At 45.4% G+C, this 270,841-nt stretch overlaps 7 protein-coding genes across 23 annotated transcripts; 3 read left to right on the plus strand and 4 right to left on the minus strand.

The window, feature by feature from the left end:
* Positions 1–4,223: 4,223 nt before the first annotated feature.
* On the minus strand, positions 4,224–74,658 carry FNIP1 (folliculin interacting protein 1). Of its 3 annotated transcripts, none has more exons than XM_080400449.1 (18): positions 74,285–74,658; positions 43,619–43,745; positions 34,714–34,857; positions 30,383–30,483; positions 30,071–30,145; positions 29,453–29,544; positions 26,788–26,871; positions 25,701–25,772; positions 24,827–24,962; positions 24,072–24,273; positions 23,193–23,278; positions 16,697–16,843; positions 14,550–14,719; positions 11,761–13,186; positions 11,228–11,396; positions 8,976–9,173; positions 8,473–8,588; positions 4,224–7,516 (listed from the first exon to the last, which is right to left on the minus strand). In XM_080400449.1, the coding sequence occupies exons 1-18, from the start codon at positions 74,371–74,373 to the stop codon at positions 7,438–7,440; spliced, it is 3,513 nt and encodes a 1,170-aa protein (XP_080256575.1). In that variant the 5' UTR covers positions 74,374–74,658; the 3' UTR covers positions 4,224–7,437. The 3 variants fall into 3 exon arrangements, with proteins under 3 accessions (XP_080256575.1, XP_080256576.1, XP_080256577.1); XM_080400450.1 differs by lacking the exon at positions 74,285–74,658 and adding an exon at positions 50,864–51,779; XM_080400451.1 differs by lacking the exon at positions 26,788–26,871 and having other exon boundaries at positions 74,285–74,655.
* Positions 74,659–75,023: 365 nt separating this feature from the next.
* Positions 75,024–89,778, minus strand: MEIKIN (meiotic kinetochore factor). Of its 8 annotated transcripts, none has more exons than XR_013930201.1 (13): positions 89,040–89,778; positions 87,470–87,557; positions 87,164–87,242; positions 86,077–86,137; positions 85,242–85,379; positions 84,687–84,806; positions 84,406–84,445; positions 83,092–83,153; positions 82,235–82,329; positions 81,750–81,908; positions 81,318–81,386; positions 80,057–80,235; positions 75,024–78,579 (listed from the first exon to the last, which is right to left on the minus strand). XR_013930201.1 is itself a non-coding variant. In XM_080400475.1 (13 exons), exons 1-13 carry the CDS (start codon positions 89,191–89,193, stop codon positions 78,533–78,535), a joined length of 1,233 nt encoding a protein of 410 aa, XP_080256601.1. In that variant the 5' UTR covers positions 89,194–89,778; the 3' UTR covers positions 75,024–78,532. The 8 variants fall into 8 exon arrangements, 6 of the variants coding, with proteins under 6 accessions (XP_080256601.1, XP_080256600.1, XP_080256602.1 ...); XR_013930202.1 differs by having other exon boundaries at positions 75,024–79,428; XM_080400475.1 differs by having other exon boundaries at positions 80,057–80,180; positions 84,687–84,803.
* A 94-nt stretch (positions 89,779–89,872) lies between these two features.
* ACSL6 (acyl-CoA synthetase long chain family member 6) lies at positions 89,873–156,870 on the minus strand. 3 transcript variants are annotated; one of them, XM_080400456.1, is made up of 21 exons: positions 150,963–156,870; positions 123,190–123,410; positions 121,907–122,021; positions 119,539–119,603; positions 119,047–119,148; positions 118,803–118,902; positions 118,084–118,262; positions 117,530–117,562; positions 116,501–116,552; positions 111,399–111,472; positions 108,363–108,575; positions 105,708–105,842; positions 104,472–104,606; positions 102,836–102,931; positions 101,188–101,260; positions 99,693–99,781; positions 98,987–99,103; positions 98,598–98,741; positions 97,697–97,798; positions 96,992–97,063; positions 89,873–94,878 (listed from the first exon to the last, which is right to left on the minus strand). In XM_080400456.1, the coding sequence occupies exons 1-21, from the start codon at positions 151,009–151,011 to the stop codon at positions 94,738–94,740; spliced, it is 2,307 nt and encodes a 768-aa protein (XP_080256582.1). In that variant the 5' UTR covers positions 151,012–156,870; the 3' UTR covers positions 89,873–94,737. The 3 variants fall into 3 exon arrangements, with proteins under 3 accessions (XP_080256582.1, XP_080256584.1, XP_080256583.1); XM_080400458.1 differs by having other exon boundaries at positions 108,363–108,440; positions 150,963–151,122; XM_080400457.1 differs by having other exon boundaries at positions 108,498–108,575; positions 150,963–151,122.
* Positions 156,871–156,956: 86 nt separating this feature from the next.
* P4HA2 (prolyl 4-hydroxylase subunit alpha 2) lies at positions 156,957–239,241 on the minus strand. 4 transcript variants are annotated; one of them, XM_080400459.1, is made up of 18 exons: positions 239,115–239,241; positions 237,923–238,026; positions 230,702–230,801; positions 228,851–228,947; positions 226,644–226,795; positions 225,007–225,144; positions 223,503–223,742; positions 221,643–221,854; positions 220,677–220,853; positions 216,947–217,017; positions 216,625–216,724; positions 215,425–215,478; positions 212,848–212,907; positions 210,529–210,597; positions 209,974–210,070; positions 201,639–209,232; positions 195,511–196,005; positions 156,957–160,980 (listed from the first exon to the last, which is right to left on the minus strand). In XM_080400459.1, the coding sequence occupies exons 3-16, from the start codon at positions 230,781–230,783 to the stop codon at positions 209,162–209,164; spliced, it is 1,620 nt and encodes a 539-aa protein (XP_080256585.1). In that variant the 5' UTR covers positions 230,784–230,801; positions 237,923–238,026; positions 239,115–239,241; the 3' UTR covers positions 156,957–160,980; positions 195,511–196,005; positions 201,639–209,161. The 4 variants fall into 4 exon arrangements, with proteins under 4 accessions (XP_080256585.1, XP_080256586.1, XP_080256587.1 ...); XM_080400461.1 differs by lacking the exons at positions 156,957–160,980; positions 195,511–196,005; positions 201,639–209,232; ... (1 more) ...; positions 210,529–210,597; positions 212,848–212,907 and adding exons at positions 210,615–211,382; positions 211,508–211,533; positions 212,714–212,779; XM_080400460.1 differs by lacking the exons at positions 156,957–160,980; positions 195,511–196,005; positions 201,639–209,232; ... (1 more) ...; positions 210,529–210,597; positions 212,848–212,907 and adding exons at positions 210,613–211,533; positions 212,714–212,779.
* LOC308068950 (uncharacterized protein) lies at positions 161,198–171,778 on the plus strand (the record flags this gene model as incomplete). Of its 3 annotated transcripts, none has more annotated exons than XR_013930203.1 (5): positions 161,198–161,331; positions 162,100–170,062; positions 170,155–170,184; positions 171,066–171,191; positions 171,655–171,778. XR_013930203.1 is itself a non-coding variant. In XM_080400503.1 (4 exons), the coding sequence occupies 4 exons, from the start codon at positions 169,895–169,897 to the stop codon at positions 171,757–171,759; spliced, it is 429 nt and encodes a 142-aa protein (XP_080256629.1). In that variant the 3' UTR covers positions 171,760–171,778. The 3 variants fall into 3 exon arrangements, 1 of the variants encoding a protein (XP_080256629.1); XR_013930204.1 differs by lacking the exon at positions 161,198–161,331 and having other exon boundaries at positions 162,195–162,332; positions 163,883–170,062; XM_080400503.1 differs by lacking the exon at positions 161,198–161,331 and having other exon boundaries at positions 169,895–170,062.
* On the plus strand, positions 180,961–182,870 carry LOC308068951 (uncharacterized protein; the record flags this gene model as incomplete). The annotated part of the gene is made up of 4 exons (XM_080400504.1): positions 180,961–181,107; positions 181,202–181,225; positions 182,083–182,232; positions 182,739–182,870. 4 exons carry the CDS (start codon positions 180,961–180,963, stop codon positions 182,838–182,840), a joined length of 423 nt encoding a protein of 140 aa, XP_080256630.1. The 3' UTR covers positions 182,841–182,870.
* LOC308068952 (uncharacterized protein) lies at positions 185,771–195,514 on the plus strand. The gene is made up of 5 exons (XM_080400505.1): positions 185,771–185,891; positions 186,404–186,444; positions 189,212–189,241; positions 189,955–190,083; positions 191,423–195,514. The coding sequence occupies exons 3-5, from the start codon at positions 189,239–189,241 to the stop codon at positions 191,621–191,623; spliced, it is 333 nt and encodes a 110-aa protein (XP_080256631.1). The 5' UTR covers positions 185,771–185,891; positions 186,404–186,444; positions 189,212–189,238; the 3' UTR covers positions 191,624–195,514.
* Positions 239,242–270,841: the final 31,600 nt, after the last annotated feature.

Genomic DNA, 270,841 nt, shown 5'->3' on the forward strand with positions numbered 1-270,841 from the left:
ACAGGGACCTTCCGGCTGGTCCCGGCTGCCCATCGGTGCTGAAGGCAGCTCCGCCGTGCTCTGCCCGGGAGCCATGGTTGCCCACGCTCGGGGTGCTCAGCGCCCGGGCCGTGGCTAGATCGCGCTGCAAGGCGCCGGGATGGAGCTCCGGTGGCAATCTGGCCTGGAACAACCACGTGTGCCTGTGGCGGGGCTGGAGCGCCCGAGCCCCAGCGTGAGGAAGCCGCCCGGCCGGGCTCACCCCACAGAGCACGGGGCCAGTTATCCAGCCGTGCAGCCCGGCTGGCGGGTCCCCCGCGGGTGCCAGCGTGTCCCCCGTGGGCGCTGGTGGGCCAGCGCGGCGTGCACAGGCTGCCCTGCCACAGACCGGCCGCGGCGGGCGTTGCTCAAACCCACAGAGACCTTGAGCAACAGGTACCGGGCAGAGCTGGGCTCAGCTGCCGTGCACCAGCGTCACGGCTCGGGACGGAGCACGGGGCACTGCTGCGGAGCTGGTGGCGTGGCAGAGCGGCTGTGCAGGGCCCGCAGCTGGCAGCGCAGCAGTGCCGCTGGGTGCCCCACCACAAACACTCAGGATGTTCTTCAAGTCGCCTTTCCTGCGGCAGTGACGCCTCAAACCACAGGCCCAGCTACTCGCTGTCGTCTGCCTTGCTCCTGCACCTCCTGCCGCTCCGCAGGAATTACCGGTGATTACACGGAGCTCCCGGTGCCCTGCGGAGGCTGGTGCTCTGGAGCGCAGCTGAAGGCAGGAGCTCAGCGGGGACTCCCCACCCTCGGAGCAGATGTCTTCAGCTCCAGCTGGGAACAAACAGCTGGAACAGGCAGAGGTTTAGAAATCAAATTCTGCTGCTGTACAAATATTTTTGGCAATGAAAATAAACAAAGACATGGGAGTAACATGCTTCCCCCTGCTACTATGCTTCCTAGGAGGAGACAGGGTGTAAGAGAACAGGGGACCCACACAACGGTCACACACTGGCACAGGCTGCTCAGGGAGGTGGTGGAGTCACCATCCCTGGAGGTGTTTAAAAAACACACAGGTGCAGTGCTTGGGGCCGTGGGTTAGTGGTGGGCTTGGCAGTGCTGGGTTAGTGGCTGGACTCGATGATCTCAAAGGTCTTTTCCGACCTCAGTGATTCTGTGATTCTAAGGCCCAAGTGGGTGACACGAGGGTGATAGCTCACACCAAGCTGTGCATTCCCAGAGACCACACGACGCATCCAGCCTTGCAGGCCAGCCGGCAGAGCTTGGGAGGCTGGAAATGCTGCCCAGCAGCAGTGCCCTGGGGAAGGGTGAGCCACAGCAGCCCTCCGACACACAGCCCCTCCTGCCAGCTCCCTGATTCCCATGGGGATCCATAGCTCCGTGGGGATCCATAGCTCCATGGGGATCCATAGCTCCATGGGAAGCTCCGTGTTGGCACCTCTGTGCCGGCTGGGGCAGGACCTCACAGCGCTGTACTTGGGTGCTGAGCAAGCTGTGTGCCCTGCAGTGACAAAGCTGGCACAGCACCGCTGAAACCTGGAGGAAATATATTAAAGTTTTTCTATTACAGACAGTATAGAAGTGCATGCTCTGGAGCAGCAGTTAACCCCTGCTCTGCCGGGTGGGAACTGTGCAGTGCCTCTGGTGTTACCGCAGCCAAACACTGTTCGTGTTTTTCCCACTTTTCCCCCCAGAAGGTGGGGATGGGGGTTCTCGCTGACCTCCAGTATTAATTTACTACCACAATTAATGACACAGGGCACAGCTGATTTACCTGCTAGCTCCTCTGCCAGGAGAGGTCTCAAAGCAAAGCCCGCATTGCCGGGGAACCAGATTCTGCTCTAAAAGCTGGCATAGATCCCAAATGGATTTGAACTTGTGGTTCTTCGACTGTCAAAGCTGAAAAGCACCGATTTCAGTAAAGCAGCAACTCCAGCCAGCACCAGCGAGCACTTTTCAGCAATCCGAGCGCTGGTGTGTTTAGATTTGCCTGTAGCAGCAGCACAGATGATGTTACTGTACGCGGCAGGACAGGACGGCCGTGCAGTCGGTGTGCAGCCTGCAGCCGCTCCTGCAGCCCATAAAAACCGAGAGGGCGGCTGGAACAGAACGTGCCTGCTGCAGCACACTGAACAGAGGCGTTACTTTCAGCACAGACTCAGAAGACGTGTGTATCTCCAGGGTGTCTGCTTGTTTATAACTCCAGCTATAAGGTCACTGTTTTTTAATGACAAATGTTTAAGTCATGTTTGCAGCGAGAGAAGAAAGCGGCAGCAGTCCAGCGGCGAGCTGTGTGGGAGCTCTGTGCGCTGGTGCAGCCAGCAGTGACACAAGGAGCTGCTTTCTGCCCCGCGGGTCCAGCAGCTGTCCTGTGGCTGCTCTGCACTAAGCCACACAGAAATAACCGCCCCTGCTTCTGCAGACCCCCCGTAATCACGCAGGGGGTGAAAGACGCTGTGGTACTTGGTGGCTATGGCTTGCTTCCCTGCCTTTGCCTAGGCAAAAGTGCATTAGGTTTCCCCTTTGTTTCAGGAAGATAAAGGGAATTACAGAAAAGGAGTAATAATACATTAAAAATATTGGCTAGCAAGCACGGTATCGCAGTATAGTTGGAGTGTTAAAAGGGAAATCAATTCTGGGCATTAAATCAGTGTTTTCTGGATGCTGCAGTGACTACACGACTGAGTTTACTGCTAACAGGCGCTTGCCAACACCCACACAGAGACACCTGACCCCAGCCAGCCTCGCACATCACGGCAGGAGGGCCCCTCAGGACCACCTACCCTGTAACACCAAACTCCCTTAGGTGCCCGCAGCCAACGGGGTCAGCACCCGGCACGCTGCAGGAGGGCTGGCAGCCTGCTTACGGCACCGATGTCCCGCAGCAGGGTCTTGCCGCCTCTCCCGCTGCACCAGCCGGGACCGAGCATTTCCCACCGCAGATCTGGGGGGCCCTGGACTCGCTGCTGCCTGCCCCACATCTCCAGCGCTGCTCGGAGTCGCAGGCTCTGCCTTCCGAATCCCTCATGGCACAGAACGCGGGGCCCAACAATCACCCCGTCTTCATCGTTACTAAAAGGCAACTAATTCTCTGTTGATCGCTTCTCGCCGCTGCACCCACACGCAGCACGGAGCTGTTTGCTACCACGCTACTTGGGATGGGGGTGAGGAGCAGTCGGAGCGGCTCCCCCGGCTCCCCCGCTCCCTGCTCCTCGGGAAAGCTCGCGGTGGTGGTACCCGCACCTCCGCTGTTACAGCCCTCACTCCTCCTGGAGATGAGACCAGAGAGTCTGGTAACAGGAACCTTCTGACCAGAGAAGACTTGGCAGGTGCAAGTGGAAGCCCTGGAAAGCTCCGGCCTCTGCCGCGCTGCCGGGCTGCCATCGGTGCCGGTCACCCGCCCTGTGGCTGGTTCTGCAGGATGGGGCCCGCGGCCACTTGCCTCTGCTCGCGCCAGGCTCAGCCTGTGCCAGCCCCGCACCCAGGGGCGCCCGGGGAAGGCACGTGCCAGGGACACAGACCATCAGAAAGCTTATCAAAGCTGAGGGTGCAACCACGCCAGCGATCTCCATCTCCTGATTATTGATTCCCTCTCCAGCAACACAGGACCCGCAATAATCCGAATGCTCTAAAGGCCGCCGTACGTACACTCTACTACATCTTCCCAAGTTAATTCTTTTACCTGTTGTATAACCTACTACTTCTCTCCTCTTGACAGCACTCCATCACAATCTGAACTTACATTTAATAAAACCTTACAAAGACTTCTCGATAACCTTCATTTGCAGCAGCCCAGAGGGACAGGGAAGGGATTGTAACTGGGGAGATGGGCACAAACCCGGTAACTTGCAGATAAGGAATTACACTCGACCCGTGTGACCAACCGCTTTGCAGGCAACTTTAGGAATGACCGTACCCATCAGCGCGACGACCGTGGCTTTGTGCATTCATCTGTTCTCCTCGTGCGCAGCCAAGCGTCAGTACAGACGGCCAGGACCAGCCTCTCACCTTGCTGTCGCTTTCTTCAGGCCAACAACACTCACAGCTGAAGGGACAGCAAGTTCAAACACGAGTTCCTCTTTGAAATGACTAATTCCCTGAAAGACTCCAAATAAAACGGCAGCCGGTCTCAAAAGGCATCTGTGATAAGGGCAGACAGACGTCCAGCTTGCGGTGGTTAAAGCTTAAACACTCACCAACACTCTCATGCTATGCATATAAAAAACAGACACAAAATGTACTAGAAGTAAATTGACATACTGTATTTATTGCACAAATTTCCCCTAAAATTGGGAATGGTTATTATAATACAAGTGCACATCTTGGGAAATATATACAAAAACAGAAGAGGTAACAAGTATGTACATTTTACCCAGCATTTTACAAGTACCACCATCTAAATAATTTAGAGAAAGCAAAAAATTGTCATAAAACACCTATAATAACTAATGGGGAAAACATACGCAAGGTGTAAAATCCTTTCTTTTAAATATTTTTTGTTCTTAGCAGCCCAGTGTTTGCCAATTGCAACAAAAACAAATTTGCTAATTTGTGTGCCTAGTACACTTAGTTTTTAGCCAGAAAATTAAGACATGTTAATGGAGATTGGTAATAGTGGAAAAAAAGAAACCAAATGTTAGTTTTCTATTCACATAAAACTATCGCAATATACTTTTTAAAAGTCGATGCTATAGTCCTGTAAAAGATCCCTTTTTGTATTATTTGACAGACAGACATACGTACCGTGTTGTTCACGTACCCTACAAGTTAACTTACAGAAAACCTTCCCATCGCACGAGGGTTTTGGCTGTGCCGGACCACGGCGCTGCTCGGCCACCCCCGCACCAGGAGCGCCGCTGGGGCTGGGGCTCCGCGGGGCTGGCACTGGCCAGCGGGTGACGAGGAAGCCGCATCGGTGGCCTCGTTCATCCATGGCTGATTGAACACACCGTTACGATGACGTTAACGGGCTGTGTTAGGCAGCAGACAGCAGAGAAGGATGCCCACCACCCACCACCTTTTCCTCCTCCAGTTAATACCAATTTAAGCTGCGCAGCTGCGCAAGGGCCTTTCTTGAGTCAAATCCATTTTGAAGCGATACCAACAAGTCGCCTAATAAGGTTACGTGGAGGAGAACAGAGTATTTTCCTGCAAAGGTGCATTATCAGCACAGTCCCGGGAGGCGCCAGGGCGCAGTGCGGCGCTGCCCGGCGTGCAGGAGCCCCCCCGGCGGCAAGGGCACGAGCCCAGCCCCAGGTTCCTCTGGCAGCACCGTGACACAGCCCAGCAGCACGGACATCGCCAGGCTACAGCTGCAAATCTATGTACAACGTTCAGAATCGGAACTATCAGCTATATAACGTATCATAGCAAAGAGTTAAAAATTCATGTTCTGAGCTCAATCCTGTATTTCATCAAAAACGTGTTTACACCACTGGGCCCCTATGTTTTGTGCTCCTTCCAAAAGCCAGGTGTAACATCATTGTGTGGTGAAGAAAGGACATTTGAAGAATAGGGGAGAAACATATCCTTAGATCACGAATTAAACACAAGTTTCTTCCCTGCAGCAGTCAGCGTTAGATTTTATATACAAAAGTTTCAAATGACACTGCCTATATTAACGTCTGGTTTACTTACTGACACAGGCTCGGTACTACACGGAAAGGGGTGGGGGTTTGCCATGTAGATCTTTCCTGGAACAGAGTCCTTACATTACAGATTTTGAATATTACTGAAAAAAAAACCACTCCGGGTGAAATCCTGGCCCCAGCGAAGGAAGGGAGGAGAGTTTTGTTGTTGACAGTGGTGGGGCAGGGATCTCTCCTATTGTTTTCAAGTTTATCAAATGGTTAAAATAGATTTGTGTTTAAAATAACTCTGCAAACAAGAATAGCAGGTGTGCTACACTACTGAAAAGATGATTACAGAATGACATATTTCTAGAACTGTTTATAGAGTCTAGCGACCAAGTGAACACGTATCTCCGACTTCTGTGGATAAACCATAAATTGCAATATACCGAAGAGAATCAATGAAAACAGACCCTAAAAATCAGCAACATTAATTGGCTGCTAGGACAAATACGCAAAGAAAAGCCTATAATGAAGTGTCCAGTTAAACTGAGGTAGTAGAGCCTTTGAAAACATAATCCACCTACCACTGTATATTTACATTACTTACACCAGATTGGGTCCATCAGCTATTCGTACAACTATTGTATATACAATGACAAAACAGTGATGGCTGAGTGAAGGAGAAATGCCGAGAATAAAATAAACAACATTTCCTGCTGGTAATCACACAAGTGAGTAGAAAAGGGATTAGAGACATCTGCATCAAGGGTATATTTTTGAAAAAATAATTTTGATATTACTATACTATGGTGTAATCAATGTTCAGTTTTTGTAGAACGGTTTTAAAAAATATATCAATTAGTTACCTGAGCAATTAAGGGTAATAGTCTATTCAGTTTTTCCCCAATGCTTTGGTACAGTTATTTCTAGTTCATTATTTCAATAGCTGACTGACTGCTGTAAAAAGAATATGGTGTTGCAAGAACATTATAGACCATAAAAAAGTTAGAGGTAATAGTCATGTCATTCTGGGGACCCCACAGGGAACTTTCAGCCAACATTCTCTTTAGATTTTTTTTTTTTTACATTTTGATTACATTGTGGAAGAAAAGCATCACTTAGTATAAAGCAACATTTAAACATTATAAACATTTAATACTGGTTGCAACATCTGGCCAAGAAAGAGACTCTCCATCGCTGGTTTGTCTGTTGGCCTCTTCCTCCCTCCTCCTTGTGCCCTCCCACCCACCCCTGTTATTCCCTCTCCCCAGGAGAAAGATCATAAATAAATTTTGGAGCCGAGTGACATTAATAAGCTTTTTACAAAAACAAACCAGCCCTCCCACCCCTGTTCTTCCTCTGGGAAGTATCCAGAATTTGACTATGACATGAAAAAAATAGAAGTTGTTTACAAATCATTGCAGCTTGAGAATTACGGATCTTAACAAGGTCCTAATCAGTAGAAGCCAGTCTGAAGACAACTGCTGCATTCTCTTAAGTTTATAATTGGTGATAGCATCATGTATGTCTCAAAGCAGTTCTTCCTCACATTCCCCAATATAAAATACAGTTAGCCATTGTGGTAGAAACTGGTAAAAAATGCAGATCTTCAGCTTTTGCTGAAATCTTCGCTTTCCTGTGGCTGAAATCTTAGGCTTACTCGTTTCTCTTTTTTCTTCCTTTATCCTTTTTTATAAATGACCAAGTGGGAGAGGGAAAGTCTCCAACTGTCTGTGTAACGTGCAGTCATATATGGAGATGCTGCAGCTCCAGGAGCAGTTTGTTTTAACTGCTTCAAAGAGAAAGGAGCCAGAACAACTTCGCCTTCCACTTTGTTTCCAGAGGGGGGAAAAAGTCAATCTCTGTGGCCTCTGGCATTTTAAAGTAGTATCTGGGCAACATACGGAGAGTGAGTGCTTGCTACAGCCGCCAGCAGAGGGAGGTCACTGGATTCAATCCTAGAAGGAAGCAGAAGAGTCACGTTTAATCTAACCCGAAGCGTAGCTGGGCCGAACACGCGCGTTCGTGACCGCGCCGCCCGCTGAGCCCGCGGCGCTCGGGCCGCCAGCGCACACCGCGCTCCCCACGCCAGGGCAGCCCGTCGCGCTCCCGTGCTCCGGCAGCGCCCGCGGGGTCACACGGCGCAGCCACCGCCCCGCTCTGCATCCCCGCGCTCAGCCAGCCACGGCTCTGCGCCGCCAGCGCCCACCTGCCTGCTCGGGTGGCTTTTTCCCACAGGGCCAACAAACCGGTGAGAAAGCAGACGGGGGGAGAAAAGCCAGCAGATTCCTTCCTCCTCTCAAAGCAAAGGGAGCAATAGCCGAGGGGCCAAGCGCAGGAGCAGAGGACGGGGCTGAGCTGCATCTGCAGCTCCCAAGGAAGCCCTGGCACTGGGCGGCAGCTCACCCCGCTGCAGCTGCTCCCCCATCTCCAGGCTCCACACACGCTCCGTGTGCCCTCCTGATCACCCTGTACTCCTCTGCATAATAAGATACTCAAATCCTTCCTATAAACACCCCGTAAATAGCTTCTCTGCCTGTGCCCCACACCCACAGAGAGGTATTATGTGCCTTACATGACATAGAGGGTGTCTTCTGCCATGTAGGGAAAGTCAACCTGGAGGAATCAGGTGCCCCACGCTGTCGAGCACTGACTGACCAACTAAGGAAGGAATCTGATAAGCTCTGGAGTGCTGAGCCCACCTTCCTGCCCGGAGGGAAGAGAGAAAGGTTGGGGGATCCTCGGGACCAAGCACTGGCTAGGGAGAAGCCTGCAGCCATGGGTGATTTATGCCACTCTACGGTTCCAGTCCCACTTAGGAATCCGTTTCGCTGTGCTTAGAACAAGCCCAGGCAGAGGATTTGGCACCAGGAAGCGCAGGGCAGCGCTGCTCGGAGCGAGTTTGTGACCGTACCCCAGCACCATGCCCAGCTCCTTGACGTGAACTCTCATCTGGCCCTTGAGATACTCGGACAGCATCTTGCTTTTGAAATAGAGCTCCTGCAGCCGATCCTCCAGGTGCATAACACACTAGAAAGGCAAAGGGAGTTGTGTCAGGGAGGAGACAGCGCTGTATCCAAACCGCACCCAGCCTCAGAGCAGAACACCGCGGACCCCGTACATCTATTGCCTTTTCCGTGGCCGTGTCTAGGTGAATAATTAGTAAGATATTCACTGGCAAGACTCTTACTTTTGAGCAGAAGCCTTTGATTGCATGTTAAAACAGAATTAATGAGACAGCTGTCTCGGCTACAGAGTGGTGTTCAGACAGCTCGAAGAGTTACATCAGGGGATGCACTGGCTATGAAAATTGCGGCTACGGGCATGTAAACTAGGCAGAACCTTACAACCTCTTTAACCTGTGAAGCGAAAGGATGCTTTAAAAACACCGCTCGCTCGATTGTCATTCATACTTACAAAGTTTGGAGATAAATTATGCTTGTAAAGCTGAAGAGTGGAATGAAGCAGGTTGGAGACGAGACTGGAGACTAACACTTCTTTCCCCAGCTTATTATCAATCATTCGCCTCTGGCTACTGGCCACTTGCACCGTCCATTTGTCTGTGTCTGCAATAATGCAGACGGCTTCTGCAATCGGTTCATCCAGAACAGGATGCTAGAAACAAAAAAAGAATAGCAGAACCCTGAGAATGGCAAATGACAATGGTCCTTTCACAAAACATCACCATCCTGGATAGCAGGGATAGCATCCCAGGCACTGCTTCATCTAAAATACAGTAACATGTGCTAGCATTGCATTCCACCTACTAAAATCAGAGCTTTATTGGAAGCAAGGTACAGTCTTAGGAGGATAGTTGCTATTTTACATTTTCTTCCAGGCTTGGAAGTGTGTCACTGGCTGGCAATTATATCTTTTGATACTTGATATAAAGAGTTTTGACGTATCTGAAGGATAATTTAAACCTCTAAAAAGGAAAGTACCAAAAATCCAACTTGCTGTTCGACAAGGCTGTGTTAACACGGTTGGATTTATTCCCAGTTGTCACTGGTTCCCTTTATGGGAAGGCCGGCAGAGGGAGTCAGGAACCCAGCCTGCGCCCAGCTCCTGCCTGCTTCCAGCCAGCCCACACCACGGAGGTTTTAGAAAGGGGGAGCATGTGGAACCCCACTGTCCTTCTCCCGCACATTTTTGGGGCTGACTGTTAGGAAGCATCTCCTTCCAAAGAGTCCCACAGGGACTTCACAGCGGGCTGGGATGCACTTACTATTTAAGTTAAACATATCAAATGGTGCTCGGTCCTTTTGTATCCTCTCAATCTTTGACTTTTGCAATTGAAATGTAAATCTCCTGATGGACATGCACCACAATTAGGTTATCGTCATCATCAAATGGTTTGGTTGGAAGGGACCTTAAAGACCATCCAGCCTAGTGCACTGCCACGGGCAGGGACACCGGCCACCAGCCCAGGTTGCCCCCAGCCCCGTCCAGCCTGGCCTCGGGCACTGCCAGGGATGGGGCACCCACAGCTGCTCTGGGCAGCCCGTGCCAGCGCCTCGCCATTATGTTTCAGACACATCTGTCTCAGACACATCTGTCTCACAGCAGCAGCTACCTCACACTGCTGCTTCTGTTGCCTGTAGTTCAATTACACTTTGCAAATGGTTTAAACATTTGGCTTAAAACACACGGGTTTCAAACAGCCCCTAGAACAACCATGCAGGGAGCACACTCACCCCCTGCGGGGCCGGGCACAAGGAAAGGGGGCAGTAAGGTGGGCCGGGCTCCAGGTGTGGTGCACAGCCTTAACTTCAGAGGTGGGGAAGAAGGGGACACTCCGGAGGCTCCCAGGGGAGCGCTCAGAGAAGCAGACTGCTCACCAGTCTGTGCACGGGTCTTTCCCCATTCCCTCGGGAATAAACTAGAGGGGAGCACAATCACACTCTGCAGCAACAGCCTGCTTTCCCCTCGTCTCCTGATGACTTTAAAAGGGGTAGGAAATGCCACGCTTCCCAGTCATGCCCCAGTTCATCTAAGGAAATGCTTCCGGGGAGAAAAGATGATTGCCAGCAGACACGAGAACTGCGAGTCCCCTGAGGACAATTACCTTCATATTGGTTTCTCTTTTCCTGACAAAGCCAGCCGACACTATAGGACACTTTGATTACAATCCTAAAAAAGGAGTAATGTCCCCAAATACTAAGCATTCCTGACAGCTTCACCACAGGTAACATATTCTGCCCCGCAAGCAGCAGCACACTGGTTAAACGTGCATGGGAAGAGGAGGGAGCAAAGGGAGCTTCTGCACAACCACCGCAGCCAGACTGTGCCCGGGAAGATCGGCACAGCAACCTCAGCGTCTGGTTGTGATTAACATCATTCCACCGTGTGGGTGTGTGACCACCAGCAGGCTGCCATGCCTACAGGAGACTCCTCTCTAAGGCTGAGCACAGAGATCCGTCTTCCCAAGGGCATGAACCTCTCCGCTGGCTTCAGTGGAAATATTAAGTTTTTGTGCTCCAGATTTGCAGTGAAATACCCATGTTTTTGCAGATGTTAATTGAGAGAGGAAAAAAATCGGTGACCTGGGACTGGGGAAACCTGAAGAGGCTGCAACAGTAAATATTTCCACTTCCAGCAGGTATGTACATTCAAAAACATTTGCCTTTCCCTACTGTGACAAATACATTTACCAAATATAGCTTAATTACCTGCACAGCGTGAGACAAATCTGACACCAAACAGTGCCTCAGCTTTTCATCACTTCCTATTCCTTGCAAAACAAAGTCAGGGACGTAAGATGAACAGTAGCCACCTAGTAAGGATCTTCCAAAATTGGCGATACTGGGCTGGACAGAGTTCACTTCAACTAATTTTGACCTGCAAGAAAGGTGTATCAGAGACACATACAATTTGCAAACAACAAATTCAGCTGACAGAGGTTGCATTTTCACTTCTATCACATCTCTTCTAACTTCCATTCAAGCACTTTTTAAAAAGCAACAGTTTAAAGTCAGCTTTTGCAGTCAGCCCATTGTGGAAGGAAAGGAAACAAGCCAAGACCACAATACATCATTCGTATTTTTTTCCAGACCACTGATCCCTCTATATTCTTCTACGACCAGTGGGCGCAGGAGATACTCTTCCAGCCACTGATGCCAAGTTAGGCAACGTTCCTCCAAACATGTGACATGAGAAGAGGCTCTAACTTTTTTAGGCTCTATTACTGCTTAATAGTACTTACCCAGGGAAGGGAATCTCGTATTCTTCTGCCCAATCTTCTTGCTCTCCTCCATAATAGTTACCGCTTAGTCTAGTTAGATCATGACCTGTATCCTCACTTTCGCTGTCACCCAGGGCACTATCTGAACTCTCATTTCTTGGAATGTCCCAATCAATTCCTGGGGCAACTTTTTTCTCCACGTTTTCTCTGTCCCCATGGGGGACGCGAATAGAGATTTTCTCTCTTTGGTCCTGCTCATTAAAGCAGTTTTTGTAGGTCTCTTGTCGAACAGAGTCCATAAATTTACAAAATTCGCTAGGTGGTTTGCTAGTCTTTGTACACAGCTTTTTAGAAAAGTCTAAACTACTGTTGTGAGCAAGAAGGTCTGTAGCTGCTTGCCCTGGAATATCATCAATAGTCCGGGTTTCAACTGAACTGTCATCAGTAAAATACTCGTCAAACAGACTCATGCTCTCGGCGTTGTACGGATTTGGATTCCAGCTCTGATGCTCACTAGCAACTTCAGGAAAGGGTTCAGCTGTCCCACAGTCTCTATTTTGGTCCTCGACAGTTTGTTTAGCTTCACAGTTCTGATCAGCAGACGCTCCTTCCTCCGTCGCTGGCGGGCTGTGATGCCTAGCAATTTGTTCCGCTACTGCCTGACTTCGGAGTTCGATGTCTGAATCAGGTGACATGGAATCTCCGATGAGGAAAGTCACCTTTGTCTGCGCTTCGGCAGCACTGCAAGAAAATGCATCGCAGAAGAGCTTATCTGGTGGCTTCTTCTCCACAGCAATGCCAGGTGACCTTGTTACGCTGACCGCCTGGTTGCCCGATTCCAGCGAGTCTTCATTCCTCCACACATTTGCTGTTGGCTCCAAACCAGATTCTGTCACTACACGTTTTTCTGGTGAAGCTGACCCCGCGCACACCACGGTCTCTAGTTTTGTGTCCAGGCAGGATCTTGGTGGATTAATATCAACAGCATCTTCCTGGCAATCGTCAGGAACGATAGTTCTGTTCTCATCTGAAGAAGTTTCCAGCTCTACCTTAGGAGTGCTTTGCGTGTCTTCTCTCTCTTGCTGCGAAACACCTTCTATGTTTTGTGCAAGGGAAACGGGACATTTGCAATATTTACAGCTACAGTTGGGAGTTCTCATTTCTTCAGCCTCCGCTGGTAGCAAGTTGCCCCTGTTCTTGTGCATTGTGACAAGCACATACTCGGATTCTTCTACTTCTCCCTTCTCCAGCGTGGTAGTTATAACAGTTCCAGGCATGACAATGGCTTCATCTTCCCCATTTTCTAGAAGATGCGTTTCTTGAAGTTCAGAACATCTGATGAAGTAAGTAAGGAAATAAAGCAATCTCTGTACCAGGTCATGCCTTTTGCCAACCACAACTGTTTTTGCTAATCTCACAGGTGATCCAATAGCCCCATACAGGTCACCTAAACCAGGAAATGAAACAGATAATTATTTCCCATCTTTATAATAAGTTGTTCTTCAAACAGACAATTGTTGTGGCCAGTTTTCAAAGGCCAGGTCTACAACAGAAAAATTAGTACTAAGGCAGAAGAGCGATGACAGCTACGCTAGTTATTTTGTTTTCAATACAGAGAATCCCAAAGATGCTGTTGGTATCGTATGTAAGGTGACACACTGGTCAGGGAGACATCTGATCTTGCACATTAGGGAGCGTTCGCACCACCTAACTTCAGTGCCTAGCTCTGGAGGCTTGTCTCCTGCGTTCCTTATATAGCCATCAAGAGAGAGGAGGCATCTGCTCTGAATTACCCTGGACAGTCTGGAAACTGGGCTGAACTTTTACCCACAAAGAGAAAGCTGTAAGGAGAAACAAACCTATGCCAAGGACCGGGGCAAAAAGCGGCAGTGGTGGGTGCACAGCTGAACCCAGCCTTCTCCTCCCTCCCTCCCCTTGAGCTCTGCCATGCATTGTTTTGACTGTACTCCAGATTCGCCTGGAGAAGTGCCTGTGCATGTGCTGTTCTGGAGGTCTTAGGGCACTGCATGAACAGGGATGAAGGGACGAGGGATCCAAGAGGCCTTGAAAGCCAATGTAACCACAGTGGATCCCTTCAGTCCCATGAGGTCTGAAATGAACTCTTCTTGCCAACTCCCTGGCCACTCCTGCCTATACCCGAATAGGGCAACCTCGCAAAACCTTTCCCTTCCCTAACCAAATTCCATGAGAGTCTGTGTGCAGAGCAGGACGAGCTGACCAGGAAGTAGGAAGCTCATCTCCCCTTCTCTACTCAGCAATTAGAAGACAGTATGACCAGGTACTCAACTGACTAGTCTTTGAGACCTTACCCAGGGTTTGCCTCGTCATGATTTCCTGTACTACGTCACTCCTTTGCCTGCTGTATTGAGGGTATGTTCATTTTTATCAACTGATGGATCTTCTTGCCTGGCTCTTTCCAGAGCCAGGCTTACTGATAGCAGCATCCCCCAAAATAAGAACTGATTTCCTTACAGAGGCAGGACCAGAGGGGGACTGGAACCCTCCATCATCACCAGGGCAGCTGACCTAACTTAGGCGATCTGCCACAGATGACTGAAGAGGTCTTTACTTTTTGGCTGTCATTTCATCATTGATAATGCCTTAAGAAATTAGGGCCCATATAAAAAAATACAGCGACCACCTCTAAGTTTGAAATATGCACTTTTGTCTTGTTTTGAATTAAACCAAAAATAATTAACGTGGGGGGAAGTAACAAGCATCCATAAAACCCACCACGCGCATACCATTTACATAAAGCTTTGGACGGTTTAGTGATGTTTGCCACATACCGAGCTGTGCCCACAGTGGGTTGTACGGGTGAGTTTTGGCCAGCATGTCCACGCTCTGGGAAGAATGCTTTTCCAGGAAGATTCTTATAGGCGGCTGGCCGTTTGGCATGACAGTAGGGACCCAGGCCAAGTGGTTAGTCAGGACTGCAGTCAGTAAAGCTGGTAAAAACCTGAAAGCAAAATGTTCAACACAGGTTTTTTTCTAGGTACACACTCAGGATGTTAAACTGACAGCAGTTCTACAGCCTGTATGGATCAAGGATTGCAGAAACAACCTAACAAAGTCAACAGAGATTATTCCTTCAGTCTTGGCTCTCTGGGGGGAGAAGGGAGGGATGTACCCTCCCTCCCACCCCTGCAAAGCTCTTTTTTAGAACACAAATTTAAAGTAAAATGAAATATTTTAAAACTGTGGCATCTCAGTTCCTCTGTTTGGTAATAATTATGAGACTTCCTATTTTGCAAGCTTTGTGTTGTAAAACATCTCAAAACCAACTTACTTTGTTCGCTGTAAGAAAACCGCGGCACTGTGTGGCCTCTGTGCACTGAGATCCTAAACCCTTAAGATCTGTGACTGTTGGTGAGAAGGAAGTCTATTGCGACCAAACCTGTAAAATACCTGGGTGCTGTGTTCTTTTGTCTAACTGTGATGCAATTTCAGCACATACAGCTGCTTCGTTTCAAAAATAACACACACAGCCCCCCAAAGTTCTCTGGCTCAGCCAGAGAAGGCTGTGTCCTTGCACTGGCAAAACAGTTTTCACTAGCTAAGCAAGTAAGGTGAAAAACCTTTCTGACAAAAGTTAACTATCTGAGTCATTGCAAGGACTGAGAGTGTTTCTGCTCCACGGAGGGAAGACTTTCCTTCCCAGCCCTTTTCTGGCAGGAGCAGGCAGAAGCACAGCCCCAGAGCCCCCCGCATGCCGACCGATGGTGCTGGCAGACGCCGCAGCAGCTCAGGTGCACAAAGGCCACCGAGCCTCAGAATAACTTTATCTGAACAGTTTGCAAGCGTCAGGAACCCTGCAGCTTAAACTTAGCCGTTTCCTCACTGTTGCCTCACAGCCGAAGGAGGAAAGGAGATTTAAAACCGGATTGAAATGATATGGGGCTCGATTTTCCTCTTGCTTCTGTCAGTGTAAATCTTACTATATTTAAAATAAAGCAAGCAAACCCAAACAAATGACCATGTAAATGTAACAAAGATGTATAGGGATCAGAATGGCAGGGTCCAAAGGGGCCAATCCCAGGAAAAAGCTTCCACTGCAGCAGGAGATGATTTTAAGAAAAAACCTCTGAAGCCCTGAGCACTCCCTGTGGTTTCTCCCATTGCACTGAGGCAGGAGAAGGCAGACCACGCTGACCACCAGCGGTCACCCTCCCATCTGGGGGAGAGAAAAGAGGACAAGGTTGGCGGCCGAGCTGGAAGCCAGTGAGCAGCAGCCCCTTCCCCCCCTGCAGCCAGCAGCTTCCCATGAGCTAACAGCTGGTCCTTCAGTGCCATTCTCACTCAAACTTCACATGTTTGTGCTCGTTTTAGGACTTCGGTGGAGCCAAACGCTTTAAAAACTTCCTCTATTCATGCCCTGGGGAAAGAGGATGAAGTGTTGACAAAGGAGGAAATTTATCAGATTCTCCTGAGTTTATCAAGAACATTTTCTCTCTCAGTTTTTAACAACTGCTCACGGCTTTGTCCCGAGGGCAGAAAGGTGAGCACTAACGAAGCACACCACTTCTTCAGTGGCACTTTACAGAAGTCAGGTTTAAGAGCAATTTGCGGTCAGACAGTATTACAGGCACGGCTCGAACTGAATGTCTAACCTTGCTCATCATATGATAACTGATTTTGAAAGGTAGATTAATGCATTTCAGAAGGTATGTTCATCCCCTTCCAGACATACACGCCCATCACACGCTTCCCATGGACATGTTTCAAATGTTTAGCCTCTACCGACATTTAGAGGACTGCGGGGAAGCAGGCATTTAATGAGATCCTGCCTGATTTCTTTTTTGTTTTAAAAGAAAGGTATTTCTGGATGGCCTTTTGATTCTTTTGATTACCAGGATTTTAAAAAACAATTCAAAAATTGGTTTGAAAGAACAAGGCATAAACACATATATAACTTAAAAACTAAAATCCACCATACTGGTTTTTAGAAGCATTTTCCATCAGGAAAGTGAACTCCTTCATGAAGCGGTGGCAAAGCTGGTTCTTTTCTGGTGTCCCCGACATCATAGTAAGCCAGACAGGCTCCCCAATGCGTGGCATCGTGTACAGATTGCAAATAGTTGTTCTAGAAAACAAAACCAAAAAATCCAGAAGAGTGAACAAAAGAACGAAAGGCAGAACTCCCAACTCAAAGAATTTACTGCAGCATTCAGTTCCAGCTGTCATTCCTATCAGAAACAAGTTTTCTCTCATCAACCATTACCCAAACCGTGTTGTTCATTAAATCGTATGAATTCACCCTTCCACCTCAGAGTGAAGCCTCACAGGTTCTTCATGCACCTCCCTAAACCGAGCCCAAACGCAGCAACAACTCACTGTCAGAAGGCAAGAGCCACCCTGTGCCGAATGGAGAAGTACATCAGTTTTTGTTGTTATCTCCCTGCCTTCTCGCCATTTCATTCAAAACATGTAAATCCTCCACAGTTCTGCTTGATTTATGACTACGGCAAGTTTATGTGTATCTGACTTTTAAAAATATCTTAACTTCCTCCTTGCTTTAAAAAATAGGTGTATCTCCAGGCCAAGCCCACCAAAGCGTGGATTTGTAGAGCAGGGGGCCAGCTTACTTCTTTAGCTTTGAATACAGCATACGAGAGTCAAAGTCACCCCAGGGTTTTCCAGGATTACATACCTACCCGCATCCTTTTTGATTCTACAGAGGACAGTAAACGTCTGATTAAAACTTCAGCTCTGCAGTAAAGCACCAGATTACCCCCCCACCAGTTTATTCTTAAAACAAAACTATAATTTAGTTTAGATTTTAGAGGCGTTTAACTGCAATGCCTCTGCTATGACAGTATGGGAACCTGCGTTTTCATCACAGTATAAGCCTGAAAAACCAAAACAACAAAGGAAATGACTGATCAATTCAGGTTTCTCCCCACCACTTTTTCTAGAAGAGGTATTTTTGTTTTACAAGACAGAGATTTACATTATCCCTAGAACCATCCTTGATTTGTAAAGACCTTCTATGGATACACTTGGCTAAAAACTTATCGACACTTCCAGCAGTAAAGCAAGGGCTGTGCATGTCAGGCAGGCAAACACACTGGAGCAGCAGCCGCCAGATCTTCGTGGTTTAGTGTTTAAAGTGAAACTCCCTGGGAAGCGAGAGCCCGGCACGTCAGCAGCAGAGCAGCACGCAAGGGCGCCGGCGCGAGGGGCGGGAAGGAATTATCCCCTGGGTATTCGGCAGAGAAGAAGCAGCTGTACAGTGACAAGACCCCCCCAAGAGCAGCGCCCCAAAGGGCAGCAAAGGTGACCAGGCACTGTGCCAAGGTCACCGTGACTGCTCAGGTAGAAAGGGGGTGAGGAGGACAATGGCATCTTCTGCCTTATTTCTTCTATCAGTTTTCATTACATACAAAATCCATCCTGTGTGTTTGCAATCGACCCCATCTTGCTCAAAGGTGAGATTTTCAGACACCCCAGTGCCACAGACATGAGAGGAAAGTCAGAAGAACGGTCAGTGGGCTGGAGAGGGGGCAAAGTCAGGTTTCATGCTTACCAGAACACAGCACCCAGGGGGCCTGCTGCCGGCGGGGCCGGTTTCGAGCAGCCTGGGAGCCGCTCTACGTTACCCTCTGCGGCGGGTCCTCTCTCGGGGGGAAGCCCAGCCTGCTTACGGACCTGGGCACGGCAGTCCTGCCAGGGTCAACCCGCGGGGCAGGCAGCCGGGGATACCGCACTGCCGCACCGGGGGGGGAACCGGAGGGTCTCCGGGGACACCAGGATTTCATGGCAGTAGCAAGCTGGGACTAGAGGTGGGATTACTAAGGGAAGGCTTTCTGTTCACAGCCCGTTAACAGATGGATGGATGTTGAAGAGGCCCAAAGAAAGGGAGAAACCCCAAATCCAGGGACTTCAAAGCTCCATGAGTTTCAAAGCTCTAAACAAGTATCGAAACTTATATCCCCCCCCACACAGCTGACCTCAGAATCTGAAAATAAATTGCACGACTTAAGGTAAAATACAGCTTATTTCTCCTTCATATGCAAACTAACCCAAGCCAAGCCTCTTGCAGCTTGGCTGTTTTGATAAAAGAAACGACTTCTATGCTAAAACCAATATATTAAAATATTTGTTTTCGTTGAAAAGATAGACCGAGTCTTGTGATTCGTTATTTACTATTCTGGTAACCCTGGCTGCATCTGCAACTGATAGTGTTTCCTCAGAGAGAGATCAGATTGCCCTGGCCGGTGGCCAGCAGGCATGTGACTGCAGTGCAGGGAACCCTCCATGCCAGCGCAGGCAGCAATGGCACACAGACCAAGGGCAAGGATTAACAGCTTTCCAGCTCTGCAAACACGGGGGGAAACAGCTCCTTCAATTTCTTAAAGAACCACAAAAAAAAAAAAAAAAAAAACAACCATTGAAAACCAAATTGAAAACCCCTCAGCCATCTGCAGCAAGAAGCCCCCTCCCCTCTGCTTGCTGCCTCCCCTCCCCACCCCCCGCCAGCATGGAGCAGTGGTATGCAAGGGAAAAGTTCAGTTAACGAGAGGGACTGTTCTTTTGAGGGTTTTGGTACGTTTGAACCGATTTGTATTTGGAAATGCTTCTGGGAGGCAGAACTCCAGTCTGGACTGATGGGCACCTCAGCACCAGCAATGGGTGCAGCCAGCACAGGGGGCCGGGGGAGCTCTGCAGGAAACAGCTTTGCGCTCAACAGCGGCTTGAAACCCAACAAAGCACAACCCAGCCATACGAAAATGAAGGCCTGAGCAGAATCCCTCCTGCAAACCCTCTGGGGTTTGCTGCTCTGCAGATGCAGATGGCACCGAGGCGAGCAACCCTGCTGCCTGCAGACAGGACGGCACTCACGGTGCTACGGCAGCTGCCCCTGGCATGGCATGGCTGCAGATCAGGTGTCACGCTGCTACCTGCTTCACCCTCACCCAAATACATCTCAAACCTCCCCGGCCTTTTTCCTGGTTTTTAATACCAGTCTGAGACATCTTTCCCTGGCGCTGTACAAACCAAAGGAGCCAGATGGCTCCTTGTGGATGAGAGCATCCCTCTGCAGCGCCCTTCCTCCCTAAGGGAAGCACTCCTGACCCTCAGCACTGTGCAGTGGGAGCTGCTTTGCTATTTAAGAGTTGCGATATAATGGCAAAGCTTAGCTTCTCTTTAGAGATTGTTTCAAAAAAAGAAAAAAATCAGTGGTTTATAAAACTTAATTCATACGCATCTGCTCCCTATCCTCACCGCTTCTTTCCAAAGATGATTTTTCCTTAAAAAGGGGAAAGAAAACAAAGGCAGTAATTGCTGCAATGACTGTGGGAGCGGGGCTCCCCCACGCAGGGAGCCCGCAGGACTCCTGTCCCATGCTGGCACCGGGGCCAGCCTGCACTGCTGAGCAAAATGCACCACTCTGTTCACAGCAACATAAGCTGCTTAAAAATTACTAGCATAAAATAGGATCAAATCTGGCTGCCAGAAAGCAGAGAGGTGTTTCCCTGGGCCTTGCCTTCAGTGTTTCCTTGCCAGTCTGTGTATTTGCCACACAGGTATTAGTCAGATGCGTAATCTGTATTATCAATGTGCTGCGTTGGCCTCAGGGACCGGGGGAGTCGAAATGTTTATGCAAGTACAGTAGCTTATTTCCTAAGTCATGTGTCTGCACAGCTGACATCCAAAGAGAGTTTTAAGCCTCTAAGTCAAGTGTTAACAGCTAAATCCATCAGTGCTTTAGAAAATTAAAAATTGCTGGAAAGTGAATAATGATGCAAGGGTAGGCCTGGAGCTGGGCACCAAACTGACGCAAATTCACCAATAGCACAAACCTGCAGAAGCAGCCTAGCCCTTCCAGAGAAGGCAACTTTGTTTTTTGCTGGATGAGACAACAAGAGCAAAGGAAGAGGCTGGTTTTGCTACCTTCTTTTTCCCCCTCCACCCTCCAGTACCAGCAGGTAAATGCCTGCCAATGTCCAGCTGACCCTGTAGCCGGCTCCTTACAATAACCCTGCTTGAAGGCTAGCCAGCCGACCTACAACCACAGCACCTTCCCTGCAGATGGGGACTTTTGGGTGGCAGGAGGGTATGGTAACAAACGTCACACTCCCTCCTCCCTTCTCGGATCAGCACGGCAGCGTGTAGCTGGTCCCCCATGCCCCAGTGACTTGATTTTATTCTGATCACCACAGGAGTACACACTAGCTACACTTGACAACCTCTGAAAGCTGGGGTTTAAAAAAAATTGAAAAAAAAATCTCCTTCAGAAAAGAAACAAAAAACCCCAGACTGCAATGAGTTAAACCAGCACAGGATTATGTTTTAGAAACACCAACCCACTGAAGTCAGCACCCTTCTTCCCTCCAGCACAATTTGCTAAGAGAGCAGGAATCAACACAAGTCTCAGGTTCACCAAAGGACTCGGGCTCCTGACTTCCCCGTGACTTCAGTGGGAAAGCAGACGCCTAAAGAGATAATACTGGCCTAAATGGGTTTGCTGGACCTGTGCCAAAGCATCTTTGCATCCAGCCTTCAGTATTTAAATACGCCTTGTTTTCCTTACCAGACCCACATCGTGTTGCTTTGAAAAGCAAACAGCTTTTGCATGTTACAGAAACGCTTTTCTTGATGGCAGCACACACTGCCACCCTGAGACACCGCAGAGGCACGAGGACCTTGCCTGCTGCAGGACCTGCCCGGGCTGGGGGCACTGGCTGGTGCACGCCCCTGAATGCACTCAATTAAAAAAACCAAAAAACAAACCCAAACCAGAATTGCCAAAGTCTGCTGCCCCAGGAAATTAATTTATATGAAATTAAACTGGATTTAATTTACTTCATTACAGTACTACAGAGTAATATTTGTATCACCATGGAAACCTCTGCATAAAACTGGTAGTGGGACACACGCTCCCAGCGCTGGTTGCGCAATGGCCGTGTCAAGTGAAGGACGGCGCTCGCGGCGGCTCAGCAGAGTGCTCAGCAGAGTGCCAACCCTCCCATGTCCGCCGGGACATTATTTTCCTCCTCAGCCCGATGAGAGGAGACTTCCTTGTCCCATCTCAGCTCAGCATCACCGAGCCTCCCTCCAAGGAGGAAAAAGCAAGCAAGGGGGATTTTGCCTGTGTTTTCAGGGTTATTTTTGCTACGTTTGACTTGGGATACGTGTCCCTCCCCAGCACTCAGGAACTGTTTAACTTGGAAGGACAAAGGAGAATGGGCAAAGTCCACTGAGTGTATCTTGAGGGGGAATGTTTGGGGGGAATTTTTGGGAAAACAGCTGGGGAGTGGTGTTAACATGGGGTGGGAACATGGAGAATGGCTCTGGGTGAGAACAGGAAGGAGAGCAGAGCTGGGGGGAGTGGAGGAACCACCGTGCCTGCTCAGAGTTGCCGAACTTGTCTCGGGCCCCTGGGCAGGCTCGGCGGCTCCCAGCAGTCACAAGCTCTCTCTGCTCCCTCTCTTGGCACTGCTTATCCCATCCACCTCTCGCCGCAGGCCCACGTGCTCTCTTCCCTGCCTCCTGTCCCTGCGAGCATATCCTCTGCCCTTCCATGCAACTACATGGAAATGAAGTTCTAAAAAACCAGAAAACAAACCAAATACACTGTGCCTTCATCCTGCAAAACCATCTAATCCGTGGCATTCAGGTAGCAACTGCAATTGCAGAAAAATGAGTGAGCCCTCAGGATCCTTTGCTGTTCAGTAAAATACATCATGATTGTCAGGATTTTCTTTTTGTAACATCAGAGTGCTCTCTTCTATAATGCCTTTTAAACGCAGCTCTACACTGGTTGTAAAAGGAAGCACTTTGCCACTCCCATCTGAGAGGAGATGAATCATTTGAAACAGACTGATTTCATCTTAATTCCCTCCCCATGACTTAAACTCTGGAAAGAAAATACAGTTAAATGCCAGGGATGTGCTTATCTGCCTTACTTTGTACATTAACTGTTGAATGGAGATGCTCAGCAGGTACTGATAGCAAGAGATTACAATACTGCATTTTACTGTGTGAAAAAGATAGTCCTTCTTCTTAGTAGCCGGTTATCTGAAACGCCTTTAGAGCGGAATTTAGAGATGAATAAAAGCTTTGCTCACACATAAGAAAATACACACTACAGGAAGATTTCCCTAACATGGCTTTGCAATTTTTTTCCCTCCTCTCATAAAAGACAATTCAAGTGGTTGCTAGGAGCTTCATTACTTCCTAAAGCACAGAAAACCTTAATCGTCTGTGTCCTGTTCACACCAAGCCCTGATGGATATACACTCTTGGCAAAATCTAAAACCACAAATGGATTATCATGGCTTGCTATCACCAATACCTTTATTGTACTCACTTTTGCAGAAGACTTCAGACATTGTAAGTTACTTATCCTGCCCTAAGAAGATCCTTCTAAAACAGACTTGAGTGCTTTTGAAGAGACAGACACAACAGAAAGGAGACAAACTGCTCACCTGAATTCATTAAGGGCATCAACAATTCTGTTATATGCCAAACTCCGCTGACTGGCATCAGCTGATCTACGACTCATTTTCATAGCCTTGAAAACAATCATTAAACAGATAAGTAACACATAGCTACAGAAGGACAAAAAAATGGAAAACAGTCATGTGTTTTACTTTATCTTTCATGCAACTAGTCATGCAAATAGTTTTTTTAAGTGATAAAATGATGTTACAAGTGCCAACTTTCATTTCTGAGGAAAGATAGGTGAGGCACACGCAACTGCAGCCTCTACTACCTGTGTGGTTTTCATCATTCAAGGCATAAAAGGGGTCAAAGTTTTCATTGTAGTGGCAAAGTAACTACTATTTCCTATAAGAGAGATTTGAAGCAAATCTAACCGCACATCTGAACCTTCGATCTTCAAAAATTTCCTACACATCAGAATCCAGAATCAGAGGGTAAAATGAAGGGAAAGAAAAAAAATCTCGGTATTTATTTACAGCCTGGAAGAGCCTAGAGATGGGTTCTTACTCTGCAATCCACTACACTCAGATACAGCTGAAATGGAGGTAGAGGTGGCCTTAAAAGCACCTTTCCCCCTTGGCTGACCAGGGCTTTGCTGGGAGCTTACACAGCACAGCGACTGTTCTGGCTTTCAGCAATCCCTGTAATGCAGCATGCTCTGTTCTCAGCTTCTCTTGTGCTTCTACGAGCAGTATGAAATATCGTCAAAGATGTTACGGAGCAAATCTGGTGCAATTCCTACACCCAACAGCAAGCTGATCCCACTTTTGTAAACTATTACAAGAGTCGGGAATTAAATCTGACAGGGCTGGGGGGGAACATAGAGCAATACAAGTGCAAGAATCAAAAGAGATTGTATTTACCTGCTCTATTGCACTCTTCAGTTTGTTCATGTGACTCTCAAAAAGAGGGAAGTGTGAGAAGAAGAACTCATTAAATTTGTTGTTTTCATCTTCGTCTCTTGAGAGTGAAAAAATAACTCCAATTGCTATCTTTTTCTTCCTAACAATTCCTTGGCTAGGACCAGAGCTGTCATCTGACAAGTTAAAGCTTTCATCCATGGACCTTGAAGCATGAAAAAAATAGAAAATTAATGTAATCCACTGCTTAAAGTTGTACCTCTGTTTCCTATGTAATTTCAATTCTTGAACATTTAACTTCAATAAGCACCTTTTGTGTGCATGTGTTGTCAAACTGTCACCTTTGATAACATCCACTTTGCAATTTTTTTACAAGCAACCATTAACTGATCCTGCAATCACAAAAGCTGGAGCCAGATTCAAAGCGTCTGTGGGATCAGAATATAGTATTCTACTTCTCTCCCACCTCTGCCAAGCATTTGTTTTGAGTAGGATTTTAGGGCTTCTTATCCTCAAAAGTAAAGCCTACAGGTTTACATTTTGCTGAAGGCTTTCTAGTTTAGTACAAAACAATGAATGCCACAAAGAAAACAGATATTAAAAAAGATCAGGCGTTGAAGTGCAGCTTGACTTACACCTCTGTGAATATGCCACAGAAAGCAACAGCAAGAGCAGAAGTACATATGCAAGAGCAGAATCAAGCTGACAATGGTGGAAAAATCTATGGGCAGCAACCAGCATTTTCACTCCCAGCTCACCATCGAGGGAAGACCCCATTCTCCAAGCTGGTAGTCTGGCTGCGACGCCAACGCCGCTGGTAACTGCTAGCACAGCTTTTGTTAAACGAAGAGCCCGGAGATGGAAACGGAGTGATGAGCAGACTGCTAAGAGATGCTGCAATAATAAGAGGAATAAATAAAAATCTCTTCAGAAGAAAGAGCACTTGGAAAATAATACTAGGAACTAAATGAAGCCCCTCAAGGTAAACTGGTGTTGCTTCTCAAATGCCTTCTCTTTTGCTTATCTGTGTTTCTTATCTAAAAATAACCAGTTCGTAATATTAACAAGATATACAAGCGCTACAAGGGTGGGACAGTCCTGCAGCTTTACATAACAGGCAACATACAGGCTGCACCTTGCTCATCAACCCTGAGTATTGGGCAAGAAATTCCTTGTGGAAAGGAGTAATGTTACATCCTTTAACAGCCTTTCCAATCCTAACCTTAGGTGCCCAATATCCTGAATGTGGGGGGAAGAGAGGGGGTCATGGAGGCAAATATTCATGTTCTAACATTACCATCCACCTCAGTTTGGAAAGGAGATGACAAGTATCATGTAGAAATGCTGCACACCCATTTTAATATTTAACTTGCCTTGCTTATTTGCAGCACGCTTTAATATAAACTGCACTGCCGTTCAGATTACCTCTGTGAGGTTCCTAATGCAATACCCTCGACACCTACAACATCTGTACACATAGATACAGGTATGCATTAATGCTTATATATAGCAAAACAGAACAATCACATTTTAGCACAGGAAAAACTATTTCGTGATGTCTAAACATCTCACTGGTGGCTATTACTGAATATTTTTGGAGTCTACAGGGTTAACACATGGAACTGACATTACCAGATCTTGCTATACCGCTGTCTCTGTCCTCATTCTGCTCCCTCCCAGGCATATCCATAGGGTTGCTATGAACTGTAAAACAAGGAATACCAATTAGCAGGGGAATATACAGTTCCTTTCTTGTTTGCAGATCTCCATGTAATTAATGAAACAAAAACATGCTCATTAATTCAGATCAACAGCACTGCACAAGGCCATCACCAAGAAAGACTGCTTAGCTGAACAAGCCAAAACACTTATCTGAAAAACCTGTATGTATTTTTCTGAAGTCCATACATCTATTTTAGTACAAATTAAAACAATTACACTTTGTTTCTTTATATAGTTATTTTAAAATGAAATTTTAATGTACCAGAAGGATGCTGGTCACATTAGTAGTACACAGGGTACAGACAAAAAACTCACCAAAACCAATATAAACATGACTTCATCCATATACCAGCTTTCTCATATTTAAATTATATACATAATTTAAAAAGGATTTTACAATGCTGTCTGGAAGAAAATAAATATTTTTAAATTGTGATCATCGCATTGGTTGTTCAACTAAGCTGTAAGCTGTCCAGATTCACAGTCTGCATATACCCAAGATCAAAAGCGTCTCAGGCTCAATAGTCTTTAAATGTGATATATTTTATCCATGTGTGTGTGAAATAAAAGCTACCCAGCCATGGAAATAAGACCCAGCCACTAAAAGTAAGAAATGTCCATTTCAAATGAACCTAGGTTAGCTTTAGTTTTTACAGATTGGTTGAAAGAACTCCAGGTCAAAACAGACTGACACTATTGTGAAGTATTATTTCCAGAAATATAAAATCCACCATTAAATGTGTAAGTTCCCAATATTAAACAAACCAACCAACCCACCACAAAGAGGACTATTAAAATGCCTGCTGTCCTCTGGGGATGTAAAACATGTGTCCAAAAAGGTGTGAGAGCAGACATCACATCCTTTTTTTTTTTTTTTTTTTTTAAAAAAAATATATATATACACACATCTTATTTCCAGGGCTAAACTACAAATCCACACAGTTTTGTCACACCAGCTAGACTAGCCACACAGCACAGCACACAGCACACTGCAAACCTGCAAAGAAAGAGGCGCTCCGGATCAGGCGGAGCGGACCTTGCTCTGAGAATGCCCGCCTAGGGCTGCAAAGCTGTGAAAGACCTACATGGCAAAATGTAAAATACACATGAAAGAATGAGGTTAGTAAAGCAGAACAGTCTGTAGGGAGGGGGCCAGGGCAGGGAGAAGATATAAGCCAACATAAATGCAGACTAACATATGCAGGAGAACAGATCTTACGCTTAACAAGAACGTTGGTTCAAGAATATGCCTTACACTTGGACTATATAGTATTTATAGAATTAAAATAATAGACCCAGCTTTACGCTGTCTCCCATACAACGATGGGGTTCCTCTACAAGGGCTTTTTTTAAAAAAAAAAAAAAAAGTTGAAAAATGATTAATTTATGCAGGCTCAAAGCCTAACTTGATCACAAACAGGAGATTCATGGTGGAGTACAATGTTTGTTTTAACATCCACACTGGTGGGGTGGCTGAGGAACGCTGCTGCTGAAGACAGGGAGGATGGGGGAGAAGGCAGGCAGAAATTCGTCTTAGTAGAACCAACAGAAAATTACAGGCTGAAGTAGTTCTGAGGACAGTCAGTACATCAGCTTAGTAAAATGATCATACAGAAAACAAATGTTAGCAGTCTCAGCAGTCCATTTTAAAAGTAATACTGGACTCTAGATATACCAGGGAAAGAGTGTATTTACTGTACAGAGAGCCAGGAAAAATGCATGTGTAATTTTAAGGAGTTAATTGCCAGTTCCTCTCCTCAATTTGAGGCTTCTGCTCACTCAAAACTTTCTGATTATACAAAACATGAAGGCTGCACCTCAACAAAGCTCCCTTCCTTTCCCTTAGGTCTTCAGTTGTTAAAGAAAAAGGCAAGACCACCAGTGCTGTGTTTTTTGGTTTTTTTTTAAACCAGCATATCTAAAAAAAGCAGCTTGTAAACAGTTCGCAACCAAAACACACAGACCCTTCTCCTATTGCAGGCTGGCGAGGGCCAGTGAGTCAGGAGCAGTCCTTGCTGCTGAACACAGTTGCTAGAAATGCTGCAGTTACAGATTAACTTCTTTACCTGCTTTACCCATGGTTCCCTCAGCGCTGAAACGGGAGCTGTAAACCAACACTGTCGAACCAACTGAAAACTTGTGCAGCTCAATTACAAAGAAGGTTTCAGCATCCTCTCCCAGCAGGCAATCTCATCCCTTCCTGTTGCAATCCTTGCACTGGGGTGCCCCCACCTCCGGGGCAGCTCTCGGGGCAGCTGCCCTTTCTGCCCGGTGGGAAGGGTCACCCTCACTACAGAGCCGGGCATGAACACGTGGCACTGGCTTCACCTACATCACACTGAGTCCATGCTTAACAGCTGCATTATCTGAATTTGCACTTGCAGTTTACATCACACTGGCGATACAGCAAACTTTTGCCAAGCATGAACCACAGGAAAGCCCTAAAAGTAGATGGAGTTCCTCTTAGACCAAGCACCTCATTCACCCATGCACTGCAACAAATCACAACTGAAGTCTGACAGAAATACTCAGTATTAAGAAAAATGCATCTTTTAAACTTTCCTGATTTAGTAAATTCAGGAAGCATTTAATAGATAATAAGCTCTTATAACTTTAATTGGCTTCCCTTATATAAGGGAGGTTTATATAAGGGCCCTTATTGAGCCTGAAAAGCATTTAAGCCCGAAAAGCATTTAAGCCCATACTTAAATGTTGTCTCATCGAAGTCAGTGTGAAGGAGAGAAGTAAACACACCCATCAAGAATTAGGACCATGTCAAAGCCAGGAACCCAGTTAAAGTAACAAAGTCATCAAATTCACTCCTTACTTCCCACCCCAGAAAAGTGTGTTTGACACACGGCAGTATTTTGGAAAGCAGAAAGCAGCCCGATATTCCACCTACTACAACGGACATTTGCTTGGGAAGTCAGCAGTCTAAACCAAGGGAAAGGGAGGACGTGCTGAAGAGCTCATCAGGCTGCTCCACTGGACAACCGAGCACTGAAGCATCTTTACTATCAGCCCTGCTGCCCTCCAGGGGGAAAGCCAAGACCCCCTCTGTCTGTTATCTGAAGTTCATGGAGCCTTCACCTACAGCACTTCCATGAAGGCTGAGAACCAAAGATGCCAGAAAGGTTTTCAAGACTGCTCAGCTTCCACAGAGAGAGAAAGAGGAAAGAACAAGAAGCTATTCTGTCTAATCTGATACAAAGCTCAGCACAACTGTGCAAGGTTATCTTAGACAAGCATGGAATGTGTGGCCACATGCGCTCAGGTGGCCAGAGTACAGAACAGAATGAAAATTATTAACAAAAATAAAACTGGGAAACTGAGCCAGGCAGAATCAATCCTGCCTGATCTCAGACATGTTGCTTAGAAAGCTCTACAGACTGTTATTTTCCAATATTTTCTGTATTTGAACTTAAGTATATCTAAATATTTCTATTATGCATTTTATATACACATGTACAGCTGTATATATTGAACCACTGTTAATTCCTTGAACTGTCCAATTTATTCTCCTCTAAACCCCACCGATATTAATCTGTTATGTCTTTAGCTTTTTTTTTTTAATTTTATTCTATTTAGAAGACTTTCATATTCTCAGTTTACTCAGATTATTCAGTTAAAGATAGCAGGAAATAAAATCTGGTTTTAATTACCTATATTCCCAAGAAGTCCATTCATAATTGTACTGTGGTCAGGCTTTAACGTATTGCTGTCTTGATTAATGAACTCAAGACTGTCCTGCAACCTGTTACAAACATAAAACATACAACTAAACCAGTGATTTGCATTTCAGTAGAATACAGAGTTACTTCATTATAGCCCAAATAGAATGGACAAGATAAGAAGGCAGGCTTCCACTAGAAAGCTTTTCATAGCCTGAGTCACATCCTCAGGTGGGCCAATTAATTCACAGAAAACTAAACGCTGAACCCTCTGAAGCCAGATGTTTTTTAACATCTTTTTTTTTCACCTTGGACTGAATTCCCCAACTCCAGTGTTCTGTCCTCATCCCTTCTCCTTTGGTGGTTGCAGGTACATTTGTATCTCACAAGATCAAGCTTCACCATATCAGCATCAAAGGAATGGTTCATTCATTTGCTTAAAGCAAACAAGACAACCACAAGGGAAGGTGAGGACACTAATGACAGGATGTAACAGATCAGGGAACAAGAAGTTTTCTAGAGAAAGAATATGGAAGGTCCAAAAACAAACTTCTGTGTTTTTACGTACATCTGCTTATGTGCAATAGATACAATTTGTAACGGACTCACGTATTCAAACTTCCGTAGATGCTGCTTCCAGTGCGAGCTGTGAAAACCTTGCTGAGCATGAGCTGAGGAGGTGAGCTAGAGGACAAAAAGGAAGATGTCAGTCAGAAACACAGTGCCAAGACAGGCTTGTGCTTTCCATTCCACAACCCTCCAGATTTTACAGACCTAAACACAATGTAAGTCTTTTGTGTCAAAAGGGACATCAGAGTAACCCTAAAGCAAACTCAGAAATGCCTTTTACTCTCCACTTGTGGCATTCAATTCATTACATATTAGTACTAAGGAGTGAGTCTTTTGCAAAATTAATCTTACCGGATCTGGTGAATTTTCAATGTGGAGCCCTTGTAGCTCATGGCCACAGAGCCAAACATCATCTCTCCAAGCATGTTAGCATCTGAGGAGCACCGAGAACCCTGCAAAAAAATACCCTTCAACATTTATTTTTAAGCATTTTAGAAGCATACTTCTGTCAAGCCAATATAAAACAAAGGAAAATAATTCTTTATTTAAAAGATAAACATGCAAAATATCCTGCTGTAACACTGCTGAACACGCTAAGTTGAACAGTTCAATGAAGATAATGCCATCACAGAAAACAGTCTTCACGTTGGCTGTGAGCTAAACCACTAACATGCAACAAAGCTTAACCCATCCAGAGGAGGTGAGGGGAAGCAGTGGGACAACACTCTTTACTGAGTAAGAGCCATTAAGCCTAAACCTTGTGTCTGCTTGACAAGAAGGATTACAAGTTCATAGAGATCTTGCACGGACTGTGCATTGGAGCCAAGCTGGACCAGTGCTTTCTTGACAAAGACTGATTCCTAACTTATCCATGGATGGTATTTTATATTTGATGCATTTTCCCCTGCTGCTCCCGTGATGGTACCAGCAAAGAGCTGCAGCGTCATGATGCCAGGATTAGGTTGTGCAACTTCTGCTTCTCAGTTGCTAAGAGCTTGCTGCAAGGCATACTGGCTAACTACAAAGGAGGAACATCATTATGCCACATCACAGGCTAGATCAAACACTGCAAGCAAAAATCTAAAATTAAAAAGTCACTCAGGGCAATTTACTGGAGACAACTGCTCAGCTGACAATCATCTTATTTGTATACCTTCAACAACTGTTATTACTGTCCCTTTATCCAGGGCTGTTTCATCTCTAGGTGAGCAGAAAATGAGTGCTGGGTCTCCATTTGTGCCTTGCCCTGAATAATTGAAAATATCGTGATCGCTCACTCACAGAGCTCAGGCAGTTCATAGATGAGGTACTTTGGTACTGTGCAAGACAGCAACGCATTGCCTCCAAGGTGCATGACAACTCACAACACTTCTTGGAGTACTCCCTCCAAAAGGTCCCTAAAACCAGTCACAGAAATACCTTGTGTTTGGAAAATGCTGAGCACCATACCTCTCTATCAGTTATCCAAGCTCTGAACAACCAGGATCCTCACCCAGGTTCCTGCCCAGGCTTGGAATACACCTAAATATTTTGCCCAGCATCAGACAGTGAGCTCAGACCACAACAAGGGGACAGGGTGTCCACATCACAGACTCCCGCCAGCAGTAAGGAGTGATATGAAAATGACCACTTTATGTTTCTGCTCACGCTAGCCCGCAGAACAAGGGCAAGAGCCAGGAAATGCTAATCAGCCAAAAGGCAACACGCTTCGAACACTTTTCAATTTTTAGCTCTTCTCAAGCACTCTCAATTAAGATGATGGTACTTTAACAGACATACCATTAACCTCTGAAATCTGCTATCAGTGCAAGAAAGAAAGGGGATGACTAAAAGCAACCGCAGTTATAAAAATGAGGATACAGTTGCAAGGTTTGTTAGCGTGCGTATGTCAGGGCAAAATCTGATCACTTGCTGGGTTTCACAAAATTTCCATGTTTACCTCCCAGGATATCACGCTGCCTAGGTGCACTGTAGGCAGTACTGGAAAAACTAGACTTTAAAATCAGTCAGTATGACCCAGCAGCTCCAAGGAAACGCAGGCACAGGTGTTAATGGCTCTAGGAAATGACAGGTCTGCCAGCATCATGAAATCCTGAAGTAAGAACACTGCAAATTACTACAGCCAAATGTTATGATTGTTATTTTTAAGTCTGTTGCAGATCTCCAGTTGAAGGACTCATTCTGAATAAATGTCAGGCCCTTGATGGTTGGTTTTGGTTTCAACTTTCTGCTGTTGTGAAAATCTAATTCTAAAGCTGAGGAAAAATACTTTAAGATAAAGTATTGATTTTCTTTGTCAAGCAACTGAATTTTAAAAAGCAAGGGAAAATCGGCTGCTTTCAAATTTAATTATAGGGGTTTCCCTTTCCTCTGAAAGACAGAGACAAGCAATGCTGAAGGCAAAGAGCATGATAAGATGCACCCATGGCCTGTTTCAGTCTGGCATTTCATTTACACTTAATAATTTTACCATGCATAACAGAAGATACACATATTTAACGCATTTAATATGGAAACACTGCTACAGCTCAACTCTTAGGGCCTTTAATGCTGCAAAATAAAGGTCACTCAAGACCAAAGTAGAGTGCAATCAACTGAGGAAAGGAGTTAAATATTAAAAACTCAAACAAAAAATAGCCAAGGAGCATCTGGCAAAAAGGGCACAACCTCCGGCACTGACAGCTTGGACACAAACCAATTCCCTAGGTCATATTTACAAGCCCACATAAAAACCGATCATAAAATACCCACCAATGTTTGTTACTGTACATTAGCATATTAGAGGTAGTAAAATTTGCATGATTTGGAAATTATATTTCTGAATATATTCACAGCATTTAGTATTCCATTTACTGTACCTATTGTCCTATCAATAACTAAGTACCTATGTAAATTAAAAATGCAGTACAGAAACAGATGACAAATGTCGTGATAAACAGATCAGAAAGGCTTTCAGTCCTGACTACACTGACAAGCAGGTACCGAGGTAATGCCAGCACCGTAATGTGCAAGTAATTGTGGGCAAGCTTAGAACCAGCCAGCTTCATCTTAATGGATTCTAATCACATTTGTGAGGGAACTGGATAGGATGTAATTAAAAATATGGAAGCCTGGAACAAAATCCTGTATTTCACCTTGCAATTGAAATCGCTCATATATAGTCAAAGTGCATTTAAACAATGGGAAACATAAAGAACTATTTTAAAAGTCCTACAGCATTGTATTGTTTGGACTTCCATTTTACAGCTTTCAAAACAAACAAACAAACAAACTTACAAATACCGCAAATACATTAAGTAACTCCCGAGGTTACTAGACACAGCAGCTGGAAGTTAGGAAATGCCAGGCTGACCAATGTCTGTCTGGACAAACTTACTCTGGCCCTTCTGCACACATGATACAAAACTTTACTGTGCAGTAAAGAACTCCTGTACTTATGGCGCTCTGCTCACTTGCTGGGGAAGCCTGAAAGGAGTACAGGGAACGCAGTAGGTAGTTTACAATAAATACACTGTGGAAACCAACTGAAGATGAAAGTTTCTCACACGCTTTCTGAGCCGGTCACATAGCTGCACGTCATTGCAGTTCAACTCAGTAAGATTTTGACTAAAGGATACGCGTGAGGAAATAGGGACTTAAAAAGGAAAACTTTCCACAGCTTTAAAATACACTGTTGTGCCAACCACTAAAATTAATTTCCTTTAATAATGTTGACGATTGTTTGCATAGAGCCTCCCAGCAGGAGAGACAATCTATGGATAGTGGGGGGCATCATTTTGCTTGTCACACAATGCACGAAGGAGGTTATTTTATGCTGGAAGGAAGCTGCTGACAGAAATGCCTCTTCCTTTCATAACTGCGGCTAAATGCCCTTCCAGGAAGGGAGGAATGGAAAACAGATCTTCAGCCACCTTACTAAAGCTGTGGAAAAGAGTGTGATGAGAAAGAGAAAACAAGAATACGCAGTTTGCCAAATATAGAGGAGCTAACGTGACAGTGGGAAAGTCAGCACTGAAAGGTTCTTCATTTATATCTACGGTAGATTAAGACATCAGTAGTACTGTACTTCAGAATAGGTTGTGGAGATAGCAGCTTCCCCCAAACACACAATTACTTCATTACAAAGAGTGGAAGGGCTTAGATCTATTTTAGGGTGGCTTAATATAAAACACTTGTGATCCATGGAAGGAGAGATGACAGAAATATATCCGTGTCAGATGACTCTAGCTACCCTCATGGCCAAAATCTCTTAAGCAAAATTAAACTCTAATGCACCCAATCCCTTGTTACACAGACTATCCCAATAGATTGCGTGTTACTCTGTTATTTCCCTGGCATTTAGCAATAATGTAAAATAAACTACCTCATCTATACCAAGATAAGGTATTTGAGCCAAGGCTGGTTGTACCAAAAAAGTGTTATCACTTGGGTCTTAAGACACAGTAAATGTCCTGGAGAAACTGCTGCCATTCAAGAGACATCCTGAGAGAACCAGCTGGTTGGTTTTAGACTTGTTCAAACTCAAAGCTACAGAATTAAACATTACTGAGTTAGGACCAAAGTCTGAAAACTGCTCTCCACCACAAGCTTCTAATTTCAAGCATTTTAAAACATTCAGTACCTCACCTGCCATTAGCATTTGACATGGGTTACGCAAAAAAAACCCAGGAAGAGTGACTCACCTGGTATTTTGGGCATTGTTCTTTTGGATCAGAGAACGAGGAGGATGAATTGATTGAACTATCCAAGGAAGAAGAGCTGTCTCCTCCAGGCTTCAGCTGGCAACATTTCCCAAAAACTCTCACTTGAGCATCACTGCAGAGTTTCTGAAATATAGACAACACGTGACTGACAAAGACCCATGACCTGAAATCACCGTTTAGCAGCATTGTACTACCCTGTTTAAGTAAGATATTTAACAGCTGAAAGGCTTACACCCCAGGAAAAGAGTTAACAGAATATTTATTATTATCTCTTGCAGCCTGGCTGTATGGAAAAAAAGCTGAGCTGTTTTACTTCCAGTTAGCTAGGAGGTAACAGGTCACTCCAACTCCATGTTCCTAAGTAGCCATCCGACCCTGAAGCTTTACCAACTACTTTTTTAGACCCAAGATTAGCAGAAAGAACAGTACCAAAGCATTTAATGGAAGGATGGCAACAATAGGCTCCAGCTGTCTTCATCTGGCTCCCTGTGCCCACTGGGGCAGAGGTGACATGGCAGTGTGATGGACACAGCCCTCCAGAGCAACGATGCCAGCCAGATCACGACCAGGAGCAGTTCACGATATACAGGAAAACACACTGATTAGGAATAACCAAGCGAGAACAACACACAATTTAAGAAAGATTCACATTACAAGAGTAAGTGGAGAGAAAAGACACTTATTTTTATAGATCTCTCCCTAGCTGTGTCTAAGTCCCTGGTCTTGTTAAAGAGCGGCACAGAGGTGACATGCTCCTCTTGTTTTCAGTACGAGGGAACTGTGAGGCTGAGAAAGGACAAAGCTTAAAAACACAGTGTTACAGAGAGGCCAGAAAAGTTTCACAAAGCCATGGAGAAATGGTCCAAAGGGTGATCTGCAATATTCGGACAGAAAGCATAGCAAAAAAGGGAGTTAGGAGGGCTCAGGCGGGGCTGGAGCTGACATACAGGGTAGGCAGGACCTGTGTCCACTACACACACACAGTACTACCGATCACTTGTGTGGGAGATGCCCCACTACTGTTTTGTTCACTAAAAACATTTGCGATTTCCCTGGTGGAATCTCAGTATCCCAAGCAGAATCAGCATCCGTGTTAACGTCATTTACACTTGCATTAGGCAACCCTCTTCACCTAAAGATCTTAACGTATTTTTCATATACTCATTACACTTCAACACACCCACGTAAGGTTGGCATTATTTAAATTTGCTAGTGAGCAGCACTAGGAGACAGAAATAGTCCACACTGCTCAAAATTACATACTAACTCTGCCCTAAGATCTTCCTCATTAACATTTCCTATACAATCACCAAACCAGTAAGAGCAAGCTGGAAGCAAACCCTACGGGAAGTGAGATTCGAGGGACAGATGGAAATACAGAAGTGCTGTTACATGTCACAGCTTCCTCTGGACTCACACGTCCACATCTCAGGCTAGTGCAATCTTGAATAGCTATGCAAAAAGGAAAATGCATAAGGAAAAGTGTGAAATACCCAAGGCAAAGGGTGGTAACTTCATGACTGTTCTATAATCAGAAAAAAATATACAAAAAGATGACTGCCCCTACTGCTGCCAAAGGATTTTGATGAGGGACAAGGTGGGAATCCCATGCCTCTGTCCTAGGCTGCGCAGGTTACTTTTTTCCCTGCTAAATCTCGCCCACAGTTAGGGATAGGTGACTTTTATTTGGCCCTAGGTGAGATTTTATTGGGTGAGATTTAGCAAAACAACAGAAAATGTCAGGAATTATCGAGCTCCGCATGGCAGTCTGCACTGTTCCCCCCATTAGTGACTGCTGCCACAGAAAGCCTTAAGGAAAAATGTGCAGACAAATCAGCAATTCTGTGGCAGAGGGGAAGGAAGCACTCACTAGCCGCTCAGTCCTGTGCTTCACTGACATATACACCTCCCATAGTAGCATCCTCTCATTACGACATCGTCTTGAGTACGTTGAATTCATGCAATATGTAGATTTGCTAATAGCTAGTAACTGTGGCTTGAGCACAGTACACAATGGCTGGAACATGTGAATGATCATCATATGACTTCAGAGGGAACTCGTGAACTAGAATTGCATTTTATCTCTGACACAAACAACAATGTCCTAGGCTAGGCAAGCATCATGTGATAAAACCACATAAAATCCACAGGGTTACAGAAGCTTTTGCAGGCAAACCACATTTCAGCTTGCATTTTCCATCAGATGTTGAAAGTTCCTTCTAAAAAGTTACAGTTTTAACTAACTAAGCTTCCTTGAGACTGTAAAGCCAGTAAACGCATTTCACAGGTGAAAAAAAATTCTGTGCATTAAAAAAATAAACTGGCTAAGTTTGCAAACGACTGACTTCTAAATCATTTCTTCTCATTATCACTGCATTTTTCTGCATAGCAACTTTCCCCAGATCCATTGGGAGTCTGGTATCTTGAAGTAATAGTTGCCTAATTTAAATAGCAAGCCAGGAAAATGGCTGTTTGGTCTTTGCAATGGAGTTTAATGAACCAAGACTCCTGCAAGGAGTCTGTAAAGGAGGTCAGGATCTTTCACATAGCACTTTTCAGAACCTTGTGAACAGTAAATCCCTCCTAAAATGCAGATCACTGACAAATTTCGGTGTTTTCTCTTTTATAAATGTAGCACTTGCTTAAGAATAACCTGTTGGACAATGAGTTATCTGCAGTGACCCTCTCCTCTGCTCCAAATGTCAATGGTATTTTAGATACTACAAATCTTAAAATATTATGCATCAAAGGAGTGGGATTACTTGCATTCCAATGTAATATTCCAAAGATATTCAACCCTGGTTCCAAAAATAAAAAGGTAACCTAATTATTTAAGAACTGTGCGAGGGAAAGTTTCAAAGTTGTGGATTTTCTTTCCGAACAGACACAGTTGCAAGAAATCAGATCCCTAGGCAAAGTGCTGCTGGAGTCCTCCGAAGTGCTCACTTTTGCTGGAGAGCAGAACATCTGCTGGAAGGATGCCGCGGGCAGCTGCTGCTCCTGGCTGCCACGCTACTCTCCCCGCTGTGGTCACAGTCTTTGTTCTTTCTCTGCCAACTTGCTGCAGATACCGCCCTGTTCTAAAGACTCCCTGACAGTCACAGTTCTTACATTAGAGGTCATCATCTGCTCAAAGTCTTGGAAGACCTATCAGGTAGTACTGAAGATAACTTAAGAGTAACATGTCTTTATAGTACAACAGGTACAAAGTAGTTTTCCTCTACAGTTCTGCTTCTGGAATCTCTTTTCTCCACCTCTATCAGTAAAGACCTTTAACTCTTTGCAACAAGGTCTATGAATTCCTCACTAAGTGGAAAGTACATGGCCAGTGCTGCACAGAGGAAGAGGAATTTCTGCTGGACAAGTTTTGGGTCGGGGATAATAAGAAACTTGAAAGAAGCCTGGTGTGTTGAACTAAATCCAGACTGCAAGCGTGTGTGTGAGGTCTGTAAGTGACAGAAGGAAAGAGAAATGTCATCATATGCTTTACTCTTTTCTACCTCTCTGCAACAGCAGGTGCTCAAATACCACTGTGGTGGTAGCGATAAAGAAATCTGTATTTCCAAGCAAAGCTGCCACTCTTCCAAGAGCTCTGTACCTCATTTCTAGAACAAGTTTTTCAGCAACATTGAAAAACTATTCCTGAATAGAAAAATTAACTCTTTTGCTTTATTAATATGCATTGGTCTGAATAAGTAACTAAATATATGCATCCACCTAGGACATGAGAGTAACCTGAATAGACATTCATTTCCTCCCTCCAAGTGCTGCTCCAAAAATCCAGTAACTTTCTTAAAATGCAGCTGCCAAGTGCTACATTCCCCCTCTATTTCCAGAGCAGTCAAGTTCCTCTATTACTCAGAGGTCAGTGAAAGAAGTAAAGACAACCCTACACTCCCCCACTCCACTAGCATTCTTCCATTTCTGTTTAGAGAGAACAAGCAGAGCTAAGAAGGTGCAACTCGGTCTCTGGGCTTACAGCTTTATCTGTCCGCTCGCTGGAAATCTGTCCACCGAGAGCCACACAGAGACCAGAGTCTCCATTTCACACAACTCACCTAAAATCAAAAGGCTTGCTCTCCAATTACTAATCCCTCAAAGCAATTTGCTGTTCAACATTTATCCAGTGCTGAAGTATATTAGAACACATGGCTAATCCTGGCTTGTTTAAAACAGCATGCCATTTTTCTACTTTGGGATAAATATGACATTCGGAGTGAAAGAAATTGCTGCAGTAGGGGATCAAATATCATATGACCTTTCAGTTAAATTATCTCAAAGATAAAGACAACTAGGTTACATGGCAAAAGTGAACTTTTCATTCCTCAAATCCAAGTCTCCTGTTGCACCTCTAGATCTCAAATTCTGCAGCCCAGGCCACACTTCCATTTCTTCACAAAAACAGAACAAACTGCTTCTGAAAATCGTCTTTTGCCTCTGGGTTGTAGCAACAAGCCACTGCCCTTCTCTGATTCCTTGTCTTTCCCCTTCTCAGCCACACCACCCAAACTCTAGATCCCTGCTCAGCACAGTGCACAGCGTGGCTCTTGCTTTCTCTCCTCCCTTCTCTTCCTCATGGTCCCCTGATGGTGCTTCTTCCTCCCTGGACTCCATGCCTTCCTCTAGGCTTGTTTTTAGACTTAGGAAATCTTTTAGCTTCTTACGTGTCCATCAGCACCAATCTTCAGTCAAATCCCAAACGGTAACCGCTGTCCTGTCATAAGTCATCAGTGGACAACTTAACAAGGAAAATGAGCAGCTCAATGAGACAGCTAACTCTGACCCTGAACCCGTTCAGCCTGCTCCGAGGAAAGCCCTGATGCATGGTTCCCCTTCCCAGCTTCTTTGGTTTACTCCCCACTTCTCCCTCGTGGCACCACTTCTGCGGCATCCTTTTCCCAGGCAACTGCCAGCCCTTGGAGGAAAAATCCTCGTACTTCAGCTGGCCTTTGCACACCAACATTTACGGTGACATAACTCATGTACCACGCAACGGCAGCGGCACAGTAAAATACAACACAGCCTTCGCGTAAGGTTAGCGTGAATGCAATGTCAAGGTTGAGAAACCAAGCACACAGGGGTCAGGAAAGGCAGAGCCAAGGCTGAAAGCTCAGCACTGGCCGGGCCACCTGGCCTCTGCATCTTAAAAAGGAAGAGGAGCTGCCTGTTGTGCTAGATTTGAAATTCAAACCAGGCTCCGTATCTGAGCTCTTGGAGGAGTACACCTGTGGTCACACACAGCTCCTGGCTTGGAAACTCAGGGGTGGATGTGGGCAGCACCTCGCACAGCCACAGGGCACCGCGCAGGCGGCCAGGGCCGGTGGTACAGCTGAGCAGAAAGCAGCAGGGAGCTGCTAGAGGAGAAGGAGCAGACAAGCACAGAAATGAGTCTACTGGTAGAAATCAGTCATAGGTTGTAACTCTGTCACCTGCAAATCAAGTAATACAGTCTGATTAGAAACGAGACGCTTATTAGCATGAGGAACAAACCCTGAAGTAACTCTCTAGAGGACACAGTGGATCAAAACCATGAGTTTGCCCACAGAAGGACTTCGATATCCAAAAATCCAAGGGATGTGGATGTTTGGGTGTGGAACTAGACTGTTTAGTAAAGGCGTCAGTAACATCTACTTCTCGTATCACACGCTGCCCTGGTACACTCAATATGCAAACGCCTGTCCTGATACATTTGCTCATGACCTAGCGTCACCGGGCTGGAAAGGGCAGCCACTCTCTTCTGGGATGCCCTGGCAGAACTCAAGGCAGGGGAGTTACCCAACTTTCTATGCTAGGAGGCAGCAGCCTTTCGGCTCTGCTTACAGAGCCTGGCTGATCAATAGCCCATCCCCTGGAAAGCTGGGGAAGAACCTCTCCTGCTTAGCACCAAAAAAGGTATAGGACTCACAAAGGGGATTTCTCCGCCTCCCCCCCATGCCAAGTGCCCACAGCTGCCTCAGGCAGATCTTTGCCTGGCCTCGGTGGAAACGCCTGGCACAGCCTTTGGCCAACATTCCCGGTGCAGCCGCCAGCCCTCCGAGTCACCAGACTGCTTCTCAGCGTGGCTCGCCAAGTTTAACTCTAGCAAGACCCAGGGAAAACATTACTTCTCCTGAGCAACTGAAACATTTTAGTGGCCATACTGTTTTCTGTCTCTGTGCAATACCCTCCCAGAATTCTTGTTTACCTAATATTTAGCTTTACTGAAGACACTAAGAGGTTGATTTAATATCCAATGAAAACACAAAATCCAAGTTTGTGTTACAGTCACACTTCCCTCATGCAGAACACGAACCCAGTAATGCTTTAGTAACTAGAACCCAGCTTGGCGTGAGCACACACTCTGCAGTTTTCACTCATCAAAAAGTCAGACCTTACTGTTTTATTTCTTGAAACATCTATGTCTGGAAAAGTTTGCTCTGATGCTCCTTAAATTTTGTAATTATACCTTCCCTTACAGAATTCAGATGACTGAGCCATGTTCAACTTTGGTCCACCGCACACAACTCTTGACATATGTAAAGATTTGATATATAAAATAGAGCAAAGTATATCTCATCCTGCTGCAGGCATACAACTCTTAAATTGTAATTGCCTTCACGTCTCATAAGCAACAGAAAATAGGAACTGAAGAGCACAGTCACATAAAGCAAACTGAAACCCTCTCAGTTCCCTGCATTAGACCAATTAGACTTCAGCCAGAACAGTCTGGCCACCGCTAGGCACTCTTGCAAATCTACCCCCTAGTGTTATTTGTAAATCCAGAGGTATAAATCATGTTTGGAAATGGGGCGGGGGGGACACAAGAGATGCAGAAAGCGTTGGCTCTTGTGGGGTGGTGAACAGATACCCTTTCAGAAGAGAGCACCCAGCCCACACACGTTTTGCTGCAAAAGGGCAAGAGTGCCTTGGAATGTGCTTAGAGCCAAGATCTGGCTTTGTATAGGCAGGGTGTGTCTTTGTTAATGAAAATCATGATAAAGAGCAAGAAAAATAAACAATGCAATTCCTTGAAAATGGCCAGTACGTACTGCTAACTGTACAAGCCTGTACTAAGCTTGCAGCAAGCCGAGCAGAGGACTCTTCTGCACGTTTTTACCTGCAGAATGTTTCTGCTACTGCAGTTTGTTTTACGAGGAAAGTTTTTGCCTCACATTATCTGAGTGCTGCAGAAGGCAGATATCATGGCAAGCAAATGTTTCAATATATTCTCTTTTGAAGTCTCCTAATACCACAAGAAAGAAGAAATGTATCAAGTTACTAGAGATGAGTACTGGGCATTAGGAACACCCTGGAAACAGTCTTCTTCCACCAGTCTCACATACTCATTCCACAGAGATGGTGAATACAGCTATTTCCCTCCCCCCACCCCCCCTTAGCAAAGAAAAAGAAAGGAGAGATTAATATGGAACCATATTAGCTTCATTATCTGCCATTTATTCTGTTGCTGCTGAGCTGCCACGCTCAATGATCTGTCTGAAATAAACCAAAACAATGAAGTCTGCAACTCCACTATGCAAGAACAGATCTATCTTAAAAAGGTTTTAGGCTTTCAAGAAATCAATTGAAATTATGGTAAGAGGATTTATACTGCACAACATCTTTTTTATTAATGAAGTAATACTTTATAATTAATGAAGTAATAGTAATAAGCACAGCCAGCAATTCGTACCAATAAACCACTTCTAAAGATCTCTTGTCTTTAATAACCTATTTTCCTGGCAAGAACATCTAGTAGAACAGGAACTTATAAATTATAAAGCTATTCTAACAAGTTAAAATTAAAGAGAAAGAAAGTTGCACTATGTTCAACATTTGTGAAGCTTGCTTTACTTCCCAAATTCTCAAAAAGAAATAGGAAATGGGGATCTTGACTCAGGGCTATAAAAGCGCTAGAGTAAGTGACAGAGAAGCCTGGAATTCAGTGCCTGATGAGACACAAACTGACTCCCAGAGGTTAGGATACACGGACATAGGAAGCACTGCGGACCAGGACGAGAAGCAATCAGGCTGGCAGCACTCAGCAACAGGCCGGAAGAGTTTACAAAGATGGATGAAGAACCTTCTGGCTGTACTCCCAACACTCAACATGGAAACCAGGGCTTGGGGGTAACATGTTTTTTTGTCTACTCCTGCTTACAGAACTTAGTAGGTCCTACGGGTAAAAGCAACTGGGATCATAAATTTCAGTTCATGCAGTGCTTTCTGCTTGCAGATCTTAAAATTATTTGCAAATGTTTTTAGAGATGGTGAAAAGGAAGTTCAAAGCAGCGCAGTTAAGTTGTCCAACCTCACACAACCACTTACAATAGCACTGTGGCTAGAAATTAATCTTCTGGCCAGAGCCCTTAGAAGGAAGTATCCTCATCTGACTGCATCCATTACAGTTTCAATTAATAGATTACCATGCAGACCATGCCAAAAGGGCAAACAGAGGAAAAGTTTTCAAGTAACTTTGTGTGAAAAAACTGTCAGCAGAGCATAGAAAAGATTGGCAAAAGCTAACCAAAGGGGACACAAGAGGACACTGGAAGGATCTCCTGGTTAAGAATGCCGACCCCACCACAGCATAAAGGCACATCCATAAATATCTGTTTATGCCCTGCCTCAGCTCCCCAGCACTGCCTGCTGCAGCCCCAGGAAGGAATCCTCCTCTTTGAAAGAGCAGAAAGTAGATGAGCCAAGGAATAAAGAGATCACTATAGTATTTAAAGCTGTTAAGAATCACTGAAGCCTGAATGATTTGCAACTTGATAGGAATTTAAATACAGTCCTGCATATAACCAAACTTTCAATGTTAATGTGAATAAAACAGAACATTTGCGATTTATCAATCTTGCCATTTAAAAAAATAGACAGTAACCGTGTAAATTAGTAAAATACTCACCGACACGGAAACATCTTCTATTTTTCTTTTAGCACTGGAATCAAATAAGACATTCCGTCCTCTTCTTTCGCAGTCCTGATACACAATCAGTCGGATCTGACTTGGGTCAAACTCCGGCAAAGGCCAGCTTTAATTAAACAATAGGAGAGCAGAAGGATCAATTACTACAACTCTTTATTACACTGATCTTTCTACATTATCTGTATATACAACTTTATTAAAATAGAAAGTCGAGTAAATGCAATGCCATTTCATAGAACCTTTCGATGCTGTAGCCAGAACTATGCCTTTTGGTTTTTCCTTTCCCCTACACTTGCCAAATTACATTGGCATAAACGTCACCAATCCACTACAACCATGTACAATGACATGTGCAGCATTACTAGCTCTTGTGCTCCGTCTCGTGATATTTAATGTTTTCTTCAAGTTCCAGCTTTTTGCAAGCAAACTCATAGAAGAGCTCAGCTTTTGTGTTTGAAGACACAAGAGCCCCTCATTACTGCGAGCACTAGCTTGAAAGCATTCACAATTCAAAAGAAAAAAGAAAAAAGGTATATATTCACACTGGCCTCTCCCTTAAGGAATGAATTTCCACATTTGCAGTCATGGGTTTTCAGTCTCATGGGTTGGCAAAGCACTGAACTCCACAGCTGAAAAAAGGCAAAGCACCTTTCCTACCCTTCTTCAGGTTTCACAAACACTATATGTGTATAAAACTTACTGCAGCATTATAAACTACAGCGTTCATGTTTATATATATACTTTGATGCCGGGAAACAGCCAGCCACGTGTAGCTTGGTCCTGGCTATACTCAGGTCCTTGCTGCATTCAGACTTAGAAACAATCTTCACTTAAACCACTGAAGTTCAAGGCCACGCTGCTGCACGGGTCAGCAAACTACACGCAGCAGCCCTAACAAACCTATTCCCAAACTGGTTTTGCAGTTGGCAACAAGGAAAGGAGCTTTCCTGAGCCTCTGCCCTCCCTAGTGCCGCTGAGTTCAGAGGAGCTCTGCAGGGTGAACTTGCAGGTCTCAGGCTTCAATACCACTGCAGAATCTTGCCTTTAAAGGCGCTTTGTAGCCATCATCTTAAGTTTCCATTTTAAAAAGCCAGCCATCACCAGCAAGCATTGTTGCCCATGGGCTTGAGAATCCATTTTCACTGCTACCTTCTCAGTTCTTGGAAGACAGGAAACAAGGCACCTGCTCTATCCACGAAACCAACAGGAATCACCTTTCAGCTAGTTACAAGCCATTTCCTAGATCATGCGAAATTCTATCTTCCTTATCCTTGGCTTTTAGGCAAGCAGTGTTAGCATGAAACGCCAAGAAGTGAGAAACTAAGCCCTGGAACTTTCCAGCCATTAATGAAGGACACAGGCTCCCAATTTACAAGAAGGACCCGTACATTTAGTTCAGAAAAAAAGACACCCATAAGTGATAATGCAGATTAAAGTATACATGGCATGCTAGACTCCAAGACTATGGTAAATTTTACACTCCTCTGTCCCTCTAATTCACCATCCAAAAGGTTTCCCTCTCTGTGCCCCTGCTTTGTGTGATCAGTACACTTATGAGGATTTGTAACCCAACTTCTTATAACAGGTCACAGCAGAGAATCAATTTGATCACCAAAGCCATGGTTACCTATCAGAAGTTTTTAAGACTGTCCAATATAGATCCACAGGCTTTACAACTAGTGTAGTCCTAGCGAGGTGAAACTAAGCACCAAAACATACAGTTAACTCTGTCTCTTGAGAGAGGAAATACACTTCCCAATCTGCTCAGCCCCACCATTTAGCAACAGGAGAGAAAAACAGAAGCTGCAAAGAAGATAGCGTGCAACAAAAGTCAAAATCAACTTACTACAAGAAAAATGCTTGAGCAACTTGAAACTGAAATAACTTGATGTCTAGATTTGGGGGCAAAGACCCACGCATCCTCTCTGGGCACCTAAAAGCCAAGCATCGTCCACAGAGGGACATGCCCACGCAAAGAGCAGATGGCAAACTGAGCCAATTCTCTACCAAAACCCAAGCACAGTGACAGACTCAGAAGAGCCAATGTTTACCGGGGGCTCTGCTAATAAGTCCCATCTTGCACTTCAGAAAATGTAAAAAACCAAAATCCTTGTTGTTTGATGCATGTTTGGAGCGTTACCAGCTGAGAGGCTCATGGGCACTAGAGCTGGGGACGGTTACTGGTAGGAGCCTGACTGTGGCTGGAGGTGAGGAGGTAAGCGAGACCGCTGGATGAACTGGCTACCTGGAGGAACCATCTCCACCTATTCAAGTGACATCAATGGAAGTCTGGAAACTCATTTTGTTTCCAGATAGGCCACTGTGGTTCCTCATAAAGAAACAGTATGTGACAGTAACAACAAATGACTTGCCAAAAAGATGGTATCGCTTGCTCCACCCTTGCAACACATCTCATTTTCCTTCAAACTCAGACAAAAGCATGTCTTCCATTACCTAGTACTTTTGATATTTGACTTTGAAATTACTGGCAAAGAAGGGCAGTAGCTGTTCCAGATCTTAGGAAAGTCTACTTGTAAAAAGCTCCAAGAGCAGATTACACACTAAGAGGAGAGAAAGCTAAATATAAAACTCTTGCTGTATTCAGAAACATATTTGATTGAGGTAAGAAGAGCTTGTTTACTCTTCAGGTTCTTCACGTGACGATTTAACTTTCTCTAGACGAGAATTTAGTAGGTGTTACCCATCGTAATTTGTGATAGTTCCAAATAAGCGTTATTGCCATTACATAATAGAGTCCTTAAGCACATTTCAGCCTTGCAAAAGCATTCCCTGGCAATAGCAGGGCACTTCCCAAACCAGAAGAAACTTTAAGAGAGCTGGGGGAAAGTTCATTTAGACAGACAGTAAACAGAGGCAGACTGGCACCTCTGGCTCCCCCCACGCCCCAGCCCCGATGAAGCAGGACGCAGAGTAGCTTTGCTTTTGTTGTCAGCAGCTTTAAAATACTGTTAAGCTGGATATCGGGGTAGATTGTCCCCAGAAACATACAAATTGCTGCGTGCAATACCCAGGGCACGTTCTCAAAACAAATGTAACAGGGCAAAACTCCAGCGCTGCTCTTCAGGCAGATGAAAACTGACCTAGATCTTCTGAATATAATTAGTTCTGTTTATAAATGGAAACTGACATTTAACTGATGTTTTCTTGAGATTCTTATAGGAAAACCAGGAGACGTAGAATCAAATGTTCTAGCGATGTTAATGAAAGGTGAGTCTCCATCTCCCACGCTGTTCTGGAAATGACGGTTCTCTTAATGAGGACTTTTTCCTGCATGACTTATCTACCCCTCTTTGATCCTTCCTTGAAACTGATTATATTTACAGGAGAAAAACCAAAAACAATCCCAGAACAAACAAACATACATAAAAACCACCACCAAGAAAACCCCAACAATCTTTTCAGCAGTGGAAATGTTTGTGACTTTGCCGCACAGTTAGTGCTGCAAGTTCAAAAGAAACAGTGATAAATTATTTCTGAGCAGGACACCAGTCCTGTGGAGATCCCCACTACACAAATGGTGATGCTTCTAGAGCGAGATATTCAGAAATACCTATATGAATAGCATGGGGTAGAAATCCACTGCTGTATAAATGCTGCGTGGGATATTTCAGAAACAAATCACATAACAGCAGATTTCACACGATCACAGACTGGGTGAGGCTGGAAGGGACCTCAGGAGGTCAACTGGTCCAACCCCCCCGCACAGATGCTAATGCAAGTACAAAGCACAAAAGGAAAGGAATTATTTGGCACAGAAAGGCAAACTTCCATGTGAACAATTTTGAAATTATTAGAAATTAATAATAATGAAATCAAGTACTGAAAAATGTTATTTTCATGCACGTTCACACTTAAGCCCTAGTACTGTTCAGCTCTTCTCTTTCACCCATTTCATTTTGCTGCCTTTTTTTACCTTCAACCATGGAATATAATTTGTAGTTTCCATTTACAGATCCATTATATGCTTCCTGACACCTGTACTGTGAGTTGCATGGCAATCCAGAACTCCAAATGTTCTCCACGGATGGATTTTTGCATGTATCTAATTTCTGGAGTTTATTACTGCCATAGACACTTCTCAGCAAGAGGCAACAGAATCGCTTTGAATTGGTATTGTTACACTCTGTGCAAGTTCTAACAGAGGAAACGACAGCCGCAGAAATCCAGAGTTACCACTCCACCAACTAAAATACAAGATTCTCCCCTGTATCTGAAAGCAAGTACAAGTACATTCCTTCCTCCTTGTTTCCACTACAACATGAACAGCACTTCTTCATTACATTACAGGTTTAGCTTGATACTATTTTTCCTCTTGCCCAAGACTTAACTTTTAAAACTATTTCATATTAACACAGCTTAGATAATTATTAAAAAGTAATTGGATACTAACACAGACATTTTAGAAGTCTTAAAGAAAAGTAATTGAACAAAACTGCTCAAGATATTAAGCACGTAGGAAATGTAAAAAAAGTTTGCTAAAAAGTAGTTGCTCAAAACTAGAATTTGACTAATCATTGAAAAAGTAATTTGAAACTATCAGTCAAACTATTGTTTTCCTACATCATGTTACCCATAGTTATAAAAATTGCCTGGTGATGAATCACTTCGAACTATTTTTAAATGCATCTACGCACATGATATTTATAGTTTATGCTAGCTTATCTGTTCTGCATGTTTTTCATGTTAGCACCTTTTTTTAAAATGCTGACAGGAACAGCCAGGGCAGACCAGACAGCAGGTCCACCTTGCCCCATGCCCTCCTCACGGGGCTCCGCACAGAAGGAAACGCCTTCCTTTACTCCTATTAGATGAACATCAGAACCGAGGCGTAGGGATCCCCAGGGCTTATCTCCAACTTCTGCAGATGATACTCTTCGTGTATGATTGTTGTTACGGCGGTGCTTAGACCCAGCCAACTTCTACACAAGCATTGGACAGAGACTGTTCCTGTCTTGAAGAGCTTACTTTGTAAATGTGAGACCGTTCCACTGGGTGTGTTGGGATACTTCAGATGCAGATTATCTCCACGTTCCACAGAGAACGCATTCACATTGAAGCGTGCTCATGTGTGCACACACAGCCCAGTAATACTTAGGATCGTGAAGTTGCTTTGTTATAGGGATGGGTGATCAGAAGCAGAAGGAAAATGGTCCTTGCCTGGTCCAGCCACCCTACCATACACCTCTCGCCCCTGACCAAGATGCTTTTTCCAACAAGAAATTCCCTTCTCCTGCCCAAATTCCTCTGCACACTTCTATTGCCTGCTACTGGATTATTTTTTCCTTTTGGCTTTGAGAAGACACAGCAAAAGTTGAGTACACAGGACACACAGAGAGGGTATTGTACGGATTTTAATACCTTGTTACTGCAATTCAATAAGTCACTTATTATTTGACCATTATTGTACACAGACAGCTGTGTAGACCTTTCTGAAAGAGCACAACTAATTTGGAAGCAATGAAAACAGCAATGTACGGCATGTTAATGATGCTTCCAGCTTTGGAAGACAATCCATTAGCTTTCTTCAGAGAGGCATGGGCAGGTTAGTTATTTTTTTTGAGAATAACACCTGAAACACAAAAGAACTTTTATCAGGATTCCCATGATAAGGATGATCCAGACTGCACTGCCAATTTGCAAAACTGGCATTTTCAGCAAGAGAGTCCATTTAAATGCTGGTGACTTAACACGACCATACGGCTGCGAGGAGGAAGAAGATCCCTAAACTAGAGAAACCATGGGGCCTATACTTAGAAGAAGTTTTGCAAGATAATTGTCTTTACAAGAGGAGGTCACTTCAGGGTTGTGTGACTGTTGTGGTAAATGCCTGCTGATTCTGCAGAGAAAAACCAGTGTTTGTAACTTGACCAAAGCCACGGAGGAAGCCCGTGACGATCGATTGCGAAGTCTACCCAGCACTCTGGGTGACACTGCCCTCTATCACTCTGATCTCAGCTGGGGTTTTGCAAAACTCAAGGGACGTCTACTCTGGGTGGCTTGGAAAAACCAACAAACGGTGGATCATCTTAGGGACAACCACCCGTGACGGTTGGCTGCTTGCAGCAGTTGCATTTTTCAGGTTTATCACAAGGAAATAGTGTTTCTTTAAAAAACAACAACAACAACAACAACAACCACCCAAAACATAAAACATAAAATCCAAGCCATCCCCTTTTCATTTCTTGAAGGAGGGTGACACGTCCACAGGCACTGCAGCACTGTAGAGGTCAGCTCCATGCTACATCTATAAATCCGTCTCATTCATTTACCAGCTTAGTGATCCTCACCTTGAATAGCTGCACTACTTGAGCTCCAGGAAACTTCTGCTGCTTATACTAAGCACATATTGTACACTAGCCACATATTCAGTCAGCCAGATATTTCACAGTCGGTATAATAAACTTAGACCTAAACATCAATTGGCTTCCGAGGTCCTTGGCTCTGTCCAGTTCTTTAAGTGTATATGAAACTGACTTTATAGTTTGTTTTGATTTTTTTTCTCCCTTCTACCAAGTTATTTGGCTCTCGTCAAGACACCTAATTTATACTCTAAAGTCCAATACATGAGCCAGATGCCTTTCCACAAGCAAAAAGACGTTAATATATATAGGTTAGGTGCAGTCCAGTTAACACATCAATCATAATCTGGAGTATGATATTGAAAAGAAATAGGTTGGAAGGTTTTGTTAAAGAGGTGTAGCATGTTGAGTAACTTTGCAATTTGCACAGCTTCAGAATTTACAATTAATATTAGTAATTTCATAGAATATTTTGGGGACTACTTCACACACACAAAAAATGTTTGTTCAGCTTATAGCTGCTGTAAGCACGTATATGCATGCAAACTTGCGCACATACACACACACACAAGCTCTGTGCTCTTCTGAAATACCCGTTTTAATAAAAAATACACACAAACAAGACACAGCTCCTTTCAGTTAAATTCACCAGCACTGAACACAATGTTTTATATTATTCAAGCAGACCGCACCTCCCTTTGCAAAATTAGAACACATAGAACCAGTTCAGGGGGGAAAAAACCCAAAACATTTGTGCCATTTAGCATATAAATATAAGAAAAATCATACAAAAATTAAATCCTTAAAAGCTTCATATCCCTGGAAAAGAAATACTTTCATCACAGACAAAATATTAAGCCATCAAATAATTAAAATAATTGCAAGAACTGTGCGGTGATCGTACCTGGGAAGCATCTTTGTCCCCTGAGCAGTTCCACTTTTCAAAATCCCTATAAACTCCTGTTGTGCCCAGCTGCCAACTCAGGTTAATAATAGCAATGAGCCATATTCATCCAAAACCACAAGACTGTCAGGTGACATATCAAGAGGTCTGAATTTAACTCAAACAAAAGACTCTCCATGCTGCAACGCAAAAGGCTTAATCCTAGCAACAGGATCACAAAAACCACCTTAAAGCGAGCAGTTCGCCGAAGCACAATATAGGCGCTTGCACCAGGCTGTGTTTGCACTGCCCTGGAGTTTCATAACCCAAATCCTGCCCCTCCATTCTGGTGCACAGCCCGGGGTTTCTGCTCAAGTAAATACCGCCCGTCTTCCCCGCGCCTTTGTCTCTTCCCGTGTATTGCTGCAGAGAAGATCGATCTAATTCATCGGAAAGCTAAGCGCTGCTTTGGCAGGCGCCGGAGCGTACATGTCACTGCCATCTATCCTCCTCTAGCGAGCGGATCGGAGTTGAGTCTCATGACCCAAGTCCCCTGGCAACTGTGGCTGCCGTCCTGCACCTCCACGAGCCGCCACCGCCGGGAATTCAGCCTGCTGGGACAAGAAGGGAGGGGGGGGGCAAAGCAGGGCGGCCTCCTTCCAGGCTGCACCCCCAGCCCTCGCATTCCTGGAAGCGACGGGATGCTTGTGCTGCGGCCGGGCGCGCAGGCAGAGGGGTGGGAAGGCGCGCGCGGACAGCCACCACGTGACCCAGCTGTCAGCGCGTGCCACCTGGAGCCGCCATCCGCCACCAGCCCCAGCGCCGCCGCGACCCCCGCGCACCATTTCACCGTTAAAATACAGGCCTTTAAAGGTTTAACCGCGGGGGGCTCGTCCGCACGGGCGCTGGGAAGGGGGGGGCGGCGCCGCACAGCCACCCCTTTGGTGCCCGCCTTCGCGCGGCTGGCGCTGAGCGGCGCAGCGTGCTCGCGGGCGAAGCAAAGCCGGCTCCGTGCCGCTATCACAGCGGCGCGCGCTCCCCCCGCCGCTCCTGCAAGAACAAAGGAAGCACTGTATGCCCTCTAAGGGCTCATTAATATTACAAGGGAAGCATCAGGAACGTGCCAGACAACTGGATAGCAATATAGAGGGATTTTTCAGGGGGGGAGTGGGGTCGGGAAAGAAGTGAAATAACGCCCGAAGAAATCCTGACCGACCTGGTAGCTGTAAACAAGGTTTCGTGATTGCTCCCGTGGTGACCCAGGCCACGCTAGGAAGGCTGCCCGGTACACGACAAAAGCAAAAAGCTTGCTATTTAAAGAACTTTTTTCTCTAAATTGCGGGGGAGGAACGAGAGAGATGAACAGGGAAGTGAAGAAGGAACCAAGCATCCAAAAAAGCAATGCACATTAAAAGCCATCAAGTCTTGTCACAGGCGTAGGTGGGGCTAATCATTCATACTATTAATTCTGTATTATCTTTGGACAAAACGCAAGAAATATGTAAAGGCAGAAGACCGTAGCATCATAGATCCTACATCTTCCCCCCCCAGTATCTGAAAACCTACAGCTTTTGCCAATATTTCAAATACAAAGGCAGCAAAAATCCATTAATCATCAGAATCTCCTGTTCCACTGCATCCCACGAGACAAAGTCTAGGGCTACTGACAATTCCCCTGTATCACAGAGTGGGTGAGCTGACACTTGTTCATGGGCTCTGGCCCCAAGACGCAACAATCCCAACAGCCCAGCGGACGTACTGCCCTCTGAGATGGCCTCCACCGAGAACACTGAGCTGCCTCTTCTGCTACATGTCTCCTGGACCAAGCTAAGGAAGAAATCAAACTATTGACACAACAAATAAATATGACACAACAGCAGTTTTGCTACTTAATTACAGGAAGGTGCTGGGCAAGTTTTTTGACACAAAAGCAGTAATACTAAAAGATAGGTAGGTACTTGGTTCCAAATCCGAACTGTTACCTTTGGCGACCAGGAATGTTTTACAGGAAGTTTCTCATTTCAAAATGAAGAGTTGAGGCCCTGATGCTGCACAGACATGTATTATAGACCTGCCTTTTCATATGTGACTAGTGCCAGGGAACTCAATGCAACTACTCCCATGAGCAGAATGGGGCATGTGCTGTTTTACAGGACCCATGCCTTTAAACCATATATTGCCTTTTAAGCTTAAAAAGCCGAGGCTTGGGAGTTGTAAGCAATAACATTTGACCTCCTACCTTCCCAATCTAGTGAAAGGAATGTGCTGTGCACAGTAATTTACCTTACCTGTGTGGCAAACGCATTGCTCTCTAAAGGTTACTGATGTCAAGAGTGACCTTTTTTCTTAGACATGCAATGGTGAGAAGTTCAGTGCAATGCATTATGTAAACATTTATTTGCAGAAGTAACATCTAAGGTTTCCATTTTACCTCAGGGTAACCTGATGCGTACTAAAGACAAGTGCTTTGAAAGCGGACCCAGCCTCCATCCAACAACTGACCAGGAAAAATATTGTAAGGAATTTCTCTTCAAACAAAGACAGACTCAAAGTGTACAGAGAGTAAACAGTGCTTTAGCCAGATCAGTAAATATTTATTGCTTGAGGAAGGCCTTCAGATACTCAGTGTTGGTTCACGCACGCTGTCACCGTTCCCATACCCAAGAAACTACTCAGGCCTCTAAGATTAAACATGCACCATCCTCTTCCCTAGGTGTATATCCAGTCACAGGGAACATTCTATTTACTGAGCTGGAACACAGGAGGTAAGTTTTCAAAAACAATGTCTGATTCTAAATTTCTGAGGACACTGAGATTTTCTGGTCACACCAGTACGTACCTACGGTATTTGAAACCTAGGTCCAAGTCTGCGCTCAAATCCAAACGTACCGGCTGTCAAATGCAGACACAAAGCCAGGCTCCGAGAAGGTTCAGGCTGTGTCGGGAAGGGGGAACGCAAGGCAGGTGTGCAGAACCATAGCCCACCCTGCTCAGCCAACAGCAGCTTGCAGTGCAGAGGGGCACGGCGCAGCCCCTCGGCCACTCCTCACTGCTTATCTGTGCTGTTTCTAGGGGGGTGTGGGTGTGTGGAAATAAAAATAAAACCCCAAATGGGCCACTGATCAGTAAAAAGCTATAATTACAATATTGGTTATATTCCAGATACAGTAACTTGTTTTCACCTACACCATGAAAGCTTTACAGGTTTTGCACAGGCCTACCACGCCGATCACTGAAAGGTATCTCCAGAAAGCTGCCTTTCCCTGCCCCGCATTCCCCCCCAAAGAGTCCCTCATTCACCACCTAGGCAGTACTTGGCTTTGGCAGGGAATGTGATAATCTCCATCTCTTCGAAAGGGTGCAGGCTTTTGTGTGTGCGTGTGTGTAAATCTGAACTCGGAAAACAAAGCTGATAATACTACCTAGCTTCAGAAAGACACTTAACAAGTTCAAAAAATGAAGTGATCAAAAGCTCCTGCATTAGCATCTCACAGAGAGATCCTGGGAGGGCACTCCAGTATCCACGCACATCCACCCAGTTGCAGATGGGAAAGGTGTGGGTGACAGTGTTCAGCCCATCGAACAGCCCTGAGAACGAAGCACCTCGGAGCCCAATGGATTCTGTGCAGACCCCGATGCCAGACTGTGGCTCTGGCTCCTTCCTAAACATACTTAAGCCAAAAAAAACCCTTAAACCTCAAAACAAAACAGCACCAAAAAGAGTTACTTTCTTAATTTTAATCCAAAGGCACTTCTGAAAACATTTAAAGCTACTGCAAAGGCTCACAGGCACCTTATTGGGTATAAATCATCTGATTTTAAACTGAACAGACAATAGAGTTTTTCCAACCACAGGCTAAAAAAGTAATGAAATGATTCATTCTCGGTCTCCACTGCCTTAGCAAGTTTTTTCAGTCTTTCTCCTGAAAGAAGGCTTCCCTCACACATGTTGTAAATGCACACAACAAAGAACTGGCAAGCAAGCCAAGAAATGTTTATTGCTTAGTAATGCACGAAGGTAGGAGCTGGAAGCCACATTAGACAAAAAGAGAGAAAACCAATTAGGATTTTATTTGAAACCTGACTAGCAATAGTTGGATACCATTTCTTTACAAATACTCACCTTAGTAAGATCACCACTGAGCCAGACTCTTACAAAAATGTGCTTTCTGTCCATTTTTGCATCCCTGCAAAAAAAATTCCACTGAATTCCTCACTGCTGAAGAGGAAGAGTGGACAGTATTAAAGCATAAACCCACCGTATACAACTGGAGCACATACACATACCTGCACGCACCATAGATAAGCACACACAGACATAAACTCAGCCAAAGGTCAGCAGGAGCCAAAACTATGAGAAAGATCACTGCAAGCAGCCTGCAGGCTTTTCAAAACCTGGGCCCCTATTTCTTTAAAGGAAACCAGATTTTTAATACTGAAAAGTGCTTTTCAGATGCAATTAAAAAAAAAAAAAATATCAGAGAACCAGTTTATAAACTCTCCATACACTGGATTCTAACTAGCAGCAAGAGGTCTCATGACTGGAACAAACTGTCTCCATCGGTGATGTAAGGGAGCATCAGCATAAATACAACTCTGCCTGGGAGCATTCCTGGAAGGTACAACATAGAATATTATCTTTCTTTGTAAAACGCGGATGCTGAGACCTCAGCAAATCGACTGTCCCTTCACTGTTATAATTTTTCAAGTCATGATAGAAGAGTCTTAAAATAAAAACAACTATCAATGTAAAAATCTGATGCATGGTTAAGCTACTGGAACATTGGTGTTTGTTTTGAATCACATTTCCAGTTGCAATCTACTATAAATAAGACACCGAACAAACCTCCGTAATACCAACTGGTACTGCGAGACAACAGGGCATTTTCCCCCTGCCAAACAGTTATTTTATTGTGCACTCTCAGGCGTGCAGAGCAGAATAATCTTCTGCTGTAGCTATTAAAGTGTAAATAGTTCCGTATTGTGTGTCTTTAATGAAAAGTTGGGGAGAAAAGAATTTCCAATACAAATTGCTTTTGATGCACACCAACAGCTGTTGGAAATAAAGAATTTTCTAAAATCACACAGAATTATCTAGTGTAGCAGAAGAGGGCTGGCAGGGGGGAAGTCTTTTTCCCCCTCCTTTATGCTGTGTAACTCTGGTGATGCCTAGATACGTTCTTTAGTGTTTAAATCCACACATAAAACTAACTTCTGTTTTCCACCCCCTCTTCAAAGTGTAAATGACAGCACAACACTCCATGACATGCAGCATCTATCTGTGCCCGATACGTGAGAGTTTCCGGAGCACAATAAAGCGACCTTCGCCTATGAAAGCCAGCATCTCTGTTACATCTGTGACCACTGTTGAGAGTTAGTAATATGATAAAAAAGTGACTGTTTCACAGTGCTAGACAGAACAAAAACAAGCTCACAAGCTTATCAACTGCAAAGTTTGCTTAGGTAACTTAATGGTAAATTGATGCTTTTTATTTTGGCGATCATGGATATTAATAGATGACACCAAAAAAAAGAAGATACATTAGAGTCAAGGTTGACTTCAAGCACTCTGTTGCCATGAAAATTAAGACATCTTAGAGGGATTGCTATAGCTCCACTATTGCTATTGACTCTAATATTAATAATAAGAAGAAATCCTTGAATGACTCCTGATATAACAAGAGTACTTTGGTTGAGGAATCCTAACATTTTCATTTTTTTAATAGGCAAAAATTGAATTTGCTGTATTTACCTTCAGCCTAAAGAGTCTTTAAGGCTTTTATTTTCATGCCCTTCCCAGCAATTTTAACAACTATGGCAGTTTTCTTTTCACACAAGTGGAAACTGAGATTCTCAATACATTACTTCAGAAGATATTTTTTTAAAAAAAAAAAAGCGCACTACAAGGTCTGTGAACAAATTGTCAGTGTACTCTAGCTACACCTGACATCCTGACATGACACATGATTTCTGCACCAAGCAAACACATCTAAATAAGCATTTATTCTTTTAACAGATAGATATATCAAGAAATAAATAACTTTTTAAAAGCTAGAAGACTAGAACATAAACAGCTGTATTTTTTTATGTCACGTTTTTTAACCTGTGAGCTGTGCCAGGATGGGCCAGCGGGGCTGGGTGATGCTGTGCCCAGGGCCCTGGGATGCAGCAGGTCCCTGCCGGGGCAGCTGCCCAGACCCTGCTTTCTCCTGGGCTCAGCACAGCCCCGAAACCCACTGACCTTGCAGCAGGCGGGCCAGAATGATCCCAGACTGGTATCTCCTTGCCTGGAAATACTGCATCATGGAGTACTCAAACCACTGCTACTTCCAATGCCAGGGTATGACAGCAATAAAACTGCCCGCTATAGATCCAGGCATCTGCTGCACAGCCCAGCGCATCCCATGTGCTACCTGGGAGCCCACCACCGTGTCAGGGTGGAGGTAGCCATCTGTTTATGCTGATTAAAACATCCTGTAATACTTGTTTTGTGAGTTTTATAAGGGGAAAAAATATTGCCTTGGTGGTGAAAGTCATACAGCGCAAGCAGGCAGCGTGGGGATTTGAGCATTCCTTGGCTGTAGGCCACGTCTGTGTAATTGATTAAGGTGGCTGCACTTGTGACTGAGTGATAATTGAGAGCCCAATAAATCTCCACACAAGTATTTGCCACCCAGAGATGGAAAGCAATTGTTACGGACCTTTCATAACATGCTGCAAGCAAAACAATTACAACTAAAACTAAAAATACCAAGAATGCCCCCAGACCACTCACAACTTCCTTGCCCGACATTCACATTTTCAGTTAAATTTCCAGGAGTGTCAAACGCGCAAGAACTACACACCTTCAAGCTTTCAGCTAAGTCATTCCCAGCACAAACTCAAATCATTCCACCTTCTCAAGATTTTGTCAAGCACTTCTAAGTCTTCTCTTCCCCCTACCCCTTGTCTTATGTATCTGCAAAGACAGCATTGCTTCAGCCGAGGTTTACATGATCTTTTTTCCCTTGGAGAGGAGAGAAAAAAAAAAAAAAAAAAAAAAAAAGAAGGCAAAGCTGCAGCTGTTAAGGTTTCCTTGGAGAAGGAGGAAGACAGATGTAAGTAGTTATTCTCCAAAGATTCACAATGATCACTGCCTGAGCAGCATTTTACTCTGTCCCTCATGTGACTGTTTAATTAGGTGTTGATTCACTCAGTCATGAGACACAAGGAAACAGGGCTGCAAGCCCTAACGTCAAAGAAAAAGTAATGCCTGTTCTGCCAGTTTCTGTATTAGCAAAGCACAAAGGGGACATCCAGTTCTGAGAAGCAAAACTCATGTTTCCTTGCCCATAAGCCAAACCATCAAATCGCTTCAACCTTTCCACATGAAAAAAATAAAAAAAAAGACAAGACATGAATTATTTCGGAGCAAGATGCTTGTAAACTCCCCGATTATTCTCTGCCGTAAGAGCTGAGACCAGCTTGAGCATTCGCAGCGCAAACTCTGAGGCTCTGCGAGCAGGGTGTGCCCCTCCATCTGGTAATCCAGGTCCAAGCTGCTTCAGGATACCACGCTTTCTTCTGGGGTTGGTTTGTTTGCTTTCGGAAAAAAAGAATACAAGTTATCTTGCTATGGCTTTATTCCTGGTTGTTAACTGAATTTCTTAGCCTTATAACCAAGAGGCTTTTCTGTTATGGGGTCCAGTTGCCATAGCAACATGCTTTTAAAAATATCAAAGAAATTTTCAGCACATGGTAAACCAATTTCACAAACTGTATATCTGTAATAGGAAAAGCTGGCGAACAATTATTTATAAGTACTCAGTTCAACTGAGGTTTGACGTAGGGATAATGCCAAAATGCTGCTTTCAGTCTGAAGCCTGGTGTTGTAGAGGACTACGGTGAACTTTAGCTTGCTATGTTGCCAGGTCATTTATCAAGACAGTCACGCTCACAGATGATTATCATTTTTCCGACGAAGGTGACATTTAAGCTCAGTGTGTCACTAAAACGCATTAAATGCCAGAAGCTTTTTCCCTGAAAATTACTACCTTAAACCTTTTATTTGTAGCATTTTAAACATTGCGTGTTTTGTAGCCTTACCCTCCACATTTGTATAGATTTTACTCAAAAACAAAAAAACCCACCCCAGACTCTGGATCACCAACTTATTTAAAACATATGCCTAATGCTAAGCACATGAGCGGTTTCGTTGGGAGCAATGAAACTACTTACATACTTAAAGTAAAGCACATGGCTTAAGCAGAGTGCTGACTCAGTCTTATTCCCCCCTCAGATTTCACCAAAACCTCATCTCAGTTACACAGGAACAACTGCAAACTAAAGACAGAGGATGATTGTATAAACAAGTATAACAAATTAATATCTATGAAATGAAATCCCAGTCTGGCCTATCCATACCTGATGCTCATTTACACCGATACCCCATGAGAGCTAATGATAGATACTCCCCATGAATCAACAACTGCCTGACACCACAGCCTTTGTCACTTGAATCTATGCGTCCACCAACACCTCCAATGTGATGCCTGGCCCAATTCTGCAACCCTTCTGCACAGAGAGCTGCTTCCACGACAGCTCTGTGCCCGGGGGCCTTTAACCAAGCCCCTTAGTTAACCCTCAAAACTACTAACCAGGAAGTTCACTGCATTTCAAGACTACTGCCAGGCTCTGAACCAGAAACAATTAGGAATGCTTTCATAGAGCTGCCACATAACATTAGTGAGTATCTAGGTGGACTGGCTCTATCCTACAGCTGCTTTTCAGGAGGGAAGACTTTCCTAACTTGGCTCCAACCCGTGGACTGAACATCCCTCCCTTACTGGCTCTACAAGTTGAACGGGCCCCTGCTTAATTTGCAGAGAGGATGAGATGCTGATTTGCGCAGATATTGCAAGAGCCCCAAGACTACAGTGAGGAGCCTAGACTGCTCAATTCTCCAAGGCAAGAGTCATGCTGCTCAATCGTTTTCCAAATTAAGCATGCAAAGGTGACCTGAAACTATTTCAGGTAGATCTATATAGAGCAGACACTAAAAACATTGCTTGACTTCACTTTTATGTAACTTATAAGGACACGAGGACAAATACAAATCAAGATTCTTGAACAAGCCACATGGCCACACAACTTCATTTAACATCTGCAAAAAACCAGATTGCCAGAATCTTGGAACAGCCTGGCTCCTAACAACACACTACAAATGTGAGGTCCCGAATACTTTGGTTCCCCAAAGCAGAAGAGCACTTGTGCATGCTTTTAGCTGTCAGACAGCTAGTGGTCCCTCTGATTTTAAGGAAGCTGCTCAAACTTTAAACGAAGCTTAACAAAGCGCTCTAATGGGTTTGCAATGCAGTGCTTTGCTCACTGCCATACTAAACTCCGCACTCGTATTTCCTGCTGTCCCCACTGGTTTTCTAAGTGTCACTACATGCTCACAGCCCTGGGTTTCTAAGAATGGCAGGAATGGGAAATACAGTGTAGGACTAGCCACTGCCCTATCATGAGTAAACAAAATAAGCTTTTCAACATGATTGTCCATCTCGAGGGATTTTCTACTGCAGAACAGCTGAACTGGTCAAGTCTTACTAAGAACTATGCAAGACAGATACACGCAAGCTCTGAGCATCAGCTGAAAACAGTCCCGATGCGTCCACATAGCTTTTCTTACTGCTAAAATCCTAGTCTGCATCAAAGAAATTGCAGATTCAGCTCAGCATGTCCTCCCTAGGAATCAGCACTGAAACTTTTCACGCCACACATACACACACCTTCCTTATCGCAGGATTGAGCTGAAACACACAGTCCAAACCAGCTCTGCCTCACAGCTCACAGAATCAACAGAAACACTTGATAAAACCTACATTGTTCTGCTGGGAGAGGTTGTACTTAATCAAGAGATATATATATATTTAGTGTATGTTCAATAAACCTCTTTTTGCCGGTGGTAATGGTTTGATGAGAATGTAGCTCCAGACACTCCCAGCCAACACAGCTTGCCAACAGATGGGGCAACTCCTGCCTGTCTCCCAAGAGGGACTCTCTGGGGGTTGCAGCAGAACGAGCCATTTCCCAACTAGCTCCTATCAGCTCAGCATCAGCTCTTGTATCTTCTGTACTTCACATGCTGCAGTCTAACAAGAACATAAAACCCCCAACATTTATTGTTTCCTCTCATTCCCATGGAGTGGCACTCAGCTTTTCTTTCTCATTCAAAAGTATTTTCTTGCCTCATCTTTTTTCTCCTATTCAGTCAGTCCACACGAGCATCCGTAAGATGTGGGAACTCAAAGAACCCTAGTGCTGCAGGTATCCCGCTGTGAACCACTAACAGCGCCCCATGAAGCTATTTATTCTGCTGCATCAAGAGGAAAGAAGGGCTCACGTGCTGGACAGCAATAGCTGTCAATGCCACCAGGACATTTTGGACTTGGTTGTTTTGTTGGATTTTTTTTTGAAATGAGCTCTTGATAAAGTAATCGCTCTCTTGGCTCTTCATTTCCCTTTCCCCTTCTCATGCTAGTGCATGTCATCTGAAGTGACACAGCAGTAACCCCAAACAGGATGCACCCTACTGCTTCTGGCAGGAGGAGGAGGGGACAGTACAGCACCCAGGGGAAACCTTGAGAGGAGAGGCAGCACTGTAGGTCTCAGACAGAACAAAACTAAGAGAACAGAAAAATGGAATGGAAAATGAGTGAGGCTTTAACTCTTTTCCTCCTCTGTGTGTGTGTGTGCATGTGTGTAAATACTAGTTTCCAAAGGAGAGCCCCAAACAACAGGGACAGTGATGATGAGGGAGAACATTACAATGAGCAGGGAATACCAACCAAGCAGAAACAATCCCATTAAATATATGCATTAAGTCACAGCAGCACCACCCAACTGCCTCCAACTACACCTGCACACACATCTTTGTATCTTTCTGCACACAGGACAGCTCCAAAATGCTACCACTTTATACTCATTACACTCACTTCACACACAGCATCTCCGGCCTGTTATTTTTTTGTATTCAGCAGCTGTCATCGTTCACATCATACCTTCCAAATAAAAGCCCATGGCACCCCCCTCCGCTCTGCTTTGCTGCAGCTACGCAGAAGGTGCAGGCGGACTACCACCAGCCCTTCTCTCCATCAGCAGACACACAGGCAGTGGTCCCCAGCTGCTCTAGGGCTGCATGCACTGTACTGATAAACGCTGGGAACAATCTATTCCTTGTCCACAAGTGAAAGAAATTCAAAAGTCTCTCCATCTCTTCTGTTGCCAATATCTGAGCTTATATTTATACAGCACCTATTCCCCCCTGCCAAATCCTAACACACAAGTTTTAGAACTATGGTTCTGGCCTAAGAAGCAAACAAGTCTGTCCAGCATTACATTAAAACAATTTAGGCCCGTCTACACAGTGTACACATATACTGAATTTAGCTATCTCACTGTTGGGGAAAACCACAAAAGACCTTACTACAAAGAGAGCAGTCAAGCACTGCCCAACAAGGTAGGCAGGCTTCTGCTTCATGGTCTTCTGATGGCTGAGGGGCACATACACTCAGAGCTGTGACAGCCAATGAAGCCACCTGGGTGTATTTTGAAATACACATACACACACATATATATACAGGAGACAGAGATCCGAGAGTAGGATCTTTCTTGCTCTTAGGATCTCTTTTCTTCCAGCATAAATATCCTTTAGCAAAGCTCAAGGCTGCAGCACTGAAAGCCTTCAAATCCCACTGAGTTACACTGAGAACTTTATAGGGTTGGGTCATTTTGCATTTGCTTTGTTTCCAAGTTTCTCTTTTTTTTTTTAAAAAAAAATATATTGAAACAATCTCTTGCTGAACTCCCTGCTCCCTGTACCATGTTATTTTCCTCTGTTTTCTCTACCCATACAAATGAGAACAACCGACATTAGTGAATTTTACGTCATCTTGCACATTTTTTTCTCCACCGCAGGTATAGACTAATGTAATCTCCTGAGAGTAATTTAGCTGATTTGTCCTGCTAGCTTGCTAGCCACCAACAGAAAAGATGAGTCTTTAAGTGAATACATACCAATCCGGGGGACAGGATGGGATGTGGACAGAGGACAACACCAAAAAACCCCAAAACCAAAGCCCAAGCAAACAAAACCCCTAATACCCAGTGTCTTACCTTCTAACCCCAATGTGAAAAGAAGTCCTACAGAACACACAAACACAAGCTGTCTGCTGGTTGTCAGCATTCTTCAACCAAAACAGAAAATCTGATGACACGTTTTAAAAATAGACACATTTTCAGACTAATCAAAATAATTCATTTGAAGATAACTGCACACAAGGTACTATGAAAAAAAACCACTAGAATTTAAAGCAAGTAAATTAAATCAGTCATATCAAAGTGGTATTCTTCCTTATCTGAAAAACAAAGTTTGATAAACATTGCTGTTTATGTAAAGATACAATTCTGTTAGTCTCATAAGAATTTAAGTTGCTTTGATTTTTTTTCATTCTATACTTTTTAATTATATCTGTTTTCGAAAAAGAGGTCATGAGTTCATGATTAGCATCTCTTGTATGACTACAAAATGCATGTAGTTAAGAAACCAACACGCTTATTTTCACAGCTTCTCAGCCCTTCATGCTGTCAGTAGAACAATTTCCTTTTCTACTCAGAAAGTAGAGTAATTTCCAGTAACTCACAGCAGCTGAAATATGTTTAAGTACTGAAAAAAGCCAACCACCTTTTTCTGTCTGACTATTTAAGTTGTATGTCAGAGTTTGGGCTGCCTTTAAATAGAAACACAGTTAGCACTGTAAGCCAGTTCGCTTTTTGAGGGATTTCTTTAACTCTGTCTTAGGAGGTAATACTGTTGTTTTTCCTGTAGGAACAAGAAAATTCTGCCAGACTTCTTCCTTAACAGCTTCTCAGATGTTCAGATAATATAATTCAACTAGGACAACATTCTGAGAAGGAGAGTGCATGTTCTGCAGACCATGTTTTGCAGCCTGTGTTCTCTGAGCACACAACCACAAAGCTTATCATCTGCACCTATTTTTCATTAACATCTGAACTAACATCATTTTTCTACCAATTTCTGGTACCAAGTGTCACCAAAAGGTGTAACCAAATCATTCAGTCAACTCTCCAAACGGCAAGAACTTTTTCTAGGTAGGCCTGGGGTGGGGTGTGTGGGGGGGTGTGCACGTGCGTGCGTGTGCAAAAAAACCCTCACAAGAATCTCATTCCTGTTTGATAGTTCATTTCTCAGCTAACTGCTCACACGTGCTTCCTTCTGACTTGCTGTCCTCTTTCACAATTACCCTGAAACATGCCAAAATAAGTGCTGAGTCCACAGGCTCTGAAGGTCTGTTTATACCTTGGGACCACACAGTGCAAGGCACGCGCAAGGCAAGAGAAATGCAAGTACATAGCAGATGGGTGTGTATTTCAGTACTAGCTAGAAAGCAGAATAACTGGCAAAGAGAAATTTTGATGTCCTGGTAGTCACGGTAGTGTGGGACTGGCCTTTCTTGTGGTCACACTATAGCTGTTACCTGAGCAAACTATGAAGCCACAGGTGTGCTGTCTTCTTCCAATACTCGGGCTGTCCCCACGTCTGCTCTGACATGCCTTCTGAAAAGAGCAACATGACGAGGTGTAGCCAACCCAGAGCTTCATGGGCACTTAGGGGAAGGAAGCACGCAACAGCATGTGCAGGATTTTCACTCAAGTTACAGAAACTCAGCTCACTCAGACTTCTGCTCTCGCATTCTCCACCACACATGACTGAAGCCAACCAAAAGGTGTTGAAATTACTAAGAGGGGAGTGCGAGACTGAGCGCAGCACTGCATGAGCCACCATTTCCACAGGTACCAAGGCTAAAATAAAAACCAAAGAGAGCATACAGCAAAGCAACTGCTCCAATGGGCTCTCTTGAAGTGGAAAATGACAGAGAAACTGGGGTGAAGATACTGCTCTGGCTTAAAATAGGCACAATGCCAGGAACTAAAGTCTGGGCTGAACTGAGCTCAAAGTTTCTTCATTTATCGACTAAAACAGATGGCAGAGAACTGTAATTTGGCTCCTGTTTCCTCCCAGTTATATATCACACAAACTGAAATGGTAGAGGGTTTGTGGTACTGTTACAAGTTTCATGTTCTGTTGGCATTTTGGCTGGAGCAAGGGAAAGACATTTGAAGACACTGCGAATGAGGCAACAAGCACATCTGGATGAGTACCATGGGCGTGAACAGTACCTATAAATACGATTGTTTCTGTGATGTATTTTACTCATTTTAGGCCAAATCGTTGCTGACGATGTTGTGGAAACATCCTGGAGAAACAGAGCAGGCTCAGTGATATGTAATAGATCATTTCCATGCTTGAAGATTACCACGTCCAGCAACAGCTGCCTCCTGGGTCTGCGCTCACGTGACAACCGCTCACGGAGTATTGCTGGTGGTTCGCTTGTTCAGGCTGCAGCAACAGGGTATCTACAGCTGAGCTTCTTACTAAGTGACACTGGCATCACTCAAAGAGTCCTCAACCTATATAAAATGGGGGTTTCTTTCAAGGCCATAGTTTCAAAGACAGATAATACATAAAAGCTACATTATAAGTGCAAAACTATCAGACAAGACTGCTTAAAATAAAGAGCTTTTCCATTAGTCAAACTGCTTAAGTCCAAAAGTTTAATCACTTGATAAGGGCTATGAAATTACTTTTTCAGAAAAGACAGAAAACTTTGTACAAACACATCGCACTTGCGGATGCGTGCTATGTGCATGCACTGTTAATATGCTGTATGTAGTTTGTATAGTATTTTGTGCTGCAATTTACATGTTTGAACAAGTTTCTCTGCGGTGTATTGTATTCTGAATAATAGTATCTACAGAAGCTATTGGTTTCAGAAAAGAAAAAGGTTGTACTTCTTACGCAAATGTGCGGAATTACCTCAATTAAAAGCTTCAGTTGAGCACTAAGCAACTGCACAACGCATTGTTGTAAAAAATAAATAAATCCTTTTTAATACAAAGACTACATAATAACTGTTCACACTTCTACAGAGCAGAACACATTTGGGTATGTATTTTTAGAAGTGATTAATCCTGCGGAGAGGATTGCGCCTTTTGAATGTAATCATTACGGTCACATTCCTTAGGCACAGCAGAATCACATGTGTATTTTGTGCAAATGAGTTTTTTTCAAAGGAGTATTTCCCATATATTAGTTCTGTTACCACTCAGTGTAAGGTGGAGCAGCTGGTGCATTAGCAAGTCATTTACAGATGAATAAAACGACTTCCTGTTTTTAATGGGCAGAACTTTTTTCCCCTCCAGCAGATATTCTATAGATTAAGGTTCTCTATCTATACCACAATGCAAAATTTTTGAAGTCTTCAGAGACAAATTCTGCTTTTTGCCGATTCTGGAAGTCCAGCACAACCACGCTGTGGATTCGCTGGTGCAACTCGGAGCTGCATTTTTCCTAACGTTACTCACGAACATGTGATCTTGCAGACATTCTGCTCCAGATGTAGCAATAGGAGGGAACACAGCCTCTGAGCATGAAACCACCGTGTGCGTTACTTTCCACTCGTAAAACACGCTTCTAAAGTGGTCACCTCCAGCATTCAGCCAAAATTACAACACAAGTTGCAGGCTCCAAGTCACACTGGACCAGTTTATTCCAGAACAGAAGCCTGAATTCATCCAAGCTGTCACCATGAGCATACGCTAACTCAGAAGCGTACACACAGCAAAGGATAAAGCCCTTTGAAAACACAAGAAGGACAATGCATCAGTCAACCAGAGGGGCTGGCCATCCCAAGAGAGCAAGGTTGACAACATGAGACATGTAAACACACCTTCAGTCACCAGAAAAAGAACGGTAGAATTGTTTCAGAAAAAGAAGCCCTCACAGTGGACAAACAGGTACAGACAGCCCATGCTCTTGGCACATCTTCATACCCCTAATGACCTCACCTGGAGAAGGAGGGGAAAAACCAGAACCCTTAAGTTGGCAGAAACACCTTCTTGCAACACTTGCCAGCATAACCCAAGTGTAAAGAAGCATTTTCACTCCAGTATGCCTACACATACACACAGAAACCATGGCAAGAAGTCAGCATAGCCTTTCTCCCACAGCGGAGACGATGGGCCAGCTCATCTTGTCTCCACAGAACAAGCATGGCAGCAGGGTCTGTCTCAGCCACATTGGGTCAAACCCATGGGGAAGAGGACGGCAGACATCCATGCCTTCCAGAGGGAAAACAGCCACATTCTCTTGCCTGGCACGTGCAATCGGAAATCCAACAAAAACTCAGAAGTAAAATCAAAGGATTCACCTGGTCAGCTGGCAAGATCCAAACTAGCACCGTGGCCCGAAGGCCTAACCACCAGAGGTCCAGTGGTGATTCACTCACTCCAGCTTCTCCTCAAAACAATTTCTAACTTAGAGGAAGGAGATGAAATGCTGGAAGGGGAACCAAGAAAGTGACTGTCCCAAGGGCAGCTTAGCAAGGCAAGAGACTGCAGGCCATGCTCAGACAACCCGTGCCATCCCAGGGGGAGGAAGCGATGCGGCAGGCTGGGAGGAAGCCAAGCACACGCACGGACAGCACCGACCTTGTGATGGCCACTAAGGGCAGTGTGACCTTGTGACGCCAAGTTCTTAAGTCATTGCAAGATCCCAGCCACCATGGGACATGTCAGTATGAAAGGCAGTAAGGGTGACCCTTAACCTGTGAATTAGCTCATTTTGTATCTTTATCTCCTTCCAAAAAAAAGAGAGAAAAAGAACAGAGGGCTTTTCCACTCCACTGTTCATGTTCTCTGTTCCACAAGCGACAGGAAGAAGCTAAAGCAAAGCGACGGCTAGGCAGGGTGTGTTCCCAGCAGGGCAAAGGAAAATTTTCCAAGGGACAAAGTCAGGTAGGCACAAGCACCCCAACAGTTTTCAGATCATTTGGTCACTCTTTGCATTCACATGCACCTAGCATGATGGGGGCAACGATCCAAGTTAATCTCTTTGGATCTAACGACAATACAGGTAAATAACAATCCCTGGCTGGACCACCAACCCTCTGATGTGCAGCTCCCTTCAGCCTTTGCACAGACCCAGCTTGCAGCACTGACTTATTCACAGCTAGCATGTAATACTCAACGACATGCTGGATCTTCTAGCAGCAACACATGCCTACCTGAAGAAGCACTTGGGAGACCTACAGAGTGGTGTCAAGGAGGGCTTGGAGAACGGCCCCTTCAGCAGAATTTGTCAAAACTTTCTCTGTGCTCCAGAGGTGCTTACTGGAACCTATTAATTTGTACATCTCTGCTTCCAAGACGAAAGCTGACCTAAAGCACTGGAAGGTACATAAAAGCTCAGATGACAGGAAATGCAAAACAGAATCTGGCAAAAATAAGTACTTTAGAAAACAGCAATATATTTCAAAATACAAGCCAAAGTCATTACAGCGATAGAGAAAACCATGCATAAATCAGAGTGAAGTATTTATTAAAACTTGCTACATTCAAGCTAATGAATGCAAGTTAAAAAGCCAAAAACTCTTCCAGAGATATTACAAAAAAGATGGATTTTTTTTTTTATATATAAAACCCAAAACTTAAGGGACGTTAAAGGGCAGAAGTAATCTTAATAAAAACACATGAGCATTTTGGATGTTTAAGAATTTGAATAGTCTTTAAAAATTATGGGACAAAAGCTTTTTAAATTCATGAGAAAAGATGAAAAGCTAGTGCTATTACAAAATGAAGTCCAGCTAAAGTTCTTTTTGAAGGTAAACTTTGAAGTAGTGAAATGCCAGGAGTTTTACAGCTACTGGTGAAAGACTTGCAGAATGCCAGAAGTGAGCAAATATCAAAACACACTGTTTCATTAATAGCACATTTTGGTCAGACTGGCTTGACACACTGACACCAGTGCTGAGGAACAGCTTTAAAAAGCCTTGTGCAGTGCTGTTAGGATAATGAATTTGCTAGCTGCATTGCTCACAAGGACTGACACAGCTTGGTAAGAGATTTGCTTCCCTGGGCTCCAGCCAGGCTGTACACACAGCTACCTGCTGTGGATGGAAATTTGATTTGACTGGGTGAAGTAGGATACCTTGTTTGCTGTGGAAGCAATAATTCAGTAAGAGTAAATTCAGTAAGCATTTTGGCAGTATTTTTGTCAGTTTTTAAGCTCTCTCTCAGATCTGATGATACTACTTAGTCCAGACACTGCTGGCTCTGAATTCCTTTGGCATTTCATGGAGCCATACCTTAAAAATGGAAAGCAACATGGCAATCTGTGGTGGTTACCCCTGTCCTGAGCACAATATATTATTTATGTCATCAGTGCTAGCCACCTTCAGAAATAATGTGAAAGCTTGCCAGGAAGTTTGATGGGTAAAACTTTGACTGTAAAAATCAATGTAAATACAACTTTAATGTTCCACTTTCACCTTACTCCATCCACCACTTTAAAAAGTCCTCAGCTACACTTTGTTAAATGTCTTCAAGTCTCTTCATAGTTTATTTCAAGAAATCAGCTCCTGGTTCAAGAAGCATTTATGCCTTTGAAAGAAAGCATACAGCATTTTTACTGTGCAAGAACAATAGCTCTGTAGAAGAGCTGGCTCATGAAGCATCTTTGTATCATGCTACCCATTTCCAACTCCAGGTTTATTGCAATTCCCTTGATGAATCCCACTGCCAAAAATCCTGTGAAAGGAAACAAATCTCAGGATACCATTTAAAATCACTGCCACAGAGAACAGAAAGAGTCTGGGCTGATGGGGGATACATGCCTAGACAGATTTCAGGAAATACTACTTTCCAGCCCGCCTTAGGCCTTTCATATCTCACAAACCTGGCAAACTATTCTCTCAATAAAGGAGCAGCACATATTACAGAAAGACCCCAAAAAGCACGCTTCCAGGATGACAGAAAATGGCCTTCTCCATAAAAAAGAACATCTAAAGTTATTTATTCCTGTATCTTCCCACTTGGAAAACTGTGCCTGTCCTCAGAAATACCCAGATAACCAAAGCAAACCCCTAAAGGAAAAATGTGCCCAAAGATACCCCACACCATTGGTGAAACTCAAAACTGGAAGGGGTTCTTTCAAGCTTGAACAATTACCACACAGCTGTACCTCTACAACAGGTGCTTTAACAAGAGCAAAACAGAGTTTGCAAACATCGGTGGAATGTCCCTCGGGGTGAGATGGTTCTTTAGAGCTCCCTAGATTTAAAAAACAAAACAAAACAAACTCAAAAAAACCCAAAACCCAACAGACACACACTGGAACCTTTATTGAGCTGTAGTGTCAAAAGAACTCCTAATTAATAATCCCTCTACCCCCGGCTAGGTGGGAAAGATGACTAGAGATACAAGGGAACACATATTTGAACTTTATACATAAGATGGGAAAAAACCACTGAGTTTCTCTCCTATATACAACCCCAAAACGTACCAGGTCCCATAATGCAGTATTGTAGGACCATCCGTCTCCCTCTGCAGTAGGTTAACAGGGCTCCAAGCCCAGTTACTATCTCAATGGATGCACTCTGCTGCACTCCTTACAGCTGTATTTACCGTTGGAAATACTGCCCACATATCTTAACAACAAAGATATAATGCCCAAGACCCCTCAGTAATTTACTGAGCCCATTCTGGAGAACAAAAACCTGGCTATCAGTGATTTAGCAGCTCCCTCTTCTCCCAAGCACTGCAACAGACCCCTAGAAAGCCAGAAGAGAAACAGCAGCTCAAAACTGCTATCTGTGGCAGTCAGTACTGTAAATGTGCAGTGGAATGCTTTGTGTGCCCATACAGTATCTAGCAGAACTGCGTGGCTGCTTCTGCTTAGTTTAAGGAAGTTTTTGTAAGATTGTTTCCATTTTACTACGGAAATTGATCAGAACATTCTGGAATAGTGTTTATTTAATTGCTATTTAAAAGCGTACACACCTTTTAAAGCTTTTACAGCATACAACTCATGTGAACAGCTTTATACATTTTTACAACAGGAATACTTTGATTCTGAAGTTCTAGAAAACAACATACCTGAAATTTCATATTCCTAATCACTGTATCAGCCCAAGCATGGGCTGAGCTCTCCTGTCACCAGCAGCCACAGTGCCAGATGCTACAATATGGCCAAGAGCTCCTATTTATAGTAAAAGCTACCCTCAGGGAAAATCCACTCACGTGAGTATTATTTGCAGTAGATAGCAGGTACTCTACACCTTGGAACTTCAGGGTTTGTCTCTTCTTTAGAATACTTGCAGGTGTTTCTGTGTTTCTTGTAAACAGATTTTACCACTACAATTTTGAATATTCTTGCTCACCATGTGAATAGCCAGCTGTACCAAGAGACTTCAGTCTAAAAGCCAAGCCTGCCAACTGCCCTCTGTTGAACTGAAGAGCTAAAATACTAATACGTAGTGGATCTATTGTGATTTTCTAAGGTTTCTTCTGTAAAATAAACTGGTATATATATGTGGGAAAAAAAAAGGCAAACTGGTACATGAGCAAATGCTTGACACTTGCTAACTTACTGGTCACATCACTAGAACTGTCAGCCTCTCTAGCGCCTACTTCTGAAGGATTGTACCCAGTCTGCCTAGACCCAGGCTCATAAAATTTCACACACCCACAGCACAGAAAGAGATTCTGAGTAAGGGGAAAAAAAACCACCAAACAAATACATCAACAACTAAACAAAGTACACTTCCCCTGAAAAGTATTATTTTATTTTTGGAACAATGTAAGCTTAAATAGAATTTATGTCCTGCTAAACTTTGACAATGAACTTGACAGAAATGCAAAATATATTCATAGTCAAAAAGACAATGAACATTAAAATCATCCTTAAATGTTCTGCTATACTGCTGTCATTGCCAGAGTAGTTGGGCTTTTCTCTCTAAGTACATGCTATTCACAAAATCTATTAAGGGAATTTATGTATTTTTTAATAGTTGTTCTACACAGTCTCTTCAGTAAGAGGACAAAGTTTTCAAAGTGAAGACGGTCAGAAATAACAGCGCTCAGAATATTTAGAAAACATTCTGTTATTCAGAATATAAACAGATAGTAATATATCAATCCATAAACATAACCTAGCCCAAATGAAATTGATGAGGCTGGTGCCTTTAGGTTTACCGGAACCAGGAGCAGTCTAAAAATCCAGAGTGCTTGTTTCCAGTCTCCGAAGACCCAGCTGTAATAAATAATGGTCTGTTTGGTGTGCATTATCCAAGAGTTTCACCAGTAAGTGACTAGACCCATAGTGAGGATTACCTAAAGACTTATCTCCATTTGAAAAATGAAAGCAGCTGTTAGGCAACATGCCTAGAGGGCGTCTGTATTAGTCTTCAAAAAATAGTACTTGGCTATCCTAAGAGCCAGGTCTCTCACCCACCTCCAGAGCCTTAGTCAGAAGAGCCATCAGTCTCTTCCTGGGATTTTATACCTGTGGGTCCGCCAACAAAAGTAACTGCAGATTCACCCGTTACCAGTTGACAGTTCACATCACAACATGAAACAGCGCCATGTAAACAGAGGAGGGAAGAGCAGACAGTGATATCTTTCTTTAAATTTCACCTCCAGTTTGGTACAGAGTGATGCAGGTGAAGAGGAAATAAAAGACCTTGCCAAGTACTCACTCTTCTCTCCTTTCAACACAGGCGTGATCCCCACATTTCTGCCCCAGGGTCTGCACTGCAGCTGTTGAATTAACCACCAGTCTCTATACAAATTCATTGTTAATGAATGTCTTAACAGGGAAGAAGAGGCAAGGCAATTACACAGAGCAGTCCCGGTGCCCCTTCCCCACTAAGGGGTCTGATCCTGGTATTAAGCTGCTTTAGAAAATGACAGAGGCATCATTAAAACGTTTCACCTCTTTAAAAAGATTATTAAAAAAAAAGGAACCACCATTCGCAGTAAAGAGTGGCGAGGTATGTGAGCAGCTGTGACTCCTGTCTTTACAGGGTGTGTGCTAGCAGTTAAAGCACTGGCTTCAGGTAGTGTCCAGGAGCTTGTCCCGACTCTGCAAGGACACAAAAAGACCCACCCAACATTCTGTGAAAACCCTGATGCTTAAATGACTGCAGATAGACTATTAATCACCAAAATTGCATCACTGCAGTTAAAAGGGATATCCCACCACATAAAATTAAGCCCATCAGCCAGAGACCTACCTTTGCAGAGCAATCCCAAGGCTGCATAGGTAACAAATTTAAAGGCAGCGGGTGGGAGGAGAGCTTTACCACACTGAGAAGTGTTTTAACAAGTGCACAACTCTTACTAACGAAGCGTATTGTATTTGCATCCAAGCCTGCACTTCCAAAACCATTTTGCAGGTTCCCTCCTGCCGCCGCCAGCCAGGCCGAGGCCCGCTCGCTGCCCAGCGCCTTCGCCACCCGCTCGGGGCACGGCGCTTCGCCTCCACAGCCACAACAGCCACCTGTTCCCACGCGCGGCGGCCCCCGAGCGGACCCGGGCTCGTTCCTGGGCCCCGGCGCTGCCGCCCGTCCCCACGGGGGACCGGGAACCCCGGCCGCCACGGGACCCCCAGGGGGCCTGTGACCCCCGGGCCGCCCTGCCCCGCTGCCCCTCGACCCCCCACGGGGCTCGGGATCCCCGGGCCGCCCTGCTCCCCGCACACCCGCCTGCAGGAGCAGGGGCCGGGGCCGGCTCCCCCTCCCGCCTCCCGTGCTGGGCTTGGCACCCCTCGGCAGATCCACTCACGTCGCGGATACAGCGTGACAAATTTCACCAGAAACCCCACACCCCTCCCGGCAGCAGCCCAAACTTCACGTTTTATACCCACCCCCCCCTCTTTCCTCTACGTTTCTAGAGGCTGCTCCCGGGGGCCGCCTCAGGCGGAATGGCGCCCTCCCCCCCCCAGCCCGGCCCGCAGCATCCCCGCAGGGAGCCGCGGCCCCACACCCGCCCCGGGAAGGCCGGGGGGCCCCGCCGCTGATGGCGACCGGGTGAAACCCACGGGAAGGCGGCGACGGGCCGAGCTGGGGCTGAGCCCCGCTCCGCAGCGGGCTGCCCGGGCCGGGGGGGCCGCCGAGGGGAGGCAGCCCGGGGCGGCGGGGGGGAAGGCGACCAGGCATGACCCAGCCCTGAGGAGAGGCGGCCCCGACGTGGCGGCCCCGGGGGCTCCCGCCCAGCGCCCGCCTGAGGGGCCCGGCCCGGGGCACCTCTGCGCGGCCGGGGCTGCGGCGGCGGGCGGGGGCCGGAGCCCCGGGACCAGCGCTGCGAGCCGGGCTAAGGGGAGCCGGGCAGAGGGGAGCCGCGCCAAGCGGCCCGCTGCAGCACGGGCGGCGGCCGAGGGGGCCGGGGGCTGCCGCCCTCCTCCTGCGGCGGGGCAGGGCGGGCGGCTGGGAACTCGGCGCAGAAGTTTGGGGCCGGGGAGAAGGGCGGCCCCGTCCCGCTTACCTGAAGACACAGTCGTCCCGGGCGTCCCTGGCCGGGGAGTTCAGCCCGTGCTTTTTGTTGAAGAGCTTCTGGAACAGGGTGGGCGGCATCTTGGGGCGCCGCCGCTGCCCCCCGCCGCCGAGGCGCTGGGCTCCGCGCAGCGCCGTCCCCTCGCCGCGGCTAGTTCCGCCCGCCCGACTCCATTCGGTGTCACAGTCATATGACAGAAATTAGTCACCCAGCGCTGCCAGAAGGGGAGGGCCGGCGGGGCGGGCCCGGCCGGGCGCTGCGCGGGCCGCTCACTGGCTGCGGCCCCGGCCCCACGTGGGGAGCGGCCCCGGGGCGAGCAGCCGCCGCCGGTAGCCCCGGGCCCGCCGGCGGGGAAGCGGCAGCGCTGCCACCAACGGCGGCGGGGGACTCGCCCGCCCCAGCAGCTTCTGCGGCGGCAACCGCGGGCGGGAGGGGGGGGGAACACACGCAGCGGCCGCCCCAGGATAACGCGCCCCGGCCCCGCTCTCCTCCAGCGGGCAGGGAAGGCAGAAGCACCAAAGGCACGACGAGGCCCAGGCCCAGCACCGCCCCCCGCGACCCTGCCTGCACCCCCGCCCCGTCCTGCCGCCCCCCCGGGCCAGCGGCACGGCACCCGAGGGGGCCGCCTCCACCTCTGTATTTCGGACTTAATACGCGGCAGGTGAACGCAGAACAAGCCTACAAACAAAACAAAGAAGTGCGATTGCTTTTATAAAAGCAAAAGGAGCCGTGGAGTTTTGCAAAACTTTTATTAGTAAATGTTTAAATGAAATGGAAATCCTGGTTACAGTTAAGAGTCTCCTCCAAGCCTTGCTGTTCAGATACAACACTACTAGAAAGTTTAATTAAGGACTGACAAAACTGACTCATCTGCTTTCCCTAGAAAATGGAATTAAACCGGGTATGATGTAAGATTAAATTAAGCAGATTATTTTTAAAAGGCCTAATTTAGTGCATGTGTAACATATCTATACAACAACTCTTGACAGTCAGCCATCTGTAGGAACTTTGGTTTTCATCTACTAGAAGTTGAAGATAATTTTAACAGAAAATAGGAAATGACATTTAGATGCAACTTTTCCTCCTTGTGCTGTATGGAAGATACAACTGCCTGTCACAGCTTTAGAGATGAACACCCCCTCACCACGTGAAAGCCCCCTAGCTTCGAGATGGGCACGCAAATACTGTCTCAGACATAAAAAGTCCTGAGGGAACACCACGAACTAATAGAATTTTGGCCAGAATACATAACTCTGCTTTCAGTAGTTTCACAATTTACAGCGATGAAGATTTAGCTAATATCAAGTGCAGTACAATTCAAGCTGAAGAGTCCCTTTAAAAGTAAAATACTTGCCTCTTCCAAAACTCTATTAATAGAGCAAGTGATTCTGGTAGGTATGTCAATCAAGCCTTAATCAAGGGAGTGGAGGGTGGACAGCAAGAGAAAAAGTGATAAATACAAGTTTAATCGTCCATGCTCTTGTTAAAAATCCCTGTACAGGCAGATCTTCATACCTACACAAAGAACACTAGTTTCAACCGTGTCCACTCAGTGCGCGTTGCCTTCGGCCCAAACCTCTCCTGCGTTTAGAGATTATGAGCCAGAACAGAACCATTTGCACGTAAGGGCTTTACCCTCCAACAGTACAACTAGTACATGTACCCGTGTAGCACTCTGGTGTGAGAAGCAAACATCTTTCATCATCTCCAACCACTTTAAGTCAAAGTCTCCTAGAAGTACACTTCAGATAACAGAACTAACTGAACCGTGTTAATGAAAAACCTCTTGCATATTTATATTAGATATATAAATCTATATTAAATACAGATTTATGTATAATACATTTACTAAACATGCATTCGCAATGCACAATTCCTAGTGATGAAGTATTATCACAGTTCTTGCACAGACTGACTCACTAAGCAATTCCATTCACGCCATTAAGACTTCATCATGTCTAGGATGAGAGAGAGCAGCCCTATTGACACTGAACAGATTTCTCTCCTGAATCACTGCAGAAATAAGCTCTTCTGTACTACCCGTTAACTGGCTGTGACCCATAACCTTTATCCACTAATATGGAAGAGCCAGTTTCCACTTTGAATGAAATTTTATGCAGTCATTCTTCAGTTTAAAACCAAAACATGGGTAAATGCCTTCCCTTTGAGAAAAGCAGAACAAGAGTAGATATTGTTGCGGCCTCAGCATGAATAAGATTTCCTTCCCTGGGGCAGAGCGCTAGTCTGGTAATTAATTACACTTTCTCTGAGAGTCAGACAAAAGATGAAAATAAGAAGCAGCGCTTTCATAACTGAAGAGAAGGACAAGAGAGATTGTGGCTCATGGTATTTCTGTCCTTCTAACATAGCCTCCTCACATCAAGAAAAACAAAAGCAAAACTCAGCAGTATTTGGGCGCTACAACTAACTCCAGGGTTACACACCATATTTGCTTCTCTTGTACTCTCCAGTTAGCTTGTCAGTGTTAGTCTGTTTCTTGCATAGAAACTTCAAAATGGTTTGAGGTAAAGTAAGTGTTTTTGCCTAGGACTCTGAGAATACCCTTATGACAAACATCTCTCATCCTAGATCATCCTTTACTTGAACAATCATCATCATAACAACTTATTAGATACATAACTTTCAATTTTGCTTAAAACTGCATCAAAGAGCTCACCTCTATCTCCTAGGGGCTCTAGATTCTTGCATAACTACCGGTGGCTTAGTATTTGCAAGAACAAGGATATTGATAATTAGAAGCATACCTGAGAGGACTCCAAGGAGTTATTGGCAGAATTCATTCTACTAACACTTAAAAGGAAAAATAACTTAATGGCATAATTTCTAACCTTGAGCCATATGGTATGTTTATACAATACTTGTTCGTAGACTAATCTAGCAGCATTAATATGCACTTCCTTCTACCCCAGAGCTCAGGGTCTGAACTTTCACAGGTATTTTCAAATGTAGTCAAACTAATTAAAGTTGTGGATTTTCTAAGTCTTCTTGACGTGCTCTTTTTGGAAATACACAACTATTTTCCAGGGCATGAACATTCTGGGTGATAATACTGAGAAACAAACTCAGACTTTAAGAGGTTTGGAAAGCCATACTATAATTTTAAAACATTGAAAAACTTCCTTTATAACTACAAAAGTCTGAGTAAGGGGCAGTGTAGTGAGAACACCATAGGGGATCCAAATTACTTTAGCCTGCAGTGAATTCAAGTGGAGAAAAACCATGCTCTTGTTTTCTGAAGCATTCAGCACATTTATGGATTAACAATCCACAAACTGAACTGGAAGCACTGACTGGGAATGTATCCTATATGTCACACAGTGTGAGAAGGAACCTGAAAATCCAGAATACTGGTATCAGTTCTTGAGACAGTTCAGCTATAAAAGGGTTTTTTCCACCCTTGTATTCATGTAAGGCACCTACTTCCTTCACCCAAGTCTGAAGCCACTAGAAGACCCAATGACTGAGATAAGTGAAACTACAAAGTGACAGAGATGAAGACAGGAAGGACTCCAAGATGACAGTGGATGTGCCTAGAATGGTGACAGCGCTTATTATAAAAAGCTAGCATGCAGTGATGGTAGGGTGAAGAAGACTTGTTTTCATGTTCTGTAAATGAATTTACAGCAGAAGACACAGAGTCCTATACCTCCAAAGTTCTGGAGACCAAAGCATTCAAGGAGTGCATTTATACAAAGCATACAAGGAGTACACAAGAATTGGCTAGTGTACTATTGACCTCTGGGTCGCTGAAGGCAGATGAATGCTTTACACATGCATTTCCAGGACATGCAGCTACCTTTATAAACAGCATTAACACTGCTTTACTCAAGCAGGGGTAACATCTTTAGATACAAATGCTACTGGAGAAACCTAGAAATCCTGGCAGAGCAAGGGCCAAAAATAATTCCATTAATGCAATTTGGTCTGCTGTTCCCAAGTCACACTTTTTAAAAACCTGAATGAAGAATCATCTTTAAGGATTTCTTACAGAACAATGCCCAGCATAAGATCTAGTTGCTCGTACAAAACCATTTAATATTAAAGTACTTGTGTGAACTATTTACAAGCTTACAGCAAAGCATTGTACTAAATTTCAAACAATGTATATGCCAAAAAAAATAAGGCCATTAATTACTGGTTAGTAGTTCTGTTTCACCTCCCTGCCACAGCAGAAAGACAGTTATTTCTTCTGTTGACTCCTGCTGAAACCCAGAAATCTCATCTGTCTTTAGAGTAGATCCAATTTTTGGTACTCGTAATATTATCTGGTGAAAAAAGGGTAAGTTAAATACTATCAGTTAAGCAGCACATTCTCAAGCGTAAAGGAAAGCTCATTGATCTGACAAGCCATTTAGATGTTCAACAGATATCCATGCTATCATTTCTTCGGAGGAATCTGAATCTTGTAGGTCAATTGCCAGTGAGAACAGTAGTTTTGAGTGTATGTACATTCCTAATGAAGAAAACCATCACTTGAAAGACTCCTTGAGCAGAGATGAAAACATCCAGCATACACCTCACCACCGCCACCTTTATGCAGCCTAATTCCCGATTCCTAGACTTTTCTAGAAAAGCAGTAACAAAACCAAACTTGTGTTCTGCCAACACTGGCTAATTCCTGAGATCCACTTGCCTATCAAGTACAACTTATGCTCTGTATTACCACAGTTCTCTTGGGCACGACTTAACATCCTTGTTCCTTGATCTGTACAGAACCATCAAATGATTGTCATTAATTCATACTTCCACACACTTAAAAAGCACTTCCCTGCACGCTAGATGCTGAATGTAACTCAATCTGTAATGAAGTAGGAGAGTATTTGGACCTAAGAGACTGCAATTACATTGAAAATTTGTGTATATTCAGTATTTTTGAAAGCTATTATGCTTATGCAGTATCTCTGTATTAAATTAAAGCAGCCCAAGTGACACATACAACTGGCAGAAAGCTTGCAGACATTGTCTGTAAAGAACGACTTCAAACTTAGGAAGATGTACGCCATCCAGCGGCACGGCGGGGAACTGCAAGGGAGACTGGAAAGGGAGCGGATTTCGCCTCTATGGTACTGATGAGTGAGTTTTGTACACAGTTCTCATTTTTGTTTAACAAAAGCCTAGGAAGTGAAGAAAGGAGATTCCCCTATGTTAAGGGTCTCAGGAGAAAACCACAGAAACCTTTAGAAAGAAACTGATAATTTTAAAATACACCCTACTATAAGAACTACTTTTTGGGGGGGTGGGGGGGTGGGAATACTGAACGCTAAAGAGCTCAGTTTAGCTGAGCAAGATATAAAACACCCCAGTGGCTGAAAAGTTGAAGTCAGATATATTCACGCTAGAAATAAGGCACGGGATAACAATTTACTAAACAAGCTGGTATCTTTTCTAGGGAGTCTCTGTACCAGCACTGAAGCTCAAAGTTACGTTGAGGAGTAACTGGAAGAGGTGCAGATATCCCGCTTACCTAGCAGCACTTCAGGCCTTAACGATCCAGCCTAGGAAACGGCTATACTGTATGAATTCCTTTGCTAAAGGTCCGTGAAGGAGAAAGCGTTAGTGTACTTCCTTAGCGAAGTACTGTTGCACAAGAACACCGTTAGGTCAGAAATTCAAAGTTTTCAGCCTTTTTTACTATTTAGCCTTGTGATTCTTCCAAATATTCAGACTTAAGAAAAAGAAGCCACCTTTAAACACTCAAACAGCCAGTGAACTGCACAGTGAACCAGTTCTAAATTCTGTTACCTTCAGGGACTCCTTCGGGAAGGCAGAACGCTTTTGTGTTAACTGGAATTGGGTGAGGTTTGGAAGGCCTCTGGCGTGGTGAAGTTCTAACGATGGAGCAGATTTCTTGTCTGCCACACAGAGGCTGGAAAGATTAATGACATTTCACTCATACAACTATTTCCATCGAAGAAATTCTTCTAGGGAAATTAAGAGATGACATGCACATTTCAAGGGATGTCATTAGAAAATATTTAGGACTACCTGTGTACACTTAATATGCTATTAGAAAGGGTGATAGAACGCTTCGAAGTTTAAAAATTCTCTTTAGCCGTTTGTAATACTGTCAGGCTTAAATATATAGTAAATTACATACTAGCATGCCAAAACTGGATTTAAAGAGTATAATAAAATCAGGACCTCAAAACCATTCTTTTCTCCTGGAGTTCAAGGAATATTTCTGTTTCTGAGCTCAGAGATGCAGGAACAGCTTCTTCTGAATTTACATATGGACCTGTGGTATTCAGCAATAGGTCATCTGCAGGTGAGGCTTTGCACACCAGTGACAAGCTAAGCTGCAGCTCCATCAAAATTTTAAACATACAGCAATAACTGCCCAAATAAACAATACACAACAATTCAAATTGACCGACACTTTTTGGCTCATGCAAAAGATGTTCTGTTGCTTAAAAAATATAGTTTAGGACTCCAGTAATTCCTGTCTTCAGCCTACAATGAGACCCTGATGTTCTCTATTCGTTAATCTAGTATCCATGAAACTCAAGTATGCTTGCAATAACACTAGGAAATCCCAGGATGATTTTCTGCCCAATACTCTCCTGCAAAATCACGCAGACTTTCTATTTTAGCAGTCTCCCTTTTTCTAAAAGATGTTAAGAGTTTGCCAGTTTCGTTGGGAGCTATGGCATGAAAGCGAGAGATGTCACTTCTATTCCTGCAGAGAGAAGTGGTGTTACTATACTACATTTACTGGCAAAGAATTCAAACTGGCATTTAAATATCAAGTTTTTATCAAAGTAGTAATGCAAGTAAGGCTACCAGGTGCCATTTTTAAATTAGAAGATGTAAAAATACAAAACAGATAACTACCTACAACAAAGAAACTAGTTATTTTAACTGTCCAGCTAATAGAATTTAACATGTAGTTTGTTGTGCGATTTGTATTGTAGCGCAAGTATAGCCAGAATTGGACCTTGCCATGAAGAACTATTTGTTTGGGTTTAATCATTTAAAAGAAAAAAGCATCAGGATAGACACTCACATTTAGCTCTGCAGGCCGAGCATCATCAAGATTATTTTCCCCTGTGATCAGCATGGTGGAACTCATTTGCTAAACAAAAACAGAGAAGAATTCAGCACCAATTATTTGCTGTTTATTATTAGTCCTACAGTATTCCCTTAGTACACAATACCATTTGTAACAACTCCATTTAGAATTAATAATAGTTTTTTTCAGGTTTAAGTACTGAATTCCTGTTGTTCACTTTTTTGTTCTTATGCTTTCCAAAATTAAGACAAAGAATCAGTTTACTGCAGCACAAAGCACACACATTTCAGGTCCCCGTCACAACTAGGGGATAAAGCACTTCCTACCACTTCTCATATTTAACTGTAACTTTTGTCAGGATTTAAAACTCTCATGTCAATTTTATATCTTTGCTAATCAGCAGGGCACAATGGGAATACTACCCACCACAGCATCTGTCCGTTTGGATGGCAGTACATCTGCTGCCAACTCCACCGATTTGGCTGAAGTGTTTCCCGAGGCATCAAGCTGACTGAATGATAACGCAGAATTTTTTTCCTTTTTCTTACACTTCAGCATTTTGGGTTTAGCAGTTTGATTATCAGACTAAAAGGTGAAACAATTACATTTTGTGTTATAAAGTGAATCTCCATAGTCTGGTAAACATTAACAGAGTCCCACTGTCATACCCAAACACAACCAATTCAGTACCACTGGCACAGTCTGAAAACCAGTGAGCTCAGGGGGCACCCACGACTATTACTGCTATTCTGAGGTAGAGCAAGCTACAGCTTCACTACCAGATGTACAAGCTACAGGCAAGCACCCCTTTCAAGGGAACTGCAACACTTCTAAGTGGAGTCTTGCATGTATACAGGGAAAAAGCAAGTCATCTGTGTTAAAACCTCGCTGATCTATTAAGGATCCTTCACCTTTCCTTCCGGTCCTAACGGTGAAGAACAGCGCATACCAGTTCTTAGGTCTGGAGTTCTCTCTCTTGCGGCTGTAATTTTACAGACTTTTTTCCCTGTGATAAAATTTTCAACAAGTTTAATTAACTTTGAGACAAAGACCACAACTACTCTCCAACCCATGTCTTACAGGACAGCTTTCAAAGAGGGATCGTTCCAAAGCCACCCATGTAAACACACTTCCTCCCTTCAGTACAACCCTCCTCTCCCTCCCAACAGGGCTGCTTTTACCCTTTCCTTGAGGAAACAAGGTTGCTTATTAATCTTATGCTCACCTGGCTATACTGCTAGGCACTCATAACGTGGGAGCAGAGGAACTGCATAATCACAGCAGTCTTTGCCAGTGGCAACTTCTGCTGCTATTACTGTCCAAATTAAGCACAGGAAAATTATGCGGTACCTGAGCTGTAGCCAGAATTGCATCACTCAGAGTCCAGAACTGTAGCTACATGAGAGACTACTAATAGTATCTGTGAAGCTGCTATAAAATAAGTTCAAGTAAGGAGCATGACACAAACAGTTCTGTTCCTGGATAAGTCAAATAAGACTGATTTTCATTGAGCATCACAGGTGATTAAATAAAAAAACTCAGGGTTTGGGTTTTTTTTGCTCTACTAACACATGAATTAGAACCAAGTATTACTCACAGAGAAGGTTTTCAATTCACACTTCCCCTTCTAGACACAGTTGAGCTTAGCCTGTGCTGGGGGACAAATGACCCAGTGGAAGCTTGGTTCTGTTATTTTGGCATCATTTAAGTTTGGGTAGAATATTCTGTTGTCTCACAGCTAGTACAACTGCTTCAGGTTGTATTTTACCTGCCAAAGTAGTTGAAACACTTAACGCTGAAGAACTATAATTGCAATTTGATGGTCGCTTTCTAGAAGAGGAGGAAAAAAGGGAACAACTATTCTGAACGAATGTTAAAGTTAAAAAAAACCAAACACACCACCACCAATGTATAAGGAAATAATAGGAAAATATAGACTGGGTGAAAAGGGCTAAAGCTTCTTTTTAAAAATATTGTTACCGAGTTACTTAATCACACTTAACAGTTATTTGATAGTTTATCATCAAGTCACACAGCTTTTTCTGAAGATACTTGCAATTTAAGACCCACAGAAGACATACTCAGCACTGAAGCATATTAGGACAGAACATATTCAAGGAGGATGCAGGGGAAAATTAGGTTCACAATAAAATTCAGATTGAATTGTCTAAAGATCTGTAACACTGTAAGATTGGTATAAATGAGTTATGAATGGAAATGTCTGCATGTAAAAGACTGGAAACAGCAGTACAAGGGTTAAAAGAATTTATACTGTTCCTAGAAAAGCACTCACGTTACTCAGGTTTTTATGTCAGGACCTGAAGGCAACACTGTGACAAGGCCAAGTACAGAAGACCCTTCATTGTGACCAAAGCATCCTGCAGATGACTTGTCAACAGAAACCCTGGCATCCTAACAGCAGGAGGATGGCACCGGGGTCGCAGCATATCACATACACCATTCTACTTCCTGGTAGACATGTATTACAAACAAGAAAACCTGACAATGGGCAGCAACCTGCCCCAAGACTTAAAAAGGCTGAAGTCAGCATTATTCTGAAGGAAAGGCATACCCGTATGAGCTGATGATTCCTAAAGAATATAAAAGATGCACCCAAAACCTAGTTTTGTCCTGGCTAACTACAGAACACCAGAGACTTAACGAGGAGTTGACAAGAGGTACCCTTCACACCCTGTTCTGCACAGGCAACGCTGGCCAGACCACCTGGGCACACACACCTTGCTGACTGCGACTGAATGAAATCTGACAGCGAAACTGCAACTGGATGAAAGCAAGTTATTTAGGGATTTTGTAAATAAACATCCCCTTCCCCAAAATCCTTCAGTGAGTTTTCTTGCATTGATTTCCCTTACAGTTACAAGATCAAGCAAATTCTGTAAAGCAAACTCTTACTTGACTTAATGCACCAATTTCAAAGTCAGCAAAGACACAGGTAGCTGAAACTCAGAAGAAGCGTGTGCAGGATCAGAGGTTTATTCATACTGGCCTTCCTTTTAAATACCATTCAGAAGAGAAAAAACTGAACATTTATGTGCATCAAAGAGTCTGCTTTGCACATTACCTTCTAGCGTATTGGTCTTGAAAATCCTCCGGACCAGGTTCTAAAAAAACCATAAAAGCTAAACTTTAAAAGAAAAAGCAATGCAAACTAGGCAATGTTTTAGTGCACACTGAATTATAAGGCAAAGTATTACAAGCAAGCACAGACCGCTAACAGGGAGCTGTTCCCCATTATGCAGACATGCCTTAATGAAATTATTGTCACATATTTTACACAGGTTCCTTGCAACAGAGTGAGGTTTGTTTATGTATATATTCTGAAGTACTGTTGAAAAGAATTACCTAATATTGCTGAAACATTTGAGATCTGTGGCATCTTATCTATGGTCACTGCTCTGCTGGAATTCAGGAGAGTAGAGTTCTTGTACTTGCCAAAGTCCTCAGAGTAGAAACTGCTTTCTTCTGGACATAAGAGATATAATTGCAAGCTTCTCATGCTGAAATTCATTGAGTTATTAAATTTGTGGCCAAAATTAAAGCAATCACATTGACAAGATAGGAGCTCCAAAGCAAAGTGAAAGCATTGCCTTGGTTCAAACAGCTGCAGAATAGTTTCGGAAGAATTTGACTCAAAGTAGATTTGTTGGTCATCCCCAATAAGCAGCTTGTGCGTGCTGTTTGGTGAATACTTTTAAGTTTACAGTATCATGCACATTACACCAGGACCTGATTCACACTGGATTGGAGGACCAGATATACAGATCCCATGTTAAGCAAAGGCTGGCTTACAGCAAATATCTGACATGGTGAGTCAGACCAAGAGACTAGTCTTCCTATTGTAGATAGTCCCCCCACATTTTCTACATCAAACAAAGATCAAAAACCCAGAACTCTCACCTGAACATCTGAATGTTTCAGGGGATGGGCAACTGCTCAGGCTGTCACTAGTACTTGTGTTACCAACTGCAGTTCTATCCACATCTAAACATTCTAGGAGAAAGGTTGAAACACCTGTAGGAAGAGTCATTCCTGTACCTAGAGAGAGAGACAAAAAAGCTGGCTACCAAAAAAAGAAAAAAAAAGTATCATCTTGCACAAACCATTAGGATTTCCTTATCTAAGTTCCATTCCTGAGATGAGTTAAATATTGTCAAGTCAGTATCTTATACCAATTCTTAATACAGTTAAAGAAACAAATAAACAAAGGGCACCCTGAAGCCAAATTTACACTACCATAAGCTAACAGAAGGCAAGTTCCTTGCCCAAGGCTCACCAGAAATACCTGAAGAATTTAGCCTCTGGTAAGGCAATTCTTAGGCAGGTTTGTTTTCAGAAGGACAAACTATTTACCCACAAGCTTTTAAAAACACAGCGCTGAATAAATTGAAGAACTCATGTCAACAATTAGTTCTGTCAATGATAAAACCAAGATCATGCGGTTTGCAGCAGGCTGGGCTCAGGACCGTCTCGGGTCTTGTAGGGGTCCTCTCCTGTTTGTGCTACCTACACTCAATTCATGTGAACCAAGCCACGTGCTAGACTAAGAGGCAGAAATCCAGCCAGTGGTCTCAAAACCTTTACTTTCTAATACCACACAGTCAGAACCAGTACAAGAACAGCACGCCAGTACTTTTATAGAACTATAATTAAAATTACATAACAAATTTTATATTTAGTTTTACACAGATATAAAAATATATTTAATAATATAAGATATTGCCATTAAACTCACTTGAAGTCCATTCAGCATCTTTCAGACTTTCTTTACTTTCAGAGCTGATTATCAGGGATTCCTAAAATTAAATGACCAATGCAAACAACCTGAGAAAACTGGATGTACACAAAGAAACCCAATTAAATGTATTCCTACATTACTAGATCAGAAACTTCCTGTCTGGTACTTCACCACTTAAACTTGCTATTCACAGTGTAATTTGTACTAGGGTTTTTCACGCATTGTTAACGAATCAGCAATCTGACTTTAAGTTCTAAAATTCATAACGAATACCCAATCATTTGATCCTAAAGTCTTTGTTGGATGACACTTCCAGTGAAGGCATACTGACATCAACTGCAGTTATGCATGATAGCAGTGGAGTAACAAATTCCCCTGTCGTTGGTTTTGGTTTAATTTGCATTTTTTGTTTGTTTGTTTTTTTAACCGCTGCTCACTTTCAGAATCCTGGACCATTTCTATAATTACAACTATGTCATGTATGTAGTGCATTCTACAAAACTAAATATTTGCAGGAAAGGTAAGTAACTGGTGGACTTTAAATAAGGGCTAACATTTTAAAGAAAAATATTTTTATACCAACATCACTGGAGCCCTTTGCTGTAACAGATTTCAGTTCAAACACCTGGTGAACTACTTTCTTGCCACTGCAGCATTAATCGTCCTTAACACTTTTGTTCAGTCATCTCAAAATACTTTGTTCCAATTTTATTAATACAAGGAAGAGCATAGCAGTGACTTGCCAAAGGTCTGTGTCTGAACTAGAAGTGAGCAAATTCTCTGGAATCACACTCTAATGAGATATCTTCCACACAACACAACTGCTACAGTCTTTCCTTGTTAAAGGATAATTAGCATTGATGTTTTCTCATGCTACTAATAGCTCCAACAGCTTTTATTCTGGCCAAAGACACAAGGAAGTGTCACCAAAATACAGGACAAAATACAGTTCAGCTGGAAGAGTGTGCGCACACACATGTAACTCACAGAAAATTCTACTTGATTAGAAAAATAATTTAACATGCCACGTTTCTTTGATTCATCCTCTATAAATTACTAGCAAAGAGCAAGACAGCATTCTCACCTTCAGTAGTACAGTGCTTTCTTCTGTTTTCTCTACTTTTATTTCCAAGTCCGTTTTTTCTTTGACATTTACCTGATCGCTGCAGTTGAAGAACAAAGCTAAGCTCAATATACAGAGCTACAACGGTCTAGAGGAAAGCAACAAAAACTACAAAATGCCCTTACGGGGTGCCAACAAATAATCTGACAAACATCGGTTTACTGATAATTCAGGCTGTGTCTCCCCAGGAGATGTCTCATGCAGGCAAAACAGTATCAATGATTAGCTAGTGTTAATAACAGTGTATTTGAATGAGTTCTAACAGACCTTTGGTTGCAAGAAGGGCTCACATTGGTAACTTCAAGATTTTCTTTGATACCTGGTAGGGTTTTCACACCAGATTTTCTCTTCAGACCTAAAGAAGAATAAATATTTAGCTCAGTAATTTTAGTTTTACTATTAGAATGTAGATTATTATTTCTAATAGGACATCTTTAGCTGTTTCCCCTCTTCTATGCTCATAAAAATTTTGACCCTAATACCAACAAGCACTGAAAAATCTGAATTTGCTTCATTATTTTTACCCAAGCTTTTTTTCAGCAGTATATCAACAAGAAAAAAAAAACAAACCCAAACCAGTAGACTTCAAGAAATACTTCAGGTGTTTTAGAAACCTTTTGATTAACAGAAAACAAACAAAAAACCAACATGCTGGAAGTGACCTTTACTCCACCTAGGTTCAAAGTACTTCGAGTCTAAATCAGTTTTAAATAGTTTCTCAGGCATATCATAAAAATTTCTACACCGCCTGGTGCTCACTCTATATAATTCCAAAGGCCATGATAACACACTTACTTAGGAACCAGGAAATTTCAGAAACATATTTCCACAGCCTAAAACCAACTTTATAAGCTGTTTAGTTTTGTGGTTTACTTTCAGTAACCAGGAACTAGAAACAGCCAAACTTTTCTAGAGTGCACTTTCACGACAGCGAGTTAAATGAGCACCCATCCATCTCCACACTCAGCATGGTGCAGAGGCCTTCAGCCGAAGCTTCCAGGGAGTTCAGGACAGGACAGCGTGTGAACAGGGCTCATCCCTTTCCTGAACAGGGCTCATCCCTTTCCCTCTTTCTTCCAAAAGCATGGAAGTTATGCAAAGCAAGCAGACCTCATGGCACCCAGTTGGGTACACACCAGTACAGAGCACCGGGAGCAGGAGGCAGCCGAGCAGGACCGAGACAGAAAGTAACGTTCATCATACTTGTAACAACAGTTTAAAGTCTTAAAACTGTTAAGTTACCAAGATCAGAGTGGCACCAAGACATCCCACGCTGGTCTTTCCCATTTACAAAGTTACCCTGCTGCTGCCAGCCTCCCACACCTTCTCCTCACACCCTGTTTTTTGTAAGGGCTCCGACTGCCAACACGAGAGCTGCTCAACCGCACTCCACACCAAGACTGCTCCTTTTGCAGAGCACATTAAATAATTTTTTAAAGCGACCTCTCAAAGGTGGGCAAGGCTCTTGTGCGGCCATCCTGAAGGAATCAATTAGCTGGGGGGGGGGGGGGGGGGGGGGGGGGGGGGCGCAAATAAAGCGTGGCTTACAAAAGGAAAACCCCTTTTTATGACCAACAGCTAAAGCAGCGGAGGAGCCCGCTCTCCCCAGGCTGCCCCCAGGCCGCCCCCGCCAGCCCCGCCGAAGCCACCAGCACTCAGGGGCTCAGCACGGACAAACCCCCCCCTCAGGGCGACCCGACCCGCCGGGCGCCTTCGCCCGCTCCCCCCGCCGCCGTGGGAAGCCGAGCGCAGCACGGAAAGCACCGCCCCGGGCCCGCTGCCTCCGGCCCTCGGCCAGGTCCCCGGCGGCGGGGAGCCCGGGCGGCGCAGCGCTTACTGCCGGCCTGCAGCCCGCGGCGCGCCGCGCTCCCGAAGAGCCGCCGCCGGGAGAGGCTGGCCCGGCTGCCGACTCCGCCCGGGTCAGCACCCGGCAGCGGGGACAAGCGGCGCTTCTTCCGCGGCGCCCGGGCGTGCCGGCACACCCGCTCCATGGCGGGCCGCGTCCCCGCAGCAGCCCCGAGCGGCCGGGGCCGCCCCCGCTGGCAAGTGCCGCGCCCTAGGGCCGGCGCCGAGCCCGCCCCGCCGCCCCAGCCCGCATGCGCGGCGCCACCCCCGGCCGGCGGCAGGCGGCGCTCCCGGCCCGCGCCAGCGCTCGCTGAGGGGGGACGGGCGGCCCCGGCGGGGGCTGTTGGGGGCGGAGGGACGGGGGCGCCGCTGGTCCCGGGCGCCTTACCCGCCGGCGCCTGGCCTGGGGGGGTTCTGTTGAACGCCTGTAAGCGAAGGTGGCGGGGAGGCGGCGGGAGCGCTGCCCCGGGCGGACCCCGCGGCCCTCAGGGCGGCCGGGCCGGAGGAGCCGTGAGGCGGGCGGGCGGCGCCAGGGGCGGCCGCGGGCTCGGAGCAAACACCGAATTCTGAGGCCAAATAATAGCGTGTCCTTGCCCGGAGCAGCGCTGCGGGCCCTTGCGGGGTGGCGCCGCCCTGACACCCGGCCCGGCTATCTGGCAGGGCCGGTGCTCGGACGCCTGGCACCCGAATGCGTGCCCGACCCGGGCGGGCCCTGCCCGGCTCACCGCCCCTAGCACGGACCGTCTGGGCGATCCTTCCCCGCGCCTGGAGCTCCATCCGGGGGAGAGGTGGAAGCGCACGCAAAAACGGGAATGGAGACGGAATGCTTTTAAACTTTATTGGTTTAGACACATAGTCTGAAAAAATACTATGCATTCCCAATTGTCAATTCATATTAAACAAGCATATACATTTGGTTATATTATTATTATTGATTTAAAATAAAAAATGAAACCATTACAGAAAGTGCTGCATCTTCAGAGAACTTTGCAACATTTTTTTCGTAGAAGATTGCTAAAACCAATCTCAGGTTCCAATATTCCTTTGGTCGTTACTTTATTTTACACATAATTTATTTTTTGTTTACAACACGTTTAGTATAGGCACACATTCTGCGTCACCATACGGATTGTGAGGACAGAGTGCTGGAGCAGCAACATTTTTTATAAAAGAGCTTTAATTGTACATCAGTCTATGAGAAAAAGCTAACGAGCAGTTTTGAGAAATGGGACAAATTTATTTCTTTACAAAAGTTTCCATAGATGACTTTTTGACGTACATGCTGATATACCAAAACTGCTAAATCTTTAATTACAGATAAGATTTTTCTTTTTTTTTTTTTTTTTACACAAATGCATATGTTCTATCTTAACCCCTTCACCGTTAGTTGGAAATAGGATAGGCAACATGGAAATGCCTCATTTGTTTGCTGCTTGTACTTTGCTAAAATACATAACAAAAAGCTGAAATGAAGGGCTTAAAGGGGCTCTAGATGCCTCAGAAAACATTTTATTTTGGAACAATTCCAGGGATCGAAACCCTTTTACCTCCCAGACTACAAGCATCCAGATTTCTCCTCCAAAAAGCATAGCCTTAGCTTCGTCATTTTACAGGAGTAAGGGTGGTATAGAAACCACTGCATATGCAAAGTACTAATAAATGTTAATTCCAAGAAGAAACAAAGATCTAATTCTGGTAACTTTTATTTTCCATAGACAAAACCAAAGTGAGCTAAAGATACAAAAAGTACACAGACAGAATTGCCTCTAAATAAAATGCTTTTCCAAATTCCTGTAAGGCATCAAGAGGTCTTTAAGTAATCTGTTACCATGCAAAAATAGTATATTCTTTCCCAGTTTACATTCATCTTGAAGCAGTTTATTTACATATAGATCACCAGTTTGTGCTTTAAACACATGGAAAATAAATTAAAAAAAAATTCTAAGTTAATTTGTTTCATTCCAGAAGATTAAGTCAGATTAGTTTCTGTTATATGCAAGAATTTCATATTCATGGCAAAAATGACACTGGACTTTATTGATGCTGATACATACTTGCTAACAGTGAGGACAGATTGCAAAACAGTACTTTATCAATAACTCACCGTCTCTCTCTCACCTGGTGTGCGTCAAGCATTTTAACTGGCAAATGTGCCTTTCAGGACAGAATAATGCTGCGTATTTCCTGCCAACATGGGGTTAAGACTGGTATGGTTTCTGCTCCCACTTGTGTGTACCAGACCGTTTCTGTGGCAGAATGGTATTTTCTCTGTGCAATATATTGAGCAAAGAACATACGAAACACATAGCTAAGCAATATTATCTTCCTGGAAAATGTATTTTATTCTGAGTTTTGTATATGAGCACTGGAGACATCCTCCCAGTGGTTTCACAGGCATAGCACCAGACCCAGGAAGAACCTGCTATATTTAACATGCCCAAGACCACCGTCCCTCAGCCCGCAGCACACTGGCTGCAGCACCCGCCGCTGGGCGAGGGTGCCAAACGCTCTGTCTGACCCGGCTGCGCGAGGCCGCCGTGCTTTCGCCGCTCCGAGCCGCAGCCTGGGCGCAGGGGCTGGACTCTGACCGTGCACCCACCCCACCGGCCGTGGCAGGCTGGAGTGGTGCTTGTTTCAGTGGGCTCGCTGGATTCTTTTCGTTAATTGATTGCGGAATGAAGCGCCAGGTGACAGCGACTAGTTCAAACCCCAAAGCTGTCAAGAATAGGGCTCTTTACAGGGAAAGGTAACTTGCATCACCATTTACATGCTTGAGTCTAAACTCTTTCAGTAAGATGAATATCAATAAATTAATTTTGTAATTAGTTATTTTGAGGGGGAAACCCCCCCCACACTGGTTACTGAACAGCCCTGGGGATTCTTGGTAGGCACAACAAGTATTTCAGTTTAAGAAAGCTCAATGCAAAATAAATATTCCTGCAATTTGAGGAGAAGCATGTTTGTGCCTAGCTTATATGTTACGCATGTATTCTTTTCAAGTTTTAATCTCTTACAACATTATTACAATTACCGTGAGAGAGACTGACCTACAGAGGAGCATCTGATTACACAAGAAAGCATTAAAGAAAGATTTTAGTTTATTTATACAGCTTTTCACAAGCTCTGAAAATATTCACACTTTTGGTGTAACAACCCAATTTCTCCCAAATCTTGAATCATCCTAGCATGGCCACGTCCCTATTTTTTCTTTCTTATTCTTTTGGTGTTCTCATCTTTGGCTCTAGTACGTCTGACATTTTGCATCAAATACCAAAAGAAGTTACCCAGCATTATATACGTAAAGCTAACAGCCACCTAAGCTGTAAACAAACTCATACTGGCATCTTCTATACTTACACAAAGTCAGAGTTTAGTTGTCTAGAAAAGTCTGGTAAACTGAAATCAACTTAGGAGAAAAGCAAATTAAATTCACGTGGTAGAAAAAGGTCAGTGGAAAATAGCTTTTCTGTACTTATGTAGATGACTAGTTTTGCTTTTTATTTAAAAAATAAGTCACATTAAAACAGACAGGAAATTGTATTGAATCTAATTAAGCATGCGTATGTAATGACCGTCTTTTGGCTGATACAAAAATGAGATGAACTAGATTCCTCGGAGATGAAAATCCTTTATGACTTGACGTAAAGAGCCAGATTTTATCCAGTAATTCCTATGCCCTGTAGATGTGGCAGACACAACTTCCCCAGGGATGCTGTTGCTGCGTACATTGGTGACAAATGACTGTACAATACCATCAGGTCACAGTAGCAATTATTTCTTACTTGCTTTGGACTGATATGAGTCATTGCACTGGAATCAAATGAGGAATCAGGCGCAAAAAGGGATTCAGACACGTACTTGCGCATTTGATAGATCAAATCACCATGTTCTTTCTGTGAGTGATGGTGTCAGCTGACAACAATTTCCTTTGTATCATTTTTTTCTGAAATCACTGCAATAAATCAGTCTTCATGTAACGCTAAACTCATTAATTCAATTTATTTCATTTTGAAGCATGCAATGGAATCTCAGAGGGAAAGTAAGAGATCGTTCAGATGAAAAATTTAAACTTTTAGCTTCAAAAGTCTACAGTGGACTCCAGTTTAAGAGAGAAAATAAGTGTGCTTTCACTGTCCTAGCAAAGATGATCTAGCAGGCACAGCTCCATGCTAGTATGCACTGGTGCAACAAACAGCAGCTATTAAAATACACATACATATTTAGGACCCTGTTTAGCAGAAGGAAGCCACCGGCAATCCAAGTATGCAAGCCACTAGACTTGTTTTCTCATTGTTTTGTACCGTGCTTTGTATCAGGAGAGAGCTCTAGAGTCTGTTCCTACTCCACGTGGGACTTAGCCCTTTCCTAATGGCTGCAGCTGGCTGTGAAACCTAAGGTTTCATCTGGAAAACTTGCTCTTTACTCCAGAGAAGGCCCTGGAAACGATGACAGCGGGCACTGAGGCTTCCAGACGCCTGAACACAGAGATGTTCTCTCAGCAGGCCATTCTGCAGCCACGTCCAATGTTTTACCATGCTGCGACAGCTTACAGCAGCAGCGGCTGCCACCGCCTTTCACCCACCCCTGCGCACCTTGCAGGGCAGTATTTTCTCCTCTTCCCCGGCCAGCCGAAGGATGCCCTCCGCTGCTGCACCATGGGCTGGCCTTCCTCCCAAACGAATTCATTTTGCTAAGCCCCGTTCAGAATCGCAGCTTATATACCTTGTGCTCCGTTTCTTTAGCACTGCTTCTGAAAGGGAGTTAGTCCAACCGGATGATGCAGTATTAGCAGCATGTAAAGTAATAAATTAGGAACCGGGAGCACACGGGTTAATGTGAACTCCCACAGAAAGCTGCCACAGAGCCAGCGATGCTTTTGCAACCTTCTCGGTTTGAGCAGTTCAGATGTCCGTGAGTGTACTGAAGGCGGCCCTAATGCAAAATCAGCACGCCGTGTATAAACTGAGTTCAGATGAAAAGGAAAGAGAGGGAATTCTAGCCTAGTGCTTCCTACCCTGTTCATCTAATTTCCAGGTAATGTTAATCTGTTCGATGTAATATACTCATAGGTCTACCAAGTACAAATAGTGGGAGATTCATTCCTGTTTGTATTCTGGTTATTAGGTAGGTCATTAATGATTAAAACAAATCAATGCCAATTATGTCTTGGAAAATACAAAAACTATCACTTAATATATAAAACAATATCCAGCTTGAAGTTGCAGATCAGGGAAAATAGACTTTCATCATCAATCACTGATTGTTTGAGGTAGACCACATTATTGAATTATCCACAATTTTAGTTTCTAATGTATTAGTTTATGTACAATCTAGTATCAACAGACAGACGTGAAATTTTCTCTGTTTGAATTAGAAGTGTTTATAGTTATTAATAAGGTACATTTTCATAATTTACTTGGTCATAGACTGAAATTTCCATATGTTTTGTGGCAATTTAGCATAATTCTTAGTAGTACCCTACTGTGTACATAGAGTAAAAAATAAACTATCACACCTGATGGAAAAAGAAGGAAAGATGTGGTTAGTGCTGACATCCTAGAAAAATGAAATGCTCAAATGTAAGATTCAGATGCTTATCCATTTCAGCTGTGTCATTCTGGCTCTTTACTTTTGAGTATTATTCTAATATTGCTACAAAGTCCGTTATTCAGAAGATCCTTGCAGTGATTTCAGATGGAGATGCTTGAATATAGCTCTTCTATTTGTTTTTTGAAGTAATCTCTTAGTTCTGGTCTCTTAGCCTTCAACGTTGGTGTCAACAAACCATTTTGTACTGAGAACATATCAGAGTGAATATAAATAGCTTTGACCTAAAATAAAAGAGGGATATATTTATAGTGAAAATTACAGGTGTCTCCCTTAATAAGCATAACTCCTTACGCCAGCCTTGCTGCGGTTACCTCTGGCTGTGCCTGGAGCCCAGGGGACCCTTCCGCCAGGTCCTCAGGATTTTCCTCACCTGCCCAAGTTTTCCAACTAACTTCCCCCCACACCCCTCGGTGCTCTCTGCTCTCCTGCCTGTTCTCCCGTGTCCGCGCTGACCCGCCAGCCAGCCAGCGCAGAAGGGAGCTCTCCGAGAGAATGCGGTCATAAACCCCTTCTCCGTGTGACACCAAGGCCAAAACACAGCGAGGCAGAGCACAAGGGACCGCGTCAGCATGTGTGATGTTCTACCTGGGAGTACAACAGGGAGGGAGGGAGCCCTTCTAAGAGCCATCACCCCCACTGCACTGCAAAAGTAAGGGAGCAGCACTAATTTGGTCGTGCAAAATTATCGTGAAGTTTTGCAGGCACAAGGAGTGTACATGGTGATCATCTTTAAAGATGAACTGATGGTGGTTTACTAGCTAATTAAAATGATATAAAATCATTCAGCCTAGGCAAAGGGGTTGTGCAAGGCGGCCCTTGTTAGCGGTGGTCTCTGAGCACAGCGGGGAGCCTGGCAGCGCAGATGGGAGCGAGCTTTTTCCTTCCAGTGTGTTTATGGGAGTGCCTGTGTGGGAGAAGGCAGAGAACTGCTGCGTGACTGGTCATAGTCCACCGATTTAAGACAAAATTCCCCAGCCATCTGCTGCTTTTGTGACTCTCCAAGCCAGACCGGTTTGCATTTTGTTAGACTGGGAGTTGCAGGAACATAGACTGAGAATCAGATTTTAAATTCCCATTAGATACATGATTCCTTTTTCCCCTGCAAGCATTGCGGTCCAGTTCCTCCCCCAGTGACGCCCTTCACAAGATCAGTGTTCGTGCTGCTGATGCCTCCCCCACTTGGCTGCAGAAGCCATAGTTGCCATTTCCAGCGCAGCGGTCCAGGCTCAGGCCCCTGGCGCTGCAGACCGGGATGTGGCTCTTTCCCAGACATGGGATCCCATCCCACAGGAATATTAGCCATAATACCTGGCTCAAAGGTTGGTTTTAAGATTACGTATTGCAACAGAGACTGATTTTTGAAGCCCTTTAGTTCTGAAATGTGAAATGTTCATTCTTAACTTTTAGAAAGGTGGCAAGGCTTTCCTCGCTACTTTATTAATTGCAAACTGCTGGTAGAATAGATTACTTGAGGATATCTCACACTGTGAAGACTATGGCAGGAGCAAACAAGACTTATTACCACAGACAATTATGTGCATTACAAATGTGCTTTATATTGAATTTAATTTTTAAATTAATTTCTTTTTACTATCATTTCATTTGCATGTGTAACTGAGAAATAAAAAAATAACAAGTTTATGTTTAATGGTGCTTCTGCTGCACTCAGATATGGTGAACTACTCATTAGAATTACCACCCAGAAACAGTCTAAACAAAAGCAGAAAGGCCTTTGCTAATTGCATGTAATGACTAAGATGCTCATTATTTTAACAGAAATAAGCATTTAACATTGTAACATGTGATGGATTTTATTTTTTTTAACTGTGTCTTTAATGCTGTGTAATCTCTGGCTGATTTTGGATCTCTCCTCAAGTGTTTGTAGCCCTGTTGCAGAAATATTTACACAAGCACCAGAAAATAATTAGTGCACAGGCTGAAAATAAATAAACGAGCAGCATTTCCTAGGTCAGTCATAAGAATGGTAATTAGCGACCCAGTTTCTTAACAGTGCTTTCAGTGGCAGAAGAATCAGTCCTACAGATACTTATCTTGACTTCTGGTTGTCAGACTGGAGATTATCCATGTCCCTGGATTAGATTTTTACCTCCGCACCCAAAACTTTCAGTAAATTCAATTGAAATTTCAAGCGTGAGTGGAAGGCAGAATCACATGTATATATTTTTCAGAGGAACAAATACAACTTGCCAGCAGTGTGCGGCTGCAACAACGACATGTAGTAACATAACAAATGCTGACAAATCCCCATTCAGTACAAATGGTCACATTGCTCGCCTGACCCCCCAGAATAATGTATTAATTGTTTCATTTTACCTGCTCAAAGGAATGGAGTCCACTCTCCTTACCTAACCGTACCATGTCTTCCATTATCGCTTGCTGCAGTTCCTGGGTTAAAACACATAAATTGCTCATGAAACAGCAGTCTCAACCTTACGCACAGTTAATGTCATTGTTCATCATGAAAACGTGTTTCAGAGTAAAGTTCAAGCACCTTATTGATAATTAATACATAATTAGAAAATATTATATTAATGTACAAATGTTAAACTTGAGTGTGGTGGTGTGAACTGTGTCCTCAGTATGGAAAGTACGGTTAGATAGATGCTTAAATTTGCAATCCGTCAATCGCTTGCCAGACTTGGCTGCAGCATCATTTCCCACAGACACCAGTGGGATGGTTCAGTGACATCAGCGTCCGTCGATGTGATCCAACTCAGTTATTAGAGAGCATGTGTAAATAAGGCTGCGGTCCTTATTTGGGACATCTAAACAAACACACACGACCTCTCCTAGTGCCGTCCTGCTGTTCCCTGCCAGACAGACCCCTGGTGCCCCAGTGCAGGAGGCTGCAGAGAGCTGTACCGTCAGTCAGCACACATCCCTGTATCCAGGTCAACCCTGCTTGATTTCAGTGAGGAAATCATTCTTGTCACTGAGATCATTAACAGACACCTACTCTAACTAGGTTATGCTACAGTGAAAAAAATGTCTTTCCTGCAAAGAGATAGAAAGGCAAACCTTATTTTTACAGAGTTCTGCATATGTTCCATCAAACCCTCTTTTCTTTGCCCAGCCTGGCATAACTTCGGAATCGGGCACAACGATTCCCACCAGAAAGGCCTGTAGGTGAAGGAGAAGGAGAGCTGCAGGCAAAAGCTGAACATTAAGGCTCTACATTAAAGTGAACATACAAACCGGCTGAATTTGATATGTGCTTATCACTTCCTGTTTAATTACATCAATAATTTGCTAACATGACATAGTGACGTCTATTTTGGTGCCTTTGCCTTTTCCTCAGATAAAACTGTTCTCTCTGACTGTTCCTGCATTTGCCAACAATTTTAACACCTTCAGCTGGGGTTGTGTTCTGCTTGGACATTATTTAAATTACTTTTTACATAAGCCAGAGCAGAACATAGCCCGTATCATTCCTACACATGCAATCCGTAGGCCTGTGAGTCTCAGGCAAACTCAATGCCAAAGGAAGCCTCACGTTTGTGGCCAGTGAATGCAGAGGAATGAAGTGCAATGGTTTCAGAAGCTGTACACGTTTGTATAAACATGCAAACAAATGGGACAAGATTGGTCAAAATGGGTAGGCAGTGGTCGTGGAGCAGCGGTGGCTTTGCATTCCTCTGGCTCACGGCACGCAACGCGCCCAAGGAGCGCGCTGGAGGCACAAGGGGTGACACTGAAGCAAATGGAAAGGCTGGAGCTTTGGCCACAGCGTCCTCCAAGCTGCTGAGGGGCAAACAGCAGCTGAGCTCCTGCGTGGCTGGCAGCCAGCTCCAGCGCAGGAGGGAGACGTCAGGGCAAAACCGTGGCATGATCCACTCACACTTTCCCCTCATCCGTGCCCAGCTCTCCATCTTCTGTTTACAAAGAATAAAGTAAGAGTTTCTGAAGATTTAGTTTTTACCTGCAGGCTGTCTCCATGGACGTAGATCTGGGCAACAGGGTCACTGCGGATATAGATATTCTCTATCTTCTCTGGTGCAATATATTCTCCCTGAGCAAGTTTAAATATATGCTTTTTCCGATCAATAATTTTAAGGGTCCCATTCTGTTAGGAGAAAGAAATGAGATGCTCTCAGAGAAGCTATTTAACCACAGAGACAGTAAGCAGTCTGGTTTTAGCAGATCTCTTTAAATTGCCAGAAAATGCTTCAGTGACATATTGAGCTTATTCTACAAAACATAAAATTCATCCTTTGTAAAGATACATCTGCTTGGAAATTTAAGTTTGGTACTTGAAAATTTCCATGGGATAATACAATCGACATGACTACGGATCTGCTCCGTACGCACAGGCAGCCATTTCCCAATGTCTCCAGTGTGAAGCCAGCCCTCCTGGTCCAGTGCTTCAGTTGTCTTCTCTTCATCTTTCAGATAACCTTTGAAAACATTTGGTCCTTTCACACATATCTGCAAAAGAGTCAGAGTTGCTGATAAATTATTTTATTATTCTGCTGTAAATACTAACAAGATAAACAGTAATTAACTAAAATAAAAATGTTTTAAAAGTTGACTTAATGACTGCGCTCCACGAAACTAAAATATATTACGTTATAAAATTACTTATGGATTTTTTCAGACTAATGGGAGTTAGTTTTTCAGACTAATAGGAAGCAGGGATTGCAAAACTGATATGCTTGAAGTTGATTTGCATTCAGCTTGCAGTTAAAAACCCCCAAAGTTATTTCAATAAGTTTAATTTATGTGCAATGTGGAAATAACAGCAATGTAGAAATCACACAATTCAGCTCTTCTTAGCTGAACTAATTAATTCAGTCTTAGCTGTTAAAGTAATCAGGCATGGCATTGGCTGGAAGTACTGGCACAGCCCCTGTTTAATTAATGCTTTGCTGCTCTGTTGCTGAATTGACGTTTTCCTTTCCTGGTTGTTATATGTAACGCATCAGCAACCATGCACCTTACAAAGGTAAAATGCTTCTATAACTACTTAACACAGTGTTAACTAGTGAGTATTTGATACAAAAATTTGATTTTCTACCTCTCCTTCTCCTTTGGAAGCAAAATAATTCAGCTCTTCCACATCCTTCAATCTGATTAAGTTACAGGGCAAAGGGGCTCCTACATGACCTGGAAATCAAAGTTATCAAGTCACTTGTCATCTCTCCTATAAACAATAATTAGTGTTTTATTATTAGTTGCTTGTGTAGTTGCAGATACACTGGATGTTCTTGCAGGAGCTGTGTCTGTGTGCAGAAATAATTTCCTCATTTAATGTTTTGAACTATGAAGACGAAATACACAACCATCCTATTTGGATATAAACCCTATTGTCAAATGTTGACATACAGACTGGAAAGGCTTCCCCTTTTTTTGAGCTTAGCTCATTCTAAAAGCACACAAAGCTCTGGACTTCCATCACGTTAATGACTCTCAATTATTTTAACCCGGGAATACCAACTGCAGTGACATTATGCTGAACACATTTCCCCCCACCCCTACAGTTTCTCCAAAGATGACATGAGGACACAGTCTGCTGTAGCTGACAAGTGCTGCTAGAGCACTGTGGTGTTCCAGACAGTCCTGTTTCCCCCAGAAACAGCCGCTGGGGAAGATGGACTGGAAAGGGGAGTCCCAGCTGCACCGCAGCCCTTTGTGCACAGTCGCTCTCAGGGGCTGAGGTCTCATTTTGCAAAGCAGCCAGATCAAAGCGTGCTGAGGATGGGGATGCGGTCGGGGTGTGAGCGGCTCTTTGCCTGGTGCTGTCAGAACATGGGCAGGGGGGCGGGGGGCAGCGAGCCCCAGGACACACCAGTATCTCCAAGGGGCTGGTTTGGGTTTGAAGAAAACCAAACAGATGGCCACTTGCGCTGGGAGAAGAAAGCATGTGCTCTTCTCTGGGCATGGAAAAATCTGGGTTGGAAAGATGGAAGCATTTAACTGGCCAGACCCATTAATGTCCAGTGTCCAGGTTTTCCATGTGAATGGGTGTGATACCCTTTTCAAAACATTTTTTATAAATACTGATGAATTATATTAACAAGAAATTCAGCTGCAGTACTTGTATGTGTTATGTGAATCTTGCTTAGTGCTAATTTTTATCTGATTTTGTCAAGATTCCAGAGTTTTGAAAGCCCTGAAACATATGAAGTATGGAGTAGCGGTGGATCTGTATTCAAAGCCTGTGTTTGCTCACTAAGTACATGATTGTATCCATCTTTTCTTTGTTCTGGCATTTCATTCTAACAAATGTTGTTTTAAATTCACCTCCAGTGTTCTAGAGAGGACTCGCAGCACCAGGAGTGCAGGGATGAGAGTATCACAAATAACAGCTCAACGACCAGTTCCAAATCTCCCGAGGCACAGGTGCCCAGCATCTGATCCCTGTGTATTTATTCTGGACTAGCTACACTTTCAGGAGCTTTACATTTTCTGAAGATTAATTACATACTGGTGAATGTTGTGTAACACCCTGGATTTTCTAAAGAAATGCACGTTTCTTTCTTTTTTTGGAAATGTTGGAAGAAAATAATTACCTGATGTCCAGTCACCTGGAGTCGTAAAGGTGCATCCAGCTGTGCATTCTGTTTGGCCATAGCCTTCATAAACCTGACAAAGAAACAGGTATTTTTAGAACACCACAGATGATTTCACTATTACAGAACAAAATTCTAAGAATCGCCTTCTGTTGCACAGTCCTGTGAGCTAACCCTGCCAGCTGCAGGGCACGGAGCACATCTAACCCAGGGACGCGTCCCCAGCTCTTCCTGCGCAGAAAATGTCATGTACCTGGCTATGAATGACCATGGCTCTGCAGAGCTGAAAAAAGTGAGAAGACAAGTTCAGCACTTAGCTTTTGAGTCAAGAAATATGTTACTGTATGGAAGGAAAAGTGGGGGGAAAGGTATTTTTGTGGGACATTTTGAAAATATAACTTTTCAATATTTTTTTGCCTAATTTTAGGCTCTTGAATGAGGCCTTTTCATTGCCCTGGGCTTTGTAGTCAAAGAGAAATAACGCAGTGGACATCTTAAGTGGGTTAAATTGCCATCTGAAGATTATCTTTCTCCATTTATGTATAGAATAAAACATGTGTAACAAAGTTCCTAGCACACGCGCAAGCACTTTTAATTGCACATACTCAATTAAGTGCTGAGTGGCAGGTGGGATGAGTCTATGCGCTTTTTTTGGCAGCTGCCAGCAGCGAAAGCAGCCCTTGCCTGCTGCCCCCTCCCCAGGGCCGCCGGCCGCCCCCCCTCCAGCCCCACAGCTGCGGCAGCCCCGGGGACAGCGGGGCACTGGCTCTGCCCTGAGCCCTGCAGCTTGCTGCTGCATCAGTCCTGGCAAAGCAGTCCTAAGTGCAGTTCTGAGGTTCTAAGCCTTCTCCTTGCTTAAATGCAGGTGTGGTGAAAATGGATTGAATTGACTACTGATAATGAAAAAGTCTTTGTAATTAGAAATCGCTTCACTCAGACAGTGAGCTCGGGGAACTCAAGGACAACTGTGATGAGCAGGTGGGATTTGTCCTGAGCCCCCTGCACGAGCAAGATATGATCAGGACCATCCCAACAATAAATTTTGCATGTGGCTGTGTCGTGGTGGTGACTCCACCACGCTCGTGCATCTGCCCAACATCCCCGGCATGTGTGGTGAGCCTTAGGGAGTGTGAGATAGTGCGTGCCTGCACTTAGCCTAAACTTAAAAGTTTACATACACTAAGGTGCGTAAACTATTTTTGGTTTTCACCGAGTATAAAGGCAGGCAAGCTTTGGGACTGGGCAGAAGCCTCACCCACAGGCAGACGCACCACACAGGAATTTCCCAGTTCCCAGAGACTCCTGGCACTGGCTGCAACGGGGCTCCCAGCCCAAGTGCGGGCCTGGGTGATGTTAAGGTGGTAATTGGTGATGGATCCTTTCCCTAGTCTCTAACGCTTTGCAGGAATGATTTGATGCTTCACCTTTATCGCTCTTTTATCATACTGTGCATAATAATGAGTGCTATTTCCTTTTATCATATTGCATGCTATTTTCCTTTGTTGTATTGTAACAGAATAAACCGCATTTATTCTTGTATTTGATTTCGAATTCATTTCTTGCTTGGTATCCGGTCAATCAGCAAACGAGCAAGTGCCTTTCCCAGCTAACAGTAAGTGAACAGCCCCGGGCAGCCGGGTGAGCCCACCTGGCATCCGAGGGCTGCACGGAGGAAGCCCAGGACGGTTGGAGACGCGGGGGCAGCACCGGTGACGATCATGCGAACGCACCCCCCCAGGCTCGCCTGTTTGATAGCAGGAGAAAACACAAGAAAGCATCACAAATTACTACAGATGGCAAAACCTGGGTAGGCTGCAGACCTGCGGGGAGGCAGCCTCAGCCTGCAAGAAGCACATCTGACTCTGGGGAACCCCTGGGTAAAAAACAGGCTCTTCCCCCCCACCTCCTGCCCAATAATAAGCAAATTTTTTGCTTATTTGCAACTTGTCGTTCTTAATGAATTGGCTCCCAAGCCATCTAAAATAATGCTGTCCCTTTTTTAAGGCAGATGACCTTCAAATATTTCTGGAAGGCATTACATCAATTCCTGTGTCGCAGTTTACTTCTTTCACCCCCCCTCATTTCCTTCTTCTTGTTCTAAGAGTAAAAAGAAAGCCCAGCACAAAAGAAAACAACTCCTGATTGAGCCTGCCAGTCTCGCCAGATCCTGAATCAATATGCAGCCTGGCTCGCCTCGCGTCTGCGCTCCCGGCAGCGCCGTGTGAACTCTGCTATCTTTGCACACTGAGGACAACTAATCCGCGGAAGAAAAGTACAGTCAGTTTCTTTAGTTAAAAATAAAGTGGCATGTCTCCAGATAAGTTATCCGATTGAAAAAATGAAGTAATCAGAGCCTCCTGGAGCAGTACGGAGCCTGGAAAACCTGGTTTAAAGCCAATGTTATCTTTTTTTACTGAGTAGATGTGTGGAAGACAGCAGGGCATTCTGATTTCTTTCTCTCTTGTTAAACCATGATTTACACATGCATTTTTCTCTACACCCTTGTTTTCCTAGGAAAAAAAGCCGTTTTGAATATGCCCCGCTGAAACCGCCCTAAATCCAATTGTATCTGTGGAGAATTTGCAGAAAACTTTGGAGCAACATCTCTTTGATCAGTCACTCCTCTTCCCATGGCCGCCTTCCTGGATTCCACCCGCAGCGGGAGGAGACAGGCGGAGGTTTGATGCCACCTCTCCCCTGCCTGTTGCTGGGCCTGAGCCGGGAGAAGCCACATGTGCGTGGGGCACAGGCTGAGCCCAGTCCCCGCAGGGCAGAGTACCCAAATAAATGGCAGGGGTGACAGCGGCCCTGATGTTGGAGGCTACGATCCTGCTTCTGGGCAACTGCGCTGGGCAGAGGGCATGTGCCTCCGCACTGCATCGCATCCCTGCTCGGGGCCTGGACAGGGGCACAGCTTGTAGCTGGGAGCTGCACAAAATGGGTCCTGTTCTGCAAACAGGGGATGTTGTGGCAAAAGCTGTCTTAGTCTGCCTTGTGCTTCTCCCTTCCCCACTGGAAAATCCTAACAGAACTGAAATTTTGGCATCTTATGCACAGTGTTTAAAAAATGCATAAAGAAATGTGGCAAAAGTTAATGGAACAACAACCCAATGGCACAATCCATTTAATTTTTCTAGTCAATGTTTCACTCTATTTGCTCGTGAGCAGCAGCTGCCCACAGCTCACCATGGGGCAAGCGGCCCACGCTGGCTTCAAGGAGAACCAGGCACTGCTGCAAGAAATGACAATTCTTGGACTTTAGACTCACTTCTTAAATTGCTTACCTGTATTTTATTAAAGAAAAGTTTATCCCACAAGCTGTCATTTCTAATGATCCCGTTTCGAACTTCAGCCTTTTTCCGTTTTGCAGCAAATTCCAGAATCCAGCGCTTGAGGGACGTGTCTGCCTGGCTGAAGATCTGTGGGAGCGCAGGGTGGCCGGCGGCGGCACCGGGAGAGAGAAAACGTTAGCAGTGGCTCTGACAGCTGCAGCTGCACATCCCACCGGGGCACAGCTGGGTCAGCAGTGCAGGGCCATGAGGCTACGCTAGGGCTTCGTCAGCTGGGGGGGAAGGACTGGTTTATTTCGCTCCATTTGCTATTGTGCATGCTGTTCCTTGGGGAGCCAAAAAGAGGGCGGAGGACAGCATAGGCTTTGACTACATTCATATGACTGCTATTTCTGTATGATTTCTGTGATAGGACTCAGTGAAATCATGCCATCTGAGCAACTTGAACACCAGAGCAGGTATCGGTGCTGGCTGAAGCGGCGATGGGGGATGCATTTACCTTGGCTTCATCACTAGCATGAACTACACCTCCACAAACAAGAAACCCCCAGTGCCCATCCCTCTAATAAGGCACCAGAACCCTGATCCAATGGTCCTGACCTTGGGGAAAAAGTAAATCAGTAGCTTTTCCTTAAGCTCATCTTTGAGGATAAATCTTCTGAGGAATAAATATTCCCAGCTGGTCAAACAGATTTAACATGATGACGAGACATGCCTGTCTTAAACACATTTCAAGACCATCTCTTAGTTTTAAAGATTTCTAGATCCAAAAGCCAACCTCACATTTACACTCCCTAAATCCTCACAATCGTTTTGCAGTTCCTGATTTTCAGCTGTTATTGTCACCAGAAAGAGAGATTCCAATTCCAGAACTGGTTGAAGGGCACAAAAAGTCCTGGTGCATCCAGGTTTGATTGGTGTTTCTGTAATGAAAAAAATCCCTCGTCTCTGGAAATGTCACTAGTGACTTCAGTGAGAACAGGGCGAGATGCTAACACAGAGGAATTTCATATTAACATGAATAGCCATGTCTGCAGTCTGTGTAAATCAACATAATACAGACCTACAGATCGGAGCAGCTGTATCAGTTATGCAGGGTAAGAACATGTTTGCAGTAAGGCAGGAACAGTATCATCTGCTCAGGGAATCTCTGTGACAAAGGGAATTCTGTCACCTAAGTACAAAAGGGACATAAACTTTATGATTACAAAAAGATAAAATTAAACTCACCTTATCATACATTCTGTTTAACAGCCGTGGCACGACAGGGAAGATGGTTGGACGCAATGCTTTCATATCGTCAGACAAGAGACGAATATCTCCTTGAAAGAACCCAATTCGCCCTCCATGGCAGTAAACTACAGACTGACAAGGAGAAAAAAGAACACATGTAACCTCTTTGCTTTTAATTCCCACGGCAGAGCATCCCTCCCAAGCGCAGAAGTGCCCTTCCTGAAATTCTGCTCTCCGAGATAGGAAAAACAGGGCTTCAGAAATACATATAAAAGTAACAGTAAATTTTGCACTGAATAGAAATATATGGATAGCTTTGGGCACTTCTCAGTACTGGTAATTCAGCATTCACCAAATTTGCCACTGTTTCTGGAAGAAGAAGGAAGCAAAAGCTTTTATAAGGGATTTCCCTTTATCCCTTTATTATTCCCTTTATTATCCCTGCACACGGGGGTGGAGAAGTCCAAGTTACGGTCAGATTCTGGATCTGAACTTCTCCTCTGAAGCCCAGACCTACCACAGCAGCTCACAGCATGAGCACCTACTGTCAATAAAAAATGCATATTAAGAAACACTGTAAAACATACTGAGCAGCAGCTGATTTTTAGATGTTAATACTTTAGTTTTGTTTAAATTCAACAACATAGACTATGTTAAGAATACAGTGCCTGAGTCTGTATCTCAGAAATAGAAGCCCACTTTGTAGAAGGTGCTTTACTTCTATGGAAACAACAGATCCAGAAGTTTTGTACTTGGTAAGAAAACAGGCCACTTAGATGGGATCAGAGCAGACCTGGACGTGCAGGATGGGGCAGGGGAGGCTGCCTGTGATGCACCAGCTGGCAGCTGAAGCAGCAGTTCTGGCAGTCAGTAACCCTGCAGAGGACTAGTCACTAACTTGGGAAAACTGGTGGTTTATCCCTGGAGAGCATTTGGGGACCAGCATCACTACCCTGCTTTCAGAGTGGAAGCAGGAGAAGGCGTCCTCAGCACAGCACCTGTGATGCGGGAAGCCGAGCCAGCCTTCCTGAGCCCAGGCCAGCGTGCTCTGCAAGGGGTAGACCGGGAACATCAGCTCCCTTTGGTGGGCTTGTCTCCCCCAGATAAAGAATTTTAAACTCTTTTAGTTAAGAGACACCTAAGTCTTTTTGTGCTACTCCTAACAATCTCTAACACTAACTGGAGCAGTCTTGCTGCTCTGTCATCCAGTTAGAGATTGTCTCCATCAGCTGAAACCACAGGAATTTTATGTCATGTGGGTTTAATGAAGATCATGCTGCCAAACCTGTGTTTTACACTGCACGTGCATTAAAAAAAATAATGGGAAAATATAATCAGCGTGCTTGTTGGGAATTACAACTAACTGCTAGAAATTTTTAGCTTTAAAGAACGTATCTGTATAATTTTGACTGTAAGTTCCAGGAACTAATAATGTTGGCTAAAACAAGGGATGCTGAAACAGCGCTTGCTGTTCAGAATGCTTTTGAAAATTACTTTTTAGCATTTTGGAGAAATACCTTTATATTAATGAGCTTTTTTAGTAGGGAGGATAAACCTGAACATCCTTTGGAGGCCTGTCCCTTTCAATATGGCAACATCCTGTGCAATGTGGTTATTTCAGATGTTTCTAATTTCCCACACACACACCCTTCCCCTATCAGACGACTTTTTAATAGTTATATTCTTCCTTGCCTGCAATATGGTTTGCCTGAATAGTGGTGGCACACTGACCAACTTGCTTTACAAGGAAGGAAAGGCTGTGCTGTAATTTTCCAAATCTTTCATGGACTTTCACTTCCAATTTGCAAGATTTTTAACAGGGCAGAATATATTATTTCTGGCACAGATGTTACTAAGGAGTGAGAGGCTTATATTCGGATGCTTGTCTGACTCAAAAAGTATGCTTTCAGCCCGAAACAGTCCTCCCAGAGAAAGCACAGAGCTGCAGCTGACTCCAGATCCAACCTTCCCCTGTTGGATCAGTTTTGAGTTTGCAGGCTCTCAAGCCAGGAGAACTGAGGCCATCGTCCCATCTGACTTGCTTAACACACTGGCTGCAGCACAAATCATCACCGGTCTTTTCAGAAAGAGATGTAAAAGGTCAGTTCCACGGGCCGGCATGCATTAGCACTTCTATTTGCCATTATTACAAGGGATGCTGGCTCCCCATTATTGCCTGCCGTACACTGCCCTGCCAGGAGGATCACGTGTGTCACACCATGATCTTAGTTTCCTCTTTTTCAATATCTGCAGGTTTTTTGCAGATCTGGTTATTTACGCAATAAAAGGATTTTAGCTGGTGGAGAAAACATCACAAAATTATTTTGACTCCCCTGATACCTTATCCTAGAGCGCTTTGAAAAGCTGCCCCCAAAACGGTGCCGGTTGATGAAGGGCTGTTTTCCAATCTCAGAGCCACCGGTGTAAGCTGGAGAGCCTGGGAAACTCTCCTGGAATTGCTCTGGACTCACGGCCATGTCACCAAGACCAGAGACCAGGCCCTGGTGATATGCACGTGGCACTTCTGGAGTACAAGTTTTTTTAGTGCTACAAGATATGGCTGGTTATTTAGTATTTTATTCTTTTTTTTTTTTTTTTTTTTTTTTTTTTCCGCGTGGAAAAAGGTGATTCCCACTGACACTAGGACCTTACCTGTACCATTCTCTCAAACATGTGTGCTAAAGGCAAATAGGAAATGTGTACATCCTCACAAGTAGGAGACCACTGACTCTGGAAGAAAACACAAGGAGCCCCACGAGGCCTCGTCAGTTCAGGCAGGTTTCTTACCTGTATAACTCTTTCAAACATGTGAGCCAGAGGCAGGAAGGAGATGAGCACATCGTCCTGTCTCGGAAAGATCACTTTCTGCAGGTGAAGGGCATGGGAGACAGAAAGGAAAGAAACACTGACAGGAAGACAACAAGAAAGTCATAAAACAATAAAAAGAAAAATGGCACCAGAGGAGCAAAAGGGTAAAGATTGTCAAGAGAGGAAGGGTGCAGCATACAAAGTGAAGCGTTAAGCCACAGTGTCAATGAAGCTCAGTTAGCAGGAGGAGTAAAGAGCACGGAGATGTACACAGAGGGCAATGGAGAGGCCTCTCCATGGCAGAGGGCATATCGTATCCACACAGCTCACGCTGGAAACGGAGGCTCACCCTGGCAGAGAATCCCATTTTTATCCACTGCTTTCTACCACGAGGTGCTGAGACCATGCTTTGCACACCCAGCCGCACGCAGACCGCAGGATCCTGGTGCAAACCTGCAGCAGCCCCTGGGAATCAGCGGGGCTCTACGGGCACATCGGTTTTCCACATTGCACAGAGCCCGTCAGAGATTCACAGCGTTACCAGAGTCACAGCTAGAGAATTTTTTCTTTTCCTTTGGTTAATCATTGATTTGAATCAGAAGATGTTGGAAAAATTAATGATGTTTTTTTCAGCTGCAACAATTAATGGCTTCTGTTAGTGTTTCTCATAATTTTAAGTGATTAAAATGTGATTTTAGAGGCATTATCGCTGCCCCACAGACAGATGCAGCGGGGAAAAAGAAGGCCAGACAAATTATTCAAAACATAAAAGTGACCAAAGGCTTCAGTTTGCCAAGGTTTTAACGCTCTCTTGCAGACAGGGCTAAACAAGGGCCCCAAGAGCCTTACCTGATCCATGCCCCAGAAGAAAAATAGCCTTTCGACCTGCATTTCCAAGGGTAAGGCTTGCCATAATATTATGGATTAGAAAAACTGAAAGCTTGATTACCCAGTAACTTGCACCAAGGGCAGCGGTTAGTGGAAAATGGGTATAAAATCTATTAGCTCACAGTATTAACAGTTTATACCCACTTTGCATCTCCACTGCTGTGATGGAATCGATAGCCCGTGACCTGGGACATGGCGGTGGATGGAGGCACAGGAGGTTCTTCCTCGGGGAATATTTTATTGAAGTTAAAGCTGGGAAAGTCAGATTTGGGTATGCCCTCCCAACCATTACCTAGTAAAGTCAAACATGATTGACCACGTGGGCATTTTCAGCATCCAGTTTCATATTATTTTGTCTGTCGGTCTGAATTAAGCCATTAGGGCCTGCAGATCTATTTATACATCATTTCAAATTGGCCTCATTTTCTGCAAGCACAGTAATGTAAAACCAGTAGCATCACTAGCTATGCTGCTCTTTTTTCCCCCCACTGCTTTAAGTGCCTAGACAATAAATTATTTGGTTTTAAATTGGACCAAAATGATGACATTGAATAGTATTTCAAGTTGGCACAGTTGTCCAGTTAAATGTAAAATCAAAACAGCTTCTTGGCATTGGAGAACACCCTTATAATAAAGCTCTAGGTTCACTTAAAAAAAATTTCCATTTATAAAAATCACTGAACTAAGCAAAACTGGCACAAGAGCATGTAAACAGCAAATCTACAGTGCTACTCAGCTTGAGGTATTTTTATTTTATTAATTTATACTGCTTTCAAGGATTTTGCACCCTTGTTCGATTTCATTACTGTGGTTAGATGTTGCCCCAATCGTGTGGATCACCTATGGGCATTTACACTCTTGCCAACAATACTCTGGTGACAGAAGCTATCGAATTTGCAACCGCTTACACCAGACTTACGTCTCAATCTGATACCTTTGAGATTAAACAGAGTCCCACTGCCATCAGCGAACGCTAAATCCATCTCTGTGGGCCACTCCTGGAAGATGCCAAGTTCCCTCAGCTCCCTCTAAATTAGTTTTTTTCTGCCCTTTGAAGCTCAGACCTATCTATGCATCAACTTTTATTTGCGCATCGCGCTGCCTCTGAAGCCAACAAAACTCCGCAAGCTGTGAGCACGTGAGTTCAGGGGGATTTCTCACATCACGTGTCCAAGTTTCTTTATAGGAGTGTTCTGGAAATCTCAGAAAATTCAAGGATTAAGACAGTAAGAGTGCAGTATTTTCCGCACCAATGATAACACCAGCAAGGGGTAGAAGGTACCAAATTGTCTATCCTGTGTCTACATGGCTACCTTATAGAATTGCCTGTTCACTAAATAAAAAAAAAATATTGATTCTTTATATTTGTGAGGTACAAGCCGTATGAAATCCTTAATATGTTGTACTAAAGCAATTCTGCGTTCTGTATCATTTCTAAACACAAGCTTACACGTTGCATGAAACCGATTATATAGGTGTTTGGCTAGTACTATGCTTTTTAAAAAATATGTATAGCAGAAACTGAGATATAATTTAGTATCAATGAAATTAAACGTTCTTTAAAAAAACATGCCTGTTCTTATACATACACACACTCCATATGCAGAGAGCTTTGACAGAAATGAGGGCATTGTGTGGTTATGACGGGACACCAAGAGTACAAGCGGACCCTGTACTCTTTTTCTCAAGCACTGGTTGCAGGGCTTGTTTGCTCTCCTAATCCTTCAAAAGGAGTTAATTGATTTACAGGAGCCACTGCCGCTCCTCTGAAGCGCTTTGCGCCCTACAGAGCCCAGGAGCCAGTGCTAGAAAGGGGATTTAATGCCCTCCAGTGCTGTAAGCTCAGACTTGCCCCCATTTCCAAGGATTTGGCCCTCTGAGTAAAAGACGTTTCACCTCTTATCTGCAAGAGCATACTCCCAGCCCATGCAGGGGCACACCTTAACCCACACACTCTGCACATAGCAACATTTTCTAGATCAGGGTATTCACCTCCGTCACTTTCAAAAAGCCTGAAAAATCAGCAACCACATTCCCATGAGTCAGCATAGCACCTTTGGGGTTTCCTGAAAGGAGACAAAAAGTGATTTTAAAAGATGACCCAGTAGACAATTTCCAAAAGCTTAACAAAAACCAAACCAAGAAATGGTTAAAATATTAAGTTCTCTTTTTTGATTTTAAAACTTATGTAATTTTTGCAGTCATTTCTGTGCAGTAACGTGCACCAAAAGCACTTACTACAATACCCAAAATTTAACAAAACGATACGACAAACACTAATATTTCTATTGGAGACTCTGAGCAAGTTTCCACCTGGAATAGCCCAACTGCAATTTATAAGAGCACTCGGATGGAGACACTTGACAAGCACGGCCATCAGACCCAGCTGGCTGTTCTTGACTAAGAACGATCTGGAATACCAACAAACCCCATCTCAAAGGCTCTTGAGCTCCGACTTAGCCAGTGCACTGGATAACCCAAACAATGCAGAAAACCAGTAATACATGGTGAAAATCAGGTTACAAGAAGACTCTATGACACTGCAGTTAAGGAAAGTCATTAATATTATCAGCAGCAGTATAGAGGTGTCCTGGAGACACACCAAACCCATCATGGAGCCGGCAAAGCCCCCATGTCACATCCCAGTGCTGGGCACTGTGCCTGCAGCGTTTCACCCGCTGCCTGTGTGGCCACCTCCACACTGTCAATATTTGCTTTTTCACCCTCTTTTCTCTTCTGAGCCGAGAATTTCCCTTTGCACCAGGACACATCTTTCTGTACACCAGAATAGGGAGTTTGTTAAGCAGCAAATGCCCAGGCTGAAACCTCCGGGCACAAAAACCAGAGCCAAGGGCCCCATCTGAAACGCGCTGCTTGCAGTGCTGGCACGGGGGCTCTGCACGTCCTTCTGTCATGGAACTGTCCCTTTTTCAGCACCCTCAAAGGGTTTATTGCCAAAAGAAGATGTAGCCCAGCTTGAATAAAGATTACAGAGCCAGTCTCTCTCTTCAGCATGTTTCTAAGCAGATTGTTTTAATTCTATCACACCGCTGCAGCACGGCTCCTGCCACACCGTGCAGAAGCAGCTCAGAGGAGCTTTACCTGCAGGTCCCCTGCCAGCCCTGCACGGAGGGCACGGGGATGCCCCAGGGGCTTTGCCATGCTCTTACAGTCAACGATGGATAAAACAGCCTCGCAAAATTGTAAATCACCCAGAATTTTATTCTGGCTTCCTCAAATTAGGAAGGGGCAATGGTGTTTTGTGAACCAGTTTCAGCACAGGCTAATATGCTTAATCCTTTCGGATTCAGATGAGTTTGCGGCTGCGTGGCTGGCAGCCCTAGGGTGCGGGCATGCACCCACGTGGCACAGCCTGGCTGAGGTCCTGCTCCAGTGCTGAGCCCTGTGTGCCCTGCCAGCTCAACTGACATTGCTTCTACTCAGCCTCTCAAAAAACTAAATAAAGGCCCCAAACAAAAGTAGTAATTATTGCACACATTTATTGCACTGAAGCAGGACATTTTGAACACAATGTATTTTAGTGAAAATCCGTATTTGAGATTCCAGGTGCTGTTGAGTAATTCCGTTCCCAATACTTGCAGATGAACACAACGCACAGGAGGGTGTTTAGGCCATCAGAAGCCCAGAGGTGAAGCTAGGGCTGACATCTTTGCCAACCACAACTGCTCCTGTCCTAACACGTTGTACCAGACAGGCTTGCAGGCACCAGCTCAGCCAGGCGGGCTTCATTTCAAGGTGTCTGTTTTCACAGCTGGGTGCACACATGGATCCAGACCTCAAGAAAACTCCACAAACTAATGTCAGTTGTAAATACACGCCAACAACCCAGAAATTACTCGTGTTATTTTACTTGTGTCTAGTCAAATATGCATGTCTAGCCCCTGCAACTCTACAAGTAGTCATACTCCTGCAGCATCGCACAAGTTTCTCTGCATCAGCACCCAGCAGGTCACACACTGGTGGAGGGGATGTGCTTAGTACTGGTTTGGAAATTCAAAACTGTGCCCTCCAGCTATACCAACAGCGGATCTGGCTCCTGCACCTTGATGCAGCTCTTCAGACTTCTTTTGGAAGGTTTCTCAAATGCGTTGAGACCTCAGACTCATTTACTTACTCCACCTCTGACATTAATGCAAATTCAGTACCTCTGCTCAGCTCACCATGACACACTGGAAGCAGTGTGAATGTCCCGACTTCTTCCTCTGTGTCCCATCTGCAGCAGGTTCAGTGTCCTGGACAGGCTACAGCGTTAATGGTGTCAAAGCAGAGCAGCAGTGTTAGAGCCAGGATAGCCTTCACCAGGAGAAATCCAGAATAAAACCATCCTGCCACAGGGGAGCTGCAGCTTTTTGGGCTGGGGAATTCCTGTAATTTTTAACCTTCTTCAGTAGTTTTGTTTCAAGAGTTAACCTAGCGAAACAGGTGCCCCTTGCTACAAGCCCTTTCCCAGAATTACCACTCCAAGAGAAAAAAAGGTGGCACTGATACTGTTTTTTTAAAAAAAAAAAAAATAAAAAAAAAAAATCAACGCCAGATCTGTATCACTGCTCTCAAGTTTGAATTTCCTCGTCAAGACATGCCTTGTGTGTGTTCGTATGGAAACGGGCACACTATGATCCCCATCAGTTAATAGCCCGGGTATGGCAGTTTCTCCTTATCTTGGTGCCAGGCTGGTTTGACAGTTCTCATAAGCAACAGAGGAACCTGTTCCACATCGCTAAATGGCTCTTTCAAGTAGCAGCTCTAGCACTAACTTGGTGGCGTGATCCGTCAGTATTTTGGGATGTAAGCACCTTCCTCCTGCTGGGAGCCTCCGGCACTCAGGGATATCCACTGGCAGGCTGTGGGAAACCACTGGGAAGCAATTTTTATCCAATTGGTTACAGTTGGATCCTTAAGGAAAGGATAGTTTGCTTCTCTGGAATAGCCAGCATGAAAAATTGTACCCTGATGGTTTGGGCCAAAGACACACAGATGTCTCCACTTCTGAGTGCTGACTGTTTCTTGGTACAACGGTGAAAGCTGGTCTTGTCATATGAGCTCAGCCACCCTGGCCTCTCACTTCTCCCCAGGGAAGCATTTGGACATCTGGTCCTACCAAAGGAAAGCACACATTAAAGTCTATTTCTGCTTGGTTTTGTTCGTTTGTTTTTGTTGTTTGTTTGTTTTTTTAAATAAACAGCTAAAATTGTTTCCTATTCTACAATTTCCAGTTTACAAACTCTATAGCTAAGATTGTTTCACACAATACAAAAGTATTTAGAGCCCTTCAGAATTGGAAAAAGCCCTTGAGAACATATCTATTGGAAGAAAATCTAAAATCCAGTCATTAAAAATATCCTGATGTAGGCTATACAAAAAGCCAAGCCTTTTATGTCAAAACAACACATGGAAAACAGACCAGAGTGTTGATGCAGCCCCTGGAAAAGCCAGACAGTGATGGGCAAAGCCCTCCAGCAGAGTGGAGTGGAGGGTGGTTCACAAAGCATTACTCTGTGAGAGTTAATTTGCAGATTATTTGCAGAATTTGAAATCTCTGGTTTGGATGGGAGAAAGCAAATGAGATCCCTGGTTGTCCTATTTCTGGAACTTCAGGCATGTTCCTAAGAAAAGCACAAAGTCAGAAACCGGCCCATGATTGCATTTGCAAAAATAATTTCAAAAACCCTTCTCTATTGAGAATTTCTTATTTAGAAATAAAAATATCAGCAAAAATGTGACTTGAAAAAATAATTACTTTGCACTTCAAAACCCCATACAAACTGTGCCCTGCTGTATCTGTAAGCACGGCTTCTTGGGTTTCCTGTAATTCCCGTTTGTGTCTGGCCACTTTGCACTGGCGCTCACAGAGTACACGGCTGCAATGTCCGTATCCTGCGCTGGATTCTATCTTTCCCTTTCAGGAATTCCCACTGTGGGACAGAGCAAAGCCACAGGCTCCTTTCACACAGTGAAACCTTGGGTACTCCGAAGCGCACAGATCTCAACACTAAGAACAATGCATGAAGGTAAAAAAAACAACAAAACTTTTTAATACATTTTGAGTTTGTACGTGGAGTTGATAAAGCAGTTGCCTACCTGATCTGTAGTACAAGTCTTCCGCAGAGGTGGAAGCTGACGATGCCCCCCCTTGCTCAGCCTAATCCGCAGGCTTTGCTCTTTGCAGGCTGAGCAGCACGAGCAGCTCCCTTGGTGTCGAGAGGCATCTTCTGCTTGCCTGAACGAGTGGAGGCCAAACTGAGGATGCTTTGGGGTAGGACCAAGTGTTAGGCAATCCTGAGAGCCCAGGTGAACCTACAAGAGCTGCTCCAGCAGCCCCTGGAGCATGGTGCTTCCCTGCAGTAAGTATAAAAGCAGTTTCCCAAGCAATCACGCCTTGTGCATCTGTGCCGCCTGCCTGTGTAGCTTTTTGGTAGATGTTACAGAGGTTGAGTTCTCAAGAGTAGGAAATTCCTGCAAGCTATATGAAGATCAGGGTCTGGATATCACTGCATCGGCTAAGAACAGGCAGGAAAATGCTGTGCTCCTCTCCAAGAAAAAGGGGCCAGTGGCACAGGAGTCCCGGCAGGGTGGGCTACCCAGCCTCACCCCCGAGGGCTGACCCAGGGGTGTGGGCAACACACCAGCACGCTGGGGCACGCTGCTGGGGGGACAGAGGTGCTGGGGAAATTAGTGGGCTTAGGATACAGAGAATGGAAAGCTGTGGACCCGCATTTCTCTCTCTCTCTCTCTTTTTTTTTTTTTTTTTTTTTTTTTAACACCTGCAGAAGATAAATACTGATCAATCAAGCTCTTCACAACAACACTGCAAAATGAGAAGCAGAAACACGGGCAGATTTCCAGAGAACTGGAAAATCATTCTTCCAAAATGTATGCCAGGGGATTCAAGTGAAAATTAAATTAATCATTATTTTTGATTTGCAATCTACAGAAAAAAAATATATATTCTTAAATGCATAGAAATATCATTGCTATAGCAGTATAACAGCAAGTTTGCACATATTGAGGTGGTATTAATAATTAATTTCATAATCTATTCTAACATTATGAAATTAAAATGCCTCTTCTGTTACCTGTAGTGCCACTAGTAAAACAGACAATCGATAGATCTTCTGGCCGAGGAGGCTAGAAATACACAGGGAGAATAAGAAAACCACATCAATCAAATGCAGAACAGTCAATGGTAGACAGTTGTCATCGTATAAACTTGAAGATCAAACCACTTATATTTCAGCTTTGCCATAAAAAGCTTTCATTCCCCTTGGCAAATATAAGAGACCATCATAAAACTCTTTTTATCAGGTTTCTTCAGTTGATGCAGACTCTATTCCTCCCTTATGTTTTGCTCCAGCATACACTAAGGGCATGCTTTAGTGTATGAAGACTCTGATGGAATATTTGTCTTGCAGTTAGTATTTTCAAAGACACTGCCTATACCTGGAGGCGTGTGGGAAAGCTTAAGATAATTTACTGATTTTCAGATAAATTCTGGAAATGTGATTATTGACAACAGGGGACAACTTCCTGAAGCTGCTGATTGCTCTCGTTACCAGTACGTGTAGAATATTTTGGGTGCATGTACGTGCTATTTTGGGTCATGAATGAATAAATAAGCAGCCTGAAAGTCAGGGGCTGCTTTTGGAAGTTTTGCACTTTTTTGGAAGTATGAGCAACCAGTGAAAAATAAAAATGCAATTTTCAAAAAATATCCCAGAGAAATACTGCCAAGTAGTGTTTCTGAGCTACAGAAACCCCACTGAAAAGCCAGAAGTGCAAACGCATTCCCCTAGTGCCACTTGGGTACAGTAGTGGAATTAGTGTGGCTTAACAATGGCATTTAATTACTGTCCCATTAACACATTCAGCAAGGATGAACTATGTCAGTCAAGTGTCCCAGGTGGAGGGTATGAAGTAACCATTCACCGCAGATATGTGGTGTTATCGACAGTCCTTGGGCTCCTCCTCCACCTTCCACGTGGAGAGGGTGACGGCACACAGGGTTCCTTCTGCCCAGAGCAAAGCCTTCCCTCTCTTGTCAGGGAAATAAACGTAATGTACCCAGCTGCAATTATAAGTGGGAAAAGCAGCATGCCAACACTCACCACAGGCACATGTCGACTCTCACGGCCACAGTCCTGAAAGAGATTAAAGAAACAAAAATGATTCCCACTTTAATTCCTGTGGTGTAACTCGCTTGCTAATAATTGCAAACCATTACAGGGGAGCATGAGCTGGAGCAGAAAAATTTGTAGCTAACATTTAGGTCATCTTTTCTATCCGAAGTTTCTTGCATTAACTGCAACACCATTCTTGGATTTCAAGTAGTGCTTGGGCTGGCTGAGCTGGATCCAGGCTGTTTCATAGAAGTGTGAGCCTGCAGGCTTACACGTCGGAGGACAGTGGCTTGAATAGCAACCCCCCTTCGCAGGCTTAAACCGCAGCTGATATCTTACTTGAGCAGGAAGGTTTGAGACATTGGCTCGCCTGTCAACAAAGACTAACACTAAGAGGCAACTGCACTGATCAGCAGTATCAGCCACAAGCTGATACTCTCCAGGCACTGAACCTGCCACACAGTTCATGAGTCCCTGTATACTTCACTGTCTTTTTACGGAAACTACAAAATATAGTAAAAGAAGAGGGAGAGCAAACTTACCTCCACCTCCTGCATGGTCTGGATGCGAACTCCACAGCGCCTTCCCCTCTCCGTCAACTCCTTCTCAAAGGGATCCATCAGGATGATGGAGCTCAGACCTGGGGTTTCTGTCCTCTCCACGTGGTCGAGGAGTATTCTGGCTTTTTCAGGTTTGTCACAAATGACTGTGGAAATGTCAGCTGGAGGAAAAGCAGCCAAACAAGCTGTTTAGGGTAAATCTTTTTTAAAGCAAGACTGGCTGCTGGTTCATAGCTAACATTGCATCAGTCCCGATATCCACTTCAGGCTAACATTAGAAGTCTTAGAATATAACATATATTTCTCTTAGAAAACTACTGCAATTCTAGATAACCTAAATCAATACCAAAGCTGACATCTACAATTATTCTGGGATTCAGCTCAAAAAACTAAAATTGCTCACCATGTGGGGTAAAAAATCTAGGAAGCAAAACATGAAGCAGCACACGAGTGGGTGGCTGTGGAGTAATTCCCGCAGCCAGAGCAGCCCCGTCCCTGGCTGTGCATGACCGGGCACATGGGAAACGCGGCAGAGGCAGCCCTGACCCTGCATGGAGACACGCCGCTCCCCAAAATCCTCTCTAAGTAACTTCAAGACACTGAGTGACTATAATCACCTGTCTTTTGGAAAGCAGAAGAAAATACACTATTCTGAGCAACAAAATTGATCTCCAAGAAGATTACATTAATTTTGTTTTTACCTGTGTTGACAATGTAACGAATGGCTCCAGGACCTAAGGTATCGTAGAGGGGAACCACCACCATGGAGTAGGTATAGCAAGCCAGCTCGGAAATGATCCACTGCAGGAGGACATGGAAGCACGAAGGTGAGAACGGGGCCATGGGAGCAGATATAGCACACTTCAGAACAAGCTTCAAGTACAGAGCAAGCTCACAAGGCAGGAACGTTATCAATACAGCATCAAGTTGAACTTAAAGTCTCACCTCTGGACGGTTTTGAGCAAAGACCCCAATGAACTGCTTTGTGGAAGGCTTGCAGCCCTGCTGAAGAAGGCCTGAACCCAGAGCTTCCGCTCTTTCAGCCACCTGGAGTAAGAGGTATATAAGAAAAAACAAAATAAGTGAAGGCCTAACTTGGATGGGGAGGGTCTCAAATTATTCTATCTAAGAGCCCAGGGCTTTTTGCAGTATCACAAGCCATCAGTAGCTGCCCAGCAGTTGAACTCTGACTGGCGATGCCCATGGCCTTGGAGCATGTCGGTGCTGCCAGCCAGAGCGGGCTCATGGCACTGAGCGGGTCCCCGAAAGCTGTCACACCTGTACAAAGCTGGGATGTGCCCGGCTGGGGAAACCGAGAGTCCCCGCACCATCAGCACCCCCTGGGCTAGCGCGTGCGTGTTACTGACAGCACCCTCACACCCCTCCTGCCGGGCACCAGGGGGGAGGACTTTGCAGGGGGGTTCATGTTCAGCTCACCTCCTTGTAGGACAGCCACTGGTAGGGCTGCTTGGGCTTCCTGAACCCCAGGCAGGGGCCGTTTTCTGGAAGACAAGCAGAATGACGGAGTTACAGGGGCAGTGCCAGGGGTCAACATGCCATGCTGCCGGGGTGCAGCGGAGCCCTCAGAGTAAATCTGTTATTGGGGCTGGCTCTCGCTCCTGGGGCAGAGCTCATGGAGAGCCCAATCAAATTAAAAACATGAGTGCAGCTAATGGGAGACCAGCTGCAGGGATCTCCCAGTCGCCTCAATGCTCCTCCCTCATCCGCAGAGGAGACACCAGCGGTTTGCCCCTGAACAGCCTCATTAAAAGGCTTCTCCAAAGGTAGTGTGAGCACCAGCGTCTGATGAGGGCTTACATCCCAAACACCAGCTTCTACTGCTTTCACTGCCTTTTCATTTAAATGCTTCAAAGTGAAAACTGCCATTTTTAGCACAGCCTACTCTGGAAGAGGGTAAAACAACGCACAGCATCAAGTGACAGGATGAATATTTGAAAAGTTTAATTGATTTACTAACTGTACTTACTTGCACAAGATTCATCCCTCCATACACCTACTGAGTTATTTATTTACCCCTGTCTTGCAGGGTGGAATATTTGTAATTTCATTGAGGCTTTTGGTGGTACCAAAAATTAACCTGACAATGAAATTGTTGTGTTCAGTGAGGCAGGACGTCGTAAGCAGCAAACACAGGAAGAGTTACAGAAGAGCAGGGAAGGGTCATCATGGCTTTCTGGAGCAAGAAAGGACATCTCACGAGTGTGTGAGAGCTCTTGGGTGGTACTGTTGATCATGGGGTAAGGGCGAGGGAGCGATACACCACACTCAGCCTTCCTAAGAGCTTTTGCCAGAGTCCCTCACCCTGCCCTATTGTGGAACAAAAAGTGAGCTGGATGAGTAAGTGATGAAAAGGCAGCAACGAGCAGCCCTAAGTATCAATGTTTGCAGCAGAGGAAGAGCTCTGCTGTGTTCCACAGTTCTATGCCCAGATCAGCCCCATTTAATGTATTCACAAATATTCTGGAAATGAATAATGTATAATGAGCTTTGCTGATGCTGCAAAATTGAGGATGTTAAGCTGTCTGCCAGCAGCAGCAAAAAGATCTCGTGGTACCAAGAGACTTCACAGTAAAATTCAATGGCGTTAAAGGGCAAAACAATGCACATTGCAAATAATAACCCTAATTAAACCCCCCACGCTCCAAAAGTGTCACCCACACCACCATGGGCAGCACAGGCTGCAGCACCTGCCCTGCCCTTGCTGGGTATCCTCCTTGCTTGGACCTACCACTCTCTGGATCTCCCACTTCCCCGGCCTCTGCCTCTCAGGCCTCCCACTCCCACTGGACCTCCCGCTTTCCCTGAGCCTCGCACCCTTTTTCATCCTCCCACAATACTTTTGCCTCATACGCTCTTTTGTCCTCTCATACCTTTTCAGCCTCACACTCTCTGAGCCTCTACAGTATTTTGCCCTCCTACAAGTCTGGGGACCCTACACTCCTTGGGTCTTTCAAGTCTCAGTGGACGCCTCATAGCTCTTTGGCCTCCCACACCTTGTTGGTCTCCGAGAAATCTTTCAGCTTCTACACCTCATTGGCCTCCCACATCTTTTTAGCTTCCCAAACCTTGTTGGCCTCTCACACCTTTATCAGGCTGAACATCCCATCGGTCTCCCACCACCTTTGTTGGCCTCTATACCTCATTTGGTCTCCTCCACCTTTTCAACCTCTACACTTGTCAGACTTCCACATCTCTTGGACCCCAGCATTCAGGCCTCTCAGCCTTTGGCGTCAGCACTCCTGGGTCCTCCCACAGTGCTTTGGCCTCCCACATATAATAGTCCTCTGTAGTTTTGGGGCCTCCCACACTCCCTTAGGCTCTACAGTCTCTGAGCTTCTGCACTTTTTTGGCCTCCCACACGCTTTTGGGCTCACTCTCTCCTTCAGCAATCATATCTCCTTCAGCTTCCCACACTATTTTGCTTCTATGCTTTGTGCCTCCTGCACCCTGGGGAAGTCCTACACTTTTCAGCCTCTTCACTATTTGTGCCTCCCCCATTCGTTCAGCCTCTTGCTGTTGTGACTTCTACAGTTTTGTGGCTTCCCACATTCTGGTGGCCTCCATCTCCTTTTTGGGCCTCCCATGCTCCCCTGGCTTTTGAGTCTGAATGGGTGTCTACACCATTTGGGCCTCCCACACTTTTACGGGCTCACACACTCTCAGCTTCTATGCCCTCTGAGCTTCCCCAAGCCTCTGAGCGCCCCCTCATTCAAGCCTACACGTTGCCTGGTCCTCCACCTCTCCCCACCTCTGTCCCAAGGCCTCCTCATCACCGCGCTCTCACCGGAGATGCTGAATCCCCTCCTGAAGACCTCGTACATGGTCCTGGCATCGTCGTAGTAGTGTGTCAGCAGCTGCGGGCTGTCCCCGATCACCGACCGGCGTGCCCCAGCCAGGCCCTGGGCAGCATGACAAGACACGAAGTGACACAGCCATCAGCACTGCCCGGCTGGTGGGAGATGGGGAAATCCACAACCATAAAGCTCCCCAAATGCCAGAGAGACCTCTGGAGCCACCACCATATTCCTGCCCCAACACCCAAAGGGATGGGGGAGGCGGGACATCCTCCTCAGTGCCCCAGGGACATGGGCAACCACCTGCCCAGAGAGGAGCATTTGACCTGCCTCATTGTTTGGTATTTCCCAAGGAGATTCGAGGGGGAATTATAAATGCGCAAGTAACAGAGTGGGGATGTGCTGGGGGAGCAATTGGGCTCCACAGGTCCCCAGGACTGGCACCGCGGACACCTTCTCAAGGACATCTAGACCAACACCAAGGAGAGGCTGAAGCAGAGGCCAGAGCCCAGCGTGTGGGTTCAGCGGTGGTGGCTTAGGAGGGGGCAAGGGGAGGCAGGCACCAAGCGTGACCGAACCACAACTGCCCTAAGGGGAAAATCACTAAAGCCCTAAGGGGAAAACTGTCTTGGAAAATGTAGATTTCTCCCACCCTTTTTAAAAGTTGTTGGAATTAGAGGCAATAGCGTTTTAGAGGGGACGTCACAAAAGGCTTTAAAAATTCCCATCATACTTTCAGATATTAATTTAAGTGGAAACAATTTTCAGAAATATTTCTTCTCTTTAAAACAGAGCAGCTTCATAAAACTTTAAAACCTTTTACAGCCATGAAAATTAATAACTTCTCAGCCTCTAAGCATGGATTCAGGTCTATTTTTTCTTATTATTACAAAGTTTGCCACAGCAGACTCGGTAATGGGCACACAGAAGATGTGTCAGCTGATTTGATCTTATCAGCTGTTGCCTTTCAGTGGTTTCTCCCATGCCATGGCAGCTCCTGTAATATTTGGTCATGGATGGCTAAGCAAAAATAAGACCAAAACATTGCCGAAAATCTAAGAGAATAAATTAATGGGCTGTAGGCTAGCTTTCCAGTTTACAGCAAAAGGTAAATTAAGGAGTGAAGTGATCCCTGGCATAGTGCATCACACGACTGATTTCAGGATGAGGTTGAGAAGCCCTCAAAACCAAACAAAAGCACCTCCTGGCATCCCCAGGCATGTAAACCACCAGTGGAACCCAGTTGCTCCCGCTGGGGTGCCTCTGGCCTCACCTCGACTTCCTCCGACTGCATCCGCAGGTCGCAGGGCGGCTTCACGGCCCGGGGCCGGCTGGCAAACCAGTAGGCAACAACGGCTGCGAAGGCACCAATGCCCACCAGTGCTGTGGCTGGCAGGTTGCGGAAAAACTGGCTGAGGTCGTCGAACTCGGGGAGCCGCAGGCTCCGCAGGATTTCCTGAGCCTGCATCTTCTCCACGAGCGAAACGGCAAACTCTGCAAGAGCCAGAAGGATGCTGTCAGGTCAGGCTGCCGGACGAGCGCAGGCAGCATGGGGAGGACATACTTTCCCTTGTCAGCCATTTCAAACACACTGCTCTGCTGACCCACGGGGCGCCCACCACCACAGACCTTCACTTGGGAAGAACAGCATCTATGGAAGAGATACAAGAAAGGAGGAAGCATCCCTACAAGGGCGAGCAGGAGCAGCCAACTCACTTCTAAAGGAGAGCTGAATACAAATGTACATTAGGGGATGCAGCTGCAGTTAGCTACAGCAGACAGATGCTGTGACAAGCTCTAGGATCCAGCTATGACTGTACCCTGAGGGCTGCCAGGAGCTTGATCTGCCTTTCCCAAGCAGGAGGGGGGCTGCATGGTGACCACAGCCCCTGGCAGGGTCAGGCAGCGCGGCACCAGCTCCAGCCACAAGCCCTTGGCTCAGGCGGAACGGGGCGAAGCCAGCGTGCCTCTGTGTGCAAAACGCTGTGCGGACACGCTCTGAAACACCGCTTTCTGCCCTTGTGCCAGCTTCATGTTCTCGACTTCAAGTTCCTTATGATTTACATCAGGGTAAATTATAGGTGATTGAAGCCAAGGAAAATTTCATTTCGTTGCTTAAACATTTCCTGGAAGAAACAACAAACGGCTGCCGAGTGGGGATAAAGGAGTGCCGGGGTATCAGGCTGAGAGCACGCCAGAACAGGGTCCCCACCCTGCCGTCCTGCCAGACACGACGCCTCCGGATGCTCCCCTGGAGAGATGGGTGGCTCCTGGAGTGGGAAATGCCAGGGCATTCCCCAGCGGGCAGTCCTGCAGGGTGCCGTCCCGGCACCAGAAGGGAAAGGCTGCAGCCTCGGCTCCTTGGATACAGTGGGACAGCCGGGGACCCCCCAGCCCCCACTGCCAGCCCCTGAACTGCTCCAACAGTGCTCAAAGCAAAGAAAAAACCTTTTCTCCAGAGGGTTGTGCATAGGGGAGACAGGTGATAGGACAAGTTTTATGACACAGGATAACGCTGCTGTCCCCATCTCATTCACTATATACCTGCCAGCATCGTTTTGCTGTGAGCGCAAGGAGGGCAGGTCTCCGCCATACGTACAGTCTGCCTTGTGCCAGACTCACAGAGCACGAGCTACTCGCTGGGAAGGCAGAGGACAAGCAGCTGATGGGGCATCTTTCCAAACACAGCCGCTGCAGGTTGCCTTACTGTCCTCTTCTGCATGTACAGAAACGGGCACCAGCAAGAGAAGCCAAGCAGCCGGCTCACTGCTCCCGGGGCACAAGGTGAGGCTGTCCTCAGGGGACTTGTCTTTGGGTGTTGAGCACACAAGAAACATTTTAAGTAACTCGTATTTACAGTAACAGGCCAGTATCAACTCCCCAGCAGGGAATCTCCAGTAACAGCCACCCCTGCAAGGGACAAGCCAAGCAGATGCTGTAGAGGAGGGAATCCAAACAGTTAAGGTTTCCTGTTAAGCCCCACAGCTTTCTTTATGACTTTACCAGCAATCAGGATCTTAAAGAGAAAGTTTTTCTGCCGCAGGAGCCCAGGCAGCCCCTTTCCTCTCACCCTCTGGCCTCGCTCCAGCTTGTGGAGTTACTGAGTGATTAACAGGGGGGCTTCGCTCCCGTGGCAGGGCCAAGACTTCCCCCACAATGCCACCACTGACGTTAACACAAACCAGCTTTTTTCCTCCTGGGAACAGTGTCTGGGTTATGTGGAAGGTCAGGACTACCCTCTCACAGCCTCTTCCCCTATTTGTGCCAAGCGAGCTCTGGAGGCTGGAGCAAACAGGGGGGCACCCCTCGCCAAGGCTCTGGAGGAGGTTTTTAAGTTTGCATGAGCAAAAAAATTCACAGCAAACAATTAACCTCACCCGTTGTTGGGCTACGACATGGGCTCTGGCCCAGTCATCCCTTGGGCTAGATGTTGGACCCCAGTGCCAGCCCAGCATCCCGCAGCCACCTCTGCCCCTGCACGAGTTCCCGACTGAGCAAACCCTCTGGGACCAGAACCAGCCTCTCCAAGAACAGCTGCAATGAGCAGAGCAAATGGAACAGCATCCAGATGATGTTACTGTGCAAGAGCCACCCAGGGGGTAATTTTGTCCTGAGCTTTTAGCATCTTTCCAGAAATCTCCACATCTGGTAAGATATCGACTACATGGGTGCAACATTAGGATGCACTGAGACAGAATGCTGATTTCTCCCTTCTCCACATCAGGCTGTGAAAAGCAACTTGCCAAACACACATTTACTAGCAAGCTGCAAAAAGTAGGAATGCTCAGTGAGGGAGCTATTCATTTACCGATGAATTAGCTATTTGTGCAAAAGCATTTCAGCAAGTCCCACTTAAAACAGCCTGTTGCACCAAAAGTAGCTTCCCAGTTTACCATGGTTGTGGTTACACTGAGATCTTGAGAATGACTCCCTCGACACCAGCCTGTGAGCGGTGTTTTGCATCTACCTGTGCAGCAAACCTGAAAGTGGAAAGCTGGGAAGATGCTTGTGGGAACAGCAAAGCAGCGGCAGCACTGCCAGGGGGGGATGTCCGGCCACAGCCACGTGCTTCTGCCCTGCTCGGCTGCGGGTGCTGCCTGGGGAGCACCAGGGCCAGGCCCTTCTGTACATCTGTCGGGGTACAGGGCATCCATGGGCATCTGGAGTTTGTAGCAATGTCGAAATGATTGTGAAAGTCAGGGTCACAATAAAAAGAATGACTGTTTGAAGACAGATGCTGTTATAGTACAGGAATAAAAGTACTTCTGTTATAATCACAGAGTCACAGCGGGGCCAGGGCGGCCAGGGGCCGCTGGAGCTCACCCCACCCCCCGCTGCAGCAGCTCTCCTAGAGCAGGACCCACCACGTCCAGGCGGGTTTGAATGTCTCCAGAGAAGGAGACCCCCCAGCCTCGCTGGGCAGCCCGTGCCAGGGCTCCGTCACCCGCAGGGCAGGGAAGTTCTTCCTCACGTGGAGCTGGAACTTCTCGTGATGCGGTTTGTGCCCGTTGCCCCTTGTCCTGTCGCTGGGCACCACTGGAAGGGGCCTGGCCCCATCCTGCTGGCACTCGCCCTGAAGACATTTGGAGACATAGATAAGGTCCCCTCTCAGCCTTCTCCTCTCCAAGCTGAACCAGCCCGGCTCTCAGCCCTTCCTCATCAGGGAGATGCTCCAGTCCCCCCATCATCTTTGTATCCATAATACAGATCATGAAGAAAGCGTGGTCACACCTTTACTGACTTTACAGCCCTTTCACATGTATCAGGTGTGATTTACATCAGTACCCAGATTTTGAAAAATGCTCTGGAGACATCAACAGCGTGCTTTTCATCTGTTGAAAAGATACAATGCTTCAATACGGAATTAAAAATTATTTATAATTGCTAGGAGGTATTTGGCTTGAACAAAGTGATGGGCATAGTGTTCCTTGGGTTTGCATGGAGTATATGCCCCTTACTGGGGGGGTGGCAGGGACACCGTGGGCCATCGAGCACCACGAGCAGGGTGCTGTTGGCAGCATCTGCCTGCAGCGAGGTAGAACATACTGCAGCAGTCAGAGTTACACAAGACCTATGGGGAAACTGCTTAAATTGCACTCATTCCATCCGCTCCCAGGGGAAAAATCAGAACATTTACCTCAATCAGATGCTCATGGTACATTTATTATTTCTGATCACTTGCGCCACATTCTGCTGCCTTCTCCTAATGCCCTGCTCAAGCCGTTATTTCCCACCAACCTGAAGTTTTTGTTGCACAGAGGATCCTATCCCTGGCACAGATGGCAGAATCCTTCATTTGTAACCACATCAGCTGGACTAAATAAATAAGCATGACTGGAAGACAGAAATTCACTTTTCCTCTGCTCAAGGGAAGCTGTTGGCCCATTTCCATGGTGAACTTACAAATTCCTGCAATCATGAAGTCTGCAAGGATTTTTAGATCCCTTGTGATTAAATAAAGCCATACGTAAGTACTTTCTTGTACCCCAGAGCGCACTGCGAGCAGATGCTGCCGCCACCTCCGCCTCGGGAGCAGCAGCAGGATGCTCTCCACACCCCTTCTCCAGCAGTTTTGCCCCATTTCTGTTACCTGCAGTGAACCCACCGCCCTGCTGCAGTGCATGCTCCCTGTAAGCCACTGGCCCTGGGCACAAGAGCAAGCAGAGCACAGCACCCATGCACGGGGCACCTGGAAACACCGGCATTTCCACTTAGTCCAAACAGGACTTCACATTAGCACTGGATTTCTAAAGTATTCCCATGGCAGAGAAAAGGGAACAAATACACAAGGGGGGGGACAGAAGAAAGCGGTTTGGGGAGAGGAGGTAGTGCTGGTTAGCTGGGAGGAGGGATCGCTGCCCGAGCCAGCCGGCACGCCTGAACCTCCCCCACCCAGGGCTGGGGTGAAGAGGGCTTCTGCAGCTGGGCTTTGGGTAGCCAGCAGGGACATTGGGCTTTAAATCACCCACCAGCCTTTGTTAACAGGGGACAATGCTTATTTATTTATTTTTCCGGTTACAAATAGCGCTATTGTGCGATTCCTGTTTTGATCTTTTCCTGCTGGAAGTGATTCTGTAACTCCAGCTCAGTCAATGGAGTTCCAGTGACATAAACCAGTGTGGGAAGAGCCTCAAAGTACTGGTGTATCCATAATGCAATTAAAATTTTACCCATTCTGTGTGGTCGTGCAGTCACATCCTTCCCACCATTACATCAGCGCCTGGGCGCCTGCTTGGGAAGGAGAGCTCCTTTTGAGATGCCTTTATCTTCCTGCCCACCATGCATTCACAGCGGGGTAGGGAAGAGGCAGTTGATTCATTTTACATTGGAAACCGGGCAAAGCATCTAATTACAATCTCTATACTCAAGCAAAATAATAATAATTTTAAAAAAGCTATTTACATTTGACTTTATAGTACTAAACCAAAATCAAATGAGCAGTTTTTCAGGCTAAGAGAATTAACAGTTTGCAACGGAGCACTACAAAACGCAGCCAGTGGGCACATGATGGCTCGGAGCCCGCAGACCCACAGCTTCTCCCGGCGTGAGCTGCAGCGAGGGGAACATGCCTGTCAGCCACCGCAGATCCGTGTCCTTGGCTACGGCACCGGCTGCTCACTCATTTCACCAAGGAAACAGAATTTACAGGATCTAAAACATCTCAATCCAGAGAGGGAGATTTAGAGGGATTTCACTCAAGTGAAACAGTATGAGCTTGTTGAACTCCTAAAGCTGTGTTTTCCCACATTCAACTCCGCAGACCCCAGACTCTGAGATCTGTAGAACCGGGGTCAGTGACAGAAGATTTGCACGAGGAAGCACCTGGCAACACTTGGCCCATTCTCCCCTGCCGAAGAAAAGCAGGCTGGCAGTACTCCGCACACACGGGGCAGGTGACACTGGGATGAGGATACAAATCATCTCGTGCTCATGTCACTACGTGAGTCTCCATTTACGTAGGGTAACGGAACATCCAAATTCACAGGGACACATAAAACCAGCAGGTATTAGTCAGACTGCATCACTGGAAACCTAATTAAATGGAAGCTGTTGCAGTGATTAACGTGTTTCTAAAACCATGTGCGCAGAGGCTGCTGTAACCAGGCAGGCAGGGGGCATCTGGGGATTTTGTGTATTGCTTGCAGAATACGATTCTTTTTTGACTTTCTCTAACTTGGCCAGGGTGGCAGCTTCTTGGGAGACCACAGGCTATGAATTCCTAATCACTGTTTTAATTAAAACGGGAGGTGACACCAGGCCAGCCTCTGCCATGCATCTCTGTGCATTTTGCTTCTACAGGCACGAAGACAAGGAGCTGGATGGACCTTCAGTTCCCACCCCAAGGCCCGTCTGGGCTCAGCCGAGGAGGCGGGACACCAGCCACCCCGCAGCAGAGGGGTCGCACGCTCGCAGAGACGGAGATGGAGAAGATTTTATGAGAACAAATGATCTAATGAGATCTCCAACCGCAAACCCTGAAGTCCAGCTTTTGTCATGCTTCAGCGCCAAACGCAATACCCAGTGTATTCCAAACCTGCAGATTTTTTTTTCTCTTTTGTTTTAATTAAAGATGACAAAATTTGGGAAGCTGAGGGTACTTGGCCACCTTTCCGTTTTCAGCTAGTTTGAGATTAGGTCAATTTTACTCTCTGGGTTTTTAATAGTTTTACACGTAGTGTTTATGGAAGTGGTAATGCCACACTTTACAGCATGTAACAGTTAATAACAGGGAGGAAATGCCGTTATACTTCGTGATCATTACAGACAGCTACTGAAAACCTTACAGAAGGACTACGCTGCTGTGACACCAGACGCCAGACAACTGGCAAGCCTTACAAACTGCTTGAGAAACAATAAAGGGGATGATAAAGGGGAAAATACGAGCACCAAAAGTATCTGAAACTATGAAAGAATCCATGTGCAGAAGTCCAGTAAACAGCCCCAAAACGAAGCAGAAGATCAAGCGATACTTCGCTCACATACTTCTGCAAGACTCCTAACTGCTTCTGTCCTACACGTGCTGTTGTGGTATAAACCCACTGCCACAACAGCGACGCAAAATCCACCACTGCTCGGTGCAGCCCCCCACGAGCGGCTCAGGCAGCAGCAACCCCACAGCCCTGACCCATCTTGCACAGAGATGTGTATGCAGGGACCCTCTGTACTCTGCAAGGATTAATCAGCTGTAATTACTTGGGATTCAGCAATTATTGGGGTTATTGGCTGAATCAAGGCTAATATTATTCAATTTTTTTTTTTAAACTTTACTTGCCTTTGCTCCTATAAAGTGTCAGCTTTCACTATAGCCCCTTTCCCCATTTCATGCCTCTCACCTTTGGTCAGACCACTGAAGCAAACTCCCATGGCTTCCATGTGATGTATCACTGCTTTGATTTTTGGGACAGTAAATTTCCATCAAAATTGCGTTTTCCATTTAAAAAAAAAATGCCCCCCACCCATGAAGACAGACCAAAACAAACTCTTGCAGGTGCTTAATTTTACCCACTGCGAGCAAAATAATTGACTCCCAAGCACAACATCATCTAAGCCACAATTACCGTGTTTTACTTGGATTACGCAATTCTTTACAGGGTCAAATAATAATTGTATATTTAATTTCAGAGTCAAAGCAAAGGCATTAGTTCTCATTGACTACGATTCCACTAGAACTCAGTGAAACATAAAGGGGAAGGAGAAAAGGAGAGAGAGAGAGAGAGAGAGAGAAAAGGAGAGAGAGAGAGAAAAGGAGAGAGAGAGAGAGAGAGAGAAAAGGAGAGAGAGAGAGAGAGAGAGAAAAGGAGAGAGAGAGAGAGAGAGAGAAAAGGAGAGAGAGAGAGAGAGAGAGAAAAGGAGAGAGAGAGAGAGAGAGAGAAAAGGAGAGAGAGAGAGAGAGAGAGAAAAGGAGAGAGAGAGAGAGAGAGAAAAGGAGAGAGAGAGAGAGAGAGAGAAAAGGAGAGAGAGAGAGAGAGAGAGAAAAGGAGAGAGAGAGAGAGAGAGAGAAAAGGAGAGAGAGAGAGAAAAGGAGAGAGAGAGAGAGAAAAGGAGAGAGAGAGAGAGAAAAGGAGAGAGAGAGAGAGAGAGAAAAGGAGAGAGAGAGAGAGAGAGAAAAGGAGAGAGAGAGAGAGAGAGAGAAAAGGAGAGAGAGAGAGAGAGAGAAAAGGAGAGAGAGAGAGAGAGAGAAAAGGAGAGAGAGAGAGAGAGAGAAAAGGAGAGAGAGAGAGAGAGAAAAGGAGAGAGAGAGAGAGAGAAAAGGAGAGAGAGAGAGAGAGAAAAGGAGAGAGAGAGAGAGAGAGAGAAAAGGAGAGAGAGAGAGAGAGAGAGAGAAAAGGAGAGAGAGAGAGAGAGAGAGAAAAGGAGAGAGAGAAAAGGAGAGAGAGAGAGAGAGAGAGAGAAAAGGAGAGAGAGAGAGAGAGAGAGAGAAAAGGAGAGAGAGAGAGAGAGAGAAAAGGAGAGAGAGAGAGAGAGAAAAGGAGAGAGAGAGAGAGAGAGAAAAGGAGAGAGAGAGAGAGAGAGAAAAGGAGAGAGAGAGAGAGAGAGAGAGAAAAGGAGAGAGAGAGAGAGAGAGAGAAAAGGAGAGAGAGAAAAGGAGAGAGAGAGAGAGAGAGAGAGAAAAGGAGAGAGAGAGAGAGAGAGAGAGAAAAGGAGAGAGAGAGAGAGAGAGAAAAGGAGAGAGAGAGAGAGAGAAAAGGAGAGAGAGAGAGAGAGAGAAAAGGAGAGAGAGAGAGAGAGAGAAAAGGAGAGAGAGAGAGAGAGAGAAAAGGAGAGAGAGAGAGAGAGAGAAAAGGAGAGAGAGAGAGAGAGAGAAAAGGAGAGAGAGAGAGAGAGAGAAAAGGAGAGAGAGAAAAGGAGAGAGAGAAAAGGAGAGAGAGAGAGAAAAGGAGAGAGAGAGAGAGAGAGAGAGAAAAGGAGAGAGAGAGAGAGAGAGAAAAGGAGAGAGAGAGAGAGAGAAAAGGAGAGAGAGAGAGAGAGAGAAAAGGAGAGAGAGAGAGAGAGAGAAAAGGAGAGAGAGAGAGAGAGAGAAAAGGAGAGAGAGAGAGAGAGAGAAAAGGAGAGAGAGAGAGAGAGAGAAAAGGAGAGAGAGAGAGAGAGAGAAAAGGAGAGAGAGAGAGAGAGAGAAAAGGAGAGAGAGAGAGAGAGAGAAAAGGAGAGAGAGAGAGAGAGAAAAGGAAGACTTTAGAGATAAAATTGCTTTTTTTTTTATTACTATGCCAGGACTCAGACGCCATAAGGTGTGAGAGGGAATGGATGCAGAATACAGATTTGCTCTTGGACATCTATTTGCATAGATGGTGAACAAGGGAGGAACAGCACATGATGTCTGCGAGCCTGTGGCACCTCTCCAGGGAGCAGAGACTGGAGAAGCACCAGTAAGCAAGAAATTTAATAAAAACCGTTTATAACTTTTATATTTTATTTTTGCTAATGAAAAACCTCCCTCTCCCTTTCCTTTGGGAATCAGACCCGTCCAATCTGTTAAATTGGCCTCTTGCCAACAAGACTATTAAAGAACGAGGTTTCAATGGTACATAAGCCTCTTTAGCTTGAATTGCTTTCGTGCTGGCAGAGCCGGCCGGGGGCTCAGTGCACCCCGACCTGGGTGCCTGTGGCATGGGAAGCAGACGTGGGACCACCGCAGTGCATCAGGAACTGTCCCCGTGCCACTGCCTCCCCACTCACCCCCAGTGCTGTCCCTCTCCCGTCAGCAAGGCAGTTATCTGCCACGGAAAAAGGCTTTACGTCCGGGTCAAGCCTCTCTGATCTGCTGGAGAGGAATAAGGCAAATAGAATTCACAGCAAGCAAGCTGGCGCTGCTTTCGCGTGACCTCTGGTCACCGCACAGAGCAGTGAGAGGACAGGGATGAATGAAAGGGACTGGTTCAGCACATGCGGGGGTTGTGGTATAAACTTGGCCCAATGACGTAAGCTGGATTTATTTTATTTGATTTATTTTTATTTTAATTTTTTTAGGAGGCAGGCACCTCCTAAAAAACTGCACCACTAGTTTCAGTCTGGGTGCAGAAAAATTTTCTCAGAGGAAAGGCTGCCAAAGAATTTGGTACCATTATATACACACTTATACATACACACAAAATTATCTATCTGCATATGTGGATGTATATGCTTGTGTGTGCAGATATATATAAAATATATACATATAAAAAATTTCCCCTGCTCTGGGTGACTATGATTAACACTTGTGCCAGTAATATTGTTGCAGAGGCATCTTGAGCTCGTGAAAAAATTCCTCACCAAGTACCTCTTGCATGAACAGCATGACGACAGCACCACGTTCCACTGTGGCTCCCGGGGACCGAGCTGGTGGCAGATCCCAGTGCTGGGTGCAGGGGACCCCACTGACCCACCAGCCTTCTCGCCACCCAGCACCAAAGGCAGGGTGCAAATGAAGGATGAGAATCTCTGAGCAACCCGGAGGAGCAGCACTGGCCTCTGCTCCCTCCTGCTCTGCACCGCCGAGAAATGCATTTGCAAGACTCAAGGTCTTTGCAAGCATCTGCTAAAAAGGGAAAAACGCTAACAAGGAGCTCAATGTCCTGAAAGTCCAGTTTTACAGAAAGAGCTCAGTAATCACACATAGAGGTATTTAAAGTATCTAAAATATCTACAGCATACCAGTCCCTTGCACAGAGAAATTATTCAATAAACAATTCAGCTGCTGTGGGGAGATCTTACTTCATATATTTGGGATGTTTCAGAGAACAAAATCCACCACCCAGCTGACTTGAAATGCCCTGTGCTGGGAGCCACGTCACCAGCTCGTCCTCATCGTTCAGCATCGGGTCCACCTATCCAGCCGTTGATGCCAAACCTCCCAGGAAAGCTTTGTCCTCCAGTCGCACACCTCCTCACCACACTCGGGCACCACTCACAGATGTGAGCCAACCTAAAAATACCTCTCACACCCCCGAGCAGACTGGCACAGTGGTACTCTGAAGCCACCATGACTCACGCGTACAGGAAAGCTGAGAGTGGGATTCTGGTCCAAATCTGCCATTCGTCAGGATAACAAAGCCTCAAGAAGCCCGCGCAAGTATTTTAAGTTTCCTACCAGAAGGGAAAAACTCCACAGCTCTGAGCTCTGTTGTCTCAAGTCTCCAATTGCCTAAGGCCTGGTGAACGAAAAAGCTCCTCTAACTGCTGAAAAGTCCTTAAAATGTTACCCAGCACGAGCACGTGTTGTACCAGAGTCACGAGGTTTTAGTGACGAGGCTAAAATCCTCAGCCTGTGGTTGTAGAGGATGAAGTTCAGATGGCAAAACCCACCTGGGATATTTTTGTACCCACCATCTCCCTCATCTCACCCTTCTTGTGCCAGCGTGGCTGCTGCATGCTCACCCCGAGCTGGCTCAGGGAATTCCTCCAAGCTGAAACAAAACCCAGCCCGAAGAAAAAGCAAACCCCCAAAGCGGTGTGGTTTTCTGTGTCTTCGGTCTTTTGCCTGCAGCGCTATCAGGGCTGCTGTGCCAAAACCAGCTCAGCAGCTGCAAAGTTTCATCTGGGGAAGCCACAGCCTGATCCTGCCCACATCCTGCCCGCTGCCCTGGCTCTGCTCACAGGCGGCATGGCCCTGGGAGCAACCCGTGGAGGTGACTAAAGCAGGAAAGAATTTGCCCCTCAGCCTTATGGCAGAGTTTACAGGTGCCAGCGAATCCTGTTCGTGTTTGCGCAGGCACCATTACAGCAGGGCTGTTCTGTCCCTGCATCCCTGCCAAGGCTTGGGTTCAGTTCTGGAAGATGCTTGCAGAGCATCTGCAAAGCTCCCCCCACCTTTATGATTATCTGTGATCACTTGTAAATCTCAGTTCTTGTGAGGAAGGGGCTGTGTTGTTTGGTGAGGGTTTTGTGGGATTTGGTTGGGGTGGTTTTTTTTAGGGTGGGGTTTTTTTGAGTGACATTGACGGTTGACTGTCCCATATACTATATGGTTCTTGAATGCCACATGACAGACAATGAACAAACAGCTTAAATAATTGCATAAAAATAGTTATCTAGGGCAGAGTACAAAGAGAAGCACTGAATGGAGTGGGAAAAGGCAGCTGCACCCATGACACACCGTTTTGCATGCAAGAGTGGAAAGAAAAAGGTGCTCCGTGAAGAGCTCAATGGCTTGTTGCCAGGCAAAGTTCTGACATTTGTCTTCAAATATTGGTCGGATTTAAACAAACCTCCCTGTCTGTAGAGACCATGGCCCAAGTAAGAATCCCAGTAACCTTAAGTTTTTGCAGCAGCATCAGTGCTGGTCAATGCAGAGGTGCAGGGACCCACCAGCCCAATGTGGCAGGGAAGGAAAGGGAGGTCCAACCACAGCACCCAGCAGGCTGGGGAAGTTCAATTCCAGCCTTTGCTAATTCCCATTTCATTGTTCTAGTTACTTTTTCTTCCGCCGCCCCCACCTCCTTTCTTTCATGACAAGCACACCTTCCATTGCTCAGCAGAGGCTGCAATTTACAGTAGCGCTGCACCCGCGCTCCCAACCCACAGGCTACCCCCAGCTCTTAGGGGTCACTTTTTGCACCCCTGCAGGCTGCCCTTCAACACACCCAGGTGGGATGTAACCTGCTCTGCAGGGCTCGTTCTCAGTCTCCCTACCTCAACACAGCTGAGCCAGGCCTTGTGCGACCATCACGGTCTCCAAAGCCCCTAGCCCAGGGCTGGGTGGAGGAAAAGAGATTTTGGTGAAATTTCCCACTCTTGCATGCCCAGGCAGGGAAGAAGCAGGTACACGAGCATGCATTGCCCTGGCTAGCGTGGGCTGGCTCTGCTCTGTCCCCACAACAGGTCACTGCCAGGCAAACAGGCAGGTCCCAACACTGTCACTTCCCAGCCCGGCTCAGCTCTCCACGACCCTTCACATGCTGCCCTTGGCCGTGTCTGCATGCTCAGTACGTGTGAGACCAGTCACAGTGACATGGGGAGGGCTGAAGGGACACCAGAAGGCAGGAGCTGGCCCCTGGCTGCTCTCCCACTGTTACACACACTGTGCCAGGCTGGGTTCCTGCTTGCTGTTTGCACAGTGGGATGGGGTGACCCAAACCCACCCCGCTGCTGGAGTGGGGCCATGGGGCTCCCCGCCCCGAGCCGCTGCTCCCCTCTGCCTTATGCCCACCCTGGGGTGCATGGTGTTGGCCTGAGCAGGCAACTGAGCTGGCACAAACCTAACCATCCCTCAGAAGTAACAGGAAAAAATGCTTGGTTGCCATACTATCACCCCAGGTGGGGGCTTGGTTGGAATCATAAGCACTGGTGCCGGGATGGAGCCAGAAGGAGGCGTGCAGGGAGGGCAGCTGGAGAGTTTGCTGGCACCACGGCTCAGGGTGGCCTCGTTTAATGCCAGAATGGCAGCACACAGTGGCAGGGACCACCCTGTGCTTCACCTGGCCACAGCTGGTGGGAGCAGAGCAGCTCCCCAGCCCACCAAACCCCCACCTCCTGCCATACTGGGAGCACACTGCTGCCAAGCCCATGTGGGCTCTGGTGCCCCACAATGTGCCCTGGCTGGACAGCACAGTGAGCCCTGCTGGGCAAGGAGCCCCCCTGCCTCCCCACTCCCACCCTGTCTTTCCCAGGCACCAGCACAACTATCTGTGCAGCAGCCCAGATCACAAATATCTGTGATCCAGCTGCAAACCTTTCTGGGTTTATTGCTGCTGTTTCTTTTTGCAGCAGTACCAGAATAAAGTGGTTTCTGAATAACACTCTGAGCATCTCGCACGGCTGTTGCTTTACGTTCAGACAAGTATGGCAGCCCTGGGAATGCATCACCCACAGTGATGCACAAACCTAAACAAGCTCATAAGAGAAGACCTTCCATAATGCTTACGAGACAACGCACTGGCATGCTCAGAGCTAGTCCTGCAGAGGACAAGAAAGAACAGGAACATTTTGTACACCACTTCCCAGCCATGCATTAGCCTGCATTCACTGACAGCTCAGACTGGACTGAAACTCTTACTTGGTCAAATTTCAATTTTGTGGTGCCTTCTGCAATATCAACAGTTACGTAGAAAGCATTTGCAGCAGGGCCAAGTGGCCCAAACTGCAGCTGGCATTGCTTCCAGCCATGAAGATCCTGGACATCAGGGCTGTCACTGTCCACAGGATGCTGTCCATGCCATGTCACACTGCAGATTTTCATCTGCCACTACAGAAGACAGACTGAGAGCTGCTAGCTTGTAATATATAATAGCTAAGCACTATATTTATCATAAGGAGCAATTCTCTTTAAACCAATATTACAGCTTGAAGAGCTCCCAGACCTACTGATCTGCCACCGCAGTAAAAGCAGAGAATGGAATAACAAGCAGACTAAAAGGCCTTCTGCTAGTCATGTGTCACACGTGTGCCCGTAAAGGCAGTGTTATGACTGTCACACCAGAATCTGAAACTAGAAAATGACATTGAAAATGGGAGCTTAAAAATAAAAGTAACAGTAGTGTCATGATCTAACTATAATAAATACAGTTGTATCCCTCACTTACAGTAAGCAGTCTATAATTAGACCAGGTTAATTACCAATCAAGTGCCCTGCAAGTTGTAGTGCTTTTCTGAAGGACCCTGTTGTCGCAGTTGGGAGGCAGCAAGGGGACCCTAACGGTGTAAGCACAGCCAGAGCGAGCAGGGCTGTGCCCGGACCCTGCACGCATGTAACGTGCTGCCTGAATCAGGCCCAGGCTTTATCCCAAAACAAACCAGCAGCTGAGGGAAGGTTCAAAAGTTCCTCAAGGCTTAATTGGCAACCTTGCAGAGCAACAAGGGGCAAGAAAATAAGGGTTAGGAAAGAAGGAGGTCATGTGCCAAAAGACCTGAAGGCAAGGCAGCGGGATGGCCAGCTGAGGCAGGAGAAGCGCGGTGCGGCAGCCTGGCCCGCTGCACAGACCTGCCGGCTCCTGCCATGCCCTCTGCCTGCCCGGGCCCCGCGCCAGCGCCCGCGGTCACCACTGAAACACGGTGCCTGTAAACAGCCAGAGCTTCTCAAAATAATCTTCGCATATTTTCTGTGCATGAGAATACCACCATGCGTTTAAAGGAACATAACTTTACATTTCACTTTTGCATGCAAAGCCAGTAAAAACAAACCTATCGCTGCAGAAACAGCCTCTGCGTTGGGGACTGCTCTCACCGCGCCGGAAAACAGCAAATAACCACGTTTGTCGGTGCAGATTTCCCAAGGAGGCCCCACAGCTGCACACAACCACCTCGGCAGTGGTACCCGACAGCCATGCTGACCCGCCATGCAGTGTACACTGCCAGCAACAACCACGAACCCTCCACAAGCCTCTTGGAAACCCCTGAGGACACCTTTTTGGCATCCCCAACCCAACCTGTCCCCATCACACCCAAGGATGGGATGCACCAGGGGTGGGGCACACACCAATGCAACACAGCAGGCAAGAAACCACATTCGACATCCAGAGTGGGTATTTCATGCCTACAGTGCACATGCCTAAAAATAAAAGGCACTACTGTGCCTAAAACCAGGGTTACACCCCACCAGCGTTCATACCCCACACACCAGTTTTTCCCCACGTGGATAGAGCACGCACATGGTTACGTGTTTGAGGGACGTGTGAATCCACAGTGTTTGGTTGGGAACCACATCACACTGCACATTTAACACTTGTAACCTGCCACTGCAGTGTAGCTTTGGCAAAGGCACCTGCCAGTCACCAGCATGTGGAGATCCCATGGACAGTGATGTCCATCCCAAAGAGCCTACCTCATGTCTGGGTGGTTGAAACTCGATATATAAAAAGCCTGGAAACTGGCAGGGTGCCAACCACAGCTACATGAGTTTGCCAGTCCCCACAGAGTTCCCGCTATGGGAAACAAGCCCTGATGTGCAGGGGCCGAGAGTTTGGGGGAATAAAGCCCAAAACGGCAGAGCCCCCCCAGGGCAGCCCCAGAAACCAGGTTCCATCTCTGCAGCTCCATCTCCGCAGCCAGGTGAACTGTCCCTGACAGGTGGCCAGAGCGTGGCAGAGCTGTCAGCCCCGTGAGCCCCCGGTGAGCCCCCAGAGGGTCCCCAAGCCCCAGGCTGGAGCTCCACCAGCCCTCAGGACCAGCTGCCTGCGGGGCCACTGCCCCAGGGCTGTGACCCCCGGCCTGACCCAGGCTGCAGCCTCTCCCCCCCACCCTGAGGCTGTTAGAAACACCTGAAACAAAAGCACACTGCAAACCACCCCCCGTGCTGTTTCACCCCGCCGGCTCTCCCCGCACTGCCACACCAGCGCACCCAGCCCTCCCCGTGGCAGCTGTAGCCGTGGGTCCCTCTACCCGGAGGGGTCCCCCGCACCCCGCCTTTTTTGTTGTTTTTGGTGGGGTTTTTTGGGTTTCTTTGACATTTTTTCCCCGCCAGCATCCCGGAGCCCAGCTGCCGCTGAGCCTGCGGCTGCGCCGGCGTGAGCGAAGCCCTCCGGGGTCCCGCCACGCCAAGCAGCTCATCAGCAAGAGCACCCGAATAAACAAATAAAAATAATATCCATGGACTTACCAGCTCCAGGGAAGCAGGTTTCCCCTCCTCTCCCCTTACAGGCAGTCAGCTCATGGCTGGGTCTCAGGCTGGCGTTCCATGGACTTGTTTAAGAACTGCTGACTCCAGGACGTCCCACCCCCTTCCCATCTGCAAACTGCTGAAAGAAGTTAAGCTTGGCTAATATCAGCTTAGGCTGTATTAGCGCAGCAGCAGCAGTGCCCCGGTGTAACCCTTGAGGCACTGGAGACTCCGCATCCCAGCCCTGGGAGCCTGGGCTAACCCTCACCCCCTCTGCTCTGAACGTTGCACGGGCTTGGCACATCGCTTTATGGTACTGGAGGGTTTAGGGCTCTGAACAGCCTCGAGGAGAAGGTTTTGGATGTAACACTGCAAAGCCTTCCTGCAAATGCTCCATTTAAAATGAAAGGCAGAAACGGTTTTTGGTTTTTTTTCTTTTGGGAAAAGTCATCATAAAATCAAGTTTCTGACGCTGAGAAAGCCTATGTCGCCAGTCCTAGTATGCTGAAGTAGAAACTTCATAGCTTGAGTAGAAAGAATGTAAATCATCTGAATCAATACAACAGTAAGGGAATAACTATTGCCAACATCATCCTTATATTGTCACATGCATTAAAAGCAAAGAAAAAACAAACCTGGCATTTCAGCCCAAACCAGGTTTTGTTACTTTATGCTGATAATAACAAAACAAAAACTCTGCAATTCATTTGACGTGGTAAAATTATTAATGTTTAAGATTTTGAGAGGTCAGGCTGAAGCATTTCTCCTAACTAAAAGAACATTCCTTTCAACTGAAAACTGACAGCCTCTGCTTGCTTCCAACGCCCCACTCCTGAGCAGATAACAGCTCAGAAGTTAGCTCAGCTAACCAACAGCAGCCCTCCCCTCCCCATAGTGCCACAGTATTTTCTGTTCGATTCCTTTCCTTCTTAGAATTATGGCAGTTAGGGAGGCACTCGAGGAGTCCATCTCTCCCAGGGGTGGATACCTGGCTTTGTTAACATTGAAAATATTGTTTTCCTCACCTCTTATCTTTTTTTTTTTCCCCAAAAAACACATGTAGGCTGGATCTCCACAATCACTTGGCAGAGAAAAAGGGAGCAAAGGGGGAGATGCTCTCTCATGATTATCACAGTTAATAAAGTTTCTATCTGACCTGTCCTAAATTGTACTCACAATATTGTGCACTTGAAGCGCATAATGGAGAATTCTCAAAGAACACTTAACACTCATGAATGAAGAGAATATTTAATGAGTTTTCAGGCAAGCTTGTCAAACATCACTAGTTTGGCTCACATGTGGGTATTCTGCAATCAGGCTGAATTCATAAAATTGCTAGGGTAGGGCAGAGGGTCCTGGCCTAAATGATCTGCAGGTGTAAATCAGCATCACAGTGCTGACTTAATGGGACCTCAGCAATATTCACCAGCTCAGATTCTTCCCCCTTTGTCCCTTATGAGCCGCAGCTTGATGTAGTCAGGAAAATATTTCAGGTGTGTGAGCAGCCCCAGCTGGCTGGGTGCTTTGGTGCCTGTAGCCCACAGATACAACACACTTGTGTTCCTGATGGAGTGCTCCCAAAGGGATGTGGGAACACTGATTTTAAATAAATATTGGATTAAACCCAAGTGATTGTGCTGCATTTATTTATAAGAGCTCTTCTTTCAAGCTCCTGTTGGTAAGGGATGCCTTTGCCCATCTCTGTGGAGCTCACAGTGGGCAATATACCCTCCGTGTAGGAGGAGGGCTTCAGTAAAAAAGTCTTTCAGGACAGCTTCAGACCTTTCTACCTTTTCAGTAAATACCCTGAGCAGTTCTCTTTCTTTTGTCTTGCTTTTATTGCACATACACGCAGCATAAGGTCTCGCTTGCTGGAACAACTATAGGAGAAATACAAGTGAGAACAAAGGGAGGAAACTGGATTTAGGCTTCCTGCCTTCAGGGAAGATGGGGGTATGCACGCTCTAAGTAATACACCAAATAAAAGCTTCCCCAGTGCCCCAGCATTTTCTGCCAGGTGACTTGCAGAGCAGAGTAATCGGGAGAGCATTTTATGGGAAGACAACCTCCTTTTTTGGAGGCGCAGCCAAGGGAAAGCATGCAGTTCACCATAAACAGGGCTTTGCTCTGAGAGCCTTTGGCAGCAGAACGCAGTGGGCAGCTCGAGTACGTGTTTAGATCCTTCTGCAGATGTATTAGCTGTGCTCTGCAGAACGTGGGGCTGAGCACAGAGGTGCTGAGCACCCAGGCGCCCGCCAAGGCAAGAGGAGCCACCAAGCCCTTTGTGCTTCAAACCAGGACTCGGGCTGGCCCTCACTGCAGTGTGTTAAGTAGCAGGGACGTTTATATGCTGCACATACAAAGGAAGTAAGACTTCACCTTTTGTGCTAATTACTGCTCAGTCTAAAGCTCAGTGAGATCCAACTACCAGTAAAATCAATGGAAAGACTTCAAAGGACTTTTATGGGATTTGGCTGAGACCTCACCTGTCCAGGAAAACAAAAAAAGTTACATCAGTAAATTTTAGTTCTATTAATGCTCACAGTCAAACACAACGTGAGAGTACTGTAAGAGAAAGTAACCTATTGAGTTTCTCTATGCTTTTAGGCTTTACCAAAATTAATGAGAAATACAGATTAAGGTTGAAATTTAAACAGCGATGCTTATAGCCGGGAGGATGTAGAGCCATCAGAGCAGCTAAGCAAGGCTGTACCACCAGGAAACCATGCCGAGCTCAGAGCCAGCCTGTGGGCTCCTGGGCTTTCATCACTCCACAGCCCAGAGACCCACAAAGCACTTCAAAATTCTGAGGACAACGCACTGAAGACTGTTGCTTCATCTTTCAGGACATTCCCTTAACCCAGGGAAATAGCTTCAGTTACACAACAGAAATCTGCCAACAGTATCTCTATGTTCCTTAAGGCTCATCCATGGAAAATCCTGCCACGACTGGAAATAAAAAACAGCTACTAGTTGAAATAATGTAAGTCATGTAAAAGATGGGGGAACTTTACTCCCCTGTGTTTCTTTTCAGTAGTCTCTTTTTCCTTTCTATGTCTTTCGGTCAGATATTATGCTTATACTGACTATACAGCGTGCATTTTTGACCACTTACACAGAGCAGCAGGAAGGAAGCATGCTGTATGAACAGAGCAGAGAATTAATTCAATAATTAAGGACACTGATATGAGGCTACCAGGCAAGTGTTTCTGCCTCCTCTCCCTCTAGCTCTCATTTCCTTACACTGCAGGGATGCCAGTGGATGGCAAAGAAACAAAAATAAACCCATGATGATGATTTTATTGCTTATGCATCTCTTTCCAGCTGTCAGCTTCAAAACAGTTTACAGCCACCCAGAAGCAAGGTGTTAATTCCGCAGCACTCAGCGAGGTGCAGGGGCCACATCCTGGCCCAGTCCAAGGGGCTCCCTGCTGCATCCTGGCATGTCCACAGGGCTGGCACGCACCAGCCAGAGACCCCAAACCAGCCCCAGGATCCCCAGCAGTGAGGGCCTGGCACTGCACTGGAAAATCAGGGAAAAGGGGCGATTGGCATCATGTCCGGGAAGGTTTTTGAGAAACGTGTAATTGGGCTGTGATTTGAGATGTCTTTAAATACTCGAAGTGAAATACTTCACCAAAACTTTCTTTTTTCCTGACAGTAAAAACAAGTGGTTACATTGGTGGAATGTTTTTAAATGCTTGGTTTATGTTTCAGGAGCTTTGCTATTGCTTTAGGGCTTTTTTAATTTTGTTAACTAAAGCAGCAATTAGGTTATTTGTATTTTTGTTTCTAGCCAGTTCCGCTTTCTGATCCCGCACCCTGTGGCACGCTGCACGTTTCTGTGCCTGACTCTGCTGTAACTCACTTTTGCTTTCCTTTTATCACAGCTATTTTAAAGTCCTTTCCTTGTGAAGACATTTCTGCCCATGCCAAATTTTGCAAACTCTGCCCAAGTCTGTCTTCGGCCACACATAAGGGGATTTGCAATTCACAGGTACACAACACCTTTCTGCTGCCTCCTTGCTGTCAGGCTTTCCCCCATCTGCAGCCCCCTTCAAAAGCAGCCTTTAACCCCCCCTCTGTGGGTATTTTTAGATGTGTCTAAGACACTGGAGCAAGGTCTCAAAGAGTTAAGGTGGGTAGAGGCTCTCAGGCAGCCCATTCTTCAGTCTCAGTGACCCAGAGCTTTTGCCTTTTCAAACTTATTTCACTAAATAAAGTGAATAGAGGATATGCAAATGCCTTTTCCCAAAGGAAACACAGCCCTGAATTGTTGTTGGCAGGTCAGAGCATCACACCACCCTCGGCAGCCTCTCAGCTGCGGGGATTTGCCTGGCCAGGGAGAGGCTGCACAAAAAACCCTTTTCAGGCAAAATAAACCCGGGGCTGGGGCGGTCTGCAGGGGCAGAGGGAGGGGGGCACTGTGCATCACTCCCCCAGCAGCCCCAGGGCCCCAGCTGGTCCATGACAGAGCATCTCCCTTGTGTGGAAAGGCCAAGAGAGCTGGGCTGGTTTAGCCTGGAGAGGACCTTATCCATGTCTCCAAATATCTTCAGGGCGAGTGCCAGCAGGACGGGGCCAGGCCCCTTCCAGTGGTGCCCAGCGACAGGACAAGGGGCAACGGGCACAAACCGCATCACGAGAAGTTCCAGCTCCACGTGAGGAAGAACTTCCCTGCCCTGCGGGTGACAGAGCCCTGGCACGGGCTGCCCAGCGAGGCTGGGGGGTCTCCTTCTCTGGAGACATTCAAACCCGCCTGGACGTGGTGGGTCCTGCTCTAGGAGAGCTGCTGCAGCGGGGGGTGGGGTGAGCTCCAGCGGCCCCTGGCCGCCCTGGCCCTGCTGTGACTCTGTGAGGCTTCACACTCCCTACGGCAGCACACGCGGGGTGTGCCAGGGAGCCCCACAGCAAACACGGTACTGTGGGACCCAATCTCTCCTCAAAGTGGGCATCAGGGCACTGGTACGACTTGGGGAACCTTTTGCAAGCAGGCTGCTCACAAGCTGCTCTCAGCTGGGGTGTTCGAAGGGATTATTTGAACATTTTGCAGAAAACATAATTCTGAACTAGGTCACCTGGAGATGTGATTTACCTAAAACAGTATTGGAGACACCAAGTAAAATACATTTTACATTCCAAGAGGGATTCTAATATAATTGTCTCTTCCTCCACCATTGGAAACAATCTTGAAACAAGCTCTAGTGTTCTTTCCACTTTTTACATGGAAATACTGTTCTCTGCAGAGATTTGCATCATTCACATCTTTCAGAATTTTGGTGCAAGTTTGCCTTAGATCACTTCTAATTCATTTAAATCAACAGCAGAATGATTTACTCTTTCTAGATACCTTTTTAAAGGGGAAAAAAAAAGCAAATTAAATCAATTTAGCAATCTCAGTACTGGTTCCTGTGCCAGCCAGCTCATACTTGCCCTTGGAGAAAAAAAAAAAAATAAAAATCCCAGCTTAGCAAACACCTCCTGCTTTCCCCGGCTGTGGCTCTCAGCTGGTGCCATCTAGCAGTGACCAGGACACCCCAGCCATCACAGCAATGTCTGCATTGCTTGTTGAGCTGATTTTAGGGATTTGGCAGCCCTAGAAAAGGAGTTGCTCATCACTCTGAAGGCAGAGGGGAACATGGCTCGGACCCTCACCATGCAGAGACATTTGCAGGTCCTTCCCTGAGGAGGCTGTTCCTGAGGCTCCGTCTCTCCCCAAGCACCATCACCAGCTCACGCAGGTCTGTGCAGCCCGGGGGCTGCTCTAGCTTGTGCACGGGGGCAACTCAGTGTCTTGATGGCTGGTGGGAGAAGGAAAGGTCACCTTAGCCACTTTTCTTTTTGGCCACGAACAAACACAGTGGGTTGGCTTGCCTAGCCCAGGAAAGTAGAGCTCTGCAGCTCTCCACTCAACAGATCGCACAGCAGCCCAAAGAGAGCCATGGTGCCCTCTGTGCCCAGCCACGTGCTGCCTATGCTCCCCACAGCAGGAAAAACCCATCCTTTCCAGAGGCAGAAGAGGACCTGGCAGGATGAGGGCAGAGCTGCCACATGGGCAACAGCCCCAGCGAGGAGGCAGGGCTGCGGTCGGGCAGGAAACACCGGGGGAAAACAAATGGCTGGGCTGAGACATCACGTTGGCATCTGAACAAGCAGGATCTGGGTTAGCCATAAGAAAATCCGAGCTGAAACTTGGAAGGTTTTGAAGCAAAAGTTTCTAGAGCAGCTTTCCAAAAATGAAAGTGGATTCACAGCATGGAGGGTCACGCCTCTGTGGAAGGGCCAGCCGAGGTGGGACCCCACACCAGGTCCCTGCCAGCCCCGCACTCCTGCTTCTGGACCCAAGGATGCACCTCAGAAACAAAAAATGTGGTCAGGCTGATTAGCCTGAAAGTGGCTATCCTTCATCTGTGGTCAAAGCACAACCCCAGTGGTCCAGATGGAGCATCCAGGTGTTTGTTCCCAGGTGTGGGACTGGTGCTCTCCTCCTTCCTACCATCACTAAAACCCTCTGCAGCAAGCACAGTGAACGCTTGTCTGAGTTTGGCCACTAGAAGATGGGCTTGTGCAGGTAACCACCTCTGCCACAGGCAAGTGTGGCTAAAAGGCTGGTGTTATTTTTCAGAATCACCCAGGCTCTGACCACTTGTGCAGGGTCCTGCTCAGACAGGGATCGCTGCTCCCTGGGCCAGTGACACACTTGACCTCAGTGAGCAAAGCCACCTAACACAACCCAGCTACCTCTGGGGCACGGGCCTCGCCAAAGCCAACTCATCCAACACTGATTTTGCAGCATTACTGTGCAGTAACAAAGTGGAAACTCTTCACCTTGGGTTTTCTGAGATTGCATCTACACCACAGCAGCCACATCTTTGAGCAAATGGAAATGTGAGCTGCAGTCTTGCAACACCACAGCTCACAGGTCTAAATATAAAGAGTTTTCCTCCCTTAATTGGGGGTTTCCTAACGAGATGGTGATTTCCACTGAATGATACCTTTTTTCTTTTGACAAGTGACACTTTTTTTCCTGTGGCGCAAAAGAAAATCACTTGGACAAAGTGGCTGGATTTATCTTCTTTCAACATTTTCGAATGGTACACCACACAGCACGGAAGACAGAAAAGCACCTTGCGTGGGTAACGGGAGCTTCCACGACAGCAAGTGGAATACCTGGGCTTTGTGGGAGAATCATCGCAGGGTCTTGCCAAAGCCTACTGTGAACTCAGCCCCCACCAAGCAGGGGTCGTGCTTTTAGTCACACTTCTCCAAAGCATCTGCTACACCTTGTAGCTACATTACTGCCTGTAAAAGCCCAGGCAGTGAGTAAGGAATGTGCAAAGCAGGGCTACAGCCAGGAACACGGGGCCCAGCTCCGGGGTCCCGTGGGCTGAACTACCCCTATGGCTTTGAAACTCTTTCCTAACTAAAAATCCCTGCTCATCTCAGTGCCTTAGTCTTTCTCACCACCAGCCTCCAAGTTTTCCATAGCACGGTCTACAGCAAAATGGTACAATAATTTTCTCTATATAGAGAGCATAAGAAAGCAGCAGAATCAGGCAAAGCATCTATCCCCCTCCTGCCCTCAGCCTCACCTTCCTCCCCACCAGCCTCGGGTCACCTTGGAGGTTCCGTGACAATGTTTACAGTACAAAGAGGACTTGACACAGTAAATGACTTGTCACCAGCAAGCGCTGATAGCACGCTATAGCGATCAATCCGAGTCCAGCAAAACATTTGCCCGTATCACGCTGTACGGTATCAACACTAAGTTCTTTGGAGTCTTTAAGAAAGGATTTGCAAAGACTGAATCAGCATGTCTGGGAAGAAAGCCCCTGGAGAGCCAGTGGCTCACAGCAAACTACAGAAAAGTGCAGAAAGGAGCATGAGGGCTCCCACTGGGGCTTCATGGATTTTACAGATATATTTCAAGCATACTTACCCATGTTTTAAAGCTACATGCTCTCTGATACACTTTACCCCACTGCATTGGGCTGGTTGCCAGCGTAAGAGGGTCCCTGGGTTCACAAGCTCTGCAAGCCCTCCTGTACGGAGGGAGAGGAGAGAGGCTGGAGCTGTTTGGACACTGATCCCTTCTCCAGAGGGGACAAGGCCAGAGAGCTGCAGGAACGAAGCACTGCAGGAGCTGCCTGTGCTGCTGGCACCCGCAGCCCTGCAGGCATGGCAGCAGGGACAGATGGGCCCCCGGTGCCAAGGACCCGCAGGGCTTTGGCTTCACACGGTAGCACAAGAGACATAAATAGCAGTGATGGAAGAAACTCATTACTTGCATTGATCCATCACCAAAGCAAGCAAGCAGAGCACTTAAAAATAATAAAAAAGTGTATTAATAGATGTTGTTTTCCTGTTAATTTCTGATCAGAACGAGGGTGATTAAGTCGATCATTTTGTTTGAATCTATATGAAGAAATAATCAAGCAAAGCCAAGAAAAAAAGCCACAGGAGACGAGCTGCCCTGGATGCCTGTGCATCCATCACAGGGCAAATGCCTGTGTCACGTTACGTACCATCGCTTCTGGTCTCACCCAGACTTGCCTCTAGTTAGCTACAAGTTATTCAGGTGCTGGTCACAACTGTGCAGTGATGAAGAAATAAGATGCTGGTATTTCTCTCAAAGAACTATCAGAAATGTAATAACAAGGAAAGGTTTAAACCCTGTGGTACTCTGCATGTTTGGTGATGTCAGAACAATGGCAATGGCACTTATACCCTTCCTGATGTAACTGTGTATTTCTTTGTTGCTGGCTTGCTCTCAAGTCAGCTTTCCTATTTCTGTGGATATTACCATCTGCCTTCAAAGCTTTTCTTCTCTTTTTGTTACTTGAATATATTTGTAATATCCATAGTAGCATGGAGACAAGAATCAAGTAAATGTCTATATTAGTCCAAAGCAGCGAAGAAAAATTGCTACGTGCTGTCTTTCCCTGCAAGCAAGCAGTGAAATCCAAATACATTTACTCTTTCATTTTGATGGTATCTAGCAACCGTTCAAATGGAGCAGTAAGAGGGATGGAGAATAAAAGCAACTAAACATACCTCATCAAATAACACAGGCTTTGCCCCTTGTGCAGCAGCCAGCACACTCCATGGACTGGGCTGAGCAGCCTTGGGCATCTGCTCTGTTCTGTACACAAAGCACAGCAGGAAGCATTTCTCATCCAGAGACCTGAATTTCAGGGCATCATCAAGGACTCCCATGTCACAGCCAAGAGCTGCGTTCAGAAGTGCGACTGTAGAAGTCTATTGTGGCACCAGATGAACCTCTTGCTTCCTTTGCAAGCATGCACTGAGAAATACTTGGAGATGTGCCAGTGCCGACAGGGAGAAGAGACACCGTGATGGCAAAACTCCCTTCTGCCTCCACACGTGGGTGCGGGCACCTGCCAGGGCCTCCAGCACCCATCAGGAGAGCAAGCCCTCCTCTTCCTCACTGAAGGCAGGACTGACAGGGTGGGGGGGTCAGTTTAGGGCTGCAGTCACATGAAGTGAGGGGGGAAGAGAGCAGAGTCGTCTCTGGGATTTCCTACTTAAGGGGAGAGGAGCAAGGGGTAATGTGTAACCTCGTACTGCTTCAACCAACCCAGCCCAACATGCAAATCCGTGGAGGAATTTTACTATACCATTCTGTGCATCCATCAGATCATCCAAGTCTAGACATTGGGAAATAATTAGCTTTGTCTTTCTCTGACTTCTACCATTATTTCATTGAGGTGAACATTATAGCTCTCAACTAGTCAAAACCTTTGTGTAAAGGCACCAGAAATGAATTTAAAATAAGAGTGCTGCACTGGGCTGTAACAGCCAAGGGGCCCCTTGCTCAGTAAATCAGCACAGCCACTGTGACTCCTTTGCAGCATGGGGTGGTACCTGAGCGATGGGGCCACCAGAAAACTGAGACCCTGTGCAAAAGCAGTGACTGCAGACACAGAGCTGAGCCAGTGCCACGCTGCTGGGTCAGGCAGGGCCCTCACCTCTCCCAGTGGGATCCATCTCTCACAGGTGACCTGTGTTGCTATACATCTTGGCTGCTGCTAAAGGCAATAACAGCATAGCTGTCTTCCAAGGGCACTGGTTCTGTAGAGAAAAACATTAGGCTAAAGTCCTGTCCACACTTATAAAAAGAGCACAGCAGGAAAAGGAGGCCATGAGTCAGAGCCGCACCTGGAAGGACACATGTGTTGGGATGGCTGGACACACATGGGGATGTTTTTGGGCACAGCAGGATAAACACCGAGACGGGAGGCACCGGGATCAATACCGTAGGGTGGACATGAAGGTCTGGGAGCAGGAGCTTGCACAGAAGAGCTGTTCCCAGCAGACCCAGTCCTCCTCCCATTGTCATAAACAAGCCTGGCGCATCCAGTAAGGCAGCTCAGAGCAGTCCCTGGGGCCTTGGGGCCCAAACCACTGTAACAAACACTCGCCTGCAGCCTCTGAGCCAAGTTCTGCTTTCCGATTCACCCATGTAATTCCCTCCAGGCCATATTTGCACTGCGTGAGTTTTGCTACAGTTCAAAAGCAGCTGATTCAAACTGCTGATATAAGCAACTGTAAGGCCACTAACTTTAATGGGAGCCACCAGGATATTTTCAGAGACCAAATTCAGGCCAGTGATATTAAGGTTCCCTTTTTTTTTCCCCAGTGTGAAACAACCCTTTTCATAATCAAAAATAGCAAGTAGATATGAACATATATAATTATGATGTTTTCTGTTCTTAGCACTCCCCCTCCTCCAGAATATTTACCTAATGATACAAAGATGCTGTCTTTTAAAATCATTTCCCCCTTTGTATTCATTTCCCTTGGAAGCTTGCCTGCCTAGAGGAAAGCTGTTGGACAGATACAGGGGGAAATGGCACAGACACTGAACGTTACCTTTCCTTAGGACAGGGACTTCACACAGATTCAAAGGATTCAATTTTGAATTGGTGTGGCAGATCATTTCAAGCCGAACCTTCAGATGCCTTACAGATAGCCTCTGATTTCAGGCTCGCACGTATTTTCTAACCCAGACACACTTCGAACCACTACCGCCTGCCCAAGACAATGGGATTCACCATCACTAACGCACAAGCACACACCCCTGCATGGAGAAAGCACCCTTCCAAATGCACCCGAGATGGACCAAGCAAACGAAACGGCAGGATGATTTGGGAGAAGGGATGTAACGCGTTCCAGCTCAGCACGCCGCACCGTGCTGCACAGCATCTCACAGCATCCCAGCGCGCTGCACAGCATCTCACAGCACCTCAACATCTCAGCGCGCCGGCTGGCCGGGCGCACCATGCGGCAGCATCTCCCATTTCCATCTTGGCCAGGAGGTGCGCGCTCCCGCCCGCCTTTTCCCTTCAAAGCGCCTGAAATCCCCTTTGCCTCGGAGCAGCGGGGGCGAGCGGGGAGCGGGGGCGCAGAGCAGCACTCCCAGGGGCTTCCAAGAAGGGGGGGGGCGGCATTCCTGGAGCGAGGAGCCGGAGCAGGGCAAATCCCGGAGGCCGAGGGGTTTCGGGGGGAGCACTCACCCAGCAGCAGCCAGCCAGAGCCCGCGGAACCCAGGAGCGGGGCGAGCATCCCTGCGGCGCGGCCCGCTCCGCTCCGCGCACTGCGGCGCGCTCACTGCGCACCGGGGCGGCCCGGCCCGCCGCGCCCCGCCGGGCCCCGCACGCTCCCCGCCGCTCCCCCGGCATAGGGCGGTATTTTTAGCAGCCCTCCTCCTCCTCTCCCCATCCTGCCGAGCCTTCCAGCTCCGTCTTAAAAGGGGCGATGCTGCTCGCTGGTGTGCGGGTGCTCGTCAGGCGAGAGCATCCCTTCCCCCGCGGCGGGGGAGAGCGGGGAGGGGAGGGAGGGGAAGGGGAGAAACTTCATCCGTAATGACTGTTATACTCGCCTTTGGCCGATGAGATTGCCTCTGGACGGTGACCTGCACAGGAACAGTCCTAAACACCCCTGACCGCCAGAGATGCTGAAACACCTACAGCTCCATCAGCAGAGCCCGCCAGACAGCAGCATCGCTTCTAGGTATTTCAACACCCCAAAATACAGCTAATGGCTACTTTAAAAAAAAGGAGAGAAACTGTGTATGTGAAACTAAATACAGGGGGGAATCGCAGATTTGTGTTCTTAGTTAGCGCTTCCCTCTTTCCCTGAACAAGCTGGTTGTAGAAAAATCAGTCTCCAGGCTCTGTGGTACAAAAAGGGTTTGGCAGAAAAGGGCTTTAGAAGGGCTGCACCAGTGGTGAGACAGCATCTTACATCCCTCTGGCAACCATAGTGCCAGTGGGGTAAACAGGACAGGAGTGGCAAGAGGGAGAACACACTGGGTTTTTTTTCCTCCAGCCTTTTGAGTGACTAACATGGCAGATCTGCAAAGCAGGCAGAACCCCTTGCTCAAAGCTGTGATATGCAGCTAGTTAACTCTTCATGAACATGGACCAAGATACACCCAAAAAAAATCCCTGCCTGTACCATGAATTAGCACTAGTTCAGGTATGATTACAGCTGTCCAGGGCATATGTTTCCTTTGAAGATAAAGGCTTTTGGTTTTCTTAAAGGTGAGAATGAAGTTGACGTAAATCAAGAATTTCCATTTCATGGAATACCTGGTTTTTCACAGCGTGGTTTCCTTCTGATTCACTATGAAAAGGACTTTGACAGTTTCCTACATACAGAGGACCAGCAGCTGACTAACAATGATGTCACTTGTATTAGCACCACCACTGCCCACTCCTGAAAGCTGTTAGAAAATTCCAATATCCATTTTGCTCAAGGGCTATTTGGCTTTCAAGATCCAAGGTCTGAAAGCAGAAAACCATCACCAAGCGTACTAACAACCAAGCCGAGAACCAAAGACAACTGAAGTTCCTCAGGCTACAGTTCTCACAGTAAATGCCTTCACAGCCATTGTGACCAGCTACACCTGGTGTCATAAAATCAGATAAAACAGCTATAAAACAGGACTCAGCAAAATAGTCTCCACTGCAATCTACTTTACTACAGAATAAAAAAGATTATAGATTAAATACTGCACAATTTATTTTAATTATTTGCCTAGCCTAGTCCTACAACCTTCTCTTTAATGATAAGAAAAAAGTTTCTACCCTCCTCCCTGTAGCAGATTTTGTGTTGGAAGGCTGTTAGCATGTCTCATCTTGTGCAGGCGACCCAAATCCTACCGTCCCTGTCTCCAAGCATGCCCAGCCTTCTCCGTGAACACCAGTGCCCTGTGCTGACCCCTGCTTCTGGCCTCCTGAAAACCCGTGTTAGCTAGAAGTGACAGTGCTGAAGCTCATTGATAGGACAAATTGAGTTGTCCCAGTGATATGGGATCTCTTGGTCTTTCAGGCGCTGAACCTTTTCAAATAATATTTCCCTAGGGAAACTGAGGAACCTGTAGAAACTGGTTGAAGTGTACCAGCTCCCAGAACTCCACTACATACACTTACAGCATTGCACATAGATTTGCACATACAGTTACACAATGAGTCCTGAACACCTTTCCTCCATCTACCATAGGAGGAGTGAAGATCATGGACACAACAAATAACCTCCACGCTCCTGCTTCGGGGAGCTGCAAGGTGTCTGCCTGTGCTCTTCAAAGAAGGGCTTTCCTCACCTCATCTCCTGCAGCAGCTCCTCCAATCTCTATGCAGATTAAAAAAAAGCAAGTGCCTTCCTATGTTTCACCACAAGCTTCCTGCCTCTCTGCAAAGTTCTCATGAACTTCTTTCTAATTCATGACTTTAAAACCCTCGACAGCTTTATACATCTCTGTACACTGCAGCCCAAGGCCAGCTTGGCCCAACTGGTTACCAAAAGGCTCAGCTACTGCATTTTCTCAAGCTGTTCACATCTCAACAGCATCCAGTTTACGTGCTCTCACTGAATTAAGTGCTTTTTCTTAGTTTCCATCATCTGGGATGACAATAATGGAGATATTTTTTTTGTCTCCAGGTGTCATACACTTGTCACAATGCTGCTGAAGTTTTCCACAGTAAGAAACCACCTGAAATCTTATGAGCCACAGAATTGCTCCAGATCACTACTAACGCCACAGAGCCATCTCTCCTGCAGAGGACAAGCCTTCAGCCATAAAAAATTTAAGCCACAGGCCAATGACAATCTTCCTAATAGCCAGAGCAGAGGACATCATCAGAAGAGACCGGCCAAGAAATCTGAGCTTATACCCCTCTCTAAACTCTGTTAAGTTTTCCAATTCACCCCAAAACCTGTTAGCACCAGAAGAACCCTCTCCTCTGTGTTCCTTCACATCCTGGTGTGGGTTACAGAGAATATACACTACAACACTTCCACGTGAATGAGCAAATCCAAAGTGGCCTCTACTTGTTCTCACAATTAGGTGCATTAACATTAGTCTGGCAGAGAAGATATATCAGTTTTTATTTCTTGCTTGAATACTTGTATGTGTCTACTCAATGGTCCAGTGTAATCTGTTTGCCCCAAGTAACACTAATATAAAAAACCTCAGAAGTGTTCCATTCTGTTAAATCTTTAAAAAAGATATATTAATATATTTCAAGCTGCAGCTTCTCTGATTTTTATTTCAGGTTTTTCAGTCTCTCCTCATTCCCAACCAGCTGGTAAATAGTTACTATGGCAGCACTTAATGCAGAGTGACTCAGCACTCCCCCACATTTCAGTTGCAGCTTTGTCTACCCTTCTGGTTTTTTATGATTATAACCTTGTCCTTTCTTTATCATTTCATTGCAGAATTATGATTTTTTAAAAATATCATTCTACCCTTGTGTAATTCAGCATTTACTGAGGGAATCAATGCAAGAATCTGCTAAGTAAAGACCATACCTATTCAGGATGCTATTTCAGCTTTCCTTTTGTGTTGATCAAAGATGTTTGAACTGTTTCCATCATCTCTTAGTGTTTCTTTGGAGTTTTATATTACCCATTGCAAAGTGAGCTAGTCCAACATCAAGCCACAGCATCCCCAGTCCCAAAATGTCCCAGTCCAGTTGACTGTGAGCAGAACGCCCCCCTTGCCTTCATTATTGTTCAAAGCTCCTTGCTTTCTATTGCTGGGAAGGAATTTTTTTAATTATTATTTATCTTACTTTGAAGGCTGTATTTACGCTGTGAGTTTTCTTCTTGATCCCTTCTTTGGTCTTCAGAAGTAAACCAGTCAACTAACCCTCATTACTAGCAGCACTGCTGTTTGAGTACACAGGCATGCTACATACCTTTTTGCCTGTATCTTAAAGCAGAGCATGGAGAACAGGAATCCACCACACATCCAATTTGCCACATCTAAAATCATGAGATGGTTTTGGGGAGGCATCAGTTTAGAAATAATTAATTCTGATAACAGTGAAGCCTGCAAAGTCTGTGACTTTCCATCTCATGGTTACATTGCCCCAGGCCAGAGGGTGTGAAGTGTGAACTCTCTCATGAGTGTGAACTCAACTGCTTTTCCTGCAGTTGAGGCGTTTGTTTTACCTTCTTCCTGCCTATCATAACACAGGTGAGTAAACTGGCTGGCTGGGTATCTCATCCGAGTTCATTTCTTAACTTTCACTTTAAGATTGTAGATGACAGGCTTACAAGAAACAATATGTCAAATATCTGTGGAAAGGGTTAAGGTACTTCTCCAGTACACCTGATGAAAGATAGTTTTTTTAGACCCACAGTGCAAAATGTACCTAAAGAAGAACTTGGTTTTCTGTAAAGCTCCTCAGGTGCCTACCGCCTTTCTCCCAGCTGTTTCCGAGCACTGACAGGCCCGATGTCACGCCACGGGGCTCGCAGCCGCTCCCCCCGCCCAGCATCTCTCCGGTGGCTCCAGAGCCAGCGACACGATCGCGCCCGGGCCCCGCGGGCTGCTCCAGCACCACGGACAGCGCCAGCCCCACATTATCCTCATTAATTAACGGGCCCATTCTTTGCAACTAATTAAGAACCCATTCTCTGCCCCATTATATCACCGACATTTGTGACGAGCTCCCTCCTGTATTACTTGCCAATATTAGAGATAGCAACATTGATTAACTTATTACCCTAGAAGTTGCAGTTGTTCCTTCCCTGTCTTCCGCTTCTGCACCAGCCTCTTCATTAGCCATTTTATTTTTTTTCTACCTGTGGGAGAGAAGATGACTAAGTCCATGCTGTAATTCCCAATGGTCCTTTCACATGGATGAATGTGGGCCTCTGAGTGAGGGCCAGAGGGCAGCACGTGCATTCAGGATGAACAGAGGGCATATTTACCAGAGGGACAGCACACAGGTCAGCGCTATCCAGCAGCCTGAACCTGGATGAAGAGATAGGAGGACTGACATTACAATAAACCTATTTTGCATCTCATAGCCAAAAGCAGTACAAAGTGCTGCTGAAAGCTGTACAAATACAGTGTATGGTGCCAGCTCTCCCTACCTGCTGGACCTTGAAGATTTAGAGAAAGATATTTTGGCTAAATGAAGGGACAAGATCAGCCCTTGAGTCAACAAAAGCAGTTACTGACTGACCACTGCACAGGTACCTAAAGCATTCTCAACTTTAATATTATTCTTGTTAGCTTGCAGAGCACTTTGATTTGCTAGCAGCTCTCATCTAAGCTATGTTTCTGTCAGTGTGTACCTTACCTTAACAGCAGGCATGGTTACAGCCAGGGTGCAGCAAGGGCTGACTGCTCCCTAAGACATGGTTAAGCTGGGAGCTGAGCACGGCACATCTGACTGCACCAGCCAGACTGCAGTCCCATGGCACCCAAGCACAGCAAGCAGGACAGGCCTCAGGGTGGCAACTGGGGAGGGGCAGCCAAGAGCCCAGACCATCAGGTACCTGTGTGGTCCTGAGGTAGGTCCAAGGTCAGGAAGCCAACCCACAGGCTGGGGTCCAAACCAGCAGGTCCCATGGCCAAGCACAGACGTGACTATGACTGAGCTGGAGACCAGCATTCCTGCAATACAGGGCAAGAATAAAAGCCCCTGGGACTGAGCTTAAATGGGCTCCTGGGCCCATGGGAAGGGTGTGGGCAGGAGCCCAGGTGAGGCTACTCAGGACCATCAAAGCTTCTTAGTGCCCTGAGGACTCTGAAAATTAAGACATTTCGACAGTAAGAGCTGTCTCTTAATGTTTGACACTCAGCACTTGGCATAATGAAGGCCCCACATGATGCTGTAATAGCACTAATTAACAGTCTTTCATCTGTTAAACTTTCACAGTGAAGACATTTCATTTGGTAAGTGCATATATACAACATACATACACACAAATTAAAATTATTGGACTCTGAATCAACTTACCAAGTGCAAATTTTTTACATGTCTCATTAATTTAATCAAATTCAACTTATGCATGACTGTTAGCTGAGATGAATGACCTTAGTGCCCAAAATCTTCCTAGCTATAAGGAAAATGCTGGACACAAAACCTCTACTTAACTATTCACAGGAAAAAATCAGTTGATCGTCTATGCAAACTGGGAAAAATAGAATATTTTGTTTTGGGATACAAAAACACCAGCAGGTATTAGATTAGAAATGGTATAATGACCTAGTTTATTCATTTGGTTTCTGGCAACGTCCATCCATCATCATAAACTCTCTCTGAACTACTACTACGGGTTATGCCAGGGGAGTGCGGGTGCCTCTGCTGCTCTGCGGCTGCCCCAGTCCCAGGCTCCAGCTGCAAAAACAAAGTACAAAGTTACAAGAGCTTTTTGAGAAGAAACAAATCCCAGTCCCACTCTTACTACATTACAGTGTAAAATAAGAAAACAAGTAGTTCTATTGTGGTTGTTATGAGACAAATTAAGTTATCAGAATTGGACAGAACTTGTTTAATCTTGTAACCCTTCATGCCAGCTATGCTGAAATCACACCAGACAAACAAGAGATATTCAGCTTAACTTCTTCTGGCTCAGAGCACGTACTGACAGCTTGAATCCAAAAGGATCCTGTCAGCACACAGGAGCAAGCTCTGGTCACACTGAGGCCATGGACAATAAGGATTCATTCTGTGGAAGGAAATTATGTGGAGGAAAAACTCCATCAGACTGGGAGTAAAGCATCAGCCCCCTTATATAAAGACAAAGATACATTGTAATGACCTTTGCACTTTCATCAGACAAAAGCTTTTCCTTTGGGTTTGAACAATGGAGAAATACAGATACTGTGGTTTGGGTCAAGATTAATGAGCCACACCTCTAAAGCAAGGAGGTGACAAAGCCGGTACCTGAGCACATAGGAAAGTGCCATCTTTTCACAGTGCTTTGGGAATTCCTTGAATTTAAGTGGAGTTTTAAAGGATATCATATATATTAAATAATTTTGACACAGATTTTGGATGGAGGATTCATCAGCATTTAAGTGGTTTATACTGCCTGTTAAACTCCTTGTACTTCACTTTCCCTTCTTCCCCAGCCCAAGGATGAGGGCTGGGAGGTGGGTGAGGGGACACCAGTGCAGACCCGCTAACGGCAGTACCACGGCATTGTGTGGGCAGTGAGGTTGTGCAGTGGCTGTAAAGTGACACACTGTTCATGCTGGTGATTCAGGAAAATGTAGATCCTATTATTTAAAAGCAGCCAAGCTCCTTTCGAGCTGTAAATGCTGCACAGAGAGGCAAAGCACTCTGTCTCCCCAACCTAGGCGAGGAGAGAGATGCCCTCATGGCCGAATTTTGTTATTGATCAATGATGTGACCTTGTCAACAGCAGCAGACTGGCAGAGGAGGGCAATGAGCTTTCTGCTTTGTTCTCTCCTCTAGTAATTAATCCCTTTTGCCCCTCTGGTTTTGAGGAAGCTGCCATCTGCTGTCAGCTCAGGCAGGCAGACATACAGCGCTGGGGACGGGGCCAATGCCAGTAAAAGCAACAGAAGCCAAAGAGCTGCAGAAATACCCCATCCCTGGCAGTGCCCAAGGCCAGGCTGGATGGGGCTCGGGGCAACCTGGGCTGGTGGCAGGTGGCCCTGCCCGTAGCAGCAGGGCTGGAACTGGGTGGTCTTTAGGGTCCCTTCCAACCCAAACCGTTCTGTGATTCTGTGATTCTATGAAATTGTGCAGGCTGAAATGCCTTTTATATCACTTCTTATTACTATCTGTATCTCACACATTTATTCATTATTTTACATACTCAGCTTGTACTGAACTGCAGCATCTTTTAAACAAGCATTTGCACTGAAGACAACAGGCTGTTTAAGCCAGTCTTTCAGGACTTTTGGTGTTGTTTGCCTTCTTGCCACTATCAGCTGCCTATTTGTGTTGGTTTAGTTAAAAAATAGAAGGAATAAGTCATGTAAATTTTATAATTTAAGAATTTAGAGAACTACCTAAAAAGAAAGATAAAAGAGGTATGAATATCAGAGCTGAAACAGAATGTGGCAGGCAGGAGTTCTGTAGGAGCATCAGCATGGAGCCCTTTTGTGCCACATGGGAAGATTGCTGTTTACCAAGGTAACTGCAAAAGTGGCTGTGAAATAGTAAATCTTCCATTAATATTTTGAATCAAGGAATATATCTCACGAGGGAGTAAAATACACTGTATGGTCTAATAAAATGGATGCAGTAAAAATGAATCCTAGACTGAATATGTGGATGTAGAACTGAATGTGCAAAAAGGGACATAAATAAAATCAAAGCAAAAAGGGGTTTGAATCATTTCAGTCAAAGGGAAAATGCCATTGCATGAAACAATTAATTCAGAGGAAGTACTCACAAGAGCATGTGTCATCAGCAGGGTTTAAAGCCAGAACTAGCAGCACAAGTGACCTGCATTGCTTAATGTCCCTGGAAAAGGAGATGGATGTGATGCTGGAAAGCAGGGAGTGATGCCGAATACTCTCTGAAGACGAGTATGAGGCGTCCTAGTAGGACCTTGCAATGATGAGTGACTGGGCAAGAAAACAGCACAAAAATGTCAGTGTTGGTAAGCACAGGCGTGCACATGGGAAACATAACATCACTAAAAATAGCAAAGGGCTCTTCATGAGTCTTACTCAGCCCAGGGTCACTGTGGACCATCCTCAGCTGCATCAGCCCAGTTGTGGGAAAGGCTGTGGGAAAGGCTAATAAAATATTCTAAATTGTTTGGAAGTGATTGGAGAATATATATATAAAAAAAAAAGGAATTGCGTGTGTTGGCCGTATCTTCAATACCGTTTATGGGTCTGATCACCCCGTCTCTGAAAGGGCACCACAGAGTACAAGGGGGTGCAGGGGAGACTGGTGGCACAGAGGAGCTTTCTGAGCAGGGGACACTCAGAAGAGGAGTGGTGGAAAGGGAGATCCTGGGCTTTGCAATCAAGAGAGGCAGGAAGAAGGTGAATGGCAAGTGATAATTCTTTACTTCTTGAAATGGAAAAATCCCAGAACTGTCAGGCAGCAGCTTGGAATAAAAGAAAAAAGAAAAAAAATAAAAGAAAGAAAGAATAAAGAATAAAAAAGTACATTCTTACTTAAAACTCAGTTAAACTACAAGGTTAATTGCTGTGGCATATAATGGAAAGAAAATGTATATGTAAGTTCAAAAAAAGTGACACAAATTCATAGGTCATAACTCTGTAGCATTAAATTCAACAATGGGAATATTACACTTGTCTCAGAGGTTTCCCGCATTGCCAGGGGCCAGGTGTCAGGACGACATGGCAGGGCAAGATCTTTCTATACCCTTCGCAACTGCCTTCCTGAAATATCCACTTGCTGCTCGCAAGACAGCGGGCAATGACAGACCAGGACATCCAGCCTCACATTCTTCAGTAACGTCACTATGTTCTGATGGACAAGCTCAAAAGGAGCCATCGCGTACTCGTTGGCTGCATGCAGACATGTACATCGAAGTGCAGGCAAGAAGCTAAAACATTCACTATACACAACAGAAAACAAAGTGAGTTTGTTACTACATTAAGAATAATTCTGCTGAGCTAAACTTTTTATACCCAACAGGAGAGACAGTAACTCAGCTCAGGTCACCGCTGTGATGGCAACAGAACCAAGGGATGGTGCTGCTGAACAGCAAGGTTACAGCCAGCTGGAAAAGCACGGCGGGCTGGAAGCCAGTCAGATGGGAGCTGCTAGGCCACCATTAAATAATTTAGAAATGAAATACCTCTGTTGCAGAGTGCTCCAAAATCCACGCTCATATTTTCAAAACCTGTCCTTCCACCTGCAAACCTGTAATCACAAACACGGTGATGTTCCCGGAGAAAGCGAAGTCCCAGGCACACAGGATCGCTTGCGCCAGCTTTAGTACATGGGCTGGGCTCTCAGGACTGGTCTCAGGTTGTAATTCCAAATGGGAGACTCCTGCAGGAGCAGCGGTGACCACTTCTGCAGACGCTGGGCTCAGGGAGCTGAGACGGCAGCAGACTCTGACATCTAAGAAGACACTAGAAGTGACCGTGGAGTTGTGAGAAACCTCCAGATTATGCCCATATATCCTCCTATTGCTTGGTCTTCAGCAGCACCTAAATCATCCCGTGGGCTGGTGCTTATTCACACGTATTTTGGTGACAAGTTTCTTAAAAGAGGAACTGGCCATACAGCTTCAGGCTGCCTTGAGAGGGGTTTGAAATAATGGCTGTGGGACCGAAAAGAGGAAGTTGGTTAACGAAATGAAAAATAGATGAAGGTATCAGGAAAAAACATGAAATATTTTGGTATACTTTCTATGAGAGAAAAAGCAGAAACACAGAGGTAAATTCTGACTTTAGGTCTTTCCCCGCTGTGGTGCTGAGAGTTTCAGGCAGTATTTCTGTTCTCATGTGCTGTATGAGTACATGTCAATATTGTGATTAGCTGTTGGCACAGATTTTTCTCACTTTCCTAGTCAAGAAGCAGAAACAGTCCCCAGCTGAGCAGCTGCTTTGACGGTGGGACATGAGTGAAGAGTTGCAATGCTTGGGACTGATGATACTGGCGTAAAAATCAGGTGGGCTACAAAATCCATAGAAGGCTTTGACTTTCCCTTTACATCGGTGTTTTGACACCACCTCTGGAACATTGAAGCAGCTGCCTTTGAGCACACGAGGCCTCAAGATCTTCTCCTAAGCCAGGTCAAGCCGTTCCCTGGAGAGCAATGCTCCCCACTCCCGGACCGAGCAGGAGAGCGGGAGCAGCTGGAGCTGCCAGCCAGCAGCACCAAAGCAAAGGATGTTGTGCTGCCCGTGCCGCTCCGGGCTAATGGGGATGAAGGCGCTGTCTGCTTGTTGCTTCAAAATAACATGCTTTACTCCCAGAACCTACTGCTCTTTTCCAAAGGGTGAGAACTATTGAAACGCAGTAGTTTATTAGGCAGATGAGACCTAGAAACCTATTTCTCAGTACCCAGGTGGAGAAAACCAGACCAAAATCCTTACAGCAAGCTGAAATCTCCCCCCTTTTATCCTCCACTGAATAACCTGACTGATAGATGTATCTGCTTTCTCAGCCCTGCGTCATTGCCATCTGTCTGCTCGGGGCTGTGGGGATGCTGCCGTGCAGGCTGGTGTGTGGTGCGCACCAATGGGCATGGGTTGGGCACCCCCATCTCCCCAGCCCTGTGGGGAGAATTGGGTGTTGGTTGAATTGGCTGAGAGCGAAATGGTCTCTTTTTTCATTGTTGTTGCTTAAAAATAGCATGGCAATTCTAAACACTGATGTTCCTCTTAGCTGATTTGGAAATGTCAGAAACTTCCAAAGGATGTGATTAAACTTCCAGGCAGGATCCCTGGCAGCTTCCCAGGAACTGCAGAGTGCGCTGAGACAACTTGCTCCACAAACTTCATCCTGGGCTCCTTAACCTGACTCTCGGCATTTTTGTCATGAAGACACTGCTGATTGTGGAAAACCTTCTGCCTGAGAAAGTCCTGCCTTGCCTGCAGCCCTGCAGTAGCTGAGGCATGGCCAGTCACTGCCTCGCTCCCGATGGGAAGATGAGATGCATCCCGAGGGGTAAGGTTAGGTTTTCCCATCTCACGGGATTTTCTGTTCTCAGTTTCACCCATGGTTTTGGCCAATTACAAACCAAAACAGTGGTGCAACCGTGGTGATTTCTCCAATATTACTCAACCTGCTTTTCAATTAGCTACCTGAAACAGAAAAATGTCATTTCTTTTTCCTAGCAGTGAGTAAAGGGAAAATGTTAAAGTGAAGTAGACATTCATGATATGCTGACCAGTGCAGAAAGCTGGAACTGATAGCTAAATGCCCATAATTTAGATAAACCCAGGGAGAAACAGGTTGGAAGATCTTTGTCCTTCTCTGAAGACTGCCTATTAGTGAGAAGACTACCTATAAGAGAGTTATTCTGATTTTTCTAGGGATTTGCATGGAAAAAATGGACAAAGTAAGTATAGTTTGCAGTACAAGACATGGCCAAAAGCAGGGAGGGCCGGGGAGCGGCAGGAAGGCAGCGCTGCCAGGGCTCACCAGGGCTTGGTGCCCTGGGGTGCACCACCAGCTCCCACACAGCCACAGTGATTTTTTCCATCACGCTGGATCCCACTGGTTTTACCAAGTGGGATGTGATGCTCTCTCATAACGTGCTTTCGGAAGATGCACCTTCTCCCTTCTGCTGGGGAGCCTCACACACCGCTTATCGTTTTCTTTTGCCAACAGACTTGTAAATGTTTAATCACTAGGTCAAAATTTTCCATGCTGACTGGGAGCTTATCTTGAAGATGTCAGTTCAGTAGTTTCTAAAACAGGACTAAGTAAAAAAAGTTACTTAGTAAGACTGAAAACATAAAAACCATCTTTGAAATCTCTGTGGCCTTACACAGTGCAGTTCACCAAGGTTACAACCATGCTGATGTCACTGGGACTCCACAGGGTACCTTGCCTGGGATTTTCGTTTTCGGTTTACTGGACAAAACCCCCTCAAAATTAGGTAGGAAAAACTACTTACTAAGGATTATTAAAGTTGCAAAGCAACCACTTAGAAGTTAGAAAATGCTATAGCAAGACAACAGCTGCAGTCCAAGAAAGGTCCACCCTGAGCAAAGTAGGGGTTGAACAAATTTTTAGTGGGGAAAAAAAAAATACAAAACATAGCTAAAGGGAGTTTGAAAGCACAATGTAAGGAGATCAATTTACAGTCACATAAGTAAACTTCATTTTAGGATTTTCTTCCTTAGGAATCATAGAATCATTTAGGTTGGAAAAGACCCTGAAGATAAGCTTCTGAGAGTTCAACTTTGGTCTTATTAGCAACAAGGTACAAAAAGTGGTAAAAGAACTCATTACACAGACAACAAAAGGAGACAAAGTCAGATTTGTGAAATCTGTTACCAGGTCACTTGTATCCCAGGCTACTACAAACCTGCAAAAAATGCCCAGGTAAAAAAGCCTTGGCTACAGGGACCCGATCAGCACCTGTGGCTTTATGCTGATAGTTCCTTTCTTGGAGGCTGAAGGTTCATTTCATGAAAGATATTCATAAATAAATCCTCAAGTACCTGTAAAAACTAAATTTTCATTCTCTCTGTGGTTACTGTGCATAGGCAGCATCCTTCCTCCGAAACAGAAACCACCAGCTGCCATTTGATGTCTACTGAGCATCAACAGCTCACCAGCACTGGGAATGAGGAGTTTCCAGTCCCTTCCCACAGCCACCTGCATCCCAGCATGCTGAAGGATGTCTTCCAAATCACAATGGATTAGGAAAGACGACTGATTTCTACACTTGTCATTGACAGTGGCCTGACGATCATCAGGCTGGCATCAATACTCTGAATTCTGTCTTGCATTTGTTATATTAAATGTCACAAACTACTTGCTGTGCTTAAATCATTCTCGTTTGCCTGATCTAGTTCATGGAGCTTCCCTGATTTGTGTTTTGGACTGATCATGATTATGGGCTTATTTCCCCTCCTCTAGTGCTACTGATAATGTCTCTCATTCATGTAATGCCGATGCAGCCAACTAAAGCTTATGCCACAGAAATTTATAAATGTAAAGCCTCACTGTACCTCCCTTTCTGTACACAGCCACTACCAAATGTACCTGATTTATTGAGAGTTTCAAAAGAAGGAAAAAAGAATCAAGAAAAGTAGAGATAACAATGAGTTCTTCTAGTCAGTGCACAGATTATCACAAAATATCTTGAGATACTTCTTGGCCACGTGGGAGCAAATGACACAAGAACGAAGCGTGCCTGTCCTGTGCTCAATGCAGGAGCAACAGGAGCCCAGCGGGATGCAAGGTTACGTGCACAGGAGGACAACAGACCTCAGGCTCTGCCAGGCATTGGGAAGATGCAGACTGACCTACGCAACACAGCTGACATTATCATTTATGTTTTTACTGTCAGAACAAACTTGCCTAAACTTGTCTAAACGCAGCCAAAGAGCGGGTGGCAAGCACAGGTGAAGCAGCCAGGCTGCAGCCCAGCAGAAGGCTCCAGCTTTGCGTTTTCATGGCAGGCTGGCAAAAGCCATGACCTTTCCCCTGCTGAAGCCTGGAAGCCTTTACATGACTCAGAGAAACTTTTTCAGAGGTCTGTTCCAAAGCAACAGGCATTTGGATGGGTGCCAGAGTCCATGGTTAAAGCTCTCCTCACACCTTTGCATTCCTGATGTCTCGGCGAGACCTTGCGAAGGTTCTACTAAGAGTACAGAAAAGCACTTGTTGCCTGTACCTGTGGGTTTTGTTGCAAACCATCTGTACAGCTTCTGTAGGAGACTGGAAATAAAACCTGTGTAAGATAAATTAACTTTCTGACACAAATATTTCTGTTACTCTTTTATTCCCTCAGGAGTTTCGTTAATTAAGCATAATTAACAGGATTGTTAAATCAAGATCACCCAAGAGTAAGTCTTAATAGTTCCAGGAGAAAACATTATATGTTTGTAAACATATACACATTTTGAAATAAGTGACTGGAAGGAGAGTAAATAAATTGAGATTAGCGAGCATGGAGGATATTTACCCTTTTGCAGAAGCTCACTCCAGAGAGTGGGCATCCCAAAAATCAATTAAAACTTCAGCTCAGCTTAATGGGAAGCTGAGTGTCAGAGTAACTCAGTGCCTTGCAGTACAACGGCAGGGCGGTGATCCACCTCTGGTTTGCCATCTATTCCCAGTCACCCCATCGCTACAGGAGAGGCCAAGTGCTGTCCTACAGGCCGCATGCAGTGACCAGCGGTGACAGCCGTGCAGGCGGGCTCGCTTGTGCTGGGGGCTATGGACTGAAACAGCTGCATTTCTTCAGTATTTACTGTACCAACAGCACAATGTGCTACCTTCAGAGAAACCAACTTCACCTCATTAACAGGAGATTCTGCTTGGAGTCAGAAGAGAGGGCATCCCTCCTTCCCCCGTCCTCCAGCTCCAGCAGGACCAGAACAGCCCCTCTGACTCTGCAGTTTTCCGCACACCTCTGGGCATTACAGAAAAAGCATTTGGGCTGATGTAATCACCACCGATGACTATGCACAAATCTTCCTCTACATCACTCTCCAAGACAGGTCAATGCTGCCCATCTGCCACAAGTGTGCCGGTTCCTAGAAAGGGCCCTTGCAGGTTTCTTAGAACGGAGCTGTACATTAGTTTGCAAAGAATCTAGTTTCCCATCTTGCAAAAGTTGGCACAGTGGCTGGATGCTCACGGTTTTACAAAACACTACAGCAGTTTAAAGCCTAAGGCTTTGGGGAGATTTTCTTTCCTAAGTACAGATACTAAACATCCAACGCACCAACTCCGAGCTGTATTTCTAGAGGAGAACCTACATGCTGACCACGTAACCCTCTGTAACTAGGTTATCTTCTTGAGGCTCTTCCTTTGCCACCAACACACAGCTGTTATTACTCATCTGTTGCAGAAATTTGGAGCAAAGATTCTGTAAGCCAGGATGTATGTAGGAGCTCTAGTCAAGAAAATACACTAGTTATCTTCATAAAGAAAAAGAAGCCTGAAAGAATAATTAAATAAGATAGCCACAGCTGAGCCTGCAGGACATGATGCAATTAATTTTCACGTTTCTAAGGCTCTCTGCATCGTGACCGTGGCTGACTGCCAACAGTCCTGAAAAACTCAGAGGACTATGGGAATTTCTGGGAGTGGAGAAAGGCAAACACAGCCTGGGGCCAGAAGAAAGCCAAGGAGCTTATAGAGCAACCAGCTCGGCTGGAGCTGCTGGGGGATCTGGGAACCAGTTCTCTATCGGTCTCTTCTGCAAAATAAGGTGGTTGATGAGTTTTAAAATAGCCAGTATGGGTTTGGGGTGACACAATCTGTTCTTCAGAGTTAAACTGTTCTTTGGCAGAGTGACTGCCCTCGCGGGTGAGGGGAAGGTGTTGCTGGGCTCGTGGCAGTGCCTGGCACAACAGGCTCAGGACTGAAAGGTTGAAATGTCTGAGGACATTTTCTTCAGAGGCTGAAACGTCTTGTTATTGCGGACAGTTTCCTACCAAATGGAGGGAACACACTGTGGGTTTCACAGCCAGGTTTCCTGGCCCAGATATAATAACAAAACAAAGTAATGATGAACCATTTGAATCACAAAACAGGGACAATCTTTATCAGATTTGAGTGTGATGTGTTCTTGGGAAGACGAGGCACAAAGCATGACACTTACGGAGGCAAGTGGCCAAAACACAGACACAAAACAGCCAAGCAGCACTGAAGGGTCACAGACATCAGCTATGTTTGCCTGGTGCAGGATTATTTTGTATTTGTTCTTTTCTTTTTTTTTTTTTTTTTTTTCCTGTTCCACATTTTATAAATGTGCAAAATCTGTTTGGGACCTACCAGCAGGCTGCGGAGATATAAGACACGACAGATCCTTACTCTGTCCTGCACATCCCTGGAAACATCAGTAAGTGTCTCCTCGCTCCTGTAATGCAAATCCCTTTCCCGATGAAGCACTTCCTCAGAGATGGTGCTGACACCAGACGGTGACACTGTTTTTCCATAACCTCCTCAGCGCAGCTATTTTCTTACTCTAACAAGCTAGACTGTATCCAATAAAGTAATCATAAAAGTCATAGTCCTGGCATTTATCTCAGATTATCAGCCTGGAGTTTAACACTGGCTTTTGTTTTTTCTGGCAAGTGTCTTGCTTGTGGGGCTGTGTGAGTAACTGCTTTATGCTGGCCTGTTGTAAATCGCTTGCTGTATTTGAAGTATTCTTACTAATAAGTTTTACACCTGTCGGTTTCCCTCCTGGACCACTCATCCCTGTCTGCACACTCTCTCCCTCCTGCCTAAGCTTTCAGCCAGTCTTCAGCCCTTGCCTGCACACCAGGTCCCCTGCTCTGGCATGAAAGTATGTCCAGGATGATAAAAAATTCATCCTGAAATATGCATGACCCTGACAGCTGCACTAAAAATGTTGGGAATTACCAGAGAAGTGTCATAGATTATTGCAGGAATGTGGAAGGAATTATTAAGCACAGCTGAAATATTAGTGAAATGATGAGGAAACTATAGCTCATTGCTGGAAACTACCTCTTAGATTAAAGATGTAGACATGGGGGAGCACTAAGGTGGCTGGAAGAAAGCCTACTGATGATGTGATTTGCCCGTATCTTAACTTAGGAGATAGGTTTCTCCTTTCCCCTCTAACTTTACATTTTTTTAAAGGCTGTGCAAACTCACAGTGTTGTCTACAAAGTGCCTGCCACGGTGCAATCTCTTTCATATTACAGCAGGAGAAAAGCAGGTTGTTATAGTAGGGTCAGCATTTCAGGAGGTTGATGTATTCAGTGAATTTAATGAAATGCATCCTAGAGGTGCAAAAATGCAAAACTCTGTGTGACTTGAACATACCTGATAGCATGGGAGCTAAACTGAGAGACAGCATCCAGCTCCCTGACCTGTAGGCAATAAAGCACCTGCAGGCAGGGTAAGGGAGCGTTGCCCTCCTAGAAGATGCCCCTGGATATGGTCCAGCCAGAGTAACACCGCAGCCTGCCAAGAGCCAACCTGACTTTAAAACCTCTTTCAGTTTCCAGAGGGCAACAACAAACAGAAAGCAAAGCAGATCATGTCAAACGTAATGTTTGGAAAAAATAGTTTGCTCTTTGGACTTATACTTTGGTTAGTAGAAAAACATTTCTTGAAATGTTTGCCTAAGACTACAGCATGTTTTCATAAGCAAATTAGGGGAAAGTAACTGAAATTACTGTATGAAGTACATCACTGCTAAACAGAGCAGGTGAGCAACAATTCACCATTGGCTTACAAGGCTGTAATTAGCCCCGGCTGTAAGGACCTGCTCTGGGTCTAGCGTTATTCAGGATTTTAATCAGCAATATTGGATTAAAGAGCAAAGTACACCCTAACAAAATTTCTGGATGATGGAGTGTGTCCTCTTCCTGCTTGCTCTGAAGTGGGCTAGGCACGGGAACACACTGAGTACAGGATTCCTTTGCCTTCCCAGGAGATGGCTATAACCTCATCCCGCACCCTCAAGTGCATTCTCAATAGCCCTGGAGTTAATAAATAGCACTGTGATGTGGAAACCACATTTTCAGACTGTAAATAAAACATGGAGAACTACTGCTTGGTTCACATTTCCACTTGTAGCCCAAACCCAAACCAGTGCGAGATGCCACAGCCCAGGCTGATGCGGAGACCACAGCTCTCTGCCAGGACCCCAGCACCCCCGGCTGAGCTTCCCAGTGCCAGCCTGGGGGACAGCTGTTCTTACAAAATCCCATTTTTTTTATATCCACAGGCCAGGCTTCTGAATCATCCTTTACCAAATTTCTCCACTTGATATTCATAATTAGCCTGTCCTGTGCACTAGCAGCTCTACCCATATTAAATTAAATTTGATGGCAAACTGTTTTTCGGTTGCCATTCAGGTTTAGTTTCCCCCTGGGACAGCTGGGGAGCCCCCCCCCCCGAGGCTACAGTGCCTTTCCCCAAGCGCCCCAACACGTGACACCTCTGGCCTGACTCAGTCAAGTCGCAATATATTTCCTGAATTTAACCACACAATTCCCTGTAGAAACTGTACAGGATAGTTCGGGTAGATATCATACAGATCTTAAAAAAAAAAAAATATTCTAGTGTTGAGCACTATAAACCTAGGTGTCTGGGGGAGCCTGTACATTTTCTTTAAATGACCTCCAACTTTTTCAGGTGCTGAAGAATTAATATAAATCAGGGTTTCGTTCTCCAGCATGTACAATTGTGCATACATTTGTGTATATGTGTCTGTGTACAGCCCATGAATGCACGCTTTAACATCTTCACACATGGATACAGACACCCGGCTACACTTCACCCACACGGAGGATCTGTGTGGCTCACCCTGGGAGTACACAGAGCGGAGGGGTTTGGGACAGAGCCTGCAGGACCGCTCTTCATGTAGAAAGTACGTAGACTCTTACTAATTTGAATAACCAGCAGATTCCATTCCTCAGGTAAATCTTCCCCGCCTCCCCTTCAGCAAGAGCCTGTTTGTGGTGAGATATTAATCATTTCCTCCAGTGCTGTGTATATAAGAGGAACCCCCGGCAGAGGCAGGCATCGCTCACCCAGCCGAAGGCAGAGCTGACATCGTGATGCTGCTCCAGGTCGTGGCTTTGCTCAGCCTCGGGGCGCTGTGCAGCTCAGCACCACTGCAGGCATCCCAACCCACCAGCTCGTCGACTGAAAAGCACCCCGGGACTTTGGTAGGACTGATGATTCAAGAAGTTCTTGAACACATAAAGGAGCTAAATTTAACTGCAGTAAGTTTCTTTATTTTGAATGGCTTTCAGCCAGCTGCCTTTCTAGTCCAAGTTTTGTTTTGCAGTTGCTAATTTCATTTTCTCTTCACCAGGCTCCCAGAGTTGTAACTGTGAATGCTATGGTAAGAAACTGCATACTTTTCTTCTCTTTGAAATTATTGTCTCAAATCCCCAAATTTATATTCCACTTCAGAACCTAGATAGTACTAAGACAGCTCAAACCCAGGGAAATGCAAAGTTATGGCCAGAACCTACAGAAAGCTGCTGCCCATGCTCTGTCAGTAGGCAAAGGTCTTACATGTGCGCTGACATATTCTCCATAGCCTCCAAAATTCACGCTGAATCCTTAGTTTTGGAACAGTCAGAAATTACTATTAGGTCTATATCCCATACAGACCCATTAACTGCCCTGAGCTGTATGTGCCTGCAATCCAGTGGGAAAAATGAGCTTTTTATGGAGGAGATGAGCGGTGCAAGTGAGAAGTAGGAGCCCATCTCCTATCAAAAATGAACATGAGGCAGACAGCACCAGCCCCTCTTATTCTCAGGGAGAAAAGTTGCAAATTCACAACAGCAGCAAGAATTACTTTATTTCATCAAGCAATTCTGATCTAGTTTTAACAGAGACATGACAGCAAGTAACAAAGCCCTAATGCAGGGCTGGCCTTTCCCTCTAGGAACAAACGCCTCCCGTGTTGGACACCTCTAAATTCTGCGTGTCCAGTTTCTAGTGGCACCTGCAACTTCCATCGAAGGCAGCAGAGTATTTTTTTGTCCCTGGCATGTTTTTATATGAAAATTATAGACTGCCCCATGGTTTCCTCAATTTAGTGTCCAGTAAATTGCTGAATACAAAACTAGGGGCTATGCTTTAAAACGCAGCTCTTCATTCCTGTAGGTTATTATTTTTCATGGGTATCTAAATTCCTGGGATATGATGTGTCATTTACGTAGTACCAACGTATCGCACAACTGTCGCAATAACTGTCCCCTGTGCTTGCAGGTGGAAAGATGCATGCAGAGCCACCTGAAAGCCTTTATAAGCACCTTGGAAAAACTCGACATACAAAGCAGATTCATCGCCAAAAGACTGACCTTGCTCGAGGGATACCAAAACATTATCCCTAAAGTAAGTTTGACTTTGTGATATTCAATAGCACAATATTCAGCAAAGGCTGTTGCATAACGGGACACAGCAGCTGGGACGGGCACTGATTTGGCTGCAATGGGCACTAGAAATGTCTTCTGAAAATTAGTATCATTAAGAAGGGTGCAAATTCTTCCTTGAAGCACTCTCCCTTAAGAAGCCATGTGCTGCCACCTTTCCCCGTAGTAATCTCAATTGCAAGAACCATAATAATATGAAAAGCAGCCAGATCTGGGTGGCAGCATCATGACACCCTCTGTGCAGCCACCGTCGGCACACCAGCACGCCGCCTTGGGGTTTCCAGAGACCAGCTCAGCTCTCCCAAACATGTGGGATATTATAGCCCATTCTATAGAAAACAAATATATCAAATAAATATGATAAATAGAAATATGATAAATATTTAAGTTACATGCCTGAATTATGTTCTTTTTTTAAAAAAAAGGATCTTGACAAGGAATGTAAGACTGTTCAAGTAACGAGCAAAGTGTTCCTGGACACATTGGGCAATTATTTGAAATTGCTTTCTGAGAAAATTCCAAGTGCCTAAACAGAACAACAGCACCAAAACCAAGAGGAAATGAAGAACCTGAACTCTACTCCAAACAAAATGTGATTCCACTATTAACTTATTCTCAGGAATATGGCCATAGAATATTTATATATAAAGATATATGAGGTTTGTGTATATATATATATATGCATATGGGTTTGAAGTATATATATATGTATAAAAACTGATGGTATGACAGCAGCCATGCCTGCCATAATGATTGAAACATGCTGTTCTGTTAAAAGACAGGTATTTAAAATAATATTTAAATATTTTATATAATTTTAATATTTTAACTTATGTCATACTGATTCAGAAAGAAAGAGTAATTTTATTTGTTTATTTATTTATTTATTTATTTATTTATTTATTTATTTATGGCTACTTTGAGATATTTACTGTGATGATGCTGTATTTAAGTGTTGACTTCAGGAACCTCCTGTTGAGTGGTGTGTGAGGAGGAACCCCGTGGGTCCCGGCTGGGGCTGCAGCCACACTATGTCTCTAGCACACTGCCCCATGCCACCGCCCCAGGGCTCGGCTCTGCATCGCCCCAGTGCTCTCACAGCTGGGACAGAGCCACCCTGAGATGGGGACAGGGCCATCGGGGCTACCCAGCACCTTCCCCTCCCTCTCAGCCCCCAGAACCAGCCCCGGGGCTGGAGCAGATTCACTCCAGTTGTGAGCTCCCATCTCTGCTCCCTCCCTGGCCGTTGGGATCCAGTGGGTAACTTCAGCCACTACATGTTTTATTATTGACTAAGCAGAGCCGTGTCACCCAAATCCAGCCAGACTCCGGGTAATACAAAAGCAAACAGGGCTCTGATGGTCTTGTTTGCTTTTCCTCAAAGTTTATTCAGCTGATATGAAATGTTTCCCATGTCTCATGTGAGCTGCATTATAGGGAGCTGAATCAGGCAATACTTGTTTTTCAAATTGTTTAAGTATCCATAGCTATGGGAGGTACTCAGAAGGTGTGTATCCATGTAAAACTACCGGTTTAGATACTGAAAGTTAATATTTAAGAAAATAATATTCAAAAGGAATGTTACTGTTCAGGCCAGTTTGTAAGGATGCGTGCCATGTGTCGCCTATACTGACGTATTCATTACCGAATGTTTGCAACCTTCCATGAACACAAACGGACATTTAAAAAAATAAAGACATTTTCTTCCAGAATTAAGTGACGTTGATTTGTGAAAGGTGAGCAGTTCAGAGCTGTTCAGGGGAGCTGAGTGCGATTGCCAAGTGGGTTGGACACATGGATGCTGCTGGGAATGGGGGACACACACCCTGCTCAGGGTGAGCACCCCACATCTGCCCTCACCCACCCAGGCACCTTCCCAAGGACCTGGAGCTCTCATGCTCCAGCCTGACCCTGAGCTCAGCTTTGCCACCTTACACTGTGCTTAAGACAAGTTTTCAAGATGAGCTGCCCTCTCGCTCACTAGGGTGACTCATTCCTGGCTGCACTGTGTCCCTGCCATGCTCACGCTGACCGCGGCGAAAGCAGAAGAGCTTTCACTTGCTGCAGCCAAGCAGCATCCCCTCACCTTCCCTGGCACGGGAAGCTCCAGCACAGAACATTTGAGAAGCATCTGTGTTCTTCAAGAGGATGGGGATGGAGGGGACAACCCAGCTGGGGTAGGTGCCCAAAGAGTCAGAGAGATGCAGCCACCATGGCAAGCACCAATGGAGCCAAACACAGAATGCCTCACAGAAACCTCCAAAAATGTGGGGTTTTCCCCACTGACAGCATGGTGGCCCCCAGCTGGGGCTTGCTGCAGTAGGGGGCTGGCTTTTACCCCTGTCCCATCCCTCCCACACTGCAGCACACCCTGTTTTTTCAGAGATGCACGCTCCCGATGGTCAAACCAAAAGCAGCTGCACTTTACTGCACTTTACGTTCAAACAGCACCTTCCCCATTCAAACAGCACCTTCCCTGTTCAAACAGCACCTTCCCCGTTCAAACAGCATCTTCCCCATTCAAACAGCACCTTCCCCGTTCAAACAGCATCTTCCCCATTCGAACAGCACCTTCCCTGTTCAAACAGGGTGTGTGGCAGAGCCCAGCCAGCTCAGACAGACCGAGTTCATCCCCTGCTGCAGGAGGAGTAGCCCCCGAAGCCCCCACAGCTGGGATGCAGCTGCCAGCCCTGGGAGGGGCAAGTGCCCTGAGCATCCCTGGGTACCATGAACTGCCCAGGGATGCGGACAAGGTCATCAGTGCATTGGTTTATATTGAATTCCCATAGGAATTAGGAAACCTGTAAATAAAACCAGACCACAAATCTGTTTACTAAAACCAGAGCAATGTAGAGTGAATGTCCAGGTGGACACCCTGTCACTAAACACGTTTAAGAAAATCTCTGGTCCTGAGCAGTCTCGTTCAGTGCTGAAATAGTTCAACAATAAGAACCACCCTGAAAAGGCTCTTACTGACATTGAATTTCAAAGTTTATATTAGCAATGAGGTGTTGAATTTTCACCTATATTATTTTGAATTACATTTAAATATCTTACATTAAATTTTAAATCCCCCTCCAGATAAAAGGGAATTCATGGAATCACAGGTATATGAAAAACAGAAGGATGTCAGGGTTTTAAGTAGAAAGCATGAATCAGGCTCAGTGTTCTTGCCATGACACTCCCGGAAACTCTGACAAACGGACAAGAAGGAAAAACGGAGTGTTAATAACTCAGAGTCAACACCGGGCTGGCTGCAGGCACCGCACCAGAGCTGTTGCCCACGGCACCAGACTGCCGGGGGGAGCGACAAAGTGGTGGGCCAGCGGCTCCGGCAGCGGGATGGGGGCAGCAGGTCCCAGCTCCGGAGGGAGCCTCCCACCTCCCAGCCCTGGTGCCGGCAGCACCCTGCAACGCTCCCCGGCATGGCACAGCCCGTCCTCCCCACCGCCCTGCCTGGGCGAGGCGAAAAGCCCACGTCGCTGGGGTTTCCAAGAGCCCTACCGTCATCTCTGATCCCATGCAGGTGTTAAGCCGACCAGAAAACTGCAGTTCAAATAGGAGTGAGGAGGATGGCTGGTTTCAAGCAGGAGGCACAGTCTTACCAGCAGCACGAGCACCGGCAGGCTGAGCACAGTTGCCTGAGCACGATAACCACGACTACATCACAGCTTCAAGAGCACTGATAAGAATCTTGCATCATCACAACACAATAAAACGCACGTACCTTAAAAACTTAGTTAAGTTGCAGCTTTGACTTTTGAGGGCTGCTGCAGGCTTGTTTGGATAGGAAGTAGATTTTTTTTGTTAAAAAATGATTGATGCATTTCTTGCACCACTATCAGGAAAAGCAAGATCCCCACGCAGATCCACGAGCCCCAGACTGGGATGAGATGTGAGACAGTGGCACAGTGGGGGAAGGTCTGTTTTACGGAGGCATGTTCTACTTTTAGAAGTTGTAGGTGTAGGTTATGTTTAGAATTCCCCATTTGATAAGCAAAACATTATTCTCAGCAAAACCCATCTCCCCACCATGGTGGCAGGACAAGCAGACCCCCCAGCCTGCCCGACACCTTTGAGGTGCACACCCCATGCCTATGCCTGTCCATGCACATGGGCTCCATGATGAGCTCTCCAAGGGTGGGAAAAGCCAATCCACCCTGTGTAGGACCAGCCACAGTCTCCTGGGTGCCCTCCGTACCCTTGATGGTAGCAGACGTCCTCTGTCACCACCATGAGCAGGGCTGGAAGAGGGTTTGACCAAGAGACATCAGGCTCTGGGTGCGCGTGGGACACACAGCACACCCCACTCTTGCACAGACACCAGCATCTCGAAGCCATGTTTTGCAGCTCAGTCCAGGGGTGTCTCTCCTAGAGCCCCACTTTCCAGGCTGCGGCTGGCTCTGGAAGAGCTCCTCCTGCACGGGAGCCAGACCACCCAGCATCGCCCGGAGAGGGGCTGCCCCAGCCCGCAGGCGAGCTCCCTGCCAGGGGCTGCCCCTCATTTATTCCAGGGCAGAGCTGACAGAAAGCAGCTTGGACACAGAAACACTGCTCCCGAGCTCCATCCTTCCCCTCCTGTCTGAGCACTGCTTCTGCTGCTGTCATTTCTTAGCCCTAATGATGGGAGGGATGGAGATCAGCCGTGGCATCACACTCCTGATCAGCCCTCTATAGGGGATGGGGATGCCATCGTGGCCAGATGAAGGCAGCATCAACTCCATCAAGTAGCAATCAGCAGCTAAATCTGGCTTAATGTTCCACAAGGGTAATTCCCCATTTTCTTTTTTGAAATACTTGATTACTCATTTTCTGTTGCTATTTTACTTCCTTTCTCAACTTCAGTTCTCATTAGCCACTTGTCAGGATTCATGAACAGTTTCTACATTTTGCAGAACACGATCCCTACGAGTTCTTTTCTCAATTGTATAGTCTCTTTGCCACTGAAAAATCAGATGTCCTTTTCTGGTTACCATCCCTCCAGAGCCAAATCTTGGCAGGTCAGTGGGTAAGGCTTGGAAACACCCATTACAGGTTGTTTGGATGGATTGTCTGTGTTTCTGTCAGGCTTGCTGGGTTTCAGACGGGTGACTGCAAAGGCATGAATCACCCTCAGATACTGCCAGCCTTCTCTGGACACTTACCAACAACTGCCACAGCCACGCACACCTGGGATAGGCACCAGGCTAAAGATGCGAGAGCTGTGGGACCATGGCTTCTCCCAGGGTCCCTGGGGAGCTTGAACGGGATTTACACCCTAAACTCAAGCCCAGAGATGCCTTGCAATTACCGTCCATGGGTAGGAAGATACAAGAAACTGTAGGCATAATTTCTTTCAAAAAGTAGAGAAGGTGTTTTGTTTTCTTTGCTGTCAGGGCTGGAGGGTGAAGCGCGCGTGTGATAATGTATGTTGACCCATATGCACCAACCTGCCACCACTGGGGCTGGAGAAGTGCGCAGGCTGCCTGCAAAATCTCTTCTGACAAAGCAGGTATGTCACTTCTTAGAATTAACACCAAAATCCAGAATTTATCTCTAATTTCGCCTGAAAGGTAAGGAATTTGTTGTGCATCTCCAGGACATCTCTCTCAGCAAGCAGGGAGATGTCCCTTGCTTTCCCAAGCTGGACAGCTACAAAGAGGTCTGTGAGTCCTAAACCATCCAGACCCTGCTGCCCCTCACCAGACAGAGGGACCCTGGCAGAGCCTCGAAAGACAACGGGATTGCAACAGAGGGCAGGGGGTCAGGAGGCTGGGATGTGCAGAATGAGTTGGCTTTGGATTAATTTCTGATTTCATTAGTCTGTGCAATCCTCCCCTGGTCCTGCAAGGGAAGGGCATGCCTCTGTGACTCACAGGCTTTTTTTTTTTTAAGTAGCTACAGAGGAAGTCATAGAAACCTTGGGGGAATACCTTTTGATTAAACAAAATATCTTCATGTGCCCAGAGCCTATTTCAAAACACGCAGCTTCTACTCTTCAATTAGCCTGACTTGGACCCACGCTCCAAGGGCCACTTTCCAAGTGGACAGCCCACTGTCCAGACATCTGGCCATGGACCAGCGACCACAGCCAGCGCGTGAAACACGAAAGGAATGTCCTTGGGCTGGGGAGCAGAGCTGCACATCTGGTGCAGACGCCCCGACCGAGCAGAGTCATCAGCGATGATGATTTCAGTTCCTACTCTTTCTGAAACAGCATTTAAAATCACCCTGCAGCGCACAGAGAGGTATGGTTTCCTTCCTTCTGCAGAGGCAGACCACAGAGATACCATGCCGCTTAACTCCTTCCAGTGCCGAGACGAGGAGGTATCGATGCTGTTGCACAAAGATCGCTGTAAAGCATTGGCCTCCCACATTCCAGGTTAAGTCAAACTGGAAGAGCGATGGAGAAGGGCCGTGGAGGGGAGGAGGGAGCCCATCGTGTCTTAAGAGCCTGCTCAGAGGTGTATGAGTGCAACTGCCAGCTAGAAATGTGGCAGGGGCAAGTATCTGGGGGGAAATAAAAGCATTTCAATGTCACACAAGAAGGCCTAGATAAGAACTTGACACAAGCATGAAAAGGCTATTCAGAAGTGTGAAGGGAGGCGCTGATCAATCTTTTCTTAGAGGAATGAGAGCAAGAAGATAATTTTAAGATAGAGTGTCATAAATTAGTAAAACTACTTCCAAAAATGTCTGCTTCCCCCCTAATACAACAGGGAGCTTCACAAGAGATGCTTTTCAGCTGGCTGAACTTCCATTCCAGTGGTTTATACGTGCTGATGACCATAGAACGACCACATATGTGGAGATGAACCAGAAGTTCTGCAAATCCTTCAGAGGGACTGAATTGTGCTCCGAAGGAACAGTCTCCACATCACTACGCTGAGATTGCTCATCAGGATTTCTACTCTAGTCATGCAGAGCCCAGCTCATAAAAATGAAGTCCATCATCTCTCCAGGCTTAGAAAAGTGAACATTTCTGTTAGTTTTCAGTTAATTTTCTGTTATCTTTTCAGATTCTCAGTTAATTTTCTCTTAAGCTTTCCATCCATTTCTAATGAGCTAGGCCATTTTCTGTTCATTAATTTAATTCCATGTCTGACTAGGATATGGGTATTTCAGATGGCTCTGCCCAGGAGTGAAATCACATCAGCGTTTTACATCTCATTAGCTGTAAATCCTCCTCAGGTTTTCTAGCGGAGGTGGAGTTGGATGGAGGTGCTGCTCTGTGAGCGCTCATGGAAACTCCCTCTCGGCCCTCTCAGCATCTCACACAAGCTATCCCCCAAGTGCAGAACAGAAAAGAAAGGTCAGCGCTGATCCTGCCATGAGAGGAGCAGAGTGGCCACGGTGGTTTCATTTCTGAGTGAATATTTACAAATGAGTCAGTTTGTGAGAGACCAACTGATCAGTGTACGTACAGAATACCACAAGTTCCATCTTCCTTTCTGATTTTATCAGCATTTTTTTTCCACCCTGGCTGCAATCTAAGAATGTATTTGCATGTCATTAGAGGCTATAAAAAGACTAAAGAGAACAAGGTGGTGTCCCAACTTCACAATTCTGTTTTTTTCCAGCAGTAAAAGTCTGCCCTGCCCACACCTTTCCCTTCTGCCCTCTTGGCAGGGACTCTCATTTCTTTAGCTAGTTTTGAGATAAAAGTAAAATCATTGATGCTCACCAGTAAGTTCAGCTGCAGCCCTAATTCCTACTGCTGGACCTGGCTGCAGTATACGGTACCAGAAGGCACACTCGTCCACGTGATACGCACGATCCATAGCTTCCCCTTAAATCGCACGGTATTCCATTTTCTCCCCAGCAGCCAAAGCAGTGCCAGGGATGTGCAAAATCCCGAACCACCCATTCGCAACGAAGGCAGCAGATATGGGGCGAGCATCTGAGTCTCAGCCGCAACTGTGCTTCCTGGGGTGTGCAATGCACGGTGTCACTGGAAGGGTCCACACCATTCCCGAACTCATTAAAATCCAAAGAACAACAGGGTTTTCTTTAAAAGGGACCAGCCATGCACCGTGGTGGCTGGTATTCACTGCTGCTCCCCTCCTCTCTGCCTGAATCCACACAAATCCCTCGATGGCACGAGGCAGAGATATCATTCCAACGTGTGCTGCCCCACCACGGTAACACATGGAGTAAAACCGATCTGTTGATTACAGGGAAATATTGGGAATATCAGGGTGACTGTAACAAGGCAGGAAAACTACTGCGCCAGCGGGGTCGGGGCAGGCAGGCAAGGGAGCACGGTCTGCTTGGCACCGGGCTCCTGCTTCCCCGGCGGTTCATCCAGCAAAGGCTCCTGAACCGAGCTGCAGGGAACGGTGGGGAAGATGCCAAACTCACCAAACAATTAGCAAAATGACTGAAAGCAAACGACTGAACAAGACTGCTCCTCAGGGGAGGGAGGTGCCCAGCAGCAGCTCCAAGACCTGGTTTGTAGCTAACACGGCAGCAGCTCCTGATGTAACTAATATCATGCAGGGCAAGCGCTGGAGTTATAATACATGTTCTGTGCAACATCAGCTCAGGGACCAGTAGGAAAACACCACATGAGTGTAGGAAAAGCAGCATCTGGGCTTTCATCAGCTTGGATGGCACATGTGTGGGTGGCTCGCCAGCTTTTGCCTCAGGGGAGAAGGAGCACCTCAAACAAAACAGTCACTACAGCTATGTACCACCAGATTGTCTTTAAGGGTAGGAAAACCTAATGCACATTAAAGGATGTTAATTAGACAATAAAACTCCTGCTGTATTGAAATAGCAAACTTTAAATTACAGAAAAATATATGAACAAAAAATTCTGAGTTTTTGGATAGTGAAGAAGTGATGTCTTGCAGGCGTAATCCTGGCACAGTTTTCATTCCTCTTGCTGTGAGCACAGGGGAGCTGTGCAGCAGGGCCAGGGGCCAAAGGCAGCCCTGCTCCCCTCCCCAGCGGGCTCTGCAGGGCTGGGGGGCAGGAGAGGGCTCTGCATGCCCAGCACCAACCACGGCCACCCCAGCACCCACCCGGAGCTTGAGGAGCAGTTCTGCCAGAACCATCATCAGTGGGATGCACCCCCATCACCCAAACTTCCTGCAGATGAAGTGTATGGAGGTACCGGCCAAATGGTTTCAGCCTCCTCAGCAGAGGACAGAAACTGGGCAAATGCTCCTTAAAGAGCAGCCAAGGAGCAGCTCTGCTGCCCTGGTGAGATGCTGAGCTGCCCCGGCAGCCCCGGGCTGGTCCTTCGCACCGCTGGGGCTCAGAAGGGCTCCCAAATTTGTCATTTGTATGTGAGCATCAGGTTATTCATGTGGTTCCATATGACAACCACACAGAGCGAGGCAGGAGCATTAGTTCGTCAAGGTGAGTATTATTTAGTGTAATTGTAATATTAAGTGGGGTGAATGTGAATGTCAAGACCTGAGAGCCATTTATGTAGCCTTGGCTTATCTTGTACCAATCTTTAGACAAGATCAGTTCATAAAAATGCATCAGCATCTAAAATCAGAATGGGCTCAAGTATCTGAATTACGTAGCTCCTACTGAACTGCTGGGGGAACCCTTATTTTAGAAATAGTTTCCTCAGTCAGATAAGAAACTAACAGCTTCCATTGTGCAGGTGACTACTCGCCTTCAGTTTAGGCATATTTGTGGTGAGCTATTAATCATTTCCTTGCAAGAGAGCCCATATAAGAGGAAGCCAGGAGTCATGCTCAGTCCGAGGAGGGGAGCGCAGCGCTTTCACCACGATGCTGAGCCTGGCTGCAGTTTTGCTGTCCTTCGGAGCGCTGTGCCTCACGTCCCCCGTGCTACACACCATGGGAACAGACTGCATCACTGGCTCCCTCATCCAGGAGACCCTTGAGGAGGTTCAGACACTAAGCTCTAACTCTAAGGTTGTTCCACTTTCTTTGTGCCACACATCAGACTTTTTGCGCTAGAGGAGAACCTGTTATGTTATCATTTATCATTTTTATCCATCTCTTTCAGGGCAGCAGCAAAATCCCACCTCTGGTAAGACACTGTCTGGCTCACATTCCAATGCTGTGTGCTTGCTGTGCAGCTACTGTGCTTTTCAAGCTGGAAGGGGAAAGTGGCCCTTGTCCAAGCCCACTGAGGATGCCTGCAAGCTTTTATGCTCTTAAGACAGGTCTTGGATGGCAACCGAGCCATTCATGGGCTTTGCGGGAGCACTGGGCTGGAGGGACTTGAGCTGTGCTGGGAAGTGATGCTCGGCTCCCCCAGGGCAAATCCTCCTCCCTCCATTGCCACCAAGGCAAAGCCATCTGCCTGGGAAACCAGTGCTCGGGCTACTGCCTGCAGCAACGCCGTGCCAGCGCTGGCTACCCTGCCCGTCACGGGGCACGGAGGCAGAAGTGACCATCTCTGCAGCCAGCTGGAGGCAGGCATCCCCCTGCCCTGGGGGGCGCGGGGACAGGCTGTCCCCCCCAGCCCTTCTGGGGAGCAATGCCCGCGCTGCTGAAGCCAAGGGCAGCGTGCTTCAGCGGCGGGCTCAGGGGGGCAAGGAGCAGGGGGCAGGGCTGGAGGTGCAGCTCAGCATCACTGCCTTCCCGTGCCTGGGCGCTGCTAAGGAGGCAACTAAAAAGCAAATGGTGCCCAATCCTGCCCAGTTCCACCTCCACAGCCTCGCTCTGTAGCTTTCAAAGGTAACATCAGCTTTCAGCAGAGCACTGGGTTGCAGAGTTGGTTCCCTACTCTTAAGGTGTCCAAAGTTACTATAAATTTTTGGCCTCATATTATTGCACAATATTATTTTTTGTAGTAGGCATTTTAATTGCATTACCGTGATACAACCTGTGCCAGCCATACAGTACAGAAAAGACAGAAACAACTATGCTTTGTTATTGCAGAAGAGCATGATGGAGATGGAAGGGAATTTAACCACCTATCTGGAAGGATTTATTGAAGCCCTAAAAAGCCACAAAAATACTTCAAAGACACTAATAGTGCATAATCTGCAGAAAATCCAAGCTGATGAAAAGTCATGCCTCAGGTTGATGGTATGTTTGTGTTGCATTTTCTGCTCACTATTTTATGTTGTTTAGCTGACCACGAATAATACTGAGGTGTTTGTCCTGATGGCACTGAGAACAAGTGCCTGACCAAAGCACAGAGCTGCCTCCCAGTCGGGTGGCTGATGGGAGCAGCTTCCAGCCAGCAGCTGTCACTTGGCCATGGCCTTGGTGCCTCCTCTGCTCTGCTCACCTCTTCCCAAAGTCCTCTCGCTAAAAGAAAGTCCATCCACCATTTGGCAGAGGTGCCCGTAGAGATGGGGACCAGACCCCCCAGCTGCTGCCCCAACCTGGGACTGCTCTCGCTGGGGGATGGCTGCACTAGCTGCAACCTGCAACACGTTCCTTCTGCTTTCCTACCCCATTATCTTCCTCAGAGACTTCGTGGTCTTAAAATTCATTATTAAGAAAAAAACTACAGTCAGGGAACAGAATGGGATTTGTGTGCCCAGATTCTCTTCTTTCAACTGTTTTCCTTTCTGTCTTCCCCCAAGCCACAGAACTGGAAGCCAGTGGAAGAGGAGGGTTTTTTTGGAAATTTGGAATATTTCTTAAGGTTCCTGAATCACAATAACCTTCTGGACAAAACAGAGTAGTCTTCAAGAAGTTTGAAGCACCCCTGGTCCAGCTGCTGGGAGATGAACTTTGCATATCCTCATGTGCATATCCTTATTCCAACAAGCAAGGCTATTGGGAGCTATTATTTATTTATTTATCTATTCATATTTATTTATTTATTATATATTTATATATTGCAGAAATTTCAAATTATTTATTTTTATAATGAAGACATGCAGTATCTATTTACTTTAGGAACCTGCTGTTGAGTGGTGTGTGAGGAGGAACCCCGTGGGTCCCGGCTGGGGCTGCAGCCACACTATGTCTCTAGCACACTGCCCCATGCCACCGCCCCAGGGCTCTGGGACGGAGCCACCCTGAGATGGGGACGAGGCCATCAGGGCCACCCAGCACCAGCTGCTGGCCTCAGCTCCCCTGAGCCACCCGCAGGCACGACCAACGGTGGCTCTTCAAGATGCCAAACCTTAGCGAACCCTTGACAGGACTGCTCGCAGAGTTAAGGCAGAGCTCATCCCCAATTAGAGCCTATGAATGCAAAAATTATTCTCACTGAGCCTTACGGGTGCCCCATAGGGATAAACTGCCTAAACAAAGCCTGATGGCTGAGAGCCTGGCACACACCATATTCCTTTTATTTTCAACCAAACCAAGTCTTCATACAATATGCTTTGATGCTGTTACACTCTGGCTATTTCAGCATTTTGCTGCTGCAGCTGAAGTTTTCAGATGCCTTCAGAGGAGTTTCACATCTCTTTAGGAGGTTAAGGGCATTTTCAGAAGAAAGTCTTGTAAAAGGATGCAACTCTTACTTTTCAAATTATGCCTAAGTACTTGTATTAACTGAAGAACATTGCCATGCTATGAACACAGTGACAATAATTTTAAAATGTCAAAAATACGAGGTGCAAATCGTGAAAACATGACTGTTCTTACAGCTCTGTGTTGCTGACACAGTGCTTATACATTTTTTACAGTTAAAAATTTGGGAAACTTGTATGTAGAACTCTGAAATGTAACTGAACTCTAACAGAATCTATGCAGAAATAAATCTCTTGCTCAAAGGTGTGACTCTTACTGAGTTTTGTGTGGTTTATGGTGATTTAAGGAATATTCTATCTAAAAAAAGTTAGACTGATCAAATCAGGGTCTTCTACTAGTGAGATTTTGACAGCTTCAGGAGGTTATTATATTAAAAAACATGTAAGTTGATTATATAGTCTATGGATGACTGACACCCCTGTGTAGAGGATCACCATGAGGTCCAGATACCACCCAAGACCACTTGTGTTTTCAAATTTGGGTAAGCAAATAACTTAAGCAATTTTGGGTAAGCAAACATTTCAATAGTGAGTTAGGATTTTGTTTCTTTCTTTGCTCTCACTTCACAGTGGACATCTCATGGCAGCATCTCCCCTTTTCCACCTGGTTAGACATTCTGATTTCAGATATTCTGAATCTTTCGATTCACCCACATAGAAGAAATCAAACATCTATCAAACAGCCATAAAATTCCTATTTAGGGCTGGGATGAGGCAGCAGCACCATTCTGCAGCTGCATCCGCCACCCCATGGACCATCAGGGTGGTTTGGAGCACACCTTCCCCTCCAAGGGGATTCTCCCACCCAAATTTCACCTTCAGGAAGCAATCCTAGCCTAGCCCGTGATCTTTATGTGTTTTTGCAGGCATCACTGAGCACCTGGAAAAAAATTCCCTAAATACCATGATTCACAGAGAGCTGAGCAGGGGGCAGTGCTTGTGCAAGCTGTGGTGTGCCTGTGGGATCCCCCGAACACCACGCTGCCTGCAGGAAAGGGCAGGTTGAAAAGGCAGGGAAATCCATGCTGGAATCTGCAGGGATTCCTTAAGGCAACTAACGTGCTTGAAGAATTAGGTAATATTTTTAATAACACCTGAAGAAGAGTTTTTTGAGGGCAGGGGAAGGCAGACAGTAGTCATCATGTGAACATAAAGAAAACAAAACCAAACAGTAGGTTCAGTCATCGTCACCCTGCCTCCCCAAAATAACCAAGAATAAAGCTTCAACCAATTCCTACAAACATACAGAGTGCACAGAAAGAGGTTCAACGTTTTTAGTGGCTTTAGGTCAAAGCAGCTCATCCTGCGAGCGGTGAGGGGGAGGGTGACAGCAGGTACCTTCTGTGCCCGCGTTGCCAGTCCAGGAAAGCCTCACGTGAGAGCCGAGGGACGCCCCACTCCCACCTCCCCCAGAGCAGCACACAGCCTGCTCAAAAGCTGCTCTTGAAGGGCAGTTACTGACCTCCAACTCAAAGCCTGAAAGCTCTTTGGAGAGCTGGATCACAATCCAACATGCTGCATCCGAAGCCACTCTCTTGTTTGGAATTGGGGGCAAACGAGAGGAACAGTCACAGCCTTCCAAGGAGGGAAGGGGCCACAGGCTGTGGGATGCGAGGGGAAGGCATGGCAAAAGGCGCAGCTCACTTCCAAAGAAGGTTTTGCATTTGTCAGCACAGAACTTCTGAGGGAGATAGAGCCATAGGCCGGGAGCACAGGGAGATGCTGTGGATGCGCGTGGTGGGGAAGGAAGGCTGGAAAATGGTTCCCTTCGGGCAGGCTGAACCCAGCATCATCACTGCCAGGTGCTTGGGGAAGGGCAGGCACACGTACCCCCAGACGCTACCTTCCCTGCCACTTGTTAAAATGCAAATACAGATAAAATTGCTGTCGCTATAAACCAGGTCATCTGATCCGGGCAGCTCGTCAGGCTCTCGGGCTGTGGTAAATCAGGAGCAGGCAGCTCTCCTTGCTCCAGGGACTGCGCACAGCCGGGATGCGCTGAGGTGTAGCGAGTGTTTCCCCTCCGACAGCGAGCGAGCAGCCAGCGGGCTGCAGCTGGCGGTGGCCGCTCCCTAGGTGGCAGCCCTCGTCTGCCGCACGCCCCTCCGGTCCGGGACCCACGGCGCGAGCCAGGAGGCGGCGGGGGGGCTGCCAGGCTGGTACCCGCTCAGCCTTTTCATCAGCTTTTCTCAGCATCACTCCAAAGAGCTCAGAAGCGTCACGGAAAGGAGAAGGAAGACTTCAGGCAAGGTATTTTCTGAACGAGCCTGGAAAGGGGCTTGCGTGCCTCAGCGCCCCCGCTAAATGCACCCCTCTTTGTACAACCCCCAGTCTTTCATGTTCGTTATTTTTCACTGCTTTGGGGAATTGTGTGCTTGCTTGCTTATCCCAGCTTCTCAAAACTCCCTCTGCCAACACCCTTGGAAACTCTTTAGCTGGTTACATATATGAGCAGTCCTGTTTATAACATCTTTGTTATAAAACACCTTCTTGTTACCAAAAGGCTATCGATCCAACGGGTTGAATAAAGTACAGCAGATTCTTGCCTTTCATTACAGAAAGAGCTAAAAGCAAAACAGTGTGGCTGCAACTGTGCACGCAAGAAGCCGCTGGCCACGAGCAGGAGCCAGCACACGGGTACGAGGACTCGGTCCCTACACCCAGCCCCCGCAGCACTGCGGAGGCGCACCCTGTGCGTGGTCCGGGGAGCTGCCTTCTTTCAGCTTCTGTCTTGATAACATCTTGCTACTTCTCTCCAACAGTTTTAAAGCCATTTGATGCTAAACCAGGGTATGTTTTCCAGGTGGGTGAGTACTAAAAGGAGCCATGTTGCTCCAAATGGTATCTGGTGTGGAAATCATTCAATGAACAGATTTAGTGGGTGTCAGTATTTGCCTAAATGCTTAGATGAACATACAGCCCAAACAAACAGTGGCTTGCATCTGGTGGATCTGGTTATTAAATCCTTGTACACAGTAAGACGTGGTTGAACCTTTTGTCAGCAGCTTCCCCTGGGGCGAATGATCCAGGCAGAGGTGGGAGAAGGTAAAGGGGACGGGCTGTCCTGCCCTCTTCTCTCCCACCTCCAGGCGTGAGGAGCAGAACAGACTCCCTGGTGTTACCAAGAAATACTGACGTTTACACAGGAGAAAGTACAGAGAGCTTTGTATTTGGTTTTTTTTATCTTTTGGTGTGCCAGTTTAGCACATTTTAGTGACTCATTTTAATCAACTCTACCTAAGGCTGTCAGCTGAAAAGAGCTTGCAGGTGCCAAATGTTACTTGGTCTCCCAACAGCTTGGTTGGGAAAGGAGGGAGCCTGGACACCAGAGAACCAAGAGCAGTTTGATACTAAAATTTGCCCTTTGAGGGGATGATTCAGGCCTCTCATCAGAGGGGTGAGAGAAAGCAGGGCTGCAAAGCACAGCCATGACAATCATTTCCCATGTGGTTGTTGCTACAAGTACCTTTCACATAGCATTGGAAAAGGTAAACACCTGCTCTGCAAACTAGTGAAGTTAAATGAACTGTGAATAACATGGTCACAGTTAACATGCAGACTTACATTTTCTAGTAGGGACAACCCAAAACATACCTAGACAAGTAATTTAAAACATCATCCAGTCTCAAATTTTCATATTACATTTAGATGAGTATCCAAAGTGAAATGTATCCCTGACTCAACAGTAAAGATTTCCCCTAATTAAATCTGGTAAAATCCATTTGCTAGTTCTGCACTGTCAGACATTTTCTGCGAAATACCATACGTAAAGATCAAAAAGAGGTTTAGAATAGAAACTGGACCATATTTAGGCCAGACCCTCAGCTGGCACAGGTTGACAGGGATATTTGCAAAGCTCTGTGCTGATGTGCTCTGGCTGAGAGCCTGGCTCCTCGCTAACCCCTTCCAAACAGCTCTTGCCAAGCATATTTCTGCTGGCACTCTTAGCGGGCTTCCTCGCAGCTCGCTGCTGGAGTGGTGCTGAGCTGCTCTGAGCAGGATGAGGTGAGGCACCAGGAGCTCCTGAGGCCGGTTACAAACCCTTCCTCTGTGCTGCCGCTGCGGTTGGCACTTGCGCTGACAATCAGCGATTTCCCTTTTCTTGGTGGCCAGAAATAATCCCTCACTGAGAGCCCCCGTGATGACACTTATTTCATTTGCTGCAATATTAATTGCCATCCATCGTGGAACAAAACAGACTTTTTTTTTTTTTTTCTTTAGAGCTGCATTATCTTAAAGTTATCTAATCCCCGGCTCTGCACTCACCCAGGCCATTTTGCTGTTCAAATACAGTTATCTAGGAGGGAGCTCCCTCGTGTTTGCTCTGCTCTTAGCTGAATGCGCTGGGGAGAACCACAGCTCCCCCAAAAGCTGAGGAAAGCCTGGCCCCCTCCTGCAGGCATGCCAGGGTCCCCCCCTAAAGCCCCCTTGACACGCTGCCGCACAATGCTCCACTGTCCCTCCAGCCCTTCTCCCCACCTACGGACACGTTCCTATGTGCACGGAACACAAAGCACCTTACTACCTTTGTGAAGTACTACGTAAGGGTCAAAGTATCCTCAAGGAAGCGATGAACATTCCCCACTCCCCAGGAATGAGAAGCTGCAGTTACCAGCTGAGATTTGCACAGCACTGCCATAAAAATCAATTACACCAGGGTAAGATCCAGCCCTCACACTTACTAATTACAATGAACAAACAGCCTTTTGTTTTCTTTTCAGGTCAAAGAAAAGATACTTGCCATAGAAAAGTAGTCAGTTTTGCAACTGTACGTGTCTGTGTACCCCTCTGCTCCCACACGCCTGCCCACGGGTGCTGTAAAGATGTAGATGATTGATTAGGTCCTACGGGCTCCATCTTCAGCTGATATTGGCTCCAGAGGCACTAAAATCTTTGAACTGCCGTAATTTACAGCAATACATGATGTAGTCTCATCTGATGGGAAACAGTCAGCTTCATGGCTGTGTTACTACGAGTAGAATAATTTATTCAGATATTAATGTTCTTCTTTCATGATACCTTTGTACATCACCAGTGCCCTTGGACATTGCTCTTGCTTGAGTTGAAGCACTGCTCTGGAGTTAGAGGCTTTAGGAAGTTTACCAGAACATTAATCAAGAATATTTCTAAAATCAGATATGCCGCTAATATGACGGCACAACTTGTTGCTTTCCTATTTTAATGATTTATGAATGAGATAAGATAGTAATCACATCCTGCACTTACTCAGCTGCTCTATATAAGCGAGCTCAGCATCTGCCGAGAGAGGTGAGCTTGAATTCAAAGCCCATTTCAGATAAAAACGATCAAGCTCTCCAATACAGCACCTTGAAAATGTATCTTCATCTGTTTTTACTGTTTAGCTCCGGGGTATCCAGTTCATTTCTTCCTCTGAAGGAAATGCCACATCCACAGAACAAGACTAAACACACAATAATCGATGAAATGCTTTGCTTACTTGACGCTGAAAATGAATCCATAAAAGTAAATAATTTTCTACTTCCTCTGCCCCAGATTCACTTTTTGAGATGGTTTCAAATTTGTAACTAATGAATTTCTATTGTTTTCAGGTGCAGTTATCCGAACCGCTTCACATAATGGTAAGAAACTAATTTCCTATTCTATTATTATCAGTCGGAGTCTCCAAAAGGAACGTAAAATGTAAGCTCTGGTATAGCAGGTCTGAGGACATGTAAAGGCAAGATGCAGGATGCTCGCTGAGATGGGACTGCCAGCTGGGCTCCACCTCATTCCTGCCCTGGCGGCAACTGTGCTCCTCTTGCTGTCCCAAAATATCAATAGTGTCCTGTTTTTAAAAGATTATGTCAATATGGCTAATAATCCAACCTAATCGCTAACAAAAATTAATAGCATGCCCTGCCTCAGTTTGTATTGGTTATTTTTAATGCTTTTCTGGAGAAATTTCTGTTGGTGATTGTAAAGCCTGGTCTCCAAATGACTGGGAATATAAAGAGAAATAGTTAAAGCAGTTCTCTGGAAGTGTCCTACTTCCAAGGCAAAGACAAAAAATGAAATCACTCCTTGATTTAGATGGAATTGAATCAAATTCCCAGTGTTGTCACATTCAGCACTGACAGAAACTGAACCATTTTTATTGCAAAGTTTCCAGCTATAATAGTTATGAAGACTGTCCTTATAACAATTCTTAAAAGAAGGTATAAAAAGGAAATCAGATCTAAGAAGTTAAGATTTCCAGTTGGCATATTCAATATGATTTATCAACAGTTCTTCTTAGAAATAAAAGCTTTCTGGCTGCAAGCTAGAACACTATTTGCTCTCCCTTTTCTCCTAGAACCCAACTTGTGCACATAAAACCACAGAAAAATTTATTCACGAACTAAAAAGGATACCCAAATGGACGTGTATGAAGACAGTTGAAAAAGATATGGAAGAGCTAGAAAAGAAGTGTTCCATTTTGAAGGTAAGCTTTTACTATTTTTTGGATTTTGAGTTTCAAATATTTTCCGGTAGTTATCCATTAATCCAGTTTTTTTTACATCGGGGTGATGTGGTTCAAATGCCTGGTGGCTCTCTCGGACACATGTGGAGCAACCCAGCCGGTGGAAAGCCACAGCCCTTTCTCCAGCTGGGCAATGCTGCTGCACCTACTGGGCTGCACCGGTGCCATCACCTGTGTTTTTGCACAGGATGGAGAACAGGGCATGAATCTTTAAATGAACCTAAAGATATGCTGAGAAAACATCAGGAGCTGTTCTTGTGATTTAAAAGAAACCATCAAGCTTCCCTAAAAGTTAATTTCTCTAAATGTAATAATTAAGGAAACAGCAATGGAAGTTGTTAAGTAACTTCACCTGTCACTTAACATCTTGCTCACTTTTTGGTAAATTCTAGTTCAGAGTTTTGAGATTTGTTAGCAAAGAAATGCTTCCTCCTTCGTAATTTTGGGCCAGCTGCAGCCTCAAGGAAGGATGTTGAGGTTTGTCTATCATGCACAAATTAATTCTTATATGGACTATATGAATATAGTTCATTTAGACATGCAGTAACGACGATAATTTATTAGGTGCAATTAATAATGACCTGTACAGCTTGTCCTTCAGGAAGAACAGGGCAACACACAGCAGAAAAGATACAGACCAGGAATACTGCAGAGAAAGAATCTGCCTTTTCAATATAAAACAGAGATAGAGAGAGAAAAGAAGGGGATTGAAAACGAGGTTTGCACGTGTTCACCCAGTGGCTGTACTCGCAGCAATGACTGTGCTTAGACACTTCCCTGGAACAGAGAAGCAGGCTTTAGGGAAAACCAGACGTGCATCAGCTTGCTAACTACTGCAGGTTGCAGAAGAATCCATGTCTAAATCTGCCACCGAACCAAATGCCTGCTGAGCTCCACCCCGCTGCAACTGGATCCTCTTCTGCTCAGTGCTAAGAATGAATGTGGCACGATGTTGCTGGAATCCTGGGGGCATCCCACAGTCCCTCTCCGTCCCCAGGATTTGCATATTACGAGAGAAATGTTCTGACCTGACTTCCCTGCTTCCAGGTTGGCAGATAACTCCCCTGCCCCCAAAAAACAACCCAGAAAAATCTGCAGTACCATGAAAGACTTTGCTATTTGGATTTGACTTATTTGACTCATGATTTTTAAGAATTGTGTGCAGTGGTTTGGGGCTGGTGAGGGCCAGCTAGCCAGCTTCATCCTCCATCCCAGTGAGGTGAGGAGCCACAAATAATGTGCAGCATTTGGGTGGAATTCCTCCATAACACATACATCAGTATCTACTCTTTTCTCTTAGAAATCTTCATCCAATGACAAAAGCTGCTCAGACACAGCAAAAACAAGTTTCTCACAATTTAAAGAGAGTCTGAAAGAATTCTTGAGATGGGTCAACGAGAAGCAGGACTGCAGCAACATCGTGAGAAATGAGTCAAATTTCTTCCTGGACAGCAAATGCAGCTGCCCTGACCCGTGGGACCACCGCAAAGGCTTGCTCTAGAGAAGAGCTGCCCGGGCAGCGGGGAGGCTGGGGGGAAGTGGGGGGGAGAAATGGCTGTAACAAATTAGGATTTTTGCCAAGTGTTAATGCAAGCAAGTGAATTAAAACTGTACGCAGCACTTAAAGTTTTGTACGACAAGCATGGCCAAGTATCGTCATTTACGTCATGCAGTTACCAAATGTGAAATGTCGCTGTGTCACCAGAGACACCTAGTAAGGCTTGAAGGGGGTGGGGGGGCGGATCTGCACAAAAGACCCAACCCTGACCCACAGACCATGAGACCATTCAAACGCTTTGGGGACTGGGGCCAGGAAACGTTCCCGCAGGTGGGTGCTGCCAGGTGCCTTGAGGGTTGGGACAGTCAGTGGGGATTTACGGGACCCAGCACAATGGCAGCCCCTGGGGAGGGAGGGGACCCAGCACCCATCGTTCGCACCATCTGCTTTAACCCGCCAGCACTAAAATCCTTGGGTTTAATTTCTACTGGTTTACAATGAATTTTAACATGAACCTGACCAAATAAACCTTGACGTCTCACAGGCTTCCCACTTTGGTCACGGTCCCTTCTCCCAGCATACTGAAAAGCTTTTCCTTTGCTTTGAAAAAGCTTTTTTGCCTGAAAAAAAGCTTTTGCTTTTTCAGCTTTTTTCAGTATACAGCATTTATACAGTTTATGACTGGATCCAAACAGATGCCGAATCACATGCTTTAAAAAAGATACAGAGCATAACATTCCTTGCACGAGACCTCACAACGCTCTGCATAAATCACCAGGTGCCAGATGCTCTTTTTCTGATGTATATTTGTATCTTTGCAAAACAGGCAAGTCTTAAGCAGAGATTTAAAAGGGAAAAATTTTTTTCAAATGCAGACTATCACGACTAGTGATTAAGAGCAATTCTGGACACAGCAATACTAGTTCTCTCAGTCTGAAATAACAATACCAAGATAACAGACATAAGAGGTCCTGGATGATGGATCCCCCCCCAAGGTTGCTTGCCTGATGCCTATTTCCATGTGTGCAGGCAGCAGCGACACAGTTGGATTCACAGGCACCACAGATTTCAAGGGTTTTGTCCTCAACACTTAAGAGAAGCTGGGGGAATCCAGACAGAAATAGTTTGCCATAAAATTGAGCCAAAAGACAACTGGCACCTACCATAATGAATCTAGCTGGTATTAGTTAAAAATCTGTAGTTCTTCTAATCCCAGCAAATGACTGAGACAGGAATTTGAAACTGCTATGATAAAACAAGATGCAGTCATCAGATGGTCCTTCTAACTTAGAAATATCACAGATACCTGTTTGTAAGATAAACCTTATCTCGAGTGCTTCACCACTCTTGTACTCACAGCCTACCCAATGTCTGTGGGTTTTGGTCAAGGATTTGTGTTGAAGTCACTAATGACCATGGAAATGGCTTGTCATGAATGTAGGATTTATCAGACAGCTAAAGCCAGGTACAATCCATATACACACACAGACCAGAAGGTTTCCCATAATGCCATAATCATTAACAAATATCCTGTCTAGAGCAAGATATCAGAACTGATTTTTGCAGCTGACTAAAAGATGGTAAAAAGGAGAAAGAGACACAGCATTTATAAGTCACTTGGAGAAAAAACACTGTCCTATTTTCATGCTTCATTCCAAATTTAAGTAGTTTTCTAGCATGCTCAGAAGGCCCCGAATCATCAGGCATCTCCAGATTAAAACAGCAGCAGAGATGAGGTGGTACAGGTCTTGGCTTAGCTGTCTGCATCTTTCTGCATCCCATGCAAGGTGAGCCTTTGGAAACCCCACATCACAGCAATCTTTGAAAATTGAAATGAAATGATAAATTAGCAGAGCTCAAAGCCTACGAAAACATCTGAAGTACCAACATGATTTGAATTGCAGCAGGGTCCTGAAGTGGCATATTCCAACAACCAGGAAAAGGATGAATTTCTGTGGCTGTGCATGAAGGGACGGCACCTCCACAAAGAAACAAACCTCCTGAGTTACTGTACTTCAATTATTCACAGCACATACCGTAAATACAAGCAACTACTAACCTTCCACTCAGAGCAGCTGCTGAGTAATACCTGAATTTGCTCATATTCCAGAAGACTTTAAAAAGCACCAGGCTTCAAACAAACCACTTTTAAACTGGACATCTTCCAATATTTTTCATTCTTGAAATTCACTGTTTAATTTTATTTATCTGTGATTTTACTTTAGTCACAGGGTTTTACTCGAGTCATCCACAAACTCCTCAAAATCAAAGCCACACTCTGCTATGCCTCATACCTCTACAGGGTGAAACAACCAAGCAAAACTTACAAACAAGGAAAAAAATAATACTGTCCTCGCACCCCAGCATCTTTCAAGATATCAGAGTACGTATTACGATAGAACTACCAAAGCTGGGCAAAGTTTTTAAAAATAGACTCTGACACAGGTTACACTTAATGTTGATTCTTCTGTGGAAAAAGGCAGCGGCAGAATTTAGGGTGATTACCGATACAATCTGAAATTGCTTGCTGAAGCCCTCCTGCTCTCAGCTGTATCAGAGAGAAGACTCGCACAGATCCAGCCCACAGGATTCGACCCAAAGGTAACACAGTCAGATAACTTCAGCACGTAAATTATTTATTCCCACGATTCTATCAGATCAGAGTGAGGAAATACAACAGGCACTGAGGTTACAGTACTTGTTTATCATAGCTGAAATATTTCAAGCTTCTTTTTTTTTTTTTTAAAGATACACAGAGTAACTAGCCACATCCTTGAGTCACGAATGCCATGAGCTGTCGTGGCCAAAGAATATATTCTTATTAAAAGAAGCCGCGGCCTTCTCTAATAATAATTGCACTAAGAGACAGAATGGAAAAATAATTTTAAAATACCATATTAAAAAAAGTCAACGGAAGAAACAGCAAGTATTAAATCTTTCGTTTGAGCTAACAGCCCATCAGTAATTCATAGACTACAAGTACGGTTACCACTGACATTGACCTTATGTAAAAAGGTATAAAAGAATTTATTTCCCAAAGATTTGAGATCTATAGGAACCCAAACTAATTCTGGTCAGAGACAACCCTGAACCAATCCCAATTCTCTATATCCAATTTCCTAAGTTATTTGAATCTTCATCCAGACCTTGAAGCTTTTTAAGTGCAATGCTCTGAGTATTCTCAAAGGCAATGGAAAAAAAAAAAAAAGAAATCTGGATGTAATACTCTTGGCAGCAGTACAATCTTCGTTCTAACAACTTCCATAAGTACTGTGCTCTCATATCTCAAGACGTATGTTATCTGTGATACACCTCACATGCAAGCTTTTTTGATTTTTATTACTTGCAATTAAATGTTCCCACTCCATCCTCATGGCAGGGTCTAAACTTTCAGCGCAGGCCAGAACTCAGGAGGAACCTCCCTGACTGAGTACAGCTTTAACCACCTACCACGAGCAAACAAATAAACCAGAAATAACGGGGAAGTCCTGTCCCTGCCTTTCTCCCCCTCAGCTATCTGTAAAAGCGTCACCCAGCCGTGTCACCTCCCCGAGCCGGGCCACCAGCAATCCCCTCTCAATAAGCATGGGGTCTGACCTGCCCAGCTCGCTGCCAGGTCAGCAGTAACCCATGCCTTATGGTCTCCATAAATCCAGACACGTTACTCTTGAAAAGCCACGACCCTCTCAGAACCTGCTCGTGATATCAAACATACCAAAGTAACGGCTGATCTCCCTCAGCTTAAATATTGCCTTCAAAAATCGTGTCATTCAAATAAATCACGAAAAAATTCAGCAGCTAGAGCCACAGGTGCAAATCGTTTTCCTGGTGGCCAGAAGGCTACAGATGTATCTTGCAGTCTCCAAATCACAGGATGGAAATGAGCTTACCTTTTCCCTTCCTTTTTGTCGACAAGATGCTATACCCAGAGCAGAGTCACTTGCGATCATTTACCGAAAATCACAGCCTATGATGGAAGAGGTTTAAGAAGTATTTTAGCTGTTATGAAGTTATAAAGGAAGGCTTATTAGCTAGAAAATAAAAAAAGAAAGAGGTGTTCTACACTGAGACCTCCCTCAGACAGAAGTGTGAGATAAGGTTGCGGTTGAAGAGCAGCAGGAGCTGAGAGCACAGGCAGTGGTCATTGCTGTGCCTCAGCTTCCTGTGCCATCCAGCCTTTATTCCTGGAAAAGCATCATGAAATGAAATTAAAGTGAACTTACTTTGGTTTCTGAGATGAATGCAGTGCTGCTGAAAGGCTGGGGATAGATAACCCTGGGTGAGGAATTCTGCATCCCAGGGATCGGGTCCTTCCCAAGTCATGCTGCCACGACCAGAGTCTCACTGCAGCACCTGCCTGGTCCTCGCCCTTGTCCTCTGCCGGTCTGCTAACACAGGGCAGGGGTCGGTCCTGCAGCATCAGGGCTGCTCTGCAGCCTGGCAATCCAGCAGAATGTATAATGCAGTTTCCAGAAGCTCAAATGAACTTCTAGTTCTGCGATCTTGCCAGGATTCGAATCAATCATCAGAAACATCCTTTACCCAGTTGTTACTCACTGAGCTTCTCAGTTCTGCAGAACACATCCTTACCCAGCAGCTCTTCTGCTTCTGCAGCTTTCCCATTACAATAGCACCTCTTGGAGTTAAAATGCATTAAAATACAATACCGGGTACTAACTATTAGCACTACAGCTAGTACTATCTACTAGCAATGCAGTTTAAGTTATAGTTGATCAATCTAACAATGCAGCATACCAGGTAGTTACGTGCCTACGAGCGGTGCACATCATGTGAAAAGCTTTGCTCATGACTGACACTTGCAGAAGCAACGGCTGCTCTGCCATAAAACATCATGACTGTAAGACACAGTTTCAACAAGCCTTGTAGCTGGTTCCAAGCAGTTTCCATAAGCACTGCTTTGCAGCTGGTGCACATCTCTTTTATACTAACAAAAAAACAGCTTTTGAAAGTAAAATTCCATTTTAATTTGCACTCCATTTTAACAGAGTTTTGGTACCAGTTTTTACAGGTAAACCCCAGCCAAGCCGAGAAATGCAGCTGCAGGCCCGCAACGAACCGCCGGAGTGCAGCTGCTGGGAAAGGGCAAGACAAAGCCCTTGGAGAAGAGCAGTTTCCACTGGCACGGCCTCAGCCAGCCCCACAGAAAGCTCCTACGCCTGCACCATGCCACTTTGCCTCTGAACAACTTACCTTTGCTGGAAGCGTTAGACAGCATTTTGTTGGTAACAAGCCAATGCACCTGTGAAGGTCCTCGGTGCCCCTGATATTCCAGAAACAGCGAAACAAGGCAGGGCTTCAGGTGAGCCATGTTCTCGGGGGGAACGGGGTTAATAGTCAGGCTCTGGTCTGCCTTGCTTTGATGTGCTAAACAACATGGGTTTCAGGTGTGCTTCCACTGCCGGATGACTCAGATCACACCCCACAGCCTTTTCAGCTCAGGGCAACCTTACCAGAAGTTATAAAAGCTGCTAGAACTACATAAAATGTCTTATATTTACTACAGGTAACATGCTAAGGAGACAAGGTCAATTCTATCTCCCTGCCACTCTCCAAAAGGATATTGCATCAACTTACTATGTCGACACAGCACAATGATTTGATGCTTTGGTTTGTCCAGTGGAAGAATATTTTTCTTTATTGTATAAGTTATAATTGCCACTTTGCCTTTTCACCCTGGCACATTGACCTACTGCTCCCAGACCCGAGTACTGCACTAGCTCCTCAAAGGCTGTCAAGGGCTGAGCATCAGTCAGAGGTGAGGATTCAGAGATTTTGTTAACAAGGAATTTGTTTTTAATATTACTTGGCATATTTTAAAGTTGTTGGGTTTTTTTTTTTTACTAGAAGTACTTTTAATAAAGGAAAGCTGGTTTCTAGGAAACAATTCAGTGGTCAGGCAGTTGGACATGATCACTGCAGGTCCCTTCCAACTGAACTATTCTATTAATTCCTCCCTCCCAAACACTGAATGCTCTTTCTCACACTATTTGAGTTGCAATCTGCAGCCGATGCTCTGGCAGACAGCTCGCCCAGCTGGATGCGATCAGCCACGCCGCTCCCTGCAAGGTTTTCGAGCTGTGCGTGTGTTTACGTGGCACCCGAGATGGGTCCGTGGCACTTGTGTTTACACAGGGCCCCAGCAGGGCACATCCCACACGCAAGGGTCGCTTCAAACCTGGCTGTGGCCAAGCCTGGGCGAAGGGAACAATTTGATAGTGCTAGCTTTGAAGAATTTCCCAAAATAAAATTCCCCAAAGAATTAAACCCAAATTACGAGTCATTGTGACTTTACATAAGAATAGATGGGTCAAGTGTTCAGCTAACAGGGGCTGTTGCGTATTAACAGCTCAGGAAGCTTTTCTTACGAACATTAGCATGCTTGGGTAAATCCTTATTTTTAGCTAAGAGATTTTGTGGCCATCTATGCGGTCTGAGACACATGGGAGATTTGATCTGGCCCATATTTATAAGAAAAGCAGAATCAGCACAGCACTGCTGGGGTAACACTGGGGGCATTTACAGGACAGAGCCTCTAACTCCTTCCAGCGCACGATGACTCCGTGCTGGGTCACAGCAGTTATCTAACCCAAATCACTCCTTTTGCACACTCAGCCCTGCACCCTGGATCTTGATATCAAGATGCACTGAGATTTTCCACCATTAACTGATACCGGTGGGAGATGTCATTGCCCTCATCTGTATATCAAGCCCAAGAGCCATGCTGGGGCATTTCTCAGAGAACATCTTGTGGCTAGTGGTGGTTGCTTTGAATGACATCCCGCACTGAGCTGCCTTTAGGCAATGTTTCTTAGAAACAAAAAGCTTCCTTGCCCATTTTATCTGTTTCCAGCTCTTGCAATAATTTTTGTGCTGGTTCAGTAAAAACCAGACAGCTGTTGCTGAATAGCCATGGAAATTGAGGGTATTATTTATTCACAGGTTAGGTAGGAACATTATGCACTTCATCACCCCAGCCTGATGGTGTAATTCCTGATCCAACGGAGGAATGTTATTTGTTGTTCCCTACAGCTTCTCTATCACGAGGAAGGATCAGATTCAGCCCATCCTGTTCTCTCTTCTGCTGGAAGCTTCCGAGAGGCCCACGGGAGGCACCAGGGGCTGTAGCTGGGTGGCAAGACCGACATGGGGGAGCGATGGCAGAGCTGATGACTCGGGGGATGCTCCATCACTCCAAGCAACACAGTGGGAGCAAGCCCTGCAAGTCAGGAGACCTGCCCCAAACTCAGCCTTAAATACATGCCCTGATGCTGAAACCAATGCACTGGCTCCAGAGCTCGCTGCCCAGACTCTGCAGCCAAGAGAGAGGCAGATGCTGCCAGGACGTGGCCACCGACAGGGGATGCACACCCCCTCTACGCTCAGCACTAGCCGCTTTCCAGCTGTACCGAGGTGCCGGGCACTAGATGAGATGAAACCCCCTTGCAGCGTCCCTGCCAGGCTGGCACAGGCAGGGCAGAGCGGGAAAGGAAAGCCAGTCCTTGCACTAACATAACCAGGAGAGCTGGGGGAGAGAAGCACTCCCCAGAGCACCAGCCCCGCTCCAGGCAGCGGGGTTTGACAGGCCTGAGTTTCTAAATTCCAACCTCCCAGCTAGGTACAAGACACGCTTCTGACTTCCTGAACTTGGAGCTGCTGTTTCTGAAAGACCCGAAAGTGCAACCACAGACAGAGCAGTGCCTTGGCAAGAGCTGAACGCCAAATGTGAAAAAAAACAAGAGAGGTACTCATTGCACGATGGTTAGTAAGCAGCTTCTGATGTGTGCGAACCTCCAAGTTTGTGGTTTCTCAGGTACGAGCTAAAAATGGCTTTTAATCATTAAATCATTTCCTCCTAACTGCTCTCCAACTCTTTTATTGACCAACAAATATGAAACTTCATCATGCAAACACTTGTGCAGATCTTTGATTTGCTCATCGTGTTCATGAGGGTTTGCCGGGTAAGGACTAAACAGGACAAAAATGACACAAGATTCTCAACAGGAGAAATGCCACTGTTGAAGGCACAGGCGTGGGCTTGCGTCCCAGTATTTCAGAGATCAGCTGGTAAGAACTGGCTGGAGTTTGATTCCTGGTGCACTCTGGAAGCCAGCATCACTCCACGGAGCACCCTGGCTGCACATGTGGGGTAAGGTGGCCATGCAAATGCCACCTGTTTGCCCAGGTTGTGTCCTGCAGCTCTCTCCTTCTGCATTCCAACTGAGAAGGGAAACACTGCTGTTGGGCCCTGGATTTCCCACAGTCTTAGTTTTATTTGCAGAATTAGCATGCTAATTTACATGCTTTCTCTCCTCCTGCTTTTGCAAGAACATTTTTACTCATTTTACTTGTAAAAAGAAAAAAAAGATTTAACAGTAAGATCTAGTGGCATGAGGCAGAAATCTACCTCACAGCAGCAGACCATCCCAATGTTGTCAGCTAGTGCTGCTCTTGCATTCCTCAAGTCTCGCAGTGAGCAGCGGCACAGCAGCAATTAATGCATTAACCATGCTGGTGCACACCCAGCACACTCCTGCCATCACCCCATCCATTGCTGGTCACACAAGGCAGCTGGGGACCAGCACAGCATGCTGCTCCAGCCCTTGCTTTTGCTGCCCGTGCAAAATCACAGCTAACAAAGATGGGAATACTACTCTGAACTCATGTTAACTCACCCCCTGGCACCAGCACCCCCTGGGAAGTGCCAGCCGAGGGGTGCCCAGTTGGTCCCCAGCAGCTCGGGGGCCAGGCACACATTGCACGCTGCTGTCTCACTCGGTGCTACAAGACACAGCTCTGCTCGCCAAGGAGGCAGGTGGAGCGAGCACAGCATTTGGCTGCTGTCCTCCACCCTTAAATGCACCCAAAGTTGTACAAATGTTTTTTTGTGTACCACTTCAAAACCAAATACAGCTTGCCATTTCCTCTTTCCGGTGAGTAAAACCATGCTAGTTATCTAAAATGTCCAACTCATCATTTACTCAGAGCAAAATACACAGATGAAAAACCACAACGATACAGCCTGTGGAAAGCTTCTGACTAAAAGTGCTGGGGGGGGGGGGGGGGGGGGGGCGGCGGGGAGGGGCGCAGAGGGGCAGCTGTTTTTCTATCACTGGCAATACAATCACAAGTGACCTGTTCTGGGAAGGAATATTCAAAAATGGGAGCACGTAAGAATTCGTATGCTCAAGCCTCACTCAGGTACAATTCTGAGTCATTGAGCAATCTGAATTTCTATGCAATGTGTTAATACAGAAATTGTTTCTTTTCAATGATTTAAGTGATGTACAAACTCTTTCTTGCTTGAATGTGACACAGTGGGACATTTCCACTCAGCAACAGTGCCCAAAAGCATCAAACCACACTGCCATACCCAGGTGGCTCATTCTCTGCATACATGGTGTCCCTGAGCTCCCCCATACCCTCCCAGTCCCCAGGCATGGCAGGTAAACCTCTACCGGCTGCAAATCATACCAGAACTATATTAAATTAAGCAGGCAGGTGGCAAGATCCAGCCTTTCAAATATAAAATGTATTTCACAGAGAGACAGGATTTCATTTTAAGTTGTGCAGACTCAGTTAAACAGAAACTCCTTCTCATTGTTAAAAGACCTGGTCAAACAAGAAAAGGTTTCAAGCATTTGTGCTAATGCTTTCTCAGCCTCTCCTTATTCACAGGAGCAATTCTCATTAATGCCCTTAAGAATTTTTTTCAGATAAATCCAACAGGTGCCAATACCCCATCAATACACACTATTGCTTGTGCCTATAATGTTGCCCAAAATGAGAGTAAAATGCGGATTTTCATCCTTTGTTTGGATGCAAAAGATTATGACCTTATGGAGGTCTTGTCCGCAGCAAGAGTGAGAAGCACCCCTTGCAGCTCCCCCATGCACAGAGCCACCCTAGGGTGAGGACCCACCTGCAGACCCCCCATCTTTCTGCCCTCCTCTGCTCACAGCCCCAACAAATGGCAAGAATACTCTGGCAACGCACTTACAAGAGAGCCCACAGCTTACCACCTCTGGCAACCTTCCTCCTCATGGTGCCTTTTTAAACAGAAAAGAAGCTCAACTGTGTCTTTGGCAGCACTGGGAGGGAGCATGGAGAAGGCACATGGTCCAGGGCCACCTGCCCAGCTGCTTTGCAGGGCTCTGCATCCCTCAGCCCCTGGGAATGGCAAACCTACCACCCGCACCTTCAACAAAAACATCAACTGTGATGGTTGTTGGGAGATTTCAGCAGCGATGTTGCTCCTGCCAACTGGCTGCTCCACTCGGCTGCACCCTGTGCTATATGAGACCAGTTCCCTTAACTGCCTGCATCCTCTGTGCTAAGCATCAGCCCTCACAGACCTGCTAGTGCCCTTCACCAGCTCCTGCTAACTCAGTGTTGACACAAAGGGGCTGCTCTGGACCAGGAGCACCCAGCAGGCGCTTGCCCGCTGCCATATGCACAAGCCCAGCACAGGGCATTAGCAGGGTCCAGCCGCACAGGAGATCACACAGATTTTTTGCATGCAGAGCTCATGGGGAAGGTTGGGCAGCGAGCAGGGCCTCGGCTGGGCCGATGGGCTTGGTAAGAGATTTCCATTATTTACTTTGGCAAGGATGAAGCTATGTGAAGAGCTCGATGACCTCAGCTGCTTTGTCTGCTAATGTAAAACAGCTCCCTCCCTCCTAACCCAGAGCAGCCTGTGGAAGAGGCTAAGCTGCAGAAAAGGTAAGATCCACCTGCAACCGGCTCATCCAGAGGAAGAGTCCATGTTCCCAGCTGCTAGAGCAATGGGGGAAAGCCATGCTGGAAGCAGATAAAACCTTTGCAGGGTAAAGGAGGACACCCGCAAGAGTCAGACTCAGCTCTTTAGTGACAGGATGACATTCCGCAGGCACATGCAGCGAGCACTGCTCCCAGAGAGAGGGCTGCTGCAGCCAGCATCCCACTCCCTCCTACACACACAGGCACATTGTGCATTTTGCAGTATTTCTCCCACAAAAATACATGTGTGGAGGCAAAGTGAGACCAGAGAGCATGAATAAATTAACACTTGTTAGGAAGTGACAGCCATAAGGCCACAGGTGGTATTAGGGTTTACAAATTCATATACCTCACGGAGTCAAGACTGTTTCATTTGTCTGCCCTCATTCAGGAAGACTAAAACAGGGGAAATCAATACAGAACCAAGCAAAAACATTTAAGTTGTGGTAGGACCTGGGAGCAATCTTGCTGCCAGCACATCTGAGGTGCAGCATCCATGGCTGCACGTCTGCGGAGAGCTCAGTGATGCCACACGGACTGTTGTGCACCTGGACTGCAGGTCATCGATGCTCAGCAGCCGAGTGCAGCTGCCACACTCAAAGTCACATACAACTGCTCCATGGCCAAAGGAACAAGCAGTCCCATGGGCCCAACCCATCTTCTCCAGAAGATGGGGTAAGTGCCAAGTCAGCCACTACTCCAGCTACTACCAGGCAATGAGTCACTTACAGACTCATCTCGTCTGTCTTGGTCTACAAATTGAGATACGTAGAGGACTGCTGAGCCTTGGGAGACCATGGCTGGGTGAAGCACTGCAGCCCAGACAAGCAGAGGAGACTGAGAAAGTTCATCAGGTCCTATCAGGCCTGTTCTCTGGTAGCCTGGATATGCACCATGATACATCCAATCTTCCATCATTTTTGCAGATACAGACCACAGACACTGACAGCAATATCCTCTACAGCTATGAAGTGTCTTGAGGCCCTAAAAGACCAGCAACCACACAAGGGGCTGTTGCTGTTTGCTCAAGCCCATTCCTGTGTAACTTTACACCACCATCAGGCTTCAGATGTCTCAGGGCTCCCACTTGCACACTGGAGTTCAAGGCTAAAAGGATATCTTTGAACCCAGGCCCTCTTTTTGCAGCAAGCATTGAAGGAGAAACCATATCAGGGTCTGTGGTCAAAGATATGACCCTACCTAGACTGGGCTATCCTGTTTTCTGACAAAAGTGCATCAAAACATGACTCCAGTGAAACTCTTTCTGGTCGTCTTCATCTCCTGGGAGCAGAAACACCAGGAAGCAGGAGCACAAGGATGTTCTGAATGCTCAGACAAGCCAGCAGCACAGCTGCACCCAAAGCCCATCCCTTATGGCAGCACAAGGGAAGGGGCAGTGCTCTACCCTTTACCAGGTCACAGGAGCGAAAAACCAAAATAATTTCATAAATGCTACTCAGAGGCACCCCAGAACAAACAAGGAGTTAGAAACACCTGGGGTTACACTGAGGACACATTCAGGTCTGCCATTTCTGACTCACAACTTGATCCAAAACACCTGGAAAAGTCTATTTCTAGCCTAAACCACCACATTGCAGAACAGCTTCACCCACGTTCTCATTTGCCAGCAAACAGCCCTCTGTGGCTTTGCTTCTGGTACCTGGGCTGCATGAAGATTTACATCAGAGCATGCCACAGGCAAGAGTTTAATCAGAGCCATGAGCTGTGGCCACAGGGCTGCCCACCTCCATCCTGTGGCCATGATCACTTCCCTGCTACTGCCCACCTGCCCCAGAAGCTGGAAACTAAAACCACAACCACACTCCTCCCTCCCTTCAAAGAGCTGGGTGCTGGTTCATGCACTAGTTACACCTGCCCACACACTACAAGGACAGCTCAGGTCACCAGGGCCCTGGCTTCCCATAGAAGCTGCCAACACCACTGTGAGCCCTGGGAGTGGGGGAGAAAAACCAAGTAACAAGGAAAAAAGAATTCTTCAGCTGTGTAGTGAGTTTTGACCCAGTTGATACTTAAAATCAAGTGAGCAGCTTTTATCCTTGACTTTCTTTCAAGGCATCACTAGGAATTTCCAAAGAAATATCCTGAAGTGTATGCTTGAGCCAGAGGCAGTCTCCGATAGCTGCAGAATGCCTGGCGGGCAGTTTCTCCCAGGAACTTTCAAACAAAGTCTGTCTTTGGGGCAATTCTGTGTGCAAAACAATAAGCAGAGGTAAGTTATGGGGTGCAGACTACCTGGCTTTGCTGGAAGGTCAGCTTCCAAACAGCACTACCGGGTGGGTGAGATTCTTCTCTCACCTGCACCAGCATCCCAGAGGGTACACATTGGTTAACCATATCTTAATGTTACTACTAATTTGTGTGACCTTCATGCTGTTGCCCAAAGACACAAGAACAACACTCTCACTTTGAGCGGTGCATCCCATGACAGTCCCAGGAAAGATCCTGAAGTATGTGGAAGCTGAAGTATCCACCTTTAAGCCCATGCTTCTGGCAGCATAAGGCTGGCAAAGCCACAGAGATGCCTTTCCAGAGTTAAGGTGATGCTGTAGACAAGATGGAGAAAGGAGGCCAAGACAGGAGTCAGGGAAGTTGGAATCAGATCAAACATAAGGGCTCCTGGGGCTGCACCAGTTTGGAAGCACTTAACTGGAACCATCCTCTTTTTCGGGTTCACCTCCACCTCAGAGGGATGGGAGACAACCACCCCCAAAGGGCAGCACAGAGGCAGTAAACACACGAGCATGTAAGGAAGGATTATCTGAATCACTACAGAGGGCAAGAGTTGACCTGGTTAAATAAACACATCCTCACCACACACAGCCTAGCTAGTCTTTTCCCTGCAGGATGAGACAAGTTCAGGACTAAACATGTGAAACCGGTCTCCTTAAATTCCCACTACCTAGAGCTCACAGATCACTGGTTCTGGCCTTTTTCCAGAGTCCCTGACAAGGGTTCCTCTTACTTGGGCCAAAGGAGCACAGGCTACACTGAACTGTGCCCCAGCACCAACTCTGGTTACTGGAAGAACAGAACGAAGAGGCTTGGGGACAGCTGTATCCTAGGCTGCAGTTTACACACACATCATCCTCATCTCAGAACTTGGCATCATTGAGAAAAGACTTTTTCTCTTCCCACATTAAGGATTTTATAGCTCAGCTGAGGTCTACAACTCTCTTCTATAATATAAAACAGTCCCCCTCCCAGCAGAACACCCCAAATGCTCTCAGCAATAGATTGTACAGCTTCCCTTGGCTGTCACAGCCAAACCCTTTCTCCACTCACTACACATTTTAGTCTGGAGGCCAGTTTTCCCCTCCAAGATGATTAGATGATTTTCACATGCTTTTCCCACTGTAACAGGAAAGAAAAGTAATTTCTAATGCACACAAAGATAAGTACTTCACTAAGTCTATGCAGCTGAACATTAATGCTTCAGGTGATTTCCTGACCCAGCTGGAAGGCTGCATAATCACACAGTGACACAGTGTATGTCCACACAGTAGCATTCAGGCCAGGGGTTAAGAAACACATGCTCAAACTGGATGTGGATTAAGGGTGCTTGTTCTTTTTATGACTACGTAAGCCACAATAAGAGACTATCTTTCCGTGAGAGTGCACATGGTGTCTGCTTTCATCAGTACCTGTTATGCAGAGCATCACCTTAAAGACCTCATCAGTAAGCTAACACTAACAGATGTGACCTGAAGATCTCTCCAAAAGGTCCCAAAACACTGTGAAGGGTATGGCAGCTACTTGTCCACAGTAAACCTTTGTAGTGTGTACAAGTATCTGTACTAGTACTTAAACCCTGTGAAATAAAGAAGACTCAGCAGTACGTCAGGAAAAAAAACATTCCAGTCTAAACAAGACTTAAGGACTTACCATACCTGTACTTACAGAAGCTCCCTATGCCTAGGTGAAAGAAAGCTTATTTGTTCCAGCACATGAGTCTTCTCTCTTTTAGGTCTAAAAAACTATCCCATAGACTTAATCTTAGAGTAATTGCCATGTTCCATTCATCTTCTAGAATGATAGGAGAAAATAGGGAGTATCATCTACCAGGCTACACAAACATGTCAGGAGGTTACTGAATGCCCACAAGTCACATGCTCTTTTCTCTCAAATAGCTATTATTCTTCAGATCAGATTAGCAGTAAGTGAATCCTGCACACAGCACAAAAAGCAGCTCAGCGTTTGAGTCTGCATCCACACCCATGACATCCTACTTCAGCAATGGACTGGAGCAAGGTAGAAGACAACTCAGAAAAACAGGACAGGGTTTTGCTGGAGAAAAGCAAGTAAAATGATCTTAAAGAGTTCAGTATAAAACAACAGTTAATGGTATTTCCAGCCAACTACACTATTTCAGAAGCGAGATGTGCAGATTTTTGGCTAGAGTCCTAACGTGAACTTTATCTGTCAACATGGAATGTTGACATAAAGTTTAAATAGATTGCTCTTCCTCCCCCTGAAATCCAAAGTGTTCCAACCAGAGACTGTGGCTTTGGCTCATCATCAGTTCTTCACATCTGTGAGGCTTTCATTTGTTGAAAGCTTTGTTATAAAGCAACACCCCTTATTTCCTAAGTTTACGTTGTGCTGAGAGATTTTACTAAGAAAACTAGAGGTCAACAATGAAATATTCTGAACACCCAGCCAACAACCACAACATTCGTGGCAAGCAAGGGAGCACTGTAAGATATTAGAGAGGAACTACTGAGCCATGCTGTGCTTGGTCATTACTGCTTTATAGGGAAAAAAAATCTTGCAATTCCTATAGCTACCTGCTGTAACTGTTCACAGAAAGCTTATTTACAAGACTAGATGCTCTTCTCATTTCAACATCATTAAATGGAACAAGAAGCCTCTGCCTGAACAATCCAGTACCTCTCTCTTCAACAAGTTGTGTAACAGAAAATTCAAAGCTTCAGTGAATACATGTACTTGCATGCTGCATCTAAATGACTAAAAGCTAACTAACTGTTAAGTTCGTAAATTTCTCACATCTAAAATTCATGGGCACATGATCTATTGTTAAGTCACATTGCTTTATTACCAATAGAGTAAGTTGATGGCATACATCTGTTATACCTAACACATAAACCCTTTCTGTTCCACAAATCTTTCCTAGGATGACAGCAGGTGCCTTACTTCTAATCCTGCCCAACAGTTGTTCCAAGCATTATCTCATTCTAGCTCATCCAGTCTTTTCACAACTTAGAGCAACGGTGAAGTACAAAGGAAACCAACGTTTGTCATGACTGCAACTGGATGTTTCAGTGTAATTGAAGTTTGTTTCACTTTCTCAAACCAGTTTCATACATTGGTATATTAACAATTGCCCAAGCTAGTCTTTAAGCAATAACCGACAGTTGTAAAACCATTACCAGTTTGGGCTTTGAGTTCACCTGCAGTCATCCGTATCCCCAAGAAGTCATGCCCATAGCAGGAACAGCCAGTGAGAGATCTGAAGTCAATGATCCCCCTGCACAGTGGCACATTGATACAACAGTATGGTACTAACAGCAGGTTTCTACATTTCTGAAACGCTTACCTATTTCTCTACAACTTCACTCTTTTTCCTTAGCAATTAACTGTCATTACTTCTGACTTGTAATTCAGCACTGGCATCTCCTTTCTCTTGTGGACAACACTGTCCTCCATGTGTTGGCCCGGGGCCATTACACACATGCTAACAAAGCAAGAAGGCAGAAAACCTGAATCCTTGAGTTTTAAGAGCATGATTATTTCCAGCCTCTTTGAAGGGAAAGACAAACCCCCACTCCAGTCTACAAAAGTCAACTAAGATTTGCTTGCAAGACATCCTACTGACTTCATTAGGTGTTGAGCTCTGCCAAATCAGGTGTTCCTGTGGTAAAAAATGCAGTGTTGTATCAGCAGAGATGCCTACTTTTAGAATCAAGAATTGTCAAGATTGTTGAAAGTTTGCTTGTATCAAAAATATAGTGCCCCGCAAGAGCAGTTACCATCACAGGGAAAGGCTCCGCCTAGGTGTAATACTACTGAGATCCCAGCTGCCACTGGCCCGAAGCGTGTAGCCTGCCTGCTCCCAGGATACACCGCACTTTCAGCACACAAAGGAAACCTTTCCAGCTTCAGCACAAGATGCAACAGTTCTCTGGTGTGCTAGAGCCCTAAATAAAACACCATCCAAAGCCATGATGCATTTTCTACAGAAAAAGGGCAACAAACAGGCTTTCATTGAAGGAAAAAGTACAGGCCCACTACTCCCTAAACCCAAGCACTGATACACCTATTAAGGACACAATAGAGAATCACTTTATGGAAAGAACATTTATTTTTGTTTCAAAACTTGTGATCCATAGAAATACAATAAAATCAACATGTACGCAACTTTTAAAAAAACTTTGGTTTAAAGAAATATGTAACATCTAAATCTTCTGAGGTACAAAAGGCACAAGACCAGGCACCCATACCAAATCACCCACAGCACTGTTTGCACCGCTACTACAGTGAAAGCTGGGAGGGCAGAAGGCAGGTCAAAGGAGGGTGGCAAGGGGAACATGGAAATAACAGCAACCAAAACAGAAGTATGTGTACAATGCCATTTACTCTTTCACAGGTGTTACATATTTTGTTGTCCTTTTTTGGTAAAGTGCCAGGACTCTTGGAGAAAAAGATGGATCATTTCTTAGAAATGAACTGGAACAAACAACAGTAGAAAAGGAGGCAGAGAAACAAAGGCCTGCAGCAGGCTGGGTTTCAGTCAACCTCTGTTCTCCCACAAGGTCTTAAGAATTCATTTCCTCTTTCGTGAAACCATTTGTTTGAAACTGCAGAAAAAAGGATGTGAAGTGAATTACCATGTACCCAGTGCACGTATCACCGCAACCCAGATGGCTGCTCCAAGTAAAATGTCATTTCAGTCTGATGATCCCTGTTTATACTTCTCTACCCGTCCAACGGGAAAGACACAGGAAGATGCAAAGGGCTGGGGAAGAAAGCATCTTTCCAATTGCACAGTTCTGGTGCCAACAGTAACAAAGCAGTGCATTCTAGATCTGGTAACATTTATCAGTCTGTATGCTCTGGCACTCCAAGGGAATGCCTTGGAGGCTGAGGAGGTGGGTATGGGAATGGATGACATGAAGCTTGAAAAGCTTTCAGTAATTAGCAGAAATTCCCAGCATCTAGATGTTCCTATCTACCTTACAAGGAACTGTCCTCCTTTTGCAGTTAAAACTACACACAAATCTTTGTAGGAAGAGACCCAATTCTAGTCAGGTGATAATTCAAGTCATCCTGATGCAGCTACACTACACAAACACAGTGATATTCTTACATTTTGTGCTGCCATTGACAAAAATTCACTAAAAAAGCTACAGCTGAACAATGTGGCCACTAAATACTACATGATACTGATGGTCAGAGTTTTCATTATGGCCAAATGATTCCAGTAGTTAAAATGGAAACACCCAGGTTATTAAATGCTGTTATAAGGATTCAGTATATCACCAGCTTTGCATACACATGAACCTTCCTTCAGGTTTTGTTCCTGAAGGAGTATTACTTACCCCACTTACACCCTACTAGTACTGGACAAGCTGCATGCCTTGTTCTATAATCACCCTCGCCACTTCTGAAAAGATTGTACCAAAACACTGCTGTTCCCTGAAAAATGAAACCAGATCTGGATTAGTCAGAGCCTAGTCAATACTATTATTCAGGTTACAGTAAAGGTAGGGGAGAACACCTATGAATTCAGCTGCAGACGCTTTATGAAGCACTTTAGCATAGGTCACCACTGACAGCACAAAAAAAACCCTTAGTTCCACTCCATTAATTCAACCACATTCAGAATAGTGAAGAGTTCTACCTGAACACAAGTTCTTTGTTAGTACCAGCTCTACACAGAAGCTGATTACATTACACATTGCAAAACAAAGGAAGCAACCCTACAGTCTACCACATCAGCTGCAGCTGCCTTGATACACAGCAGCCTGTCAATCAAGCTGGACAGGACAACACTTTGTCACATTAATGGACTTCTAAATGTATGCAGGACTGTACTGTGGGAGAGCCAGCAACAGGAGGGAGGAGAAATCAAGCAAAACACAAACAGACTTTACCTTCTTGGGCCATATTGCTGCCCCAAAATCTGGGAAAACTGTAGCTCCTCCAGCTTCTACATCACTCATCTGAGAAAACAAAGTCCACAAACTCTGTCCGTTTACAATGCTTGTTGCAAATGCAATCCCACAGGCTAGAGTGCCCCAAGCCCTAACAGAGATATCTACTTGCACTTCTATGAGAGGCGCTGATGAGGAAAGGATGCACTTCAACCAGCACAAACTGCAAAAGTAACAGTACCTGCTACCAAAGGCTTTTATTTCAGATGAAGGCTTTTGTTCAGCACTTTGTCTGGATTATATGTAATTTATGGCACAAACAATTAGCCATAACAAGTTGTGTACCTGCAGTGTTAATAAGTTCTCTAGAACAAGGGAGAGGACTTCAGAGTAAATCAGTTTCAAGAATTTCATTCCAGTTTATGATCCAATTAGGAAAACAAGTGTCTGTTAAACTACATGTTTCCTCAAATTGAAACCATGTCTTTGGAACTGATTTTCATAATTTAGTTTATGCATCTTGGTCAACCACTTCAAAAACTATACAACTTATTAGAAAACCTCACTTTCTGCACTGTTTCTATGCTATTCACCAGTGATGTTATGCCACTTCAAGCACTTTATGCATCTCAAGCTTTAATACAAACAGCTATGGGACTCAAAAAAAGCATCTATCTTAATGCTTTGCCCTTCTACAGCGGCATGAATTTAACCCTACTGAATTCATCATTAATGATGTATTCACTATAAGTTCTAGACTTGATCCAAAACTCACCGAAGTTCCTGGAAACACCCCCATCAAACAGATAAAGTCTTTCCACCAATTTCAGTGAGTTTTTGATCAGATTCTAACTCTAAAAGAAACAAATTAATCAGATCCAGCTCCCACCAATTTAAACAGCAGAACTACTATTAATGCATTCCCCAAGTCCCCACATTCTCTATTGTAACTCGGATTTCTGTTTAAAGCAGATATTACCACTCTGGTGTCCTCTTGCTTGGTACCTACAATAAAAGGGCATAAGATGCCACAGGTGCACAGGTTTTTGCCCCTTCCAACTAGAAAGCATGTGCATGCAACTTTGCAAGTTAATACCTACATCTTGGCAACACAACCACTCTTTTTAGTAAGGGTGTTGGTACATGGATATGTTCTGCACAGGACATACAAGGGTAAATTGCCTTTGACCATGTACAACTGGCAGAGAATAAGGTGCTTATTGATTCTAAATTAAGGCTTGTCCAAGAGTCTGAGAAGCAAGATTGAGACAATTAAAAATTAAAGCCTCTTTGCAGCACACTTTCACAGCTACCTATCTTATTCCAATTCTTGTTTTGGAGATTTTTCTCTCCCCTGCCATATGAAGTTGAAAGCATTTCTGGTTCTGTTCTGAGCTGCATCTCACACTCAAGATATCAGCCCAGCCATAAATGCCATAAATATTTCACCGCAGAATTTTAAATCTCAAGTTGCATCACTCAGAAGTTAGACCTAGAAAATTAGGTGATCCAAATTACTGATATAGTAAGCATAGGCTGATAGATAAAATACTGTCAGAAGACTACTGTGAAAGCATTAGGCCACTATCACTGGCACTTACATTTTTGTTTCCAGTGTACATGGTCTGTAGGCTGTATAATGCATGCAAATAATGAGTCTTTTCAATTCTGCATTTAACTCTGTTGCACCAAGTCTATTAGCTATGTCTCCTCCATTTGCTGAAGCGTCAGCTAGACCAGAATAACTCCAGCTTTGACAAACAGCTACAATGGAGGCTGACAGACCACAACATCAAGTGCTGTCAAACAGTGGTGGGAGAGCATGACTGTCTCAAAGTGGCTGATAGTCAAGTTCTCAAACAACATACCACATGTGTACCCCAAGCACTCATCTTTGAGAAATAAGCCAAAATCTCCTCTCCGACTAACAGGAATCCAATGAAGTAAAAGATTTCATAGTATAGTGGCCAAAAGGGGAAGTTTGGCCCTATATTCAAGTTTTCTGCTCTGAGGTTAAATACCACCAGAATTCTATCAACTCAGATGGGACAGCACCTGATGCTGCAAGAATAATGAAATCCCTACTTCCAGATGCCAGGGAATCTCTACAAATAACCAACTGCACAAGCTGTAAACAAGATGCAGCAACAGTTACACTCAATGCATAAAGGATCATCATACTTACATAGTTTAAAAAAGTGGCCACACGATTTCCAGTCCCTAACCGCTTGAAAGCATCTGGCTCATCTTTCTATAAAATTAAATAAGAATAACTGCAAACTTCAAGCTCACAGACAGCAGACAGACAGAGGTACTTACATAGTTAAGAAACGTCGCTAGCCTATTTCCTTCCGATTTGAGTGTGCTGTCAAAGGGTCGCTGTAACAGACAACAACTTTAACCCAATTTCCAAACAGGCTCACATTAGACATACATGTGTAGCTCTGCAGAGAGATCCTTAAGCCCAATTTAAAGAGTTGGAATAGGAAGGGGACAATTGATACAGGGCAACATTAAAGCCATTACAAATTGCAGCCAGGGTGCATAACTGCATGCACATAGTACTCAGATGCTAAAAAAGTAGCACTGGAGCAATTCTTCGGGCAGTGTTCTCAGGGCCTGTGGCAGATGTTATCTAAGTAAAGTCAACAACAGGCCATTAGTGCATTGGACACTGATCCAAAGTCAAGAAATTAGGTGAATATGAAAAGCTGATCTTCAGTAGGTTTTAGATAACACACTCTAAATGTAGTGGTGAACTCAAAGAAATACTGTCACAACAAGCAAAAATTTAACTTCTGCCAGCAGGCAAAAAAATGCAGAATAGCAGCATGAACTTCTTTCAGGTGGTTGCCCGTTTAGGACTAAGGACCACATCAAAAAGATCAAATTGTCTTTACTCTGCAGGAGACATTAAGTTTCGTTTGTTAAAGTATGAGATCTGTGGTGTCAGCTTAGAAGCAGAAAGAACATCTAGAATACCAACGTGTCTCTCCTCCCTTCAAAAAGTTGCAATTAAAAGTTTTACATCCTTAACAGTCAGGAAGTAATTTCAGCCAGGAGACATTAAGGTGCACTCTTCTACAGACAACTGATAGCCTTTTAACATTCAGAGAAAAGAAGAAATCAGTATTAGAAAAAAACAAAGAAAAAGGCCACCTTCTCTAAGATGTTAAGAATTCAATCTACTTGAAGTATATGTTGAGTAGTAGTAAAAGGTCTTTCCTGAAATGAACATAAAAATCCAAAGACTTTCGCATCTGCATATGCAAAGTCAGTCCAAAAGCGCCAACATAAGAGCATTAAATATAAGGGACTCCCTGGTTTCTGCAACTGCTGCCAAATTCAGGTCCAGCCATACATTTCTGAACTTCAGTGACAAAAGACTTTTCAAAATTTTGAGCAACAACTAAAATCTTTAAGTTGTAATATGCAACTATTAAAAGAATCCTTATCTGAGAAATGCAAGGGAACAAAAAGCTGCAAGGCTGGTCAGGAGATGGTAAGACACAGCCATACCTCTGTATTTTGTTACTGAAAATCTGTGATGCACAGAGAGCCTGGAGGACCCATCCAAAACTAGGGCAAATTCCGCAACTGCCTTGCCTTAACTAATGACTGCAGCCAAGGTTACGTTCCAAGCAGAGCTCTGCCCCAGCTGCCTAATCCAAAAGTCAAGTCCACGCTGGCCAATTAAATGACTAAGGTCCTTGAGTTCAAAGGCTTTGAATAGAATTTAAGAGCATTTGCTTGATTCAGGAAACAAAGCAGTCAAAGTTAACAGGAAAACTCTTTCAACAGGCCAAAGCTAATGAATATGAGCTTCCACAGTGTTGAAATTCAGGATTTTTTTATATATATTTTAACAGTGCTAAGTTGGGTGGCCTCAATTCTGCAGTCAATTACTGGGTTGCACTCCGGCTGCAGCCATCCCTTCTACCAGGTAAAACCACTGGGACAGCCTGAATTAAGCTAGATTCCATTGAAATGCCATGGTTCTACTGGAAACAAAGACATCAGATGGATTTTATACAGGAAGTTACCAGTCACTATAGCTCTTCAGTACGATTAGCACGTTCCTAAGCTGGTTTAGGGTAATAATTAAGAATCTGTTTCTCTCCCTTGCAGCAAACCCGAGCTGTTACCTGCCAGGTGGAGCCCCCTAGCGCCTAGCGCAGACCTGGCACCCACCAGCTGCAAGTTCCGCTCACTGTAGCACTGCCCCGCCGACCACTGACCCGACAAATCCTCTTTAGGCCCCATAGCTGCAGCCACACTAAGGGTTTTGCCAGGAGGGCTGTGTGACCCATGAAGATTTCCATAATGGCTACTTTTTCGGAGGGAGGTGGAAGGATATCTTCTCCTCAGCCAGCTCCTGCAAAGTGCTTTAAAACAGCCACCGAAGGCAGACTTGGACAACCTTGCTGAACTCAGAAGCTTAACGGAACAGCACAGACTCATGATCCCGGGCCTGCAGACCTCAGTTTCCAAATAAAGTAATGGAAAGAAAATATTCAAGTGCTACGTGACTACCTTTTAGTGTCACAGAATCGTTTAGCTTGGAAGAGACCTTTAAGATAGAGTCCAGCTGTAAACCTAACGCTGCCAAGTCTACCACTAAGCCATGTCCTTAAGTGTCACATCTACAGGTCTCTACACTGTACAAGGAACCAAGGTGACAAAGACAAGCAGGCAGATTTGTTCATTGTTCTATTGAACTTTCAGCATCAGAGGAGGCAGCACAAAGGCTTTTGAAAAGTCATCATCCATCCATGCAACAGGGCTATAACGTTAAGTGTTTTAAACAAAAAACAGTTTCAACAGTTTTCTGTCAAAGCTAACTGTTCCCCCCTCCCCATCCCACTAAAAAAAATATAATTGAAAGTGTGATCTTACCCTAGAAAAATCAAAGTGTGGCTCATACTGCCCTCCCATTCCATAGTTGGCAACCTACAGTGTGGAAGAAGGAAGCATAAGCATCAATTGAACTGCAAGTGACTGCTGCAGAAGATAGTATTTCCTCTCAGAAATACAAAACATGCTTTAAGAAACAGCACTTTGTGGCAAGATTGTTATCTATAGCACAACTGGTTTCTCTTTAGATTGCTAGAAGTGAAGTACGTGGATGAGAAACAACTTAAGTACTCTTTCCCCTTCATAGTTTAAGGGTTTCACTGAGAATATTTCTCAGTACCAAATGTTTCTCAATAGCAGCACTCTACTTATCACTACAACAGCCTGTTTAACTTGAATTAGCTGCAATAGTTTTACACACTCTTGCTCCCTCCTCTGAAGAACTGAGTGTATGTAGTTCTCCAGTATGTGTGTCCAAACTAGGAGACAGAACTAGGTTGCATCACACATGACGTCAGATAAATAGGCCTACCCAGGAACACAGAAGGCTCAAAGCAGCTTGAAAGCACTGCTCCCCTTACTTTATCTGAAGATCAGAGAACATTGTTTAGTTACTCTGAGGATGCACTTCACAGGTCTCCCAGAACAATTCCCTGGTTTCTGCGGACAGCCAGTAATCAACAGTACTTCAAGCTCTAAAACAGGAATTCAAGGAGCATGGAGGAAAAGCAGCCATACACAGGCTAAGGTACAACTATTCTGGCAGTGCTGTACCACTTCTACTCTCCTTGCTCTCCAGAAAGGTATAGATCAAGAGTCATACAAGAATATAGCAGGACTATGAAAAATATTTGGGTCTTTGGAAGGTTCATCTAGGAAGAAAGTTCAGCTTTTGCAGACTTGAAAGTAAGTGGCAGGCATTTCTCTCAAAACAAACTGGTAAGTCACAAATTCCTACACAGTTAATCTTCCATGTCTTTGATACCTCCACTCTTCTCTGCTTGGCACACAAAGGGAAAGCCATCTACCTGCCAGGTCCCTACAGCTAGCAGCAGCTGGAAACACCCCATACTCTTCATACAGGCCTTACCTACTCTGTGTGCGTAGTCAGCACACCACAGAACGAACCCCTAAGAGGGACTAGGTACAGGCCAGCTTTGTTTATATCTGCATAAGCACCAGATCACCCCAACCAGCAGCTAATTTTACTGTTATTAAGTCTGACAAGACAGGTGTACCAACCTGCAATAGTTCAGCTGTTTTCACTGTCAACCCTGTAATCTGCTGCATTCGTTGATTCACCTTGGCCACAACAGGATCATCATCTTCCTCCAGCCACGAACTAGCGTAAGAGAAGGATTGAAACATTATTTTGGAATACCAACCACAGCACCGCATTTCCCAAGGCAGAAGGATCCTTCTGCCCCAAGACAGATAGCTAAGAGCCATTTACCATGCATTTGTTGTGCAAGCTCTTGCTACATGCGAAGCAGTTCAGCTGTAGGTAGCAGGTGACAGCTGTTAAGCACAAAAACCTTAAAGCTAAACTCTTCTCTGTGCTTACCTTTTTGATACCCTGTAGCTAGCCACTGTAAGGACACCAGTTTTGGGATCACGTACTGTGGCTCGTGCCAGCTGTGTCAAAAAAATCCCAAGGGGAAAGAAACACATCAAATACAGGTTAGAAAAAATTTCCTCTCATCTTAACCAAAATCAACACCTGATCTGTCCAACTTCAGTGTATCACTGGATGAAAGTTATAGCTCCAACCTAGAGAGGTTTTTTTCCTATTTCTGCTCAATACATGCAGAAACAAGTGCAATCCATCACCTGCATTTGATCCTGGAAAAAGAATTTGACTGCACAAGCCACGATATTCATTAAAACCATAAGTACTGCTTGCTAAAGAGGTTCTGAAGGTACGTTTTTTAAACAGCTGGGGTCAGTATTAGCAAGAAGTAACAACAACAGAAGCTCACAACATACAAAGCCCAAGGCAGAAAACTCCTGAAGGCAACTCTCAACATTACCATGCTCAGATTTTCCAGTTGGAAGATGCCTGGAACATCTAATGCACAGAGACAGTTTGAGTTGTTACACCATGAAGGTAACTCTGCAAAAGCACAGCTCACCCATACACTTTAAACAGTAAGTAACACATCACCATTAGGTCACATCATATTTGTAGGACAATTCTGGAACTTGGCAAGACTGATTATGTTTGCTGTAGCGTCAAAGCAATAGACTACTGCCAGCATAACACAAGTCACTTTGGTTTTACATTTGCAGCCGAGACCAAGAACTGGGACAGTCCTTTTGCAAACTCAGACCACATTTAAATATAACTCCTGCAAACCACACTTTAAATCATGCCTCCTTCCTTCCACCTAACTGTAGGTCACAGAAAGCCTTTTTATTTGCATTTTCTTCAGAACATGCAGTCAATTATTTCCTTCATTTTTCCTCAGTTAAGTCTCCAGCCAGCTTTACAATCCATGTCAGCTGTCTTGTCCCTATACAAGAGTTCCTGGCACAGCTGTTGCTGTAATTCTGACTCACTGTTATTTTGTTCCAGATTTCTCCTGCATAAATCATAACAGAAGAGCTGGGCTGACTGAATGTTGTTCTTCACTCATTTAACAAAGCATAGCTTTTGTGATATAATTTAGCTTCCCAAACTTTTCATTCTGTTGCATTTTCAAGCTTGTATACGTTTGCTTGATTTCTGCACCTAGCATTTGACCTAAACAAATCGGAACTAAAATAAGGCTGGCTACATTCATATTATTACGTATCTCCTCTTTCTGATAGGCAGGCTTCTTTAAGACATATAAGCTACACCTCACTTGTTATAACCAACTGACAAATGTAAGGCTTCCTCTCTCAGGGTGGAGAGTGCAGCCTTACAATAGTAATTTGCTGGGCTTTGAAGAATCATCATAACACACTGGACTGGTCAGAAGCTTTACCCAGTCTTCCTCTTGAGAGTTTACATTTAATTCAGCATGTAGTCCATTGGCTTTTCCTTCTGAAATTCCATATTGCTGAAACCCTATAGCAATGAGTTTGAAGATATTCATGTGTCTCCCTCCACACTTTTTTGCCTGTTCAGCCATGCCTGTATTGCAGGGAACAGCCAGAATTTTGGGAATCTGGTTCTTATACTTTCAGGGCAGACCTGTCCCAATGCTACCTACACCAATGAAGTTAAAGATTTTCTTGACCCTTCCCAACCAGCTCTGATGTATTGCCTGAGAAGTTGGAACTACTTTTTGGAATTGGAGAACAAGTGATTGCATTTTGCAAAACAAGCATGAAAACCAACTTGAATACAGCTACTCTCAATCACATACAGATGTTGTTTCTCTACAAAAAGTATTGGCAGTGTAAACTGCAGATAATGTTAAAGTTCTTGGACCCCAAAGTAGAAATTTCTTGCAAATACATTTTAGAACAAAGGAAGTGCTCATCTTTCTGAGCCCAAAACTAACACACTACTTCAGAGTTCTGTCAAAGCTTCCATGATTGCTAACTAAAATTTCCTGGCTGAAATTAAGCTATATTTATTAAGGACCATCTCATTACAGGACTTGCTTTTCCCATTCTTTCAGTAGTACTGCAGAATTTAAAGCTATTCCTGCAGCTGAGCTATAGATTTAGAAAAAATCCCAACAAATTAAGACAATGCTTGCTTTGTGTGAAAACTTTCATCTGAAGCTTAAGACCACAATATTTACCTATTCTTACAGGAAGTGGTCCCAGTTCTACACTACATAGATTATATGAAAAATTCCTATGCTATTAATAATATAAGCAAAACTCAGTGAGCAAGACTTAAGATTTTCAATAAATCTTTGAATAAAAAGGGAAAACTAAAAGAAAAAATCTGTCTTATTTAGAATGTCCTTATTTTGATAAAATAGATTGTGATACACCCTATTTGAATGTTTCCATTTCATCTGAAGCTCTTGAAGTTTTACAGTATGATGTAATAGGAAAAAGTCTCCATTTATGGAGGTGAGAGTCCTCACTGAGACAGAAGTGTTCTGCCAATACTCCCATGGCTGGCTGGTAGTCATAGAAGTCCAGCTTCACAAACATCCCAAATTATTCATGTTCCTAGGAAGCATCAGTTTCTCAATCTAACTATATGTTTACATTTAGAAATACATACAGAAGGGTAATTCTTGACTGGAACTTCAATATACCACTCTTCATAGCAGTAGCTAGAAGAGTTATAAAATGAACTATTCATCTATAAAAATAGAAGCCTTTCATTTTACATGCTTGTTAGACCTGACAAAAAAGGTGTAGCATCTACTACTGACCTCACACTGCTACACTTTTTTGCCAGAAAGGAAACAGACAGGAAATTCCACCTCCAGAAAAAAAATCAGACAGGGTAATTACTAGCTTTGCATTAGGTAGCTGCTTTTTTATTGTGTGCAGTCATTAGAATTCACACCACAGGTAACTGGTATTGCATCAAAACTAGGGTTGCTACTCAAAGCTACTGCGTTTGAGTTGAATCTACACTTAGCATGCTGAAGCTGTCACATCTGTTTCTCTGCTGCCCAGACAGCTACCTAGGTGGAAAGGTCAGAGCTAAGTGCTCCAAGTACTCCATCCTTCAAGTCCCAAATAGGAAATTATTTAAGAGCACAAATGATTTCTCCACTGTGTTAACTGTATCACATTTCCAATGAGCCGTGTACAGCCTCAGGAGAAGACCAGAGTTCCACTCATGGATGCACCACAGCATCTAAAGTGCCTGCCTCTTTGCAGGTCTAGACAACAGTTTGAAACAGCAGCAGTGGATTCCAGGTTACCTGAAGCAGGAAACCAAGCCTCTAGATATTCTTCTAGCACAACTTAAAAACCAACACATTGTTTCTTTCCACTTCTCTTCGAATTTAGGCTTTTTTTAATTTTCATGTGAAGTTTGGCTCCATTTCAAAAGGCAGGCTTCAGGTATATTGGACATCCTACTTTATCATTGTCGGTCAGTCATCTACCTTTTCAGGTCTAGTGCCTAGTTTCCTAAAAGGTTTCTAAGCCAGTTACTGCAAACTTCACATAATTAAGTGCAACAATGCATAAATACCTTCAGGAGCCTGGGCTTTATGGTCCTACATCACCAGGCAGTTTCAAAATCCTTCCCCTTAGGCTCACAGCTGCAGTGTATCATCTGTAGTATGAAACCAGATCTTTCAAATCCTTTGCCTAGACTTAGCTAACAGAGATTAAAGCATGGAATTAGCAGTCATTAGTGATATGGAAGAGGGGAAACTTACCCTTGGCTTAGCTAGTTGTTTAATTTTCTCAATTTCTTCATCAGACATGACATCATAGTATCGTACAATATGAGGGCTATCCCATTCATCTTCTTCCTTAAAGGGAGCTATGAGTAAATGAGGGTTTCTGTTTCCATCGTGGTACCTACAAAAGAGCCTTTTCTGCCTTCGAGGTGTCTGAAACAAAACGCCAAACAAAACATCATTTGCTTAACCACTTTTCATGAACTTAAAAACAGGCAAGACAAAAAAGGAAAGTGAGCTTCATTCCACAAACACTGTAAAAGTCATCAGCTGACTAGCAAATTTAAGAGGTAAGCATGAGTGATTCTGCAATTTACTGCAAATAAAAAGCAACATATGCCACTCAAGATACCACTGAGCAACATCCAACACACTAAAGTTCAAGAGAACTAAATCATAATAGGTTACAGATCAAGCAAATAATTGCACAAACAGCCACCTGTAAATAAAGTGTGGTTCTTATGATTAAGACTATGCAGATGGAATAAATTTATTCCTTTCCCTGCACTGTGAATTAAAGCCACGTTTTCAAGAAGTAACAGAGACTGGCTGGTCAAAATAGTCACTGCAGCACAAGGACACGTCTAAGATGCAAAAAGGAAGGAACAACATGATTCCGCAAGTGTGGCAAAGCATAACCAACTCTCAGTGGAAAAAGTATATTTACAGCCAGCATTTGAAATGGCTGAGTAGGCAGACTGAGGAGAACCAATCAATTTTCAACCTTGAAGAGTTACAGTTGAAAGCTGGTTTTCTGTCTAGGATTAACAGCTAAAGATAGAGGGGCCAAGACAAAGTACAGATCTCAGCCTGGACAGAACTACATTTAATTTTTTCTTAAAAAAAACCAGTTTCACAAAGAAAAAACTTAACACGTTCCACCAAGCTTGATCACCCTTATGCAAAGGCAGCATAGTCAGGAAATTTTTGCCTTTCTCTTACCATTTTTACCCCTTCACCTCTGCAAAGGGCCTCATAGATATCACGCTCTGGCAAGTAGTCAAGAGGCCTCTCATAGGCACCACTTTGCACCACTGGTTCTGTTGTTGTCACTGTTTTGTTTATTGACCTCTCTTTCTTCTCTTCCTCTCTCTCCTTCTCCAGCAGCTTCTCAAAGTACCGCAGATTACTGCCTGCTCTCTCATGAGTACTGTCTTCATTGGGAGAAAAACAGACAGAACCAGTGAGGTATGTAATCTCAGGAACTGTTAACACAAACAGGTCTTTGTATCAGAGACAACTACAGTTCTCCCCTTCTTAAAAGCATTATCAGGCAATCAAAGGCATCGGCACCGGGAAATTTCTGTCTTTGCAGAGGGAAGGTAGGCATAGTGTGCAAAAGAATCTTTTCTGTAAGGATCTGTCACAAAACTTGTATTCTGGGGGGGGGCAGAAATAACACACAAATCCAAATGGTTTTGGTCTTCAGACACCTCCTTTTCTTTCAGCTTTTCTGACCAGTTCTACCTAAATAAGCAGATCATGAAGCTCATCAGCAGAGATCAAGCTAGTCTACTTGTTGCACCCCTCCCTTCCACCATGCTCCTCATTCACACTGTGCAAGCATGCTTTAGCCAAGGACTGCAAGGGAGTCCCAGCCACAAACTTCAGTCCCAAAGACTTCCTCACAGTTGGGAAGCTCACAGGTATGCATTACCACTTTAGCAGCCCACCCACAGCATCCACCTCTAGATGTCTGTAACAGGCTTATATGGGAGGTATCCTGGATCACTACCATCATTGAACTTATTAGTGATGTATTAATCATGTTAGTTGAATCAATAATCATCATCAATAGGTCTTCACCCAGCATAACTAAGAAGGAACAATTTCCTATCACCAATGCGCAACTAACCCAGAAGGCCACTGAAGTAAACACTTAGTACAGCTTAGGCTAATAGTAGCCAGACGAGGAAGTTGAGCCCAGAGCAGAGAAAGCTGCTGCCCCCAGAGGGGACTGCCAAGTCTGTTCCATTGTTTGGTGCGGATAAGGATTTGGATTCTGCTGTCAGTGCTAAACCCTATTGCAGAAGGAGCTAGATTCAATACATATTCTTATTCTTCTAGATTCTGATTTATGAATTCCAATGCCTGCAGAAATTAGACCGATACATATTTTTCAAAAGAAAGGTTTCAACCACACTCAGGATGCAACTAACATCTAAACTAAGAACGACAGCTGGTTAAGGAAAAAACACAAATACATAACACAGCAGATGTTAACTCTATGCAGGAAGTAGGCAAAGCTGGATAGAAAGCAAAGTTTATTTGCTTACCCAAGAAAAAGCTAGAAACAGACCTGAGAGAAAAGGAGGTTTTAAAAAACTCAACCTGTTCTAAATATTCAAAAATAAATTCTTTAAGATGTCAAGTAAAGTAGTCTTTCGGCATCAAAAAATACCTGCACTGAGGAACGAAGAGGAGTATATGAAGTCAGTAGGACTTTACAGAAGTTACAGCACACTGCCCAAGTCTGTGGTAGTCTTGATCTCCACTCTAGAAACTCAAGACTTAACCGCTACCAAACACAGTGTGTCAGTGCACTGAAGCAAAGCTCACAGGTACTGCAGTCAGACACACATTTGGTCTTTGGGTAATAACTGCATGGACTGTAAGTCAGCTTGCTAAAGTTATTTCATGCATATGTAGAATAGTTGTCTTTTCCAGGACCTGTGTTTATTATAAGTCACCTGGCAGGATATCCTTCCAGTCAGCTCACCAACACGTATGGGCCATGACTGCTCTTGGCTCTGTTGCTGGCAATACTCCCCAGTGCTAGGATAGGGTGTCTTTTGTTCTTACCAAGGGATATCAGGCGTCTGGTAAACTCCATGGCTCTGTGTAAATCCCCAAACTGGAAAACAGCATAGCTGAGATAATCTAGGATCTCCACTTTGCTGACTGCTGTATCCTCCCCCTCATCGTGTTGTTTTAAGGCTTGTTCCATCCAGAGCACTGTGTGATAGTAGTCTCCATCATTGTAAGCAGTCTTCCCCATACCAAAGCAGTCACCAACTGTCAAAGTTGATCTATATTTTGTTCCTAAAACCAAAAGGATAGCTTTAAGCAATCCACACAGAAGCATCTTTGCCTTCAAATACATGGGCGCATTGAGGAACATCCATAAATACACATTTTCATCATCCAAAAAGGCTTCTAAAAGACAATACTTTCACAGTATTTTAGGTTCTGTACTGAACTGATCACCCTCAGAGTTAAAGATTAAATTCTATCCTAATTCTGTGCATTAATTCCTTTGGAAATCGAGACATTTAACATAGAAATTACAGCATTAAGCTATTGAGTGTTCTGTTTAGACAAAAGCTGAGCAGACTAGCAGCTTAACAGATTTTACCGAACCTACAAATTAACACCGGTAGATGATCAGAGAAGCCTGACCAAATGCAGGGCTAGCTTGTCTGCTCATTACTGGAGATGGGTATTTGTGCATAAGAAAGCTGATGGCTATTAATACAAACTGTGTATCCATTTGATTAACTGCACTGATTTCTGGTTGCTCCAGCTCAGCAGATACACAGGTAAGACTTAAAATTAAGTTCATTGTTAATAACCTAAATACAACTAAAACTATACAGTCAGCTGCTCTACCTACACTTCAGCAAAGCCTATTCAGCTTGTAAACAAGGTGTTGCTACCAACCATAACCTGTTTCAGTAAGCCTCTCATAAGCAGCAACAAACATTTATCAGGACTCAGCTGCCAAAACACTGAAGCATCCCAATATACTATGCGCTTTCCAAAACATCTCTGTGGCAAACACTATTAATCCTCATTTCACAGATAAAGAGCAGAAGCAAAGTTATTCAACCACAGCCTCACTGGAAGACCACAACGAACAAGAACAGAGCCAAGCTTTGTAAGAGCCAGAGCAATGAATTATGGAGCAGCTCCCTCCCTTGGTTCATAAGTTATTTGGGGCAGGAAATATCCATGGTTATCTGCTTACACAGCAACTAGCACAAGAAAGTATGTCATCCTTTGTTGTTTTGGTATACCAATCATAAAAGCCAGCATTTTCTTTTAAGTAATACTAATTTTAAAAAAACACACTACTTGAGCTACACACTACTGCAGACCATAACTCTGGCTTGGGTAGGAACAACCTCAAAGTTGTTCTCAAAGCACTGACGTAGATAATGTCCTCAAGAATTGAAGCCACACAGACACTCAGCATCACAGTTCTTCCTCGCTACTGAAAAAGAGACTTCTGGAGAGAAACACCTTCTGCAGAGAGCTTGAGGATGTTACCAGTTCCTTTTAAAGCAGGAGACCTTTGTGCACTTACCTGGTAAGTTTCCTCGAGAGAGGGTTTCAGGATCCAGTTTGTATGTGTCCTGCAGGCGCATCAGAGCCTTTGCAGCTCCAGTCTCATCTTCTTCAGTTGGAAAAAACTGGCGCTGAATTGTCAGATTTGTAATAAATCCTTTGCAGTAAAAGGGAAAGATGTTACTTCCAGAGTTTAGATAAATATCGGTACCAGATTACCACAGAAAAGGAAACACCTGCTGTGTTTTGGGAATTGAGATTCGAATAATCCAGATTTTAAGTGTCTTATTAGGCTCCCAAGTTATAAACACAATGCTTTCTGTCCCATTAAGAAATACAGCTCACAAGCAAAAGATAAAGGATAAATAACCAAAACTCTTAGCTTTCTTGTGCCACACAATTACCAAAGTACAATGTGAATCTATGATCTTCATTTTCCCGTAATCTCTTTCTAGCATGAAAGCTTAAGAGCTTTCATCAGTTCTCTGGAAATATCGAGAGACAACTGCAGATCCTCATACTGGACAATGATTTCAGATTCTGTACTCCAACCTGTAAAGCCACGAGAGCTTTCAGGATCTCAGCCCAAGGGACACAGACTCTGATCCAGGATCCCCTAAATAGGGCTACAGCCTTACTCACTAAGAGGCTTTTAAACTTGACAAGTAAAACCAGATGACATTTAGAAATAAAGTAAATGAACTACATAAACATATCAAGGTTACACAGCAGGTTGGTTGGGTAGAAGCAGGGCGATTAACTGAAGGAAAACCACCCAGGCATTTCCAGCCCCACAGCAAGCAGAACTAGAAAAGGAAGCCTTTAGAAAAAGAATTAATGACAAAAATACTCAATAGAATTGAGTATTTTATTTCCATCTAGGATGACTATTCCAAAAGGCAATAAAAATCTTAACTGGATAAAACTTCCAAGTACCTAAACTTTAGCATATGCAGAATACAAAGGGAAAACCTGTGTTCTGTCCGAAAACATAGTCTCTTCTCCCTTACTTTCAGGAATCCAGTAAAAATAAACCTCCATTTAAAAAAACAAAACTGTGGAAGCAAATTCAGGCAGACACTTTGACAATGATGCAAAACCAAAGATTAGTGCTGGAAACATTTGATTCAGAAGGCTAGGTTCACCGATAGCAATTGTGTATTATCCTGTTATCAACAGACCAACTACAACATCTGGCAACTCCAATGCTGGGGCTGATATGAATGCCTTCAACGATGCAGCATGGGTCTCATTTTGATTCTTAAGTCTTACATACTGATCAACATGGTCAAAAAAAAATGATCATGAAAATAAGCAACAGACTGGGAAAGGAGATAAGTGAGTTTTACATATAAAGGAACATAAAGCTCAAGACTAGGCATAAAACAATAGTTGTCAACATAGCCAACAACTTCAGCATATCCTATTCTCCCCTTTTTCCCTTAACAAAACAAGTACCAGCTTGAGTCCTGGCTGAAATGTGTTTCAGTGGCAAGTTTCACTCACTTGGGTAATGTGTAAACAGGAGGCCAGTCATTAGTTTAAGTTTCAAACAAGCTTAGCAACAATATTTAAACCACAGCCGAGTTCACAGCTTTTCAGAATATAAGCAGCAACTGTGTCATAAGGCTACCTCCTGATATTTTCCCCACTTACCATTTGTTGTATCCTGAAGAACTAGGTTTTCCAATTCCAGCCAGTCTGTATTTAAACGCTTCACCAGCTTATATGCATTTACAGGATGTGCCAGATACCCTTCTGGATCAGAGGTCGATTTGCTAGTCAGTATATCCATTTTTTCAGCCCAGCTGGAATGGGAAGTGTATACCTCAGTCTGAGAACAATTTACAAATGCACACATTCCTTCTTAAGTCATTCCAATTACACAGCTACAATCAATTTATTGCTGCTTTCACCATCATAACTACCTCTCAAGCTTTCAACTTCACAAAGATAAAGCGAAGTACAACTGATTTGTAAATTACAAGTCTTTCTTTTAAAAGGGATTTGTTTCCCTGCTTACTACTTCAAGCCTTACTACTGTATGCATGCATGTCACTTGCAATGAGTCTAGCCATTAATTTTCAGCACAATACACTTCAGAAAACAATGACATAGAGCACACAATCACCATGACTGTCATTTATCTATCTTAGTAAAAACATAAATAAAACTCCAAGAGCTTTTTAGCTTTACAGAAACTAAATCCTAAACTTTGGTTTTCAGACTGGAAACCCTCAGAAAGTACAGTGGCAGTGCTGTCAGCCACCCAGATTACACTGTTGGTCACAGCTTTGAAGCAGCAGTTAGTGGGAAACTTCATCCTCTGGTCACAGTACATTTGAACTGCCAACTACATTGCTGATGCTACAGTGAGAATTTCTTCTATTGCCCTTCATATTATCCCTCAACACAAACACCTGGCCAAGCTACGTCTTCCTCTGATACTCAACAGGAAGAAAACACTGCTGAGATAAGCTAATAACTGAACATAAGTCCCCTTTGATCATGTAATCTCAAATTCAGTAAGCCATGAATGAACTATGGTTACAAACAACTTCACATAAGCACAGATAAAATATTGTCAGACTACCTAGCTTCTTTGTATGTGATGCTGCAATAGAAAACAAAAGATTCCAGAGGTCCTTCGCAGGGATATCAGATCATCTAACAACATACTTAAGACCAGTCTTACCTGCACTCCCTTTTTAGACTTTCACTGCTCCTAATATTTATTTTGCAAATAATACAGTCAAGTTCTAGCCTCTCTACTCACAACACAATGATTTTGAATTTTGGAAGTAACACACAATGCTGAAAAGCGTTACTATATTCAAATGATAGAATTTAGCACCTCTGTTACCAAGTATATGCTTCACACACTAGCAGGGTACAAGGACTCAAATACTGACGCAGTGATAGAATACTCTTGCTTACAAATACAGCAAAATACAAATCATCTGAACACTTAACACATTAAAAAAGCATTCACACACGTCAATGTTTTGCTCGAAAAGGCAGCTTTTCAAGAAATTAACATCTGTGTATATACAAGTGCCAAGGCATGCCTATCATTTCACTGCTCCATAGCCCCATCCCCACCCTATAGCCCCAAAGGAAGATCAAAACACTACATATAGCCTGGAGTTTAGAAATTTTTTTGAAACATGGCTCCATTTAAAGACACTCAGCTCTACAGCACCTGGACCTCATTTATACTAGTGTCACGCCCTATTAGATACTACTTTCAGCTCAAGAAAGCATGAACAGTCTTCCCAAGGGACACAGAGAACACTGATTGTCAGCAAGAGCCTTTCAAGTGATCCAAGCAATGAGGATAATGTCTCAGATGTGCTGTAGCCAGGTCAGCAACTGATGGGAACAAGGCAGGAAAGCTGTCCCTGAGGGGAAAGCCAATACAGGAAGGAAGCTGGGGATTCAGTGCATGCTCCACTAAATGCAACTGCCACACTTCACCGTAAGCAGTGCCAGTGCTGTGAAACAACAGGCAGCACAGAGCGCTGGCACCCAGAGGCATTTAACTCACAAGTAGGCAAGGCTCCTCTGACATAAGTAGTCTTCTCCACAGGAGCACTGTAATGGTACAAGGAAAGGGAAAAGTGGGAAGAGCCCAGCAGGCAGTTTCTAAACAAGCAGACAAAGTCTAAATGACATCTGAAGCAGGGCTCCTTCTCTACAGGTTTACGGGAATAGATTACAACCAAGTGAGTACCTATGGTATCACTGATTCTGAGGAAATACTAACAAGATCCAGCAGCAAGAAGTAATGACAGAAAGCTGTAGTGTAATCAAACACAGATGAGCCATTTTGTCACCCTTCATTATGCAAACCTCTTCCCCACCTTTTAATCTGAGAGAGCTTGGTCTCTTCTGCTCTGATATATTCCTTTAAAGACTGTACCAAGTCTTTCTCTGCATAAATCAGGTCTGTCATTTGACCTAAAAAACAAGAGTATGAGCAAATGTTAATCAGACCTAAAAAAGTAACAGTTTCCAACAGCACAGAAGACAGACCTTAAATGCTCTAGGGCTATTAAAACCACCACAAAGAACAGACAAATTGAGGGTGTGCACTTCAATGCCTGTAAACCACAACAACTATTTATACATACAGGTCTGGCATTTAAATGCTTCAAGAGGCTTTTAAAATCCCAGTTTCAGTGGCTTACATACCTTTGCTGCAACTGCCTCCAAATAACCTTTAGTATTATAATTGTATGCAAGCTAGTCAAAAGAAAGGTTTAGCATTAATACAGCTATTGAGTCAAAGCAACAAAAGATCCAAATAGTTGCCAAAGCATCTGTTCTACATATGGATACAGATTAGGTCACACTAATAAATTGTTAGTGTAACCATTGGCATCACTTAAGGTTACAGCTTTTCAATATGGGTAACTGTGGAAACACAGCCTAACATGAAGTACAAAGGAATTTCAGACTAAAGTTTCTAGACTGCCACACATACTCTCTCCTGATTAGCATTAGTGGAAATTGCTAGCATGTCAATCCTAATTGCTATGACAAATTTTGCTTTTCAAAGACCAAACACTGAAAGACCGGATGAGATTTATAAATGCAGCCACAGCATTAGTTTCAGCATTCCACAGTAATTATTAACGAGGCATGATTAAGCAGATGGAAGTCAGCATGCTGTGCTATTTTCAGCATTAGGAAAGGTTCAGAAACAGCTAAGTGTAAAGAAAAGGTGACTCCTCACAGTAACTTTGTACAAAAAGCTACTTAGGAAAAAGAAAACCAAATAATACACGTAGTTAAATACTGTTTAGCCAACTCCAGAGCACAGGCGCATGTGCTGGAGCTCGGTAGTGAAACACCATTGCCTTGCTCTGGCTGAGTGGTTCCACACAGTGGTGCAAAAGAAACCACTAGCAGCTTTGAGTTTTACCATTCAGAAACACAGCTCCACCAAGCTCAAAGCATATGTTAGAGAACAGCCAGTTTAGTTAATCTCTAATATCCTTGCGGGGGGTGGGGTGGGGGGGTGGGTGGGGGGGGGTGGGGGGGAACTCCCCACAGTATTCCACAGGAAAATATTAGACCAAGTCACAGCAGAAACCTCTGTTGGTGTTTATTTTATTTCACTCTACCAGTCATACGTGGTTGCATCACAGCCATTAGCACACAAGAACTAAGTTGTCATAAAAATAAATTTTCAGAATTTATAACAACGTAATTCTTTGGTATTTATTCAAGTCTTCCAAAACACACACAAGGTAAGGGGGATATTTTTTCCTTCTGACCCCTCACTCTAGATTTTTGAGAAGACAGGAGATCTCAGGTTCTGTGAAAGAAAATATTCCACATATTTATCACTTCAATTATTTTCATAAATCAAATTCAGAACTGCACTTTTTACCATAAGGTCTGTACTGTGTTCAAGTTGACAACAGGTGCACATTTCTTAACACAGGCACTGTCTTAACTGACAGAGCCCCTGGAGAAGCTTGTATCATGTTGCTCACAATGTGCTAAGTTACCCACGTGCAAACAAATTGCACTGATGCAAAAACTGCAATTCGGAATAGCATCAAGGATGCAGCAGAGTAGCTTTTCCTAACATAGATAGTGTTTGATAGGGCCATATGAAGAAAGCCATGTGCTGCAACTGTAAACTTCAGTTTTTGCAATCACATTAACTTCATCACAACATTGTGCATTGGTTCCTTCCATACCTATGGAGGTGAAGAACTCTGCTTCTGTGTGCCAGACCAGGAAAATGCAGGTAAAGAACACCAACTGTAGCCAGGGCTTCATCTTCCAGATTGCTCAAACCTGTAGCAAAAAGGAAAAGGAGGGCTAAAAAGGACTAATATTTGTGAGAAAAAAATCCAAGGCATTATTCTTCCTCTTCAGTCATTTCACCATCATGAAAATTATTTAGGTCCTTGAAAGACTGAATTCTAGTCAGTAAAGCTTGAAAAAGTCTTCTTTGACCACAGAAGCTGTTACTTAACACATTCTCAATGTGTAACCAAATGCTCTCTGGTATACTCTTTGGTATTTACATTGAAGACACTGCAGTCCACAGAAGGTTTACATGACAGAAGCAATATATTGTCCATTGAGACACTGAGAACAAAATCTCCTGCAAGGGCAGCTCAGTGCCTTCCACGTCATGCACAATTATAGCTGGAAAATAGGAGAGTATGAAAATTTGTATTGTATTCCAATAATAACAAAAGTCTAAATTAAATGGTCAGACTTCTAGCATACTGTGAAGCTCAGTTACTGTCTAGAAATACGAACAGTGAGACAGCCAAATAGAGAAATATAGCATTTTGTAGTGTGGAAGTGGCAGCAGTGGTGGGAGAAGTTGAAATTTCCAGCTCTGCTTATTCGAGATGCATCTTTCCAGCACATGGGCCTCTGGGCACAACCCTTATGACTTCTGTATTTCAAAGGCTGTGCCAGCTTAGAAACCTAGCCCCTTGAGATGGAGGCTGAAAGCAAGCTGTCGTATTTCTAAGAGCACAACCCACATAGGACATGGAAGGGAAAGTCTGAGCAGACAGGCAGACAAGGTAGTAGCCAAGTGAAGTAAGGGATGCAAGGTTTGTACCGAACAGACTCCTGGGAGCTATAATTCCCCTGGTAGATCTGATGGCCAGGACTGCCTCCTACGCAGAATTTATGAGGAGCCTGCGCTGCACTTGGATCAGCCCACAGCTCACTGGAACCGCCTGTTCACTGATCAGGAACAGCCACCACAGCCAGCCCCCACATACAAGCACCGCTGCTCAGCAAACACTGAGCTGTCAGAACACCCATGCACGCAGTGGCAGAAGGATGATGACAACTGTTCGCCTTAATTCAACAAGCAGTTCCTTTCTCCTACCCAACATAACTGGGTAAACTGGTGGCTGGAAAAGACCACTTGCAACTTGCTCTGACTCCAAATACAGTAAACAACCTGCAGCTATTTGGGGCAAAATAGCATCACAAATCTGATGAGAAAGGAGGATAGAGCAGAGAACAAAAGGGAAAAAACACAGAATACCCCAAAATTTCAAGCAGTGCAGCAAGTAGGAAGGTATTAAAATAAGATAATTCTTGAACAACTCTAGCTCCTTGTTCCCTTGGGGCTCTATATATCTATCTGCCTGCACATCATGAGACAGAAGTGAAAGGTGGTTATCACCCTTTCCTTCTGGGTTTTTAAGCCCACAGCATGATAGCAGCCCTCACCCTCAGCTGAGCTCACCAGTGCCAAGGATGTAAACACCAAACACACCATCAGTGATCACTATCATCACTAAGACATTAGTAATTACTCTGTTCTCTGCTATTTATTATCACATGGCAAGGTGATTATTTTTTAATTATTCTTTTGATTGCTTTAAAAGACTGCGTGAGGAATCATGAACATTTACCACAACAGTTTGCAAGCATGAGTAAGCAGGAAAATGTCTCATGGCATCATAATAAGTATTCTCCTTTCTCTCTTCTGTTTCTCACCCCCCCTGCAAACCACATATTCCCAAACTGCTTGTTTAAGTTAGTTCAGAACTAGTACACGGGTAATCTGAGAATTGAGCAAAGCTGAATGAATAGTACCATGCAGAGGTCTGCCAATACTAAAAGCCACAATAAGTGATGTAGCAGAAAGCACAGCAAGTCAAAAGCACTTGGGAAGTACATTAATTTGGATATATTAAGCCACAACTGTCCCATCTGCATAGCCTGTCATTGTTTCGCAGAGTGGTTTTTTGGACGCGCTACACAAAACCTGGCAAAACAATTACAAGGGATTTTTCCCTCTTAAAACAGAATTCTACATTCTCTGCTCTACACCTCCCCACCATGTTCTCATGGATGAGGACATCTGCCAAGAACACTTACTACAGCTAGCAGCTTGTCTTTATAGCAGATCTTTAACAGCTTTTCCGTCCTACTCAGATTTACTTGAGTCAATAAACAGAAACCTCAGTAAACACAGAACTCAGTTCTTGCTTGAACAAGGACACCTGGCTGCAGGGTTTTCAAATTGTTTGTACACATTCTTTTCACAGCTGTTACTTGGAAAACCAGCACAAATAACGAACTACAGGAGGCTGAACATAATATTATAACCACATTCTTGGACAGCACAAGCATGTGTGCATACACACACGTATGCATGCCCACCCCACCACAGCTAAACCATCTGCTAACAATGAGGGTAAGAGGCAGAAGGGACATTAGCACCTCCTACCTCTAACTGAGACAAATGTTTATAAAGCCACCGTGTTTTATTCAAACAGAGAATGAAAGAACTTAGTTGCATAGAAATGCCAGATAGGAAGTCTGCGTAGCACAAACAACCCACATTCCTGGCTTTTTTTCAACAGCATCTTCAAATGACTAAGACATCATGCTGGACAGGTGAATTTAGGGTCTCCTTTTATTAAAGGGATACTTACATGGTAACAGCAACATCCCTCTGCAACAGATTGCAAGCACTTGTGCAGAGCGGCTGGGCTCCATTCAGCCTTGGGCTGCAAGAACCTCCCCACGCGGGAGCTGAAGCAGGCAGTTCAGGTTGCTCTGAGCTGGGCTTTAAGAAGGCCCAGGACAAGCAGCACAGTGCCCTGGCTTGTCAGGCTACGGCAAGTGCCATCAGCATGGGGCTCCTAAGGCCACACGTACCTTTGAGATGAGCACGTACACCACTGCCTTACCCGCAAGACAGCTCTCGCTAATGAGAAACTGTCCCAGTAACACTGATAGAACTAAACTTCTCTGCATACAGTAACAGATACTTAACATTTCGCTCCTTTCCTTCCCTTGAATGTGCCAGCCAGCAAAGCTAAAAACCAACCAAATGGATATTGTACAGACACTTCTTTAGAGTGTGAGACCTCAATGATTCATTGCTCCCACTGGAAAGAGTGCTGTCAGACTTCAGAGAGCACTGGCAGAGGCGAAAAAGGTTCTTCTAGACAAAATAGACCAGGATGGAATTTTTTCTCCACAAGTTAGACAGAATTCTTTATTAAATAAGCTTTCTAAAAAATCCTATTCAAGAAAATAAAAACATGGATCTGACCTACAAAAGTTTCTTGCACATCTACCAACTTTATCAGTTTCTCATCCACCCCAAATTTCATATCCAGTCATGGCGGATTCAAGCCAGCTCCCACATGAGCCAAAGGGAGGACTTTTTTCAGGTCAGAAGAAACAAGAAGCTATTACTCATCCAGTCACTTCAGGGCTCCCACTTTTGATCAAACTGATAGGATGCAGTCTCCTTTGTATGCCACAGAACAAGAGCATGACCCTCAGAGCCCTCCTTTAGACAGCAGGCAGCACACCTACCCACATAAGCTGAAGTTAGAGACCCTAAAAACATGAACTTTTCTCTCCATCTTCACCCCACAAAAAAAGACTCAGCAAGTACCATTCACAGTTGGTACAACTGTGTACAAGGGAAGTTGATTTGCATTCTGCTGCCTTTTAAAGTGACATAATAGTAGCAGCATACAGGATAGGTAACCGAAGATGCAAGTTGTGCTATCTCATGGCTGATTGGGAATTGAACTGACGGGAGTGAACAGATAAGGGTGTCCTCAGAAGACAAAAAACAAGTCAGAAGAAACCCTCCAATTGCCTGATAGCCTAACTAAAAATGGACTAACAAAAACAAGCCCTTCATCCAGGCTCCAGATTTGCACAGACTTCTCATGGAGGAGAATTAAACTAAGTGGAACATGACCAGCCAATGCAGTCTAAAGAAGAAAAGTCATACCCCTTACTGTTGCATATTGTGGCAAATCTAGCCAGTGTGACTTGCTGTATTGTGAACTCTCATTTGGATCACATTAACTCCAGAAAAAACCCTGCAGTATTTCTTCCCTCCGCTACTTAGACATGACAGCGCTCCCTTTGCTATGGGGCTTCTCCAGGGGAGGTACAGAACTGGGGTGTGATTTAGCTGCTCCAAACTGCTACCAGCAAAGTCACCTTCCTTTCCAAAGACTGGGGGGAGCTTCAGAGGGTTAATTTCAGCCCCTGTGAATGCATTTCTTCCCAAGTCTGTATTCAAGCCTCCAACCCACAGAACTCAGGTAACATTACCTCACAGCCACTCCAAGATAGTAATACAGTTGGATAACAATTAGAACTTGTATAATTGATAGATCAGAAGTGAAAAAAGAACACTAAGTGTGCAATACTTCATTAAGCCTTATGAAATTACAGTCAAAAACCTAAGTACCATTGCTGGTCTGCAAACTGCCAGCTCACCACATCAAAATGTTACTAATACTGAGCACAGTTCACAGCAGGAATCACTGCTCTGTCAGTATCTTAGGTCATCAGACATTCTCTGTGATGTTTCCTTCATGACAAATTTTAATTACTCCTAACAGATCTAGTTTTCTATTTCTTCCAGGTTTTGAGTGGGGTTTCTGGGTGTTTGGGGTTTTTTTCTTTTTTTTCCCCAGAGCATACAGCAACGGTTTCCTCCAAGCACCTGAGGTACACTACCATTCCCTAGTTAAGATTCCATTCTTACAGACCCACACTTTGCTACAGGGGAAGAAGGTTTGCTATGCAAAGTATTATAACTAGATACTGTCAAAATCTAACATACCATTTTTGTAAACCATCAGGATGCAACAGCCTACAAGCTGATGACACAAGTAAGGGTTACAGCCCATTTCCTCTTCTGGTCTTGCCTATGCTATTAAAAACACCTGGAAAATCACTGCTAAAATGCTGTTTCCACATGTATCTAAATTTAAAGTATCATGGCAAAATCTAACAAGCAAATCACTACTTCAAAGTCACATCAGGCCACAGATTGGCTCTTGGTGCACATACGGCAGAGGCCCACATGCCAGGCTCTGAAGAATGGCCCATCCTCAAACAGCAATTTGAGGTTGAACTCTCAGATGAGAGAAGTCCATTTGAGACTTCTCTAAATGCCACTGCTTTCTACCCTGTCTTACTGCTTGCAGACACAGCATGAAGTAGTAACAGTGCAACTGGCTTCATTCCCTTTCCCCTCCCCAAACAATGGAGTTTCAAAAGCAGGCAACAATCTATCACTATTGATGGCTGTAGATAAGGCTAATTATATTTAAGTGGAAAATAGTACAAGAAAACCTGCAAGATTGCTTACATACTTTTTTAGAGCCAAAAGATGGGCTTAATTGTAAACAGATCTTCAGGACATTGCCAAGGACAAGCTTCTCTAAGAAAAGCAGTCATAAAAAACCATCCAGGTTGAAGCAGTTTTTCAATTCTTGCAAATTAGCCTGATACATTAGTCAGGAGATGCCTGGCACATTGTGGCAGCTATAAAACTATTTTAAAAAATTATTAAATACTAAGGAAACATTAATTTTATCCTAAGAAAGCAACCACTAGCTGAAGACTTCAAAACAAGTAATTCGGAGCCAAAATTCATTATCCACATCAATTCAGATGATCCATCATTCAGCTACTCCTCTGACCCACAGAATTTTGGATATAAACGCCTGTCAGTGCCCCACTCAGACTGCCCCATCATATCTCAAACCTCATGTCAGGATTCACACCACCACCGGTGCAGCATGCAGCTAGTTACCTTGCTACAAATAGCTAGCTCTCTGCCATGCCCAGGGAGACATGAGAGGCAGTGCTCCCTTTCAATATTAGGTGCCTCCTCAGAAGCGAGTTCTCTCTCCTCCATCATCAAATAACTGCTTCCCAGCTCCTTCTCCAGTACATGTTGCACTTACTGCTCAAATGGGCTTATGCCAACATCACTACCTTGCTTCCCAAAGGGTTTAATGTGCATCTGAAAACAACTGTAATTGGCTAACAAACAATACGGCACAATTACCTTGTACTTTTCAAGGCAAGCCAAAAGGAAGAAAACTTGTCCACCTGCACACATTAACAAGGATACAGCACATTCATGCAAAACTGTATGAATTTCTTCTAATATGGGACAACTTGTGCCATACTTCATTATAACAATCTTAAATTAATCATCTTGATTAGCTCCCAACAGTTAGGTTTTTTTGAAAACCATAACGAAGAATGTTTCTTCTGCACTCCAGCAGGCAAGAAAATTCACGCTAGTCTACAGCACAGCAAATCTGCCTGCATCTTATTCTGCAGTATCTGCAAGCTCACCCCCCATGAAACAGCCTAGATCAAATCCCACAGTCACTGAAGATGGCAAAACTGCATGCTCTTTTTCCACTAGAGCTTATTTTTTCAACATTAAAATTTAGACTGCATTTTACTTTGCAAATCCCATAATTTTAATATTACCATGATATTTAACCTTCCACAGGCTCATAATATTAGGGAAAATATCCTCCTGTTCAGAAATAAGGGGGGGGGGGGGGGGTGTAGGAAAAGGTCTACTGTCAGCAAACTGTTTCTTTCAATGAATATCAGCAATTTAATTACAATCAGACATTATCGCAGAGGTGCAGGGGTTGACTATTCTGAAATCACCCCAGAACCTGCCCCCTACGATACACTGCATTCTCATTTCTCAGACATATTGAAAACCATACAGAAAAATCAGAACTATTCATAGGAAAAACATCTATGTTTACAGCTTGCTTCTTTGGAAGCTTGCCAATATGCACAGCATGGAAATTATAAACAGACTGGATTCCTGACTTCAACCTAGAGCAAAAAACTTCTTACACTAAATGGTAAATTGTGCTCCCTCTGCTGTTACTGTCTTTGAAATACATAATCATACTCTGGGCTCACACTTCCTTGCACTGCTTCCCAGAGCATGATCAGCTACACTAAAAAAACAGAAAATCAAGAAATTATGGCATAAGCAAGAAGCAAAATTCTTGTCTCTTAGTGTCACAGCAATGCCAGTTTACAGCTGTAGAATAATGTTCTGCCTGTAAAATATGAGTGGCAGTTATTGGTTGCTATATATGTTTTCAACGTACCTGTGGGATTATTTCCTAGGTCCTTAATGCCAGCAAGCTGAAGTATTACCCTGGTAAAGATGGCTGTGGTGGCCTCTCAGCTCAGCTTCACCCGCACAGAGCACCTATAAAATTAAGGGGCCAGAGGTTTTGTTACAAGAATGTCTCCTAGGGAAGCCTACTTTCTGTACTGCTACAGAACACGGGTGATGCTGGGCTAGGAAAACCAAACACCACAGAGTTAGCTCCAAACATTGTCTTTATTTACACACCGTCTTTCCTTCTTGCTTTCAGGTTACAAGGGCATTTTTTGCTGCTTGAAATAAACTTACTCCTGTCTGGTCAAAAGCATGTTTTGCTCTACTGTGCCCCAGCTGAGCTGTGGTAACTAACTTTGACACCAGGCTGCTCTCCACTGCATTTGTACAGCCCTTTTCCACCAAGGCTGCACTGCACCCGCCGCGGCGGCCGCCTGCGCCCCCGGCCCGTCACCCCAGCTCAGCTGCGCCCGCTGCCACACACATGGACAAGCATGTTTGGGAAAACAAATCTCAGGTTAAAACAGAATGAGACAGGAGCAGAACAAGCAGATTTTGAACACCTTTGTGAAGCACAAGGCACCCTACACTCTGCCCTGCGAGCGTGCAGCTGGCAGCGCACACAGCCAGCAACGCGGCGGGCACCGGGACCTTCCCAAGCGGCGGCATCAGTCACCCCACACCCCAAAGGGCAAGGAAAAGGGGAATCAGCCCTGCCACGTTTTGGTAACGATAACACTTCGAACATGTTGAGAAAAACCCGGTAATTTTTTTTTGTTATCTTCGGCTTTTTCCCCCAGACAAGGGGCACGGGCAGCGCCCGCCGCCTGCCCACGCCGCTGCCCGGGGGGGCCCGGCGAGCACAGAACCGCGGCACCTGAAAGCCGGGCCCTCCTTCCCAGTCAGCCCCGAGCCCGCTGCCCCCACGGGGCCCGACCCCCAGCCCGGCCCCGGCTTCCCCCGCTCTCCTCAGGGGGGGCCGCCCGCCCGCCCGGGGCGGGGGGGGGGGGGGAAGCCCCGAGGGGGCTGCGGCAGTGGCTCACCCGCGGGGGGCTACAGCCCCTCAGCGCTGCAGGGGGCGGGCGCTGCTTCACCTGCGGCCGCGCCACCGCCAGCCCAGACACCCCGGGGCACCGCCATCCCGCCCACGCCCCGCCGAGCGCGGCGCAGCTCACCCGCCAGCCCGCAGCCCTGCTCGCCGCGCTTCTAGAACCGCCCCGGCCCTTCCAGCCGCGCCGCGCCCGGCCCCGCTCCTATTGAGCCGCCGCCACGTTTGAAGCCCCGCCCCCAACCCCGCCCCTCCTACCGTAATGCCGCCAGTAGCGCCGCACGCGCCTCGCCGCCCCCCGCGGCGCCCCGCGGCGCCCTCCGTCACCTCAGGCCCCTGGGGCGCGGCCGTGGGGCCAGGCCCGGCCTGGCGGCGGGGTGTTCCCGGGTTAAAAGCGGATGTCACTGAGAAATAAAGCACCTGTAAAGCCTGCTTGCTTTCTAAAAACCGCCTGCCTGACTCTGAAAGCCTCTTCTGTGGGGTCGCGGTTGGAACCGGCTGCGCTGCCCCTTGGGCAGCTGCTGGTCTCCTCAGGAGAAGGAAAATGGAGTTTACAAGGGACATGAGAAGATGATGTCCGTGCTGGAACATGACTGGGGTGTACGTGTGGGGAAGGGGCAGCCCTGGAGCCCCGCGGTGGCTCGTGGGCCGAAGCCCTGGGCAGAGCTGGAACCAAGCCAGAGACATTGTGCCAGCTCCAGAAGGTCTGGGGTACTGTTTTTCCCCTATACAAACAGATGTTCACACCAATTAAGAGCAACCATCACCCAACATCATAACCATTTCCTTGGCCAAAAATAACTTCTTTTCAATATTGAGTCAGAAACCAAATGAGACCATACAAGACACCAAGAACAAGCTACCTCTGGCTTTCCAAATCCACCCCCCACCATCACAAGTCTGTTCGCTGACTGGATATCTAGCAAAATGTGACTGAAAAAGCCAGGTTTGGGGAGATGACTCACAGTATCAGAATCCATAAAGAAAGTGGAAAACGGAAAAAAATATCTAACATAAGGTTGTAATTTCACTGAAGCTTTTAGAAAAAAAAAAAAAAAAAAAAAACACACAACCAAAATTGCTGATATCATAAACCATAATAAAAGGGTCTGGCTGTGCTGTCACCAGAACGTCCTAACAGAGCTCCGAATGTTACACATACATACGCTTTGTATCTTAACATTTATTTGGGTGAAATTAATTTCCATCATATATTTAGAAGAGATTCATTACTGTCAATGAAAGAAGCAATCTGTAAGTCTGTGATGGCACTGCAGGTATTAGTACATTTTAGAGACTGTAGAAACAGCACGTCTGCAGGGACAGTGATGTGGTGCAGAGCTGGGTTTCTTAGTTCTGATGCTTCTTTTTTAACCTATTTTTAGTTTAGACTTTTTGCTTTTATGGAGAAATAGATGGTTTTTTCCTCTGTTTTAGTGGAAGGGACTAAAAAATGTGTGTGTAAATGCATATTGCGTTTGCATGGCTAGGTTTTGGTCATGGGGGGGATACAGGGGTGGCTTCTGTGAGGGGCTGCCAGAAGCTGCCCCCATGTCCCATGGAGCTGGTGCCAGCTGGCTCCCAGATGGACCTGCTGCTGGTTATGGCCGAGCCTCTCAGCCAGGGGAACTGGAAGTGAAATTGTGCCTGGGAAGAAGGTAGGGGTGGGGGGAAGGTGTTTTTAAGATTTGGGTTTACTTCTCACTATCCTACTCTGATTTGATTGGTAATAAATTGATTTTCCCCAAGTTGAGTTAGTTTTGCCCATGACAGTAACCAGTGAGTGATCTCTCCCTGTCCTCATCTCACCCCATGAGCCTCTTGTTATCTTGTCTTTCCCCTGTTGAGCTGAGGAGGGGAGCAACAGAGCAGCTTTGGCGGGCACCAGCCTGAAGCCAAGGTCAACCCACCAAAAGAAGGAACACGGGGACATATGAATCTGCTGTCTTTGCTCATGTGAATAACAAGCTGTGCAGTCCTTTTGACTGTATGTATAGACCATATGATATAGTCTTAGCACAAAGAGCATTGTAGTATTTCTAAATACTACATTAAGTGTTAGCCATATAAAGTTCCAATTTTGCTTTAGCTCTCTTGGCTTTGAAATTCTTTTACATGAAAGTGCTGGGCTTGCAGAGTGGCCTTAGCTGACACCAGGAGCATGTCTCAAGTTAAAAACAGCTCCTTTGCTTCTGCCTCTGGAATGAGGTTGAGAGATTTCTGATAGAACAGAAGAAGGAAGAGATACTAAGCCACGGTACAGGGAGATGAGGGGGAAATGGCTGGAGGTAGTTTTTCAACATCTGATTCTACCAATCCAAGTTGATGTCCCTTCAGCAACAACCCCAGCTGGCACCTCAAGAGCTATGACATGGAAATATGGTTTAAAACCAGGAGAATCAAGCATTCTGTGAGAGTTTCAAGCACTTAACCTCCTTAAAAGTGGAGTCAAAATCCTTTTGCAGAGAGCTTGGCTGCCAAATGCACACACAAGTATTTTTGGATGCTCTCTTGTCTCTCACATTACAAGGTGTTTGTCTGAGACCTCAGCAGAGGAAATATTAAAACTATCTAAGAGGACTTACATAGTGTGGTATAGTATTTCCCAGAAAACAAAGCACTGAGTCAGAACGGAGGAGGCAGGCATATGTCTGGATACAGAACTCTTTCTGACATCAGTGTAGCTCAGGTTTCTCCCTGAAACTGTAGTTAAAAAGTACATGTCTAAAAAGACTTTGTGCATTAATAAATTCTAAATTTAGCTGTATGTCTGTTGCTCTTTCTTTGTTTCTTGTGAATGAAAAATAATCACACCAGATCCTAGAAGAGCAAGAATGGAAGCCAGAAAACAAGGCATGCCAGCATCAGATCTGTGCTGTTTAAAGATTCAGCCAAAAATCTGACCAGTGTCTTTACACCTACCACTGCTAAAAAATCATGCTATGCTATGGAAGTGGCATCTGCTGAAGTATCATGTCATTATTAGTCTTCCTTTAGTGTCTGCGCAGATGGATCTTACAAGCTGAGGGCAGGCTCCATTGCCAGGGAGAAGCAGGGGCTTCTGTTACTCAGTCACTGTCTGGTATCCAGCTGACAGCAACATTGTGGATCATTTGCTGGCAGCGAAATTCATAGCATCTGTCAGGAAGCTATCCTGGATCAAAAACCCTGAGTATGAGAGAAACATGGTCCATCACCAGGAAAAAGTGTGACTAAAATGCAAGACTGGCCAAACCCAGGAGAAAGGCTAAGAAGCCAGATGTACACACCTGACAATGAACAGACTTGGATACAATTTCCTCCTTGAATGATACACTACGCACAGCAGCAATGGAAAGCTACGCTGGGTCGCTGCACATCCACAGTGCGGTGCCACAGCCCACACAGCCCACTGCTCCTCATACTCATGCTGCTTCTCCGCTTGCCATCTGCTCTCTGGGTTGCAAGTGAATTTGCCCAGCAGCCAGCTCAGGCCAAGCTCAGGTGTCTCTACACAGGGCTGCCCTGTGCAGTGTGCTTTTTCCTCTGACAAAACTCGAGACGTTGGTTGCAAACAAATTCCTGCTCTGAATGTTTCCTGAGCAGTCAGACCTGTGCCAGAGTCCTCCTGGAATGGGCAAAGGGCCCTTCATGCTTACACTGGTTTGGGAGCTTGGTCCTGTGAGGTCCTGAGCCACCGTAATGCTGGTGCACAGCCGAGCTGAGCAGACTGGGGAGGTTGCAGGCAGCAATCCGTGTTATACAACATTGCACCCCTTGAGGACACCAAAGTGCAACCGAGAGAAATGAAAGGATGGGATTTACGTCTTGAATTCTGCTGCAGATAATCTAGATGAGAGTTAACATGAGTTAAACACACAGCTTTGAGATGGAAAAGGTCTGTCATACAGAGTGGTAGCTCCAGCTGTCTCTGTGCCAGGTTTGGGAAATGAAAGCTGGATTCACCGGGATCGTCAGGAAGACAAGCCCGGGGAGGAATCCGACAGCTCGTGTTCTTCTTTAATGTAATTATGGTACAGTTGAGGCTGGTCTGGCAGCGCTCTGAACCGTGCCCAGCTGCACGTTCACAAGGTCATTTAAACTTCTGCAACCATAGAAATAGCCAGTAATTGCCTGACTAGCTTATTTAAAACTGAGTGCACCCATAGAGAATTAGAGGTGTCTTACTACAGAGAGGGAAATAGACATAGTCTCCCCTTCCTTTCTTATTTAAAATGACACTACCCATATTTTAATTAGATTTTCCAAATTGTGCAGGGATGCCCAAAAGAACCAGGGGATGTAGGGATGCAAATCGCAGCCTTTGCTAAACATTAGAGGGGCTTGCAGGGAGTGAGGCAGCTTTTATAAATGATGTTCTGATGTTCTGCTCCAAAATCCAAAGGCGGGCAGCTCTGCTAAAGCACTGCAGCCTTGATCGTTTACATGCATAGGAGGCACTCTCCAAGCTGAAATATTTTTAAAATCATGTCTATGTTTTATGCTTTTTAATCAAAGTCTGGCCCCCTCCTCAGCAAATGAGTAAGCTGTTTTGTAAACTTGGCTAGCAGGAACGATGAATCACCCTGGGTTCTCTCTTTGAACTGAGGGAGAAATACTGCAAGTTGTTGGAGCCCAGGGGAAGATGCTGAGAGCTGCAGCAGAGTTCAGCAGCAGCCCCAGCTCTGGCAGAAGGACACATTCCCATCTCCCCATGTCACCGCACCCTGGGGTGTAAGCGATGTGGAATGTACCTGGGCGGCTGGCAAGCCCGCAGCTGCTGAGAATTGCCTGTCTGACCTCAATGTTCACCACGTAGCAGTAATTTTCACTGGTAACTGGAAGAAACAAAAGCTTTGAAGTAACGCAGGCAGACCACCCCAGACGAAGCTCAGTTAGCAACCTGCAAGGGGTTTAGCTTTGCAATACATTTAACATCAAGGTTTGTGGGAGGAGAAGCCTATTTGGATGCAGAATAGAGAAAGTCCCAGAGGGAGTGTGGAAGGGGGCTAGGGTCATCCTGCTCTGCGCTGTGCAGACCTTCCTCCCTGCATGTCCTGGATTTTAACACATATTTTGTACGAGACTGAGTGGTCAATGTAAAGCAGGCTCTATGAGTCATTCTTTCACAGGCTCCAGCATAAATCAAATCCAGAAATAGGAAAGGCCAGCCGGTCACATTATCCCTTTTAGGTTTGGGGAAAGATGTAGTTAAGAAATGTGGGTAAAAGACATTACAAAACCATGAAAAAAAAACCACAAAATTCTCAACCTGTATTTTATTTAGGCTACTAACTAGTGGATGAACAGCCAGACCTTAAAAAAGCACATTGAACCAGGCTGAAGTCAGACCAGTATGAAATATTTCTCTCCAGAGGGGATAATTTGCAGTCACTGTGCTTGAGGTGGCTACCATCTTCTGGGCGTAACTCCTTCTATGTGTGTGGGTTTTCCACATGGAACTGAGATATATTTATCCAGAAGAGATTCCACAAATGAGGAAAGGGTCACCACATCTCTTCTTTTAACCAAAAAGAGCAGCCCAGACAAATGCTGCTAGCAGGTCCAGCAGTTTCACTGCTGAGTAGCTCCAGCGCTATCAGCTCCATATCCTACTCATTCTGTGTCAGCCTGTGCTGGCTTGTCACATCCCTTCTTCGCACACAACATATTTTACCTTGGAAGGGAAACCCAGCTGATGAAAAATGGTCACACAGAAGACTCATTAGCTTTGTGCTGAGATTCTGAAATTTCAGCTCTCAAATTAAAATCCTAGGGAGGTTGACAGCATCCTTCCTCAATTTGATTGATGATGGGTGTAAGTTCCACTCTTGACAGAGCAATGTTCACCCACAACCTCCAGGCTTACCGCAACGAGCAAGCAAAGGGAATGTATCTTTCTTCCATCTGCAGAACACTTAGTCCTTCAGCTTCTCATTGTTCTCACACACAACATCCCCATGGAATTTGTGTTTTGTATCACAGAATCATCATCACAGAATCACAGAATAGTCTGGGTTGAAAAAGACCTTAAAGACCATCCAGTCTGACCCCCCTGCCATGAGCAGGGACACCTGCCACTAGCCCAAGTTGCTTCAAGCCCCATCCAGCCTGGCCTTGAGCACTCCGAGGGATGGGGCATCCACATACTATTTGTGGCTTATGCACAGCCTTCCAGGCCAGAAGATCCGTCTTCTTCCCAGAGCTTTCTCCATTTCTGTCCCATCAGGTGCTTCTCCTGCAAAGGATCTTTTCTGAATTCCCATTTGAGTGTTGAAGCAGGGCAACCCTGCCAGCATGAGTCCTGATCCTTCCTCTGGGCAGCAACATCTGCACAGCAAAATGCAATGGTGGAATTGTTAATTTCTGGAGTCCCAGAAATCCTTTCTGGCACATCATTCAATTTTAAAAATATTTGGCTGACTTGAACAGTAGATCTTTTATTCCTTCCTAGGCAGGAGAAGTACAGTGTGTGCACTGTATACTCAGCATAAGTAAACAGTGGATGCCTGAGCATGGACATTCACATAGAGGTATTAAATAAGGCAGTGAACTCCTTTCACTTCAGTTGCTGGTAGGGGAAAGGACATCTTCTACATATGCCCAAGCTCCAATTCTGTATATAATTCATGCCATGCACTTGCTAAGGTTATCTCAGAGCAAATACTTTTCCTTGCTCTGCCTGTGCTAGGGCACGTGAGGCAGTTAACTTCTGGCGTGATCCAGGGGAAGTGTAGGAGTCAGAGACTTCTTCTGTAATGACTGGTTCTGCAGTAAATAGCCTGTGGTGGAAGCACCATTCAGGTCCTCATTTTCTAAGCACATTTGAATAAAGCAAAGAGCTTAAATCAGGATGGGGTATGTTCTTCCCTTACATTGCAAAATCCTCAACAAAAAAGAGAAAGAAGGAAGTAGACAGGCAAAGGATTGAAACTGCAACTGCATGAAATGTAATTCCGTATCTGTAGAATATATACATTTAACACTTTTGACATGTGAGCAGATTCAAGGGTTCTTTATAGGCATTTTCATAACTCCTGATATAATTGCGATGATATAACTGTCTGTTTTTATTTCCTAGTCTGCCCTTTGTTATATATATCTTCAGCTCTATTTAGCAATTACTGAGCTGAGACATCCCAGTTAATGAAGATTTAAAGCTCCATGGTTAATGCAGAAAAATAATGTTTGGTAAATGTGTATTAATACAACCAAGAGGCTAAGTAACAATATCTGCAGTAGACGTAAAAAACATCCCTTGGCTTTTTTACTTTCCATAGATCTTGGTGGAAATTTGAAAGAAAATGAAATTATGTTTTCTAATTTCTAATTCAAGAAACACATTAAAATACCATAAAATAAGTCTTCATTCACGTTTCCGATGTGCTGAATCTGGTTTACATTGCATGTATGGATGACAGAGGAAACTTAGCACAAGGGAAATAATTTTGGCCCTACAGACATGTCTTCAGCTGGTACAAATTGTAAAACTCTAATAATTTCAGGAGAATTACTCCAATTAGCGAAGTTTCAGGGCCCAAGAGATGAAGCTATTTTTAATGAGCTGTGGATCAGACCCTGGTATTATGGCCTCACATGCTGTCCTTGTAACAGCTCCGAGGAGACAAAAATTAAAAGAATCACCCTGGACAAAACTAGTATTTGTGTTAGGTTTTCTTTAAGGATGCAACTTGTGGCACAACTTCACAGCTGTGGTTTTACATTCCAGTGCAGGAAGTGCTGGTTGGGCAGCCAGCAGCGCAGGACAGCCCAGGAACACAGCCACAGCTGCCCCGCTCCCGGCAGCACCTTGCATGCCTGGGTTTGCCCTTTCTACATCACTTTCAGGGATCATTTTGCTGCAGGAAATTAAAGGACACTCTTAGGCTATCAGAAAGTTCCCTTTAGAGCTGGGCAAAGTGACTTTCCATGCCTCGTTGTGGCAGTATTACTTGTTTATTTCACAGGAGCTGTCTCAAGGCAATGCTGTGGTTTCTAACAGGAGCTCAGCATAGCATTGACCTCATGCTGCCACCCAGGTCCCCACAGCAGCCCTGGGAAATATCCTAAAATCTCACTGCTTGCCAAGGGTTGCAGCTGTTTCCTCCCGTAAAGGAAGGTGTTACAGCTGTTCGCCCCCCAGGCCCTGGCTTCTGGCCAAGGCAGCCCACCAAACCTCTCCCACGAGGGCAAAACACCTCTTTTTTCATGGTACAGAATTAAGTAAGGTTCCTAATACTTTATCAGCTCCTCACTGGTTGTGGCTCACTGAGCTGCATCTTGGTGAAAGCTGGCACTAATCTGCACCACCAGAACCACAAACAGCTCAGCTTTACATTCTGCTGGAGACCCAGTTGCTCTCACCGTAGCCAGGGTTACCGAAAAACATAGTCATGCTGCTACAGGATGCTGGAGAACCACCCTACCTCCTGCTGGTCCCAGTCACCACCGGCAGGCCACGTCCTCTCACTAATTCGCTACATTTACAGTTAGATTTGTCCCCATCCCGTTACCAGTACTGACCTCGGAGGAGCCACCTGCACCGCAGCCAGCACCCGCCCTGGGTGAGCAGGATGCCTGAGCACACAGTGCCTGGAGAGGGCCTAGAGGATGCTCCGGCCGAGGCAGTTCTGAAACTGGCTGCTTCGGCTGCTGCTGTGCAGGGCTGTGCGGGACTGTACGGGACTGTGCGGGGCTGTGCAGGGCTGTGCGGGGCGGTTCAGGGCTGTGCAGGGCTGTGCGGGGTAGTTCGGGGCTGTGCAGGGCTGTGCAGGGCTGTGCGGGGTGTTTCGGGGCTGTGCGGTGCTGTGCGGGGCTGTGCGGGGCGGTTCAGGGCTGTGCGGGGCTGTGCGGGGCGTTTCAGGGCTGTGCAGGGCTGTGCGGGTTGGTTCAGGGTTGTGCGGGGCTGTGCGGGGTGGTTCGGGGCTGTGCGGGGTGGTTCAGGGCAGAAGCCCCGCAGAAGCGCGGCCGCCGTGCGCGGCCCGGAGCGCTGTGCGGCCCGGCTGCCGTTCCCGAAGCGCCCGGGAGGGGGCGCGCCGAGCTCGGGTCCTGCCCGCGCCGCAGCCCGGGGCCGCTCCGCAGGGGCCGCGGCGGGTCACGGGCAGCGTGGCGGGGCGCTCGGCTGCCCTTGGCGCGCTGCAGCACGGTATCGGAGGGGAGCAAAGGCGTGGGCTGCAGGGCTTCCCCCACAAGACTGGGTGCGGGATAACTAGCATCAGGTTTAATTTGCAGCAGAAGCCATTAAGCTTAAAATTATTATTTGAGTATCAAGCTGCTGCGGGTGCAACTCCAGCAGGCGGGACGAGTAGTCTGCCAGCCAGCTTTCGAGGAGTTCGAGCTGTCATCTTCAGGAAAGCGCAGGATCAGCCCGATCCAGGTCAGCCAGATTTTTCACCTTCTGGAGCTAGGTGAGGAACTGGGTGCCTTGTCTACCCCTGCATTCCCATGCCTAAAAGCTTCCACAGCTGAAACTGAACATCGAAGTAATGAACGTTTTTCTTGCTGTTGGTGCTCAGAACAAATCCATTCCCTCAGTAGTTGTGCTGGCTCCACATGGCCATGGTCAAACAGTTACTGTCCCTGAAGGGAAGAGTCTCAGCTGGGCAAGGAAGTGAATAATATGCAAGTACTTGTTACCTCACATCAAACTTCAATACAAATTCACATTTTGCCAATATGTTGTGGCTACACATGTAAGCAATATATTTCACCCTGCATTGCACTAGTAATTTTTAACATGATACCAGCTTCTACTGTATGTAATTTGGTTACTAACAGAGTAACTTTGGCACAAAATTCAGTTGTAATGGTTCCAATGGTTCTGTTCTAGCCCAAGTGGGAAATTATGGGTATTTCTGTATTTAGGATATGTGCTATGCTTCTTTTAAGTAAATTAATGCAAGTGTGCTCCAAAAAACCCAAGGATCCTGACCTTATCCTTAAAAATATTAAACATACTCAAGTATAGACCAGTGATTGACTCACCAGCTTGATGGTGACACACAGAATTAGGGGGATCAATAGGCTCTCAGTCACCCCAGGATGGGTAATGCCACAGTTACTCTCCTGGTCGTGACAGAATTATTTTGGATTGATCTGATTCAGCTGAAAGGGCAATCTGCTCCCGCCAGGCTGTCTGTGCAGGAGCCCCAGCTGGCTATGAAGGGAGGACAGTTTGTGACAGCCTCTGTGAATCGCTGGCACAAGCAGAGTAATGCCTGGATGGCATCAGCCACTGCCACAGCTCCTGCTAAATGCAGCCTTTGTCACCACTTCACCAGGGCAGCCAGGAAACAAGTAAGCAGGGAAGAGTGAACTTCCCTTTGGCGCTTGCCTCCCAGGGACCTACACAAACTGTGTGGCCCGAAAGAGCCTGTTTCTAAATTGATTTACTCAAATTGGTACAGTCACTTTCTGGGTGGGAATTCAGGTGACCAGGAAGCCAATGTTAGCTGCTCTGCATCTGACCCCACACCGGCCAGCTAGGAGTTGCATCAGAGACTCTGCTGGCTGAATTGCAGAATTTGAGCTGAATTGCTCAAAAGCAATTGAAACACAGCAGGACGAGTTCTTTGTGTGGCCTTAGAGATGCTTTCTCAAGGAAGGCAAAGTGAATTGACACCAAAGTTCATCATATTACTGCCTGGACAGTTCTCTGCATCCCTGCCTCCCTTTCAACCCTGAGATGAGCACCAGCTCCCTCCCTGTGGCCGGGCATCGCTGGTGCCAGCTCTGTACATGGGCTGCATGCTCCTGCGGCCCCGACAGAACCATCACCACCAAAGGGCTCAGAGCCACTGCAGCAGCACCCCATGCCCTCCTGCCCTTGGTTTTGGAGTGGTTGTGGGAGGAGGGTGTGAGGGAAGCAGAGAGGAATCATGCAGAGGGAGAAGGGATGGAGTCACTTGCAAAGCCTATGTGTGCATCCTGGACAGCTGAGCTGGGGGGACCCACCGCCCTGGGTCAGACCTTCAGCTGCCTGGAGCGTGGCCACTCTCAGCTGCTTGCTCAGCACCAGCAGAGCCAGACACACACATATTCCACAGGTAACCTCCATCCCTTGGGAAAGAGCAGAGGAGCTGCAGCTGAAGTCCTTCTTGAAATTAAAAAATAAATTTAACACAACTCCTGAAAGCTAACACAGGCATGTAGTGCAAAGGACAACGAATATGTCAAAAATACAACAGGAATTTAACCAGCCCTGAGCAGACACTCCTGTCAGCTGGGTCTGTTTCTCACCGCAGTACAGTATGTTTAATACACCCTCTCTACAAGATTTTTTAAAAGCATTTTGAAATCTCCCATGGAAAGTGGCCAGCAGCCGTGATGCTACCTAATAAAGGCAGGCCCCGCCGGGAGGGCCTGACAGCCCATCCATAACCCCGCTCCCTCCCGCGCGGCCCCAGCCGATAAGGCTGACTCAGCCGGCCGAGGTCTTGCTCAGCGCCGCTGTCATGGGCCTCCGGCTCAAAGCCGAGGGAGCCGTGGCGTGATCGCCCCACCCTGCCTTGGGAAAATCGCTCCTCCATGCTAGCTGAAGTCCTTTATTCCTCCTCCTCTATTGATACGATGTTTGGCTGTGCGTTTCGGTGATGCATCACAGATGTGGATGTTGTAAGCTAGCAGAAGTCCAAATTCCCATCAGCTTGGAAGAAACAGTAATTTTTGAGTGTTCACCACAGAGCTTACTGGGAGCCCACTTCTCTCTGGGTGCTTTCCATGCCTTGCCGCAGCTCGGGCAGCAGCTGAACTGGAGCATCTATGCCTTGCACTCACCTGCTTTTCCTTTCTGCAGGTGGAAACGCCCTATCAAAGAAGTGATGGGAGCTGGCTCCTTGCCATGGCCTCACTGCAAAGCTACAGAAGCTCGTAGTTTGGTTCTAACAGCATCAGACCTGCTATCCATTAGCACAGGGTGGATGCCAGTAGATGCTGGTGGCAAAGGACTTTGGGGACAGAGAAAGCTGGAGCTGGGTGTGATGCTGAGCTCTGTCCTGCCAGCATCAGTGGGAATCAGCCTGGCTTTTAAATTACCTCCGTCAGCCCCGGGGAGCTTGGCAGAGTCCTGCTGTCTGCAGGACACATGTGGGGCATTTTGACCTTCCTACTCCTCCACGGCCTGGCGTTTTTATAGCTGCAGATGTGGTCACTAACCACGGAAGCGGTCGGCTCCTCTTTGGATCCTACTCATTCCTAAATAAAAGCAACCTAGTGATATGACTGAAGAGGAAAAGCCATTCTAACAGCTGGGTACAGGTCTTGTGCATTTGTATGTTAATGTAAGATATTTATGTGGGCTGAAGGTGAATAGAATCTTTCATTTCTTGATGAAGTATTTTACTGACAGAAAGTCACACAAAGAGAGAAAGGGAGGAATACATAGTCCCATCTATTAATGCAAGTGCATAAAGAATCACGTACAATATAAGATTAGATTATGAGAGAGTCATAAGAAGGACAATTTATAGTTAAAGGTCAAAAGAAATGGAAGATTGACCCACAGAGCAGCTCTTGGCCTTTCATGTCTCATTCTTTTGCTCTGTCATTGTTTAAAGCCAGAACTCTGGGAATCCTCCACACCAGGCAGCCTTCTGCCATCTGATGTGCCGTATTTCTGGTTTGAGCTCCTGTTCCCACAGCAACAAAACTCAACATTATTTGTATTTTCCATACGATCATGCAATTTCCCCCTTGCCTGGGGACAGAGGGCCCCATGACTGCTGGGGGGATCCAAGCACGTGGGCAGGCAAGTATTCTGGAAGTGTTGGAGCAAACAGCAACAAATTGGAGGCTCAGCTTTAGAGAAATCCAGCATGATGGTGGTAACATCCAGACACCGAGCTGAGGCAGACAGGCAGAGCCCATGTGGCTTCTCACACAGATGCCGTAGCCCAAAGCCACCCCAGACTGCTAAGGCAGCTGAGAACTGTCTGACATCAGTGCAGCTCAGAGGGGGAAGAGCACTGAAATCAATGGACTTAAAGGGTGTAAGCCAGATAGAAGTGACAGTGGTTAGCTCGGTTGTTACAGCGCCCTTTCCAGTCAGTTCATTAACAGCATCAAAAGCACCTTGGGATAGTTCTGTAGCTCAAGCTGCTCCCTCCACCGTGGAAATCTTTGAGCATGGGTTATTGCATGACAAAACCCTAAGCACAGGACTGTGACCCGCAGTTTAAAGCTGTCCTCAGAGTGGTTATAGCAAAATTCTGTTTTACACATAAAGATCTGTTAATGCCACTTCTGCTCCTTAAGTGAAGGCAGATTTTTTAAAAAGCAAAAGCATAAGGGGCAAAAGTCTGATTCAGAACCTCAGTTACAAGCCCCAGAAACTGCGAGGCCATACTTGGTGTGCCAAAAAGTGGACTGTCAATGAAAGGCTGCCAGGTCGGGTACTTCATGTCTCTGCCCCGAAAAGGACCAGCTTGCACGACGCACAGGCACAGTGGCTGGGGTCTCTCCCGCAGCAGGCACAGCAGAAGGGTTCCTTCATTTGTCTCGTGTAAAGCTCTCTTGCTTATGCTCCGGCTTGGTGTTGTGCGTCTTGGCAGGACTCGTACAGCTGGTGATTTATTCCCCCCGCCCCTCATTCTCAGCAGAAGTGACTGGTTGTTCCTCACTTTGCAGCTGTGCTGTTTCTGTACTTGGTACCTCTCCCTACCGAGCTGGATCTTACTTATTTCAGATGTTTTTTTTTCTAATGCATTTGCAGCCTCTTTCAGCTCTGTGCCCTCCCCAGCTCTGATAACCAGGCTGCCTGCCCTCGTTAGAAGCCAAGACAGTGCCCATGGCATTGCCTTTCAATATGGGCACTCAGGGCTGGAGGATGTTTCTGTTCCTCCCACTAGAGACAGGCTGTTTCTTGGGTGACCTGCATGTGGATGCCAACACCTACGGTCAGACAAGCTCCACTCCCGAACACTCAGTCTTCTAAAGTTAGTCCAGAAAACCAATCCCAAAGCAGCCACAGTTGCAGAACACTAACCCATAAGTCAGTCCAGCAAGAAGGCAGCAAGTAGCCAAAATTAAGCTGCTGGTCTAACACCTCTCTTTATCTGAAGAGATTTTTTATTTTTCCTGGGGGTTTCATACTGGATGAGTCACTTTTCCTTTTAACCTCACTACTCCGAGTGCATGGATGTACATCTGTCATCCTGGCCCCAGCTGGGGTAATGCAGAGGTCAAAAGGATAAATAGCAGAGAGGCTTTATGAGCATCCCTCCCCCACGAAAAAAAAATCCCCTCTTTGTAGCCAGGAAATAAAAATCACACAAAATCCATCAACTTGCTTGCATAATTAAGACATTATTGTAAAAAATACCCTATGTTGACTTTCTTTTCCCTTCTTTCACCTCCTTTCTAAAAGCCTCTGGAATAGGATTCCCTGTTTTCCATGGTCTCCTGACATGGTGCCAAACAGCAGAGAGCAGCTGAGGCCATATTTTGTCAAATAACCCAAAAGCCAACATACTTGGCAATAAAGATGCGCAAGATGTTATGGTCATTTTTATACAATGAGTGTATTTCATTCTGAGCCAGTCTGTTTTCATTGGTCTTAAAGTTTTTGTGGCAATGCTCTGGCAGAGTGATTATTTTCATTCACAATCAAGTTAGCAATTTGGCGTTTGCTAACACCATTATTACACTAAATTATCAGGAAAGCTTGCAGTCCCTGCTCACATCTGCTGTTCACCGCGGAGACCAGAAACATGGCCACAGTGCTCCCAGTTGTGCGTGGTATTGCATCTAGAGGTAGTCTCGAGTACACTTCTGCCTCTGTAAATCTTTCTGACTTTATTAATGAGATGTTTGGAAAACGAGGCAGGGAGCAGCCCCAAGGAGAGCCCCTGGGAATGACCAGGGTGTGTAGCTGAGGCAGGGGAGCCCTCGCCCCACTCCTGTAGAGGGTGAGGAGGAAGGCCTGTGTCCCACAGGGAGAGGGAGGAGGAGGCAGGGCAAAGGGCTGTGGTCTGCTCCAGCTCCTGCCCCAGCGCCCTGCGCTTGGCACAACGGTGCAGCCTGGCTGTGCGGAGCTGCTTGTAGAAGGCGATGTCTGCAGCGGGCTGGTAATCAAACACTGTTCTGACAATGGATGCTAACCCCGGCGAGGGGCGGGGAGGAGGGAGGCTGTTTCCCTGCCCTTTCAGGGCAAATGGCTGCAACTCTGCCTTCCCCATGCCACCCCATCCCATCCCTGTTGGTGCACCCAGCTGGCTCCTTTTAGGAACCCGCTTGTCTTCCACGCCAACAGATTTCCTCATTGACCATGGTGCTTGGCCAGGTCTTCCTCTCTGGAAGGAGTTTCTGGGTAAAATGGGTACACTCAAGAATCCAGACTCCTGCGCTGTCTTTGCCAGTAAAGATCTGCATTTAAGAACCACCACTGATTTCCTCAAATAAACAATTAGCAATGAGTCAATCAATGTGTGGGGCCAGAAGCTTAGTTGACACAAATGGGCAAAGCTTTGTTAGCAGAGGTGCTCTCCAGACTTTAAAGCAAACAGAGTCTAAGTGAGCTGTTGACAGTAGTTGTGCAAGTGACTAATTAATAGCATGATAGAATCATTTAGGTTGGAGAAGACCAGCACTTTCCAGCCACAGGGAAAGGCAGCGGAGGAGATGCTCCCCAGGGTGCAGACACCACCGGCTCCAGCCTCTCAGGATTGTTCTCCCAAACCAAGGCTCACAGCTGCAACCACCGTGAAGGTGGTGACAGGAATTTGGGGGTTCTGGCTAAAACGCCTCCATGTATTTCACACTGGGGCACGGCAAGGCGAACAGCTGGAAGGAAGGAGAGGGCAGCAGCTGAAAATCGTGTTTAGCCAGGATGAGCACAGCTCAATAACAATGAAGTGATGTAAACCCAAAGCATATCTTCAGCAATTAATTAACATGATTCCATATAAGCAACCCCAATGGTAACCCTAGCTTGCCTTCTGCTGTAAAAGCAGACACTGACTCACAAAACGCTGCAGTCCAAGATTTATAATGGCCATTCTTGTTACCGTCACATAGAAAAAGGGGAAAAAAATTGCAAGCTGGGCTCCAGAAATAAATAAAGAGCAAATCCTTATAAACCTTGGAGCCGATTTAAAAAATAAAATAAAATATAATTTATTTTAAAACTTTTCTGAAACATAGTGTCTTTGTGGAGTTTCTAAATGAGCTAATAGTCCAGAATACTGCATTTTATTCTGGCAGGCAGACTCCAAAACAAAGAGGCTGTTTCAGAGGGGTTTTTACGCCCAGAGGAATAGCAACAGCCTAAGATGCTGTTCCCTGTCCGTGCATCTCCAGGTGTTTTTCAGAGGAAGCTGTGGATGTTTCCCTGGTGTACAGCAGGGCTGGAGGAGCGTGGGGCTTGTGCAGCTCCCGCGGCAGTGGAGCCAGGACCGTCGCAGACTTGAGTCCCTGCCTGTGATACCCGGAGCTGCACTGGCTGCCCACCCGGGCCACGCAGGCACTCAGCATTTTAATAATTCAAGAAGCATGGATTCCTTCTGTTGTTCCAAAAGTCTGAACAGAGGTTGGTTTTCTTTACGTGTGGAATTGGCTGATGCTCTGCACAGAAGAAGCTGACATTCATTAGGTGTCCCTCATCCAAAGATTTGACCTCTGATTACTAATAAGCTGATTAATAAATTAGCTGGTTCAGAAACATTGCAGAGAGAGTATCCTGAAAAATCTCATATTCCTGAGAGATTATGTGGGGCACTAATTGCAAATGTATGTTGGACTTCAGCAGCTGTATGTTCTCCTTCACTAAGCACCGTGATAAGGAAGAGCTGATACATACAAGCAGAAGATCCGTTCACTTTAATGAAACATTTATTTGATTTAATTAGAAACCCAGATTCTGTAGAGCATTACTGCTGCCCTGAATTCAATTACAAAAGTATATTCAGTAGTCAAGTTCAAATTAATCAAGACCGGCTGAGTTCAACTCAAGATACACTGAGAGTTGTGGGAACATATTTTCTTAACACGTTCAAATGTTTTTTCCGGTCATGTTGTTATTAATACTAATTACACCAATGGCGTAGATCAGCATACATGCATTTGTGAGCACCTAGTCCTAGAGCATAATAGCAAAAAGCCTAAAGCTTAAAAAAAAAAAAAATCTTATATCTTTTCCTTGGCAATCACAGCAAGAGGAATATATGATTTCTTCCACATTTAGAAAACAACAGGTTTCCTCGGAGTTATCCTGAAGTGAACTCAATTTAGAGCCCCAACCCAGCCACAGCAAGTTAAAAGACATCTTTCCACTAACTTCGGTGGGAACCAAAGATTTGCAAAGAAAATGTTGGCACATCTTTAACAACACAGGAATTTTGTACTGAGTTCTTTAGGGAGTAATTCCTTCATTAAATGCAGAAGAAGTATAGGACTGTGTATTAGTTATCATCCGTGAAGAGAAGCAGGTGCTCCTAACGTGACTTCCAGACACTGAAGGAAATGAAGCCCCGGTGCAGCCCCAAGTTCTGGCAAGCAGGCTTCATGTGGGAAATGTCCATCACGGCGTGCTTGATTCTCCACGTGCTTTTAAAATACCCAACTGGGAGAGCAGTGAGTGCCAGGGGAGAGAAGCCATGGGCCCCTCCACGTGTTACACCCCTGGGCTGGCTTCTGCTGCCTGCTGCTCCCACACCCCTGTTCCTCCAGGTGCTCCCCTAGCCACTGAGGCACACCTAGAGCTGGCCGGAGGGGAGCAGAAAGATGGGTTTGTATGAATTCATGGGATTGCAATTTGAAAGCCGTGGACTGTGCTTTTGTTCCCAAAGGCCGGTCACTTCATTTTTGCATGTCTCAGCTTTGCAACTAGAAAAAAACCTTTTTCTTCTCTCCATCTCACAGCAAGATTTCCAGCCTCCATCCATTAGCCTTGGTGATACCAGGAAGGGGAAAGTATAAGCTCCTACCCAGTGCCAGGCTTGTGCTGGCTGGTTTTGCCCCCAGTGCAGTTGCAGAAGGGCAGGAGGACGTGCCAGGGCTGGGGCCAGTTCAAAGGGACATGCCAGCCGGGGCTGGGGAGCTGGCAGCTGGGAGCCACATTGCTGCCTTAGTGCCAAAACACTCCCTACAGCTCTGCTGTCAGCCCCACAGATGGATGATGATATAGAAACAGGAGCTATTGCCCAAAACAATTCTTCCTATACAAAAAGGCCAAAACCACTGTATCCTCCTCACATTCACCTTGTGGTTTTACTCACTATGACCATGTTTTATGACATAGGTATGTTTGGCTTCTGCAGGAGACAAATCACAGTTCTCAACAAAGCAAATGACTCAAAAATATTACATGCATTTACACGTCCAGCTGTGCCGTGGGGTGGAGTATGGGCTGTATCTGGCTGAAAAACACCCACAGAAATTAGGACTAAATATGTGCTGTAGCATAACAGTGACACATTTGTGACAGAGATGGCTCTTGGTGCCTGTAGGGGACACAGCATACTAGGGAACATGCACGGTGTTTGCACGGGGTAGATGCTGCATCGCTCAGCAGTTACTGCTCTGCAGCGAGGTGAGCCGGGGCCAGGGGTCCGATTGAGCCTGGGGGATGGGACTGTGAAGCAGGGCTGGCCTCCTTGATAGTATCTGCTCTGTGGTGGTCCTGGGGGGGAATTTACTTACAGGCAATGGAAAACAAATGGGGTGGTTTTATATGTCACATAACGTTGGGCTATGAAAAGCAAAACAAAGGCAAAAACTTCATTATGCTTAGAAACATCCCTGTTTCATTAGAAACCAAATAGCATTTTGTCTTCAATGACTATAAAGCAAATGTCTGGGAAATATCACAAGCAATCCATTCCATCTTCTGGCCTGCTCCAAAAAGCCACATTGACAGGAGTGGTCACATGGGTTGGATCCCAGCCAATACACAAAATGTTTAGGGGCCCCTTAGTGCATTCAGCAGAAGTAAATCCCCTTTAGGCACCAACCTCACTCAGAAGCTTCCCTCTCAGGCACCTCTAAGGAACCACAAAGGTCATTTCTACACCTCAAAATTACATTTGGGCATCTGTGCATGACATATCACCTGAAAGTCATGTCTGTCTGCATCCATCCATTTAAAAGTCCTGTTGCTTTGGGTGAGTGGGTCAGTCGAGTAGGGACCATGCCTCCAACAAGGAAACCCCAAGTTTTACACAAAGCACCATGGAAGTGTCCCCATGCATGACAGGGCACAGCAGCCATTTGTTAAGTTCCCAAAGCTACGCTGACTCACCCTGCATAAGGAATTGACCCTATATATTTTATAGATCTACAAGAAAACTTTTTTTTTTTTTTTTTGAAGAGTGCTTAGCACCTATAACTAGGAGCTGCAAACTTGCCATGCTGGGAGGATTTAGGAAACCATCAGACTGAATGTTTGAGGCATACGGGTTTGCACTGTTCTCCCATGGCGCTGGGTGCCAGCAGCCTGAGGCCGAGGCACCTGTGTTTCCTACCAATGCACAGGCCAGAAAAGCAGAGGAAGTGCCTGGGAAGGGCGATGGAAAAGAACCAGATTTCTTATAAACTAACAACGCTCAAGTTAATGTTCAAAGGAAATTACTTTAGTTTCTTGCACATAGAAGGCTTTAGGTGAATGTGATTTGATTGCCTGCAAGAGGAAAAAACAGGACACTGAAAAAAGACTGAAAAAAACCCTCCTGAGAACACTTTATAGCAAAGATACACAACCCTGAGGTGTGGGAAAGGCAGAGACCTCCAGCTACACAGAAACCGTGTCCAAAGGAGTGAGATGCTGGGGTGTGGGAGGACTGGAGCCGCTGTAGCCTGCAAGGTCTCAGCCACCAAAAAGCCACCGGGAGCTGCTCTGCCCCAGCCATCGCCGACCGGGACAGCCCCTTTGCCCCTCTGGCAAACTAGCACCCCTACAAAATTAAGGTATTTATCACTTGCAACATCCACTCCAGCTGTAAGCCCTCTATTTCTGAAAATATCACCACTGCAACAAAAGTTAAGAGTTTTCTCAGTATAAGAATGTGAAAATATATGAGACAAACTGTTAGCTGGCATAAAGCAGAGATGAATATGCCTGGACACAACTACACAGGCTGACACCAGCCAGAGATCCAGCTTTGCTGATTAGCTGCCCACGAGGAGGATTATTAAAGAAAGGCTTTTAAAAACACGAACAATAAATTTGCCACCTGGGTATAATTTGTGGATTTCAGTATTTGTTTAGGTCATCACATATTTTGTCTTAAATGAAGCGTCCATAAAGTAGCATAATATACCGACTAACCTAAAATAACTCCATAAATGGAGACAAATTAACAGGAGTTCAGTTCAAACCAGAATCAGGCTTTGTGGTTTGTTTGGGATTCTGCATCCTGCCTGCTCCACCACTTGGGTGCGATTCAGCAGCGGAAAGTCTCCCCCCACCGTCCCGACTTGAGCTGATGCTCAGACCTAATGGGGTGTGCAATTCTGTCTCTTTTTAGCTTTTTACAGTGGGTGACCCAATCTGATGAGCTACCAGGAACCTTACATCATTACAGAGGATAAAGCTCTGTCCAGGACTAAAAATACCATGTCTGATTGTCCAAAAGGAAAGAAAAAGTATGCTTTCCTAAGCATGTTGTAACTATTGAGTTGGACACTGGCCATAACGGCCTCTTACTCATTAATTCTGTCTTCATAGTCACAAAAATAGAGAAAAGACCTAATAAGTTGCCTCACTAATTCAGTGAAGAATATTTTCCTGACAGCGTTGTCCAAAATTTTTTGCGAGGTTCAGCAAAGGGACCTCCACTATTTCCTTTGTCAAATCCCTTACAGGATCAGAAACTTTTAGGGTTTTTTTTTTTTCCTGGTATCTATTGTTTTCGGCTGGATTTCATCCCTGCCCAGCAGCATGGAAACGGCATGTGCAGCGAGGGGGTCTGCGGGAACAGTTGGATGGAGGCTGCGTGCTGGCTGGGGACAAGCTGCCAACAAATCATTTCCAAATGAGTCATCAGCAGCTGATGCTCAGTGACTGCGAGATGCAGAGAAACCTCTCTGCTGTTGAACTCAGCTACGTGCCTGCTCCATCCCAGCTTCAGTTTGTGAACCATCAAGATGCTCAAAGTTTCTGTGGCATTTCAAAAGCACTAGACATCCTTCCTTCTTCAGCTCTTCAGACCTCATCTGACTTCAAATGAGGTCTGACTACAAAGCTGTCCCTGCTCTGAGCTAGAGCTCGGGTCCGATGACCTCCGGAGGTCCAGTCCAGCCTCACATGCCCTGTGATTCTTCAGGTGTTTCATTAGTGTGTGCTGGCCAGCGTATGTTAATGAGTGTCTTTCTGAAAGGCGGCTGTGGGGAAAGCTTATGCAAAAGCCACAGCCTGGGCTTCCACAGCTACATCTGACCTACACTCCTGGACTGTTAGCCAACACAAAATAACTGTGTAACTGTAAAATTTTACCCTAATCATCAGGCCTTCACTATGAGCATCCGTTGGGGATGAGCAGAGCAGGGCCAGGGGCAGCTCCTGGGCAGGGGGCATCTCCCAGCACCTGTCCTGCAGTGCTTCCCGCTCCTCACCTCGCTGCTTCGCCACCTTTGGGTCACCAACCACTGGAGACATCCCAAAGCAATCTGCGAAACTGCTGCCAAAACACACCCAAACCGACCCACATGTTTCTGCATACAAGTGAAACGGGGGGAAAACACAATCCCCAGAGTAACCTCTTTATATGGTTGTCAATTAAAACCATTGTGCCAATGCTACACAAGAAATCCAATGAATTTTTATTTCCTCCAGGAAGTTACATTGATCTCTGGTGAAGAGGACTGGAGAAATACTAACTTGACACATACCTGAAAGGCGTGAAGAGGTTGGCAGTGCTGTCCTGGAGGGATGCTCACTGTGGCCATGGCGTGACCGGGCTGTGCCTCCTGCGGGAGCCGAGCAGAGGGGCCACGTGTAGGAGTCCCCGGGAAGGCGGCCGAGGGGCTGGAGCCATGCTGGGCTGCCCTTAGCACTAACTCAGCAATTTCACTTGCTTTGCAAAGTATAGTTTAAAGAATACTTCCGTTCAGAATTATTTTTTCAGTCTCTTTCAGAAGAACAATAGTACACCTATTTAAGAAATTCTATAACTTGGAAAAATACCTGGGGATCCATAAACTAAAAAGCTTCCTTGAACACATGTTTAAACTATTCATGCTTCTCCCGAGACATTCTGAACAGGCACAATGAGCTTCATGTCCACGAAAACAGAAAAGTAAATATTGACCTGCGCCAAGTATTTGTGTTCTTTCTCCCTCAGCAGTGATGCTGATGGCTTTAAAAGTAGTGCTGAAATTAAGATATTGAAAGAAGCAGTGAACAGTTCATGGGGTGAACTAAAGAAAAACGATGCAACTTGGGGTTTTCCTGGGAGCAGGCGAGCAGAGGCGATGCCCTGGTGCTGTGCAGTTGTGCGGCGTGGGCAGCCGGCCTGAAAGCAGCCGCTGGCCACGCTCAGCAGAACCATCAACAGGTCAGCATCAGTGTTGCTGAGGAAAAATAACCAGCTTTAGAGCACTGTTAAGTTTTAAAGCCAACCGAAAAAAACACATTGAATCTTCAAAGAGGTGCAGAGGAATTAAAAAGCTTGAACAATTCATCCTTCGTGCACATTTTATGAGCCCCCCAAATTGCTAGGATTTGTTTGATCTGGTGGCACCTCGCCTTGAAGGCCTAAACATCTGTAAAAATACCATATTCTTTGGCAACCAAGTATTATTTTGTATGATATCTTTAAAAGATGAAATAGTTTCCTTTTGGTGGCATGCCATTAACTTCTCCTGCTAACTGGTGGTGTGTCCAGATGAATCTCAGGGCAGCCAGAGGACCCTCCGTCCTGCATGGCTTTTTCAGACCCATCCATCTTTTGCTTAAACCACAGGAGAGGGAATTAGATTGGGTACAATTTCTAGCAGGAGCTGCCTGTTTGTCTTGGAAGTGGTTATTTAACCATTTGATGCCACAGTCTCACTCATTTGTTAGAAACATTATTTATCCTCTCTGTGAGGACAAATTTGGAGATGAAATTTGCAAAAGGGCCTTAAATGCCTTGGTTAGAGAAGCAGATGGGAGTTATTAACAATAAATTAAAGTTCAGGTGTAGACTGATTACTATAATGTAATACTGTGCTTGAAGCAGGCAAACACTTCAAATGTTTGTCACATTTGCTTTCCATGCTCCTTGAATTGTAAGTGTTTCTTGTTATTTTTTCAGAATGTAAGGCATCTTTACTCCATAGTTAGGTCATACCCTTGCCTAAGAAAGCCAGAAAAAGACTGAAAAACATCAGGAGCTGCATGCGTTAGACAAGAAATAGTGACATCTGTCTCTTTATTAGGTAGAATCACTGATTAGCCTAATGCCCACTAAACACTCGGGATAACGGCCAAGCTGCTCATTGAAATGACACTCCCGCCACCGCTGGTGGGAGCTTTTCTATTGACATCACTGAATATTGGATCAAAGTTCTCAAGACTGCTAGACATGTTTCTGTACAGTGTCGCCTAACAGCCTTGCAAGTTCTTAAATATCATTTATTTTATTTAAACTCTTGAGTGCAAATTCTACTCCAAATCATGCAACACGGCTCTCAACCTAAATGAGTTGCCCAGATGCAGCCGAAGGTAGAACTTTGGCCTGGCCGATGCAGTTTCTGAGTAACGCATTTCTTTCTCTCCACTTCCTTGTGCTCCAGCAAATGTCAGACCTATTTCTCTGAGTAATGACAAATCCTTCAAAATACTTTAAACGTTTGTTTCAGGCTCAGCTTTTCCACGTCTGAGTAACAGCATGCTTGGAATGAGGGGAAAAAAGAAATTAAATTACCATTTGTGCTGAATTAGTTTCATCAAGGAATATGCTCCAGAAGGCAACCAACCAAGCACAATACCCTGAAGAGATCAGAGGAGCATCTTCAGTGGCAGGAGCCTGCAGCTCATCAGCCACATAATTAGGTGTCAAGAACTTGATGATACCAAAGGAAAGGGATGGACAGGGATGTGCTTGAACTTCTCTGAACAGGGGTGTCAATGTGTGTTGTCCTCTGCCTGCAGCTATCACAATCTCAGCCTCAGCCTAGACCATGCCCATCTTAACCGTCCTTCCAGTCCCCAGTAAGAATTTCCTACGATGAAACCTCTTAACACTAATCTTGTTTGACTGAAACCTATTCATGCAACCCGCTGAGCAGGTACAGGAAGGGTGCTGAGGAACCAGAGGGGATAATCTCATCGCCCACACAGCTCCAGCTGAAAAGGATGGGCACCCACAGCCTAAATCGACAAACATGGGGGAAATCCAGACAGCTCAGACCTGAGGGGGCAGGTTTGGAGCTGCAGGCGAGCGGCTGGAGGGCCTGACAGATGAAAGGAGCAGTGATGGATGGTGTTGTAGCAACAGTCACTGCAAAGGCAGAGAGGGAAACAAAAGAAACAGGATATGGCTGTTTAAGGAGGTTGATACGTTACATTCCTGCAAGCAGTTATGAATTCCTGCTTATATGCTAGATTACAAATATTGGCAATTACTTTTATTTTTTGCCTACTCAGTAAAGTTACTTCCTGTGTTCAGGGTTTCTGAATTCGTGCTGTTATCCTTGTGTAATCTGGGTGCACAAAGGCAGACTTAGAGAATATTAAGAGAGAAATAAGACAAGAGACATAGTAATTCAAAAGACCAATCTTGAATTGTGATGGCGATCTTGAAAATTATATCTGCATGTTATTTGCCTGCTTTTGGTCTCACTTGGTGCTCAGGAGATTCACTGCCAGAAATGGCAGGATTTGGACACTGAAGCATCTTAATTCTGGCCTGCAGGTGGGGAGAGGAAGGTTTAGTCCATTTGTTTCTTCATAGTAACCAAAAAGTGAGGGCTGAGCTAAAGCCCATTACATCAGCGGCAAGTTTTTTCGTTTAGTGTCACTGAGTTTCTTCATTTAACACTCATGGACGATGAATGCTTATTCTTCTGTCTAGCTTGAACACCTCAAAGCATTTCACCTCAAACTTCAAGCAAAAGATTTTTTGAGATCCTCCTCCAGCAATCTGATGAACTTGGGAAACCAGGAGAGTTTGACTTGTTAAATGCGCATCTCACATCCAGGATAAACATCCCCAAATATGTTTTGCATTTCCCACTTAATCCTAGGGCATGTTTCCTTCAGTTCCCTAAGAAGTGATGTTGTGACTGCGTATTAGCGCATCTTTACCTGTGGTGTGAAGACGCTTGTGCCTCTATGGATAATTTCTGCAAAAGTCCTGTAAATGAAGAACAGCCTGAGCAGAGGGAGAAAGGGATCTATGCCAAGTACTGAGCTGAAATGTGTGCCTTACGTCCTGTTCTCACACCCTGAGCAATTTTACTCGCCTTGCTTTGCCCTTGCCAGGCAGTTTACACTTTGCAGAGTGCAGCCTTTCACACCGGGTGAGGACAGCTCACGCCGGATTCCCCCTGGGCAGCATATCGGATGCCCTCGGCACAGCCTGAATCCCTTAGCACGGGGCGAGACACCAGCTGCTGGCGTGGGCTACATGAACTCTGGCAGAACACAGAGATATCTCAAGGCCTATCCTCCTAGGTTTTAGCGTACTGTTTGTCCCTCTGTCCCTATCAGTTTAAGGCTGTGGGATACTCTGACATGAACAAGAAAGCTCCTGTGAAACCCACCTACAGAAACTGTTGTGATTACTGAGGCTTAATACGGCATCTGTGGAACTCAGCCATTCAAGAACAGTTAGTTTGCTGTACTTATCTCTGAACGATAAAAGGCAAACTTTCCTTGACCTGCATAAATTTGGAACATTCAGCTTAATTTTCTCCGGTTGTCTGCATGCTGGAGCTGTACAACACCCTAAAAAAGGAAGCATCGCTATCAACACAGTCAAGAGTTAGGGTGGCAAATGCTGCAGTCCCAAGGAAAGGCTGGGGAGCTCCTCTGCTAAATAGGTACTATTGCTTCATTTCTACTGTATGGAATAATGATACTAAAATTGTACCAATTAATTTGTTCGCAGAATTTACCAACAGCTGACTTCTGTCATGATTTCACAAGAAAAAAAAAAAAAAAAAAAAAGACAAAAGCTCAGTGTTTAGCTGCTCGGTGAAGTGACTCACATTATAACAGAAGTTTTGACTTTGTTCTTCCAGACACCGTTTCTGATGGGAAATCAATCATTTTAATCCCATAATGGGAACATTAGCCTTACAGAAAAAGCAGATCACTTGTAATCTCATCTTCTGCTTACAATGTTATGCCAATATTTCTTCTTGTTTTCTCAATTGCCTCTCATCGGTCACATTGCCGCGCCTGCAAAGAGGTTCCAGCTCACAAGGAGGAAGAGCCGGAGTTAATCCTGGCCTCGCTGTCAGTGCCAGGGCAGCAGCTGAAGCCGTGGGGAGGAGGTCATGCACCCCTAAAGCAAACAGACCAGCTCCTTGCATCTGGCCAATGCATCCCAGGCTTGCAACCTCATGGGTGAGATGAAAAGGAACCGAGCATCTCCTCCGGTGCGGCAGCTGGTGGTGGCAGGGCAGCGGGACAGCCCCAGCAGGGTCCCCACCTGCCCACTTCGTGATGCTCATCATCTGGTTAGTCTCAACCTGGGGGTTAGAGACTGGGAGTAAGATCAGACCCAAGCTAACATGCACTTGGTCATCTGTTTGCTCCACTGCCTGAGGTGGAAAGTGGGACTGAGATGGGGTGAACACAGGGCCGACTCATTTTTCAGCAAAATTGATAGGAAGCAGGCCATAAGAAAAAACATCGTATTTTGTTTGTAAAAAGTAAACCGAAACATTTTGTGAGCTTTCTGTGACAAGCTGCCGTGCCCTTCCTCACCCTTCTGCGAAGCTGCCCGTTACCACGTACAGGCTGCTGCTGTGCTCCGACACGAGCCGACCATGCGTGTCATTGCTTCCTGGTGTTCCCCCTTGGGAAATCCATCCGCCGCCTCTTATCCTGTGTTTAGTCTGCAACGTTTGCGAGGTGGGGACTTATCCTTGCTGTTCAGCGGGCTGCAAAACCCCAGCCGTATGAAATGCTGGTAGATGACTTGTAGTCTGACGAGCAAGGATTAGAATAATGCACAAAAACTGTCTTGCTAATATTTGCCAGAACAGAAGAATAAAATACATTTTGGCTGCTTTTTACCCTCTGACTACATCTTACAAAGGATTTACCGTGGTCTTTACTGTGAATCTGCATCTGCTGTACAGTGTTTAAGCAAATCAAAGCTAGAACTGGCCATGCACAGGACTATTTCTCGCATACAGTTTTCTCCATAATGATCCTACAAAGCTAGAAAGCTTTGGGAGGCAGCAGGCTGCTCCACCTGAAGGTGATTACAGATGAAGAAATTCTACGGGACCAATGAGATCTTTTTCATTATCCTAATGATTTCTATCAAAGCTGGATTTTTCTCTGTGGGATGCTTAGATCTACAAGATAAACTTTTTAGAAATTACTTAGATGAACAAATGAATTAAATGGAACTCAGGATGACAGTTCTTAACACTTGGGTATCCGCCAAGGAACTTTCAAAAGCCAAAATAATAACTCAGATCTGAGAGATCCTGCAAAGCCTATAAATTAAGTAATCCTTTGGAAACTTGCAGTTAAATCTGCCGTAGGGTTGAGATTTGCCTGGACTTAATCCAGATAATGAGTTTCAAAATTAACTGTTTTCACAGGATGTTGGGTTGGTGGGGGTTTTTTTTATGCTTTGGATTTTTTTTAACTATTAAGTAAAGAAAGAAACTGAAACCCTTAAGAATCTATTGTACGTGAATCCCATCAGGTTAGGAAGGTACCAAAAAGGATTCATTTAGGCAATGAAAATGGAAATTAAGATGAAACTGTCAAGGACTACTGATTAATGTAAGAAAGAAAAAGAGGTTATACTTTGGGAAACACTGGCTACTGGGAGGGCAAACTGCACAAATACCATGGAACATTGCTTAGAGTCTTTACTCCCACAAGCGTTTTGAATTCATGTGATCACCACCACTTTCAGGGACCATTTCCAGTCACCAATACTAGGAGGAACAACCAGTGTTAGAACTTACAAGTGACTATTCACAACAAATGAGTTTCAAACACAAACCATCAGCCACTGAATGTGAAACCCAATTTTCACAGGAGTGTGGCTGTTCAGAAGGCCAGCCCACAAGCTGACATCTAGTGTGGTGCTTAAAGCTGCTTTTAGATGTTGAAGATCTGCATTAAGCTGTTCACAAATGGTCTAAAGGGGCATCATTGATTGTTCCACTCCACAGCCAAGGAACTATCTTAGATTCCCAGCTTCATTTAAAAATTACATATAGATGCTTTCATGGATTAAAAAGTGCCTCCTATGAAACATATATGTACATTAGTCTAAAATATATCCAACAGAAGCTACACTGAAAGACAAAGATCTCATGCCTTGGGTAACCACCATGAGTTGAAACAGAAGGTCTATAAAAATATTTTCCTTACCTTAGTGATAGGACAAAGGGGAATGGCTTTAAGCTGAAAGAGGGGAGGTTTACATTTAATATAGGGAGAAATCCTTCCCTGTGAGGGCGGCGAGGCGCTGGCACGGGCTGCCCAGAGCAGCTGTGGATGCCCCATCCCTGGCAGTGCCCGAGGCCAGGCTGGACAGGGCTGGGGGCAACCTGGACTGGTGGCCGGTGTCCCTGCCTGTGGCAGGGGGGTGGAACTGCGTGGTCTTTAAGGTCCCTTCCAACCCAACCCATTCTATGATTCTATGATAACACTGAAGAAAATTTTCCTAACAACCCATACATCAACTTATCACCCTTAAACTGATGTGAAAACATCAAAACATCAGCAGAACTCATTTCTACTCCCACTAGACCCAGCCTGCTGCAATAGAGGACTCATGGCTAACCTCAGCCTCCTGAAGCCACTCTAAGGAGAAACAGCCATAGTCCAGAAGAAGGGAATTTGCAGAGAAAGAAAATCTCCTGACCTGAAGACGAACTATCAAGCCATAATGATGCTTGAGATCACTCTCATGTGGGCAGATGTTCAAAAACAGTATTGCGGGAGGGTGTCATTATCGGGCCTCCAGATAAGCACGGGACCTCTGCTAGACATTGGAAGGGCGGCAAATGGAAAACCTGAATGCTCATTCAAAATGGGACACAAAGCTGAATAGCCGTAGTTTACCCAGTCCGTCTGTGATAACAAAGGAAGGAAACTGAGAGTGTCACCCGTGGCAAAGGAGAGCCAGAATGGAATATTCAAAAAAAGAAACAAAGAGGTGATAAGGCTTCAGGGTGGAAAAATACTGGAAACAAGCATTGAGGAAAATATGGGGGGCGGGGGGGGGGGAGCGGAATAAAAGCAAATGGAGTGGTGAGATTGAATTCGTGAACACGTTTGACCTCTCTTTTGAATAACATGTGGTCTCTGTTAGAGCTTGCTGCAGGGTTTCAGCACTCGGCTGAAGAGCGAGCACGGTGGAGATACTGTGTTTTAGCTGGGTGTTAAGGCTTGCTCCCACAGCAAGGTTCACACGTCATCTTCTGTTGGTTCTGTTGACTTCTCACCCAGAAGAAGAATTCCAATTAGGTTTTGGAAATGACTTAAAATAAAATTTAAAAATTCTCAAGTTATCAAAGACAGAAATAGATAGTTTTGAGCCCACTTTGGTTGACTGAAGTGAGAGTATGACTGGGTCCTTTGCAGGCTGCAAAACTGTGTTGGCTTTGCTCAGAGAAAGCACATGTGAAAAGGTATGTGAGCTGCTGAAAGAAAATGAGGCACCTATGAAATGTGGAGTTCTTTGGGTGATGTTCTCATTCCCCAAATCAGGGGGAAAAAAAGGTCTATCACTGATAGAGGGATGCCAAATTAATTCCTGATGCAGTTCTGAAATCTGAGGGCTGCTCTACATGTGGACACTTTCCATTAGGAGCAATTCAACGGCAGATACTTTTGTTCAGGGTAAAACTGCCTCTACTTCAGCTCACTTTAATGTATTTCAAAATGTAGTCTCGTTTGGAATAAGCATACCCACAAGTTTATGCCAAATTGGCTAATTATAATTGTATTTTACTTGGGTTAAGTTTTTGACGAGCCTTAAGTTGCATGAGGGGTAATGTAGGCTGAGCATTCAAAAGGCCTTGAAGAGAAAGTGCCTCAGAACCAGCCGCTTTCCCATCAGTTCTTGAAATGAATACTTTAATAGTGGGGATTTCTGTGTTTTGATCATCTATTTCCTGTGCCAGAAAATTACTTTGAAAACCCCGATGGTTTGCTGCGCAGCAGAGCCTGCCACTCACAGCCTGGGCACAATTCAGAAACCACCTCAGTAATGAAGCCCTGATGAACACCAGTGGAAAAAGTTTGACTCCGGAGAACTGCAGTCCCCATTTTTTTCTCTGCTCTTTTCCTTTTCTCCTTTTTTTTTTTTTTCTTATTGCTGCTACTTTCCAGTGAACTTAGTTTCTTCTACAGAAAGATTTTTTTTTTCCCTTCTAAAAGGAAGGAGATGCTGGTGCTGACCCACCGCATTTGTGAACGTCTTTAACCCAGTCCTTTGGGGAAGCGCTCCTTGTCACCGAACGGCGAGAGCAGGAGTGGTGGGACAGAAACTAGCCCTCCAGCTCTCTGCAAGGCAAATTTCAGTGTTTGGCTGGGTGGATTTTCTAACGCAAGCAAGGAAACCTCAGGCCAGCCTACTCCCAGACTTCTGCAGGCTCGGTGATATCATGCAGGAATGAGGAGGTATGATTCATCACCAGTTGCACAGACAAAAGTCAGCTTTTATAGTCTCTCTCAGTGGAGGCAAGTGCTTGTGTGGAACAAAGAGTACGGGTGAAAGCTCTGCTGGTACCAGCTGCAGCTGAACTTCTCCTCCGTAGGCACCTTTCTAGCAAAGCAAACAAAGTTTATTGTGTTTTGGATTTGTAACACAGCACGCTCGCTGTATTCATGTTGCTAAATCACAAGGCTGCAGCATAGCTCAGGAGCGTGTTTAAAAGCCCCAGCTCCCACCGCTGTCTCAGACCAAAGCCCCCTGGATAACACAGGCATGGCCAGGGGACAGTCACACAAACCTCCCTGTGTCATGAGCAAATGCGTGCAGAAAGACTTCACGGCAAATAGCACATAAATCAAACTCACAGAAACCGGGCAACAAGAAGGTACTTGATGAAACTGGACTTTTCAAACAATGAATCCTTTGTTAGGTCTTTTTTTGAAGTGGGATATTCTGGCCCAGCCCTTCCAGGGAGAGAGGGAGGCTTACAGGCATTTTGAGATTTGCACTCAGCTTTTGAGGGAGAAGCTGAGAAGCTCTGCTGACCACCCATCTCACCTCCGAGCAACCGCTGCACGCCAACAGGGCATCAGATTAAACACTCTCTGCAGCATGGCCCTCTTCTGGGTGCTCCAATGGTCACTGACTCAGCTGTACCACAGGGAAGCAAGGATGCTCTGCCATGCCTGGTGCTGCCCCAGAGACCGCTGCAAAGTCGCAGTGATGCTGGGGTGCATTGGCCAAGTGATTCCCAAACTGCTTTAAACCCAATTTGATTATGTTCTTGAAATATTGTCTTTTGTCCTTCAACATACTGCTTGTGATGAATAAAAGAGTCATGACTACATGTGTACCAACCTATAGCATCACCTTCCTCCCACTCCAGAGGATGAAGGTGCAGTAAACAGAGGCTTTGGTCACACCAAATGCATATACTTTACTACTGGGAGCAGTCAGAATCACAGAGTCACAGCAAGGCCAGGGCAGCAAGGGGCCGCTGGAGCTCACCCCACCCCCCACCCCCCGCTGCAGCAGCTCTCCTAGAGCAGGACCCACCACGTCCAGGCGGGTTTGAATGTCTCCAGAGAAGGAGACC

Source organism: Falco punctatus, assembly GCF_963210335.1.
Source record: "Falco punctatus genome assembly, chromosome: 8".
Lineage (NCBI taxonomy): Eukaryota > Metazoa > Chordata > Aves > Falconiformes > Falconidae > Falco > Falco punctatus.

What these genes read in the sequence shown, in the direction of transcription:
- FNIP1 (XM_080400449.1), bottom strand. Translation starts at nt 74,373, where the DNA reads ATGCCGCCCACCCTGTTCCAGAAGCTCTTCAACAAAAAGCACGGGCTG. An exon ending in TAGAAGATGTTTCCGTGTCG is followed by an intron (nt 34,858 to 43,618) that starts GTGAGTATTTTA and finishes TCTATATTTCAG; the next exon opens with AAACTCTGCAGTGATGCTCA. An exon ending in GAGCGCCTCTTTCTTTGCAG is followed by an intron (nt 25,773 to 26,787) that starts GTTTGCAGTGTG and finishes CTTGTTTTACAG; the next exon opens with TTCATAGCAACCCTATGGAT.
- MEIKIN (XM_080400474.1), bottom strand. Translation starts at nt 89,193, where the DNA reads ATGGAGCGGGTGTGCCGGCACGCCCGGGCGCCGCGGAAGAAGCGCCGC. An exon ending in AGCCCTTCTTGCAACCAAAG is followed by an intron (nt 87,243 to 87,469) that starts GTCTGTTAGAAC and finishes CTTCAACTGCAG; the next exon opens with CGATCAGGTAAATGTCAAAG. An exon ending in TCCCGAAGGAGTCCCTGAAG is followed by an intron (nt 78,580 to 80,056) that starts GTAACAGAATTT and finishes TTTTTTCACCAG; the next exon opens with ATAATATTACGAGTACCAAA.
- ACSL6 (XM_080400456.1), bottom strand. Translation starts at nt 151,011, where the DNA reads ATGCTCGCCCCGCTCCTGGGTTCCGCGGGCTCTGGCTGGCTGCTGCTG. An exon ending in AGACCATGCAGGAGGTGGAG is followed by an intron (nt 117,563 to 118,083) that starts GTAAGTTTGCTC and finishes AATCTCTTTCAG; the next exon opens with GACTGTGGCCGTGAGAGTCG. An exon ending in TCCAGGTGACTGGACATCAG is followed by an intron (nt 99,782 to 101,187) that starts GTAATTATTTTC and finishes TTTGATTTCCAG; the next exon opens with GTCATGTAGGAGCCCCTTTG.
- LOC308068952 (XM_080400505.1), top strand. An exon ending in AGAAGTGTTCCATTTTGAAG is followed by an intron (nt 190,084 to 191,422) that starts GTAAGCTTTTAC and finishes CTTTTCTCTTAG; the next exon opens with AAATCTTCATCCAATGACAA.
- P4HA2 (XM_080400459.1), bottom strand. Translation starts at nt 230,783, where the DNA reads ATGAAGCCCTGGCTACAGTTGGTGTTCTTTACCTGCATTTTCCTGGTC. An exon ending in CAGACGCCTGATATCCCTTG is followed by an intron (nt 221,855 to 223,502) that starts GTAAGAACAAAA and finishes CTCCCAATGAAG; the next exon opens with ACAGTACTCATGAGAGAGCA. An exon ending in AACAACTAGCTAAGCCAAGG is followed by an intron (nt 217,018 to 220,676) that starts GTAAGTTTCCCC and finishes TTTTTGACACAG; the next exon opens with CTGGCACGAGCCACAGTACG.